General features: G+C 39.9%; 4 protein-coding genes and 2 long non-coding RNA genes across 20 annotated transcripts in view; 3 read left to right on the forward strand and 3 right to left on the reverse strand.

Annotated features, from left to right (window-relative positions):
* Positions 1-20,960: 20,960 nt before the first annotated feature.
* LOC138441636 (serine/arginine repetitive matrix protein 3-like) lies at positions 20,961-182,162 on the reverse strand. The gene is made up of 7 exons (XM_069592740.1): positions 181,912-182,162; positions 181,463-181,664; positions 180,732-180,966; positions 151,959-152,060; positions 150,672-150,767; positions 60,452-60,528; positions 20,961-22,352 (listed from the first exon to the last, which is right to left on the reverse strand). The coding sequence occupies exons 1-5, from the start codon at positions 182,160-182,162 to the stop codon at positions 150,757-150,759; spliced, it is 801 nt and encodes a 266-aa protein (XP_069448841.1). The 3' UTR covers positions 20,961-22,352; positions 60,452-60,528; positions 150,672-150,756.
* A 2,671-nt stretch (positions 182,163-184,833) lies between these two features.
* Positions 184,834-194,864, forward strand: NR2F1 (nuclear receptor subfamily 2 group F member 1). The gene is made up of 3 exons (XM_069590119.1): positions 184,834-185,577; positions 188,088-188,615; positions 193,779-194,864. Exons 1-3 carry the CDS (start codon positions 185,112-185,114, stop codon positions 194,057-194,059), a joined length of 1,275 nt encoding a protein of 424 aa, XP_069446220.1. The 5' UTR covers positions 184,834-185,111; the 3' UTR covers positions 194,060-194,864.
* A 3,796-nt stretch (positions 194,865-198,660) lies between these two features.
* On the forward strand, positions 198,661-200,339 carry LOC138440517 (uncharacterized). Its single transcript, XR_011257066.1, has 2 exons — positions 198,661-198,979; positions 199,888-200,339. It is a non-coding gene; the product is annotated as an uncharacterized lncRNA (long non-coding RNA).
* Positions 200,340-200,804: 465 nt separating this feature from the next.
* Positions 200,805-201,742, forward strand: LOC138440518 (uncharacterized). The gene is made up of 2 exons (XR_011257067.1): positions 200,805-200,988; positions 201,596-201,742. It is a non-coding gene; the product is annotated as an uncharacterized lncRNA (long non-coding RNA).
* A 16,218-nt stretch (positions 201,743-217,960) lies between these two features.
* ARB2A (ARB2 cotranscriptional regulator A) overlaps positions 217,961-288,358 on the reverse strand; it is a 409,235-nt gene continuing 338,837 nt past the window's right edge. For 4 of the 15 annotated variants that reach the window (XM_069590133.1, XM_069590122.1, XM_069590141.1 and 1 more), the window contains one exon: positions 217,961-221,137. In XM_069590133.1, coding sequence (XP_069446234.1) covers positions 220,995-221,137 — 143 coding nt within the window. In that variant the 3' untranslated portion in view covers positions 217,961-220,994. Of the gene's footprint in view, positions 221,138-229,939; positions 230,497-241,076; positions 241,164-248,259; positions 250,578-253,679; positions 256,597-271,908; positions 272,806-288,358 lie in introns of those variants that run through there. The other 11 variants (XM_069590125.1, XM_069590120.1, XM_069590131.1 and 8 more) reach the window with 7 other exon arrangements.
* LOC138440516 (large ribosomal subunit protein uL1) lies at positions 262,091-266,146 on the reverse strand. Its single transcript, XM_069590142.1, has one exon. It carries the CDS (start codon positions 263,011-263,013, stop codon positions 262,360-262,362), a length of 654 nt encoding a protein of 217 aa, XP_069446243.1. The 5' UTR covers positions 263,014-266,146; the 3' UTR covers positions 262,091-262,359.

Genomic DNA, 288,358 nt, shown 5'->3' on the forward strand with positions numbered 1-288,358 from the left:
TAAATCAGAATCTGCATTCCAACAAGATCTGCTGGGTGACTCCTCCACTTATTAAAATTTGAAAAGTTCTGGTCTCCAGCATTTAATAATTTGAAAGAGCTTTCAACACTACCTAAAGTCCCTGGTTGTAATTTCTAGAATGTGAAAGAGAATTTATAATGCATGCGCACGTCTTCTCGGCAGTACAGCACGCAGCCTTTCTGATTTGTAGCTGAAATAAGAAGACATCTTATGAGATCTGTCTCTGCTCATATGAATTGTCTGACAGTGAAATTTTTCACGGCATATATGCTTCCACTGAAAGAAAAGAATTTATGTGCTTATCAAATTTAAAAGTTACATTTATTTTAATAACACTTAACATGAACATGAATTATGCAACCACATTAAGGAAAGACTAAGGAAAGTAAAACCAGTTCCTATAAAATAACTTTGTCACCTAAATATGCCCAAAACAAAATTTGGGATTACATGACTTTTCTTTTTCTCTTTTCCAAAATATCCCACTAAATAGATTTAACTTTGGTTTCAAACTGCCCTTACCAAAGAATGATTTTGCCCCAATGCTTATATCCATACGGCTCCTCCCATTATAAAAGAGTCATGAAAAATGAAGGGGAATAACTTCAGTTTTCTTCTGAAGAATTTACTTGAGGTGACAAAATAGACTAAAATGATGCTATTGCAAGGGTTAAACTTACATTCCATGTCCTCCAAAAATCTAATGAAATTTGGGCCTTCTGGGAAGGATGGAGAAAATTTTATAGAGAATGAAGACTCTAAGGAAAACAATCTCCATGGGTAGTTCAAGAGGAATGAGAACCTATCTATAGCATTTAGGATTTAGGTTAAAAATGAGGAAAAGTTTCCTGACAATTAAGATCACTAAGTGCATAAATCAGCATTATATGGAAATTTAAGAGGCCATGATGTTAATGGCATTAGCTTCCTTGAAGTCATTAAGTTGATTTATTCTTATTGGGGCTATAGATTTAAAAATAATAGTGTTGTTGCTGTCATTTTGGACTGTAGCCCGCCAGGCTCCTCTGTCCATGGAATTCTCCAGACAAGAATATTGGAGTGGGTAGCCTTTCCCTTTTCCAAGGGATCTACCTGACCCAGGGATCGAACCCTGGTCTTCTGCATTGCAGGCAGATTCTTTACCACGTGAGCCACCAGGGAAGCCAATTAGTATGAAAAAAATTACGAATGAGTACTAACAATATACCAGGCTCTGTGCTTTGTACTCTACATGCATTGTGGGTGCTGTTATTGCTCTTATCTTACAGTCGGAAAGAACTGATTCTATGAGAGGTTCAGTGACTTATCCAAGGTCCCCACGGCAGTTTGAGGTAGGACCAGGATGCGTACAAGGCAGCTTCCCTCCAGAAGCAGCACGCTGACCCTCTCTATTACACTATACTGTCTCCTGATACCTGTGCATAGTGACAAGCCAGACTGGGCCCCAAAGCTGGATTCACCTGGAGCTGTGGCAAATAGCCTTTCAAGAGAACTATAGTCCATACTGGGAAAGGAGTATCAAGTTAATATCTAGTTAACCAGGTGGTTGAAACATCCAATTTACTCCTTGTCTGTTCATTATGTCAGCAGTCACCAGGCCCAGCCCACCAAGAGCTGACTTAGGCTGCCCCAAGGTTCCATATGCCATCCACATGGCTCTCACCGTGTCACACCCAGAAACAAAGCCGTTCTGGAGACATCCTGACCCCCACTGCACTAACCAACCACAATCTGTCAACATGTAGCACAACTAGAACAACAAACACATCCCCTGCCCCCAACTCTTTCTCAATTATACACAAAGCAAATGACAAAAGTTTTCATCAGAAAGACCATCAGAAGAGCCTGAGATTGAGCTGACGCCATCATCAGCATACTATAAGTGCAATGGATTTAAGGTCTCTAGGGTCTATCTAGACCAAATAAGATAACATACGTAAGGCCCAGCCAGCATGCAAGTCACAGGTACTCAGCAAATGTCAGTTCTTTCCTTTCCCCCTCCTTAATTATACGGCTCTCATACCTTTGATTTTACTTCTGAATTCGAGAGTAGAAGGTATGATCCCTTTAGAAAAAGCCAGGAGATATCCCATGGTGAAGGAAACAGACTGGAGTCAGAAGTGACAGGGCAGCAACAGAGATATTTATAAGGTGCCTCCACTTTATAAAAGGCAGCTCAATTCCCTGAGAGAAAAGGGAAGTGAGTACACATCAAGACTTAGCACAAAATAGCAGAAAAGATCTGAGAGCCAATGCAGAAATTTGACACCTGACCACTATAAACTTCCCTGTGCTCTAAGGAACCATGAATCACTTGAAGACACTGAATGCCTGGGGTTTAGTGCACTGTTACCAGTGGCTTATGACAAATAGAAAACACGGAACTAACCAAAAGCCATGAAAATGGCCCAAGTGTTCACAGGAGATTCAAATGGACTAATGATTAAGATGGGTTCAGGTAACCTTCTACCTTATAAGGTACTTTACTTGTACTTAGAAGCTTCAAAATGGATTTCTTGGTTACAGAAGAAATTATCAATTTTTGTATTAACTTTTTAAACTGTATTTTATACCACATTATAAAGGCATTACTATTATAAGATGCTTGTTTTTCTTAGTAACTCACCCTAAGAAGCAAGTCTACCATAGAGGCCTCTGTGCTCCAGTAAGTCTGCAGAAGGCAAGCAGTCTGAAAGGAAGAAGTTTCTTCAGCAAAGAGTTTTTCAGATTTTTGAAACTCATATCGTCCTTTGACAGGTACCAACATCTTATGCCTCCTTTGAATGTTATATTAGATTCAGAGCAAAATGAACATTATTATTGACATTGAATCGAAACAATGGAAATAGTAAGATTTTGCTTTCAAACCACAGGGTTCTGCGCTGCCATCATGACACTGGAGCTAGCAATACAAGGGAGAGTATGCTACTGCTCACCTGAAAAATCTATAGTCATGCCAGAGTAGTCTCATTGATCAAAGTCCAGAATTCCAATCCGCTTCACACTCACCGAATACTCATGATCTTTAAAGAAGCCTAAGTAAATCGCAGAGAGAAACATGTGACCTCTCCTAGTTTAAAAATAGTTAAATCTTAGCAATTGTCTCTGCAACTGTTGCCAGGTATTTGTTAGTCATTCTAAGTCATGAAGTTTTAAAAACAACACCCGTGGTTTACAAGTTGTTGGAACATTTTATAGGCTGTCATTTTCTGTCATCATCTGGATTTAGGCTTTTTATTTTTTCTGAAACATACTCAACACATAATGCGTCTTGTGAGCTACCATCATTTGTTTACATGGAGGGAGAAGGCAGCATGGCATTTTGGAAGATTTCAAAGGCTTTGACAGTCAGATACACTCACATTCAAATCCTGAATCTGTTGCTGACTACCTAGATGACCGTGAGCATGTTCCTTAAATGAGCTTAACAGTTCCCCTCTCTCAGGACTGTTGTGAGACTTCGAAGAATACATTTAAAGCCCCTTGCACAATACCTTGGCACACAGTAGGTACTTAATGTAACTTTTTAGTAATTATGAAGTTTATGTAAAGATTTTTGTATTTGCATTATAACTTTTAAAACAAATAGGATTGGGTATTCCTTTAAAAAGAGAAAATATTTTGAAGTCTTAAAATGAAAAGTACGATGTGTCTAGATTTAATGAAATTTGATCTTTACTATCATAATAGTAATCATTTTGAATGAAATTAAAATATTGTTACCTAGGCAATACCCAAAAGCTATTTACTCAAGATAGTGTGAAAGGAGATGCAAAAATTACTTTAATAATTACCAATATGTTTCAAAATACTAGTTATCTTGTCATATTATATAAATTAACCACACTATGCCTGCCACTAGTGTATCAAATCTTTTTTTCCGATACACCAACTACTGTTAATTTAGAACAGTAACCTAATATTATCAAGACATCATCAGATTCAGGAACTCTGATTTTCTTTGTTTTAACTCCCCCATTCACAGGGTTTGGATGCTCTTTGGTCATAGGGTAACTAATTTTCCTGGCATGAATCTTTCCCTTCTCCCCCTGATTTGCAGAAAGTCATGCTCTGCCCAAGAGCAAGGCAGAAAACACCCACTGAAGGAACAGGGCTTTGCAATTCCTGCTTACCACACTGTAAAGTACTAGAAACAAAGAAAGCATGACAAAGATAGAATCTAATCGTTTTAACCAGTGAGAAAATTTTAAGCAATAATGTTGAGACAATTTCCCAACAACCCAGATAAACTATGATTAAGTCCATGTTTACATGTTGCTAAATGTCCAGAAGAAAAATGACAAATGCAATCATCTTGATATTTCACTCCAGGAAATTAACTATTATATGGCAAAAACAAAGCAAAACAGAAACACCTTCAATTCTACTCCACACTAAAAGACAACACCATACAGGGGATGGGGAAATATGCTAACATTTGATTAAAACACAACAGAGAAATAAATATCATTCAGATTTCCTTAGAATTTAGAATTTGACATAGGTGAAAGTTCCTGGCATAGTACCTAATGCAACTGCTTAACAGATAATATTTGAACACCAACCTAAATTTATCTTCAACTGGTGTCCCATGTATTAATTTATGTAATTAATCTTATAACCATCTAGATAGGTTTTATTTATATTCTGGTAAGGACCTATCCATATTCTTGCGCTCTGAAAAGAAAAGAACTCTCAGAACAGGAATACACTTAAGTGTTCACATTTCAGTAAAAACCACTAATAGATGTGTAATTTCTTCTGAACATGCACAAAATCATGATACAAACATGCACTGATAGCTCAGTTGGTAAACAATCCACCCACAGGAGACCTGGGTTCAATCCCTGGGTCAGGAAGATCAGCTAGAGAAAGCATAGGCTACTCGCTCTAGTATTCTGGCCTGGAGAATTCCATGGACTGTATAGTCCATGAGGTCACAAAGAGTCAGACATGACTGGGTGATTTTCACTTTCACTTCATGCACAGAATCAGAAAGGTACTGGGTGTCCCTCAAACTTTATCTCAGCACTATGATGCATCCAAAATAAAAATCTATGTACATAAAACACTAAAATATAATGGAAGTTTTTATTGTCGATCTGGAGTTAGTAGCATGGAGGAATTGCCTTACATAATATGCAGAAAGACCTAATTCCTTAAAAATCTTCCTAACATATCCCAAAGTTCTTAAAGGCAGCTCTCTCTCCCTTTCTTTCTCTTCACAAATTCCCCTAAACTACTTCCCCATCTCGCCTTGTGCTAATTCGCTTCACCTCCTTACCGCTCTCTCTTCCCTTTACCGTCTTTAGAAGGGAACAACAAAAAAAAAAAGGATTGCAAACATTGGTCTGCACTCCTTTATCTGAAATCCTTAGGGCCAGATGTATTCAGAAACTCAGAACTTTTCAAATTCTAAGATTAGGATAATGCACAAACTGCATGGTGCATTCAGTGTCTGGAAAAGCACCCTGCAATCAAGCACATTAATATGTAGGCAGTGAAATATAAGAAGAGTGCTATTGAGTCAAATAAATATTATACTTACACTATACAAGCTCAGGTAAGGTTTTGGGCAAATGAACTTGCTAGAAAAGAAGAAAACTTTTCTCACAGAAGAGATTAGAAGTCTATACTTCTAAATTAACATTCTTCTTTTTATACCTGACACATGTATTAACAAGTGTTAATTCATAACCAGCTAAGGTTATCAAGATGGAATTATCATGGAGTTATCATGATGGAATTGTGTTACCATAGGGTAGGGTGAGGGCTTCCCAGGTGGCGCTAGGGGTAAAGAACCTGCCTGTCAATGCAGGAGACATGAGAGACCTGGGTTCAATCCCTGGGTCAGGAAGATCCGGGCACTCCAGTATTCTTGCCTGGAGAAACCCATGGACAGAGGAGCCTGGTGGGCTACAGCCCATGGGGGTTGCAAAGAGTCAGACACGACTCAGCACCCAGGGAAGGGTGATCCACTGAGCACCTACTATGTTCCAGTCCCTATTTTAAGTTCTGTACCCGAGCAAACAAAACACAGAAAAAAATCTTGCTCTCAGAGGGCTTGATTATATTCCGGAATGGAGCCAGAGGGTGTGGGGGTGGTGGATATAGGTAATAAACAAGAAGCAAGCAAATGAAAGTATAATTGACTATCTGCTGGTTAAAGGTACGATGAAAAAGAAGTTTTATTATTTTTAATAAAGCAGAGAAGAGGCATGAAGAGTGAGAAAGGATAGAAGTGGGGTCCAGGAAAAACCTCTCTGGGGAGTTAGAATTTGAATGGACACCTGAAAGGTCTGAAAGACTTTCAGGAGGAAGCATATTGCAGGTTGCAGGGACGGCAAGTGCAGAGTTTAGACAGGGAGGTGGTGGAGGTGCTGCTGAGGAAGCGGAAGGGGAGCACACGGAAGGATCAGAAGAGACAGGGGAGCAGGGTCAGCAGGAAAGGATGGGATCTGGGCAGGGCTCTTGAAAAACGGCAGGTGACTTGAGCGGTCGTGGACAGCAAGTTTGGGGAAGAAGACAGCCAGACAGGGACTGAGGGCGAGAGGTGCCAGGCAAGCGGGGAGAAGGAGGAGGTTGGTGATGGGCCGCTGCGCTGCTCGGGGGCCTGGCTGAGTCTCTAAGCCACCACGGTGGGGCAAGTGCAGGGGGGCAGGAACAAAGGAGGCAGAGACCCGAGCCCCTGCACTGCTGCATGATGAAAGGGCAGTGTGGGAGAGAAAGTGATCAGACAGCTCACAGAGCGGTTGCACAAACTGGAGCCTCGGCAACAGGAAGCAGGGAGGATCCATCGCCCAAAGGTGGGTTCTCGAGGAGAACAGGAGGAGGAAATCAGTACTGAGGCAGCCAAACACAAACTGTCCTCCGAAAAAGAACTGGTTATCAGTCCTGCCAGCTCCAGCAGAGCTCAGGCATGCGGGGAGTGGGATCATTACAAATCTGCTCTCCGGCTTCTGACACCCGGAATAGCATTTCTTAATATTTGGTGCTTTCACATATCCAAACAGTCCAAAGACAGCCACAGGGCCCTGGGAAGATAAAAAAGTTTTCCCTTTCCACTAACGAGAAATGGCCCTTGATAACAAGGTAAGGAAACAGCTGTCGTAGTAATACAGAAGGAAGGGTGGATCTCGGGAAATAACATGCTGCTGCACAATGAGACAGGGAGGAGGAACATTTGCCAGCCCACAGGCCTGGTGATGCGCCCACGACCCATTAATGATGGCAAGAGAACAACTATGATGGTGATACTTACCATCAACTTCCATTTCTTTAATCACCACTATGTACCAGGCACAGGGCTAGGCACTTCACATATGACTTTCAAGCCTTACAGCTATGGAGGAGTTAGAAGCACAAATAGACGGTATTTGTTTCTCGGTATTGTTTGCTGGCTACTGTCACTCTGAGTGTGGACCCAATTAAGAAATAAGACCCAAGGATCACAGCAATGTAAATTAAAATGTCAGTTTTAGGACGTCCCTGATGGCTCAGGGGATAGGAATCCACCTGCCAGTGATACATGCAATGTCTGTTATCACATATCTGGGTGGGAATATGAATAGATGCACCCCAGTTCTCACTGCCACACTATTTATAATAGCCGAGACTTGGAAACCACCTAAATGCTTGTTAATAGAGGAATGGACAAAGAAGACGTGGTGCTCACACACAATGGAATACTATGCAGCCATCCAAATAATGGATAAGGCCATCTGCAGCAACACTGATGCAACCAGAGACGATCATGTGAAATGAAGTGAGTCACACAGGAAAAGACAAATATCCTATGATACCACTTATATGTGGAATCTAAAATATGGTACAAATGAACTTATTTACAAAACAGAAGCAGACTCACAGACATAGAAAACAAACATGGTTACCAAAAGGGAAAGCGGAAGGGATAAATTAGGAATTTGAAATTAGCAGATACAAACTACTATATTAAAAAAAAATAGATACACAACAAGGTCTTACTTGTTGTGGGATTTTATTCAATATCTTGTAATAACGTACAATGGAAAATTGTTATAAATATGTACATATGTGTGTGTGTGTGGTCACGTGTACGTGTGCTAAATTGCTTCAGTCATATCCAGCTCTTTGCGACCCTATGGGCTGTAGCCCTCCAGGCTTCTCTGTCCATAGGATTCTCCAGACAAGAATATTGGAGTGGGTTGCAATGCCCTTCTCCAGGGGATCTTCCCGACCCAGGGACTGGACCTGCACCTCCTCCCTATCCTGCATTAGCTGGCAGGTGATTTATACTAGCGCCACCTGGGAAGCCCATATATGTCTGATCCATTTTTCTGTATGCCAAAAACTAACACAACATTTTAAATCAACTATACTTCAATAAAAAAATAGAATACAGAATGGAGTTTCCTAGAAAGATTAAAAACAGAATTACCATGTGTGTGTTATTCGCTCAGTCATACCCGACTCTTTGAGACCCCATGGACTGTAGCCCACCAGGCTCCTCTGTCCATAGGATTCTCTAGGCAAGAATACTGGAGTGGGTTGCCATTTCCTTCTCCAGGGGATCTTCCTGACCCAGGGATCAAACCCAAGTCTCCTGCATTGCAGGCAGATTCTTTACTCTCTGAGCCACCAGGGAATCCTAATCATCACATGATCTAGCAACTCCACTATATATCCAAATGAAATAAAATCACTGTCTCAAAGAGAGATATGCACCCTCATGTTCATTGTAGTTTTATTTACAATAACCAAGACATGCAAACAACACATCTATCAACAGAGGAATGAATAAAGAAACTATTACACACACAGAGGAATATTATTCAACCATAAAAATGAAATCCTGCTATTTGTAATAATATGAATGGACCTTTAGGGCATTATGTTGAATGAAATAAGTTAGACAAGGAAGACAAATACTATATGATCTCACTTATTTGTGGAATCTAAAAAACCCAAATACATAGAAACAAAGAACAGATTGGTGGTTGCCCTGGGTGGGTTTGGAGGTGGGAAAATTGAGTAAAGATGGCCAAAAGGTATAAATTTCCAATTATAAGATAACTTCTGGGGATATATTATACAACATGGTAACTGTTGTTAACAATACTGTATTATATATTTGAAAGTTGCTAAGAGAATAGATCTTCAAAATTCTCATCACAAGAAAAAAATTGTAACTACTGAAGGATTAACTCATTGTGCTAATCATTTAACGATATATACATTTATCAAATAATTGTTATACATCTTAAACTTATACAGTATAATGTTATATAGAAATTAACTTGAATTTAAATTTTAGACTCTTACATAGGTAATTAAGGATCACTGTACAGAATACCAATAACAAATGAAAAGAAAATTAAAATCACCTACAATTTCCCTTGACCTTTGCGTATATCTGGGTGTAGAGACTTCCTGCCTTTGTATGAGGTGGCCTGTCTGAGAAAGGCTTAAATCAGGATACATATGTGCTCAGTTGCTAAGTCATCAGATTTTCCAGGCAAGAATGCTGGAGCAGGTTGCCATTTCCTTCTCCAGGGAATCATCCTTACCCAGGGATCAAACCTACTTCTCCTGTGTCTCCTCCATTGGCAGGTGGATTCTTTACCACTGAGCCATCTGGAAAGCCCCTTATATCAGGTTATTACTGGGACATTTCTGAGGGAGTTGGAAGACAAGAACGGTCAGAGAGACAGGGCTCAAGGCACAGAGAGGGAAGCTAGTAGGCAGTTCTTGTAGTCTCAGGCACACCGGTTCTCAGCATCTGCCTTCCAGAAGCCAGGTCTCACCTTGGCACAGCCAGCATCCAGTTCCCTCCCACTTTGGTCCACCTGTGTATCTGACTAAGGGTCCTCCCTGTCTCTGGCACCTGAAGTCAGAAAGCTGCTCATCCATCATAGCCCTTTCCATTTCCAAAGCTGCATACCGTGCCCCTGCTTGGTTGACCATTCCTCTTTCACTCTGCAGGCACCGGGTTGCTGGCGATTGCCTGGTTTGGGACCACTTCCTCATTTGGACATCTGGAATTAGAGGCTCCCTTTCCCTTAAATGACTACCTGGCTCCCAGCTCACTGCTTGCTCTGATCCTCATTTTTTGTTGTTGTTGTTGTTGTTTTCATGGATAATTCTAACACCTGGCTTTCACAACTAGGACATCCCCATGCCAGCCTGCTGATCTCTCAAAATCAGGTTTTACCCAGAGTCTAACCACACCTACCATCTATGAGGACTCTTATCCAGATCTGGATTTCATAGTCCTGTTCATTCAATGTCTGCAATCAATAGCTATCAACATCCTCAGGTTGACAGCAGTCTCTTTTCCACTTCTACCATAGCCTGGTTAGAAACTGAGGATCAAAGACATTTCCCAGCCCTTCTATCTTATACAGTAGTTTGTTCTTATTGAGAAGTAGTATCTGTCGCTTTTCACCAGGAGAAGTTAGAACACCACTGCCCACTGCATCTTGGTATCTAAGTCACCAAGGAACATGCAACGCAGCTGGGCATTGGACGCAGCGACACTTGACTCACGTAAAGAAGAGACAGAGCAATGTCAGCTTCGGGAGTTGGCGTCGGTCCCGCATGGCCAGAGGTCATGACAGAGCAGCAGCAGCAGGCACAGCGCCACTGGCCTGCATGAATCCCTCTTGTGCTGCAGAATGAAGGGCTCCATCCTCTACAGGGATAGACATAGTGGTGAGGTTAGCCGGGTACCATATGGCACACATGCTTGAGCAGAACAAGGGAGCACACACTGAGTGTGAAACAGGAAGAGATGTGCCCTACGAAGTGGCCAGTCCAGCACAGGCTGCAAGGATTTCATCTCTCTTGTGAAGGAAGTTTCCAGGCCCAAGGTCACTCTTATGAGGATGAATGAGGTCCACAGGAGAATGCCTTTCCCAACAGTTCTACTTTCAGAGTTACTCTACTTAGAAATATACAATTTGTATTGTCTCTAAATGTGTTATCATCTTCTTCCAACAGCAATATAAATGTAGCTCAGTGAGTCGAATCTTTTTTTAAGATACAGATTTAAAGAATATTTTTTCTGAATTTGTTTTGAGCTCCAACTCTATCCTATAAATTCATTTAAACTTGCCTGAGGCCAAACCTTCTCCTTTTCCTGAAAATAAACCATCAGCTTGTCATGAAATGGTAACCCAAGTAGACTGTCACTTATAAGATTATAAACACTAAATTATAGAAATCTTATTGGACAATTAGAGCAACTAGAATCAGAATGACTACATTAGAATCAAATCAATCAAGTTAAAACTACTGATGAAAAATTAGCTGTGAAAAAATGTTCAAATCAGTACCTGCATTTAGAATTTGATGAAAATATCTACACATTTTCTAGAAAGAACTTTTAAAAAGTCAGTCCCTGAGCCCCCTTCATAACTGTTCAATACCATTGCTATATAGCAATGAAGAGCTCCTCTGTTGGGCATTTCTAATTATAAGCAGGTAGGCAGACAATGCATATAAACTGCCCTCCCCTCACTGAGACATGCTCTCATCCAGATAGTGAGGGAGACTGGATCACAGATCTGAATCCAAGTGGAGGAAGGGCGATGAGTCTCGAATTCCTTTACAGTGCAAATGTTCAGATTCAGGTGGCTTTGGGATGTTTACCAAAGATCTTAAGAAACCTGGAAAAGATCATTAAACCACTGGAATGCAGTCTGTTTTAAATTCAATTTTGAAACCATTTCTCGGAACAGCACTAGATAGGAGGAGCGCCTTCGAACCTGCAGTATATAAGCACATATAATTAGGTGAGTACCAGATTTGTTCAGGCCATAGCAGAATAAGTGAATAATGTGATTTCACTGAGTTAATGCATGACTTATTAAAGCCTTGGTCCCCCAAACATCACCAGCAGGGTAACCATCTCCAGGATGGTTACAAGTTAGCAAGGAACTAAAAACACAAGTTTCTGAAACCAGTGAAGAATCAGAGATCTTGCAGTCTAGTAGGAGATTAATTTGTCCTCAGGCACTTTTGAACTGGGGCTTCCCTGGTGGCTCAGAGAGTAAAGATTCTGCCTGCAATGCAGGAGACCTGCGTTCGATCCCTGGGTCAGGAAGACCCCCCTGGAGAAGGCAATGGATACCCACTCCAGTATTCTTGCCTGGAGAATCCCATGGACAGAGAAGCCTGGTGAGCTACAATCTATGGGGTTGCAAATAGTCAGACATGACTTAGTGACATACACTTGAATCATACTATCGAACCAAGCTGAAGAAGGACCTCAGTTGAGGTCCTGTTTATCGCTCCAGCAGTGTTCTTTAAATGCAAAGCCCATGACCCAAGAGACAGTTGGAGGAGAGCTGTAGAAAGTCATGTGGTCTTCCTGGCCAGGAAAGTGGCCCTTGTCCCCTGACCTAACACCAGCCTCACATATTCACTCACAGAGGAGGGGCTGATTTACCAAAGAGGCTTTTCTTTGTGGCACACACACACATGCACAAAAAAGAGATCCGCTTTTCTTTCACCCTGTTCAAATGTGTGGGATTGCGTAGCACAGTACTAGACCAGCTCAATACCTGATTGAAATAACTCAAGAGGAGGATACGGAGGGAAGACTGAATTCAGAATGCTCTGTGAAAATACATCTGTTTCATATGAGACACACAATCTGTCTCATTCCAACCTGCATTTCTGGGTCACTTGAGACATTTAAACTGCACTTATAATTAACAGCTATTTTTAAACAGCGAAAAAATAGAGCACTGGTAAGGTACAAAAGCATTAAAATTGCCCCAGTTTCGCTTTTCAATAGGACACACCACCGCAATATGCTTCAAGATCAAAGAGAGCTCAGAAAAAGAGAGAGAGAAAGAGAGAGACAGGCCGATCAGTGGGGATAAATTGTTCCCATTATGATGGTGTAAGAATAGGGTTCTTTCAATTGAAACAATTTAATAACCACATTCATTACATTGGTGTCCACTTGGTTTTATCTGAGCAGTTTTTGCATAACTGGGGAGCAAGTTCAATTGAGCTTATTCTCTAGAAATTAAGATGTGCAGGGTTTGACATTCAGAAATTAAGCACTAATAGTCGCCCAAGCAGTTGTCTGGAGATTCCCCCTGGATGTAGTGAGATCTGCCTGCCACTAATTATGGCAAATGCAAATGCATTCTCTAAAAGACCTGCCCCACATTTTCATTAGCTCATTTAAAGGCACTTAAGGTTATATTAGGGTGATGATGGGATATCAGAGTCTCCTCTTTGGAATATGTTTATAGAATCACTTTGCAAAGCATCACTTGCCTAGCATAAGTATAGCATTGCCATCTGTAAACTTGTTTTTCCCTCAACTATCGACAGAGGAAATCTTTCAGAGCACTCTTCTAATATTCTGTGAGATCAAGACAACCAAACAGAATCACTACGAATGCTGGAAGTGCTGATTTGATGAACAAGGGAATCACTGATTTAGGAGGGGGGGAAAAATCACTAATTTTCCAGGGTTAGCTTCAGCTTTGGATATCTATATGCTGGGAAAAGCGGTGGAGTTTTTGCCAACCAGCTTTCCTGAGAAGGGCTACATCTGCCAGTTCTCAACTGCACTATGGAGCATAATGTGTCATTTGAAGTGTAGTTTATCCTAAAGTGCTATTTTAAAAAAAGGTATTAGGAACAGAGCTGTAGAAATGCATACAGAAGAAAATCCAGGGTTTACATGTGATGTATGAGACATACACAATCCATTCCTGTTTGCTACCCTCACTAGGATCTAAATCATGCAGAGGAAAATTTAGAAGACATGTCCCCATGTACACTAAATCCTTCTTTGTTTCCCCAGTGCTGCCAAACAAGCGGAGAGTAAAAAGAATTGTCGAAACATATATTGGGTGGCAACTTTGTAATAGCTGCACTTCTTCTTTCCTTCTTTTTTCCAGAAGACAAAGTGTAAAACTGAGCCATTACCCTTACCTCTACAAAAGCTTTTAAATAATGGCTTTTCCAGGAGCAAGTGTACTTCCCTCACTAGACTATTTCCCCAGATGGGATTTGCAATATAAAGCCACCATAGATTGGTTTATTGAGGAAAGAAGATAGACTTGTACAAATCACTGGGAAGATAAATAAGCTATAAAGATCAATAAATAAAAGCCAGGCTGAAAAAAAAAAATCAAACTCCGGCATTCCAGACCAATTAAGATGTTATTTACTGCCCATGTGATTGTAACTTCGATGCTTGCCTTCCTCGTTTTCACACCATAGGCATTTGTTTTGCTGAGAGAAAGATATATAACTGATGTGTAAATAGAAAATGATATAGATAGATTTTATGTCCCATAAAACTGTTAATCTGTGCTCCACATTAAATATAAAGTACATTTTTTATTTAGACACTGCACTGGTATAATTAAAATAAAGTATGCTAGCTTTATTTTTTCAGTAAGTCATTTCCAACCATAGAGATCAAATAACAGTGCAACAGCAGCATGAAATGTGGTTATAATAGCCTGAGACCACATTTCCTGAAACTAAAACATTGGTGATAATAGTGTGAAGGTACAAATTAAATGCAAATAAAACAGATTCCCTATTGTTGCTAATCCCTGGATTGGGTTTCAGTGGGGAAATTCAGCTGTAATGGTTAACTTCTTTGTACAGTAATCACTGATACGTTAGCAGTTACACTTTGAGACCACTGATAGAAACCAACAGCGAAGGATTTAAGGAGACTACCTGTCCATCTTTCAGGAAGAGAATGGAAGCGGCCTGGGGCAAGTCAAATAAAAATATACTGCCCAGACTGCCTCCGGGACACTTATGGCACTTGGCAAACACTCGTTGACTTGTTTCCTAATTGATGTACATTTTTGTGGCAACCTGCTTTCTTTCGCCAGCAGAAGCTCTTTTTTATTTCAGAGGTGTGTCAGCATGTCTTCGCCATATCCCGTTTTCTAGGCTGACTGTTCTGAAAACATCTCAGAAAATAACACAACGGGACTTAAATCGTTGGCGTGTGTTACAATATCTGGTTTTCCTACACTGAAATAAACCTAAGTGCCATGGAAATCAAATGTGGCTGGTGTAATAAAGATGTTTTTCAAAGTTGAAAATATGACTTAAAGTGAACTTAACAGAATCACCTTTTTCCCCAGCCCAGTTTCATACAGACCTTGCTATGGGGTCACACAGAGTCGGACATGACTGAAGCGACTTAGCAGCTTAGCAGCATGGGTGTCCAGAGCAGTCATTGAACGATTGGTTTCTTGAGATTCTCAAGGGCACTGACATGACTAGCTCTTCTGATGAGATCTGGCCTTATTCTAAACAAGTGACTAACTCATGTTTTGGAGATTTCTGGTAAACAACCTCTTCCTAGTCTTTCATAAGATGGCATTTGTCTCATAATTCTATAATGTGCATCTCTTAACTTTCAGGACAGTTTTGGGCACATAAGCAAAACAAATAACTTTTTTTCTCACTTTGAAACACCATTAGAGGCTCCCATAAAGGTCTCTGCTGTCTCTTCCTTACATTGAAGCCTTACATGTCTGAAAGAGTCAAGAACTACATTTTTACAAGCTAATCAAAACTTCACCCTTTTCCTTTCTTTTCCAAAATTAAGTGTTATGTGTAAGGGGCACACAAATTGATGCACTGGAGTACAAAGAAACCATTAGAGGATCTGCTTTTATATATGTATATATATATATATAAAAGAAATGGAAGATTTACTACTAGTATATACACTATTAATATAGATAACATTATAGTTTAGAAGGAAATGTGTATATATTGAAATGCATAATCAAAAACTTTATTTCTGTGCATGATTTTTATTGCTTAGAGGCTACTAGGCTGGTGATTGCTATTAACCTTTCAAATATTAATATGAGAAAGAATTCCAAAACTTCAAGTGGTAAGCGGACTACTGCCCTGCTCCCTCTTCAAGAATTTCTAGGTCCTTTTCTCCAGAACCTGTGACTATGATACCTGTGTGGCAGAAGAGATGTTGCAGATGCCACCTAGGGTATGGGTCTTGAGGTGGGAAGAGCATCCATCCTGGATTACCCAGGGGGGGTCCAATCTAATCACATGAGTCCTCAAAGGAAGAGAGAGGACATTTTTCTGGCTGCGGTGAGAGAGAGACAGATGTGACAATGGAATGTGATCGGACAGATGCGACATGAGAATTTGACTCAGCATTGCTAGCCTTAAAAAACCGGAGGAAGGGGCCACAAGCCAAGGAAGGCAGGCTGTCTCTGGAAGCTAGGAAAGGCAAAGACAGAGTCCCCCCTAGAGACTCCAGAAGCAATGCAGCTCTGTCAGCAAGTGATTTTAGCCCAGGGAGACCGCTGACCTATTGAACTGCGAGATAATAAATGTGTGCTGTTTTATTTGTGACAATGTGTGATGGCAGCAGTGAGAAGTTTACACACTTCCTCTGCCCTGATTCTGAAGATTAAGACACATCTCAGTACTTCACCAAATAGATTCAAGTTGAAATCACTTAAACATTTTATTTTTAAATACAAATTTACTTTAATTGGAGCTTACTTTATAATATTGTATTGGTTTTGCCATATATCAACATGTATCCGCCAACACTTAAACATTTTTTGATCAACAACTCCTACTTGTTCCCCTAGTGCCCACCACTAGGGGAATGCTGCTGCTGCTGCTGCTGCTGCTGCTGCTGCTGCTGCTGCTGCTGCTGCTAAGTCGCTTCAGTCGTGTCCGACTCTGTGCGACCCCATAGACGGCAGCCCACCAGGGGAATAACTAGCAGCAAAGCTGCTGAAATACTGTTTGCAAAAATGGAAACAGAATGAAAAGAAGCTATTTGGCCAAGAAAAGGTGACAGTTTTCAGATATGATTTTTGCCCATTAATGGAACATCATCTGTGCAGTGCCACCAAATATCAAAAAAAAATTTTTTAAGTTGCATTTTCAGTAAGTTGCATTTTCCCACTGAGAAAAATTTTTAACTCATGCCTCAATATTTGAACTTCAGAAGGTAAAATTTCCAGGAATAAAACTAACATGCTGGAAACATTAATGTGCCAGCATGAAATAATATCATTCTGTAGGAGGTAATAAAGGCATAAATTATGTCAAATTGTATTTGGTTCATGGATGTTAGTGCGCTTCTTATGAGCAGATACAGCTAACAGGCAAAGAACACCTGCCCATCTCCCTCAGAAAATTAAAGTTGTGTGCGCAAACATCAGTCTAAGGAATTATGGGACCGTTTGTGGCAAAATGAAAATGTGCCATGTTACAGTTACACCTCCTGAAGATATGAAATATCTCTTGTTACAGCAGAACATAATTTTTCTCCTGGTCTTGGTCATCCTAGAAGGAACTATTAAGCCATTGACATTACAAGTGGTGGCTCCTACTCCCAGTAGGTAATATAATACACTAAATGAACTTGCTGCTAAGCCATCTAGTGCTCCATTATGGACTCTAGCTATTAATTGGTTTGGGGTCATCGGCCGTCTTAGTGAATGTGAGGACTCTATCCTTTAAGCAAAATGTTCAAGCATCTCCTATTGAAGGGGGCCAGATTAAAATGATATGTATCATTATACACATGCCAGTGTCCATGGGTATGGGTTTTCCTGCATTCATTTAGGATAAGAAAAGTCTATTTTGTAAAGTTTAAAGAATGCAATTACAGATGCTACCGCATACCAAAGTTGTTTAAAAGTCTGAAAAAATGTGGCATGGGGAAAATGCAAAACTCTATTAGCTCTATTGTAGCTAAAAGCACTAATGGGGGGAAAGCCGCTTTTCTCTTTCTTTGCCCCTGTCTGAAGATGCACATAGATGACACTGCAAACGGAACCATCTCTTTTGCTACAACCTGGGTAATAATGTGCTCAGTTAATCTATACAACATAGAGTCATCCTCTCAAAAAGTAATTTACTTCTTTAAAAACTGGAAGGAAAATAAATATGGTGCCGTAAAATTGTTGAGTAGAGGAATCTATCTGGACATTTCACAAAACATTTCATTATGCTGACAATTCCCAGAAGTGCTCTCAAGAGTGCTTTAAGCTGAGGATTACTGCACTGGAGCTGATGGACTTTTTTTGTAGCCCCTTTAAAAGGCAGTGAACCGTTTTTCTATTTTATTTAAATAATGCCCCTTAAAATGGATTTTTAGAGGTATAATAACTCCTTAAGAGTCAGTTATGCTAAACAGTTTCTCTTGATAGAAATGTTGTAAAACTCGTTAACTGCACAATTTCAGATGCCGGCTTGGTGAACACTAACTGACATGTGAATGACCAGAGTTTGTAAAATAAATTGCAATAGTTGTTGTATCACACAGCTAGCATTGCACAAGCTGGAGGCCACAAGGGGCTCCAACCTGACAGAAAATTACTTCAAGATGAATGAAAAGTGCTTGTTTCTCTTTATTAGTTTTTAGAGAACAATGAAAACGTTGGATTGTTTACAGAGGGCTGATTAAATGTGGTCAGTGGGGCCACATCCCTACTGCTAACTGTTGGCCTCCCCCTCCCCCGGCTCCCCACCCACATACTCACACCGCACACCCCTCCACCACCCGCCCCCACCCTGCGCTCCCTGCCACATGCATCTCCTTACGGGCTATTATGGTTGCACATCTGTGTGTGAAGTGTGCTCATTCTGACATTCCACTGCTGCCCAGTGCTGCGGAGGCCTTTGTGAGGCACAAACACTGTTGTCAAGCCCTAACAAGCAGGGCATGCAATTTGCTGGACACTCTGGCAGAGAATGGCCCAGGATGAAGCTTCAGCTTCAGAAAATGCCCAGGTCCACACTGGAATACATATGTATTTCTTTCATTGTGCAGCACTGCAAAAAGGCATGACATTTCGCTTTTTCAGGCTTTGATTAAAAAAATATATATATATACATATATATATACATATATATATACTCCTAGGCTTAGATACCACAAAATAGCCTGTTTGTTGTATTTACTTCGGATAACTACCATCTCATGGCTAAAGGGAAAGGCATGAAGTGCTTTAATTGGTCATTTGTGGTTTAGGTCCCATTTATGTTTTACCAGAAAGCACAGTGAGAGGAAAGGCACTGGCTACTATTTTAGCTGACCGCTTGGTGTACTTAAAGTGGTGGTCAAAACCAGGGCATTTAGGAGGATGTTGTGGGGAAAGACTCTCACTTTGTATTTCCACAAAGTAAACAGCCCTTGATGAAAAGAAATATGAGAACTCATTAATAAGCATATGCCAAGCAGGAAGAAAAGTCCTTTTAAGCAGACCAAGGTAAATGAATCAGATCCAGAAGATGTTCCAGTAAAGTAAAAAATTAAGGAAAAGCAAATCACTGCCGTTTCAGCTCAACCAACAGCCTTCCACCAACAGTCCCCTTCCTCACTCCTGAACTCTCCTTCTCTCTCTCTCTCTCTCACACACACACATACACACACACACATCAGGGAAATCAACAGTAATCGGCAGCAGTTCAAATGCTATTTGTGGCATTCTGACACAATTCAGAGCGCACACCCCTAATGTGCAAGCTGGGTTCTCTTCCCCTCTGTGCAGAACGTGCATTCAGAGCCTATTATGTATATAAACAATGGCATATGTAATTACCTTTCTAGGGTGGCAATTATTTCTCAGCATCAACAACCAGACTTAAAACATGCTCCCCCAAAAGACATATGGGGATCAATTCTGGGTCAATTAAGTCAGGCTTTGATTTATCACATGGTGTCAGGCTACGTTAAAAAAAAAGAAAAAAAAAAAAAAACAAGAAAAGAAAGTTTACCAAGGAAAAAGGATTATGAGGTAAAGGCTAAAGGTTTGACTCAAACTGGTTTGTTTCCAACTTCGCTTTCTGCCAGTTGCTCTGCCCTCCCCCATTCTCCAAACAACTGTGATTCGCTGGGTTTTATCTGTTAGACAGTTTGCTGTTGAGGAATACTGAATGCAGTGAATCTAGGACTATAACCAGATCTGAAGTGATCCCCTCCCCTACGCCCAGGCAGCGGGATTTTCCCCTGGGATGCAGCAGAGAGTAGGGGTTAATAGTTCAGGCTCTGCAATCTAAGAGATCTGGATTTAGATCTCATGACTTAAGATGCATGTCTCTGCAATGGATAATGTTCACTTCAAGTGGTCCTTGTGTGGTTTAAATGAGATAATTGAGTAAGAGGATACGTGAAAGCACCGAGCTCAGCCCCTGGCACACCACAAGGACCCAGTGAACAGAGTGACTGCTCTCCCACTGGTGGACAAGCCAGAGGAGAAGCAAAACAGCCCTGCCCACCCCCATCCCCATGCCCCCAGTGCAGAGGGGGGCAAGGGTCAGGGGACGCAGAGAGGAGGTTGGTACCAATGACAGGGCTGGACTGGTGAACCCTAGCCACCAGTTAAGAGACCAATGGACTGGACGATAAACAAAGTATCCAGCTGATTTGGACTCATTCTAAGTACACTGACTGTAAACTACAAACCAACAGAGGTGCATACTCTGTTAGCAAGACCCCTCTGTCCTTTACACAGCTTTACAACTCATAGGTGAAAAAAAGCTTTTATATGCCTTAATCACCATATATTCGCTGAACATGTATCTATGTACCAGGCACTGTCCTAGGCACAAGGAATACACAGGTGGTCCCTCTAGATCTCTCAGAAGAGTAAATAAACATCTACAGTCTAGTACCATACAAGCTCACAACTCAGACTTCCTGGAAGTTAGTTTACACAAACTGAAAGTGACACATCAAATATCCAGTATCACCATCAGGAGTTTACGGGTATGACAATACATTGTATTAAGGATGAACCATATAATTAAAGTCATCGGTCAGATTAGGTTTATTCCTTACTCAGGAGCCGAATAACAGTGTTTAAAAATTAAATAAAAAAGAATGATTTGAGAATTTTCATCAAATTTTTTAGAGACTGATATAATGCTCCATTAAAAGAACACTTTAAATCCACTTTATAGGGAACAACACTGTTTATTAAATAAGAGAGAAACAGCACTTACACAATTCATTTGACACACAGCACACAATGCTATTGATGGCACGTATTGGCAGCTTAATTAAGAAGTCTGTTGATGATGTTAAAGGAAAAAAAAGCTGGCACATTTTCAATTCAGATGTGGACATTACTCAAGACAAAGACATGTCTATTGTTGGCTCATAAATACTAAAATGTGTCACAGACACTATTTGTGTCTACAGTCATATTAGCATCTTAACACTGGAAAAATCATGACTTATTCCCAGATCAGAAATAACATTTTGGGAAAATTATATAGTCATCCAACTCATGGAATACAGACAACAACGCAATGAATACTGAAATGGCCGAATTCTTACACAGAGCCTTTGCACATTCCTTGCCCTGTCTTGGGTCCATGAGCAGCACCCACAAGTTTAAGCCAAACCTTTCCCTTCTCTGTGCTAATAACTCACTCAGAATGGCAGGCCCTGAGGGCATGGGAGGCAGAGGCCTATAGAGACAACAGGTATAATTCACCTCCCAGCTCCCCAAGAAATGTATGAACACAATATATTTCTCCAATACACAGTCTACATCTAAGAGGGGAAGGATTTATTCAAATTTACTCCAACTATAATGTATTAATACTTCTAAAGCCTACTGAATGTATATTAAATCAATAAATTGGGTCCTAACTATCAGAAGACCAAAAAAATGGAATTAAGATGCCCTGAGTTACCCACATTAAGAGTTTTGTTTTGTATTAAAGAAATTTAGGGCTTCCCTTGTGGCTCAGCTGGTAAAGAATCCGCCTTCAATGTGGGAGACCTGGGTTGGGAAGATACCCTGGAGAAGGGAAAGGCTACCCACTCCAATATTGCTTCCTATTTTAGGGACACACTTAGGAGCAGAAACAACCCCCCCCCCAAAACAACTGTCTCTTGTAAATACATTCAAGGTAGGGACCACACCTTATTTGCCTCCCTCATTTTCCCTCCCCTATTCTGTACAGTGATTCACACATAGTAAGCACTCAATTAAGTTGAAAAGGCAATGAATGTCTCAATTCACTTTAATTTGGAGGGGTTGCATTGATATAAGAAACAGCTGAGACGAAAAGGATAGTTCAGCCTTTCCTGATTCCTGGCTGGAGAAGCGCACGGTCTTGAAAAATTCCTTTGCCAAAGCTTGCATTACTCTGGCATCATTAACTGCTGGCCACTGTGGCATTTTTAATGTGTTGATCTATTTCCATTTTTTGCTGATGATAACAAGAAGACTCTCCAACAGTTGTCTTCCCAACAAGAAAATATGAAAGGTGATTTGAAGCCAGTATCCGGTGAGGCAGGTCTTCGGTCCACCTCCACCCTACAGATGGCACACCTGTGAACAAAATGGAAACAAATTATTAATCTAAGCCTTTCAAAGAACAACTTTTCAGAAGTACAATGGTTGGTCTTCTGCTGATTGCTAAAATTACTTAGCTCAACATTTCAAAAACACAGCCAGGATCTTTCAGGGTGATAATGTTGCTTAAAGTTTTATTTCCTTACCTTAAATAATGACTTTGAAATCCATGCCACCCCCAGGTGCAGATCCAAGCCTAATAAAATCAGAAATACCACATGTTTGTGCATTTTGAAAACAAATGTTCCCTACCCAGGTAAAGATTCTGTGTGTTTTTCTTTGCTTTGATAAATGGCAATAAAACCTCTCCTGAGGTTCAGAGCCCTACCTCTCCGTGAACAATGTGTTCCCACCTGTGTCCCACGAGAAGCACCAAAGTGTCTGGCTGGGACACAACAGTTATACAAAGAGAAGCCCGTTGTGAAGCAGTGTGGGCAGGCAGGAACACACTTTCTTCAGCAAACCTCTGAACTAACCAGGTGCGTAGAAGCAGGACGCACGCACACGTCAAGGTCAGCTCTACGGCAGAGGCCCCGTGAGAACAGCCTGGGAGGATGCAGGCAGGTCCCGCCTTAGGCTTTTCAGTCATATCTATGCACGTATATGAGCAACACAATCTTACACCCGAAAAGAAAGACATCTTTGCAAGAAATGTTTACTCATTTACATGCTCAAGCGTGACTGTCTCTCGGAGACGTCCCACTGCAGTGGGATAGAAAGCCGACCAACACGCAAGTAAGCTTAGCCTTAACACATGCAATTTGTTAACTAATTTATTTATTTGGGTTTCTAAAAATTGGCCAAAAGTAATTGCACATGTGTTTAAAACACACTTCAGCTCATGCACAAAAATGTCATACTACATGAGCATTTAAAATCCACCAAGAGTCACTTCAGGTCCTCCCTTCTCTATTACATCAAACTTGTCACTGAAGCCTGTTACTTCTTAATCTGAAATGTCTTTTGCAGACCCCTTTTCTTCTGAATTGCTACTAAAATTCCCCTGCTTTGATAGGCCTATTCTCCTCTGCCTGGACTATGACAGCCTCCTGGCTGTGCCTCTGTCTCCTCTGCTGATGTCTCAACTCCTTCTAAGTGATGCTACTTCCGCTGGGCCTCCTCTTCAGCCATTCATCCCAAGACCCCTGAGTTGGGGCCCTGGAATCTCCTCCTAGGAGGTTTAGCGTAACATCTGAAATGGGTGACCAATAAAGACCTACTTTACAGCCCAGGGACCGCTGCTCAATATCATGTGGCAGCCTGGATGGGAGGGGAGTTTGGAGGAGAATGGATACATGTGTATGCATGGCTGAGTCCCTTCGGTGTTCACCTGAAACTCTCACAACATTGTTAATCAGATATACCCTAATACAAAATAAAAAGTTTAAAAAAAAAAGAGGTTTAGCATAGCTATGACCTTCAGTCCATCAACAGGAAGGCAAAAGAGAAGCAACTCGGTCCTCCGTGGCCACAAATGTGCTGAATTGCACTGAGTTCACGCTAAACGGCTTAACCATCATTTTTCCTTTGGTCTCCCTACCAACCCCAGACACACCGGCCCAATCTTCTGAACTGCTTCTGCCCTAGCTTTCCCATTTCCAGCAAGGCCTTGTGCCTTTCCCAGAACCCAAAATCTACTTGATGGAGACCCTGATACAACTTTCCTCAGATTCTACTGCAGGACTCCCGGTGCTGGCCGGGGTTCAGCTGTGAATAGACTGCCCACTGCTATGATACCACCATTCCTGACTCTGTTATCTCACCTGCTATCTACCCTCTAGTTGCCCAAATCTCCTGCTGAATTGGCTTTCCACAGATCCAGCATCTTCCCTGAAACCATCCCAAGACCATCACATCCTTCTGGTCTCTGAGGACTGATCTGCTAGCTAACCCTAATGAAGCCAGGCTCGCAGACCCTCACACACCTCGTCTTCACTTCCTCCTGCTTTCCAGCAACCTGTGTTACTGAGGTCCTGCATAGGAACCCCCTTTTCCTAGCCTACACAAATTCTAACACTAAAATGTCTTTACAATATTCATCTTTTATTCATTCATCACTTACCAATTTATCCTCACTTCATTCCATTAAAAATGAGGTTGACAGTTTTAAAAAAGAAAGGGAAAAAAACCTTACATGATTACCCCTGCCTGATTTTTGAAGTATTCCACTTTCCTATTTCATTTCATTTCCTAGTCTCCAACATGAAGTCTGTGGTTCAGACATACAAGTCTACTGACCTCTAAGCTCATTCTGAGTCTTTGTTCGCCCCTTCTTTTCTTCCTTCCTAATTAGCTCCTTTCATCCTCTCACTAGTGACATGATCTAAGAAGCCTTCCCCAAGAAACAAATCCACATTGACTTATCCCTTATCTGGATTCCTCTGGAATGATCAATATCACACAGTTTAAGTGCTTGGTTTTCACTACATGTTTCATATACATTAGCTTCCCAGAATGTTAGTCTTTGAGAACTGGGATAAAGGCCGTGTCTTAAGAGTTGTGATGGAGCCTCCAAAGTACTTGACGGTGACCTTCTCACAGGAGAGCAAAGCTCTACTTCCATCTCCTTTACCCCTAGTCCACTTCCCAGCCCCACAGCCAAGGAGGGAAAGAGACAAGGTAACTGACTCAAGTTACTGGGTTCAACTAAACTTAAAAGCGGGTGGAGCTTTTGCTATATTGAGAAGAACACAAAGTTCTAACCTGCAGGCTTCTGTGGTTTCTTTGCAGTTACCTTTTAGGACTCACTCTGGACTGCTTCTCTCTACTTCCATGTGGCCGGTGAGGCAAAACAGGTCACTTCAGCCAACTACCACCACCACCCACCTAGATAACACCTAGACCAGTTCTAATTATTATTAAGCTGGTTATAGAAAAGGCAGAAGAACCAGAGATCAAATTGCCAACATCCGCTGGATCATGGAAAAAGCAAGAGAGTTCCAGAAAAAACATCTATTTCTGCTTTATTGACTATGCCAAAGCCTTGGACTGTGTGTATCACAATAAACTGTGGAAAATTCTGAAAGAGACGGGAATACCAGACCACCTAACCTGCCTCTTGAGAAACCTATATGCAAGTCAGAAAGCAACAGTTAGAACTGGATATGGAACAACAGACTGGTTCCAAATAGGAAAAAGTGTATGTCAAGGCTATATATTGTCACCCTGCTTATTTAACTTATACGCAGAGTATATCATGAGAAGTACAAGCTGGAATCGAGATTGCTGGGAGAAATATCAATCACATCAGATATGCAGATGACACCACCCTTATGGCAGAAACTGAAGAGGAACTAAAAAGCCTCTTGATGAAAGTGAAAGAGGAGAGTGAAAAAGGTGGCTTAAAGCTCAACATTCAGAAAACGAAGATCATGGCATCTGGTCCCATCACTTCATGGGAAATAGATGGGGAAACAGTAGAAACAGTGTCAGACTTTATTTTGGGGGGCTCCAAAATCACTGCAGATGGTGACTGCAGCTGTGAAATTAAAAGACGCTTACTCCTTGGAAGAAAAGTTATGACCAACCTAGATAGCATATTGGTCTGTCTATTCAAGGCTATGGTTTCTCCAATGGTCATGTATGGATGTGAGAGTTGGACTGTGAAGAAGGCTGAGGGCCGAAGAATTGATGCTTTTGAACTGTGGTGTTGGAGAAGACTCTTGAGAGTCCCTTGGACTGCAAGGAGATCCAACCAGTCCATTCTGAAGGAGATCAGCCCTGGGATTTCTTTGGAAGGAATGATGCTAAAGGTGAAACTCCAGTACTTTGGCCACCTCATGAGGAAGAGTTGACTCATTGGAAAAACTCTGATGCTGGGAGGGATTGGGGGCAGGAGGAGAAGGGGACGACAGAGGATGAGATGGCTGGATGGCATCACTGACTCGATGGATGTGAGTCTGAGTGAACTCCGGGAGTTGGTGATGGACAGGGAGGCCTGGTGTGCTGAGATTCATGGGGTCGCAAAGAGTCGGACACAACTGAGCAACTGAACTGAACTGAACTTAAACTGTCCCTTTCTTTTTTTCCTTCTGCCTCATCTAGCCACTAGGAGAAAGGGACCAATGAGGACTATCCTGTGTGCAAGACACAATATTTCCAGGCAGCTCCACATGGATAGCTGAGTGCGTCAGAAACTGCAGTAGTTTTGGGAGAGAGGTGACGGCAGATGGTAGGGCAGCACCCAGCTAACAAGTAAGATCTGTGTATGTACTGAAGGTCTAACCTATTGTTATCTCCTCCCACTACCTGTAGCCCCAGGAGATACCCGGATAAAAGTCTGTGGGTCCATTTCACATAACTGCTAAACACAGTATATACTGAATAAATATTCATTAATTGATTTTTCTATAGTAAATATCTAAACTTTATCAGAAGAGACCAGGAATTTTGAAACCTTGAAGTTCTGGGTCACAGTTGTTTATGATTTATGTATGAAATACCTGCCTCACTCAAAAGCTTAAGGTAATTTTATTTCTATAAAGCCATTTCTCTACAAGTACACATCTTACAACATAGATCTCTGTGTGTGGGATCTTTGTGAGAGTAAGAATGCAGGCAAGACAAATTCTGAGGGTTTTGCAAGGCTTTCTGCCAAAAATGAAAGCAAGTGGCCTTGTTCTATTGTGAAATTTTGAATTAATACTTACAGATGATGACTAGAATCATGTAGAATCATGTAATATTCATGATATCTCACGTATTTTGAACATTTAAATATATCATGCACATTATATACATATATACTCATATATACATATATATATATATGCACATACCACCTTGATATACTACTTGGAAAGAAATGGAAAATGGATGCAAAGTCATGAGATCATTGGTCACTTGTCCAAGTCTGAAACAATGCTCTCAATTATCATATGATACAGAGATTGTCAATTTGTCCTGTAATATCCATTCTCCCCTTTTTCCCTTTATTAATAGAACCTCTGAGTTTTCAGATGTACGTGACCATAAAGATTATATTTTCAAGCCTTCTTGGCAGTTAGGTATGGCTAGTAGGATATGAGTAGAAGTTAGGGGTGCAACATCTAAGGAACGCTTTTAAAGCAAACTTCAGACATATGAATGAGGCTCACGCCGAGGGAAAGCATAATAGTAAGAGAGAAGTTTTACTTCTGCCTTGTTCAACAGCCTATGCATAAGCAGTCCACAGCTGATATGGCTGAAATGGCTCCCCTACTGTGTCAAGGAGCTCCTTCCAGCTTGTTTAAGTCACTGCATAGTGGAGCACAGGTTAGACCGCTGCAACAAAGACAGCACCGTAATTCAAGCTCTGCCACTTACTAGCTATCCACCTTTGGACAAATTATATACACTCTGTTAACTTGTTTGAGCTTCCCTGGTAGCTCAGCTGGTAAAGAATCTGCCTGCAATGCAGGAGACCCTGGTTGGATCCGTGGGTTGGGAAGATCCCCTGGAGGAGGGCATGGCAACCCACTCCAGTATTCTTGCCTAGAGAATCCCCATGGACAGAGGAACCTGGTGGGCTACAGTCCATTGGGTCGCAAAGAGTCAGGACATGACTGAGCACAGCATGGCATGAACTTGTTTATTTATCTATACATACTTCATAGGTTTCTGTTAACAACATAAGGCTGTGTCTTTTTTTTTTTTTTTTTTGCTTCCTGCTATATCCCCAGCTTCTAGCAGTGTCTGTATACAGCAATCATTCAATAAAAATTAGTTATTACTACTGTTCCTCTTGCTATCTAGACAAATAATGCCATAGCTTAACAACCAACCATTAGGTACTTCTAGTAAATATCTGAAATAATGCAATTAATCAACAGGGAGTACATTAGAGCAATCGCATTTTCTGGCCCAAACTTAGAAAACGTGGTCTGACAAAAGATTTTCTTTCTGACTTGTGAATTTATTATTGTGAAAATTTTTATATGTTAAACCATTGGTTGTCAATTTAATGAACTGACTTTCCTTATCTAAAAGTATCTGCTTAAACTGAGCAGCCCTGGAAAGTGAAAGGCATGTAGCCCCAAGAGTATTATTGGTTCTATCCCCTCCAGCTTTTATTACAAGGTTCCATTGTGCATACATGTGATGCACAAAAATACCTGATTTTTAAAACTCATTCAAGGTTGTGACTTTGTATTGTAACCATTCAGAATCTCCAAAAAAATAATCCTTTTATTTTCCCCAAGGAAGATGAACACTGCTTGCCTCTACAAAAATAGCATGGATAGAGTTTTCAGTAAAATACATTTCTCCTATTGAAGAGCACTTAATACACACACACACACACACACACACACACACACACACACACGCACCCTTAGCTGCTTGCATTTCACCACAAGTGGTACTGTTTGCCAGTCATTGAAGTAATTCAGTCTGATCTGTTGAGATGATGGATTCTGACAAACTGTGTAAGCCTGTCATTAAGGGGAGGATAGATTAGAGTCTCCTTGCAGGACATTATACTGCTTACATTTCTCATCCACATAGCCTATGAAACATAAAGGAAAAGAAAGAAGATGGAAACAAAGTTGAACAAGGACATACTGCTTCTCTCACCAATGAATGATAGCTGATCACCAGTCCACACTTTCTACTACGTCTATGTAAAGTTTTAGTTTTAATATAAAATACCTTTTACAAAGAATGCAAAGATTATGCACAAAAGTGACTATGACATAATTTAAATCTAACTTGAGACCTTATGCCCCCACTTTTAAAATATTATTTTTTTGCTTTCACCCCCACATAATTAGCAACTCTCCTTCTCCATAACTTTTTTTTACTTACATACTTGAAAATTTCATCTAGAATGGAGATTGTCTCGAATGAAGTTCATTAATTAAGTGAACTGAAAAAGGTAAGTCTGAATTAATGAAAAGTCTACATAAGGACTACTGTCCAAAAAATCGTCATAATAGCAATCTTAGCTGATAATAGCAATATCAGCTGGTATTTGAGAGTTTACTACATGAAAATCACTGGCTGAACACTTTATAAGCATTGTCTCACCAAGTCCTTATGAAAGTCCTGGAGCAGGCATTACCATCCCATTTTTATAAATTAGAAAACAAAACCTGAGAGATATTAAGTAACTTGCCTAAGGCCACATAGCTAATGAGTGATAGAATTACTTTCACACCTCAGTTTGCCTGGCTCCAAAGCTCATGTTCTTTACCACCACACCAATCTGCTGGGGTTTTCCTTTAATCAATTAGAATAATAAAGCAATATCTCAGATTAGGTTAACAAAACTCTGCCTTAGTGCCAAGGAACCCTGCATTACTTACAAAAATGAGAAGTATGTGAAATTAGCTCACTAATTATTTTAGATTGGTAATAATTATCTGCCACTTATGAAGCACATACCGGACACCAGGCACTTTACATTAAATCTAACCCTCACAGCCACCCCACAAATTAGATAACTGTCTCCATTTTATAGATGAGGGAAAAGATACTCAGAGAAGCTAAGTAAGTTCAAGGTCACACAGCTAGTATGTGGCACAATCTCTGTACTAGGCCATCTCCACACTACCTTATTGCCTCTTCTGCAAAGCTTCTTCTCTAGCATGCTAGGAAAGGCTGCTTTTGAAAGTAGGAGTGCCATCCCCCTGGGATTATATGTACACTATTAGCTCAGCAAAGCTTTAGTTCAGAGACAATCCAAAAGTAAACTTTAACTCAAGCCCTTATTATCATAAATTCCAAATTTAGTGAGGTCCATGTTAATGAGTTTTACTGCATATAGGAAAGAGTTTAATAGTCACTTAGCCCTGCTCTATCTCCATGAACAAATCTGGAAAACCACACAAAGGTGAAGGAAGGAAAATGACCTCAAAACTAAAACAGATAAGGTGCCTGTAATTTGTAGTCCAGCAAAAAGTCACAATACATAGCATATGCCAATACCACAATACAGTACATATGCCAATATGTATCAACAAATGGAACCTTACATGTGTAAGAGCTCTATCCATCAATTAAAGAAAATTAATCCTAATCAGATGTCCATATTAAGGAATATAACCATAGCAAATCGGCAATAATAATTAAAAGTCCATTTCAAATCTCTTTGGTGAGCAGCGAAATGTCTAACATAGCCACGCTGCCTGATCCTTTTTGCAGTGTTGTACAAATGTGCAATTAGGTGAAAATTCCTGGCTGTTTAACATGGTCGTCTTTACCTCTCACGCTGCACTTGTTTCTAATGAAGACATGCTTCCATGTGCACCCTGAGTGGCAACAATGTACAAGCTGTGACAGTCAAGCACATGTCCACTCTGGGAGCCAAGTTCATAACACACAGAGTTTTTCCATAGAGGTCATCACAGTGTTGTAAAGATTTTAAACAAATCCTACCTGCATCAAGGGAGCTACCTAAAATGATCAGGATCCCAAAACTCTGTCATAGTACATCATGTTTTTTTCTTTTCTTTAAATCAGCTTGTAAAGAAGCTGCCACGTGTCTCTCTGCAAGGGAAACAGCCTTGAGACAAAAATGAAGGGCAGCCCAACTATTCATTCAGGCGTGATGCACTGTTGAACCAGATTTAAGTTCATGTTGTAGTCTGGCTAGACTCTCAATAGGTCGCCTGCTTCCTAGGGATAGAGGCAAGGCTTAGAGACAGTGGGTCGGCTGAGAGCCATCTTAAGGGATAGACCAGCAGTCTCAGAAACTGAGTGAAGTAACCTCCTATTACAAGACACTAACTACCCTACTATATGAATGTTAATTGATCCAACTATCTGCAACTGACATAACTCTGATAATCCTGTATCTTGCGATGCTTGACTGGCATGCAGACCAGGCTCACCAAAGTATTTAAACCTGAGGAGTCAGTCTTTCACTTCTAACTCACTCAGCCAGAGCATCATAACTATTACTTTTTCTTTCACAGTCTATTTCAAGTGATTACAAGGCATTTGTGATAAAGAGCATTGCTTCTCATTCTCTGAACTTTTCAAAGTCACAGTGAAAAAGAAAACATCCTTCCTGGCAGCATGTGATGAACTCTGAGTTCTCCCAGAATTCTTCCCAACTTATGAGTCTGTTTAGTGGTAATCGCTCAGTCGTATCCAACTCTTTGCAACCCCACAGACTGTAGCCTGCAAGGCTCCTCTGTCCATGGAATTCTCCAGGCAAGAATACCGGACTGGGTTGCCAGTCCTTTCTCCAGGGGATCTGCCCTACCAGGGACTGAACCTGGGTCTCCCACATTGCAGCCAGATTCTTTACTGTCTGAGCCACCAGGGAAGCCCTATGAGTCTCTGATTGTTATCAATCAATTAGATGTTATGAGATATATAGCAAGTCCACTTCCAGCAATCTTTCCTACAGAAATACTAACACGTTTCAGTTCAGTTCAGTTCAGTCGTTCAGTCGTGGCTGACTCTTTGTGACCCCATGAACTGCAGCACGCCAGGCCTCCCTGTCCATCACCAACTCCCGGAGTTCACTCAGACTTGCGTCCATTGAGTCAGTGATGCCATCCAGCCATCTCATCCTCTGTCATCCCCTTCTCCTCCTGCCCCCAATCCCTCCCAGCATCAGAGTCTTTTCCAATGAGTCAACTCTTCACATGAGGTGGCCAAAGTACTGGAATTTCACCTTTAGCATCATTGCTTCCAAAGAAATCCCAGGGCTGATCTCCTTCAGAATGGACTGGTTGGATCTCCTTGCAGTCCAAGGGACTCTCAAGAGTCTTCTCCAACACCACAGTTCAAATGCATCAATTCTTTGGCGCTCAGCCTTCTTCACAGTCCAACTCTCACATCCATACATGACTGCTGGAAAAACCATAGCCTTGACTAGATGGACCTTAGTCGGCAAAGTAATGTCTCTGCTTTTGAATATGCTATCTAGGTTGATCATAACTTTTCTTCCAAGGAGTAAGCATCTTTTAATTTCATGGCTGCAGTCACCATCTGCAGTGATTTTGGATACAAATGTAAAACCCTACCACTTTCACTACAGCACTGCTTGTAATTGCAAAAATGTGAAATGAGCTAAACGGCCAACAGTTGAAGAATGATTTCTTAAGGACCATTCAAGCCATAGACTGCTATGCAACCATTAGAAATAATAAGATAGGTCTCTACTGACATGAAAGGGTGTTCAGGGAAAAGAGGAAGGTGCAGAACAAAACATATAGTGTGTTATGACGGGAAAATACAACTGTGTATGTATATAAATAAATATATATGGAGAATATGGAGATGTATGAAACAAAAAGATCTGTTTTAGAGAAATGTAAATATATAGCTATGTATTTTTATGTGATATTTAAGTAAAAACATTTCTTTTACATACTTACATATACACACATTTGTACATGCATAGAAACATCAGCAAGAGTAAATCAGCTCAGGCTGCTGTAACAAAATACCATGACCTGGGGGACAGAAACAACATTTATTTCTCATAGTTCTGGAGACTGGGAAGTCCAAGATCAAAGTACTAGCAGATCTGATTCTTGGTGAGGAACTGCTTTCTCGCTTATAAACAGCCACCTTTTTTGCTGTGTCCTTACAAAGTGGGGAAAGAAAGAGAGAGAGAGGGACCAAATCTCTGGAAAGTGAGATCAGGAAAGGATGACTTTTAACTTTTCACTTGCACACATTATTGTATTTATTTAGATTTCTAAGCAATTCCCCAAAATTGAGATACCCTTCCTCTCCTGCATTCCAAACAAGTTCAGAAGTAGCACAAAATTTTAGATGAGAGGCTTGATTACAACCTGTATTACTGATTGAGACCAGGGTGAAGGAAGTAGCTTAGGGTGACAGCCAAACCAAGCCTAGTTGTCTAAACTACAAAACTGGGCCATCGCCACAAGCCAAGCCGGTGCTGGGCCGGGGTTCGTTAGAACATGGCTCTCAGTGGACAGGCCCTTCTACAGCTAGAAGGAGGGTGGCAGGAAGCTGAGCTGGCCCACTTACTTACTCCAAATTTACTAATTAGGGAAGTTGCGCTTCCTCTAAAGCAGAGTGAGAAAGGTGGTCTGCCAAAAAAGAATATAATCTCTGTCTGAGAGAGTAGTATTGGGGATGGCTCAATCTACTTTGCAAGAGGTTAAAGTGTAAATGGTGAGAAGACAGAAGGAAGAAAGTAGACAAGTCGGGAAGGATTCAAAGAAAGGAAACAGTAGGGAACTTAAGAAAGAGTTATTAAGGACGAGGCTAACAAGATGTCAATGTGGAAAGTTGAAGAGTCCATATAATTTATACCAAGAATCTAAGCACAGACAGTGACGGGACCATTTACACAGGGAAGGTGGACACCTCTTCAGTTCAGTCCAGCCGCTCAGTCGTGTCCGACTCTTTGCGACCCCATGAACCGCAGCATGACAGACCTCCCTGTCCATCACCAACTGCCAGAGTCCACCCAAACCCATGTCCATTGAATCCCGTTACTGAGACACAAATAAAAGGGGAGAAAGAGTAAAACTCATGGTGATCTGAGGCAGAGCAGAAGGAAGAAAACTGAGTTCATCTCACAGGATTAGTTTTATAAAAAGGTGGACAGATTCTCGGGCTAAAGCCAGCTGAAAGAATTAAACTTGCAAACTGCCACAGGACTGGCTGTACTAAAGTCATGACAAAACTCAGAAGAACCAAGACCTACTTATAAATGTTTTATCACACTGTGAAACTTTTGAGAAATTATGTGTTCTATTATTTATAAGACATTGCTTAGATTACTATTGATGTATATATACTCTATATCATTCAACATCATGCATCATATTAGTAATTCACATGCTCCTCTGTCCCTAGGAACACTAAAGAATAAAGGTTTTGATAAATAACAATGGTTTAAGCTTGACTGGCCCTGTGCAGTTTTTCATTGCAATTCTGGCTACTATTACACCATATTCCCCAAATCACAGTGCAGTATGAAGTAAAATCAAACAGACCAAAGAAACTGCTGGAAAGATTCCTAGTCTAAAAGTCTGGCCCCATATTTTTAACTGATCGAGACTCAAGTTTCTGCACTGGAAAAGTTTCTGTTATTTCCACTGGTCTGTTTTCATGCCTTGGTTTCCATGGCCGTAGAAGTCCTTCTAGCAAACAGGTTCCTCTGGTAAACAGTTTTCTGTGAGTTTAAAATAAAAGACAGAAAGCTCTGTATCTTTCAACAGTCCCCCAAATTATATTCTTTATCAGGTTTTAAGTTCTGTTCCAAGACTCCAGTCGTCAATGTGGTTTAGTTTTACAACCAGTTGCCACCTCTTAACTAGCAGTTTTTGACGTCATTCAGGTTTGGTTTTCTAAAGTGGGGGCTACGGCCCTTGGTTGGGCTTCTTGGCTGCTACTAAAGTTATACTGGCATTTGGTTAAGTGTGGAGGCTGGCACCAGAGAGGATCCATGATGGTGATTATCATGCAAATCAGCCTCCTGCAAGTCCGGCTCCTCCGTCGGCCTTCCAGCTCTGCTGCCCCCAGTTGCTTCATTGTCTCCAGGATAAAGCGAGCCATCTTAGCTGCTGACGCTGGACGCAACTGGGACTGGCTCTCCTGACAGAGATTAGTGGGCAGCAATGAATCTTTCACTCGGAGTAGAAATACGATTTTATTTAAGAAAATAACCATACATAATTGGGCTGCTGTCATTTTAAATTTTAATGGTGAGAGTAATATGGAGGCTTCTGGAACTTTAAATTATGACTTTCAGAAGCTTCACACTGAATCTTTCAATTATTCTCTGTGAGTACTTTCTCAAAGCATGTGCCACCATGACATTGATATCACAATTAAAATCTACATTCACATCCGACTGCAAGGCTATGAGCTATGTGCCGGCGTGCTGGCTGCCTTATTTTATCTTTGAACATCTGACGAGGCGAATCAAGAGGCCCTCTCCCAGAGCCCAGCCAGCTGTTTGCCAAATATTCAAATACCCTGGCATGCAAAAGGACCTTTCAGATTTCCCCCACATCAAAATGAGTGACGACCCCCTATTTTTCCCATTAGTTTCTGGCTCACCTACATCCTTTCACACAGGCCACCTGACTCACTCGGCTAAGCGATCAGTCGGTTGGTCTAGCTCGCTCCCTCCACCCGCCTCTGGGATTCCCCCAGCCCAGCAACTGGGTCCTGTGTATGTGCGGCAGGATGGCAGCCACTTCAGACAAAACCGTGGGGGAGAGTCTTTCAAGTCTGTCTTTCCTTGAAGTGGATGTGAAAGAGGGGCTGTGCTGATATTTGCAGTGGTAGGAAGACAGCAAAGGAAGTGTAAGAATTTTATGTAAAATGCATTCATTAGACTGGAGTGAAAAATGGAATTGAGAAGATGGTAAGGGGAATGTGGAAAGGTTTTTTCCCTCTTACTTCTACTTTGGGGTCTTAACTTCCTCATTATATAACTATTTTCTTTAACGGTTTTAATATTTTTATCTTCATATTAAAACAAGCCGAAGTGAATAATTATTTACAGGTTTAACTTTATATTGCTTCAATTCTTTTAGAGAGTCCCCTACCTCAGTAAAAAAAAAAAACAGTGCCAAATTTACAACTGTAAATAACTAAATCCATTGGCACTAATGAATCTACAGTCAAAGACAAGCAAGCCTTATTTCAGAATTTAAATGTCCTGAAGCAATTTTCCTCAGCTGGATGACTTAGAACAAGGCTATAGGAAGCATGTGGGAAGCTTAGAGGAGAAAGGGACTAAGGTGCCACAGACAACAGCCTCTACCCTAAAGGCTGGTCAGACTCCCTGGACACTGAAACACCGCGGGTTTCCAGCTGGGAGAGGGTTCTCCGTTCCTTCCGGAGAAGTTGAATCTGTACATGTTCGTTTCCTATGATGTGTTTACACTGTGGGACAGAAGGGGCCCAGTGGGGAAGCTTTCAGGGCACAGCCAGAGGGAAGCCGATCTCACGGGAGGCATGGATGCCAGATGTCAAGCCGGTGTGTGCTGCTGAGCGTGCTCTGAGCATCCCACGCAGGCACCAAACCGTGGTCTGAGCAAACTCTGCTGTCCTGCTCTGATAGAAATGTATGTTGTTTTAAAGCACAACAGCAGTGATAAAAGGAGCTGCTCTTATGAATGTAAAACCTACCTGTGATACAGATAGGCTGATGGCATTCCTGGTCTGCCAGGCAAGTCAATTCACTCCATCAACCCAGACTGTTAAGACAAATAATTTACTCCTGGGGGCCATCGCTGATAGAGGTTAGGAGGCCCACCTGCGGGGTGGCCATAGCAAGTGCCAACTGACACTAGTTCTGGCAAATAGCCTCAAACATCGCTTTGCGCTGGGATCAGGACCATGGTGCCCTAGTGAGCATATTTCTAAGTCACCGATTGTGGACAGAGAAACAGAATTTTAAAACCCCTACATTGATTTTGGAGCCCAAAGCAGTACAATTATTACACATCCTGTCTGCCTTGGATATTTAAGGCCTGTGAAGTGTTTCAAGCACAAAAGAGTTCTACATAAGTCATTCACCTAAATATTTAACTGTGCTCTTATTTTATGCCCAGTACTATATACTGTGATAAACCAGTTTTACTTAAAGAATCATGCTGCTGAACTTCTTTACAGAATTCAGTACCACGGCCCTTTGTCTTTAGGTCCCTTCACATATGTGAAAGTTCTCTCCCTCTTAGGGAGCCGACTTCTTAGCCCGCTCTGTCCCTTTCTCCTGATTCCTCTTCCACAGCGCTGTCCTCATTGCTCACTCTAAATCAAGGAGTGGAGGGCAGTGTATCAGAATCATATGGAGGCATTATTTTTCAAGCGAAACAGTACTTTCTGCCCCCATTTGAGAATCATCACCTATTTGAATCACTGTTTCTAGCGGGAGTAAATCGTATGCCATAAAATTTCGGGGGTGAGAAAAACAAATACAAGCTGAAAATCTCTGTACTAAACAATTCCTCTTGATAATATTGTCACCTATATGCTGGTGACTTCAAAAGTAACATTTTAAGGGAATTCTCTGCTGGTTCAGTCACTAGGACTCAACACTTTTGCTGTAGTGACCCAGGTTCAATCCCAGGTTGGGGAACTAAGATCCTGCAAGCCATGTGGTGCCAAAAAAAAAAAAAAAGTAAGCCTCTATTGTCAAATGACATATTAATTCAAACTCAGTAAGTACATCAGATCTATCACCTTTTTTTTTTTCTTTTCTTCCCTTTCTTATTAGTATCTACTCAGTGGATACTTCATATTCTCCATTCCCACCCCACATACAACAAATCTGTTTCCAGACATTTCCTCTTCTTCCTCAGGAATACATCTTAGTCTGTCAATCATGCACCATATTCCACCTGGACCGCCATGGTAGCGTAGCCTCCTCACTTCTCCTTGCCAGCAGCCTCTGCATACTCCAGATTCTTTGCCTTGCGATCCTGATTTCTACTGATTATAGCAGAAAATTCTAGAATGTGGCACTCAAAATATACAAGATGATTTTTTGATACCAAAAATTTGATTTTTTAGACCAGCTTTTTTATATTTATATATTTTAATAGGCTTAGAAAAGTAGGAATTATTAAGCTTACTTTTAAAGTAAGTTTTTGGTATAAAAATTGGACAATTTAAATAAAAATCTAACTCGGGGAGTATGCAGATATTTTTTAAAAGATAAAAATGGTACACTAGTCAATGCAGTTTGGGAAGCCTGGTCCTACGAAGTAGGTCTGAATTTCTTACCATGATATCACAAATGTTATACATCATCTTCAGTTACTTCTTCCTACATTCCCTGCATTTTACTCAGATCTTTTGTGGATTAGCTTAGCTAGTAACAAAACACCCCAAATCTAGTGGCTAAACACTTTATTTAGTTCCTAATTGTGCAACTCAGTTGGGTTATCCTATCCAGGATGACAACAGATTTCCCTAAGACTATGGGACTCTGTTCATAGTCAATGGTGGATCAGCTGGTAGCTAGGATGATCCAAGATGCTCTCATTCACAGGTCTAGGGGTTAGCCGACAATTAGACAGAGCCTCTGCTCTCCTGCAGGTGGCTACATATCTCCCAGCAGTATAGGCTGGCCTCATTCACAATATGGTCTCAGGGTTCCAAGCATAGAAGACCCAGTGCCTTGCCATAACCCAACACATATCAAAATGCAGAGTTTCCTATTAGGAAAGCGAATGACCTAGGATGGTGTAAACTCAAGCCTTTATAGTTAACATCTGAGAAAAGTGGCTGGTGGAGGGTGGGGAGAGGTAAGAAGAAGAACAGTGTGGAAATAAAGGAAGGGGTAATAGTAAAAACTTCACAATTTAACTGAGAGCCAGACCTGTGGCTAGTAATTACATAATTACATCAGTTTTTAGGGACCACATGAAGGGATAAAAGTTCCCAGAATATACAGTGATTACATCTGGTGATATAGCACTTATGACTCTGTATATTTTGCCGGGCATCAATATGGAGTCAGTATTTACATATATGCTTAGGCAAGACGACTGGGGAGAGAGTTAAGGAAGAATCAGCTCAGTTCAGTCACTCAGTCGTGTCCACCAGGCCTCCCTGTCCATCACCAACTCCTGGAGTTCACCCAAACTCATGTGCATCGAGTCGGTGATGCCATCCAGCCATCTCATTCTCTGTCGCCCTCTTATCCTCCTGCCCTCAATCCCTCCCAGCATCAGGGTCTTTTCCAATGAGGCAACTCTTCACATGAGGTGGCCAAAATATTTGAGTTTCAGCCTCAGTATCAGTCCTTCCAATGAACACCCAGGACTGGTCTCCTTTAGAATGGACTGGTTGGATCTCCTTGCAGTGCAAGGACTCTCAAGAGTCTTCTCCAACACCACAGTTCAAAAGCATCAATTCTTCAGCGCTCAGCTTTCTTTATAGTTCAACTCTCACATCCATACATGACCACTGGAAAAACCATAGCCTTGACTAGACAGACCTTTGTTGGCAAAGCAATATCTCTGCTTTTGAATATGCAATCTAGGTTGGTCATAACTTTCCTTCCATGGCTGCAATCACCATCTGTAGTGACTTTGGAGCCCCCAAAAATAAAGTCTGACAATGTTTCCACTGTTTCCCCATCTATTTCCCATGAAGTGATGGGACCAGATGCCATGATCTTTGTTTTCTGAATGTTGAGCTTTAAGCCAATTTTTTCATTCTCCTCTTTCACTTTCATCAAGAGGCTTTTTAGTTCCTCTTCATTTTCTGCCATAAGGGTGGTGTCATCTGCATATCTGAGGTTATTGATATTTCTCCCAGCAATCTTGATTCCAGCTTGTGCTTCTTCCAGCCTAGTGTTTCTCAAGATGTACTCAGCATATAAATAAAATAAGCAGGGTGACAATATACAGCCTTGATGTACTCCTTTTCCTATTTGGAACCAGTCTGTTGTTCCATGTCCAGGTCTAACTGTTGCTTCCTGACCTGCATACAGGTTTCTCAAGAGGCAGGTCAGGTGGTCTGGTATTCCAATCTCTTTTAGAATTTCCACAGTTTATTGTGACCCACACAGTCCGAGGCTTTGGCATAGTCAATAAAGCAGAAATAGATGTTTTTCTGGAACTCTCTTGCTTTTTTGATGATCCAGTGGATGTTGGCAATTTGATCTCTGGTTCCTCTGCCTTTTCTAAAACCAGCTTGAACATCAGGGAGTTCACGGTTCACGTATTGCTGAAGCCTGGCTTGGAGAATTTTGAGCATTACTTCACTAGCATGTGAGATGAGTGCAATTGTGCGGTAGTTTGAGCATTCTTTTGCATTGCCTTTCTTTGGGTTTGGAATGAAAACTGACCTTTTCCAGTCTGGTGGCCACTGTTGAGTTTTCCAAATTTGCTGGCATATTGAGTGCAGCACTTTCACAGCATCATCTTTCAGGATATGAAAGAGCTCAACTGGAATTCCATCACCTCCACTAGCTTTGTTCCTAGTGATGCTTTCTAAGGCCCACTTGACTTCACATTCCAGGATGTCTGGCTCTAGGTGAGTGATCACACTATTGTGATATCTGGGTCATGAAACAGAGTTGTTTAAAATGATATTGCGCTAATAGTTTTAATTCCCTCACTTTTTTCCTTTGTGAGGGCTCCCACTCACAAACCACTGGGGCTTCTCTTGTGGCTCAGCTGGTAAAGAATCTGCCTGCAGTGTGGGAGACCTGGGTTCAATCCCTGGGTTGGGAAGATCCCCTGGAAAAGAGAAAGGCTACCCACTCCAGTGTTCTGGGCTAGAGAATCCCATAGGCATGGGGTCGCAAAGAGTCAGACACAACTGAGCCACTTTCACTTTTTTCCTTTTACATTTATTAAGGACATTCTGGTTGCTGGGAGTAGGGAGAGGTAGATTAGGAGAATCCTGGAGATCGGGAAGTTCACAGTGAAATGGGGGTGAAAGATAGCAGGAGGATGCTGGGGAAAGGGTGATTGTGGTAAACAAGGTTTTTTTCCTCCCTACTTAAGGAAAAAGGGAAAGTGAAAGTCCCTCAATTGTGTCTGACTCTTTGCAACCCCATGGACTACACAGTCCATGCGTATAGCCCTTCTATAAGAGTGGATAGCCCCTCTCCAGGAGATCTTCCCAACCCAGGGATCAAGCCCAGGTCTCCCGCATTGCAAGCAGATTCTTTACCAGCTGAGCCACCAGGGAAGCCTAAGAGTGGGTAGCCTTAACCCTTCTCCAGCAGATCTTCCTAACCCATGAATCAAACCGGGGTCTCCAGCATTGCAGGTGGATTCTTCACCAACTGAGCTATCAGGAAAGCCCACTTAAAGAAATAGTGCTTAAGTGGAAAAAAAAAAGCACATTATAAATACAATTCTGAACTTCAAACTATACGACTTCAAAAGAAAATATGACCACTGAAATCAATATAAAGTGAATTTAGATACACTGAAGTCCTAGTCCAAAGTTAAGCCAAATTTAATACATTTTAATAGAATCTTGAAACTTCCAAAATCCAAATAGGAACTTGTCTCCTGTAGGAAGTCTCTACAGCAGTCCCTGCTGAGGCTGTTCTCACAATGCAATGGCAGCTCTGAAACACTTTGGCACTAAATGTGCACTAGATCGATCTACATTTGTTGATATCAAGCTCCATAAATGAATCCCCAACATCCTCTGCTATCTTTCACCCCAGTTTCACTGTAAACTTCCTGATCCCCAGGATTCTCCTAATCTATCTCTCCCCACTCCCAGCACCCAGACTGTCCTCAATAAATGTTATGGCTGATAGGGAGATGTAGCTTTGAACATATGTATTCAAAGTAAAGTAACTTCTACTGGCAACATTTTAGGTAAGCTCATCAAAGGCTCAACTCTTCTCTCATCCCTTCCCCTGTGAGGTGAGTGTGTGTGAGACAGAGACAGAAAGAGAGAGAGAGAGAAATCGTGTTGTCTCTGATGCTTGGTCTCCCTTAGGATACTCCAGTTCTTGGTCCACTGCACAACACCATGTCAGAATATTAATCATGGATATATATGGTTATAGAGTTAGAAAAAGGAAATCAGATAATTGCCTAAATCCATATGTATATTAGCCATTTCCTTGCAAGGTCCAAATTCTACTACAGATATGTAGCAGGACAGCTTAGCATAACAAGAATAGAAACAACATATTTTGTCTGCTGTTGTATTATAGTTGCGTACAGAAAAGGAGGTGTGATACATGATTGTCAGTAAGGACTCAGAAGGGCTTCCCTAGTGGCTCAGTGGTAAGAATCTGCCTGCCAATGCAGGTGATGCAGGATCAGGAAGATCCCCTGGAGAAGCAAACAGGAAACCACTCCAGTATTCTTACCTGGGAAATTCCACGGACAGCAGAGCTTGGTGGGCTACAGTCTATGTGGTCGCATTAAGAGTAGGACATGACTTAGCAACTAAAACAACAACCAACTAAAGGATTCAGAAGCACAAGTTCCTTGCATTTTATTTCATCAGACTTCAATATCTGGTAAAAGCAATAAGCACCAAATTATATTTGAATAAACCTTCCATAAATAATGTTTTCATGGCCATCATAAAGTCTAGAATGCATATGCTAATTACAAGCCAAAGTAAAACCTCCATAGTTTTATAAAACTATACAATTAGAACTATTTTCACTTATACTATGATTCTCACAGTCATAGAAACAGATATCGGTTAATGTTTCCATTAAATTTGAACATTTCATGTTTAAATATAAATGTTTCAGCTAAACTTTTCCCACTTTCATATTTTAAAATCTGAATGTGTTCCACATGAGTTGAATACTTAATTTCCACATAACCAAGTAGACCTTTTCAAATGTTTGGATACCTAGGAAATTAGCATAGAGAAATCAGAAAACTCTTGTGAGTGATTGTAAAGGTACTTTATTTCTAATTACATAGGCACCTTAAAGGGGCTTCCCTGGTGGCTCAGTCGTTAAAGAATCTGTCTGAAATGCAGAAGAAAATGGGTTCAATCCCTGGGTCGCAAAAATCCCCTGGAGAGGGGAATGGCAACCCACTCCAGTATTTTTGCCTGGAAAACTCCACGGAAAGAGGAGCCTGGCAAGCTACAGTCCATGGGGTCACAAGGAGCTAGACATGACTGAGCGACTAACACAACACACACACACACAGGCACCTTAAAACTGTGAGTTTTTTGAATCCTATACAGCCTTCAGAATGGGAGAAAATAACAGCAAATGAAGCAACTGACAAAGGATTAATCTCAAAAATATACAAGCAACTCCTGCAGCACAATTCCAGAAAAATAAATGACCCAATCAAAAAATGGGCCAAGGAACTAAACAGACATTTCTCCAAAGAAGACATACAGATGGCTAACAAACACATGAAAAGATGCTCAACATCACTCATTATCAGAGAAATGCAAATCAAGACCACAATGAGGTACCATCTCACGCCGGTCAGAATGCCTGCTATCCAAAAGTCTACAAACAATAAATGCTGAAGAGCATATGGAGAAAAGGGAATCCTCTTACACTGTTGGTGGGAATGCAAACTAGTACAACCACTATGGAGAAAAGTGTGGAGATTCCTTAAAAAACTGGAAATAGAACTGCCATATGACCCAGCCATCCCACTGCTGGGCATATACACCGAGGAAACCAGAACTGAAAGAGACATGTGTACCCCAATGTTCATCACAGCACTGTTTATAATAGCCAGGACATGGAAGCAACCCAGATGTCCATCAGCAGATGAATGGATAAGAAAGCTGTGGTACATATACACAATGGAGTATTACTCAGCCATTAAAAAGAATACATTTGAATCAGTCCTAATGAGGTGGATGAAACTGGAGACTATTATACAGAGTGAAGTAAGTCAGAAAGAAAAACACCAATACAGTATACTAACACATATATATGGGATTTAGAAAGACAGTAACAATGACCTTATATACAAGACAGCAGAAGAGACACAGATGTACAGAACAGTCTTTTGGACTCTGTGGGAGAAGGTGAGGGTGGGATGATTTGAGAGAATAGCATTGAAACATGTATATTATCATATGTGAAACAGATCACCAGTCCAGGTTTGATGCATGAGACAGGGTGCTCAGGGCTGGTGCACTGGGATGACCCTGAGGGATGGGATGGGGAGGGAGGTGGGAGGGGAGTTCAGGATGGGGAACACCTGTACACCCATGGCTGATTCATGTTGATGTATGGCAAAAACCACTACAATATTGTAAAGTAATTAGCCTCCAATTAAAATAAAAATTAAAAAATAAATCCTATACTGACAGTAAAATACAATCAGAATGCAAATTTAGGAATAAAATTAAATAATTTAGTAGCTTGTTACATGATCAGATATGATTGGTCTTCTCTGTGTTCAATTTTAAAAAATAAGAATGTAAGAAACGAATCGCCAGGCTATGTTCGATGCAGGATACAGGATGCCTGGGGCTGGTGCACGGGGATGATCCAGAGAGATGATATGGGGTGGGAGGGGGGATTCATGTTTGGGAACTCATGTACACCCGTGGTGGATTCATGTCAATGTATGGCAAAACCAATATAGTATTGTAAAGTAAAATAAAGTAAAAAATTAAAAATAAAATAAAATACATTGGGAACAGAAAAAAAAAAGTTGGAAAATTAGAAAGAAAATAAAATCTTCAAATTAAAAAAAAATAAGAAGAAAAAGATTGCCCTTGGTGGCTTTGGTGTGTTATGTCCATTAAATAGGAAGCCAAGATTACATGAACAAACAATTTCACAGCTCTGTGGAAGGACTGATGGTATTTGCAAAGGCATAGACTGGTTTCATCTTTCTTGAAATTTTACCACTGATTTGTTCTTAGTCATGTGAAGGCACTAAGGCCAGCAGAGGTGACAAGTGTTTGATATACAATACTTGAGCCACTTCTGTCAGACTGCATCTATTTTAAGCTATGCTCATACTTAGTATTCTTACATGTTTATGTTCCTGGGTTTTAGTTTTGGTCTTATTTCCGATAAGGGGTTGAATATATACAATTGTAATAACACTCTCCTCAAAGCTCTACAAAAATAACACATACCTGTTTCGGTGCAAGGGATGCCTTTTCATTACATGAACGTAGAGCAAGCTCTTTACTATAAAAAACTTACCCTTTGTTCATTACCTTACTTGCACAGTTTGTAACATATCCCCTTACCTTTTAGCATATATTATCCACTTCAATTGAATCCATTCTTTACAATCTGCAGCAAGCCACAGAAGTTTCCTCTTAGTTGAAAGGAAATTTGAAGGGAGGAGGAGCGTAGAAAAACACATTTAATTTATCCTATTGAAAAGGGACCATTCTAGATGATGTCTGAGCACTTCTGCATTTCCTTACACACTGCAAATCAGCTCAGATATCTTAATCAGTGGCTAGAAATGTATCCTTATCAGTAACATATTCATGAAAGATGGTATGTGTATGAGCTGCAAAATGTTTGGCAGAGACCCAGGAATAAAAAAGAAAGAAAGAATATGGTAAAGAGTTGATGGAATAGCTTTGTGTTTCAACCCTATTCATTTGGGGAATTTTCTATCATCTCTGTTTGTTCTGTATGGGAGGATAATAGACAAATCAGCAAAACGTCAGATTTCTATTACTTGATTTCATCTATATTTAGATGTATTTACTGTACAGTAATCTAGGATGGAAGCATATCTATATACAGTTGTGTATATACAAACATACATACATTCTCATGGAGCTTTCTAAATCTTCCTATTTATAATACTATCATACAAAGTTTCTGTTTTGACAATCTAAGCACTCTTTAAATATTATTTCATAAAATCACGAGCAGTTCTTGACAATTAATTTCTGCAGTCAATGGTCTACTCAAACTGGGCAACTCCCCTTGGAACTTAGAAGCCATAAGAGCAGACTGTGTGCGTGAAAAAGCAAGACAATTCATTAGCTGATTCTGCAGCAACTCAAAGTGGCGGGGGATGTCAGCCCCTGCTCTGGTGCTTCAATACTAATGAGAATCATTGCATATTCATAACCTCAAATACAGTCAGCTTCTTGTAAAAACTTTTGTCACCCAGGCTTCATGGCAAGAGCAAAGCACTGCACAATCCGTGTCGTGGCACTTCCGCCAAGTGAGTGCAAGAGCGAGATTGATTGTTTTGCAACGCTGCCTGACGTGGAACTAAAAGATGCTGCCCCAAGGGTCCTAAAACTCTGCTTAGTTTGATTGCAAAGCCCTAAGTAATCAAAGAAACAAAAAGGAGGCAGTGGTGGTGAATGTGTTTGCCTATATATACATATACCCACATATACACTATACATGAAAAATATGGAAAAGAATACTTTAAAGAAGTTGGCTTATTGTGTGCTCAGAGTAATTATCTGTGAGGAATGTAACACCATCACATGAATTCTTACCATGTTGAAAGAAAAATGGTGTGCCCCAGTAAACTTGTTCTCAAGTTGCAGAAACACCACAGAATAGCTTAATAGAAACAGACTTCTAAAACCATCTGAAGTTTCCCGTCATTATCAATACCAAAGCCTAGAGAACTGAACTGTCAGCTCCGCCAAATCTAGAGCTACCTGGAATCCAGCTCCTCAGGCGGCTTTTTATGCTGTTGTCACTGCCTCCCTTGCTTTATCCTCGTCATCATCATGATTAGTTTCTAGAAGTGAGCTGTTCAGTGTGCTTGCCAGGAAATCCTAAGGGCCTGGCACTACACCATTTGACCCCAAAATACCTGAAGGTTTGGGGTAGCTACCAGCATCCCCTGGAGTCAGAGAAAGGAAATGTATGTTTCAGCACCCACTTTGAAAAAGCCTTGAGCATTTTTCCACTCATAATGATGTCTTCAGCGGGAGTGCCAGCACACTTCCACATTTTTCTGACAGGCATACAGTCTACAAACTACCCATAAAAATTAAATAAAACAGGACAGTGAAATAAAAGTTTCTAAATTTGATCACACTTGAGTTGTTAAAAGTTATTTCCAGATGCAAAATGTGTATAAATATCTGCATAGCTAAAGACAAATCAGGAATATTAGGAGGCTGGCGGGGGGTGGGGGGTAGATGATGAGGTGTTGTCGGGGAAGGGGCTCACCCAACTGTCTTATATCTTAGTCACAGACACACAAGCTTCAAAAATAGAAGGATTTGTGTTTATGATTGATTGAGGTAACTGATTATCCACAGATATTTTAAGTGTTGAGACATTAAATTGTCAGCTCTATCAGTTTGATTGCAGTAAAACATGAAAACATTGACTTTTGTCTAGTTAGAGAAATTTATTTTTCCCAGAATGACAATTCTTTAAGTAGAAGCCAGGCAGCTTGCCAGCTTTCCATGTCATACACTGAAGTTTGCAAATGCAACCCATATTTTTGAGTGTTTTTCAAGGTTCAATGGATGGTGCAGAGGTCTTTTGCAAATAGTCTGATAATAAACAGATTCCTGCAGTACTCTTCCTTCTTTAAACCTGAGAAAAGTATTTACTCATTTAGAAGGAAAGAACAAAACTGCAGCTTTGTACTTGTGGAAGACGTGTCGCCGGCTCTTCAGTTACTTGAAGTATCTCTCAAAAATAATGTAACCCTCTTTGGACCACCATACTGTGAACAAGCATGATTAATATGTTTTATAAGTCTGAAATAAAGTGCTCATCATAACTGTCAGTAAGCTGTCAGCTTTCAAAAGTCTTTGTTCCCAGAATGAGTCATTTGTCTGATCCTCTTTAAGAAAACATATTCCAACCTAAAAGGAAGATGTTAAATCAAGTAAATTCTATTAAAATTGATTGCCGTTAAAACAGCCTGATATTCTAGATCCTTGTGTGTACTATACACGTCCATACTGTTTCACAAAATAAAAACACCACATCTTATTTGCTATTATTGCTTGTTAGAACACCTGTGCTTTCCACTGGGTAGAACTGTAGTCCCAGTGTTTAAAACCTAGTCCATTATAATAACGAAAATGTCAGATGTTACATATAGTCAAGCTTTTAAATAAAATCTGTGACTGGGAAATCACTTAAATGATGATTAAAATGAAAACACCAATCAGAAGACATATGTAGTCATTAATTCCACAGAAACACCAACATATCTATATTCTTTAAGCATTTATCATGATCATTAAAATACACGATGTTCTAGAGACCAGCGAACCACTGAACCTTCCATGTTTGAGTTCTACAGATAGCAGCAGATATATCTGGAGAAAAAGGTTCCCTGAACAGCCAAGCAAAGGCCCACCAACTAGGACAACATCTTCCCAACTCCTTTAGCCAATCATCTTGTGCCCTGGAGTGCTGGATTTGGTTGCTTTTATCATATCTTAGAGTGTAACACCTATTGTAAGTGGTCATTAAATTACCCATTCTTCTACTCCTTTATTCCAACCACCACTATACTGTATTGTACAGAACCATTGCATTGGTGGGTCTATGAAAGCTCCATAAAGCACCCCATCTATACACTGTCAACAGCCACAGTTCCTTTTGTTAACATGCTTTCCTCTTTGGGTTAGTTCTGTTTATTTTAATATCATGCCCATAAAGATTAAAAGTGCAGATCATTTTCCATTTAACATCCCTTTTTAAGTTTGTATTTTCCGAAAATCTAAGAAAAATTCATTTTATACCAATTTATACCAACTGTGCTTCCCTTGTGGCTCAGCTGATAAAGAGTCCGCCCACAATGCAGGAGACCTGGGTTCAATCCCTGGGTTGGGGAGATCCCCTGGAAAAGGGAAAGGCTACCCACTCCAGTATTCTGGCCTGGAGAATTCCATGGACTATATAGTCCATGGAGTTGCAAAGAGTCAGACACGACTGAGCAACTTTCACTTCACGTATCACCTTTATCCATAAGAAGCCATCTTTCATTTTATTATTTTCCTAATTGCCAAGAAACTACAGGTTCTGCATATATAAGCATCAGTATATTTTAAGTGTTACTGCTCTTCTTCACTTTGATGTATGCATAATTTGAGGGGCTTCCCTGATAGCTCAGTTGGTAAAGAATCTGCCTGCATTGCAGGAGACCTTGGTCCAATTCTCGGGTCAGGAAGATCTACTGGAGAAGGGATAGGCTACCCACTCCAGTATTCTTGAGCTTCCCTTGTGGCTCAGCTGGTAAATAATCTACCTGCAATGCAGGAGACCTGGGTTGATCCCTGGGTTGGGAAGATCCCATGGAGAAGGGAACAGCTACCACTTTTAACAAAGTTTATTTTCATTTTTTCTTTGTCTGCTTTCTATGCCAAAACTACCCCCTGATAGTTTCAATATATTGTGGCAGGTCTAAAAACAATGTTCTTTCGTATCTTATACACTAATTTTCCCTCTTTCGCCATTCCTCATCTCTTACAAGCTTTTAGTATTTAGCTCACAAATAGGTGAAAAGTAGATAAGTTATTTTGTTCTCCTTTGTTGGTTTTCTTTTTCCATTAAGAAAACTAGAATTCCCTTGCAGCCAAACTAAAATGATTCATTTGCTGCTCGCATCTTATAACAATTCATAATTTCAGTGGCTTCACAATGTTTTCTAGACATTTAAATTCTGTTCTCTCTAAAGTACTATCTACTATAGGGATTATGTTGTTAACTTTACAAGGAAATACAGAGCTCAGGTAGGGCTTTTCTCTGACATTATGGATATTGATTCCAAGAAGGACTAACTGGTACTAACTCAGTACCACAGCTAATGTGGCCTCAGGTATGATACTTTTCACACTGCTCCTTTGATTGCTCTCATATCTATCCTGAGTCTTTTTTTCATCATCTGTCCTCAAATTTACAAAGTTCACTTTAGTGATAGCAGCCACATTACCACAATCATAAACATAAACTAGAATTTACATGCTCTAAGCCTTCCTAAACCTCATTTCAATGGTAAATTTAAACCTTAAAGAAACTAAATTTTATTGTAGCTATCTTAAAAATCTTCTTCCTAACTACCTACAAATAGTCTCTGCCTTGAACCCTTGGGCCAAATATAGACTTTGCTCTACTGCCTAACTTTTTTCCATATGCTCTTTTTTAAAAAACCTGTCCATCAATAATTACCAACAATCTCTGCAAATAGCTTCTTGCTGCTGCTGCTGCTGCTGCTAAGTCGCTTCAGTCGTGTCCGACTCTGTGCTACCCCACAGATGGCAGCCCACCAGGCTCCCCCGTCCCTGGGATTCTCCAGGCAAGGACACTGGAGTGGGTGGCCATTTCCTTCTCCAATGCAGAGCCAGCAAAATATCAGTTATCCTCTTGCATATATAATATCATTATTATATGTAAAACTTTCTACTTTCTCTGTTTTCATAGCTGGAAGGAATAATCATTTTAAGAGCAGTGATTTCAGATTGTATTCAGGGGTGCCTCAGACGTTCTTTTTAGAAGAAAATTAATGAAGGAGCAATATCATATAGAAGGCGTTCAAGAACTAATTCATCCAGAACACCATCACTTTTTGTTTACAACTTTGTTTTGAAATAATTTTAAATATACAGGAAAATTACAAGCACAGTACAAAGAACTATTGTATGTGCTTAACCCAGACTTTAACATTTTGCCCCAACTGCTTTATCATTCTTTCCTACCCTTTCCCTCTTCTCTTCTCCTCTTTCTTTACAAAGTATACATCTTTTATTTTCTGAGGTGTTTGAAAGTTACAAAACATTGTTCCATTACCTCTAAATACTTCCAGGTAGATTTCCCATGAACAAAGATATTCACTTATATTATTACAGCATGATAATAAAAATCAGGAAATTTGATACTGACACAATGCTGCTACCTAATCTATACAATTTACTTAAAATTTTCAACTGTCTCCAAAATTCCTTTTACAGCAATTTTTTTTCTGGTCCAAAATCAGCCTTTCTTTGCCTTTTGTAATACTGACACTTATAAATAGTACAAACAATTTTCTTTGTAAAAGGAACCTTCAGTTTGGGTTGTCTAGTTTCTCATAATTAGATTTAGGTTATACACTTTTGGCAGAAACATTATATAAATGATATTGTGTTCTTTTCAGTGTATCACATCAGGAAGCATATAATATGGTTTGTCCAGTTATTGGTGATACTGACTTTGCTTACTTACTTAAGTAGTTAAAGTAGTATCTACAAGGTTACTCCACTGTAAAATATGTTTTACTTAGTAATTAAAGAACAATTCATGGAAAGATATTTTTAAAACTTTGTAAATATCTTAGCCCTCATCCACTTCTCACTCACTGGTTTTAGCATCCATTGATGACCCTTGCCTGGTGGTTAAAATGGTTGCAAAATGGTGATTTCCTAACACTATCATTCCTGCTACATTTATTTATACGGTATCCTATCCCCTTATTTATTCTCTTGTTTACTGTAAGTATGAACTCATGGATGTTTTTAGCATTTATTAATCTCATTGGGCTTCCCCAGTGGCTCAGCAGTAAAGAATCTGCCTGCAATGTGGGAGCTGCAGGAGATGAGGGTCCCATCCCTGAATCAGGAAGATCCTCCAGAGTAGGAAATGGCTACCCACTACAGCATTCTTGCCTGGGAAATCCCATGGACAGAGAAGTCAGGCGGGCTACACTCCATGGTGGCACAGAGACAGATGTGACTAAAGCAACTTAGCACACACTCAATCTCATTATTGTGAAGCTGAATTCTCTCAAATTTGGCCAGCGGGAGTCCCTCTGATCTGACTACTGAGGCCTTTTGACATGTCCCTATTATTTTGTGAGCTTTAACATCACTTTTATTTTTATTTGGGGATTTGTTTCCAAACGATACTTTTAAAATTTTGAAACCCATTTTTTCTGCTATAATACTGTTTCCTCCAATTTTCCTTATTTCAAGTCAGGTTTGTATAAAAAGTATCTAGAATACAGAGAAGACGGAGAATCAATGATGGTAATCCTTTTGTTTCTGTGGCTGTACTGGCCACCATGCCATCCCTCAACCTGCCAGGCATGCTCCTGCATTAAGGGCCTGGCATCCCTTGTGTCCTTGGCCTGGAAGCTTCCTCCCCAGGCAGCTCTGTAGCTGTTCCCACGTCTCCTTTAAGCCATAGCTCAAACATCCCTTTCTCGGGGAGGCCTCCACTGACCACTTTTATTACAACAGAACAAAGGTTCTCAAACTTTTTAAAACACCCTTTGAAAACTGTTGATGGTAACCCCTTCATTCCCAAAGCTCCGTTCCAAAGCAAGATATAAAATAACAATCGGTTTAACCCGTCAATGGTTATGTCAGAAACATGATCTTAACCCTCACTGGTTTATTTTACCACAGTCAATTGACAAACTTTCTAAAGTGTTTACCGGTATACGCATAGCCCTTCTGGGTCATTAAAACAAAACAGATGCTACCCACTCTGCTGCTTCTGAGAGCAGAGCCGAAGATTCCTTATTGATCCACTTATTCAGTTCACTTCCTTATTACACACAGCATATCCACATCTCTATCATTTTGCTATGAATCAGTCTAATTTTTAAAACTGTTTACTCGTAAATAAAAGTATCAATAAACTAGAATAATGTAGAACTATTTGCCTTACAGAACTGCTCTCTAAAAGAATATGTTTTAAACTATGTAACATTTAACATTTGATTATCCCAAGTCAGTCTTTAAAAAACAAGCAAAAAACCCTCAACAAAGAATCACAGATAATAATCACCATCAAAGAGATATCCAAGTCTTTACAAGTAATCAGGTGCTTTCATTCACATTCAGCAGAAAAACTCACTTTTCCCTGAGCATGTTGCTTCAATATACAACTTAATGTGAGTGCATTTCACAGATTAGAGTTAAAAGTGTCCTTGCTAAAATACACAGCAAAGTCCATGAAGCTCAGTAAGTCATTACTATGCATCATCAGCTTCTTAGAAGATCTTAAGTTTGTCAAGCTACTTACCTAGTCTTCTTCCAAAACTATTAACATACTTCAGACTTTCCAAAGTATATTATTTCTAGCTCCTATACTGAAGGCATATAGACAGCTTTCCTTTGCCCTCAACATCTATTTTTCATTAAGTTACATAACAGACATTTTTTAGGTTTTCAAGATGCTTCTGTATAAAGGAATCAATACATTTTTCAACATGGTAAATAAGTAAATGCTTACAGGCCACAAAATGATGAGATGCCTCATTATATAACATAATAGGATAGAATAAATTCTAACATATAACTGATTTTTGAAGAGTAAGTCATGTACCCCAAACTATACTTTAAACCTCCTGGCTACCTAGTCCATCTAGTAAAATCCTTGAGTGATTTACCAATGATACATCTAAAGACCTAAATCACTTACAAAGATAACTATTTTTAAGCACTGCAAGAACTGATTTTAAGTGAAACTCACGATCTAAAAAAAATATATATATATATATCATATAAATTCAGTGGCCATTTGCTTTTTCATTATAATGTTAGTTATCCTATAGTACTCAATGATCTAAGATAAAAGGCACAGCATAGTATTTAGTCTTCTAACATACAAAGAAGAACTATATTCATCACATATGATGAAATACAGCTTCTTGTTCTTGAGGCCTAGACCTGAGCTGTCCAATATGGTAGCCGGTACACATATCTGTTGAGCACTCTGTAATATATCTAGTCCAAACTGAGACACACATCAGTGTAAGATACACATTAGATTTCAAAGACTTAGTATGAAAAAAATATAAAATATCTCATTAATAATTTTATGTTGCTTATATGTTGAAATAACATTTGACATATTGGGTTAAATAAAATATTAAATTCATCTACTTCTTTTTACTTTTTTTAATGTGGCTACTAAAAAATTTAAATTGCATACATGGCTCACATTTTATTTTATTTGAATTTTTGACTGTCCTGAGTCTTTGTCGCAGTGTGCAGGCTTTGCTGCCTAGCAGCATGTGGGATTTTACCTCCCCAAGCAGAAATCGAACCCATGTCCCCTGTACTGGAAGGCAGATTCTTAACCACAGGACCACCAGGGAAGTCTCGCTTACATTTTATTTCTACTGGAGAGGACTTGTTTAGACTAAAGCGGACAAAAGGCACAGTCAGAGGCCAGCTCTACAGTGTATCATAAATATCCTGCAACTATACTACTTTCTAAGGTTCTGAGGTTATTAGCAGATAATCAAATCCCACAAGCAACAGAAGACTAAGTCTATGTGAACTCAGTTTGTAATGAATACAATAATAAATCTACACATTTAATGATATCATAGTGTTTAATTAGGTAACTTGGTAACCACCTGCTGTAACTGTCTTTAAAATTACTATCAATAGTATTGTTTTTACATAGCTAAAGTTCATAGATTTTATTTTTTATTACCTCACTTCTATGAGTACTATATTGAATATTCTTATAAATAGTTAACTGTCTACTGAATACCTTGATTTAGATATAATGGGCATTTCAAATTCATTATGTCAAAACCGAAATCATTATCTTGCTGTTAGGAGTCAATTCTCTATGGTATTTCTGTGTGTCTCAGAGTAGAAATGGTTTATCCCTCCAGGTTAGAGGGCATACTGTTCCCTGACAAGGATAATAAAGACAATGTCATCCTCTGAGACAAGGTTGGCCAGTTTTGCTCGTAGGCTCTTGCAAGCCTGGGAGGGCACAGATCCACCTGCGTCTGAGGGCATGGCATCACCCCGAGCCTCATTCTGTACTACAGGACTTGGGGAACCAATGTGAACATGCAGATCATACCGACCACTTTGCTATGAGCGATAAACTGTCTAAATCTATCTGACTGGGTTCACTGTTTCCTTCTTAGAGGAATCTACAGAAGTGTGGTGAGCCAGCCTAGCAGCTGCAGCCGCTTAAGAGCTGCTTAATGCTCCTCGTTCCTTTGTGTCCTCAGTCTTCAGACAAGCACCTCTATCTACTCCACTGCCCAAGTCAGAAACCCGACCATCAATCTTGACTCTTGCCCATCATTCACCATATCCAGAGCGTCACCATGTCTGAATTATTCTACCATCTAAATATCTATTTCCCCTGCCTTCACCCTGGTTCACATCATTACCCGCGCTCACCTACATGCCTAATTTGTGTCAGTGTCCCTAGTGTTGCCCTACTTCACCCATTCTTCACGTTGCTGCTGTAATGATCTGGTTATCTCATTTTACTGCCCTCAGGATAAAGCCCAAACTTGTCAAAATTACAAAGTATTTTAAGGTCAGAACTTATGTCGAATGTTTCTTAGAATTCTATTTGTGATTATATTACTGGGAGGAGGGGGGAAGGAAAACAGAAAGAAAGATTAGCCCACTTCTAACATTAAAAACTGTGGCGCAAAATGTAAGTTGGGTGGGGTAGACCTTAGTTAATTCATCAAAACGTCTCTCTTCCTCATTCATCAGCATAGCTGAACTCTAAGACTTTCCTCTGTTAGAACTGGTAATGAAAAGGGGGTCCAACACAGTCAAGAAGGGCCATTTTTATTTTTTTGCCAGCCACACTTATTCTGATGAAGAGAATGCTCAGGCTATAAGCAAACATGCCCTTCCTGTTACTAGACTTAGAAGAGGTGATTGGTGTCAAATCTATCTTTTCTGTTGGTTCAGGGCATTCAAAAAAACAGGTCTCTTTTCTTTTTTTTCCTTTTAAATGATATTTTAAGCATGCTTAATTCAGATATATCATGTTGACTGAACTGGGGAAAATTCAAATAAGATTATCCTGCTTCTCGTTTGGCCTAGCTCCTTTTTTTCATGACTTAGCTCAGGTTTTCTTTCAGGAAATCTTCTCTGACTCCCAAAGTACGGTTACATGTCTTTCCTATGTGCTTACTCATGTTTTAGCATTTAATTTCTTCTTGTTGCTATTTAGTCAATAAGTCGTGTCTGACTCTTTGAGACCCGCATGGACTGTAGCCTGCCAGGCTCCTCTGTCCATGGGATTTCCCAGGCAAGAATATTAGAGTCGGGTGCCATTTCTTTCTCCAGGGGATCTTCCTGACCCAGGGATCAAACCCCACATCTGGTTGGCAGACAGAATCTTTAACACCAAGCCATAATACTCAGTATTAATCTCTGGTAATCTCCTTGAAGACAGTGTGTTTAACTCATTATCTATACCCTCTATGCTATATCATCATGCCTGACATATAGTGGGTACCCAATAAATAATTATTTACTTTAAATATATAATCAGATCACACTTTCAAAAATCAGAAAGGAAATTGTAATCTTGAAGGGAAAGAAACCGAAGGAAAGGGATTTTGGTTGCAGAGCTTTTCTTATCTTCTAACACATACTCAAACACACATACACACATACTGACATGATAAATCACTAAAGCTTTCCTAATTTCAGTACCCTCCCACTCCGAGGTTTGAAGTTACAGAGCCATTAGATGCTTTCATGAGAAAAAGAGAAAATGTATTTTTTCCCAAGGATTTATTCATGTAAGGCAGATTTTGATGTAATCTATATGTAACTCAAGTCTGCTTCCAGGCCAGGAGCACAAATATGGTGAAGCTAAGATGACAGTTTAACTGGACAATTACTTCATCCAACACTTTAGGATGAAAGATCCTCACATCTGCTTACTAGCCTTTCCAAGAGGTATTTTTGGCCCCTGGTTTGAATTTTGAGAAGAGAAATTTAAAATGCTGCTAAGCTTTCTTCCAAGACTTTACCCAGAGCAGCCAATGTAGCCCCTCAAATAACAAAAAAGAGAGATCTTTAAGGCAATTGGTATAGCACAGTCGGTTTTAAGAACGCCTATGATCCCAGCAGTGTGAATAGCTTAGAGAGACACTGGTGTCCTGGTAATCACTAATTGGTTACCCTAATTTAAATTTTCAGAGTTTTCTTTGGCCAATAGCTGAATTATCAGTTATAAAATGATTTTCAGTAAGATTATTGTAGCACAACCTTATATTTTAATGACATGGTTCTTTTAGATTATTGAAAGCAAAGTTCTTAAACTCACAGAGCATTTTCCTTCATATAAAGAATAAGTATATCAAGCCCAGGTGCCACAACTACTGAGCCCACAGGCCACAGCTAGAGAGTCTGTCTGTGCACCACAGTGAAAGATCCCACATGCAGTAACCAAGACTCATGCAGCCAAATAAATAAATAAATGAATATTTTTAGAAAGAAAAACAAAGACTATCATCACACTCACAGACAAATCTGGGTTCTAGTAATGACCCTGCAACTTGCTGTATGAACTTGGAGTAATAATTTTAAAACTTCTGAGCCTCAGCTTCCTTTTTGTGGTGAGGATTAATTAAATAACAATACAGTGTATCCATAACATTACCCACTACTCTGTTCATGCTCAATAAATGGCAGTCATAATTTTCACAAGATTCTTTATAGCATGAGTTAGGCTGAGTGCTGAAGAATTGATGCGTTTGAACTGTGGTGTTGGAGAAGACTCTTGAGAGTCCCTTGGACTGCAAGGAGATCCAACCAGTCCATTCTGAAAGGAGATCAGCCCTGGGATTTCTTTGGAAGCAATGATGCTAAAGCTGAAACTCCAGTACTTTGGCCACCTCATGCAAAGTGTTGACTCGTTGGGAAAGACTCTGATGCTGGGAGGGATTGGGGGCAGGAGGAAAAGGGGACAACAGAGGATGAGATGGCATTACTGACTTGATGGACATGAGTCTGAGTGAACTCCGGGATTTGGTGATGGACAGAGAGGCCTGGCGTGCTGCGATTCATGGGGTCACAAAGAGTCGGACACGACTGAGCGACTGAACTGAACTGAGCAGGCCAAACCTGTCCACCCCTGTTTTATAAATAAAGTTTTATTGGGCTACAATCACAATCATTAGTTTATGTTTTGTCTATGACTACATCTGAACTACAATGACAAAGTTGTGCAGAGTAACAACAAGAGTTAAAACAGAGACCATATGGCCCACAAAACCCAAAATATTTACTATCTGGCCTTTTACAGAAACAGTCTGCTGACTCCTACTTACAATAAATTTCACTAAAACTTCTAAAATAATATTATCACCTTGCAGACCATTAATAAACCATTAATAAAGCTTTCCTGGCTTTAATATACTCAAAACTTTGTAATTAAGTGCAGTGCATTCAATCTCACAAAGATAATGGCTCGTCTAATGGCTCTTTCATCTATCTTCAATAGTGAATGGATGTGGCTGGGAAAAGTCTGACAGGAATGGCTATACAAAATAACAAGAAAAATCTAACCCTTCGTAACAAACTGATAAGCTTAAGTATATTACTTGCACTTCTATATACTAGGCTTAATGAAAAAGATAGGAAGGCAGGATATTAGTTAGGTTCTCCGTTCACCCACCACTGACTTCACTTCCACTGGTCTCTGGAAGTACTAATTAATAAAATCTTTCTAGGAAAACAGTACCTTACAGCACTGTAGCATTCTTCCAAAGGTAAAACAGAACTGGAGTAGTGTTATCCAGTGGAGGCTATCCCTGAACAACTGCTTCCCATTCCAACTGTTTATATTAATAAATGCAACTGGATACGCACCTAAGAATTCTCCTGATACCTTGCATCTCTACTTTCATTTGAAAAAATACTCCTCAAGGGAAGTGAGTCCACATTCTTTCCCTGCTCTCGATCCGCTAAGAGTAATGACTTGCCATCACACTTAGAATAAAGTCCAAGGGCTTCACTGTGGTCCCGATCAGGCTGTACTGTGGCTCTGCCTAACTCTTAACCTCATTTCCTACCACTCTCCTCCTCTACCTACTGTGCTTCTTACTAACTCCTGAAGATATCAAACATAAGCCTCTGCACTTGAGTCATTCCACTTCCAGCTACACACTTCCGATATGTAACTGGTTTGGGAAACTCAGCTACATTTCCGATATGGGAAACTCATATGGTTTGTTTCTGAACTTTAGATTTCTGTTCAAATATCGCCTCCACAGAGAAAACTTCCTTGACTGCCTTTTCTAAAGCAGGATACTATGTTATTTTCTACTCATTTAATCTGCTTTTTTTTCCCACAGCAAATCAAATGTGTATTTACTCATCTGTTGCAATATATATATGTGTGATGAGGACCAAGATTTCATCTCAGTAACTATTTTATCCCCAGAGCCTAGAACACTGCCTGGCAACAGTGCATTATCACTGACAGGGAATCTACTGAATTAACTATGTGAAGGATTTGACTATTCAAGGAACGCTTTCAGCAAATGCAACTGACAGTGGAATGAGAAGACCAGTAATAGTAATGATGGCCATGTGAATCTAGAATATTCACAGATGGAAAGGTAGAAGGCTGAAGGAACTAGATTAGCATCAGAATTAGAGTAAGATTTTTAATAGCTAGAGGATAGCAGGCAGGATGGAAGGAAAAAGAATAAGACCAGGCCTCAGATGGCCGAAGCCTGAGCAAAATGGAGAAAAATCTCTTTTTATAATCCCATTCACTCCCTGTCATTTTCCTTCCTCTCACGTTTCCTCTAGCAATATTGCATGCTAAGTCGCTTCAGCCATGTCCAACTCTTTGTGATCCCATGGACTGTAGCCTTCCAGGCTCCTCCATCCATGGGATTCTCCAGGCAAGAATACTGGAGTGGGTTGCCACGCCCTCCTCCAGGGGTCTCCCTGACCCAGGCACCGAACCCGTGTCTCTTATATCTCCTGCACTGGCAGGTGTGTTCCCTACCCCTAGTGCCACCAGGGAAGCCCTTGTGTGCCCACTTTTGCCACCTCTCTTCCTCCTCCTCTTTTGCTTCCTCAGTCATAAATTGTTTTTCACTTGTATATTGCCTTCACAGAGTTTTTTCTTGTGAATCAGTGGCCTGAGTAAAAGAAAAGATCTCTAATGAGAAACTCTTAAGAGTATATTTGATGTTCTTTAGATGCTAAGAACACCAACATCAGCATAAACATCAGTATCAGTACTGATGATCAGTATATTGATGATCAGTATCAGGTACTCATCCTCAATGCAACAGACTGAAAAAAAGAAACATGAAGCCAATCCCTTTCACCTCCTACATCAAGAATCCTGAATGCTCTGGGAATTCATCTGTTTAATTTTCTTCTCTTCCTTCTCCAGAACATATCTTTAAAACATAATCATCATTTTTAGTTTTACTGAGGTATAACTGACATATATATAACTGCATATATTTAATGTATATATTTTGATGAGTTTGGACATATGTGCACACATCACCACAATTAAGGTACTACAAACCTATCTAGAATCTCCAAAAATTTCCTTGTATTCTTTTGTGCTTTTGTGCTGTTGTAAGAGCACGTAAAGAAAGTGAAAGTGAAAAACATGAGATGTATCTTTAACATTTTAAAGTGCACACTATCATATTTTTAGCTATCGGCACTGTGCTGTACAACACACTCAACATATTTGACTTCTATCCTCAAATTGCTTTTAAAAACTCATGACACATCCACTAAAGTATGTTTGCTAAAATCCAAGGCCTAGCATTACCTTGTTTTATTAAGTTGACCCCGGTGCTGATTCAAGTTAAAATAAATGAAAACTGACAAGCAGTCTCATCAGACACATAAATGATTGTGTACATGTGCCTCTTTTCAGCTCTCATCAAATGACACTGGGATCGGTGTTCAACTTGACTCTTTGAAGGAACATTTCTAACACATTAGCAGCAGCCAACATAATAATATATATTAATTTCAGTCAAATACCTCTCCAAATATAATACCCCAGAACATCAACTTACTCATTTTAAATTCCTCCACAGGAGTCTACAGGAAGAACATGATCTCTGTAATCCAAAAGGAGTCTTGAGAAAGTAAACTGTAAAAAAAAAAAAAATTTAGGAGGAATTCATAATGAAGTTCATGTTTTGCCCATTAATTTTAGATACCAAAGAAAATCAAAGTGAGGAGAAATGTTTTTAATATCAAGCATATTTACAAATGACAAGGCATTAAGATTTATAAACTAACATGATAACCTACTTAAAGCTAATCAATATATTCAACAACAAGATACCCTGTCTTAAATGATTTATTCCATTATTTTGGTAACTATGCTTAAATTAATTACAATTACAATTCTATATTCAAGACTTGAGAGAGAAAAAAGTTAATTATACAAATTAAAAATCAAAAGCCTAGAGTATTAATCTCCTCTACACATATCCCTGTTTCATCTCTCCAACTCTCCAAACCCACACTCCCTGTCTCTGTCATTGTACATTCAAGCCCATACTATCAAGTCCAATAGGGTTAGTGTGAAGTTAGTGTAAAGTATGTATAGCTAGCAGTGTGACTTTATTATTTGTTTTGCTTAGTTCCAGGACTGAAGAATGCCAATTTCAATGCAAAAGGGTGATCATTTGTACATGTACATCTCTTCCCACTCCTCAATGAAGCTGTGCCTTCAGTGACATTCAAGAGTGCAAAATACAACAACTATTTGTATTTATCCGTCTTAGTATCACAAAATATATTAACTTTGGAAGGGAAAGGTCCAAATTTAGGTTAGCAGCCTAATCTGGCTTAAAACAGAACATATCTCCCTAAAGCATTCCCCTTCTGAAATAATTCATTACCATTAAAGTTAAGTATTTACAGGACAAAAATCTGAAACAATAATAAGAGCAACAAAACATTCTGCTTTTCATTTCCACTAACTTGGTGTTGATGAAATGTGACACTGCTATTAGCATAGTATAATAAACATGAAAAGGTGTCCAGTGTACAAAGACAATGTGAAAACTCCTTCCCTGGTGGTTCAGACAGTAAAGAACCCACCTGCCAATTCAGGAGAAGCAGGTTCGAGCCCTGGGTCAGGAAGATCCCTTGGAGAAGGGAATGGCTACACACCCCAGTATTCTTGCCTGGAAATTCCAAGGACAGAGGAGCCTGGGGGGCTACAGTTCATGGGGGTCACAGAGAGTCAGACACAACAGAGCAACTAACACTAATGACAAAAGCAAAACAAAAATAGTTCTTTTCTTTTTATATGCCCTTTGTGTTAGCTGAAAAGCATATGACCTTGTTATCTACATACTATAATAAAGATATAATATATATATAAAGATATATATAATAAAATTGGCTGCCAGTGCACCTAGAAGGTGCAAGTAAATAATCAAGTAAAATTATTTTTCCCAGTGCCCCATAAATGATACATCATACAGGACTCAGTTCTTACTTCTCTGTGTTAGAAGCTGTACTAAATGCAGTTAAACAAGAGAAAAATATCTAAATAACTCTCAGAAGTGGCATACATAGATATTAGATCTTTGTTGAAATCTCAAATCTTACATTATCCAATGGTTTAAATCACCTTTAAAACAGTATTAAAATTCTAAACTCATGTTGTGTTTATCTTTTTTTAAGTAGATAGATATTCCTAGCAACATGTTTGTATCTGATGTTACTCATATAAATAAAAGTATATAGTCATTTTAGGGATTAATAGAAAAACAGACATCTGCACAGAACATTTCCCTCATTAGATATTATCATGTTAGCACATTTTTCCTATTTTTTATTTTACTACAAAATAAAATGAGCTGATTTTTACCCTCAAGTTTCTCTATAATGTATACTGCCAATAATGCAAATATTTTAATTGCACATTAGAAGAATCTCATTTTCCTCTAAAAATCACTATAGCATTTAGCCCTGAAGAGACCTCATAACACATACAAAAAAATCAAGATATGACTATGGCACACTGGCATACCAGTTACCACTTAACAAATATTACTTTAATCATTACTTTTAAACTAAAAGCCATCTTTTTTAAAAATCTCAGGCAAGATCCCATTGGTCATTAGAATGTTATTTGGCCTCTTCCTAAATAAGTGCCAGATTGAATCAATTACACAAGAATCAATTAGCAAAAAACTATATACAAATCAACTGTCTTAACTACCAGCCAAACTGTATATTCAAAAAAAGTAACTCTCTTCTGTCAGAATGTCACACTTGGGGTTCATGAGGGTATAAACTGATACCTTTCTAGAAAGCAATTTGGGATAACATTTATAACATATTACTGTTTCTTCTCTTTGGCCAGTAACTCTATTCCTAAGAATTAACCTAAAGAAATAATCAGAAATAAAGTTTATATATATATATAAAGATGTGTATTCCAGCATGACTTACTAGAGCAGAAGGACAAAAAATGCAAAGCTCAAAACAAAGCTTAGATTTAAAATAAACACCATGCAGCCATTTAAATCACAATTATGAATAAAATGTTATGACTTAAAATTCTCAGCACACATACATAAACCATACCAAAATATTTATAGCAATTACCTGTGGTTGGCATCATTATAGGCTATTTTTATATACCTCTTTTGTATTTTCAGGAGCTAATACTGCTATTCAAGAATATTTTAATATCCTATACTGAACTATTATAAACTAAGGGGTTTTGTTAGAAGCCATTTCAGACAGTCATAGAACATTTCACAAGCACAGAGAAGAAAAGACGGCTGGTCAAAAGTAGATGACTGTCATCAGCTAGCTTTTCCTCAAGCACCAGGAACATTGCTAATATCCATCAGCAATCAAATTAGTAGAGCACTCATGTTAACAATTTGTATTTCCATCTGAGGGTGAATTTATTTAACAGATAGCTGTTTTTCCCAGTAAAGACAGTTAGTACAACAAACTTGCATGGGATAGGAACAAATATTTACTGAGTATGTTAACTGCTGCTGCTGCTAAGTCACTGTCGTGTCCAACTCTGTGCAACCCCATAGATGGCAGCCCACCAGGCTCCCCCATCCCTGCGATTCTCCAGGCAAGAACACTGGAGTGGGTTGCCATTTCCTTCTCCATTGCAGGAAAGTGAAAAGCGAAAGTCGGTCATGTCCGACTGCTAAGTCACTGTCTTGTCCAACTCTGTGCAACCCCATAGATGGCAGCCCACCAGGCTCCTCCATCCATGGGATTTTCCAGGCAAGAGTACTGGAGTGGGGTGCCATCGCCTTCTCCAATATGTTAACTGACATGATGTTAAATGCTTTTCTGTTGTTGGTGGTGTTCAGTTGCTAAATTATGTCTGATTCTTTGAGACCTCACAGACTATAGCCCGCCAGGCTCCTCTGTCCTCCACAATCTCCCAGAGTTTGCTCAAATTCATGTCCACTGAATTGGTGATGCTATCTAACCATCTCATCCTCTGCTGCTCTTTCTCCTTTTGCCTTCAATCCTTCCCAGCATCAGGTTCTTTTCCAGTGAGTTAGCTCTTCAAATCAGATAGCCAAAGTAATGGCGCTTCTACAGCAGCTCTTCCAATGAATATTCAGGACTGATTTTCTTTAGGATTGACTGGTTTCATCTCTTTACTGTACAAGGGACTCTCAAGAGTCTTCTCCAGCACCACAATTCAGAAGCATCAATTCTTCGGCACTCACGCTTCCCTGGTGGTTCAGACAGTAAAGAATCAGCCTGCACTTTTGGACTCTGTGGGAGAGGGAGAGAGTGGGATGATTTGGGGAAATGGCATGGAAACATGTATAATATCCTATAAGAAACGAATCGCCAGTCCAGGTTCAATACAGGATGCTTGGGGCTGGTGCACTGGGATGACCCGGAGGGATGGTACGGGGAGGGATGTGAGAGGGAGGTTCAGGATGGGGAACATGTGCACGCCTGTGGTGGATTCATGCTGATGTGTGGCAGAACCAATACAACAGCCTCCAATTAAAATAAATAAATTTAAATTAATTTTAAAAATAATAAGATATATATTTTTAAAGTTCTTACATATATTTTTAAATTAATCTGGATGTGTAATTATTTTTCATACTATTTTAAATGTCATTTGTAAAGTATTTATTGTTTTTCAATTAGAATTCAATGCATTTTGGCAACTCTAACAATATTTCTTAATAATTTTATAATTTATTTGTAGATTATTTTGGATTTTCAACATGTATATCATACAATCTCTAATTACACATTTTCTGGATTAAAAAAAAAAAAAGAATTAGCCTGCAATGCAGGAGACCTGGGTCCAATCCCCCTGGGTCGGGAAGAAACCCTGGAGAAGGGAATGTCTACCCACTCCAGTATTCTGGCCTGGAGAATTCCATGGACAGAGGAGCTTGGTGGGCTACAATCCATGGGGTTGCAAAGAGTCAGACACCACTGAGTGACTTTCACTTTCAGCCTTCTTTATGATTCAACTCTCACATCTGTACAAAACCACTGGAAAAACCAAAGCTTTACATACTTCAACACTTACAGATTTCTTTTAATCCTTACAATACTGTAATGTAGGTATTATTATTTTTCAGAGGAGGGAACTGAGGCTCAGAGAGGTTAGGTAACTTATCTAAGTACACAAAGCTAGTAAATAGTGATACTAGAATTTGAACAAGCTTTTCCATATGCAGAACCTTCTAAAAATATCAGTGAAGCAAACAGTTAAACTGTAATGATGGGATTATTCATCCTGCATAAGATAATGGCCTTGAAAATATTTCAACTGTAAAACAATAAGTAAATAATTTTTAAACAGCCAATAGCTAATTCACTGAACATTAATAATAAACAGACTCCACACAACCAAGAGAAAAGCAAATAAATGCTTCAAGTAATAGTCAATAAGATAATACCTAACATTAACTGTGTCTGGAAATTATAGATGTTCAATAAATACAGTATTGAACCAAACTAATTGAGATTGGCTAATAAAAACAAAAATAGAAACAAATATCTATCACTTTCCAAAAGCTATATGAAAACACTCAAGTTACAAAACATTAAATTTATTAAATTATAATGTAATAGGGACTTCCCTGGTGGTCCAGTGGTTAAGAATCTACCTTTCAAGGCAGGGGACATGGGTTCTATTCCTGCTTGGGGAACTAAGATCCCACAGGCCTCAGGGTAGCCAAGCCTACATGCTACAACCACCAAGCCCATGCACTCTGGAGCCTGCGTGCCACAAGTAAGACCTGACACAGCCACAGATAAATAAATATTACAATATATAATTAATTTATGCCAGACAACTGTTTATCATTAGGTAGAAATGGAGAAGGGATTGTATATTACAGAGGAAACATAAATCCCACACACAATGATGCATGTAGCTCCTAATAAAATCAATACAACTTGATTAAGGATCTAGAAAGGAGATAAAGTAATTGAGAAAGTTTCTATTTTAACTCTTAAAATGTAACCACTAAAAATTTTAACCTCAATGCTACTTTCCTTTAAATGAAGCATTCTAGGGACTTCTAGAATATTCCTGTTTGGATAAAACTATTAAAAATCATAGCTTTTAATAATTTAAATAATTTGTTAAAATTCTGCTAACAAAGTCAGAGTTAAAAGGCTATGGTTTTGATTCACAAACACATGATGTGAATAGTTTTTGCCAATTTTTCACAATATATAAAACCTCTACCACTATACCATTAAGATAATTAAACTAAGTTAAGGCCCATGGGTTCTATAAACTTCGTAAGGTCAGAATTGTTGCTGGCAAAACACTAAGGGTCAGTTTTTCAAAAGCTAAAATAGACAAAGGAATTTAAATTGCTACAGATAATCAAGGAGCAAATTTGGACTAAAATAACATAGTAAATGATGAAAGTGAAAGAGGAGAGTGAAAAAGTTGGCTTAAAGCTCAACATTCAGAAAACGAAGATCATGGCATTTGGTCCCATCACTTCATGGGAAATAGATGGGGAAACAGTAGAAACAGTGTCAGACTTTATTTTGGGGGGCTCCAAAATCACTGCAGATGGTGACTGCAGCCATGAAATTATAAGACGCTTACTCCTTGGAAGGAAAGTTATGACCAACCTAGATAGTATACTGAAAAGCAGAGACATTACTTTGCCAACAAACGTCTGCCTAGTCAAGGCTATGGCTTTTCCAGTGGTCATGTATGGATGTGAAAGCTGGACTGTGAAGAAAGCTGAGTGCCAAAGAATTGACGCTTTTGAACTGTGGTGTTGGAGAAGACTCTCGAGAGTCCCTCGGACTGCAAGGAGATCCAACCAGTCCATTCTAAAGGAGATCAACCCTCGGTGTTCTTTGGAAGGAATGATGCTAAAGCTGAAACTCCAGTACTTTGACCAACTCATGCGAAGAGTTGACTCATTGGAAAAGACTCTGATGCTGGGAGGGGTTGGGGGCAGGAGGAGAAGGGGACGACAGAGGATGAGATGTCTGGGTGGCATCACCGACTTGATGGACATGAGTCTGAGTTAACTCTGGGAGCTGGTGATGGACAGGGAGGCCTGGCGTGCCACAATTCATGGGGTCGCAAAGAGTCAGACACAACCGAGCAACTGAACTGAACTGAACATAAGTATACTTAAGCATATGTATATTTATATATTTATTTATACATTTATATATTTATATGTTTATGTATATATCTATAAATATATATAAGAAAATATTTATATCTATCTATATTTTTATATATTTATTTAATAATGCTATAGTACACTCTTAAAGACCCAAAATATACCCCTTTTAAGATAGAAAGGAATTAAGACTGGGTGTGTTGATATTCCTGGAAAGTAGACCTATCTTGGGCTTTCCAGGCGGTGCTAGTGACAAAGAACCCACCTGCCAATGCAGGAGACATAAGAGATGCAGGTTCAATCCCTGGGTTGGGAAGATCCCCTGGAGGAAGGCATGGCGACCCACTCCAGTATTCTTGCCTGGAGAATCCCATAGACAGAGGAGCCTGGTGGGCTACGGTCCACAGGGTCACAAACAGCTGGACATGACTGCAGCAACTTAGCACATACAGCACAGACCTTGCTCAGCCAACCTATCATGGATAATCAAGAAATTAACTAGCACTGCCACCCAAAATCATTACCAATGGTTTAAGCTTAAATGAGACTAACTTATAAAAATGATATTAGTATGCTTTATGTCTTCTTTGTAAATAATTAAATGAATAAACAGAGCTAAAAGGTGGGTCCAAATTAGGATATTAGTATTATCTATGATTATTAAACAAAATAGAATTATAAATAAGATTAAAAGGATCAATAAAATCTGTTGAGTTAAAGCCATAAAATTAACTTCCACTAATGATCTAGTAATTATATTTTTCAGGCAATTTTTAAAATAATTGTATTTATTTATGGCTGTGCTGGGTCTTCGTTCCTGCATGGGCTTTTCTCTCGTTGCGGCAAGTGGGTCTACTCTCTAGTTGCAGTGCTTCAGCTTCTCATTGTGGTGGCTTCTCTTGCCGAGCATGGGCCCTGGGGTGCACAGGCTTCAGGAGTGTGGCTCCCAGCCTCTGGAGCACAGGCTCAGTGGCTGTGGGGCGTGGGCTTCATTGCTCTATAGCATGTGAGATCTTCCCAGGTCAAGGATCAAACCTGTGTCCCCTGCACTGGCAGGCAGATTCTCTACCACTAAGCCACCAAAGAAGTCCTTTTGTCAAACAATTTTTACGTAAAATTGTTCTTCAGATTGAATACTTGTACAAGATTTGTAAATACAGATAAAACTTTAAACAGTTCAGAGAGTAAAAGCGGTTAAAATAAGAATCATACAGTAATTTCTGAAAATGTGCTAATAACTTGTCACAGTGAGTCAGATGCTAAGGTTTTATCTTACTCATTGTTATATTCCCAGAACCAAGTATAGGCTCTGCAAAACTACAGGTCGTTAGTTATATCAAACTGAGGTTACATCCTTTAGCAAGTTTTGCCAGATTGTTTTTTAAGAAGTTAAGATTTCCCATCCTGAATATTTTAGTGCATGTATGAGTATGTGAATTTTTCTGGGAAGAGGATTAATATCTTTCATCAGAGATTCAAGTGACGCCAAAAAGTTAAAAGCTACAGATCTAAACAAAATATGGACATGCTGAATGCAGGTTGTCACTGTCAAATAGAGGGTTTGTCACTGTCAAACACAGAGAGGTAAGGTAGCTCTAGAAACAGTTCAGAAGAGAACGATCAGCTCTGGAAGAAAAAGAATAGAGTTTTTTGGTAGCATTTTTTCATTTGTTTATTGCCCTTGTTCTTTTGCCTGTGTCGATCAATATTAGAAAATTACTACAATTCTTCATTTAATTCAGTTTCACAAATGTAATCACTGATATAGTTACAGTATAGCATACTTTAGAAAGGTACACTACTGTTATGAAGTTAAATGTGCCTACAATAAGATGAACAAGTTGAGGTTACACATAATATCTTACTAGATAATTATTTTTAGAATCTCAAAGTTAACTTATTAATATACTTTTTATTAATTTCTGTAACCCTTGCTTGCTATAACTGAGTAAAATAGTGACTAAACCTCACATGATAAAGTAAGCTGGATCTCCTATTAACTCTCTCTTTACATATAATTTAAAATCTTCTTTTAAAATTATAAGCATACCTATTCTGTAGGTGAACACCACACAGCCCTGCCCCACCAAGCTTATTCTATGTGCCAATCCTCATGCCAACTGTAACTAAAATGCTATAATTCCACATCATTACATTAAGCAAGAGCCAAGTTGCGGATTTTACACTGTCTGATTACTAAGATCACATTAGCTCACTACCAGTGGTTTAGTCACTGCATCAACTATTGGTATTAAATCTCTGGATGCAATGAAAGTTAACAATGCTATTTTTATGTCATGCAAAAAAAATTCATTCAGTCTGTTTTCCCTTTTTGATTACAGTTCATTTAAGGGAAAAATGTTGCTGTATGGCTTGACAATGTTTTATGTGTCTTCGGCTGACAGAACACACAAAACGTTTGAATAGGCCCATTTATTTGAGCAGACGTATTAAATAATACTTTAAATGTGAACATGCATGTCATAAATTTTGTAGTCTCTTTAAAGTAGGATAAATCTGGTATTTAAAATAGTCTTTGTTCAAAGCCATTTTTTTTTTCTAACAGTCATAAAGGGACTCTGATTTGTGCTGCATGAACAATGCCAGCATCATCATTTTAATGTTATCCATATGGGCTTCTAATAATAGATAAGAGTCTACATTTGTATTATATGTCTTAGAGACATTTAAAATCTAGATAAGGAAAGGCTGATTTCATTGGCCCCATAGTTAAAGGAAAGCAGACCCTAATTAAAAGAATTCTGTTCTGAATTAACTAGTTTGACATGTGCTAATTGACAGTTCCTGTGAAATGGTTCTAATTAAAGTCAATATGTCTTTTTCAATTAAAAGGAAATTAAGAATATACTAATATACATTAACAACTTAATCTGCCTTCAATATCCCATACATCAGCTGCTTTTTTCCCCCCTAACGTTATTGAAGAGCCATCTGACATGAATCATCTACTGTTTGCTTATGGTATCTCATTATTACTTCACACGAGCACAAGAGTAGTGTATGTCCCCTTGAGGAAGAGGATAACCTGCACATGCTTTAATTTTAAGATCTCCCAACTCTTAGTTCATTAAAAGTAAACCCACCTTTTTGAATTTAAAAAATGGACACTCTTAGTAAGAATCTTGGCTAACTGAAAACAAAGACAAGTGTTCTCAATTAGTTGGTCTTTTACTATAGGCCTTAGAGGTAATTGCATTCTGCTGGAAAGAAGGCTGGACTGTTTTCATCATTTGGCTTGATTCAATGCAAAGCTTGATCTGAGCAACATACAACAGAAAACATCTTTCAAATTAGGTTCTGTTTCCCAAGTGAAACTTCAGGGAAATCTCAGGTGGGAATACTTCACGTTGTATATGTAACAGAAAAATAGAAAGCAAGATCGCTCAAATGCCAGAACTAACAGAAGGCCCATCATATTCACTGAAAATGTAGCATTAGAGAAACTGTTTATAGAAACATAATTAAATATTCAAATGTGCATTACCAAAGCTATGGTATTGGCAATGTTAATACTAGAGAAAGTAATATTAAACTCAAGCATCAATATAAATGAACACTGCATTAACATCACATAGAGAACTATGGAAAAGATTAAAACTATTTGTTTCTTAATAGATAATTATAATTTAGATATTTTAAGTATAATAAAATATTTTTAAAGAAATTTTTTATACTATCAAGATACTATGTTCAGTCCTTCACATGATATAGCTAATATTTTGATAGGCATTTTTTCATAACCCTCTTTTTTTAGCATTTAAAATTCAACCACAGCAAACTATTTCACCCAAGTTTACCAAAATTAGTTATGCATGTTTAATATAGATCAAAAAGAAGGGAAACAAGTCATTTCCATTTTTATTTACTTACATTATTAAAAATTAAGTTTGCTAATACCTATAGCACTGAGTATGTGTAGAAGAGCTGGAGAGACAGTCAGCCTGCCAGTCAACCCAAGATCTCTTATTGAAAATATTTTTTCCTAATATACTCTATTATTCTCTTCTGAGTAGTTACCAAAAACTTTGATGAGCATCACCATTTGTGGGATTCAGCAGCTGAAGTCTAGCGAATTTTCAGAATAAGTAAGTACATATTAACCCATGTTCAAAAAAGTACCTCCTTACATTATAACCAGATTTGAAAGTCCAAAAGCAATGCCACTTATCACCACATACCAAGCCTCTGGTTTGATTTTCAGTCCTAGGATCCTGCTCCTCAAGCTGGTATAGACTAGAAAGGCTGCAGTGACATCATGTTCTCAGCATTCTGAAATGGGAGAGAAGCCAAGGCAGCACCTTTTCTGCCCAATTAAAGAGCATTGTCTGTAACAGGCCTCCACAACACAAGGCCTCACACAGCCATGAAGCAGTTGTTCAGGACTCACCCACAGCTTTGAGAAAGGGGAGCAAGTAGAAAGACAGACAATATGGCACCCATGTCAGCAGGAAGAGATAAGGCTGCCCCACAGACTCTACATCTCAGTTCACATGTTATAGTGACAATACTCCACATCTAAATTCACAATGGAAATCAATGTCATCTGTCAAGGCTTCCAACAAAGGCTTTCATTCACAGTATTGATGCTAGGCTAGAATAAAAATTTCTTTAAAGGGAGGAGCTATATGGAACTGATACTAGGAAAACTCTGTAGCATTCATTTGACAGTTTATACTTTTCGAGCAAGTGACATTTATTGATGATTCTCATGGCTTATTTTCTCTGTAAGAACTTGTTTTCATCTTTTCCCTTGCTCCTGTCGTTTAATTACCAATGGGTGACAATAAAATGTATTGCTCAAACTGGAACACTTTTAAGAATGACCATGGAAGGGAGTGATATTATGGAAGATCACAGAGTACAAAGCTCTAGAGTCAGCCCCTTCACCAAAACAACTATTGAGCTGCAAGAATTGCTAGAATTTAGAACTCTGGGGTCTAATTGAACACATGGAGCATCCAGGGAAGTGCTTGACAAACAAAGCAGCCAGCCAATTTTCATGAACTGCAACATCATGCATAAGCAGCAATAATCCTCCACTCCTGATTCAATCTTTTGGCACCAAGGCAAGATCTTCTCCTTCAAAAAACCAGAGTTCTGTGTTTTGTGACCTGGCAGGTCGCTAAGTGGCCAGCACAGAGGCTGGCTATTAATTCAAGCTTAATGGTTTGAACTGCTTCCCTGGCACCATGGAATTTAAAGAGACAGAATTCCTTTTACTTTTTTTTTAACTCTTATTGTATCCAGACATTTAAGGAAATTTCTGTCAGGTCACTAGCTGACCACAGAGATAACAAAACATAGACTTCAGTGACCACACAAGACAAGGAATATAAGCTTTTAAAAAAAAATGTAGAAAAGTCACTAAACAAATGAACAACTGCAGACTTCATCATATAATAATAGTCTTTGGTGTAGGAGAACCAGATTTTCAGAATTACAATGTTCAAAATGTCCAGATCGCAACAAGATAATTACAAAGCACACAAAGAAGTAGTAGGAAAGCGTCACTCATTCACAGGACATAAAAAGTAAGAAAGAAATTGATGGAAACCATCCTGAGGAAGTCCAGGCATTAACTTACAAGACTGAGACTTGAAAGTTACTGCTTTAAATATGCTAAAAGAGCTAAAGAAAATCATAGACAAAGAATTAAAAGAAATTAAATTATTTTTAAAACTCAAAGTAGAAATTTGGTAATTGAAAAGTATTACAGGTAAAATTTAAATATTCACAAGACACATTCAACAACAGATTCAAGAAGGAGTCAACTGCCCAGTGTGAGGAGTAGAAAGAAAAACAGGAAAAATAAACAAGGCTTCAGAGACTTATGGGATATACCATCAAACATATCAATATATATATTATGAGAGTCCCAGAAGGAGAAAAGAAAGGAAAAAAGGCAGAAAAAAATATTGGCAATACTATCCAAAAACTTCCTAAACTCTATGAAATACATAAATATATACATCCAAGAACCTCAACTGGAGAAGAGAATGGCAACCCACTCCAGTATCCTTGCCAGGAGAATCCCATGGACAGAGGAGATGGGCAGGCTACAGGGCATGGGGTTGCAAAGAGTCAGACACGACTGAAGCGACTGAGCACAAGAACCTCAACAAACTCCAAGCAGGACAAACTCAAAGAAATCCACATCATGATATATTATTCTCAAACTGCTAAAAGACAAAGATGGAGAGAAACTTGAAAGCAGCAGGAGAAAAGCGATTGATCACATCTGTGGCTGCTCAAATGGCTTCTCTAAAAGATTAACAGTGTATTTCCCATCAAAAATCATGGAGACTAAATGGCAGTAGAACAATATATTTAAAGACTGAAAGGAAAAACATGTCAACCAGGAATTCTGCATTCAGCAAAACAACCCTTCAAATATAAAGAAGAAATTATGACATTCTTAGCTAAATGGAAGATAAGGGAATTCATTACTAGTTATCTGCTCTATGAGAAATGCTAAAGGAAGTCCTTCAGGTTGAAATAAAAGGATACTAGACAGTAACCTAAAGCTATACAAAGAGATAAAGAACAATGAGAAAGGCCACTACACAGATAAATATAAAACCTAATAATGCTATATTTTTGCTATGTAACTTCTTTTTTATTTCCTATTTCATTTAATCAACAAATGTATAAAACAATAATCATAAATCTATATTAATGGACACACAATGCATAAAGACACAATCTATGACAGTAAGAACTAAAGGGGAAGATGGAGCCAGTTAGGAGTAGAGTCAACGTATGCTACTGAAGCTAACTTGGTATCAATGCAAACTAGAGTTTTATAAATTTAGGATGTTAACTGTAATTCCCATGGTAACCACTAATACCTAAAAATACATGTAAAAAGAAATGGAAAGGGAAATGATATACAGGAAAAAAATTACTCAAACACAAAATAAGTCAGTATTAGAGAAGCTGAGGAATAACAAAAAATAATACAAAAAACAAATAGCAAAACTGCAGATATAAATCCTTCATTGTCAGTAATTACTTTAAAGGTGAATGAGTTAAGCTTGACAATTAAAAGACAGATATTGGCAGAATATTTTTTTAAAAAACATAATACAGCTATATGCAGCTTTTAAGAGATGCATTTGAGACCCAAAGACACAGACAGGTTAACAGTCAAGGGATGGAAAAAGAAACTCCATGCAAACAGCAACCAAAAGGAAGCCTGGCTACCTATATCAGACAAAATTCATTTTTATAAACAGCAACCAAAAGGAAATCTGGCTACCTTTATTAATATCAGACAAAACTGATTTTACATACAAAACTGTTGCAAGAGACAAAGAAAGACATTTTACAGTGAAGGATCAATGCACTAAGAAGATACAACAATTATATATATATATCAAACAATACAGCCTCAAAATGTATGAAGCAAGCACTGACATAACTGAAGGAAGAAATAGTCTCCAATAATAGTTGGAAACTTCAAAAGCCCACTTTCAATAATGCAGAGGACATGTAGACAGAAAATCACTAATAAAAGACTTGAATAACATTATAAATCAACTACATCTGACAGACCAACATAGAACATGCCACCTAACAATGGCAAAACATATATTCTTCTCACCTGCATGTAGAACATTCTCCAGAATAGACCATATGTTAGGTCATACAAGAATTCTCAAACTTCAAAATACCCAAAATCATATAATGAGTGATTACAATGGAATCAACCACAAGGGAACAAACCTAGATATCAATAACAAAAGAAAAACTGGAAAACTCTAAATAACATTCTTAAGCAATATAAGATCAGGTAAAGAATACTAAGGAAATTAGAAAATACTTTGATATAAAAAACACAATACACCAAAAACTTAAAGGATACAGCACAATCACTGCTCCAAGGGAAGTTTGTAGCTATAAACACCTACACTAAAAAAAAGATTTCAAATAAACAACCCAACTTCACACTCTAAGGAACCAGAAAAGAAGTAGAAACTAAACACAAAGCCATTAGAAAGGAAGAAATAATAGGGATTACAGCAGAGAGAAACAAAATAGAGAAAAGCAACAGAGAGAATCAATGAAACCAAAGCTTGTTTCTTTGAAAAAAAAAAAATCAACAAAAATTACAAACCTTTAACAAGATTAAGAAAAAAAGAAGATGCAAATAACTACCTCTGACCTCACAGAAATCAAAAGGATTATAAGAAAATACTATGAATAGACTTATACCAACATGTTAGTCAATCTAGATGAAATGGAAAAATTCCTTGGAAAATGCAAGTTATCAAAAGAGAAGGAAATCTTTTTTTCCTCACCATGTGGCTACAGGATCTTAGCTCCCTGATCAGGGATGGACCCCATGCCTGCTGCATTGGGAGTGCAGAGTCTTAACCGCTGGACCACCAGGGAAGTCCCAAGAGTAGAAAACCTTAACAGACTTATAACAAGAGAAGAGATTGGATCGGTTAATAAAAATCTCCCCAAAAAGAAAAGTCAGGATCATATGACTTCAGTGGTGGGTTCTATCAAATATTTAAAGAAGAATTAACATGATTCCTTCTCAAACTCTTCCAAAACACTGACAAAGCTAGCACATTTTATGAGGTCAGTAATACCAAAGATAATAATAACTAATACCAAAGATATCATAAGAAAACCACAGATAAATATGTCTTATGAATAAACACACAAAATTCCTCAACAAAACACTAGCAAACCAAATCTAAAAGCATATTAAAGAAAATTATACACCATCACCAAATGGGATTTAAGTCAGGAATTCCATCGAGGTTGAACTTCTGAAAATCAATCAATGTAGTACAAGCCCTATTGAGACAGTGAAAGGGGAAAAAAATGACATTATCATCTCAAAACACACAAATGGAACATTTGACAAAATTCTACACCCTCTCATGATAAAAAGACCCACAAACTAGGTTAGAAGGGAACTTCCCTAACATGATAAGGAGAATTTATAAGGAAGTCACAGTCATACTCAATAGTAAAAGAAGGAAAGCATTTCCTTAAGATCAGGAATATGACAAAAATGTCACTTTAACCACTTCTATTCAACATTTTACTAGAAGTTCTAGTCAGAGCATTTAGTCAAGAAAAAGAAAGAAAATGCATCTAAATTCATAATGTCTTTTAGAAATAGGAAGAAGTAAAACTGTGTTTGTAGATGACATGACTGTATATATACAAAATCCCCTAGAATCCACAAAAAAACTACCAAAGCTAATAAATAAATTCAGTAAAGTTGCAGGATACAAGATCAATATACATAGGTCAGTTTTCTTTCTATACAGCAGCAATGAGTAATCTGAAAAGGAAATTAAGAAAACAATTCCATCTACAATATCATTTATAAGAACAAGATACTGAGAAATAAACTTAACCAAGAAAGCAAAAGACTTATACTTTAAGTATTAAAAAATATAGCTGAAAAAAATTAAAGAAGACCTAAACAAATGGGAATATATACCATGTTCATGAATGGGAAGACTTAATATTGTTAGGATGACAGTATTCCACAAAGTGAACTACAGTTCCTTAAATATATATGAAACTGCAAGGAACCTCAAATATCCAAAACAATACTGAGAAAGAGGAACACAGTTGGAGGACTCACACTTTCCGATTTCAAAATTTACTTCTTAATACAAAGCTACAGTGACCAAAAGACTGTAGTATCAGCATAAGGACAGATACAGAGACCAAAAGAATAGAATTGAAAGTCTGGAAATAAACCAACTCAACCATAGCCAACTGACTTTTGACAGGACCATTCAACAGGGAAAAACTATCTATTCAACAAATGGTGCAAGGAAAAATAGGTAACCACATACAAATAATGAAGATGGACCCACACCTTACTTCTTATAAAAAAACTAAAAAGAGTAAATCAATGACCTAAAGCTAAGAGCCAAAACTATAAAGCTATCAGAAGAGAACACAAGGGTAATCTTCATAACCTCAGATTTGGCAATGGATTCTTAGGTTTAACACCAAAAGCATGAGCAATAAAAAATAGACAAATTATACTTCATAAAAATTAAAATATTTTTGTACATTAAAGAACGTTACCAATGATGTGAAGGAATGGAGGAAAAAAATGGCAAATCACATATCTGATAGAGGATTAATACCCAGAATATGTAAAGAACTCTTACAACTCAACAAACAAGAGTAGTCCAAATTTTAAAATTGGTGAAAGACTTGAATAGACATTTCTCTAAAGAAGATATATAAATACTCAATAAGCACTTCATTCCCTCTAGGACAACTTCGATCAAAAACTAAAAACTAACAAGCATTGACAAATATGTAGAAACATACAATGAAACCTTGAATATTACTAGTGACCATGTAAAATAGTATAGCAGCAATGGAAAAAACATTTGCTCTTCCTTAAAAAGTTAAACACACAATTACCATATGACACAGAAATGCTGCTTCTATGTACCTACCTAATAGAAATGAAAACATATGTCCATATAGAAACTTGAGCATGAATGTTTATGGTAGTAGTATTCATAACAGCCAAAATATAGAAGAGCCCAAATGCCCATCAGAGGATAAATGTATAAACAGATTGAAAAATGTATGTATTGTGTATGTACGTGTGTGCATTGAGCCTTATGTGTATGTATGTGTGTGTGTCGGAGTATTCAGACATAGAAAGGATATCTGCTACAACTTTGATGAATTTCAAAACCATTATGCTAACTGAAAGAAGGCAGACACAAAAGGTCACATGTTATACGGTCTACTTAAATAACTGCTTTTAAGGTGTGTGGGCTTTCTTTGATCCTTTCAAATACCACATGCTTTTCAAATAGTGATACTGTACTTACACAGATTTAAGCTATAATCTCCAGAGAATTTCATGTATGTGGCTCTCCTTTTCAGTATTTTAGCTTTTTCTTTAATTCTGCTTTAATCTCATCTCTAATACTTGATTTTTATCTTTTCCCATTAAGAAAAAGTACAATTATACATCCAAATCTAGTTATACACTACAATTATTTTAAAGTAAAAAAATAAGATGAAGTACATGGGGAAAATGCACAAAGCGTAACAATCTCTCCAAAATTTTAAGTAAGATAAACCTGTATGCAGGTCAGGAAGCAACAGTTAGAACTGAACATGGAACAACAGACTGGTTCCAAATAGGAAAAGGAGTCTGTCAAGGCTGTATATTGTCACCCTGCTTATTTAACTTCTATGCAGAGTACATCATTAGAAATGCTGGGCTGGAGGAAACACAAGCTGGAATCAAGATAGCCGGGAGAAATATCAATAACCTCAGATATGCAGATGATACCACCTTTATGGCAGAAAGTGAAGAGGAACTAAAGAGCCCCTTGATGAAAGTGAAAGAGGAGAGTGAAAAAGTTGGCTTAAAGCTCAACATACAGAAAATTAAGATCATGGCATCCAGTCCCATCACTTCATGGGAAATAGATGGGGAAACAGTGGAAACAGTGGCTGACTTTATTTTTCTGGGCTCCAAAATCACTGCAGGTGGTGACTGCAGCCATGAAATTAAAAGACGCTTACTCCTTGGAAGGAAAGTTATGACCAACCTAGACAGCATATTCAAAAGCAGAGACATTACTTTGCCAACAAAGGTCCATCTAGTCAAGGCTATGGTTTTTCCAGTGGTCATGTATGGATGTGACAGTTGGACTATAAGGAAAGCTGAGTGCTGAAGAATTGATGCTTTTGAACTGTGGTGTTGGAGAAGACTCTTGAGAGTCCCTTGGACTGCAAGGAGATCCAACCAGTCCATCCTAAAGGAGATCAGTCCTGGGTGTTCATTGGAAGGACTGATGTTGAAGCTGAAACTCCAATACTTTGGCCACCTCATGCAAAGAGCTGACTCATTGGAAAAGTCCCTGATGCTGGGAGGGATTGAGGGCAGGAGGAGAAGGGGACGACAGAGGATGAGATGGCTGGATGGCATCATCGGCTCAATGGACGTGAGTTTGAGTGAACTCCAGGAGTTGGTGATGGACAGGGAGGCCTGGTGTGCTGCAGTTCATGGGGTTGCAAAAAGTCAGACACGACTGAGTGACTGAACTGAACTGATGACACTTAAAAGTACACAGTTTCCAAAATGAAATGTAAATATTTATATGCTTTTCACCAAAAGACAGGAAGGAAAAACTAGGCTTTTAGTCAAGACCAAGTAATGGAGGTAAGTTAGCAATCCTAAGATAATATGTACTTTTGTCTTCTATTTGGAAAAAACAATTTATTCCCATCATTTGTAATCTTATATAACAATGCATACTATATAAATTTGTAAAATAAGGCATATTTGTGTATACAAATATGGCTATTATTGGACATCTAATTTTTAAGGGAAATAAATTTATTTCAAAGCACTCAACTAGTTATAAATTATTTTAGAAAGTTCTCCTCAAGTTCTCTAAATTTATTTTACAACTTTAAAATCAGGAAGAGTGTTTTTTGGATACTAGAAATTAAATACAGTATATATTTCTCAAAACTGTTGTAGAAGATAGACAGTATCATTGCTAAATTTACATCATGACTATGATTTGAAGACTACAGTATGAAGAAGAAACTCAATATCCCCATGCTGAATAATTAGAAGGAAAAAATGAATAAATTATTTCTCTAAGACTAAATATCCATTTTTCAAATATTGCTATGTATCCCTGAAAGTTAATAAAATCAAAGTGAACAAATAAATTCTGAATTCCTCCATTCATAGACAGTAATATGAAATAAAGACAAAACCCACATATTATCTTTGTCTTTATATAAATAATTATCAAAGCATTCTAACAATTTATATCTTACTTTGATCAAGCAGGCTTGTCTGTGAGGAAAATAAACTGCTCTGATGTTAATGATGCTACTAAGCCCAATCTATGAATTCTACAATCCAAGGGAAATTTTTTTCATATGACATCTACTCAAGAAATCAGAGCTGGGGACGTATCATGGCTTGAAACTTACAGGAGAAACCCCACCCTCAACTTTGTCAAAACTGCTTTTATTCAAGTAATTCTATTATTCCCTTCTCTTTTTACTGTATCTCCTTGAGTATTCTGAAATAGACATTCTCTTTCAATATATGCATTATGGAAACTGTTTGCCCTGCTAAACAGATAAACATGTTTTCTACATTTATTTGTTCATGGGTTGAAAACAAAAGAAAACATAAGGTGTTTTTAGTGTCTTTCTAGCTTTGCCATTTAAATACTTGATCCCAGGCAGTCTTAATTTACATATCATGACTTTTGTGTTACTTTTCTCTTGTTGTTCTTGTTAACTGAATATTCATCTTTGGTATCTCAAAGAATAACAACTTTTCAACTAATTCTGATCCCTCTAAAGGAGTCAAAATCTATGGGTACATGAAAAAAAGATGACTGTCTGTTCCTTACCAGCAAAAGAAAGATACCTTATATGCAGGTACAAAGGTTACTAAGTGTTTGCTATAGTTAGCTTCCTTTTTACCATGGATACACATACCTGCATTAAATGGCGCCAATTCTCAATAAGGCAACTTACATACAAAGAAAACTACATGAGAAGAAACTCAATGACTCTGAATACTCTGCCTAAATGATGAGACTTCTAAGATGTAGCACTTAAATTTTTGTAATACATTTAGTATCTTTTTAAAGATATAATTCTTCTACACTGCTTCAGTGATTAGTAGCTGCTTTATCTAGTCATTCCTGTAGACTGTGATAAATGTCAAATAGCTCAAAGCCCAGTTTTCTGATATAGTTTCTATTAACGCAATGTGTAGAATGTGCATGAAGAAGACCGAAAAGCAGGAAATTACTAGGATAGCATTGGAGATATTATGCTATGTTTGTTAAAGTTGCCGTGTGAAAGGCAAACCTTTCCATTCCCCTCATCACCAGAACTGTGATTACAACTCCAGCTACCTGAAACCAAATATAAGGCTGTGTTCTCTTCACTCAGCTGTCAATCTTTCAACTAGTTGGTTTACAGTTTCTGAAAAAAGACGTGCTCCTGTTTTAAACATGTGGATAAAAGACTGGCTTTTCCATATGCAATCAGACGAAACATTTAGTTTTTTTCTCTTAACTCCACATCACTGCAGAACAGTGACAACTACAGAACCTTGGGTTGTTACTTTGTTGAACTCCATTTTCTCTTATTAATTAACGTGTTTTATTGTCTCCACCTAAATTTGTTTTTCAATGTATATACTAATTTCAAGTAAAATTAATGTAATACATATTCATAAAAGTTGATATAACTTTGACACAGATGACATCGATGACACGGATGACACAGATGAATATATAAAGAAAATGACGGTGAATGTCATAGCCTGAAGTATGAAAAAAGTCAATATTAAGATTCTCACCAAGTTTCTCACATTCCTCATGTCTTCATAAATATGCCAGTAAATGTCAGTTAGACATTTACTGACATCAGTAAACCTCTATGACCTCAATTAAGGGTCAATTAGAAAACATTTCATTTTTAACTTTGCTGATCACCATACAAGTTTAAATAGCATTACACCATTTTCACACTGGATTTTCTAAGTATTCTTTTAAAAAATAACTGAAGTATGATGCTTCAAACTTTCTTTAAAAATAAGCCTTATAACACAAAAGAGAACCATAGTATTAATAGTATTAATATCTTTTAGGATACATTAGAGTTGTAACTGAGTTCAAGCTTGTTCTGCTCACTGCAAGATAAGTCAATGAATCCCAGATGAAGTGTTGGGACTAGAAAGGGAGGCCACTGACCAAGAAGATGGCAAGCTAGTGCCTCAAAATAACCATCTTGTCAGGGCCTAGATGTCAGATTCTTTTAAGGATTGGAAATGGGGGGAAATGAGGAAACAAAGTAAAAAGACTATTTAATTTCTGCAAAATTATCTCCTAGAATGGCAAGCCTCAGAGAGGGGGATGTGTTTGTTTCACTTCCTTACAGTCATTTCATGGGTGGTGTAAAATGGAATATAAATTTCTGGGGCCCTGGGCTTTATTTGCCACACAAAGGACTCAAGAATGTCACAGTCCTTCACAGATGGGTGGGGTCAGGTTATCACCCTTAGGCCTTATGTATGCTTATAATAACAAAAAGGGTTAAAGTCACAGAAGCAAATCCAGTGTAAATTCAAAATTAACCCTTTCTGGTTACAGAGTCACTTTAAGTAGTCTAAAGAAAGATTTAATTGTATTTCTTCCATTGTTTTTCTCTTGGGTTAAAATGTTGTATGTAACATAAGATAAAAGCTAACAAAAATAAGTAGCAAAAAAATTACTATTATTTTTATCACTTAAGAAACTCAAAAATGAGATTGAAGAGGTACAAGATGATGTTTAAGGAAGACCCTAAGTTCACCTCCCATGGACCATCAAATCCATACCCACATATAGAGCAATTCCTCTTGGAAAAGACTATAGGCTGACTGAACAACCTCTGCACATAGAAGGACCACATAGAAATGAGCAGGAAAGACAGAAACACAGAATCCATGGGAATCCCATTCCTGACACAGCAATTTGCAGAAGGGAGGGTAATTACTTAGGGCCCTAAGCGCAGAATCATACACCCTGGGAGACAGTGAAAAAAAAATAGCAGTTTTAAAGGGCACCCAGAGTGCACAGGAAGAAATTCATTGACTAATCCTAGAGCTTCTGCAAAATGGAAAGAGAACTGCTGGAGCTTTCTCTGAGATCAAAGGATCAGTGAGAGCCATCATTTAGTCTCCCTAAGACTCTTGTGCCCACACCTGATCCAGGCTCCAGCTGCACCAAGAAACCTTTGGCCTAGAAACTGCCCCCAGCCAGGGTACACTTCAGACCCAACTGCCCTACCAATATGATCTTCGGCACAGCACTCCCCAAGGAATAACCCCAACCTAAGCCTGCTGCGATTCATGGGGTCGCAAAGAGTCGGACACGACTGAGCGACTGAGCGACTGAACTGAACTGAACTGAAGCCTGCTCCAGCCCCAGCTGCCCTAGCAAATCAGCTTCAGAGGCAATGCTCCCCGGGGCCTGCCCTTGGCCAGTTGCTCCAGCAAGCCTGCCAAAGCCATCAGGTTCTAGTCTACTCTACACTGGGGGCACTGCCAGACAGGGCCACTCCTTCAAGACCAGGAGAAGCTGTTTCACCTAATTCAGAGAAACAAAATTTCAAACAAACTTTTGTTTGTTTGTTTCAAACAAAATAACAAATAAAACCTGATGGGGGAAAAATGCTAAAGAAATGGAGATAAGTAATTTACCTGATAAAGAAGTCAAAGAAACTGTTATAAGGATGTCCAATGATTTCCCTGGTGGCTCAGACAATAAAGCGTCTGTCTAGAATGTGGGAGACGTGAGTTCGATCCCTGAGTCGGAAAGTTCCCTGGAGAAGGAAATGGCAACCCACTCCAGTACTTTTGCCTAGAAAATCCCATGGACGGAGGAGCCATGGTGTCCATGGGGTCGCAGAGTCGGACACAACTGAGTGACTTCACTCACTTTCACTGAATTCAGGAGAAGAGAATTTCAACAAAAACTTAGACAATATAAGGAACAATCAGTCAGAACTAAAGAATACAATAATTGAAATAAAAAATACACTAGAGGGAATAAACAGCAGATTAGACGACACAAAAGAATGAATAATCTGGAACACAGAGGAGTGGAAATCACCCAAGCAGAACAGCAAAAAGAAATTTTTTTAAATGAGGACAGTTTAAGGGACCTACTTTGAGATAACATCAAGTATGTGGATATTTGCATTATAAGTGTCTTAAAGGACAAAAAAAGAAAGAGACAAGAAAAAAAAAAACCCTTGCCTGAAGCCATAATGGCTGAAAACCTCCCTAACCCAGGGAAGGATACAGATATCTACTCATAGAAAGCACAGAGTCCCAAACAAGATGAACCTAAAGAGACCCACACCAAGACGCACAATTAAAACGGCAAAAGTTAAAGAGGGAATCTAAAAGGTAGCAAGAGAAAAATAACTAATCACACACAAGGGAAGACTACCAGATGATTTTTCAGCAGAAACTTTACAGGCCAGAAGGGAATGGCAGGATATACTTAAATTGCTGACAGGAAAAAACTTATAACATAGAATACTCCATCTGGCAAGTTTATCATTTAAAATTGAAAGAGAGATAAAGAGTTTCCCAGACAAACAAAAGCTAAAGGAGTTCAACACCACTAACTTGGACTTACAGAAAATGATAAAGGGTCATCTTTAAGCAGAAAAGGCTATAAGTATAAATAAGAATATATGGAAAAAAAATCTCACTGGTAAAGGCAAATATATAGCAAAGACAAGTTGATCTGCCATTTAAAAAGCTAGCAAAAAAAGGACAAAAGAGGAAAGTAGTACCATCAACTTTGGTACAATGTCATAGCAGTTAAGGGATACACAAAATTTTTTAAAAGATGTAAAACTTGGTATCAGACACATAAAATGGGGTGGAGTGGTTAAAAAATGTAGGACTTTTAGAATGTCTTTGAACATAAGTGACTATCAACTGAAAACAGATGGATATTTATACAGGTCAGTATATATGAACAACATGGTAAACACAAACCAAAAATCAACAATAGATATACAAAAAATAAAGAGAAAGGAATACAAACAAAACATTAAAGAAATCCACTGAACCACAGGGGAAGAAGAAAGAAAAAGACAGGAACAGAGAAGAACTGTTAAAAAAATCAGAAAACAATTAACAGAATGGCAGTAAGTACATCCTTATCAATAATTAACTATAAATGGACTAAATACCCTAATCAAAAGACACAGGGTAGCTGAATGGATAAAAAACAAGAGTCATCTTTATGCTGCCTGCAAGAGACTCAGCTCAAATATAAAAACAGACGTAGACTAAAAGTCTACGGAAAGGGCGGAAAAGTCATTCTATGCAAATGGGAACAAAGGAAAGCTAGGTGTCCAGACTAATATCAGGCAAAATAAACTTTGAAACAAAGACTGTAACAAAAGAGAAGGGAAGATATTACACAATGATTAAGAATTCAGTCCAACAGAAAGATGTAACATTTGAAAACAGTTACGGCACTCCAACATAGGAGCACCTAAATATGTAAAGCAAATGTAAACAGAAATAAAGGGAGAAATACACAGCAATACTATAATACTAGGGAGCTTTACTATCCCCATTCCATCCAAAAGCGGCAAATGTACATTCTATTCAAGTGCACATGGAACTTTCTCTGGGATAGATCACATGTTAGGCCAAAACATAAGTCTCAATAAACTGACGAAGACTGAAACCATATCAAGCACCTTTTCTGACCATACAGAATGAAACTAGAAATTAATCTCGGGAAGAAAACTAGAAAAAAAGAACACAAGCACAGGAAGACTGAGTAACGTGATAGTAAAAGACCAGTTTCGACAAACAAATCGAAGAGGAGCTTAAAAGAACAAAAAATACCATGAGACAAATGAAAATGGAAACACAACAGTCCAAACCTGTGGGATGCCACAAAAGTGCTTCTAACACGCAAGTTCACGGTGATATAGCTTTATCTCAGGAAACAAGAAAAATCTGAAGTAAACCATCTAAATGTACATTTAAAGGAACTAGAAAAACAACGAAGCCCAAAGTTAGTAGAAGGAAGAAAACTATAAAGAACAGAGTAGAAATAAAAACTAAAAAATCAATAGAAAATATCAATGAAAGTAATAGTCGGTTCTTCGGGAAGGCAAACAAAATTGACAAACCTTTAGCCAGATGCATCAGGAAAAAAAAAATAGCCAAATAAATAAAATCAGAAGTGAAAGAGGAGAATTTGCACCTGAAATCACATAAATACAAGATCAAAAGAGAATACTATAAATAATTATATGCCAAGAAATTAGATAACCTAGAAGATATGGGAAAATTCCTAGAAAGATATAATCTTTCAAAACTGAATCATGGGTAAATAGAAAATCTGAATAGGCTGATTACTGTTAACAAAACTGATCCTCAATCATGTCCAACTCTTTGCAGCCCCATGAACTGCAGCCCACCAGGCTCCTCTGTCCATGAAATTCTCCCAGCAAGAATACTGGAGTGGGGTGCCATTTCCTCCTCCAGGGGTCATCCAGACTCAGGGATCAAGCCTGCATCTCTTACCTCTCCTGCACTGACAGGTGGATTTTTTACTACCAGCACCACTTGGGAAGTCCTACAAAATTGAATTAATAACCAAAAAATTCCAAAAATACAGAAGTCGAGGTCCAAATAGCTTCACAGATGAACTCTACCAAACATCTAAAGAAGAGTTAACACCTGATTTCCTCAAATTATTCCAAAAAATTGCAGAGGGAAAAATGCTTCCAAACTCAATTTACAAGAATAGCATCACCCTGATACCAAAACAGATAACCACTTATATGCGGAATCTGAAAAACAAAACAAATAAACAAACACAACAGAAATATACTCATAAACACAGAAAACAAATTGAAAGAGATTAGATACAAGCTTCCAGCTATGAAATAAATGTCATAAGGATGCAATGAACACATAGGGAATCTATCCAATAATACTGTAACAACTTTATATGGTCACTGCTGATAACTGGCCTTATTGCAGTGATCATTTCATGATGTACAAAAGTATCAAATCACTATTCTGTTCACCTTAAACTAATATAATATTGTATGTTAATTTTAATTGAATTTTTAAAAATTCTTTCAATGGAAAAGAAACTGGAAAATGTTTGAAACGACTTTTATCATTCTTTTGCAAAATTTTTGTGCTCTTTCACTTCAGTCATGTTTGACTCTTTACAATCCCATGGACTGTAGCCCACCAGGTTCCTCTGTCCATGGGATTTTCCAACCAAGAATACTGGAGTGGGTTGCCATTTTCTACTCCAGGGGATCTTCCCAACCCAGGGATCAAAACAGTGTCTCTTATGTCTTCTGCATTTGCAGGCAAGTTCTTTACCACTAGCATCACCTGGGAAACCCAGGTGGCAAAGTTCTTACCTCTGCTCAAAATTCTAATAAACATCTCATCCTCAAAGGAGAATTATTCTGAAAGCTACAGATTTCTTTGAGGAATCTGAAGATTTAACTATGACTTTACACTTCTAAACTATTTAATGCATATTCATACTGCCTCTATATTTTAACTTGAAAAACCATACTGTAAAAAACCCAGTTCAAATGTATTAAATACAAAAGATCTTCTATGTGACATGCTAACACTATAGTTTTAATGAGATGTGTAAAAGAAAGCAACAGGAAGACACAAGTAGAAGGTAATACAAGTAAAAGACATAAAAACAGAAATAAATGTCATTAGATAAAGATTTTTCAAACACTCAAAAAATACCCTAAACCAATAATCTGTACTAGAGTCCACAAATTATACTTAGGCAATTGTTTTCTATTTTACTAAAAATAATTTATATTCACTATAATGCTGTTGTCTAAAAGCCCTATGACTTTATTTCTTGGTATTTTGAAAGAAGCAGTAAGACTAGTTGACCTAGGTTCCTTACATAAATTTTTCTTTGACTAAAAGAGAGAGAAAAATAAGCAAGGCAGAGAGGAGAAAAAGGAAGAGAACATATTAAAAACACCTTAAAATAACCACAACAGAACATCAATACTTTCAAGTGAAAGAAAGAGAACGTTTGGTAGGAAATGTCATAATTTTAGGTATAAGATAGAGTTTATAAAATTGTTTCACATGTTGAGCGTGTATGTTCCTTCAGCCAGCTAAGTACAGGAAAGGGATGATAGACATGGGTGACAGAAAATAACTGTTGTTGATCTACTTCTGGCAAGATGAAATGTGAATTACTCCTGTTCCAAACACAAAGAAGGTCTGGAAGAAATACAAACAAGCAAACAAAAAATACATAGTTTAGAAATATCCAGGCACCAGAAACAAAGAGAACTCAAAGCCAGAGTGACAAGAATATAAACTGACAGCATGATAATTTAAGAAGTACAGAGTAGAAATAGGACCTAAGAGCCAGGAGCTGAGGCTTTAAGGTCCTTGTGTAGGGAGGATAAAATACACAGATTGGGGCCCACACAAGTAGAAACATTGAAAAGAGCTAAGATACTTGAGTAAAAAATTCAGATAATAAGAGATTGCTCACTCCATAAAAAGGGGTATTAAAAACAAAAATATAATCTCTACTCACAAGCTTGGAAAGCAGCAAGGAAGCTGACTCTCTGCCAAAACTCAAAATAAGTAAAAAATTTCCTATGAGAGAACAAAACCTAAAGATAGATTTGGGGTTCAAATTTGCATTACATGCATGGTATGGTAATCCCATGCCAAATTAAAAAAACAGAGCCTAATAAGAATTTTTACATACTATACTATTATGGTATGACGTCCAAGAACATTATTAAATTTTTTAAAAGCTGGGCTCTGAACATGTGAAGAGTATGCATATGTTTATCTAAGAAAGAACACACATTTGGTTCTATTTTCTTTAATAAAAAAAGGGGGGATTACAGGTGATTAAATTATTTGCCTGTGGAAAAGGAAAAAAAAGAGTGGAAGGGAGAAGAATAGAAGCTAGACTTCTCCAAATTTATCTTATTTTCTATATTTGACTTTGAAACTATCTAAACATATAACATCTAATTATAAACCAAAATTGAATCAAGAAATTTTAAAAGTGATTCCTAAAATATACAAGTAAAATGAAACAAACTAATCTAGGTATCGAGTTGATGAGGCTCAAAAACACAGAGAGCAATTATTTCAAGTGGTTTCAAACCCGAGTAAATTGATTGTAAATCCTTAATGCGGTTTAGTTGCTAAGTCGTGTCATGGACCATAGCCCATCAGGCTCCTCTGTCCATGGGATATCCCAGGCAAGAACACTGAAGTGAGTTGCTATAATAGGATACAACAAAGACCAAAAGAACTAAAAATAAATTTTAAACTATTTCAGTAACCATATTATTAAAAATGGCATTGGTCTTATTATACTGATTAACATAGAGCAAATAATTATATTAATATCACAAAAAACACTGTTTTCAGCATATGAGTCAACACACAAAAATAAAAGAAGCTAAGTAAAAACCCTGTAATCTCAAATTTGAGCAGAAATATCAGGATAAATTCATGAGACATTTTTCTCTAAAAAAAATCACCTTGCCTAGCTCTTCATATTACATTAAAAAGGCCTACATAAAATGGCAAATCCAGAACACCAAGCACCCTATCATCCAAACTGTGATCTCCAAATACCATTTTGCACCAAAAGAACTAAGTTCACTTAGAACAGCTGATATCAGATCTAGGGTAGGAAACACACAAGATGAACCTGAAATATCTTACTATACCAGAAAACAGTAAGATAAGTGAAGGTTAATGATATTATGTAAAAGGGCTCAATGGTGGTGGTGGTTTAGTTGCTGGGTCATGTCTGACTCTTGTGACTCCATGGACTATGGCCCACCATGCTCCTCTGTCCATGGGATTTCCCAGGCAGGAATACTGGAGTGGGTTTCCATTTCCTTCTCCAAGGGATCTTTCCTGCCCAGGAATCGAACCTGTGTCTCCTGCATTACAGGCAGATTCTTTACCACTGACCCATCAAGGAAGCCCATTCAGTTCAGTTCAGTTGCTCAGTCGTGTCTGACTCTGTGCGATCCCATGAACTGCAGCACTCCAGGCCTCCCTGTCCATCACCAACTCCCAGAGTTTACCCAAACTCATGTCCATTGAGTCGGTGATGCCATCTAACCATCTCATCCTCTGTCGTCCCCTTTTCCTCCTGCCTTCAATCTTTCCCAACATCAGGGTCTTTTCAAACGAGTCAGCTCTTCGCATCAGGTGGCCAAAATATTGGAGTTTCAGCTTCAGCATCAGTCCTCCCAATGAACACCCAGGACTGATCTCCTTTAGGATGGACTGGATGGATCTCCTTGCAGTCCAAGGGACTCTCAAGGGTCTTCTCCAAAAAAAAAAATAGAGTCTTCTCCAACACCACAGTTCAAAATCATCAATTCTTCTGCACTCAGCTTTCTTTATACTCCAACTCTCACATCCATACATGACTACTGGAAAGACTGTAGCCTTGACGAGATGGACCTTTGTTGACAAATAATGTCTCTGCTTTTTAATATGCTATCTAGGTTGGTCATAACTTTCCTTCCAAGGAGTAAGCGTCTTTTAATTTCACGGCTGCAGTCACCATCTGCAGTGATTTTGAAGCCCAAGAAAATAAAGTCTGACACTGTTTCCACTGTTTCCCCATCTATCTGACATGAAGTGATGGGACCAGATGCCATGATTTTTGTTTTCTGAATGTTGAGCTTTAAGACAACTTTTTCACTCTCCTCTTTCACTTTCATCAAGAGGCTCTTTAGTTCTTCTTCACTTTCTGCCGTAAGAGTGGTATCATCTGCATATCTGAGGTTATTGATATTTCTCCCAGAAATCTTGATTTCAGCCTGTGCCTCTTCCAGCCCAGCGTTTCTCATGATGTACTCTGCATAGAAGTTAAATAAGCAGGGTGACAATATACAGCCTTGACATACTCCTTTTCCTATTTGGAACCAGTCTGTTGTTCCATGTCCAGTTCTAATCGTTGCTTCCTGACCTGCATACAGGTTTCTCAAGAGGCAGGTCAGGTGGTCTGGTATTCCCACCTCTTTCAGAATTTTCCACAGTTTATTGTGATCCACACACTCAAAGGCTTTGCAAAGGGACTCAATAGCTAACTTGAAAAGACAGCAAAAGATAGAACAATTTAAGGAAAAAGATATAATGTTTAAAAGTACTGAAATACTAAATATGTTGAAAATCCATGTGCTCACAAAAATTTTTTTAAATGAAAACTTCCATCACCTTTTGGAGAATGGAGGACATGAGCGAACCAATCTATTATTATGAAAATCAGTTAAGTAAAAGGAATGAATCCTGCATTATTTTTACTATCTTTTCTTCATTAACTATACCTGAAAGTAACTGAATAGTTGATGAGGACAAGTTCTTTATAGAAATTTTTCAGCTAATAAATAAAAAGGAAAGTTAGATTTTGCAGCTCTTAATGGCATAATCAGATGCATCAATGGGTGCTAAAATCATTAGGCAAACAGTAGGTGGGAGGTGAGGAATGGGAATTGTATACGGTATGGATCAGACTGACAATAGCTGAAACTTCTCATCAATCTAACCTTACCAATGCACGAGAAAAAGAGCAACCAGATGTTACATGCCTCCTTGTATGATGCAACAGAAAGTATATATCACCACCTACGAAATTACTCTTGCCAGAAAAAAAAAAAAATCAAGCCTGAGTTAAGTCTTTACATCTAACTACTGTTTAACAGAAACAGGAGACAGAATAACATATTTAACAACACCTAGGATGCAGTCTGGCTCTAGGTGAGTGATCACACCATCGTGCCTATCTGGGTCGTGAAGCTCTTTTTTGTACAGTTCTTCTATGTATTCTTGCCACCTCTTCTTAGTATCTTCTGCTTCTGTTAGGTCCATATCATTTCTGTCCTTTATTGAGCCCATCTTTGCATGAAATGTTCCCTTGGTATCTCCAATTTTCTTGAAGAGATCTCTAGTCTTTCCCATTCTGTTCTTTCCCTCTATTTCTTTGCACTGATCGCTGAGGAAGGCTTTATCTCTCCTTGATATTCTTTGGAACTCTGCATTCAGATGCTTATATCCTTCATTTTCTCCTTTGGTTTTTGCTTCTCTTCTTTTCACAACTATTTGTAAGGCCTCCTCAGACAGCCATTTTGCTTTTTTGCATTTCTTTTCAATGGGGATGGTCTTGATCCCTGTCTCCTGTACAATGTCACGAACCTCATTCCATAGTTCATCAGGCACTCTGTCTATCAGATCTAGGCCCTTAAACCTATTGCTCACTTCCACTGTATAATCATAAGGGATTTGATTTAGGTCATACCTGAATGGTCTAGCGGTTTTCCCTACTTTCTTCAATTTAAGTCTGAATTTGGCAATAAGGAGTTCATGATCTCAGCCAAAGTCAGCTCCTAGTCTTATTTTTGCTGACTGTATAGAGCTTCTCCATCTTTGGCTGGAAAGACTATAATCAATCTGATTTCGGTATTGACCATCTGGTGATGCCCATGTGTAGAGTCTTCTCTTGTGTGCGTCTAGTCAAGGCTATGGTTTTTCCAGTGGTCATGTGTGGATGTGACAGTTGGACTCTGAAGAAAGCTAAGCCCCGAAGAATTGATGCTTTTGAACTGTGGTGTTGGAGAAGACTCCTGAAAGTCCCTTGGACTACAAGGAGATCCAACCAGTCCATTGTAAAGGAGATCAGTACTGGGTGTTCTTCAGAAGGACTGATGCTGAAGCTGAAACTCCAGTACTTTAGCCACCTCATGCAAAGAGTTGACTCACTGGAAAAGACCCTGATGATGGGAGGGATTGGGGGCAGGAGAAGAACGGGACGACAGAGGATGAGATGGCTGGATGGCATCACTGATGCGATGCACATGAGCTTGAGTGAACTCCGGGAGTTAGTGATGGACAGGGAAGCCTGGCATGCTATGATTCACAGGGTCGCAAAGAGTCGGACACGATTGATTGAGTGACTGAACTGAACTGACTGAGGATGCAGTCATCAAAATCCTGAATGTAGGTGTGCAGAAAAAAGTTAACAAAGCAGGCCCCAAAATCCTATCCTTAGAAAAACCTGTTTGCAAGGTTGGATCTTAGCTGGTGCCTGGGAGCTCAGATTTCAGTAGGGCTCCCACCATTCCCAAAACCGGTAAGAGTGTTCGATGTCCTTAAACTATTTGTACAATGTGGTTTATGGTGAACACCTGCTCTCCTTCTCAGAGTCTTAAATTTTGGTACATGCGAGGGAGAGGATACCTACATAGTCAACCTCCAATAAAAACCCTGGTACTGAATCTCTAATGAGCTCTTCTTTTAAAGTATTTCATACGTGTTGTCACTATTCTTTCCTGAGGGTTAAAATTAAGCACATCCTGTGGCACTCTACTAGAAGACTCTTAGAAACTTGTACCTGGTTTCCTCCACACTTTGTACTCCATCTGTCTCTTCCCTTTACTGGTATTACTTTGTATCCTTTTGCTATAATAAATATCCATGAATACAACTGTATGCTGAACCCCTGAGTCCTCCTAGTGAGTCACTGAACCTAGGAGTGGTCTTTGGAAGCCCCAACACAGTGGGAAACTTAACAGATTAATAAACTGAATTCATCAACAAATAAATGGTATAAGAAAAAAAGGGGAAACTGTAAAGAAATTTAATAATAAATGTTTAATTTTAAGGTTTTATTTCAGTTCCTGTGATTAAAGATTAAAAACTCTGGCTGGAAAAATAAGTTTATTCATGATTAAAACACCATATAACTTACAATACATTTAAATAAACTTCCAAGTAATTGTACAAGTCTGAGGCATTTATACTCTTGAAGTTATTCAAATTTAAAATTACAGTAAGACTTTTGGAATAGCCTATATAAGCAACCTAAATTTGACACAAGAAGAATATCAAAAACCTTAATATATTCATGAATATCAAAATATTAAATCAGCAGTCAAATATCTATCCACAAGAAAGCATCAACCCAAGGCTATTTATAGAAAGTACTATCAAATCTTAAAGAAACAGGTAACACTTATTTTAAACAAGACATTTTAGGGAACAGAAAAATAGAAAAAGCTATTCAGTTCATTTTATAAGGCTAGTATAACATTCCCTGGAGAAGGGAATGGCAACCCACTCCAGTATTCTTGCCTGGAGAATCCCACAGACAGAGGAGCCTGATGGGCTATATAGTCCATGGGGTTTCAAAGAGTCAGACACAAACTGTAAAAGAAAAAACTATAGGCTAGACTCATTTACTAACCCAGGTTTTTTAAATTCTACATAAAGTATTAGCAAATTTAATCAATTTAATAATGCAGACTATGTGTCTGTACATCAGCTACATGTGAGTATGAGTGAGTGAAAGTAGCTCAGTCGTGTCCGACTCTGTGCAATTCCATGGACTGTAGCCCACCAGGCTCCTCTGTTCATGGAATTCTCCAGGCAAGAATACTGGAATGGGTTGCCATTTCCTTTTCCAAAAGATCTTCCCGACCCAAGAATCTGAGCCCAGAGCAGGACGGCATTGTCTTGAGGATCAAACAGCAGATTCGGGATTTTGGGAGTCAGCAAAAGCAAGCCCATTTAGGTTATCATGACCAAGTTTATTCCAGGAACTCAAGGAAAGACCAACACTTAAAAACCTATTTATAACATGGGTAAACCTATGGCTGATTCATGTTGATACCCGGTAGAAACCAACATAATACTATAAAGCCATAATCCTTCAATTACAAATAAATAAATTTTTAAACCTATTAATATAATTGTCACATCAACATATTAATAAAAAATCATATGATCTTTTTAAAAGATCAGAAGGATCAACAGGAAAAAAATCAGCATGCCTGTATCACCTTTTGTTGAGAACCTCTTAGCAAGCTAACAATACAAAGAAATCTCCTTAATCTAATATTAATAGTAAAACTTGTATTTGAAGTCAGAAACATGATGAAAATGTTTGCTTTATTCAACCTTATATAAGAAAGCCTATTAAAGATTTCTTAAACAGTTATTATTTGCAGATAATATAATTATACAGAAGATCCAAGAGAATCTAAAAATTGTCAAGACTAATAATACAGTTCAACAGGTTACTGGATACAAGTTCAATACACAAAAAATTAACAGCATTCCTGTACACAAAGAACAATCAAGTAGAACTATAATTAAAGATCTCATTCACAATAGAAACAAAATCATAATATACTTAAGAAAATATCTTACAAAATCTGAGTAAGACCTCTATAAAGGAAATCATAAAACTTTATTGTCAGGCATAAAAAGAAACATAGATGAATGGAAAGATATGCCGTGTTGGTGGATGGAAAGACTGAGTTTCATAAAATGTCTATTCTCACTAAATTACTCTATAAATTCAATTCCAGTAGAAATCTCATGAACAGTGTTAACAGATCTTGACAAAATAACCCCATGAATTCACACATGAGAGTACAGATTGAAAATAGCACAATTCTGAAGATCAACAAGTTTTACCCACCATCCACTGTCATATTAAAAAGCTTTGTTATTTAGATGGCATGATACTGGCACAGAGATGAACAAACCTAACCACACAAAATAGAGTACCCAGAAACAGATCCACCCACTGATGGCAGTTTGGAAGATGAAAAAGTTAGCAAGACAAGTCACTGAGGAAAGGAGAAATTACTTTTTAAATGATGCTGAGAAATTAATTTATACAAATGGGGGGAAAACTAGATCACTGTCTCATAAAATAAATCGCAGGTGGGTTTAAAAAAAGCTAAATCTAGAAGGCAAAATTATAACACTATTAGAGGAAAAAGGAGGAAATTAGCCATATGCCATCAAAACAGGAAAAGCCTACTTAAACAAGAGCCAAAAAAGTACAAGTATTAAAGGGAAGGCTAAAAAAAGTTACACAATCAATTGTAAAACTTCTATACATCAAAACATCACTAACAAAGTAAAAAGATAAGCCATAAAATGAGATATTTTATAATAGATATAACCAAAAATAAATTATTATAAAGAACTTCTAAATCAAAAAGAAAAAAACATTTTTAAAGAAGGAATATAAACACCAAATTCACAGAAAACAAAATCCAAATAGCCAATAAACATATGAAATGTTGCTCATTCAAAATATTAATATTAGGAAAAATGTAAACTAAAACAAAATAACATTTGACACTACAGTCTAATAAATTAAAAAATCAGCAAGTATGCAAGAAAATCTTTATACTGGTTGAGGTATAAATTGGTATAGCTACTTTAGGGATTGAGTTGGCAACATCACATAAAGTTGATAATGATTACAACCAATAAATGCATGCCCTAAAGAAACATACACACATGTGTAAAGAAACAAGCATAAAAGGGCTCACTGCAGGTTAAGTTGGAAATAGTCTAAATGCCCATAAACCAGTGTGTCATTATAGATAAATCTCAAAAACATTAGACTGAGTGAAACAAGTTCCAGAAAATGAATAGTGTCATATCATTTGTATCAAGTTTAAGAACGTGAAAGCAATGGTATATATCAGAACTTTCTGCCATGGCGAAACTGTTCTGTATCTGCACTAACACAATACCCTAGGCCACGTGTGACTACTGAACATTTGTAATATGGCTAGTGATCCTGAGGAATTTAATGTATTTCATTGTATTTTAATTCTAATTTAAATGGCTGTTGGCCACCATATTGGCAGAGCAGGTATACATCATTTATGGGTACATACATACATAGAAATATAAAATCTTAGAAAAAGAATACACACCTACTTCAGGATAGTGCTGGAGAAGTGAAGTAGGCTAAAACGGGATGTGAAGGGATTCTGCAATCTCTGTGACCTTTTATTTCTTAAAACAACAAAAATATATACAATAAATACGTCAAAATGCTAATATCTGTTAAATTAGTCTCATAAATGTATTTTTTGCATGAAATACATCCTAATTTAATTTTTCTAATATTTCCTAGTTTAAAAGTTTCTTTTTGGTTTTTTTGAAATATATATTAATTTTATTTTTAAATAACTTTTTCAAAGCAAACAATATTTAAATCTTTATCATAGCTAGAGAGCTAAAAACACAGGAGATCAACCATCATATATTCCCTGAGAGCTCAGTTGGTAAAGAATCCGCCTGCAATGCAGGAGACTTCAGCTCTATTCCTGGGTCAGGAAGATCCCCTGGAAAAGGGAAAGGCTACCCACTCCAGTATTCTTGCCTATAGAGTCCATAGGATCTCAAAGAGTCAGACACGACTGAGTGACTTCCACTTTCACGTTAGTCTCAGTGAATATATGTAACACTGAAAAAAGCAGACTACAGAGCAAACTTGTGACATAATATGTTAGTAAACCTGTATGCAGGTCAGGAAGCAACAGTTAGAACTGGACATGGAACAACAGACTGGTTCCAAATAGGAAAAGGAGTACGTCAGGGCTGTATATTGTTACCCTGCCTATTTAACTTATATGCAGAGTACATCATGAGAAATTCTGGGCTGGAAGAAGCACAAGCTGGAATCAAGATTGCCGGGAGAAATATCAATAACCTCAGATAAGCAGATGACACCACCCTTATGGCAGAAAGTGAAGAACTAAAAAGCCTCTTGATGAAAGTGAAAGAGGAGAGTGAAAAAGTTGGCTTAAAGCTCAACATTCAGAAAACAAAGATCACGGCATCCGGTCCCATCACTTCAAGGCAAACAGCTGTGGAAACAGTGGCTGACTTTATTTTGGGGGGTCCCAAAATCACTGCAGATGGTGATTTCAGCCATGAAATTAAAAGACGCTTACTCTTTGGAAGGAAAGTTATGACCAACCTAGATAGCATGTTAAAAAGCAGACCTTTGTCAACAAAGGTCCATCTAGTCAAGGCTATGGTTTTTCCAGTGGTCATGTATGAATGTGACAGTTGGACTATAAAGAAAGCTGAATGCTGAAGAATTGATGCTTTTGAACTGTGGTGTTGGAGAAGACTCTTGAGAGTCCCTTGGACTGCAAGGAGATCCAACCAGTCCATCCTAAAGGAGATCAGTCCTGGGTGTTCATTGGAAGGACTGATGTTGAAGCTGAAACTCCAATACTTTGGCCACCTCATGCAAAGAGCTGACTCATTGGAAAAGACCCTGATGCTGGGAAAGATTGAGGGCAGGAGAAGGGGGTGACAGAGGATGAGATGGTTGGGTGGCATCATCGATTCGATGGACATGGGTTTGGGTGGACTCCAGGAGTTGACGATGGACAGGGAGGCCTGGCGTGCTGCGATTCATGGGGTTGCAAAGAGTTGGACACGACTGAGCAACTGAACTGAACTGATGTTAGTATAGCTCCTAACTTAGATGATTTTACCGTTAGTTTTCAAAGGCCAACAAATATATTTCAAAAACATGTTATTTTAAATTCTAAATGCAATAAAATGGAGAAAATCAAGTATTTATCTCATTGATATATTAGAACTATTATAAATATATTGAATAAAACACTGAAAATAGCATTGGACCAAGGGTGGTCAAGGTAGTTTATATTAACTTTCTAGTACTGGTTTACATTTGCATTCTGTGTTCTATTTACCCAAGTTTCCTCATTTGTACAGGATGAACTAGGAGACTGAAATCACTGTCAATTTTTTTTAAGATTAGAAATTTTGAGTTTTCTTTCTTCTTTCAAATACATACTTAATATATAATTTAGAATAATCATTCCTTTGTATCAAAGTGTCAAAATATCTGCACATCTGAAATCCACATTACCTTATCACTGTCTGATTCTACCTCCTATTGTCCATCAAACAGAAAAAAAAAGTAAATTCATGATTAGCTAGTTAATGATCCGTGGTTTTCAAAAAACCTCATTTTTCTTTATTTTTATTGAGGTATAGTTGATTTTAAAAATTGTGTTAATTTTGCTGCGTAGCAAAGCAACTTTTATATATGTATATGTGTGTGTGTATATATATATATATATCCTTTTTTATATTATTTTCCATTATGGTTTACCCTAGGATATTGAATACATTCCCTGTGCAATATAGTTGGACCTTGTCACTTATCCATTCTATATATACCCAATCCCAATCCAACCCTCTACCATCCGTCTCCCTCTTGGTAACCACAAGTCCATTCTCTATATCCCTGATTCTGTTCTGGCTTCATAGACAGATTCATTTTTAGATAGGTCATATTTTAGATTCCACATATAAGTGATATCATGTGGTATCTGTCTTTCCCTTACTGACTTGCTTCACTTAGTATGATGGTCTCTAATTGCATCCATGTTGCTGGATGCAGTGGTGCTGCAAATGGCATTATTTTGCTCTTTTTAATGATTGAGTAATATTCCATTGTATATACGTACCACATCTTTATCCATTTATCTGTTGAAAGGCATTTAGGCTGGTTCCATGTCTTTGGCTATTGTGAATAGTGCTGCTATTAACATAAGGGTACACGTATCTTTTTGAATTATAATTTTGTCCAGATATATTCCAAAGAATGAGACTGCTGGATGATATGGTAATTCTATTTTTAGTTTTCTGAGGAACCTCCATACTGTTTTCCATAGTGGCTATACCAATTTACATTCCCACCAACAATGTAGAAGGGTTCTCTTTTCACCACACCCTCTCCAGTGTTTGTTATTTGTACACTTTTTGAAGACAGCCGTTCTAACTGGCATGAAGTGGTACCTCACTGTAGTTTTGATCTGCATTTCTCAAGTAATTAGTGACACTGAGCGCCTTTTCATGTGCCTATTGGCCATCTGTATGTTCCCTTTGGAGAAATGTTTATGTAAACTTTATGCCCATTTTTTTCACTGAGTTGTTTGTTTTTTGCTATTGTTGGGCTATGTATTTGGGGAAGAAAAACTCACTTTTTAAAGCCTGAAGCTTTCCTGTTGGGTGGTTGCTTTTCTTTTCCTCAACAGAAAATCACATTTATTGCATATCCTCAACAGAAAATGTGATTCTCTACATAAGCTATGTCTTTGCTCACATGAATTTTCTTCAACTCATAAAAGTATAAAACTTATGCCTAGTTCCAAAGCACATTTTGCTTCATTTTGCTTTATTTTACATTAACCAGAGATCTCAATTCATTCAGTGTTTTCCCCCATGTCATTATGCATTCAGAGAATGTGAAAGAATTGGGTCCCTCTATGCTATATCTAACTCTGTGAAAGAAATGTCCAGATTGGAGAAGTTTAACCTGCATGACTATTATTAAGTTGTGAGGTTCTGGGGTTAAATTATTTTGAATAATGGTACAAACAGCAGGAAATGGTAGTAATAATCTCTTGCTTTTGGGTTTATTTTGTGGCAAAATTACTGAGACATTTCTGACTTTTATCACCTTTCATAAGATATGTATAGAACTTAATAAATGTCTTCTGTGATTCACTTCTCAACCATGATGAGGGGAAGGGCAGTATTCTTACTGTACCTAAGTACTATTGTTTTTTAGCATAAAGGAAAATTCAAGCTTGGAGAGTGCAAGGATTGAGAAATAGGGAAGAGCATGTCCTCTACACAAAGAGGAGAAGAGCATTTCATGTTCATTAATCCTAACTGCAACAGCTGACCCTCATGGAGACCATTATAAACTAGGAGTTTATAGATGAGATTACAGTGAATTTGAGGATATACAGTTTACTTTGTAACACTCAACTTTTCTTTCATGTTCTACTGTATATTCAAAGCCAAAATAACACGGCTGAATGTTGAATTCAAGACTACTTAAAGGAACATTTGTTTGAAATCCAAGGACTGAGAGAGAAGAGAGAAGAAAATATTTCCGCTTGGTATTTCTAGTAACACCCAGTACTGAATATTCTATACCAAAAACTATAAATGCAGCAAATTGCTACTTTTTGATAAATCTAAATTGAAAATAGCCAAAAGGGGTGGGGGGAATGAACATAAATGGCACTATCCTCATAATTAAAATATACAATCCAAAGGCATATGTTTTTCTTCTCTCAGCTTCCAACCCACCAAGGGATTTTTACCTCCAGCATCATTAAAAAATGAAATTCATTCAAGGAGCTTGTGTAATGAAATGAGAGGTTCTGTGCTGTCATAAAGTCTGGCCAGTTTCCCTGCAAACAGAGGAAATGCTAATAGTATATAAATTTGAGATTATTTGTAAATTACCTACCATTCAGTAACTAGTAAGAAGTTAAACATTGTTATATCCCTTTTTTTCTGTTTAAGCAAGAGAAATACTTTAGTAGGGGCAATTATTTCTGATAGATTGAATTTAAAACTTAGGGAGGCAGATATGACATTATATAACAGTGTAACTAGAACTTTCCTTTAGGAGTGACTGGCAATCAAACCAGTCATTTCAAGGAAATCAGCCCTGAATATTCACTGGAAGGACTGTTACTGAAGCTGAAGTTCCAATACTTTGACTGCCTGATGTGAAGAGCCAACTCATTGGAAAAGACCCTGATACCGGGAAAGACTGAAGGCAAAAAAAGAAGGGAGTGGCAGAGGATGAGATAGATAGTATTACTGACTCAATGGACATGAATCTGAGCAAACTCTGGGAGACAGTGGAAGATAGGAGCTTGGCGTGATAAAGTCTGTGGGGTCACAAAGAGTTGGACACAACTGTGACTGAACAACAACTAGAACTAAAAAATGCTACACAGCCAATTTTAAGGAATTTTAAATTTATACTTTGTGAAAATAAACAGAAATATTTTATAAAACTAAAAGTCATTTTTAATTTTTTAAATTTCTTATAGTAAATGCAATTTAAACATCATTATGAATAGTTCATGTAACAAAGCAAAACTGACAAATTTAAAGTGAAGCTAATGGCTTTCCTTTATAAAGTTAAGTTTCAAAAAACTTAAAAACAGCAATGAAAAATGATATAAATTTTAATGTTTCCATTAAAATGTTATGAAAAGGAATTATATTTTGGCTATCTTCATAGTTTCCAAGTTGCTATATTTTCCTGCATTTCAAGGCAAAGAAACACTGTGTAAGAAAGTGTGTAAAAAAATAATAACTTAACATAAGAATTTATTATACCAATTCCAAGCATATAAAATAAAACCATGGGGTTTTCTATAATGGTCCAGATTTTACATGTAACATCATTTTATCATCTATTTTACATAGTTCTTTATTACATTAAAATTGTTTAAGTTCACTTAGGCAATGGAAAATTACTCCCACCCATAATTTTATCAAAACTCTTATCACTAGAACTCTGGGATATATAAGACACATGTAATAATTGTTATCAATTACTAAGGGTAGTTTCCTAACTCTTTCATCATTTTTATCATTCAAATAGGTACCTATTATTTTCATATTTCTCTCAAATGTTGTATTTTCGCATAAGATCCCACATACCTACCTCTCCTTAGGAATTAATTCAAAATTTAACTCTAAAGTTATTTGACTAATGTCGATCTCTTCCACTAGATTATAAGTAAGTATAATTTATTCTCAGCATCTAGCACAATATCTGACTGAGAGCAAATGATCAATAAATACATGTTAATCAATGGGTGCTATTAACAAAATATTGTTTTCTTTCACTTTTAGAAAATCTATCCATCTCCTATATATAAACTGGTCCTCAATATATAGGTGATTGAATGGAGATAATGCTGGAATACTTCCCTCAAAGCGCAGCTATATATCCAAGAAATATATCATTTTTATCTCTTTTGTATATCAATTTTGTCTCTTTATATTTAAATGTAAGGTAATAAACTGAAAACAATGCATCCTTATTAATATCTATATCCAGTGATTTCTAGAATCTGTAGAAAAGGCACATAGTATGAAACTAATAATTACGCCATGAACAAATTGATGACCAAGTTTTCATAATTAGTGTAGTCTAATACTAGAACCTGGGCAATTAACTTGTACCTAACACAAACAGCACACAAAGGAATGAAAAAATGAATGACATTTTCTCCTCAAAAGGCACTACCTCTTAGTATGCCTACTGCAGTATTTTGGTATGCACAAAGTTTATACGCATTACATGTAAATATACTGCCACCACAAATCATAATATAAAGTTAGAGATACTTGAAATGCAAGGCAGCAATACTAAAATTAAACTAGCAGGATACCTCTGTGAAGTTAAGGAACTAGAACGGAATAATCTGAGTACTTCACATCAAAACTAGAGATCTCACTTTTTATTTAGGGTTATTGCATTTCTTTCACTACACAATTCACTAGTTAATGAAAGATTCACAAGAACAGCACGTATCTACCAAACTACAAAAAGAAACCATGTAGCAGATTTACTCAATTACACAGCTAACACAAACCATCATGTACATAGCTTGTAAAATATAATGGGAGTATTTTCCTGAATCTCTCGCTGATAGAATAGTCTTTTCAATTAATTTACATTATTATTTGATATATGCTCTTCATGAAGTCTTTTTACTCTTTTTTTCCCCCTCCCTAAAACTCCAGAAGCTTTTCGAAAACTTCTAAAGGTTCTAAAGCACAGTAAGCAATTGCTTGATACCTTCTTTCCACTCCTTTCTTTTAAAGTGTTGTACAGCTGTTAATGTATGTTTGTGCTGGCATTGCAGAGTGGAGCCTTGGGAATACAAAATCTGATTTCAGAGAAACCAGAGCTAGCTTCAAAGAAAAGAGTAACCCTCTCCAGCTGATAAGATTTTTCCTAAAAGAAAACAACTACCAAGTAAGAAACACACTGATGATATCTCTTGTTAGTCCTCTACAATCCTTATTTATTCAACTACATATTTCCATTTCACATTTTCTTCTGTAATGGTTTAATTTTTTAAATTGAGTCTTTTTATTTTATTTATTTACTTAGTCACACAACGCAGCTTGCAGGATCTCAGCTCCCCAACCATGAATCAAACTCGGGCCACTAAACCCTAAGGGAACTTCTTGGTAGTTTAGTTTTTGTTAGCTTATTTACTTACAGTAGGTTTCAGACTACAGTTCCATTGCTTCAAAGTACAATAAATTGGATATTTAAGGCAAAGAAAAAAAGCTATGCAATTGCACAATATCCTCAAAATATCTCAGGATGAGATGAAACAAATTTAAGAAATATGAAATATCTTTTATAGATTTAGAATGTTACTGGGTAATAATAATTAGATAATTTATTTTCATATACTCACACTATAAAACTTATATGTCATAACTGATTAGTTATAATTAAGTTTATTTGTAACTGATTTTCAGAAGAAAATTTTCAGAAGACAGGAATGAAATAAACAAACTAGCCACCAAGAATTTTCTCTCTTATTCTGGGAAAGACTAAGTTAAAGCAGGAAGAATGAAACTGTGTGGACAACCTATTACATAACTCTTCATAGTTTACAAATGTGAGTAAGTTTGAACTTCGGTTGGAGGGGAGAAGAAAAGAAACATTCATTCAAAGGACTTCTATAATATATTATAGGCATAAAATGACCTTTGAAGTTTGAACAAGAGTTTTGCAAAACTTAATTTATGATAAATATTAGTAACATGAAACAGACCTAGTAGTAAGTAGACCGAGTATCTCCAGACCTGAAGCTGTGTGCGAACAGTAGAAAGAGCACTGAGCTGGTCTTTTCAAACATATAATTAAAATGATGGATTTACAAGTAGTAGTGCAGTAGAATAAGCTTCCCTGATAGCTCAGTTGGTAAAGAATCCACCTGCAATGCAGAAGACCCCGGTTTGATTCCTGGGTTAGGAAGATCCCCTGGAGAAGGGAAAGACTACCCACTCCAGTATTCTTGGGCTTCCCCTGTGGCTCAGCTGGTAAAGAATCAGCCTGCAATGCAGAAAACCTGGGTTCAATCCCTGGGTTGGGAAGATCCCCTGGAGAAGGAAAAGGGTACTCACTCCAGTAATCTGGCCTGGAGAATTCCATGGACCGTATAATCCAGGGAGTTGGACGCAACTTTACTTTCAGTGCAGTAGAATACTGTAATCCTGACTTTGTATTTGTATGGAACTTTACAGTTTAAAACATTTTCACATAAGTAATTTCATTCAACCCTCCCAGTTGTCCTCAAAACCCCGTTTTACAGGTGAAAAAACAGAGACTCGAAAGAGTTTTTTCCAAATCCTAATCCATATAATTTCAAAAATGGAATATGAACCCAGATCTTATCATTCCAAGGTAATACACTTGTCTTCACCTGTACTTGTTTCTTCATCTTGAAAGTGGGAACCATGACTCAATGCAACAGTTTTTCATTTACTCCTCAAAAATTTAATAACAATTACATGACAGGCAAGGTTAAGTGACACGCATGGTGAAAGTACTTTGGATGCTGTATAAAAATAAAAGCAAAACATCCATACACAAAGGTAGGATGGTAACAGTAAAGAAACTGGTCTGGGCTTCAAGATCTCAGAACTAATCATTTAACCCACAGCATTGTGTTCCTGTGGGCTCCCTATAACATGTATGTGAGAAATAATCATGACAGAGACTGGTGCAAAAGACTATTAAATTATATTTAAAGTAGATTAAAATAGTCTAGTAGACTATTAACATTTTAAATTAAACCAAAAAATCACTAGCTAAGTGACTTCTCTCTCAGGGATTAGGATCTAAAGTCAGCATATAAGGAAAATTTGCATATGGTCAATGGCACACTGAAGATGGACACACTGTCTCTCATAGTCAGTTTTTTTTCTTTGATTCAGTACCAGAAGAATTAGTTAGCTTGCATTTCATGTTACATTAAAAATATATACATATCTTTAGGGGAAATAGATGGGGAAACAGTGGAAACAGTGTCAGACTTTATTTTGGGGGTGCTCCAAAATCACTGCAGATGGTGACTGCAGCCATGAAATTAAAAGATGCTTACTCCTTGGAAGGAAAGTTATGACCAACCTGATAGCATGTTAAAAAGCAGAGACATTACTTTGCCTACAAAGGTCCGTCTAGTCAAGGCTATAGTTTTTCCAGTGGTCATGTATGGATGTGAGAGTTGGACTGTGAAGGAAGCTGAGCGCCAAAGACTTGATGCTTTTGAACTGTGGTGTTGGAGAAGACTCTTGAGAGTCCCTTGGACTGCAGGGAGATCCAACCAGTCCACCCTGAAGGAGACCAGTCCTGGGTGTTCATTGGAAGGACTGATGCTGAAGCTGAAACTCCAATAGTTTGGCCACCTCATGCGAAGAGTTGACTCATTGGAAAAGACCCTGATGCTGGGAGGGATTGGGGGCAGGAGGAGAAGGGGACGACAGAGGATGAGATGACTGGATGGCATCACTGACTCGATGGGCGTGAGTCTGAGTGAACTCCAGGAGTTGGTGATGGACAGAGAGGCCTGGCGTGCTGCGATTCATGGGGTCACAAAGGGTCAGACACGACTGAGCGACTGAACTGAACTGAAACTCTAGAACACCACACTCATCCCAGTTCACATTAAAAAAAAAAATGAGACTGACAGGCAAAGAAGATTTACATCTCACATTCACTCCCAACTTACATTTATTGGGGAGAATATTTTAATTTCTCTCTTTGACTAAATTTCCATATATGTATTTAAGTAACTGCTGCTAAGTCACTTCAGTCATGTCCGACTCTGTGCGACCCCAGAGACAGCAGCCCACCAGGCTCCCCCGTCCTTGGGATTCTCCAGGCAAGAGTACTGGAGTGGGTTGCCACTTCCTTCTCCAATGCAGGAAAGTGAAAAGTGAAAGAGAAGTCGCTCAGTCGTGTCCGACCCTCAGCGACCCCATGGCCAGCAGCCTTCCAGGCTCCTCTGTCCAGGGGTTTTCCAGGCAAGAGTACTGGAGTGGGGTGCCATTTAAGTACAGTAAATTTATACTATAAATTTAGTAGAAGTCACTAAAATAGAAAGCATAAAGGTATATACCCATACTAATATTCACATATGTGTAGAAATAATAACGTACTCAAAAACTGCCACACTTTATGATGCTGAGAGAACCCTTAACTTCCCTTTCTACACTGCATATTTCAGTAATAACTTACTTGTTAGGCTATATGTTATCCCCATTAAAGAATATGGATGTATACATAAATGTATATTAAATTTTCCAAAAGAATAGCCTATAAAACAATGCTTTCTATTATGACAAGCATGTTAGAGCCCCAGGTCTGTTGTCATTGTCCGATGATTCTTAATGTTTGACATAAAGGAAAATATCCACCTTGATTAAAAGAAATGTGCAATCTTTTATAGAGAATGATTCTACAATCAATAACTGCTGCTACATATTTTGTTCAATGTAACACTTAAATATAATGCATCTGAAAAATTAAAATAACATTTAAAAAGTCTAAACTAAGAGAAAAAATTCTAGAATATTACTCATCAGTGATGACTAAGTACAAATTGACATTTCTCCTAGCTAAGGTTTCTAAAATCCTATTTATAAAAAGACAAATTGAGCATTACTATAAAGTCTCAATGTTAAGATTCATAGGGTTTTTAAGAAACAAATTCACATTTGTCATTATTTATAGTAATAAATAGATCCTATTAAACTCTACGTAAATCACATACTTCAAAAGGAAAAATGTGGTCTACCTATTTAAAAACCAAATTACATATATATATTATTTATTATTTTCCACATTCTCAAAAAGTAAAATTGTTTAAAATTTTATTTTTTACAAACTCATAGAGAACAAATCAGTGGTTACCAGCAATATAGATATGGGGGAATGAGACATACAAACTGTTGGCTTTAAGATAGTCTGTAAGGATATATTGTACAACACAGGGAATATGGCCAATATTTTGTAATAACTGTAAATGGAGTAATCTTTAAAACTGTATAAAACTATATATGTAAGGAGAAAAATGAAATTAAAATGTTTAGTCTTAGTTGTTTATTTCTTTTGCCTCTTTTAAGTTGGAAATAATTAGTTTTGGTTAGTCTTCACTCTCAGACAGTAAAAAATATGCCTGCAATGCAGGAGACCCGGGGGCACTCCCTGGGTCAGAAAGATCCCCTGGAGAAGGGAATGGCTACCCACTCCAGTATTCTTGCCTGGAGAATTCCATGAACAGAGGAGCCTGGCAGGCTACAGTCCATAGGGTTGCAAAGAGTCAGACATGACTGAGTAACTAACACATATATATATAAGGAGGGAAAGAAAGTTAAAATTTTTAGTTTTAGTTGTTTACTTTTATATCTTTTAAGTTGGAAATAATTTGGTTAGTCTCCACTCTGTTAGTTTCCATATTCTCCTTTTTCTGAAGAAAGAATGCCAGATCTACCTGGAAAAGCTGTCAATCCAGTGTCATTTTCACATATTTAACATACTCAATTAACCAACGAAAAATGCCTAGACAAGTAGACTAACCATTGAAATTTTAATAAGATCAAACAAAAAATACTGTGTTAATATTCTCCTTCTTCATTCAACAGAAGAAACATATAGGTTCTGCTGAGTGCAGAATAACTTGATCTAAATTATAAAATATTTAATCAAGGACCAGATTCTCAATCTTAATTTCAAGAATGTTTTTAAGAGTAACGCAGCCTGTTCTTAAGTGAATTTGCACCAGATGTGATTGACACTCCAATGAATCCAAATAAGTTCTCATCATCCATTAAAACAAAGGAAATTGTTTACATGAACAAAATTAAATGATAGTCAAAGCTGAAACATCCAAACAACAAAGTATTCCCTTCCCATGATAAAATAAAGCTTCTACATATTCCTACTCTAAAAAAAAAATTATGACTTTTATATTTCTTTTAATCAAAATAAAAATTTAAATTGCAAAACAAACATTTGGAAATGCTTATTTTCACAATACTTCATCAATAAACACAGGAGGTGATAATACTTATAAATATTACATATTTTGAATTCTCTAAATAACAGAGAGGAATGATTCAATTATATGTATTTGCAATATTCTACATTTTGCTTACTTGTGAATTTAAAGAATGAAGATATAACTAATTCCACCTCTTAAAAATACAGCCATTAATAAGAAATGAACAGCTTGAAAGGTAATTCTTATTTTTGGCTAGCAGAATTCAAAATAGAATACGAATTAAGAAGAAAATTACATGTATGAACGTATGTAGTAACGTATGTGTATGTACATCACGTGTAGTCTTCTTCAACATATGCTGGCTAGCCTGAATTAATGGTGCTAAGGATGATGAAGGAAAGTTATGACCAACCTATACAGCATATTAAAAAGCAGAGGTTTGCCTACAAAGGTCCATCTAGTCAAGGCTATGGTTTTTCCAGTGGTCATGTATGGATGTGAGTTGGACCGTAAAGAAAGCTGAGCGCCGAAGAATTGATGCTTTTGCACTATGGTGTTGGAGAAGACTCTTGAGAGTCCCTTGGACTGCAAGGAGATCCAACCAGTCCATCCTAAAGGAGACCAGTCCTCAGTGTTCATTGGAAGGACTGATGCTGAAGCTGAAACTCCAATACTTTGGCCACCTGATCCAAAGAGTTGACTCATTGGAAAAGATCCTGATGCTGGGAGGGATTGGGGGCAGGAGGAGAAGGGGACAACAGAGAATGAGATGGCTGGATGGCATCACTGACTCGATGCACATGAATCTGGGTGAACTTCAGGAGTTGGTGATGGACAGGGAGGCCTGGCATGCTGCGATTCATGGTGTCGCAAAGAGTCGGACACAACTGAGCAACTGAACTGAAGGATGATTTATATCTCACATAGAGCAAATAACAGTCGGAAAAACTGCTGTTATTAGTGCTGGAGAAATAAGGAAATAAAGTTTTCCTGAAGCAGTCCCATATCAAAGGTATAAGACCACCAAAGTTACTGGTAATTGATACTGAAAGGGGACAAATGCCTATACATAGGACTTGAAGAAAGATAAAGACATCAAAGAGGTTAAAACTGATCAGGACTTACCACTGACTCAGTAACACTTAGATAACAGAAATAGTGAAAAATTTGGCAGTTATCTTGAGACAGAATTGTACCAAAAAATTTTTATTCGTCATTTTCTCCTTAATAGTCTATTTATTTCAAAGTATCTACAGTTGTCCACTTCTCTTTTCTGGGGGAGTCAAAGCCAAAGTGGTCATAGGTGAATTTGTTAATTACATGATGCCTCATTTTCAATAACAGAAATTAATTCATATTATGGAGACACTGAGGAACCAGGAATCCTAGCTCTGAACCTAGAACTAATATTATACTAAAACACAAACCTCACTTTTATTCATGTAGATCTGTTAGTATAAAATATAAACAATAAATTGCTATGTTGCAGAAAAAGGGGTAAAGTTATTTTGTACAAACAGTCACAATTTTCATACTTATAAAAAACAGTAGGTAACTCTGTAATAAGTTTATAGTTCACAAGATTCTTTTTTGAAAAAATGACTTACTATATTCTTACATCAGCCTTATATTCATTTTACAAATTAAAAATTGTGATTCAAATATGTTAAATTATTTGTCCAAAAATAAGTCATAGAATTCATAACTGACAGTCTGAAATTCAAATTCCAATATCTGGAATAGCTATATATTTTTAACAGGGTTATCAACTATAGCCACTATGTTTATATTAGATCTTAGGCATTACATATTTCACAGGTGAAATCTTGTGGCCTTTTATCAACCTCTCCATATTTCCCTCACCTTCCAGTTCCTGGTAACCACTTTTCTACTTTTTGTTTCTATAAATTTGAAGTTTGTTTGTTTGTTTCACTTCACGTGTAAGTGATATTATAAAGTACTTATCTTTGTCTGGCTTATTTCATTTAGCAGAATGCCTTTAAGGCCCACTTTTCACAAAGGGCAAGATTCCCTTCTTCTCGTAGCTGAATAACCTTCCATGTGGGTGAGTCCCACTGATGGACACTGAGAAACAAAAACTGCTGACACTCTGAGCCCCTCTGCAGAGGAGCTGACCTGGCTGGAGCGAGGCAGGATGGAACACCAGTTATGTGGCATACAGATGATGTCCAGAACCTTTAAATTTTCTATTAAAACTTATTTCTGAATTCTAGTCTAAATGACAACACAGGAGACTCCTGAACTCACCTTCTCCCACAAGCATACCAAAGTCAGTTATACCCAAAGTAATCCCCTCTGAAAAAATCCAGTAACTAGCTGAGTGCCACTCATATCAGGTAAACAAGAAAATATCCACATTAAAACAGGTATCAGCACATCCTCAAACACTGGGAAGCACTAAGAACAAATAAAGTAGGTTGGATGATCACAAAGGTTTGAGCAACAACCAAGAACTTGGGCCAGCAGAACAGTAAGGTTTATCTTCCTATATGAGGCCACTCCATCACTGGACGGTGTCTATTCTACCTAAGACCAGAATCAACATAAAGAGCAAAAAATTCTGAGGAACCAGCAATATGTTCCAAACTAAATAAGAAGATAAAACTCCAGAGAGGTATTAATGAAACAGAGATAACTGATTACCTAATAGAGTTCAAAATAATGATCACACAGATGTTCACCAAGGCCAGGAGGACAGTGCATGAACTGCGTATTTCAACAAAGAGTTAACACAAGAATATACCAAATAGAAATCACGGAGCTGAAAAATACAATAACTGAACTGAAAATTTCAATACAGGGGTACAACAGCAGACTAGATGAAATGGAAGAAAGGATCAGTGAACTTGAAAATAGGGCAGTAGGATGCATCCAATCAGAGGAGCAAAAGAAAAAATAATGAAAAAGAGTGATGACAGCTTAAAGGACTTATAGGGCACGATCAAGCAGACCAAATAATCAGCCTAAGTTTATACCTCAAGGAACTAAAAAAGAAGAACTAAGTTAACAGTTAGTAGAAGGAAGGAAATAACAAAGATCAGAGCAGAAATGAATGAAACAGAGACTAAAAAGACAACAGAAAAGATAAGTGAACATTTCTCCAAAGAAGACATACAGATGGCCAAGAGGCACATGAAAAGATGCTTAACATCACTTAGACCAATTTATATTCCCCCCAGTAGTGTGGAAGTGTTTCCTTTTCTCCACACCCTCTCCAGCACTCACCTGTAGACTTTTTGATGACAGCTGTTCTCATTGGTATTAGGTGATACCTTACTGTGGTTCTGATTTACATTTCTCTAATAGTGATGTTGAGCATCTTTTCATGTGCCTCTTGGCCATCTGTAAATTGGTCTAGACACTATGAAAAACAATATGGAGTTTTCTTAAAAAACAAAACAGAGCTACCATATAGTCCAGCAATTATCCCACTCCTGGGTATATAAACAGAAAAGATTAAATTTCTAATTCAAAAAGATACATGCATCCCAGTATTCACAGAGACGCTATTTATAACAGCCAAGACATGGAAACAACGCAGGTACCCATCAATAGATGATTGGCTTAATAAAATATGGCATAAATGTGCAATGGAATATTAGCCACAAAAAAGAATGAAATATTAGAGAAAGACAAATATAGTATCCCTTACATGTAGAATCTTAAAAAAAATGATACAAATAAATCTATATACAAAATAGACTCAGAGACACAGAAAACAAACTTACGGTTGCCAATGGGGAAGGGTGAGGGGAAAGGATAAATTGGGAGCATGGGGTTAACAGATACAAACTACTAGATAAGCAACAAGGACTTACTGTACAGCACAAGGAACTATCTTCAGTATCTTGTAAAAACCTATAATGGAAAACAATGTGAAAATGCACAGCTGCTAAGTCACTTCAGTCCAACTCTTTGCGACCCCATGGACTATAACCCACCAGGCTCCTCTGTCCATGGGATTCTCCAGGCAAGAAATACTGGAGTGGGTTGCCATATCCTTCTCCAATGTGAAAATAAATAAATACATATCTGTATAACTGAATCACTTTCTGTACATCTGAAGCTAATACAACATCAACTACACTTCAATAAAGTAAATCAACTATACTTCAATAAAAAAAGGAAACATCAGTGAAACTAAGAGCTGGTTTTTTTGAAAAGATAAGCAAAATAGATAACCCTTTAGCTAAAATTTATCAAGAAAAAAGAAAGAGGAGTCAAACAAATAAAATAATAGGTGAAAGAGGAAATATTACAACTGATATCAAATACAAAGGATCATAAGAGACTTCTGTATAGAATTCTCTAGCAAAAAATTAGTCCACCTAGATGAATAGAAACATACAACCTACCAAGACTGAATCACAACTGAAAATCTGAACAAACAATAAATCAGTAATCAAAGCCTCCAAAAAAAAAAAAGTCTAGGACTGAACAGCTTCACTGTGAATCCTACCAAAAATTTAAGGAATTCATACCAATCCTTCTCAAGCTCTTCGAAAAGACAGAAGAGGAATGAACAATTCCAAACTCATTGTATGAAGCCATCTCTACCATGTAACTGAAACCAGACAAGGACATTACAAGAAAAGAAAATTACAGGCCAATATCCCTGATGAACACAGTTGTAAAAATCCTCAACAAAATACTGGCAAACCAAGTCCAACAAAACATTAAAAGGACCATAAACCATGACTCAATGGGATTTATGCCAGGGATGCAAGAATGGTTCAATGTCTGCAAATCAATCAATATGATAAACAATATTAACAAAATGAAGGATAAAAATCACATTATCATCTCAATAGATACAGAAAAAGCATCTGAAAAATTTAACATCAATTAAAGATAAAATTCTCACAAACTAGGTATTAACTGTGCATATCTCAAGCTAATAAAGGCCATCCATGACAAGCCAAAGCTAACATCATACTCAGTGACAAAAAAATTGAAAGCTTTTCTCTAAGTCCAGGAACAAGACAGGAATGCCCACTTTCATCACTTTTATTCAACACAGTACAGGAAGTCCTACCCAGAGCTATCTGGCAATAATTAGAACAAAAAAAGACATTCAAATGGGAAAGAAGAATTAAAACTGTCTCTGTTTGTAGATGACATATTACATACAGAAAATCCTCAAGACACTACACACAAACTAATCAATAAATTCAGTAATGTTGCAGGATACAAAAATTAATATAAAAATAAACTGTATTTCTGTACATTTTTTATATCAGAAAGAGAAATTAAGAAAATAATCCCAATTGTAATTGCATCAAAAGACTAAAATACCTAAGAATAAACTGAACCAAGAATGTGAAAGATTTATACACTGAAAACTATGAGACACTGATGAAAGAAACTGAAGAAGACATATACAAATGGAAAGAATCTCAGTGTTCATGGCTTGGAAAATTAATATTATTAAAATGTCAACACTACTCAAAGAAATCTACAGATTCAATGCAGTCACTATGAAAATAACAATGGTATTTTTCACAAAAACAGAAAAAACAACTAAAATACATACGGAACCACAAAAGACTTCAAGTAACCAAAGCAATCTTGAGGGAAAAAAAAGGACAAGGCTGAAGAATCTACATTTCCTGGTTTCTAACAATATATCTATAGTAATCAAAACAGTATGGTTTGGGCATTAAGTACATGCAAAGAATGAAACTGGACCCCTGTCTTCTACCATACACAAAATCAACTCAAAATGGATTAAAGATTTGAACAAAGACCTGAAACTGCAGAAGTCCTAGAAGAAAACACAGAAGGTAAGCTCACTGACACGCCGAAGAATTGATGCTTTCAAACTGTGGTATTGGAGAAGACTCTTGAGAATCCCTTGGACTGCAAGAAGATCCAACGAGTACATCCTAAAGGAAATCAGTTCTGAATATTCACTTGAAGGACTGATGTTGAAGCTGAAACTCCAATACTTTGGCCACCTGATGCAAAGAGCTGACTCATTTGAAAAGACCCTGATGCTGGGAAAGATTGAAGGCGGGAGGAGAAGGAGACGACAGAGGATGAGATGGTTAGACGGCATCACCAATTCGATGGACACGAGTTTGGGTAAACTCCAAGAGTTGGTGATGGACAGAGAAGCCTGGCGTGCTGCAGTCCATGGGGTCACAAAGAGTCAGACACACTGAGCAACTGAACTGACTAAAGCCCATTGACATCAGGTCTTGGTAATGAATTTCTGGATTGGATACTGAGAGTCAATTCCTAGGCAGGTTGATGAGAAGTGCGGGGTCTGTGAGGAGGTAAAAGATGTCTGGGGCTCTCAAGGAGGAGACAGAGTCTAGAATTCTCAAAGAGGAGGAAAGGACAAACTTTCATTTCTACATTCTTTAGTAAAGGTTATATATAACAATGTATCCTGCTTGAGGACAGTTTCTCCTTCTTAACCTTCTGACTAATCCTGTTATCTTAGAATGTATATTATGAGAATGGGTCTAAGGAAGATCTTTCTATTGTTAGTTCTAACCCTGTTATCTTAAAATGTAAATTGTGGGAGTGGGTCTATTAAGATCTTTACAACCTTGAGACATTCTTTTGATTTATTCAAGCTGGTTTTAGAAAAGGCAGAGGAACCAGAGATCAAATTGCCAACCTCCGCTGGATCATCGAAAAAGCAAGAGAGTTCCAGAAAAACATCTATTTCTGCTTTATTGACTATGCCAAAGCCTTTGACTGTGAGAGATGGGAATACCTGACCACCTGACCTGCCTCTTGAGAAATCTGTACGCAGGTCAGGAAGCAATAGTCAGAACTGGACATGGAACAACAGACTGGTTCCAAATAGGTAAAGGAGTACGTCAAGGCTGTATATTGTCACCCTGCTTATTTAACTTACATGCAGAGTACATCATGAGAAACGCTGGACTGGAAGAAACACAAGCTGGAATCAAGATTGCCGGGAAAAATACCAATAACCTCAGATATGCACATGACACCACCCTTATGGCAGAAAGTGAAGAGGAACTAAAAAGCCTCTCGATGAAAGTGAAATAGGAGAGTGAAAAAGTTGGCTTAAAACTCAACATTCAGAAAATGAAGATCATGGCATCCGGTCTCATCACTTCATGGGAAATAGATGGGGAAACAGTGGAAACAGTGTCAGACTTTATTTGGGGGGGCTCCAAAATCACTAAAGATGGTTGGAAGAAAAGTTATGACCAACCTAGATAGTATATTCAAAAGCAGAGACATTACTTTGCTGACTAAGGTCTGTCTAGTCAAGGCTATGGTTTTTCCTGTGGTCATGTATGGATGTGAGAGTTGGACTGTGAAGAAGGCTGAGCACCGAAGAACTGATGCTTTTGAACTGTGGTGTTGGAGAAGACTCTTGAGAGTCCCTTGGACTTCAAGGAGATCCAACCAGTCCATTCTGAAGGAGATTAGCCCTGGGATTTCTTTGGAAGCAATGATGCTGAAGCTGAAACTCCAGTACTTTGGCCACCTCATGTGAAGAGTTGACTCATTGGAAAAGACTTTGATGCTGGGAGGGATTGGGGGCAGGAGGAGAAGGGGACGACAGAGAATGAGACGGCTGGATGGCATCACTGACTTGATGGACCTGAGTCTGAGTGAACTCCGGGAGTTGGTGATGGACGGGGAGGCCTGGCGTGCTGCAATTCATGGGGTCACAAAGAGTCGGACACGACTGAGCAACTGAACTGAACTGAATAACCAATTTAAAAAGCATACAATTCCCTTGCTAAGACTAGCCAGGGGGCACTCTCTGTCCCTCTTCTGATTTCTATGTCAGAAACTTTCTCTGTCCCTTTTTCACTTTAATAAAACTCTGCTACACCAAAGCTCTTGAGTGATCAGGCCTGGTCCCTGGTCCTGAAGCTAAATCTTCTCCTTCGGAGATCACAAATCTGACACGGTTCACTATAAGCTATCAATATAAGAGCAAAGGCAAGAAAAGCAAAAATAAACAATTGAGGGTATTTTCCTGGTGGTCCAGTTGTTAAGACCCCATGTTTCCATTGCAGGGCACGTAGGTCTGATCGCTGGTTCAGTTCAGTTCAGTTACTCAGTTGTGTCCGACTCTTTGCAACCCCATGACTACTGGTAGGGGGAAATAAAATCCTGGCTGCCACATGGTGCGGCAAAACTTTTTTTAAAAGGATTATATAAAACTCAAAAGCTTCTGCTCAGCAAAGGAAACTATGAACAAAATGAAGAGGAAACCAATGAAAAGAAAAAAAAAAGTTGCAAATCATACATATCATAAAGAGTTAATATCCAAAATATATAAACAATCCATACAGCTCAATAGCCAAAAAATCTGATTTATAAGTGGGCACAGGAACTGAACAGACATTTTTACAAAAACATACCAACAGCCAAAAGGTACATGAAAAGGCACTCAACATCTCTAATCATCAGGAAAATGCAAATTAAAACCACAGGACACCACCTCACACCTATTTAGAACAGCTATCATCAAAAAGAAAGGTAATGCCAAAGAATGTTCAAACTACTGCACAACTGCACTCATCTCACTAGCAAAGTAATGCTTAAAATTCTTCAAGCCAGGCTTCAACAGTACGTGAACTATAAACTTTCAGATGTTCAAGCTGGATTTAGAAAAGGCAGAAGAACGAGAGATCAAATTGCCAACATCCATTGGATCATCAAAAAAGCAAGAAAGTTCCAGAAAAACATCTACTTCTACTTTATTGACTACGCCAAAGCCTTTGACTCTGTGTATCACAACAAACTACGGAAAATTCTTACAGAGTTGGGAATACCAGACCACCTGACCCACCTCCTGAGAAATCTGTATGCAAGTCAAGAAGCAAGTTAGAACTGGACATGGAACAACAGACTGGTTCCAAACTGGGAAAGGAGTATGTCAAGGCTGTATATTGTCACCTTGCTTATTTAACTTATATGCAGAGTACATTATGCAAAATGCCAGGCTGGATGAAGCACAAGCTGGAATCAAGATTGCCAGAGGAAATATCAATAATCTCAGGTATGTAGATGACACTACCCTTATGGCAGAAAGTGAAGAACTAAAGAGTCTCTTGATGAAAGTGAAAGAAGACAGTGAAAGAGTTGGCTTAAAACTCAACATTCAGAAAACGAAGATCATGACATCAGGTCCCATGCTGCTACTGCTGCTGCTGCTGCTGCTGCTGCTAAGTCGCTTCAGTAGTGTCTGACTCTGTGCGACCCCACAGATGGCAGCCCACCAGGCTCCCCTGTCCCTGGGATTCTCCAGGCAAGAACACTGGAGTACGTTGCCATTTTCTTCTCCAATGCGTGAAAGTGAAAAGTGAAAGGGAAGTCGCTCAGTCGTGTCCAACTGTTAGCGACCCCATGGACTGCAGCCTACCAGGCTCCGCTGTCCATGGGATTTTCCAGGCAAGAGTACTGGAGTGGGGTGCTATCGCCTTCTCCACAGGTCTCATGACTTCATGGCAAATAGAAGGAGAAATAACGGAAACAGTGAAAGACTTTATTTTCTTGGACTCCAAAATTACTGCAGATGGTGACTGCAACCATGAAATTAAAAGAAGCTTGCTCCTTGGAAGAAAAGCCATGACCAACCTAGACAGCATATTAAAAAGCAGAGACATTACTTTGCCAACAAAGGTCTCGTATAGTCAAGGCTATGGTTTTTCTAGTAGTCATGTATAGATGTGAAAGTTGGACTATAATGGAAGCTGAGCACCAAAGAATTGATGCTTTTGAACTGTGGTGTTGGAGAAGACTCTTGAGAGTCCCTTGGACTGCAAGGAGATCCAACCAGTACATCCTAAAGGAAATCAGTCCTGAATATTCATTGGAAGGACTGATGCTGAAGCTGAAACTCCAATACTTTGGCCACCTGATGCGAAGAACTGACTCATTTGAAAAGACCCTGATGCTGGGAAAGATAGAAGGTGGGAGAAAAAGATGACAGAGGATGAGATGGTTGGATGGCATCACCGACTCAATGAACATGAGTTTGAGTAAACTCCGGGAGCTGGTGATGGACAGGGAGGCCTGGCATGCTGCAGTCCATGGCGTCGCAAAGAATTGGACACAACTGAGTGACTGAACTGAACTGCACTGATCATAAAAAAGACAAGAGTTGGCGAGGATGTAGAGAAAGGGGAACCCTGTGCACTATTGGTGGAAACGTAAATTGGTGCAACCACTATGGAAGAGAGTATAAAAGTCCCTCAAAAAACTTTCAAGTAGAACTACCATATGGTCCAGTAATCTCACTTCTGGAAATATATCCAGAGGAAATTAAAACAAAGATATTGAAGAAATATCAGCACTCTGTGTTCTTTGCAGCATTATTTATAATAATCAAGAAATGTAAGAAATCTAATATTTGTATTTTTAATTAGAATCAAAGTCCTTCCTGATTTGGAGGTTTTCAAGTGGTCATTTCATTCATGACTCTTATTAGAGAGTTCTGTGCCAGAAATATGAATCTCTGGTTCCACTAGAGATCACCTAGCCTTCTCCTTTAGGCCCTAGAGAAGTCCACTCGCTGGCCTTACCAGCCTAGTCTTTCCCTCTCATCAGAGGTAGCAGCAGCAGGACCAACACTATTAGCTCCAACAGTAGTAGAAGGGTCAAAGCGAAGCAGGCAAACAAGGGAATACAATGGTAATTGCCTTTTTTAAATGGATTCACAGCATCTTTCGCACTTCAAGGTCTTGATTCACTTTCTCCTTAACATTTTATTCACTGAGAAAAATGACAGAAATAACAAATTTAGCAAGTCAGTTCCTCAATTCTACAAACATCTGGTAAGATGCAACTTAGTTTGGAGTTGGGGAAAACCTTAAAGATCAAATTCTAGACTCCATGACAAAATTGATTCAGGTAGACTTAGTGACTTGTCCAAGATTACTTTTCTGAAATTAATATTTTTAAAAGAGTAAATACACATTTTTAAAGTTTTTTTTTTTTTTACAACCTTTACATGGAAAAAGAAGTAAAGATCTGTTTAAATTTTCAAAAATAAGTTCTTTTAAAAGTTGTAATTTTCTAATTTTTCCAACACAGTCTGGTTGGAAGTCATTTGTCCTCTTATTTAATAAAAAACAGAAAATTGTTTATCAACATATATAATACCTTATAGTGCAGCATGTTCCTGATATTAAGGAATTCAAGGTAAAGAAAAAGGCAAATGACTTACAGAACTTCAGAGAAATTTTTTTTCCCGAAGAGAGTAAAAACAAGACCACCTGTGAGTTAAGATATTCTCAGAAAAATTCTGTCTAAGAGATAAATGTGTTTGTTTGACTGCAATACAAGGGGAAAAAAGAAACTGGACTTATGAAGCACACTGGAAAGTCCCATCATTCCCAAGCCTATCCTCATCAGTACAATAAAATATTGAAAGCCAAGGTATCCCTGGTTAGGATCCAAACTGTGTGCTTTGGTTTCTCCTAGGAGTTACATTAAGTTTCCCAATGAAAGATTTTTATTTTTCCCTTTATCTGGGTTATTTCTTTGTAGCTGCTACCATCCCACAGAAGAGTGGTTTTACAGTTCAAATGACCTGTGGCTCGCACTTTGTCTTTGGGAATAGTTCTTCTGCCATTTTTTCATTGTCCCTTGCCCTACCTTTTTCTACCTTAAGAACATCCAGTCCCCACATCTTCATTAACAACATATTTCAAATCCAAGTAAGAACGAATACCAAAATTGACCAAGATAAAAATTGTAAATCTATAGTAGTGTGCAAACAGAAGGAAACGAATAATGTAGACAAATATGATAGCCAAGAAGCTGAAGAAAGCTCTTAAAGCCAAGATTTAATGTCAGAGAAGGTAAATCTAACATTCACTTTGTTTTTTCTGTTCCTGGAATGAATTCCTACTCTGAGCAAGAATAACAACAGCAATAAATCTAAAGGGAAACAAACACTGAGGAAACCTAATTATACCTTTTTCTTCATAATACACAGCAAATCTTAACACTCAGTAGCATAACATATAATAGTAGGAGAGCTCATTAGTTAAAATATCTCACTAGACTGTTTAAAGACTGCCTCTGGTGGCTTAGGTGGAACAGATATTTATTGCCTCTTTAAAAAAGCCTACAATTGCCCCAAGTTTTTCTGCCAATACTTTTAATCTTATTTGTTATTTCTATATACTTCTCTTTTTTCAAAAATGTTATTTGGCAATTCATTTTCCAAGAATTTATTATAATAAATTCAGTTTGTGGACCTCTGTCCCCAAGAAAAAAAGTCATTCTAGATTTACTTTTAAAACATGAATTTACTTGGTTGCCTCACTTATATACTTACTTTTTAAAAATTCCTTGCATTTTTATAAATTTCAGAAGGCAAGATTCAGATAGAAGGAGAGAGTGAAAGAGAGAGAATTTTGTAATAGAATCCTACCTGAGCCAGTTCTCAGTAGTCTTTTGGCAAAAGGCCTGTGTGTGAACTACTTCCAAGACCTCAGTCTGAAAGGCAGCCAAAGAGTCCATAAAAGAACAGGCCCAAAATGACTTACTACCTTTAACCTCTGACCTTTTACCCAGTTGCCTCATACTTTGTGAACCTGAAATCTTGTGAGAGAATGCTTAGCCATGCTGTATACAAACAGCCTATTTATTCCACAGAAACAGCTTGGCAGGACATATCCAGGTCACTTGACCTTAGGTTGTCACAGAAACCATGAGACTTGGGTTCTTTTTGCAATTAAGCCAAAACTGCAACATTCTGACTGATGAAATGAGTGTAGAACTCTACAGCAATCCTCAAACATTTAATTCACCTGTATATTATATACTTCACCAAAGTATTAACACACAAAATGTGAAAGCAGTCACAAATGAACTATAAGGAGAATCAGCCATGCCTTCAGCAGAGAACAGAAAAAGCATAAATTTTTAACCTAAATGTTACAAGTTGATCTCAAATATTATTCTGCCCTAGATCTTGCTCAACTTATCAGCACACAACAAAAATCACAGAATCTTTAAGTTATTCATATATTTTCAAAACTCTAACTGTGTGTGTGTTTTTGTATGTTTTAACTCTAGCCTCTGTTTTAGTCAGACTTTATATTAAGCATTTACCTGAAGAAATTACTTCATTAATTTCATTATCTCCAGCATGTTTTAACTAATTCTTCAAGGCTGCTTCTTTGATCATTTCAGTGATCCTTTTCAAATAGATTATATAATTAATTCCCCCAAATTATTAGTGAGTATAAATATAGCCAGATTTCCCTTTTTAAGTGAAAATTGATTTCAAGAATGAATAAAATAGTGAGTAATCACATTTCAAAGGGTCCTTTATTATTCAATGAATTTATTTTCAGGAGTTATTTTCTGAATTTCCTTACCATACCCAAAATACAAGAGAAGGAAATGACAATCCACTCCAGTACTCTTGCCTGGGAAATCCCAAGGACAGAGGAGCCCGGCAGGCTACAATCCATGGAGTCACAAGAGTTGGACATGACTGAGCAACTAAACACAGACACACATCCAAAATATAATTACATTTGCCAAAATATGCATACAACTTATCAGGGATACCAACATTTGAAATAAAGTTAATGAGTTTTCTTAACTGAAGAAAACTGCACCACTGTTTTCACATATGTATCTGCTGCTGCTGCTGCTAAGTCACTTCAGTCGTGTCCGACTCTGTGCAGCCCCATAGATGGCAGCCCACCAGGCTCCCCCGTCCCTGGGATTCTCCAGGCAAGATCACTGGAGTGGGTTGCCATTTCCTTCTCCAGTGCATGAAAGTGAAAAGTGAAAGTGACGTCGCTCAGTCGTGTCTGACTCTTAGCGACCCCATGGACTGCAGCCTACCAGGCTCCTCCGTCCATGGGATTTTCCAGGCAAGAGTATTGGAGTGGGGTGCCATTGCCTTCTCCACACATATGTACCTACTACTAAGGAAAAATTGAGTTAATTGCTTGGATATGTCACAACAGAATGGCCACTTGAAAACTGGTAAGGATGGTCATTACTTTAGGAAAAGAGTTTCTTTTTTAAAATCTAAGAATAATAATGACAATAGGTAACATGTATTAATGTGCCGAACACTGCTGGAAGGATTTTGACATGAATTAGATAATTTAGTCTTCACAACAACCCTATGAGATAGATATTATTATCACTCCCATTTTATAGATGAGGAAAGTGAGGCTAAGAGAGATCAGGCCACACTCCTAGCAAGAGGAAGATTTTGAATCTGAACTTAAAGCAATGTGACTTTACTGTCTCTAAAACCATGGTCTTTAGAAAATAACTTACCAAGTACACAAGTAAAATGACACATTATTACTTAGAATATTAAAAACTTAAATATCACTTTATACTTTATAAAATACCATCACAAATATTTCATTTAAGTCTTATAATAATCCTGTGAAGTAACAGCATTCCTATTTTGCAAATGAAGAAACTAAAGGTAAGAAAGCTAAACTGACTTTTCCAAAGTTACTTGGCTAATAAATAATGGAATAAGGATGCCAATCCTGGTCTTTTAATATTATGTCGTGTGTGTGTGTGTGTGTGTGTGTGTGTGTGTTAGCTGCTCAGTCGTGTCCAACTCTTTGCGACCCCATGGACCACAGCCCACCAGGCTCCTCCATCTGTGGAATTCTCCAGGCAAGAATGCTGGAGGGGAAATATTATGTCTTACATTTTTCCAACTATAATTACTCTCCTTATTCCACACTAAAATCTTTCCTAAGATATTATTCACTCAATGACAAGTAGAATGAAGACTTCCCAATAAGAATGACATTTTAAAACAAGAAAGTAAAGGTTTTCTCAATTTAACATTAAAAGAAAGCAGTATTATAGTAAAACATATTAGTGAAAATAAATCTCATTTCCATATTTTAAAATCATGTAATTCTTAGTAGTGAGATTTTTCATTTTCCTTACTAAGTATTCATAAATACATTCTTAATCCAAATAATGAGGAAAAAGAGCTAAAAGGGCCCAAAGGTTACTCCCATGATCCTACCAAACAAAGAGGATCAATAGCGTACTAATAGCTGTACTAAGAGTTTGACTTAGAACCTCTACCAATCCTTCTCTCATGAACATTTTTAAGGGGATTCACCATCACCTGGATTATTAGCAAGGTTGCTGCTGCTGCTGCTTCTAAGTCGCTTCAGTCATGTCCAACTCTATGTGACCCCACAGACGGCAGCCCACCAGGCTCCCCCGTTCCTGGGATTCTCCAGGCAAGAACACTGGAGTGTGTTGCCATTTCCTCCTCCAGTGCATGAAAGTGAAAAGTGACAGTGAAGGTTAAGCTAGGCATATTACACGGAAGATCATTTCCCAAGAGGTACTCTCCCAGCTCTTGGTTCTCGATTTGTCTAGAAGCCAACAACTGTTTCAGTAATCATAGATTTTAAAACAGATATCTCTAAGAGTCGGATGGTATGCAATTTTAGAAAGCAGTATCTTTTCCGAAAGACTGAATATGACATCTGCAGAGTAGGAAGTACAATAAGGAAAGTCAGCCCACATGCTACTAGAGTAAAGAGTGCTATGAGGCCATCCTTAGGCAGAGACCTATTAGAAATCGAATGAATAAGGCCTGAACTTTTCTCATCTGTGACTCTCCTTGACCAAGTCTGCAGCATAGTTGCAGTCATTACCCCCTCCAAAAAAAGCAAAGAAAAATGTAAGAGGGAAAAGAGAAAGAAAAGAAAAAGAAAAGAATGTAAAAATAAATAAATGGAGAACTTTAAAATTTAAATTAAAAAATGTAAAATTTTCTTAAAATGAATGAATAAATCTGAATAAGAAATAAAGATTTTTAAAGAAAATTAGGCTGATGACAAAGTATCTTAAGACCTTTATGGATTAATCAATGAAACACTCTTTTGCCAAGTCTATAATGTGCAATCTAAAAAGCTTCTCAAATATGCCTCATGACCATGAATGTACTCTGGGCTCCCAATTAACTTACTAAATTGCTATGTGATATATTTATATTTAAATCATCACTAGAATATTTCAAAAATATATATTATAGTTGTTAATAATTTTACATACAGGAAAGAATGGTATTTTGGGAGCTAGGGGGTAAATGTGCCAAGAAAAAAAAATGGGAAGTTATCTATGTTGAAAGCCCTCTTCCACCAAGGAAGAATATGCCTGATGAGTGTGTGTCATCTGTTTAAAAAGGAAAAAAGATAAGATCTTTCACAGACTTATAGATGTTTCTGGATTCCCTTTCTCTTTATTTCAAGGGCTGCAGCTCACTCCACAGATACTGATTACAAAGCCCATCATTCTTTGTAGCTCTGATGCTCTATCAAACAGGCTCAAGGGGTTGTCCTTATGGAATCCTATCTGATTGCTAAAATTCCTTTACTTCTGACATTTCAGCACTAAAATTAGCTTTGAAGACCTTAGTGTTTCCTCTATAATGCAAACAGACATTAGTTTTAACAGATTTATGATATGAAGTGACAACTAAAGAACATATCCTAGAAATGAGCATTGAGATAAAGAATTTTCCTTTCAAAATAATTTAAAACACACACATTCACAAGTGGACATTTTTTATCCACTTAAAAAACACAGTAAAATTTTTGTGACGTGACTGGAATTAAGAGATTCTAGAGGGAAAAACCTGGGAACATCAATAAAGGAAGATAAGTCACTGTTCCACTGTATACGAAGGTATATGAATGCTTTGATGACACATGATTGGCTGGTTTAATAAAAGAAAATGGGTTTCTCACTTTAACAATTTAGAAATAAATGCCTCAAAATGCCTTCCAATAATACCTCTCACTTCATTTGTTTTGCCTCAGGTTTCCCCAACTCTTCATAGGGGTTCAACAATGCTCCGACCCTCCACCTGCAGGCTCTGTCTTACCTTCTATCTTGGTTCATTTTCACTAAGGTAAAAAATTCTTAAACTGACAATATGTTACTAAAGAACCAAAGGATAGTAAAGAAATCAAGGAGGAAATTAAAAACATACCTAGAGACAAATGAATATGAAAACATGATCCAAAACCTACCGAAGCAGCAAAAGCAGTTGTAAGAGGAAAGTTTATAGCAATACAGTCTTACATCAGGAAACAAGCAAAAATATCTCAAATAAACAACCTAATCTTATATCTAAAGCAACTAGAAAAAGAATAACAAGCAAAACCCAAAGTTAGGGCTTCCCTGGTGGCTGGGGTAAAGAATCTACCTGCCGATGCAGGAGACATGGGTTCGATCCAGGGTCCAGGAAGATCCCACAGCCTTGGTGTAACTAAGCCTGCGCACCACAAATACCAAGACTGTACTCTAGAGCCCAGGAACCAAAACTATTGAGCCCATGCATGGCAACTACTGAAGCCTGCGTGCCCTAGAGCTCATGCTCCTCAAGAGAAGCCACTGCAATGAGAAGCCTGTGTACTACAAAGAAGAGCAGAGCCCACTCACCTGGACTACAGAGAAGCCCCTGCAACAACTAAGACCCAGCACAGCCAAAAATAAATAAATAAATAAATTTTTTAAGTTAGTAGAAGGAAAGAAATCATAAAGATCAGAGCAAAAATAAATGAAACAGGAAGAAAACAACAGCAAAGAAACTAAAAGCTGGTTCTTCGAGAAAATAAACAGAATAGATAAACCTTTAGCCAGAGCCATCAAGAAAAAAAGGGAGCAGACTCAAATCTGTGAAATTAGAAATTAAAAATAAGAAGTTACAACAGACACCACAGAAATATAAAGAATCATAAGAGCCTACTACAAGCAACTATATGCCAATAACGGACAACCTAAAAGAAATGGACAAATCCTTAGAAAAGTGCAACTTCCTAAGACTGAACCAAGAAGAAAATACAAATAGACCAATCACGAGTACTGAAATTGGAACTATGATTAAAATTTTTTCAACAAATAAAAGTCCAGGACCACATGGCTTCAAAGGCAAATTCTATTAAATGTTTAGAGTATAGTTAACATCTATCCTTCGGAAACTCTTCCCAAAAACTGCAGAGTAAGGAACACTCCCAGGCTTATTCTACAAGGCCACTATCACCCTAATACCAAAACCAGACAAAGATATCACAAAAAAGAAAATTATAGGCCAATATCATTGCTGAATACGACACAAAAATTCTCAACAAAATACTAGCAAACTGAATCCCAAACACATTAAAAGGATCATAGGCCATGATTAAGTGAGAGATATCCCAGGGATGCAAGGATTCTTTAGTACACATAAATTAACCAATGTGATACACCACATTAACAAATTGAAGATTAAAAATATATGATCATCTCAATACACTGAAAACCTTTTGACAAAATTCAACACCCATTTATGATAAAAATATCCTCCAGAAAGTGGGAATAGAGAGGACCTACCTCAACATAATAAAATCAATAAATGACAAAGTCACAGCAAACATCATGATCAATGGTGAAAAACTGAAAGCATTTCCTCTAGGCTCAGGAATAAAACAAGGATATCACTCTCACCACATTTATTCAACATAGTTTTGGACATTCTAGCCATAGCAACCAGAGGAGAGAAAGAAATAAAAGGAATACAAATTGGAAAAGAAGTAAAACTGTCACTGTTTACAGACATGATGCTATACATAGAAAATCCTAAAGATGCCTCCAGAAAACTACTAGAGCTCAGCAGTGAATCTGAGTTGCAAAATACAAAATTAATATACAGAAATTTATTGCATTCTTATACACTAACAACAAAAGATCAAAAAGATAAATTAAGGAAACAATCCCATTTGCCATCACAACAGAAAGAACAAAATACCTAGGAACAAACCTATCTGATGAGGCAAAAGACTTGTACTCAGAAAACTATAAAATACTGATGGAAGAAATCAAAGATTACACAAACAAATGAAAAGATACACCATGTTCTTGGATTAGAAGAGTCAACATAGTCAAAATCACTGTACTACCCAAACAAATCTACAGGTTCAATGCAATACCATCAAACTATCAATGGCATTTTTCACAGAATTAGAACAAAAAATTTACAATTTGTATGGAAACAGAAAAGCCCCCCAGTGGCAAAAGCAATCTTGAGAAAGAAAAACAGAGATGGAGGAATCGAGCTCCCTGACTTCAGGCTATACTACAAAGCTACAGTTATCAAAGCAGAATGATTCTGGCACAAAAACAGAAATATTGATCAACAGAACAGGATAGAAAGCCCAGAAATAAACCCATCCATCTATGGTCAACTAATCTATGACAAAGAAGGCAAGAACACACACTGGAGAAAAGATTGTCTCTTCAGTAGTGGTACTGGGAAAACTGGACAGCTACAGGTGAAACAACAAAAGTAGAACACACCCTAACGCAATACACACACAAAAAAAACTCAAAATGGATTAATTAAAGACCTAAATTTAACACCAGATACTATAAAAGTCTTAGAGGAAAACAGAACACTCTCTGACATAAATCTAAGCAAGATCTTTTTTGATCCACCTCCTAAAGTAATGAAAATAAAAACAAAAATAAACAAATGGAACCTAACTAAACTTAAAAGCTTTTGCACAGCAAAGGAAACTATAAGCAAAGCAAAAAGACAACCCATAGAATGGGAATATTTCAAAATATTTCAAACAAAGTGATCAAGAAGGGATTAATCTCCAAAATATACAAACAGTTCATGCAGTCAATATTAAAAAAAAAAAATTGACAACCCAATCAAAAAAAAAATGGTCAGAAGTTCTAAATAGACATTTCTACCAAGAAGACATTCAGATGGCCAAAAAATACATGAAAAGATGTTCATCACTAATTACTGGGCTTCTCAGGTAGCTTACCTGCTAAAGAATCCACCTGTGATGCAAGAAACCCCAGTTCAATTTATGGGTTGGGAAAATCCCCTGGAGAAGGGATAGCCTATCCACACAAGTATTCTTGGGTATCCCTGGTGGCTCAGACAGTAAAGAATCTGCCTGCAATGCAGGAGACCTGGGTTTGATTACTGAATTGGGAAGATCCCCTGGAAGAGGGCATGGCAATCCACTTCTGTATTCTTGCCTGGAGAATCCCCATGAAGAGAGGAGCCTGGTGGGCTACAGTCCATGGGGTTACAAAGAGTTTAAAAAAAAAAAAATCAACAAGCCAATTAAAAAAAAAAATGGTCAGAAGTTCTAAACAGACATTTCTCCAAAGAAGACATAGACATGGGCAAGAAACACATGAAAAGATGTTCAATATCACTAATTATGAGAAAAATGCAAATCAAAACCACAATAAGGTATCACTTCACATTGCTAGGAATGGCCATCATCAAAAAAATCTATGAACAGTAAATGCTGGAAAGGGTGTGAAGAAAAGGGAACCCTTCTCACTGATGGTGAGAATGCAAATTGGTTTAGACACTATGGAGAACAGTATGGAGGTTCCTTAAAAAACTAAAAATAGAACTACCTTATAATCCAGCAATCCCACTCCTGGGCATATATACAGAGAAAACCATAATTCAAAAAGATACATGCATCCAAATATTCAGTTCAGCTTAGTCACTCAGTCATGTTTAACTCTTTGCGACCCATGGACTGCAGCACACCAGGCTTCCCTGTCCATCACCAACTCCCAGAGCTTGCTCAAACTCATGTCCATCGAGTCAGTGATGCCATCCAACCACTTCATCCTCTATTGCCCCCTTCTCCTCCTGCCTTCAGTCTTTCCCAGCATCAGGGTCTTTTCTAAAGAGTCAGTCATTCGCATCAGGTGGTCAAAGTATCAGAGCTTCAGCTTCAGCATCAGTCCTTCCAACGAATATTCAGGACTGATTTCCTTTAGGATTGAAGAGTCTTCTCCAACAACACAGTTCAAAAGCACCAATTCTTCTGTGCTCAGCTTTCTTTATACTCCAACTCTCACATCCATACATGACTACCAGAAAAACCATAGCCTTGACTAGATGGACCTTTGTTGATAAAGTAATATCTCTGCCTTTTAATATGCTGTCTAAGTTGGTCATAACTTTCCTTCCAAGGAGTAAGCGTCTTTTAATTTCATGGCTGAAATCACCATCTGCAGTGATTTTGGAGCCCAGAAAAATAATGTCAGCCACTGTTTCCACATCTATTTGCCATGAAGTGATGGGACCAGATGCCATGATCTTTGTTTTCTGAATGTTGAGCTTTAAGCCAACTTTTTCACTCTCCTCTTTCACTTTCATCAAGAGGCTCTTTAGTTCTTCTTCACTTTCTGCCATAAGGGTAGTGTCATCTGCATATCTGAGGTTATTGATATTTCTCCCGGCAATCTTGATTCCAGCTTGTGCTTCTTCCAGCCCAGCATTTCTCATGATGTACTCTGCATGGAAGTTAAATAAGCAGGGTGACAATATATAGCCTTGACATACTCCTTTTCCTATTTGGAACCAGTCTGTTGTTCCATGCCCAGTTCTAACTGTTGCTTCCTGACCTGCATACAGGTTTCTCAAGAGGCATTTCTCAATCAGACATTAGTGAAACAAATATTCATAACTGAAATTATGGCCATAAATGAGTGGTGATTATTTTCTTATGCTCCTCTCTCCATGGAATTCTCTGGGCAAGAATACTGGAGTGGTAGCTATTTCCTTCTTCAGGGCATCTTCTCGACCCAGGGTTCAAACCCAGGTCTCCCACACTGCAGGCAGATTCTTTCCTGTCTGAGCCATCAGGAAACCCTTATATTCTTATAATATGGGCTAAATATTTGTGTCTGCCCCACCAAAGTTCATATGCTTAAGTCCTAATCCCAATTTGATGGTATTTAGAGGTAGGACATTTGTGAGGTAATCAAGTCTTGAGCAGGGAGCTTTCATGAATGGAATTAGCACCCTTATATGAAGAGACATGAGAGAAAGAATCTTTCTTCCTCACCATGGGAAAATACAGCAAGAAGATGGCCATCTATAAAGCAGGAAGAGGGTCTTCATCAGACAGACTATGCCAGCTCCTTGATATGAGACTTCCCAACCTTCAGAATTGTAGGAGATAACTGTTGTTTAAGCCACCCAGTTTATAGCATTTTGTTACAGTACTTTGAACTGACTTGAACACGTTGCAAAGAAACAACTAACTAGTTACAGAATCTGAGAAAACAAGATACAAGTATATGAAATTGTGGTATGCTTTCTTACAAAGATACACGTGAGACTCTACATCAAGCAATGAAATTGAGGAAATGTTTGCCAGATCGTTTGACAAAATCATAAATTTCTAAGTGATTAGGGTCAATATGACCAATTATTTCATTAACTATTATTAAGGCATTAGTCGTATATTCTTTTTCTTTTATTGGTATATAAATGCTACATCTTAAAATTGATGATATTTTATATTTAATTAAAAAGAGATAAGAGAGCAACAGAATTTTCCAGAACTGATGAAAAACATCAATCCATGTATGCTGCTGCTGCTAAGTCGTTTCAGCCGTGTCTGCTCTGCAGCCCCATAGACAGCAGCCCACCAGGCTCCTCTGTCCACAGGATTCTCTAGGCAAGAATACTGGAGTGGGTTGCCATTTCCTTCTCCCAATCCATGTATACAGGAAGCCAAAAGTTCCCAAGCAGTATAAATAAAAGGAAATCCACACTTAAAACACATTATCGTGAAACTGTTTAAAACCAAAAGGAAAGAGAAAGACCTTAAAAGCCATCAGGGCACAGTAGAGCGAGGGACAGAGGATTACCTTCAAAAGAAGCTCAGATACCAGGTTCATGGAGCGGAGAGTTCAATAATGTTCAGAATAGTAATTCTCCCCAGGTTGATTCATATATCAATTGCTACCAGATTTTCAGCAGTCTTTTAGCAGATATTGGCAAGATGATCCTAAAATGTGTTTAGAATTGCAAATTACATAAAATTACAAAATTTATATAGAATTCATATAGAACGCCAAAACAATTTTGAAAAAGACAAAGCTGGACAACATATGCTTCCCAATTTCAAAACTTGATATAAAGCTACTTCAGTAGTTGTGAACACAATGTAGTACTGGCACAAGGACAGACATGTAAATCACTAGAACAGAACTTATTTTCAATAAAGGTGCAAAAGAAATTCACTGAAGGAAAAGATACTCTTTTTAATTAACAGTACTAGGAAAGCTGTATATGCATATGCCAAAAGATAAAGTTACACCTTTATTTCACACTATACAAAATAAATCACAGATTTAAATGTTAGAGCCAAAACAAACTTTTAAAAGAAAACACAGGTGATTATCTTCAATACCTTAGGTTAAGCAAAAATTTCTTTAATATGACACCAAAAATATGGTGCATTCTTTAAAATCTGGTAAATTAAACCTCATCAAAATTCATATCCTTTACACTTCAAAAGATACTATTATGAAAATTAAAAGATAAGCAACAGATTGGGAGAAAATATTTGGTAAACATATATATTACAAAGGATTTGTGTACAAAATATGCCAAGAACTCTTTGAATACAAGACAACCCAATCAAAAATTGGGTAAAATTTCTGACAAAACATTTCACCAAAGAAGATATATGGGTGGCTAATAAACACACAAAAAGGTATTCTGTGTTCGTTTAGGAAAATGTAAATTAAAATCACAATGAGAAGCAATTTCATATCCATTAGGATGACTGTAATAGCTTTTTTTTTTTAAAGGATAATAACAAATGTTGGCAAGGATGTGGAAAAAAGGAGTCCTCATACTTTGCTGGTAGGAACACAAAATAATGCAACTACTTTGGAAAGTTTTGCAGTCTCATTAAGAGTTAAAAATAAATTTTCCAAATGACTGAACGATTTTACACCTAGGTATCTACCCAAGAGAAATGAAAATATGTATTTACACAAAGACATACATGGATCCTCTTGGCAGCATTATTCATATTCATAGTCAAAAACTATAAAAAACTAAATGTGCATCAACTGATGAATGGGCAGACATGATGTAGTATATGCATACAGTGGAACACTACTCATCAATAAAAAGAACAAATTACTAACACATGCTTCAACATACGAACCTGAAAAATATTATTCTAGGGGAAAAGGGTGGGGGGAGGAACAGACTGGGATTTGGGGATTGGTATGTACATGCTACTATATGCAAAATAGTTAACCAACAAAGACCTACTATATAGCACAGGGAATTCTGCTCAATATTCTATAATAAGCTAAATGGAAAAAGAATTCTAAAAAGAGTAAATATATGTATATGGATGACTGAATCACCTTGCTGAACACCTGAAACTAATACAGCACTGTTAATTAACTCCAATATAAAATAAAAATTTTTTAATAGAAATAAAAATTGAAAATACATAAAAATGTTAATATTAAACAGTAACATTACACAAATGAAAGTGCAATAAATCATCCGAATGAAATTATCATATATAGAAGTTATTTTCATACTTAAGCATATTTTAATATTTCAGAAGCTTTCATAATTTTCATAAATGAATGATGATAGTGAATACTTACTGAGTACACCGAACAGTTAGACATCAAAGACTTCCAGTGTGGAAACATATATGTATTATTCTAAGTCAAAGAATACCAACACAAGAGACCACATATTGTGTGATTTGATTTATATGAAATTTCCAGGAAAGAAAAATCTACAGAGAAAGAAAATAGATTAATATTGTCCAGGGTAAGAAGAATGGATAGAAGTTACCAAAGGGGAAAGTCATGGGGGATAAGTCACTCAGTCGTGTCCGACTCTTTGTGACCCCATGGACTGTAGCCTATCAGGCTCCTCCATCCATGGGATTCTCCAGGCAGGAATACTGGAGTGGGTTGCCATTTCCTTCTCCAGGAGATCTTCCCAACCCAGGAATTGAACCCGGGTCTCCCACATTGTAGGCAGACACTTAACAGTCTGAGCCACCGGGGAAGTCATATTAACTGATACACACTACTATATACAAAATAGATAAATAACAAGGACCTACAATATAGCACAGGAAATTGTACTAAATATCTGGTAATAATCTACAATAGAAAAGAATCTGAAAAAGAATATACATATGTACACACATGACTGGATCACTCTCTGTACACTTGGAATACAACATTGTGAATCAACTGTACTTAAACTTATGAAAAAGGAGAGGGAATGGAGATTAACAATTAATGAACATAGAGGTGACAGAAGTGCCTGAAATCTGATCAATGGTGAAGGGTGCACAATTTGTTAAATTTACTAAAAAAGAAAAGTCATTAAATAAATACTTACAATGGCTGAAATGATATACTCCAAAGCTATAGATACATACATATATGTATATAAACATATATGACTATACATACATATATACATATATGAACATCAGACTGATAATTCATGTCACAAAAACAACAGTGAAAACCAGAAAACAAGACACTGAGATCTTATACACGATGACAAACAAAATTGCCATCCCTGAATTTTATTCCCAGTGAAATATATTTAAAGAATTAACACAAAACAGAGACTTCTTCAGGCTTCCCTGATAGCTCAGCTGGTAGAGAATCTGCCTTCAATGCAGGAGACACCAGTTCAATTCCTGGGTCAGGAAGATCCCCTGGAGAAGGGAGAGGCTGCCCACTCCAGTATTCTTGGGCTTCTCTGGTGGCTCAGATGGTAAATAATCTGCCTGCAATGTGGGAGATCCTGAGTTGGGAAGACTCCCCCGGAGGAGGGATGGCAACACACTCCAATATTCTTGCCTGGAGAATCCCCTTGGACAGAGAGGCCTGGTGGGCTAAAGTCCATGAGGCCACAAAGAGTCAGACAAGACTGCGTAACTAAGCACACACACACACACACAGAGCCTTCAGAACAATAAAACTGGAGTTTGTAATCAGCAGATACTCTAGAAGAAGTGCTAAAGAATAAACTACAGGTAACAGAAGTGAGCGACTAAGCTAACCATCAGACAATCACCCTCATCTCCCACGCTAGTAAGGTCATGCTTAAATGCTTGCATGCAAGGCTTCAGCATTATGCAAAGCAAGAACTTTCAGATGTCCAACCTGAGTTTAGAAAAGGAAGATGAACCAGAGATCAAATTGCCAACATTCACTGTACTATAGAGAAAGCAAGAGAATTTCAGAAAAACATCTATTTCTGTTTCATCGACTACACTAAAGCCTTTAACTGTGTGGATCATGACAAACTGTGGAAAGCTCTTAGAAAGATGGGAATACCAGACCATCTTACCTGCCTCCTGAGAAACCTGTATGCAGGTCAAAAAGCAGCAGTTAGAACCCTGTATGGAATAACTGGCTCAAGATCAAGAAAGGAGTTCTACCGGGCTGTCTGCTGTCACCCTGTTTGTTTAATCTATACGCTGAGCACATCATGAGAAATGACGGGCTGGATGCAAGTTGGAAATGCAAGTTGGAATCAACTTAGGCAGGAGAAACATCAGCAACCTCAGATATGCAGACGATACCACTCTAATGGCAGTAGGCGAAGAGAAACTAAAGATTCTCTTGATGAGGGTGAAGGAGGAGAGTGAAAGAGCCGGCTTAAGACTAAATATTGAAAAAACTATGATCATGGCATCCAGCCCCATTACCGTATGTCAAATAAAAGAGGAAAAAGTGGAAATAGTGACAGATTTCCTCTACTTGGCCTCCAAAATCACTATGGACGGTGACCACAGCCATGAAATCAGATGATAATTGTTTCTTGGCAGGAAAGCAATGACAGATCTAGACAGCATGTTGAAAAGGTATGTATAGTCAAGGCTACGGTCCTCCCAGTGGAAGCTGGGACTGCAAAGAAGATAGAACGCCAAAGAACTGATGCCTTCAAACTGTGGTGCTAGAGAAGACTGTTGAAAGTCCCTTGGATAGCAAGGAGATCAACCTTAAGGGATATCAACCCTGAATATTCACTGGAAGGACTGATGACGAAGCTGAAGCTCCAGTATTTCGGTCATCTGATGCAAACTGACGACTCACTGGAAAAATCCCTGATGTTGGGAAAGATTGAGGGCAGAAGAAGAAGAGGGCATCAAACGATGAGATGGCTGGCTGGCATCATCGAGGCAATGAACATGAACTTGGGCAAACTCTGGGAGATTGTGAGGAACAGGGAGGCCTGGCATGCTGCAGTCCATGGGGTCGCAAAGAGTCAGACATGACTGGGCAACCACACAACAACAAGCAGGAATGAGCTCCCAGACAAAAGAGCTAACATGCAAGAAAGAACCAGCAACAAATAAAGTGACAAATATGTGAGTATATGTATATAAATATCAAGTATAAAAATTAGTAATAATAAAGTTTCATGGGGTTAAAAATAAACATTAAACAACAATTTTCAGGAGAGGGGGAACTGGGGTTAAAGTGTCTTTATATTATCGAGAAGGAAGCTAAAAGTAATGATAATAACTTGTTGCTGCTGCTGCTGCTGCTAAGTCGCTTCAGTCATGTCTGACTCTGTGTGACCCCACAGACGGTAGCCCACCAGGCTCCACCGTCCCTGGGATTCTCCAGACAAGAATACTGGAGTGGGTTGCCATTTTCTTCTCCAATGCATGAAAGTGAAAAGCCAAAGTGAAGTCGATCAGTCATGTCTGACTCTTAGCGACCCCATGGACTGCAGCCTACCAGGCTCCTCCATCCATGGGATTTTCCAGGCAAGAGTACTGGAGTGAGTTGCCACTGCCTTCTCCAATAATAACTTGAGACTCTGATAGTTATGTTTATTATAACTTCCAGAGTAACCAATAAGTGAATAGAAACAGAATGTATAACTTCTAAATTATTAGAGGGAAAATAAAATCATTTTAAAAAATTATCCATTGTAGGGCTTCCCTGGTGGCTCAGATGGTAACGAATCTGAGAGATGCAATGTGACCTGCCTGCAATGTGGGAGACTTGGGTTCAATCCCTGGGTTGGGAAGATCCCCTGGAGGAGGGCATTGCAACCCAGTATTCTTGCCTGGAGAATCTCATGGACAGAGGAGCCTGGCAGGCTGCAGTCCATGGAGCCTCAAAGAGTTGGACACAACTGAGCGACTAAGCACAGAAGACAGCACTCTGTATTAGTCAAGGTTACCCAGAGAAACAGAACCCAAACCAGTAGGGTTTGTCATGTGTGTTACATGTGTGTGTCAAGAGAGAGAAAGAAATACTTATTATAAGAAACTGGCCAATGCAATTATGGAAGCTGACAAGACCCAAGATTTACAGTCAGCAACCTGGAGACCCAGGAGAGCTGATGGTATAGTTCCAGTCCAAGTCCAAAGGCCTAAGAAGCAGGAAAGTCAATGATATGATTCTAGTCTGAAAGCCAGTAGGTTTGGGACATAGGAAGATGTTTCAGGTTGAGTCTGATTGTGGGGAAAAAGCAAATGTCCCAGCTCAAAGGCAATAATGCAGTAGGAGTTCCTTCTTACTCACCCTTTTTGATCTCTTTAAATCTTTAACAGATTGGATGAGACACACCCATATTGAGGAGGGCAATATACTTTACTCAACCTACCAACTCAAATGTTAATCTCATTCAGAATGTTTGATAAAACATCTGGGCACCCTGTGGCCTGGTCAAGCTGACTCATTAAATTAATCATCACATCAAACCAAAAGAAAGCAAAAACGGAGAGCAAAACAGAAAAGACACGTCAAATATAAAGTGAAAAATTGGACACCAAAGCCTACCACATCAGTAAATGCATTGAATGTGATCAAATTTAAACCCTTAGAATCAACTAGATGTCTGATAGAAGGTATATTAATTCAATCCACTGATTCACTAACATCTACTATGCGTTATGTACTATTTTAAGTACATAGACACAACAGTGGAAAAAAAGCAATCAGATTACAGAATAATAAACAGGCTGCGACAGGTGCACTAAGCGCAGGTGGCTGCAACCCGCGTACTAAGCGCAGGCGGCTGTGCTAAGCGTGGCCAAGAGGAATTACCCCACGTCCAAGGTCAGGGGCAGAAGCCAGGAGGACCCCATGACTGAAGGGCGGTGGCCAAGAGGAGTTACCCCATGTCCGAGGTTAGGAGCAGCAGCCGACAGTGCCAGGCTGTGACGGTACAGGAACGGCCAAGAGGAGCTACCCCGTGTCAGAGGTCAGCGGTGTCGGCCGGGAGGAGCAACCCCACACCCAAGGACTGGTGGCTGCACAGGCGCAGGAGGGCCTAGAGGAGCCATCCCACGTTGAAGGTCAGGAAGGGCACTGGTGAGGAGATACCCATCATCCAAGGTAAGGAGCAGCGGCTGTGCTTTGCTGGAGCAGCCGTGAAGAGATACCCCACACCCAAGGTAAGAGAAACCCAAGTAAGATGGTAGGTGTTGCAAGAGGGCATCAGAGGGCAGACACACTGAAACCATACTCACAGAAAACTAGTCAATCTAATCACACTAGGACCACAGCCTTGTCTAACTCAATGAAACTAAGCCATGCCCGCAGGGCAACCCAGGGTGGGCGGGTCATGGTGGAGAGGTCTGACAGAATGTGGTCCACTGGAGAAGGGAATGGCAAATCACTTCAGTATTCTTGCCTTGAGAACCCCATGAACACTATGAAAAGGCAAAATGATAGGACACTGAAAGAGGAACTCCCCAGGTCAGTAGGTACCCAATATGCTACTGGAGATCAGTGGAGAAATAACTCCAGAAAGAATGAAGGGATGGAGCCAAAGCAAAAACAATACTCTGTTGTGGATGTGACTGGTGATAGAAGCAAGATCTGATGCTGTAAAGAGCAATATTGCATAGGAACCTGGAATGTCAGGTCCATGAATCAAGGCAAATTGGAAGTGGTCAAACAAGAGATGGCAAGAGTGAACTTCGACATTCTAGGAATCAGCGAACTAAAATGGACTGGAATGGGTGAATTTAACTCAGATGACCATCATATCTACTACTGCGGGCAGGAATCCCTCAGAAGAAATGGAGTAGCCATCATGGTCAACAAAAAGAGTCTGAAATGCAGTACTTGGATGCAATCTCAAAAATGACTGAATGATCTCTGTTCATCTCCAAGGCAAACCATTCAATATCACAGTAATCCAAGCCTATGCCTCAACCAGTAATGCTGAAGAAGCTGAAGTTGAACGATTCTATGAAGACCTACAAGACCTTTTAGAACTAACACCCAAAAAAGATGTCCTTTTCATTATAGGGGACTGGAATGCAAAAGTAGGAAGTCAAGAAACAGCTGGAGTAATAGGCAAATTTGGCCTTGGAATGTGAAATGAAGCTGGGCAAGGACTAATAGAGTTCTGCCAAGAAAATGCACTGGTCATAGCAAACACCCTCTTCCAACAACACAAGAGAAGACTCTACACATGGACATCACCAGATGGTCAACACCGAAATCAGATGGATTATATTCTTTCCAGGCAAAGATGGAGAAGCTCTATATAGTCAACAAAAACAAGACCAGGAGCTGACTGTGGCTCAGATCATAAACTCCTTATTACCAAATTCAGACTTAAATTGAAGAAAGCAGGGAAAACCGCTAGACCATTCAGGTATGACTTAAATCAAATCCCTTATGATTATACAGTGGAAGTGAGAAATAGATTTAAGGGCCTAGATCTGATAGATAGAGTGCCTAATGAACTATGGAATGAGGTTCGTGACATTATACAGGAGACAGGGATCAAGACCATCCCGGTGGAAAAGAAATGCAAAAAAGCAAAATGGCTGTCTGGGGAGGCCTTACAAATAGCTGTGAAAAGAAGAGAAGCGAAAAGCAAAGGAGAAAAGGAAAGATATAAGCATCTGAAGCAAGGTTTCAAAGAATAGCAAGAAGAGATAAGAAAGCCTTCCTCAGCGATCAATGCAAAGAAATAGAGGAAAAGAACAGAATGGGAAAGGCTAGAGATCTCTTCAAGAAAATTAGAGATACCAAGGGAACATATCATGCAAAGATGGGCACAATAAAGGACAAAAATGGTATAGACCTAACAGAAGCAGAAGATACTAAGAGGTGGCAAGAATACACAGAAGAACTGTACAAAAAAGATCTTCACGACCAAGATAATCACGATGGTGTGATCACTCATCTAGAGCCAGACATCCTGGAATGTGAAGTCAAGTGGGCCTTAGAAAGCATCACTACGAACAAAGCTAGTGGACGTGATGGAATTCCAGTTGAGCTCTTTCAAATCCAGAAAGATGATGCTGTGAAAGTGCTGCACTCAATATGCCAGCAAGTTTGGAAAACTCAGCAGTGGCCACCGGACTGGAAAAGGTCAGTTTTCATTCCAATCCCAAAGAAGGGCAATGCTAAAGAATGCTCAAACTACTGCACAATTGCACTCATCTCACATGCTAGTAAAGTAACGCTCAAAACTTCCAAGCCAGGCTTCAGCAATACGTGAACCGTGAACTTCCTGATGTTCAAGCTTGTTTCAGAAAAGGCAGAGGAACCAGAGATCAAATTGCCAACATCCGCTGGATCATTGAAAAAGCAAGAGAGTTCCAGAAAAACATCTATTTCTGCTTTATTGACTATGCCAAAGCCTTTGACTGTGTGGATCACAATAAACTGTGGAAAATTCTGAGAGAGACGGGAATACCAGACCACCTGACCTGCCTCTTGAGAAACCTGTATGCAGGTCAGGAAGCAACAGTCAGAACTGGACATGGAACAACAGACTGGTTCCAAATAGGTAAAGGAGTATGTCAAGGCTGTATATTGTCACCCTGCTTATTTGACTTATATGCAGAGTATATAAGTTTCATGAGAAACACTGGACTGGAAGAAACACAAGCTGGAATCAAGATTGCCGGGAGAAATATCAATAACCTCAGATATGCAGATGATACCACCCTTATGGCAGAAAGTGAAGAGGAACTAAAAAGCCTCTTGATGAAAGTGAAAGTGGAGAGTGAAAAAGTTGGCTTAAAGCTCAACATTCAGAAAACGAAGATCATGGCATCTGGTCCCATTACTTCATGGGAAATAGATGGGGAAACAGTGGAAACAGTGTCAGACTTTATTTTTCTAGGCTCCAAAATCACTGCAGATGGTGACTGCAGCCATGAAATTAAAAGACACTTACTCCTTGGAAGAAAAGTTATGACCAACCTAGATAGCATATTCAAAAGCAGAGACATTACTTTGCTGACTAAGGTCCATCTAGTCAAGGCTATGGTTTTTCCTGTGGTCATGTATGGATGTGAGAGTTGGACTGTGAAGAAGGCTGAGCACTGAAGAATTGATGCTTTTGAAGTGTGGTGTTGGAGAAGACTCTTGAGAGTCCCTTGGACTGCAAGGAGATCCAACCAGTCCATTCTGAAGGAGATCAGCCCTGGGATTTCTTTGGAAGCAATGATGTTAAAGCTGAAACTCCAGTACTTTGGCCACCTCATGCGAAGAGCTGACTCATTGGAAAAGACTCTGATGCTGGAAGGGATTGGGGGCAGGAGGAGTAGGGGACAACAGAGGATGAGATGGCTGGATGGCGTCACTGACTCAATGGACGTGAGTCTGAGTGAACTCCAGGAGCTGGTGATGGACGGGGAGGCCTGGCGTGCTGCGATTCATGGGGGCGCAAAGAGTCGGACACTACTGAGCGACTGAACTGAACTGATTTTGTATTCATTTTCATCTATCTATAATCCCTTCCTCCCTTTTAAAAAGACTGTGCTTATTTATAATTAAAAACATTTTATAAAACAGGTTAATATAAAATTAAAGACAAAGGAAGCTCAATAATTACATGAACAAATTCAGGGGTAAAGAATTCGCCTGCCAACACAAGAGATGTGGGTTCAATCCCTGAGTCAAAGATCCCCTGGAGAAGGAAATGGCAACCCACTCCAGTTTTCTTGCCTAGGAAATCCCATGGACAGAGAAGCCTGGTGGGCTACAGTCCCTGGGGTTACAAAAGTTCAACACAACGTAGCAACTAAACAGCAACAAGAACATGGTTAAACAAGCAACCACACATGAGGAAATCACTAAAAGTAAGTAGTATCAGTATTAAAACTTGAGCTAATAGGCATCCAAGGCAAAAAGGGAAATAGCACAACTTAGTCACCTACCTACCAAAAATTGTATATTCAATAGAACACACAAACTCATTTAGCCCTAAAGTATAATGAAAATGAACAGAGAGCCTTATATTCTGAGAAATATATAATTATATAGGCTGTTCCAAGAGATCCAGTAGCCAACTTAAGAAGCTTCATACAAATACAAGTTGGGTACGATAGGAGAAAAACATGGGCCTCATATTCAGACAGGAGAAGGCAATGGCACCCCACTCCAGTACTCTTGCCTGGGAAATCCCATGGACCGAGGAGCCTGGTGTGCTGTAGTCCGTGGGGTCGCTGAGAGTTGGACACGACTCAGTGACTTCACTTTCACTTTTCACTTTCATGCATGGAGAAGGAAATGGCAACCCACTCCAGTGTTCTTGCCTGCAGAATCCCAGGGACGGCAGAGCCTGGTGGGCTGCCGTCTATGGGGTCGCAAAGAGTCAGACACGACTGAAGCGACTTAGCAGCAGCATATTCAGACAGAACTGAGTTTCAGACATATTCCATGCCAGGCTGGATGAATCAGAAAGTGGATTCAAGATTGCTGAGAGAAATATCAACAACTTGAGATATGCAGATGATACCACTCTAATGGCAGAAGGCAGAAAGCAAAGAGGGACTAAAGAGCCTTTTGATGAGGGTGAGTGACGAGTGTGAAGAAGCTGGCTTAAAACTCAACATTCAAAAAACTGAGATCATTGCATCCTGCCCCATCACTTCATGGCAAATAGATGGGGGAAAAGTGGAAATAGTGACAGATTTTATTTTCTTAGGCTTCAAAATCACTGTGGACAGTGACTGCAGCCATGAAATTAAAAGACGCTTTCTCCTTGGGAGAAAAGCTATGGCCAACCTAGACAGCATATTAAAAAGCAGAGACATCACTTTGCTTTTTCCAGTAGTCATGTACACATGTTAGAGGTGGACCATAGAGAAAGCTGAGTGTCCAAGAACTGATGTTTTCGAATTGTGGTGCTGGAGAAGACTCTTGAGAGTCCCTTGCACTGCAAAGAGATCAAACCAGTCAATCCTAAAGGGAATCAACCCTAAATATTCACTGGAAGGACTGATGCTGAAGCTGAAGCTCCAATACTTTGGCCACCTGATGCAAAGAGCTGATTCATTGCAAAAGACCCTGATGCTGGGAAAGACAAAAGGGAGACAACAGAGGATGAGGTGTTTGGGTGGAATCACCGACTCAATAGACATGAATCTGAGCAAACTCCGGGAGATACTGAAGAACAGGAGAGCCTGGCATGCTGAAGTCCATGGGGTCACAAGGAGTCAGACACAACTTAGCAACTGAACAACAACATTTTTCATCACCTACAGTCTGTACAAACCTGGCAAGTTACTTAACCTTTCTGAAATCAATTTCCTCATCTCTAAAACAGAAGTATGAATGAAGGAATTAGAGAGATGTTTTATAAAGTATCTAGCATATAATAATTTCTCAATTTAAAAAAAAGAGTTATTATTATTATTATAGCACCTACTCATAAACATAGGGGCAATGTAAACTGATACAGAGAGGAGTTTCTACTTATAGATCAAAGTGTATGGTGCTTAAAGAATAGTCAGTTCCACAGTACCAATGAACTAAAATATGAACAAAAGTAATATAAATGAAGAGAAAGTTGACTATTGGACACAAATCATAAGGTTTGTGTATATACATTTGCATAAGGCAAGTCAAAGGAAAACTGGGCTTTTGTCAAGTGGGTTCATCTTTGGGTTAACAACCACTTTTTGCCTTTTTCCTAAGCATAAACATTAACCAGTAAACTACGTAAGGGAAGAGTCCATGCATGGTTTTCCATGCCATCTTTCCCAGTATAGACACATTCAGAGCACTCAATATTTGTTAATCAAAAAATGGGTATCAGCTATTATCTCTGGAACTGATAGTTTTCATTTCAAGAACGTTGTCTAATATATTTTGCAGTGATAGTTTGACTCTATGCATTTCTGTGACTTGTGACATAAACAGGTTTTTTAAATGACCAACTCTGACAGCTAATTTTATGTGTCAACTTGGCTATGCTATAATACTCAATTATAGATGGGGAAACAATGGAAACAGTAAGAGATTTTATTTTTGGAGTCTCCAAAATCACTGCAGATGATGACTGCAGCCATAAAATTAAAAGACACTTGCTCCTTGGAAGAAAAGCTATGACCAACCTAGACAGCATATTAAAACGCAGAGATATTACCCTGCCAACAAAGGTCTGTCTAGTCAAAGCTGTGGTTTTTCCAGTAGTCAGGTATGGATATGAGAGTTGGACTATAAAAAAAGCTGAGCATCGAAGAATTGATGTTTTTGAACTGTGGTGTTGGAGAAGACTCTTGAGAGTCCCTTGGACTTCAAGGAGATCAAACCAGTCAATCCTAAAGGAAATCAGTCCTGAATATTCGTTGGAAGGACTGATGTTGAAGCTGAAACTCCAATACATTGGCCACCTGATTCAAAGAACTGACTCAGTAGAAAAGACCCTGATGCTGGGAAAGATTGAAGACAGGAGGAGAAGGGGATGATAGAGGATGAGATAGTTGGATGGTATAACCGACTCAGTGGACATGAGTTTGAGCAACGCTCCAGGAGTTGGTGATGGACAGGGAAGCCTGGCGTGCTGCAGTCCATGGGATCAAAAAGAGTTGGACACAACTGAGCGACTGAACTGAACTGAATTAATCAAACACTAAGTTAGGTGTTACTATGAAGGTATTCTGTAAATCTTGTTACCATCTCCAATCAGCTGACTTTAGGTAACAGAAATTATCTTCAGTAACTTGGGTGAGCCTCATCCCATGAGTTGAAGGCCTTAAGAGCAAAAATTGTAGGTCCCAGGCAAGAAGAAATTCTTCCCCCAGGCTGCAGCATTATCTTCTGCCTATCTTCTGCAAACTTGCCCTACAGAATTTAGGCTTGACGGTCCCCTCAATCAAGTGAGCCACTTTCTTAAGATAAATCATAAATGTATGTGTGTATATGTATATGTTATATATATATATATATATATATATATATATAGAGAGAGAGAGAGAGAGAGAGAGAGAGAGAGGTTCTGTTTCCCTGGGGAGCCCTAATACACCACTGAATTGAATGATTTGTTTGAGGCTTTAAAGTACTAAGTCAACATCAAAAGTAGAATACACCAAAAATAATATTGTGTGTTGCTTTTGACCTACAGTTTTAAGTAAAACAAAATGTGTCTTTTCTATTCTTCTTTGATATCAATGCTTAAGTACTGATTCCAACCAGCATCTATCATCTTCAAAATTCAAGTCCCTTGAACATTTTTGCATAATAAGATAGAGAGTTCTCAGTATCAAAACCATGTACTATTTTTTAACCATATGTCATTAAATCCAATAGAAAGGAATTTCTTTAAAAATTCTTTTAAAGATTATCCATAACATTAATAGCCTAAGACTTAAATCATATAACATGCACTAATACCCTATTAGTGTTCATATAATAAAAAGTAAGATATAATTGTGTACTCCACACCTACTTTTTGTTTGGTTGGTTGGGGGTTTTTTTAATTTATTTATTTTAATTGGAGGCTAATTACTTTACAATACTGTACTGGTTTTGCCATACATTGACATGAACCCACCAAGGGAGGTGGGAGGGGATTCAGGATGGGGAACACATGTACTCCACACCTATTAATCCTTAGTTCCACTCCTCAGCATATACCTACATGAGAGAAATAAAGAGCTTATCAAATCTACGCCAAGGAAGGATTTAACCAAAAATATTCAAAAGGGCCATATATTTTAATACATCAGATGCTAAAGATTCACTTTATATTATTAGGATAAAAACTGCTACTTTTATTGTACAAAACTAGAAAAGGTACACCAATGTAATGTTGATAGTGAGAAATGTAATATATATTTATGTAATAGAGATACTTGGAACATGTTACAAAAATGCAAATTTTATTTTCCTATATGTACATTTAGTGATAAAAGAATTGGAGATTAAATGTCAAGGGTTAAAGTGTAAACTGGAACAAAAGCCTTTGGCGTATTTTATTTACACTGAACATTCTGCCCTGTTAAATACTCATCTAGAAATGTAAACACCAGAAATTTATTCTTATGTATTTTGCTTCATTTTTCCCATAATTTACAGACACTTCCATTCTCTCTCACTCTACTAATGCTAAATTTTTCAAGTGAATCAATTAATAGAAGCAATCAGGTTATGTATCACAAAATGTAGACAATCTAGAAATCTATTTTACTTAGTCAACATAAACAAATGATTAAAATAATTCCATTTCTGTGACTTTAAAAAATGTTCTTGTGTCCTCCTTTCCATGCTAGTCTTCTTCTAGTCCTAAGTCTTATAGCCAGGTCACAGCAACAAAAGCCCATTTTACCATCTATTGCTTACCTCAGTATACCTAAAGAAATATAATCAATGTTTCTAGATTTCAAATGTACAGCTATGTCACAGAAGTAAAAAGCACTGAGCCACGCTGGAAAATGACAGTATTTTATGGCCTCACTTTAGTTTATGGTCATTTCACAAAATCTACCAAAGTCATAAAAGATTTAAAGTTTGTTTCTCTACTGATAAAATTAATAAGTTGATCCTTTGCCTTCTCATTTCTAATTACTAATTCTGCAATTTCAATTCTACTAGAATGGTTTATATTGTTAAAAACATCTTTGGAGAATTAATCTTTTGGTCATAATTTTTAAATGAATAATTGATTAAATATATAATTCACTGCCTAATCAGGAATAAAACTTTAATCCCATAAAAGATGTTTAATAGCAATTTTAACTACTAAGCACATAATTAATGGTGTTAGGGGACAAAAATTAAATTTCAAGGTGACTAAAGCATAAATTCAAGAACTGCAGACAATTCTAGAGTAACATAACATTAAAACTAAAAGATGATAGCTATGTTTATAAAATTATATGTAATTATAACTTACTATCCACCTTTTCACATAAATTAATATAACATAAGATTTTATTCAGAAAAAAAACTTTTGTAAAACATTTTTAAAGGCCATGAAAGAGCAATAAAACAATTTTTGGTTCTAATTTAAATGAATCTTATTCATAAAAGAATAAGCAAAGAAAGTTAAAAGGCATTGGAACTCTTAAGATATTAATTACTGTGCATTTACATAGAGAGAAATTATGACAGTACAATTCCATGACCCTTCTATGTGCAAAGCTTCCATTAACTTTGATTTTGCCTTTATAAGCAAGAATTACTTCATCATATATAATATTTTTATTAGTAAGAGAATCTCATAATAATACTGTTAAGCAATTGAGGCCCTCCATACTCAAGCCTCAGAGTTTTCAACGAAGGGACCATACTTTTACTATGGCAATGACTGAATTTTGTGCAAAATTCTCAAATTTTGAATATATCACATTATGGAGCATTCATTTTATTTTTCAATTGCTTGGGTGGATAGAATCAAAGGAAATGCAATTATATTTCAGGAATTTTCCACCATTCAATTGCCAGTGTAGTTATGCATGAAGAACTCTAAGTCAAAAGAAAACAGAATACATTTGAAAGCAGAATTGACCTCCTTTATTTGGTTTTACAAATGAAAAGATTCAAGATTCAGGTCACTTTTCCCTACTCAAAAAAAGACCTATTAATAAGCATTAAAATGCTTCACATTTTACAGTCTGCAATATCATTGCTTCATTATGAATTAGGTATTTAGGAGAAAACGCATTTCCTACAAAGAATTGTACAAAAATATACAGTTTCTCCAACATGCATTTTTTTAAATACTAAGAAAGAAATGTAACTGTTGTTTTCTGCAACCTAGGCTCAGGCAACTGCCCAAGCAGCCTATGGGGGACTGATATCAATAGGAGTTTTATACCTGATGGAAAATCATTCTAAAGATTTTTTTTTTATCTGAAAAATAACGGCATCACTGCGATTTCCACCCTGGGATACAGAAGCGGGAATTACATTGTGTTGTTAAAATGTTAGCAACCGCATTTCATTTTTTGAAAAGGCAATTTAGTTTTCCTGAAGTAAAGAGTTGATTATATCCCTTATTACTGTTACAAGAATTTGATATATCACAAAGTATGAATTACAGCATGTGCCAACTATCAACCAGGAAAAATGAACCTGATTCATAATTCACTTTGAGAATGCCTAGTTAGTCAATCAAGTGATTTGTAATCATGAAGGTTGCCAGAAATGGAATGAATAATGAGCCACAGTAAAATCCCTGGATTTTTTTTTTAGTATTCTTATTTCATTATATGACTTTTATTGCCATTTTTGATCGCTGTTTCTCAGCAGCACAAATTAAATTGCACATATTTACTTAGAAGTTTTTGACTATTAAATAGGCTAAAGAATATACAAGTTGAATGACCAGAGTATTTAATGTCTCCCTACAAAATTAAAAGTCTTAGTGATTATAGCTTTATCACAGAAAATTTCATTATCTTCCAACTCCCTCAACAGTTACCTTATTTAATTTAAATTATTTCGTGAAAATGCTATTTCTGGATAGCTTATTGTAGTTCAGAATACTTTTTCAAGTTGTTTCTATATAGTCTAAAATCATTTAGCAGAATTTTGTTAATATCAGAAGCCTTAAACCTCCTTTAATATTGTCATTGCATACTATTTCCTCAGTTAAAACTATAACATAAGCTGATGGCCAAAGAACTTTTGATCTCTAACATATGTTATTAAATAATATATATTTATTGCTAAATATATATAATATTAATTATTATAATATACAGTCATATTGAATTATATGATAGATATATCTATAGTTATTAGTATAATCTTATTAAATTACAAATATAAAAAATATAAACCAACTTACAGCTTGGCATATCACTAAAGGGGTAATATGATAAATTAGTGTTTTTCAAAATGTAAAAATACTAAATTATGTAAGAATTTGTCACTCTGATAATATTGGCTATTATTAGCATGTTATAAGGATGGCATAACATAAGAACTACACAGTTGTAAAGCAAATAGAACTTTAAATGTGATAACAAATAGGCTCATTCTTTGTTGTATTTTCCATAATTTTCAAGCAAAAAAGTCTTTATCCAAATTTAGACTGATTATAACACCAGACCACCCATGGCTCTCCTTATAAGTAATAAGTCCTTAAGTCAAGACCTATTGTACTCATTACTGAAATCTAATACTTATGAAAACTTCAACTATTTAAATTTTGTGGACTAATTTCCCATAATAAATGCTCAAGATAACAAAATTCCAGGCATACACTATACTGACTCCAAGAAGTAAGGACAATTATGGTGAGACCTCAGGAAAGATACTGTTTTTCATTCTGGATAGTCCCTGAGAAGTATAGCAGCACTCTACCTTGGAATTCAATTTATCACCATTAGGTAAGAATCATCTTCCCTTTCCTACAGAGTTTAACCATTCATTCAACAAATGCTTAATAATAAGCATCCATTATGTGTCAGATACTGTGCTAAAAATGGGGGATGTAAAAATGAATCAAACACACAGCCTTTGTACTCACCCTTGAGAGACCCATAATCTAGTTAGAAAGATTCATACACGTAAACAAATAAAATAAAGGTTCTAGAATAGATCTATGTACTGGAAAGACTCAAAGAATGTAAGGTACAATGACAGAGGTCAGTAGTCACAAAAAGCTTGAGACAGATAACAAAGTTGAATCTTTATGAAAAGTCACTATTCGCCAGGAAGCAAGGAGAAAAGATCATAATGGTAAGAAGGAGAATATTAATAAAGAAGTGCCAAATAGCTAATTACCATAGGGTGACCACAAGCTACTCAGTTTAACTGAAGTTGACATGTAAAGAAAATACATGAAGTTGGGTGGTGAGGAGGAAGGCCACCAGAAGTGAGCCTGAAGTAAGCCTGAAATAGTATGTAACAGATCAATAACAAAAGTTCTATTTGTACACTAACAAAATATATGTCTTATAAACAATAGAAACTTTTGAAGAACTTTAAGCATAAAAATCACAGGGCCATAGGTTTCCATAATGTCTAAACAATTTATGTATTTGGCTTCCTTCACAATGGTCAAATTAACATTTTGCATTTTATTATGTAGCTGATGGAGAACGAATACCACTATTTTGTCCTACTTATTTTATATTCATATGTAAATAATCTCCCCAAACAAGGGTCTCGGACTCTAGCAGACTTGTGAATTGAACAGCAATTCTGAAGAGTGTGGCAAACACTAAAAACATACCAAGTTTACCAAGGAAGCATATCAAGATTCTACTTAGAGAAGTCATACATGTGATATATGTATGTGCATACACACATGACACGGATAATATACTGACTTTCAAACGTTATGTCCATGTAAAGTCACGAAAGCAAGTGTTTAACATAGACACATTCTGGTGTACCTCAATCAGTAGTACAAAATCACTATGAACTAGCCAGACTATGTTTAAAAATAAAGTACCCTAGTCCTGAATTGCATACATAAAAGCTTCATGCAGCTTAATGCAGCATTTATAAACAGGAACTCTGAGGTCAGAGAGTCCAGGGTTGGAATCCTGGATTAGCCACAATCTTACACCCTGGAGAAGGAAATGGCAACCCACTCCAGTACTCTTGCCCGGAAAATCCCATGGATGGAGGAGCCCAACAGGCTACAGTCCAATGGGGTCACAAAGAGTCAGACACGACTGAGTGACTTCACTTCACTTTATACAAATTATTAACGTCTTTGAGTCTTAGTTGCCTTATCTATAAGCCTGGGATAATTATTCCTGTCCCACAACACTGTTATGAAGATACAATGAGTACAGAAAGCACTTAGCACAGGGTTGAGCAAATATTAATTATTCAATAAATAGTATCTTATTATTACAGATAGAATAGAAATTATTCTAGTTGTGATAAACTCATTTATACACTAAAAAAATTTGGTTTATTTGCATATAGTTATTAAAGAAATTTCCAAAGTCTAGTCCAACTGAAAATATTTGATGTAGGCTTAATGTGAAAATAATAATATGAGAAAATCATCTAAAAACAATGTTTTAAAGGAAAGAGATTTTGAAAAATTCATCAAGTTATAATTAATTACTTACAGAGCATGGGAAGGGTGAGTCCAATCACTATAGGACTATTGGGAGCCTCTTTCAGGAAAAGGAAAACTACAGTCAAATCTTTTCTCCAAATACAGTGCCATGTCATTCCTTTTTTGAATTTCATTGCCTCTTACTAAAAGATTTAGTACAGATGATGAGGCTGGTTATAATCACATAATGACATGTACCTGTAGTATAAGGATCTTCTCCCTAGAGTGGAGGTCTTTTCTGACTTTGGTGAGCATCAGTCCTAACAGTCTCTGATCTTGGGATCTATTTATAACCTGAAAAAAAAAAGATAATAACAATAAAGCAACAGAAAAAGTAGAATACTAGTAAAGCAAGACTGTAAAAGAAAACTTACTTTGACAGTCTGACAATAGAGCTGACTCAAATGAAAATAACTAGAATAGAGAGCCAAAGCAACATGGTAACTGTATCAAGTTACTTATACATATACTCAAGGTTAGGTAAATTTGAGTCAAGTCAAAAATGTAATTACTATAGTAAAATGAAGTTATGATTATTGAATATGCATTAAATGATATTAACCTGAACTACAGATTGCTATATAGATACACTAACTCTTATGATAATATTAAATATATATATGTAATCATTCACTGTGGTTCTGAGATAGCAAATGTGCGGCAAGCATTAACATCAGGTACCCACTGAAAAATCATAATCTATATACTTGAAAATGGAAAAGAATCTTTATAATTATACTGCAATTATTCTGAAATTTCCTAAAATCAGTAATATATTTTAAAATAAGCATGTAATACAGGTGATTCTATTCTGCCCATATTTATTCAAATAAAAGTCATGAATTATAAGTCAGCTAGCATGTGTTATATAGAAATAAGAACAGAGGTGAGAGAAAGAAGCTAATCAACTACTGTTATTAGGTATATTCATGAATAGCAAATTATTACTTCCATTCCAATTTTACGCAATCCTTTAGACACAAGTAGTGAAGCACTGTGGTTTACCATTCTAATGTTGTGGAGTCACCCAGTCATGCCCAGCTCTGCAGTTCCATGGACTGCAGCATACTAGGCTCCCCTGTCCTTCACCATCTCCAGGAGTTTGCTCAAACTCAAACCCACTGGGGCTTCCCTGGTGGCTCAGCTGGTAAAGAGTCTGCCTGTGATGCAGGAGACCTGGGTTCAGTCCCTGGGTTGGGAAGATCCCCTGGAGAAGGGAAAGGCTACTCACTCCAGCATTCTGGCCAGGAGAATCCCATGGACTCTACAGTCTATGGAGTCGCAAAGAGTCCCATATGACTGAGCGACTTTCACTTTCGAGTCCCTTGAGTCGGTTATGTCACTCAACCATCTGAGCCTCTGTCACCCGCAAAATCCTAATAATGTCTCACAAAAAAAGTTTAAACCAAATAGTTGTTTAATAATACTGAAAATATAAAATAATGCTAGTATGATCTTTCCTGTATGAAGATGATACTGACTCACCGTCAACAAAGACGAGGTTCAATCTGATTTTCCACAGTGAAGATAGACTTCCTGATACAGCCATTCTCTTGCCAAAGCTCCCTGGTGAATAGTAGCTTGTATCTGCAAGATAAGTGTTACCAATAGTCACAGAAAGTAACAAAATAAAATTATCAATATAGAAATGAAACCTATGCCTTGGTCCCAACCACTGTTTTGATGAACTAAAAATGAAGTCACAAAAATATATAAATACTGTATAATACTTAAAAACAAAACTGCATATGCATTTACTCTGATATATTTATTGTATTCTATATATCACTGATCTAAAAATACAAATAATCACAGCCTGACCTCTATCCCTAAGTAAAAATGTTCTCAGCCATCTTAACTAAAACAAAAATTGCATCTGACATGTAAAACCTGAAGTATATAATGAAAATGCTCAAAACATGAAAGCATGCCAACTGTACATCCCTCATCACCAGTAGCAATAACTGAGGAAATTACAGAATATTTTTGTTAATGTTAGCAATATTCTCAATAGCATTAAAAACAGTATGACTACAACCAAAATTATTTCAACATTTCCCAGAATCCTGAAAAATACTTCTACTTTTCATGAAGAAAAAGTACTTTCGTTACTAGCTTCAGTGTTCATTCATGTTAATGCAGAACAGAGGTTTTGTAATTAAATATTCCTGATACAGAATTTAATCAGTTGCCAGATGAATCTCCTTCATAAGAGTTGAGGAAGCTAGCTAAACATTGCTGAAGACATACTTTATAGTAGAAGTAAAATTAATGTGTGGGCTTCTTTGTTATTTAAGGAAGTAAGAGATTAATATTTGTTAAAAATCAGTAAGAAGCAGAACTTCTCTAGAGGTCCAGTGGTAAAGACTTTGCGCTTCCAATGTAGGGGTCGTGGGTTTGCTCCCTGGTCAGGGAATTAAAATCCCACAAGCCATGTGGTATGGCCAAAGTAGCCAAAAAATTAAAATTTAAAAAATTTAATTTAAAAAAAAGAAAAAAAATAAGCAGCAGCTAACAGCTGTATACAATTTAAACAAAAGCATGATGCTAAGTACCTATGATGAGCAGTGTTAGTCACTCAGTCATGTCCGACCCTGTGCAACCCCATGAACTGTAACACGCCAAGATCGTCTGTCCATGGAATTCTCCAGGCAAGAATACTAGAGTGGGTTGCCAGTTCCTTCTCCAGGGTGTCTTCCCGACCCAGGGATCAAACCGAGTTCTCCTGCACTGCAAGCAGATTTTGAGCCACCAGGGAAGCCTCTGAGTCTATTTGGGGGTTCCATATCAAGTATAAAAAAAACAAGGCATAGTACACAATCTCAAAGAAATCACAGTATCAGTATTATTGAAACATTCCCCACTTCCACTTCTACATAGTTCCTGCAATAATAAACAGCTAAATTCCAACCCAGGTCCTCTGCTAGAACAGGAAGGACGAAGTAGAAGAGCACAGCATCATACCAGAACAAGTTAGCTACCACAGGGATGAGGTTCTGGGGCTTCTCCTGCAAATGGAGATAAGGAAATTTTAATAGGAATGCTGAGAAAATTTGCTACAACCTGTGATGGGGGTCTACTGTCACCTGTAAACAAACAAACTGTTAATTCTAAGGTACTAAACTGTTTCCAGTCACAATTCTGTTTTAAAAGGTCATTCTCCTTATCAACTCTTCATTATTTTCCTTACCATCCTCTCTCACCAACTCATCAAAATTGAGAATTAGGCTGCAAACTCCTAAACTTCCTCTTCATTGTGGTTCCCATTTCCACAATGCCTAGCAGAGCACCTTCCAATTTTTAAATGCTTAATAAATGTTTGGTAAATTGAACTGAACTAGTCCTCTTACTTGTCCACCTGTCACCTACAAAATCGTCATTTATGCTAACTACACCCATCATTCTTGGCAGGACAGTATGAGATGAAAAGAAAATGATTAATTAATTCAACAAATGTTTTGCTCAAACACCTACTAGGTACCATGTTAACTTCCATGTATATTAGTGTAAATGATCCCTGCCTTTAAATAACTCAGTCTAGTAAGAAAGATAAAGAAGGAAAATAGCCATTATAATACACTGAAATCAGTTTATAACAAGTTTAATAGAAAGTGCTACAGATACTAAAAGGGAGGAAAACTGGCTTAGAACAAAGGCTTTAGAGAGGAGATGTCATGTGAGATGAGTACTAACAAATAAGTAGCTGCTGAACAGAAGGATAAACAGAGAAAGGGCATTCTAAGCAAAAGAGTGAAAAATTATCGATATGCAAGAGTACACAATATATTGAGAATTTTGAGAAGCTTTTGGAAAAGTAGCAAATGAGGGGAAAAAAAGACATACAGAAGATTATAGAGATGCCTTATGATACTAAAAGGCTACAGCTCTGTCCCGACTAAAGGAGATAAGCCAAGAATATGACATGACCATTAAAAAGACCTTGGCAGCAGTGTGAAAGATAAAGAGGGAAGACAAGACGAGAGAGGCATGGGACCAAATCATGAGACAAAGATGACTTGACTTTAATGGTTTATGAAAACTATGGTGACCTAGTTCATGGGTTTGTTACCCAGTGGATCTTAAATTTAGATATACATTTAGAGACTACTACAGATTTACGGACTTCTCTTGTGGCTCAGATGGTAAAGTGTCTGTCTACAATGCGGGAGACCTGGGTTTGATCCTTGGGTGAGGAAGATCCCCTGGAGAAGGAAATGGCAATCCAATCCAGCACTATTGCCTGGAAAAATCCCATGCACAGAGAAGCCTGGTAGGCTACAATCCATGGGGTCGCAAAGAGTCGGACATGACTGAGCGACTTCACTTTCACTTTCACAGATTCTAATTTATTTTAGAAAACTGCTTACGTGATATAACCTCAACCAAACAGCAGAGCAGGAATTTCAAAGAAATTATATCAAGATCCCAAAATATAATGACTAGCTCAGGGTACTGGGATTACAGGTTATACTTTTCTTCCTGTTACTAATATGTTCAAAATTTCCCACACATTAGAATTAAAAATAAATGTCAGGGCAATTTCTTGAAACATAAAAGCTACAACTGGCATTAACCCTAAATGGCCAGTGCCAGGATTCCTTGACAACATAATTGACTTCAAAGGCTCCCTTCACAACCACAGCCCACTAGACATAAAATACTCATGCCTACATCGTAACATAAACCCATTCCCTTTCTGCTCCTGTAATTTCCTCTTACCTTGAATGACTATCTAAATCCTAACCTCATCATTCATTGTTGTTCAGTTGCTAAGTCATGTCTAACTCTTTGCAGCATGCCAGGCTCATAGACTGCAGCATGCCAGGCTTCCCTGTCCATCACCAATTCCCGGAGCTTGCTCAAACTCATGTCCATCGAGTCAGTGATGCCATCCAACAATTTCATCCTCTGTCGTCCCCTTCTCCTCCTGCCTTCAGTCTTTCCGAGCATCAGGGTCTTTTCTAAAGTCAGTCATTCGCATCAGGTGGTCAAAGTATCAGAGCTTCAGCTTCAGAATCAGTCCTTCCAATGAATATTCAGGACTGATTTCCTTTAGGATTGACTGGTTTGATTTCCTTGCAGTCCAAGGGACTCTCAAGAGTCTTCTCCAACATCACAGTTCAAAAGCATCATTTCTTCGGTGCTCAGTCTCCTTTATGGTCCAGCTCTCACACCTGTACATGACTACTGGAAAAACTACAGCTTTGACTAGACGGACCTTTGTCAACAAAATGACATCTCTGCTTTTTAATATGCTGTCTATGTTTGTCACAGCTTTTCTTCCAAGGAGCAAGCATGTTTTAATTTCTTGGCTTCAGTCACCATCCACAATGACCTGGAGCCCAAGAAAATAAACTGTGTCATTGCGTCCAATTTTTCCCCATCTATTTGCCATGAAGTATGGGACTGGATGCCATGATCTCATTTTTTGAATGTTGAATTTTAAGCCAGCTTTGTCGCTCTCCACATTCACCCTCATCAAGAGGCTCTTTAGTTCCTCTTTGGTTTCTGTCATTAGAGTGGTATCATTTGCCTGTCTAAGGTTGTTGCTATTTCTCCCAGCAATCTTGATTCCAGCTTGTGCTTCAACCAACCTGGCATTTTGGATCATGGAAAAAGCAAGAGTTCCAGAAAAACTATTTATTTCTGCTTTATTGACTATGCCAAAGCCTTTGACTGTGTGGATCACAATAAACTGTGGAAAATTCTGAGAGATGGGAATACCAGACCACCTGACCTGCCTCTTGAGAAATCTGTATGCAGGTCAGGAAGCAACAGTTAGAACTGGACATGGAACAACAGACTGGTTCCAAATAGGAAAAGGCATACATCAAGGCTGTATATTGTCACCCTGCTTATTTAACTTATATGCAGAGTACATCATGAGAAATACTGCAGTGGAAGAAATACAAGCTGGAATCAAGATTGCTGGGAGAAACATCAGTAACCTCAGATACGCAGATGACACCACCCTCATGGCAGAAAGTGAAGAGGAACTAAAAAGCCTCTTGATGAAAGTGAAAGTGGAGAGTGAAAAAGTTGGCTTAAAGCTCAACATTCAGAAAACAAAGATCATGGCATCCGATCCCATCACTTCATGGGAAATAGATGGGGAAACAGTGGAAACAATGTCAAAGACTTTATTTTGGGGGGCTCCAAAATCACTAAAGATGGTGACTGCAGCCATGGAATTAAAAGACGCTTACTCCTTGGAAGAAAAGTTATGACCAACCTAGATAACATATTCAAAAGCAGAGATATTACTTTGCCGACTAAGGTCCGTCTAGTCAAGGCTATGGTTTTTCCTGTGGTCATGTATGGATGTGAGAGTTGGACTGTGAAGAAGGCTGAGTGCCGAAGAACTGATGCTTTTGAACTGTGGTGTTGGAGAAGACTCTTTAGAGTCCCTTGGACTACAAGAAGATCCAACCAGTCCATTCTGAAGATCAGCCCTGGGATTTCTTTGGAAGGAATGATGCTAAAGCTGAAACTCAGTACTTTGGCCACCTCATGCGAAGAGTTGACTCATTAGAAAAGACTCTGATGCTGGGAGGGATTGGGGGCAAGAGGAGAAGGGGACGACAGAGGATGAGATGGCTGGATGGCATCACTGACTCGAAGGACATGAGTCTGAGTGAACTCTGGGAGTTGGTGATGGACAGGAGGCCTGGCATGCTGCGATTCATGGGGTCACCAAGAGTCGGACACAACTGAGTGACTGAACTGAACTGAACTGAAGCTACCCTCATTTGTGGTGCTGTGTTACAGCAGCCCTAGCAAAACCGCACATCCACTAAGGGAAACTATGATTTTTTTCCTTTGCAAGTCACTAAAGATGAAAACACTGTGAAGAAAGAATGCAAATATGAAATAATTTCTTCCTATTCATTTTTAAACTTTATAGCAAAAGCGCTATTTAGCACCTAAACCAACCTGGTGCCAAAAAATTCTAATGGGATATGATTCAATCTTCATCCTATATAGTACCTTTATACATATAGCATTACATTGGAGGATGATAGTATCCCATGGGGTTTCCCTGGTGGCTCAGCTGGTAAAGAATCTGCTGCAATGCAGGAAATTGGGGCTTGATCCCTGAATTGGGCAGATCCCCTGGAGGAGGACATAGCAACCCATTTCAATAGTCTTTCCTGGAGAATTCCATGGACAGAGGAGCCTGGTGGGGTTTAGTCCATGGGGTCACAAACTGTCAGACACGCAAAGAGTCAAACTACCTTTACAACTTAGACTGACATCAGGTTAACTCTAATAGTATGGCATTGTCCATTATAACTTTCTATCAGGTATTACTGACGTGTTTTTGCCTTTTTTTAAATAATGCAAAACTCAACTGATTACCAAAATTCAAAAGAATCTTGTTATATCATGCAAACACTCTTCAAAAGATACAAATTATACCTCCACTGCTCACTGCAATCAGTTCAGTTCAGACACTGAGTCATGTCCGACTCTTTGTGACTCCATGAATCGCAGCACGCCAGGCCTCCCTGTCCGTCACCAACTCCTGGAGTTCACTCAGACTCATGTCCATCGAGTCAGTGATGCCATCTCATCCTCGGTCATCCCCTTCTCCTCCTGCCCCCAATCCCTGCCAGCCTCAGTCTTTTCCAATGAGTCAACTCTCTGCGTGAGGTGGCCAAAATATTGGAATTTCAGTTTTAGCATCATTCCTTCCAAAGAATACCCAGGACCGATCTCCTTGTAGTCCAAGGGACTCTCAAGAGTCTTCTCCAACACCACAGTTCAAAAGCATCAATTCTTCAGCACTCAGCTTTCTTCACAGTCCAACTTTCACATCCATACATGCTCCTGCTAAGTCGCTTCAGTCATGTCCAACTCCGTGCGACCCCACAGACGGCAGCCCACCAGGTTCCCCTGTCCCTGGGATTCTCCAGGCAAGAGCAATGGAGTGGGTTGCCATTTCCTTCTCCAATGCATAAAAATGAAAAGTGAAAGTGAAGTCGCTCAGTCGTGTCCGACTCTTCGAGACCCCATGGACCACAGAATACCAGGCTCCTCCATCCATGGGATTTTCCAGGCAAGAGTACTCGAGTGAGGTGCCATTGCCTTGTCCAATCCATACATGACCACTGGAAAAACCATAGACTTGTTAAGACGGACCTCTGTTGGCAAAGTAATGTCTCTCCTTTTGAATATGCTATCTAGGTTGGTCGTAACTTTCAAGGAGTAAGCGTCTTTTAATTTCATGGCTGCAATCACCATTTGCAGTGATTTTGGAGCCCAAAGGAATAGTTTGACACTGTTTTCAATATTTATACTTAAATGACACTTACACATCTATATATAAAGAAATAAAAGACAATTCCCTCGAATTCCAGTGGTCAAGACTTGGCATTTTCACTGCCATGGCCCAAGTTCAATTCCTGGTTGGAGAACTAAGATCTTACAAGCCATGTAGCATGGCAAAAAAAAGAGACTACATAATTAAAAGTCTAAAAAAGACAAACTACTACGAAGAGAATGGTGGTATTTTTTTGTTAACCTTTTCACCTAAAGTAGTTATCATCTGTTGTTGTTGTTGTTTAGGTGCTAAGTCATGTCCAATTCTTTTGTAACCCCATGGACTACAGTCCGCCAGGCTCCTCTTTCTGTGGGATTTCGCAGGTAGGAATACTTGAGTGGGTTGCCATTTCCTTCTCTGGGGTATCTTTCTGACCCAGGAATTGAATTTGCATCTCCCTCCATTGGCACACAGATTCTTTACCACTGAGCCAGCAGGATCTACATTGGTCAAATTTGTTAGAAAACGTACCAACACACTTCTCCTTGTGAGAAGGCCAAATAGTAAATTATTCTATAGTACTCTTAATAAAATTTGGTGACGTATAAAAGTGTGATGATGCTGGGAAAAGACCCTGATGCTGGGAAAGATTGAGGACAAAAGGAGAAGTGGGAGACAGAGGATGAGATGGTTGGATGGCATCACTGACTCAGTGGAAATGAGTTTGAGCAAACTCAGGGAGATGGTGGAGAACAAGAAAGCCTGGCATGCTGCAATTTATGGGGTAGCAAAGAGTCAGACACAACTTAGTGACTAAAAAACAACAAATAAAAATATGTTCAATGCTGTAATAAATTTAATAATATTAGAGATAACATGAGGTCAGACCAAACATATGTATATTTCTAAACATTTATAAAATATGTTTTGCCTTCATACTTAATATATGTCCTAATGTTAATTCAAATAGACTTTGTAATTGAGTTTCTTTAAAAAATGAATCTGCTTCTTGCCAAATAAGGAAATGGAGGTCACCTTTCAAAAAATATTATTATGTAATTATATTTTATTTAGACAGATTGGCATATTTAATATAAACAGAGTATAAAGAAATTCTTAGATCTTATTTTTTAACTTAAAGTTAGCTAATGCCATATTCTATTGATGCAAAATACTATATTAAGATAGTATTTTTCTTAGCTTATTTTTATGTATGGTGAGAGAATGTTTTAACTTCATTTACATGCAGCTAGCCAACCTGCCCAACACCACTTGCTGAAGAAACTGTCTTTTTCCCATTGTATATTCTTGCCTCCTTTGTCAAAAATTAATTGACCATAGGTGTGTAGATTAATTTCTGAGCTCTCTATTCTGCTCCATCGATCCATTTGCCTGTTTCTGTGCCATGCTGTTTTGATGACTGTAGCTTTATAATACTGTATTGTCTGTGATGGCCAGGCCTCCTACTTAGTTCTTTTCCTTCAGGATTGCTTTGGATGGCTTCAAGGCTTAAACATAAGACATGACACCATAAAACTTCTAGAAGAAAACACAGGCAAAACATTCTCTGACATAAATTGTACAAATGCTTTCTTAGATCAGAGTCCTCAGGCAATAGAAGTAAACACAAAAATAAATAATTGGGACCTAATCAAACTCACAAGCTTTTGCACAGCAAAAGAACCATAAACCAAATGAAAAGACAATCTACAGAACAGGAGAAAAAATTTGTAAATGATGCACCCAACAAAGGTTTAATTTCCAAAATATACAAACAGTTCATACAACTTGACAACAACAACAAAAATTTTTAATGTGCGAAGACCCAAAGAGATGCTTCTTTAAAGAAGAAATACAGATGGCCAACAGGCACATGAAAAGATACTCAACATGACTAGTTATTAGAGAAATGCAAATCAAAACTACAGTGAGGTAATGCCTCATGCCAGTCAGAATGGCCACCAGTAAAAAGTCTACAAATAACAAATGCTAAAGAGGGTGTGGAGAAAAGAGAACCCTTACACTGTTGGTGGGAATGTAAGTTGGTACAGCCACTGTGGAAAACAGTATGGAGGTTTCTCAGAAAATTAAAAATAGAATTACCATACAATCCAGCAGTTCCACTCCTGGGCATGTATCCAGACAAAACAGTAATTCTAAAGGCTACATGCATCCCTATGTTCACATTAGCACTGTTTACAATACCCAAAACATGGGAACAACCTAAATGTACTTCAACAGGTGAACAGATAAAGAAGACGTGGCACATATATGCAATGTAGTACTACTCAGCCATATAAAAAGAATGAAACACTGGCATTTGCAGCAACACGGATGCAACTAGAGATTAACATACTAAGTAAAATAAGGCAAAAAAGGGAAAGACAAATACCAGATGATATCACTTATATGCAGAATCTAAAATGTGACACAAATGAGCCTATCTATGAAACATAAATAGGATCAGGGATATAGAGAATAGACTTGATGGCTGTGAAGGGAGAGCCTGGGAGGGGGTTAGACTGGGAGTTGGGGATTAGCAGATGCAAACTGGTATATACAGAATGCATAGACAGCAAAGTCCTACTGTATAGAGCAGGGAACTATATTTAGTATCCTGTGGAAAACCATAATCAAAAAGAACACGAAAAAGAGTGTGTATATATGTATAACTGAGTCACTGTGTTGTACAGCAGTAATTAACACAATATTGTAATTCAACTGTAAATTCAAATTACAATTTTATTGTAATTCAATAAAAAATAAAGAATAACATAGTATTACAACAAAGTGGAGATCCCTCAAAAAATTAAGAATAGAACTATCATATGACCCAGCTGTTCCTCTTCTGGGTATTTATCCAAAGAACATGCAAACACTATTTCTAAAATATGTATGTACCCTTATGCTCATTACAGCTTATTTATAATAGCGAAGATATGGAAGAAATCAAAGTGCCCAATGATACATGAATGAATGAAAAAGATGTGATGCACGCTTGTATGTAATGAAAAATTAATCAGTCATAAAAAAAGAGTGAAATCCAGCCCTTTGCAATAACATGGGTGGTCCTTGACAGTATTATGCTAACTGAAATAAGTCAGATGGAGAAAGACAAATATCATACTACTTCACTCATGTGCAATCAAAAAAAAAAAGAACAAAATAAAACAAAAACAAGCTAATAAATATAGAAATCAGATTAGCAGTTATCAGAGAAGAAGTGAACGAGAAGAGTTGGGTGAAATGGATGAAGGGGCCAACTAGATTTATGGTAGTGATCACTTTGTCATGTATACAAATGTCACATTATAATGCCATACTTGCATAATAAAAAATAATAAAATATCATTTTGGCTGAGCTCAAATTATAATTCTAAGAATCTTCTCAAAAGGTAAAGAACAGGAACAGAAAACTAAGCATATTTTCTTTTTCCTTTAATGTCCTAATACTATAAAATCACACAAATTCATTATATTAAGAAAATGCAATATGTTAAATTATGACTATCAATTATTATCCCCCTGAAGACAGGGACTATGCTTTTATCTACTACACATGCTTAAGCAAAAGAACTCAATAAACGTTAACTATACTTCAAGAACGATAAGCACAACTGTAACACAACTCTTCTAAGAATCAAATAATAGGAAAATTCTAAAGAGCTGGGAATTCAAAACAGGCTGTGAACAAAATTTTACAACGTGCAAATTCTAATATTAGTAGAAGAAAATTCTACCCCCTGTAACCCACAGACAAATCCCAAGGTCACAGATGGAAAATGTATACTGGCTGTGTCAAGAGAAGCTATACAGTCAATGCTGGTTTTATAATAATCTTAACTTGGCCTAAACTGAAGTCTTTCTCCTTCTGATTTACTTCACTTAGTATGATACTCGCTACCAGATTGCTGCAAATATTATTTCATTCTTTTTTGTGGTTAATGCCACATGATATCATGTACATGTGGAATCTAAAATAAGATACAATGAACTTATTTACAAAACAGAAACAGACCCACAGACATATAAAACAAATTTATGGTTACCAAAGGGAAAAGGGGTTGGGGAGGAATAAATTAGGAGCTTATATTTTTGCCTGGGAAATCCCATGGACGGAGGAGCCTGGTGGCCTCAGTCCACGGGGTCGCAAAGAGTCGGACATGACTGTGCAACTTCACTTTTGGGATTAGCAGATATAAACCACTAAATATAAAACAAACATGATACTACTATATAGCACAGGGAACTATATTCAATATCCTGTTATAACCCATAATGGGAAAGTGTATATATATATATATATACACACACACACACACACACACACATATATTTCTATTCTAGACACCAGAAACATGACATTGTAAATCAACTATACTTCAATTTTTAAAAATCTTAATAAATAAAGTGAAGTCATTAAGAACAGAGGAGAATCAGTGCAGACATCAAAGGACCTAAATATAATCCTGGTAGTCTATATGGCCAAAAGAAAATTCTCTTTTTACTATATGTGGTTGATGTTTTTGCAAGCAGCACATCATCTGTCTACTAAGCTGTTATAAGTAAGGTGGTAAATGTGGGCTATGCATAGACTATACATCCTTGTGTCTACTGGGGTCTTTCTAATATTAGCATTGTTGGCTTGATGGTTAAAAGTCTGTCTACTCACCACCACCATCCAGATTTATCCTGTGGTCAGGAAGAAAATGGGTTAGTCAGGAGCTAGTTTCCTTCACCCACACCTTTTCTCTCGAGTTTCACCTACCTGCTAGAGCAATATGGGGAATTTAACCAGTGTAGAGAATTCTTTATACTACAGACTACAGATGTTCACCAGAACTTTCAATTAGATAAGAACTGCCTTTTGAAATACACACACATATAAACAGGAGCTTCCCTGGTGGCTCAGCTGGTAAAGAATCTGCCTGCAATGCAGGAGACCTGGGTTCAATCCCTGGGTTGGGAAGATCCCTTGCAGAAGGGAATGTCAACCCACTCCAGTAGTCTTCCTTGGAGAATCCCATGGACAGAGGAGCCTGGCAGGCTACAGTCCATGGCGTCGCAAAGGGTCAGATATAACTGAGCAACTAATACTTCATACACACATACCACAGCTCTTTTTCTGAACCAAAATGCCACAGAAATTAAAGAAATCATATTCAGTGAGTATAATCACATGAAGCAATGGCTAAATAAAAGAGGCACTAAATGCTGGTGTCTGATCACATTGGGTCTCTCCTACCCAACCTAACATACTATGGGACGTTTCCTACAAGAAGCTGCTGAACACATAAGCTAATTAATCTAAAACACTCAGAGAAAAATGTGTTACCTGGCTTATTGTTAAAATACAACCACCTTGAGAATATTTATAGCATTGACAAAGCTACTATTAGTAGTTTCATTGGCCCTAAAAAGAATTAACTACTATTACAAGTTTCCAAGTATGTACTTACAGAGGGAAGCAAACAATTTATTAAGCCAACTTTTTGGTCTTGAAGCAACAGATTTGGGGAAAGACAGTTTTACAATAGGACACAGAACTCACTTCTAGTTACACTGCTATTTTTTCATAGGAGAGGCATGGCACTGTCTGTGTGAATATTATGACTCAAGCTTACTCATCTTAACTAAGAATGAATTAAATTTGTTAGAGTAAAAACCTGAAAGAGAACGAAGATGCATGTAATTCAAAGTTGCCATTTTTAGAATGGGGTTTTGCTCCAAAGAGATTTTAAAAACATGTTTCTACATTATTCTATTTGCACTACTTTCACTTTAGTGCTCTGGTAAGTTGGCTGCTAAATAGAAACAAGAAATGAACTCATTTTCAAAAAGAAAGTCATTTGTGATTTGACCATAGCATAAGCAACATAAAGAAGGAAGAAGTAATTTGTTAAGGTCCTGACTGCCAAAATATATTGCAATGTAGATACAAGTGCGTGCAAACACTTGTGTGTGCCCCTCCCTATTTTCCTGGTGCAGTTACCCCGTGACAAAAATCAGATAATTAACGATAGGGTAAGGAGCCTATTGAAAGTCTCATTATATCCAAAGTCATTATTTCCCAGAAAGTCCAGAAAATATAGAAGGGAATCACGGGCACTGCAGGGCAGAGAGTCTCTCATTCTATAAGTAGCTTTCAGGGTGATATGGCTTCAGTGTTTTTCCCCACAGAAAAGATATTCTAAGAGGAAAAAAAAAAAAAAAAACCTTTCCAGCATGCACAATCACAAAATCATGCAAGCCTGTGGATCGTCTTTAATCACAGGCTAGAGCAGCAGTCCGCCAGCCTGTACCCAAAGAAGACAGACAATGTGAGCCGAAGAAAAGAGTTTGAATGGAAGTGAAAAGAACTGAGTTTTATTCCCAGCTCTGTGATTTACCTGCATGGTCTTGGGCAAGTTACTTAACCTCTCTGGACCTCTATCTCTTGCTCATTGTTTTATTTTGTTTCACGGGGAAACCAAGAGGAAATCAAAAAACTTTTAAAAATTATGCCTAGGAAAATATTAGAGATCACACAGACCCATTTCCAACTTCACAGATGAGGACAGTAAAGCAGAGAAGTATACTCAGCCATAGGCAATTAGATAAGAAGGGTTCTAACAGGCATTGCAGCTCCAATTTTTAAAATTTACTTAAAATGACAAGTAACTTATGTCAAATTTTTAGGCCACGTGAAAAAAGTAAATAAAAGGCAAAAAAGGTTGATAATTACCAAATTCAGGATGATGGTGATTATCTCTTCAAGATATAAGGGAATAAAATCAGGAAGAGCATCAGTTGTTCTGGTAGCATTTTATTTCTCAAAATTAGTTTAGAGTACAAAAATGCTTGTTTCTGTTTATATATCATTTTTTGTCTAGAATGTTTTCTAGTAATGTTTTAAGTAACCACCAAAACATCTTTAACCAAAATCTGAATGAAATAAGTGAAATTTCTCTGGAAACTATTTTAAACATTCTCCTGTTGAGTTTAAAAGGTAAATATCACTATGCCTCCTAATATAAGAACACAAGAGTAAAACAGGCTATATTTCCAGCTTAGTAAAATATTAAAAATACACAAATGGCACAAAACATAAAAGAAACTGTATTACTAGTAGATTGATTAATCCATTTAAGCATAGTGAATGAAATACCCAATAATTTGTATATGCCTAAGAGAAACAGATTCAAGAGTCTCACCTGAGGGTCTACTGTTTAATCATCAGGATTCTTTGTTTATTTGTTGTTAATGAGACAAACAGGAACTGAAATGGCTTACCAAAAGTAAGCTAAGGCCTTTCTAAACCTCAACATGGAACCTACCTGTAAAAACTAAGTGCTTCTGAAATCTCTGAAATTTTCCAACAAGAAAGTGTAGGTCATTCAGCAAAATATATTTACTATACACTACTATAATAGCTATTTAATTGTTATCATTATGATGCAGATATATAATGGAAACAGATGTTCCTTTTTCCTTTCAGCAAAGCACAGGAAAAGCATAAACTTGCTGATACTGCATGGACTACTACCATAGCACAATAGAGGAAAAAAAGACGTTAGCACATGACAATATTAGTTTTTACTACACAACTAATTGCATAAAAAGTACAACTTGAGATCATTAAATCAATATAATTTTCAGCACTACAGAAGGGAAACAAATAGATTTGTATAACCAGCCTATTTCACATCTGCAGTTGGGAAAATACTTCTGAGAGACTAAGTATATGCAAAATGCTACCACTGCTTACAGAACACAAGGAAAAGTGTTGTTCTGTTTTCTTTGCTAATGTAACATGAATTAAAATGCTGCCTCCACAGAGAATATTTTTTAAACAGTACCAGTATAAACTGGAAGAACCTTTCCAAAAACGATTTGGCAGTTCCTATCAAGACTTTTTAAAAATAGCCTATACTCTCAATCCAAGTAGTTTCTTTGCTAATGATATATTGTAACGAAATTAACCAGAGGGATGATAGTTTTATTTTAAATGCTATTCTTCATAATTTTATTTTTAATCATGGAAAAGTAGAAATGTAACTAATAGTAGACCAATGGTTACTTAAATCATATATGTTAAAACATACAGTGATATGACTTTAACGATAATTTTAATTATATAAGAAAATTTTCATTGTATAACACCAACTGAAGAAAAGCAGGACAGTTTATGTCTATAACTACAGTATATATACAAAATGTTTGGGGGAAAAACTCTTAGAAAAACATACAAAATGTCATTTCTAACTTTTTCAAATTCTCTGAGCAGATACTACCTTTTTAATCAGAAAATAATATATTTTTCTTTAAACAGCTAAACAATTCTATTTCCATGCTCTAATACTCTCTGTCCTTGTCCAAAGTTTCTAAAAAATTCTTTGGGTCAAATATTCTTATAAATATTTATAGCTAAATGGACTTAAAGTTATGCTGACATGTTGTTCGATCCCAAAATCTAGCATAGAAAGAAAAGTATTTGTCAGTCACATAGACATTGCATTTTTTCCTGAGTTAAACATTTTTTTTCCTCACAAATTAAGGAAAAGTTTTATGGAACAAACATTATAAACACTTACTTAACAGCTATTAAAATGATGTATTTTAAGTCACAAAATCAAGGAAATTTTTCAATTAAAAATAATTCTAAAGCATATTAAGTAGCCTATTAACTGCTCTCCCAAAATGCAAATCAAAAGTTTGCCATAAGCTTTTGTAGGATTCCTAGTTTCATGATTCTATTTTTACAAGAAGGAGCTGATTTGTCTTAGGCTATTACTGTCTATTACTTCTAGAAGTCTTGAGGAAAGGTGGGAAGCAGCAAATTCTGGCAATCTGCCTAAAGAGAAATCAATGAAACAAATTAATCCTTCCCAGGCTGCAATGACACAGTAATCCATCATTCAGAGCTGCTTTTATATACCAAATCAGAGAGCAGAGCAGAGAGCCCTGGGGGACATAACAGACAACAACTTACACCAACACTGGGAAAATACTGAGGAATCAGTTTATTTAAAGAGGATAGATTTCAGTTGATTGCCTATTTCATCAAATAAAGATTTTTTTTTCCTTCACAGTGTGGTGAATCCAAGGCCTGATGACTGTATCTTCAGAATTCAGTACCATATATGCTGGCTGACATCAATAAGGGATGGGTGTTTTAAAATAATTAGCATCATTAATCAGTATGAAAAAATATCTGGATAGAGTAATATTACTTTTTCCATCAAATTTCTAGGTGTTAAACACATTCTCTGTTTGCAGTAGGTAGGGACTAACTGTAAATTCACCTATTAATCTACAACTTAACTGACCAATTCCTGGTAAACCACATTTGAAGTATAAGATGTATACAACTTCCTAAGTATTGCGTTAGGTCTAAAGGCATGAAAATTTTAATTTCATTTCTTATGGTATAAAGTCCAACAAGCCAACCAGATTATAAATAAATAACTTGCTCTATCATGATAAACAGCTCTCTGGCTTATACTAGAAAATGAGAGATAAATATGGTTTCTTGTTAAAAATAAACTTATAATCAATGTACAGCAATACATTTACACTAAGTGTATTTGTTTATATATACACAAAAACATATGTATCTAAATTTATTTATGCCTATGGAGAAATTTATGCACCTGAGTGTGTCATCCTAGAGCAACGTATTCTGAGTGAAGTATATTCCCTAGATGAAAACTAATGACAAGAACTATAAAGTCACAGTGTATTACTATTGTTAAATGCATGCATCTTTTTCACAGCTAAATGAGAGAAGTTAAGAAAAGAATTTTCAAGAAACAAAACAGAAACAAACCTGTCACAATGGTCCCTGAAATGTTAAAACTCAGAAAACCTAATCTTGAATCAGAAAAAAAATAAAGTTAAATAAATGCTAACTAGTCGATTTCTGAGTGGCATCTTCGATTCTGAGGTCCATGGCCATATGATTGCAATTCCTGGACCTGCTGATGCATTTTTAATTCAATGCAAGGATCTAGTATTTATTGATTTAATAAGGTTAGAGGTATTACATTGTTGCTGCTACTGATGAACTGTCAGCAATTTAATCTAGTGAAATCTAACAGAGGAATATATATTTTAGGGAAGGGAGTGGGTGGGGGAAGGGAGAGAGGGAGGAGGGAGGCAATAGCTATGTAAATGTCATCCCTTCAATAACCATGATGGTGACAAGACCAAAGCCCCTTCTCTCTCACACTGATTTGGGCTCCAGATATGTACTAACAATGTTGGCCACCAGCTAGCTGAGGTCAAAATGAAGAGACTGCAACAAAGTCTTGCAGGTAAACCTTCAATATTAGGGAAAGCAAGGACTTATCTCCCATAGCCACCCTCCGGCCTCTCCTCGAAGGTTCTGAGGTGCCTGCAGGCACACACATGCACTCACCCTCAATGACCTGAGCCTTTACCTCCTCACCTCAGGGTTTAAAGGAGCCCTTCAGCAGTTTCCTTTTTGGCCCCTAACATTGTCCAGGACATCATTAGCATGCAGGCAGACAGAAAAGAAAGGAGACAATTCACTTTCTCAAAAGCAATTCTGCCAAAAATACAACCAAAAGAGAGAGGCTTTACAGGTTATGTCAAAAGAAGGAGATACTATAGGCTCCAGAATCAGAGAGGAGGAAAGAAATCCACCAAAGTTGCTGAAACAGACACTTGGGGAATATTAAAAAGCTTTTTGCACTGCTCCGCTACCCTGCTTGTGGGCTTCTTTCCCCAACCTGGACACCTGGGAAGCGTGTTGTGCTCCAGCTTTTCCCCGACTTTGAAGAAATGGATAATCTAAGGAGCAGTGCTGCTGCTGGGGTCAGTAAAACTATGCTAATTGGTGAACCTAATTGCTTCAAGCAGTCCTGCCTCCAAACAGGGAGAGCACAGTTGATGGAGTCGGTCTGTTCCTAATAAAATGAAGAAGCCCTGAATTAAATTCCCAAGGAAGGCACTATAAAAGTTTCCACAGTGTAACCAAATGACTTCACCTATGCTATTACCCCTAAGATGACATCTTTGAAAGAAAGCAGACCCCAGTCAGGCTCCATATTCATAAATTGGCTGAGTTTTAGGCCAGTGAATCTGGATTGATTTAAAAAGGCTTTTTCATCCTTCCAATCAAATGAAGTCATTGTTAATTAGACGCTTTCTGTTAACAATGTCACTCTTCTCCGCATTACCTGCTCACACTTGCAGCGCCTCTAGTGCAACATCTGGACTTTCCCTACCCCCCTCGGCCCCCCATCAGTCCAGAAAGTTCGGCTCCAGGGTGGTGGTGTTTCCGTTTCTCCATCCCTGTCTGAAGGAAGATCCTATTCAGTGTACCAGAGGCGAGATACACAGCAACTCTGTAGACTGAGAGATGATAAAACAATCTCCGGGAACACTCCCCAGATACGGGGCTTCAAAAAAAATCATATTTAATTAACTACGCACAAGTTTCTCTGTGCTGTTTCCCGCCTTGTAGACAGATGTTTTCCACGCTGCCGAAGGCCACAACGTAAACTCCCAGTGACTGTCCAACTTCTTAAAATCAAGCTCCCTCTTACACTAGAAACTGGGGTTTGAGGTCTCCCCGCCTTGCCCCCCAGGACCTTGCTCCCTATCCCCTTGTCACTACACCCAACACCTAAAAAGGACCAGCGGGCCGAGACGAGCAACCCGTGGGGCAGCCCAGGGCGCTCCGGGCCCAAGAAAGGAGAGAAGCGAGAAGCGCAGGGAGTTAGGCTCGCACAAGGCGCCTCGCTCGACGGTAGGTTTCCCTCAGAACCTTACAAAGCTGGGCGGAGGCCGGCTCCCTCCTTCCGGGTCCATTTCGGAGAGGCTGGCGGCGCGGAACCGACCGAGGGCGCGCGCCCGGGGTTGGGGGACCGTGCGCCACCCCCCGGTCGGGCCTGGCTTCCTTCCTGAACCTTCCACGCCGCGCGGGCCCGGGGCCTCGGTCTCTCCGGCCCGCCCACGAGGCGTGGGGGGCCTTCGGCACCCGCGAAGGCGCGGCTCCATTGCTCGGAGGAGGGCCCGACGCGGCCCATCCCGGCACGGCCCGGGCCCCTCGGCCGCGCGGAGTGCCCCCGGCTCTCGTCGAGCTCCCGGCCGCCCCACCCCGCGAGCGGGCCTTTGTGCCCGGATGTGGGCCTCGCTTCCGGGAAGGCCTTCCCTCCCCACCCCACCGCCCACCCCGGGCCCAGCTCCTATACGAGAGCCCGGGCCTCGAGGGAAGGATCCCCAGGGGGGCCCTGAAGGGAAAATGGGTGGGAAGGAATCCGAGGGGGGGGGCCTGAAGGGAAAACGGGTGCGCAGAGCGCAGAATTCGTTCCCCGGGGACCCCCATGTGGGGGTGAAGAATGTGAGGAGACAGGGGCAGCGAGGGCCCTAGACGGCCGTGGGGACGGAGCGGGCTTCCGGCAGGGGCCTCCCTCCCCTGAGGCGGCGCCCGGCGTCGGCAGCGCTGAGGTCCACGCTAGATCCGAGGGCCTCGGCGGACGAAGGGGCCGCCGCCATCACCCTAGAACCGCCGGCGGGCCCCCGAAGGCCTCTTTGGGACCTGCCGCCAAGTCACACACTTCACCCCGGTGCAAGGAGGTCCTGAGCTGGAGTCGCCTGCCTACCAGGACACAGACCTCGATCTGGGACTCTGAGTACCTGAGGCACGCGCTTGGGGGCCAGACGGCCTTGGGGGCGCCCGACGGCCTTGGAGACCGCGGCCTGGCAGTCCTCCCTGCCTGCGGCTGCGGAGGGGTGGCGGTCAGGGGGGCTCGACGGCTAGGCCACCGTGAGTCCCTAATTCCTAGACATCACAGAAGGCAGAATCACAGCAGACGAGGTTAGACAGTGACGGTGGAAAGACAGAAGCACCTCCCGTCCCCGAGACAGGCACACTTCGGCGAGCGAGGACACTTCACTGCCCTTCTTCAAATCTTTTACCTCAGAGCTTTGCCCTCTGACAACGCCCGCCCGCTCCTCGAGACGGTTCAGGGAAAGGAACTTTCCCCGGGCCTCTTTACTCCTGTTACGTCTGCTCTGGGAGGAAGTCCGACAAATAATAGCAGCAGCTGAAACACCTGCGATCTCTCAATACCATAAAAAATATATATATGGACGGTGATTGGAGTCATTTCTCCTTCCGCTTCCAGAGGGAGCTCAAACCTGAAGCCTCAAGGTTATCCCTAAGTGTGAAACAGGATGCTCGCCAAACCGGCTGGGAATACCGCCGCCCTACACCTGAAGGGTGGGGGGGGTCCCCTTTGCCAACAGAGAGACGACCCGATGGTTCTCCTTCTCGTGTGTTTGTGTGTGAACCTAAATTGGGGGCTTGTGCAGTGTAACACTCTCCTCTGACCCTCTGGAGACTAAACTAGAACTGAGCGAAGGGGGATGGGGAGAAGGGGAAGGGAAGGTGCCCTGGAGAGAGTGGCTGGCAGAAGTCTGAGTGGGTGGTTGCGCAAGGGCGGCGGGACCCAGGTGCGCGCGGTGAATCCCAGAACCGCCGGCCACCCGGCTCTGGGCAGACCCCGCAGAATCCGGCCACGTGCTGGGGCTGCTGTACTCTGATTCTGCCTCTCGGCGATCTACACACACACACACACACACACACACACACACACACACACACACACCCGACGCATGCATCTCTCTCTCCTGGTCCTGAGGTTTCTCCGAGGTTGTTCAGGCCCGGGAACACCGCAGGTGTCCGCGTGGCACCGCCACTTGGCCATTTCGCTCTCAGCTGGATGCAGGGGTAGCTGCAGCCGGGGAGGGAGGGCAGACGAAGGCGCCAGTCTCGGTGAGCACCCAGCCCCGCGCAGGGTAAGGGCTGATCGAGGGGCCGCGCCGGGGGAGGGGCGGCGTCCTCCATTTCCCAGGCCTCTCCTCCTCGCCACTAGGTCGGGTCACCTGTCATCCCGAGCTTGCCGGGTGCTCGCCACGCTCCGCTCTCCGCGGCCACGCGACAACACCCTGCCAGCCGAAGCTGCGCGCCCTGGCGGTTCCTGGGTGCCCCAGCCCAGAGAGCCAGGACTCACCCCTCACCGCGAGCCTCTAGATACAAACAGCACTGGCGTCGCTCTTACTGCCTCCAGATCCGGGTCTTATCCTCCCAGCGGGCAATGACTCGCCGGTGTTTGGGGGGTGGTTGTTGTTTCTTTTAAAAGTGTATTAAAGGCTCATTGGCATCTCCCCGTCCAGTCATTATGCCTTCATCCCCCGTCAATTAACCACACCTCAGAGGGCTGCTATTAAGAGCTAAATTGAGCTGCAAAAGTAGGTATCCCGTTTCGGGCAGATGTTGTCATCTCCCGCGGAGATAAGCGGCGGGCGGGCCAGACCCGCAGCTTCCGCAGCCGCCGGAGCTGCGCTGAACCAGGCTACGGACTCTGGTTTCCAGGGGCTGGAAGGGAGGTCCCCGCCCGACATTGCGCTGGCGCTCCAGGAGCCGCGGGGAACGGGGTAGGGCCCTGGCCCTCGGACCTCAACCGCTGAGCCGTCAAGGGGAAGTGTCTCCCGAGTTACGCCAGGAAAAACGCCAAGAGCTAACCGTGCGTCTTTACGCAGAAAAGTAGAGTGCAGAGTGTGAGCGAAGCCCCAGCTCCCGGGCCGGAGACCCGAAACCGGGACAGCGGAGTTGTGGCAAGAGGGCAAAGTAGTGACTTTGGCTGGCAACCCTCCACCGGCACACCCCACTTCCTCTTCCCTCCACTCCAGCCTCCTTTCTCCCTGGTGGCGGGCCCCCAGGACTCCTTGTGGAGGAAAGCGCGGTGCTATGGAGATGCTAGAGCTGGAGCTAGGGAATCCTGGACGGAAACGTGGCGTTTAGGACAAAGGAGGTGCACTAGAGACGGCCCGCCGTGATGTGCCTTTCCACTCTTCCTCACTCCTGGGGACTTGGAACGCGGCTGTCCTGCCGCACGCGGCTGGGAGACCCTGGAGAGCGGAGGAAAAGGGGGTGGGGAGCAAGGGGAAGTGGCCCTCGCTGCAGTTACAGGGCCTTCCTCCCGACAGTGGGCACAATAAATTTAGCCAAGGCTAGAGGAGATTAATTTCCCGGCATAATCCAATTAAAAGATTTCTAAAGTAATCTTTTGCGAAAATGAAAAAAAAAAAAGTGCTGGCTAAAGAGTGGACTGCTTTTGATGACAGTGATTTATCGCCTCGGCACAGCGGGCCCTGGCCGCTCGCTCTCCTGCACGCGATTTGACCAGGGCCTCCCGTCGGTGCCTCCAATCCAAACCTTAGCCTTTCTGAAAGATAGCCATCCATCACGCCAACCTGTGCAGGAGAAACAAGTGCAAGGGACTGGGGTTGCTTACAAGCACCATAGACTTTTTAAAGTGCTATTAGATTTATGGTCTCTTTTTCGACGCCCATCCAGAGTAATTAGCACATATGTTCTAAATAGATGATAGTTTTGTGAGCAATAAAGCAATTACCCATCGTTGGAGCTGACAGTTCCTCCAACTAAACTCCAACCAGCAGCTAATTGGAAAAGTCATTTCAGCTCCATTGTCTGCAATTAGTCCTGCTAAACTACTACACCCCAACTAGCTGGTTTGAGGTTAATTTATTCAGTGTTGTATTTGCACAGAGGAACCATTGCTATGAAGGGACTTGTCTTTTGCCCCCACCAGACTTGCACTGGGACTAGAAGAGCAGGTGGGAGTGGGGTCGATGTTTGGGGAGTCAGGATGGTTCCCAGGGGAGGAAGCGCCTGGCCCGGCCTCAGCTTCAAGGTCAGTGTCCAGCGCACTAAGCGCTGCCGCCGACAGAGAAAGCCATTGTTTCTCCTGCTGGGCAGTAACTGAAAGAAACTGCTCAGTTCTCAGTTTGTGCTACCAAAAACTGAGTGTTAAAAAAAAAAAAAATCAGCATAGAGGAGGTGACTGCGTTCTGCGGGCACACCTTTCCTGCTGCACACGAAGCTGTGACCCTGGGCCACCTATCTGTCCCTAAAGGATAAAAGTAGACTCAGACTCCAAAACAGCAAAACCCCGAGCCCTCTTCCAGGTCGGGGGAGAGGGATCTTTCAATTCTTTCAATTCTCAGAGTGGTTGGTGAAAGAAAAGACTAGAAAGGTCAGGCAGACTAGAAAGCCCTGCTTCTGCCTTCAGCCTCTCTGAGTGTAAAGTCCCCTTGAAGCTGGTGGGTTTACATGAATTCCTTTCTTTGCTTTTTCTTTTTCTTTCTCTCTTTCCTTCTTTCTTAACCTTTTTTCTTCTTTCCTTTCATAAAGTTAAGCCCAACAGGTCCAAGATTTGTGCACAGTGAGTGGAAAAAATGTGTTAAACGTCGGTTTGACGCCCCACCGGAGCTCCCAAATATCCAGCGGCTGGGATTCTTCTACTTAATTTAATCTTTATTGGACAGGGCAGCTCCTACGCTTCTATTCACCAGGAAACCCCGGGAAACGGATCCGTTGGGGTTCAGAACTCAGGGCGGGAGGAAGAGGAGTTAAAGAGGGATTAATCCTCTCCCACCCAAACTCGAACTTTGGAACTGCGATCTCCGCTAGGCTGGAGTTAGGGGAGGGGGCCCAAGGTCCCAGCCGTGACAGCCAAGGGTCTCTGCAGTCTGGAGCAGGGGGCGGGGAGGCTGCCAGGCTAGATGGGAACTTGTAGCCCTGGTAACCGAGTATTCCCTTAAAGGAATTTACATTCTGAGAGCAATGCGAATTTTACTTAGAAGAATTTGGGTTTGGGGGGTGGGGGCCAGAACGGTTTCTTAGGAAGTAAAGCCCAGTGCCTTCAGCCCTAGAAATCAAATGTCCTTTTCTTGATAGCCATTCATAACTAACAACCTGAGACTGTTTCTCCTTTATGAAGGACATGTAACAATGGCTAAGAAAACAATTCAAATAGTATTGTAGTCAACATGTGAGACTTACTATAACAATTCTCATTTCAGAACAAATTATAATCAGTTACTCAGCTTGAAAAATTTGGAAATATCTATAGCCAAAAAAAAAAGCAAACTTTTAAACTGCTTATTGTCAGGCTCTTGTTTTCCAGTTATTTTTGTTTTAGCCAATTTAATTCCAATAAAAATTTAAAAAAATTACTGGGTAGAAATCGAAAGTAATGGTCTCATCTTACCCCATCACTTCCCACCTGTCATACACTCTCTACCCTCTAAAGAGAAATTCTCCTGTCAATGTGGCTTCCAGTTGAAAGTGGAAAGGAAATAAGATGTCTTCACTAAAAGACTGTTCATCGTGTTCTCAATTACTTGCTTTTTTTTTTCAGGACTTAAATATGACATCCTAGAGAGTAGGGTCGGGGGAGCTGAAAAAAGAATCAGCTGACACTATCACTTGGACTTGGTAGAGAATCCTAATGTGTGTATGCATACTTATGTGTAAGGGCAAAAAAAAATCCCACCCAAATCCAAAATGTATGGGACACATTTAAGTAAACATCCTTACACCCCCAAAAATCTCTAAGCACATGTGTACAGAGATGTATTCCTATGCAAGCTCAGCTAGCTGTCCACACACATGTATTCACTTCTGGAGTAAAGGCATTTTCATTGCTCCCCATAGTTTCTTTCCATTAAGCGCGATTAGATGATGTCTATTCAAAGTTGCTGATCCAGAGAGAAAATAAGAGGAGATAAAAGGAGATTTCAAGTGACCTCCTCGTCCCTTTCACACCAACCTGAGCCCTAGAATAGCCAAGGATCAACCAACACAAAAGCCCTGTCCTTTCTCTTTTCAGCTTCAGAAGATTTCACGCAAATGGTTAACAATAAAACATAGAACTATCACCAAGTTTGTTAGCTCACGCATTGGGAATACTTTATTAACTCCTCCCACAGATGGGCTAGGTTTATTATCCACCTCTGAAGTGGGTAAATAAAATACAGCAAAACAGGGCATAATTATTTACTGCTCCATGTGGTTTGTATCAGTGGTGTACTATGCTCATTGCTTTTTCATTTGAACTTTACCTAAAGGCCCTCTCCCCCACTAATGGAGGACACTGTAATAAACATATCTTTCCACTGACAGTTTAGAGAGAAATATTAGGTTTTTATTTACATCAAACTTCTGATGGGTAAAACAGGATTGCAGCATGACCATAGTTACCGACAGATCTGCTGGCTCTGTGAGCCAATACTTTCCTACTACTTTGGTTTACTTTATAGGCAGTGAAGAAAGTGGCATTGAAGATTTAAACATATTCCAGCAGCTTTTAATCAGTGACTGTCCAACTTAGATCTACTTCTGATGGGCTAATCCTGGCGTAAAAGAAATAGGTGCCCTGACAGGTAACTATTAAGGGAAAGTATTACAGAGTGTAGTTAATTGTATTGCCAATGTACTCTAACAAGTTTCAAACTTATTTCAAACTTGAACTTTTCTTCCAAAGCCAAGTCATTTTCCCTAGGAAGAAGAGCCACACAGTTATTCTTCACTCAAGCCAGACATTCAAAATATATACATACATTTCCTAATACAAAGTCTCCAGTTCTTAATTTTTGCATAATGCATTCACATAGCTAAGGCTTGATTTTTACAAAAAGTAAATATTTGTCCCTGGTTTCACTGGCGCGGGGCTAGGAACTGTTGTCACTTTTCCTCCTACAAAAGGCTTGATTTGCATCCAAAGGTCAGTACTTGCTCTCCTGCCATTTTCCTGAGGTTACTCCTGGGCCCTTTAACTGGGGGCCCAAGCAAAAAAATGGGAAGTGCTTCCCTTATCTCTCTTTTCCAAAACACATGCTTTAACTGGCCAGTTTGTGATAGAAAACTAAACTGCTTTTTAAGGTAAAGCACTTTTGTCTGGGCCCAAAGGTGACCAAGAAGTAGTACCCAGACATACCAGTGTGCTAGTGAGTGCAAAAGCCTGCTGGATCCCTGGTTCAACTACAGAGGCAGGCTGAGAGCAGGCAGTCCATCAGAAGTCTGACTCCCAACTTGGCCTTTCCACCCTTGTTTTCACATTGACAAAGGCAGACCTTTTTACAGCTGGGCAGCCACAATACAGACGAGTTCAGTCTTGCAAGAGGGGGTGGTTTCTGACATAGGCAAGGCTTTTGTTTGTTTGTTTGTTTGGGATTTTGTTTTTAAAACAATCACAAAACATTAGGCAGGCATTACTATGCCTCTCTTCACCCTTTTCTTCAAAAGACCTATGCAAGATCATTTTAAATACATCTTCTTCAACTTCATTTTTCACAGCCTTAATCTCATACCAAGGGAGACTAATTGATTCGGCACCTTTAAAATCAGCTCTTTGGGAAAGGTCTGCAGTAAGATCAGAACAACTGACCTTTCTCCCAACAATTGCAGGCATGTTCATTTCTCCAGATGGGCCTGATAAACGGGGTTATTGCTGCTCTATGGTTTCTCAAAACAGAAGAGTACCATTTGTAACGATTTAGGGGATAGGGAACATATACAGGAAAGAATTTTCTACACATATCTGGTCATTTGTAGGGGCTCTTGAACTAGATTGAGAAAACGTTTTTACAAGGGCACTTTTTTTTTTTCAGTATGATTTACCAAAAAACCAAAACAAATGATCCATTGAGTTTGGGGAAAGCCAAATACCAATATCAAAGAGGTCACGGGATTAGTGAAGAATGATTCTAGCCTTAGTAGAAAGAAAGATAGTGGGGAGGGGGGTTGTTCATCAACTAGAAAGTCTGCATAGATCTGGACTCTGGGGCCTGGAATGCAAGTCATGTTGTCTGTGAAGCCACTGCGTCTTTCCTTCTCCCACCAGGTCACAACTGTTTATTGGTTGTCACGCTAGAAGAGAGCAACTGTTGTGTGGAAGGTGTTTAAAAAGTGAGTAAGGCTGAGCTCTGATGCTAGCAATCCACAAGAGGTATAATAAGCCTGATTTCTCTCCCCAAATGGAGAGTACCTTTTCATGTCCCTTGGGGAGACACACGGAGACTTTGTGCATTGAATTAGGCCATGAGGACTAGGAGGACAGAGGATGGCTTTAGAAGGGAGGCCTGGGAGTCCAGGCTCAGAGACCTGGGAGAGGGCTGACTATATATGGCCACGACGCTGGCAGTCTTAAGGAGGGTGCTGAGACAAGGGCCACACGCTGAGACTCAAGTTAGAGGTTCCCCGCGCCCCACCGCCCCAAACAAGGCCTTGGTGGAGAACGGTGGGAGAGCGATCTGGGAAAGAGGCTGAGTGGAAGAAAGACGCAAATTCCAAATGCTTTTCTGCCCTTGCAGCTGAGCATGCCTGAAAATCCCGTGGGTGGATTTTTCACACTTTGAGGACCTACCTGCTCCCGCAAAATATGATCACTTTCTCTTAAGTGCCCTCCCCAACAACAACAGATACCATTATCTCCTGGTTGAGTGTGGGGCGCTTCCAGCCTAAGGACCAGAGTGCCAAATTAAACTAGGAACAAACTACAGCCTCGCAGAGACAAAGCCTAAGCTTCCCTAGAACCTGAGCTGGGGTGGGGTGTTGAGCCCGAGTGGAGGCGCTCTGCGGGCGCGCAAAGCCGATAGGAGAACCATAGGGTCCCGAAGAGAAACTGAGCCTAGAGTGCCGCTTAGGCTGGAGACCAAGAAAGGGAAAAGTCTTGGACTTCTCGAGTCCAAGCAGGGGAAAGCGCCTCTTCTCGAAAAGCTGCGGTTTCTTCTTGCCCCTTCTCATATGCCCTGCAGGAGCGGGATCTGTTCCCCTCCTTTGAAAACCCGAGAGTTTCCACGGCTCAGAGCACCATCTCCAACAGCCGCCCGACCCCCTTTCCGTAACTGAGGCCGCCGTGGGGGGGGGGGGGCGGGGGCGGCGGGGGCGCACCCCTCCCTCCCTTCCTTCCGGAGAGGCAGGAGGCTTCGCCTGAAGCCTCTCGAGGCCTCCACTTCTTTCCCAGCACCCCCGGGGCACGCCGGATCCCCCCTGGGCCTCTTCCAAGTTTGGAAGCTCAGGGTAGGGGGGCCGGCAGGAAGAAGCCCCTTAGAGAGGGTGTATGGGCCCCCACGGCTCTCGGGGAGCCGCCGCTCGTCCTCCAGCCCCGCCTTAGCCCCTAGCCCGCCCGGCCAAGGGAAGGCCAAGGCAGCTCCGCGGGCTCCTTCCCGCGCCCACCCAGCCCTCGGGCGCGGCCCCCGGCGTCGGCTCCTCCCGCCCCCTCGCGCCCGCCCTGCGCGCCCTCTGACGCAAACGCGCGCCCCTGCCCTGCGCGGAGAGCTCGCTGGTCGGTTTTAATTGCGGCTCTTCCTTTCATGCACTCGGGCTCAGTCCTCACCCCCGGGGGAAGTGACCCCTCCCCGCCCCCGCCCCCGCCCCCGCCCCCGCCCCCGGCCCCGTCCCCTGGTTGCTGGGCTGGCTGCAGATCTCGGGCTCTCTCGCCGCCGCCGCGGGTTCTCCGCTCGGGAGAGCGGCTTGGGGGTCCCTTTTAATCCGCTGACGCTCTCACCCACATCAAACAGTCAGCCATCGATCGCGTTACATTAGGGGGATCCCGTTGCAAACGGCGTCCGCAGGTGGGCAGCGGGAGCCGAGCTCACCCGGGCCTGGCTGCAGCCGGGCAAGGCGCGGGCTACGAGCCGACTCCACAGCGGCTCCGGCTTGGCACCCGCCAAGGGGGTTTGGGGCGGGCGGGGGTTGAGGGGCGGCGGCGCGGATTGCCCAACCTGTGGACCCTCCGTCTGCCCCCCCTCCTCCAAGAGGCTCCGCAGCCTCTTCCCGCTGGTGGGGAGGAGGGTGGCAAATGGAGATGGGAGGGCAATCAGTTTTGAATCTGGGCCGATGCTCGGTGGGGCGCGATCCTCAGCTCCGGGGCGGCCCCGCGGGCCGCGATCCCTGTTCTCCACGCCGCCGCGGGACAGAGGCCGGGGGGAGGGCGGCTCCGGAGCAGGCCCCCCCGCGATAAGTTCTTCTCGACCCTCCCCTCTGGCTAGACCGAGGGCACCGCCCCCGCCCCCCGGCCTGCGGAACCCGTGCGAGCAATCGCTGCCTCCCGGCCTGTCCGCGTTGCAACAACCACCCCGAGTTCAAAAGAAACGATAATCATCGCCTTACTTGCCTGGTGCGGCAGAGATGGGCCGGCTCTGGCTTCTGGCGCCCAAGACTTCCGGTCCTGGGTCCGAGGGCGGCCGGGCCCGAGAGCAGGGCGTCCAGGCGCGGGGAGCCTCCGGTTCCCTGGCGCTCGCTTCGCGCTGCCTCTTGCACTCGCTCCGTCTCTTTCCAAGTTCTCTTTTCCTTCTCCCGGTCTCCCTCTCTGCCTGCTTCCTCTGCCCTCGACTGCCTGCCTTTGTACTCTGAGTAGGAACATTTAGAATTCATATGAGAAAACTCATTCTTTTGCTTCCTTCTTTCCTTCTTTTTTTTCCTCTTTCCTTCCTTTTTTTTTTTTTTTGTTCTTTTAATCGTGTTCTCGTTTCACCTTTTAACTGACCAGGAGACTTCGGCGCGATTATTTGGGGAGACGAGAAAGGGCAAGGAGCTCTCGCTGGCCCCCCGTCGCCTCCCCTGAAGCGTACAATGGGGCGGCTGCTTGCAGAGTGCATGGACTGTGTCCCTTCATTATTCGAACTGGAGGGGCTGCGGGGCGGGGGGGCAAGACACAGGAAAGCCTTTATTCTGCTCTTTCGCATCGTCGCTCGACACTAAGCGGTCGCCAGGTTCCTGACTCTCAGTAGGACTGGAGAGAGACCGGGAAGCGCAAAACGCACCCCGAAGGCGCAGCGCTTCCCCCAAACCCCCTCCCTGATGACATTTAAAGGGAGAACGAGTATTAAAACACACAAACCCTACCTCCGGCAATAACAGCGTGGCCTTTTTTTTTACTCCCACCTTCACCTGAGGGCGTGTGGAGGCTCGGGGGTGCTGGAGCTGAGACAACTTTGACGCTCTCCAGAGTCGAGGGGCGGCAGGCAGGCGCGCAGCTCCGCACCCCCCGGCGGCTGCGGGCGGCGGCTTTGTCACTCGGCGCCGCTGCGCGCCCGCCTGAGCCTGCCTAGGGGAGCGATCGCAGAACGAGGAGGTGGTGGGGTGGGGGGGAAAGATGCGAGTGTGCGATTGGAGAATATGTAACTAATAGAAGTATCATTTTCCCTCAGTACGATCTTTCAAGGAAGAAGGAGGAGGGAAAAAAAAAAATCCATTGAAAGAATTTTCAAAGTGCTGTGTCTTGGTTTGCAGAAAAGGCACAGGGCTGCGTGCCGGGAGGAGGAGGCGGGGAGGAGGAGGGGACCCGACCGCGCGTCTCCGGGACGCGGCTCCCGTCCGCTAGGTGGCAGCCGGAGCCAGCGATTCCTGCAGGCCTCGCGGCGGGACCCGCTCCTCCCGCCCGGGCCTCCTCTGGCGACCAATCGCCTTTGGGAACCGGGGGTCTCTCCCCTCTTTCCCTCTCTCTGCCCCCTCCCTCTTCCCCTATCTCTCTCTCTCTCTCTCCCCGTCCTTTCTTCCCTCTCTCGCCCCCCCCACCCTCCTCATCCCCACCTCCCTTCCCCATCTTCATCCCTTCTCTCTCACCCTTTTCCCCCTTTTCCTGGGACTCGGACTCGGCCCGCACTGACCGCCCCCCCCCCCCCCCCGCAGCAATATGAGAACTTACTACTCTTTTATTAACAATTATTGGAGCGTTCTTTGGAGGTTAAAACAGCCTGAGGATATCAAAAAGGGGAAGGAAAAAAAGGAAAAATCGGGGGGGGAGTTTATTTTAAACATCACCTTTGGGATGAAGAGGAACCATTGATTCGGACTGATTTGGGGGGCAATTTCTGCGAATTCCAGGAGTGCTTTTTGTCATAATTGAACCTTTCATTTTAAAACCAAAATATACGTTGGATCAAGGTGGGGGAGAAAAAAAGCCAGCAAGTCCCTACTTTGTTTCTTAAAGGAATATAAAATGAGCAGAATCTACTCTAGGGCTGTGCGTGTATGTGAAAAAAACAAAACAATACAAACCCAGAATATTTTTCAGGACTCGTTAGAACGGTAAGAGTTTTAATTCCCATTTAAAATTTTCCTAACATTTCCAATGATCGTCTTCATGCTCATAAAAGCTAAATTTAAAAACTTTTCAGAAGAAAACAAAATAATGCCTGATTCTCTTTTTTTACCCATTGCAAGGCATTCTTCCCCTCGCCGTCCCTTCCCCCTCTGGTGTTGGTGTATGTGTGTGTGTGTGCGTGTGTGTGTGTGTGTGTGTGTGTGACCATAGACGACCCATACTAATCAGGTCTCAGAGTAAATAGCAGCGCAGGGCGATCTCAATGTAAATTGCGCTTGTCAGAAGCACACCCCCCCACACACACTTTCTTTCCTCCTCCCCTCGCCATCCCCGTCAGTAGGTAGCTGAGAGGGAGGGGAAAGAAAAAAAAAAGAAAGAAAGAAAAAGAGGAGGGGGGAGGGGCTCTCCAACCAATGGCGTGCGGGAGGCTTGGCTAACCTTAGCCTCCCATTTTCTCTCCCCCCGATTCAGGGCTCTGACCAGTCAGTCGCCTTTGATTATCAGTTGCCAGCAGCCCTTCTCTTGGCTCCTTGACACGAGCTCCATATAAGGCAGCGATCTCCATAGAAACGTGTCAGTTTCAATAGTAGTGTCAAAGTTCACTATATACAGACATTCGCACAGATCCCCCTTTCGGAAACACTGCTCTGCGAGTCCTCCCGTTTAAACGCATTCAATTTTGGGGTCTCTCTCTCTTCTCTCTCTCTCTCTCTCCTCTCTCTCTCTCCTCCGCCTCTCTCTCTCTCTCAATCTCTCTTTCTCTCTCCTCTCTCCCCTTTCTCTTTTCTTACATATTCTATTAGTTGTTTCCCCGTATTCTTCTTTTTCTCCTTTTTCTCCCTCCTCCTCTCTTTTACTCCATTCCTGCAGAAGAGTGAGGGCTAAACTTAAAAAAAAAAAAGAGAGAGAGAGAGAGGAGGAGGAGGCACCCCTTTCGTATTCTTCTTATCGTTATTTTATACATATATGATTTTTTTTGGAGGGAGGGTGTTGGTTCCCGGCTGAAGAGCACTTATTTAAAATACTAAAAAAAGAACATTTTTGGGCGATCTCCAGGGTTTTTTTAACTAGCTCTGTGTGTTATAGCAGAAGAAGCAGAAGAAGGAGCAAGAAAGAGGAAAAGAAGAGGATTATTTATTCGACCTACTTTGGATGTCTCTCTCGCTTTTTTTTTTTTTTTTTTTTTTGCGCAATTCTTTTTCTTCTGATTTTGATTTTTTCTGTTCCGCTGTGAATTCGTCGCCGGCGTGAATTATTTCGTGTTTTTCTCCCCCTCCGTCACCTCCCGAAAGAAGAAGGCAGCGAGAGCCCGGCGCCACCGGTACAACAAAAAGAGCAAAGTGTGTGATCCTCCTCGCTGGCTGCCTCCCGCTCTCCAGCGCTGCCTTCCTGAATGGCTGGCTGCGTCCGGCCCTGGACCTGGCCGCCCGACACCAGCGCGCCCTGATCGCCGCCGGCCGCCTCGCCTCGCGCCCGGCTCGGGCTCACCGCGCTCCCCTCAATCCCGAGCCCAGCGAGGGCTCCCGCCGGGACAGCGGCGGCGGCGGCGGCGGCGGCGGTGGCGCGGGCAGCCGCGATCCCCGGCTCGCGCTCCGACTGCGGCCCCGGCTCCAGCTCGGACTCCGGCCCGGGCCCCGGCTCCTCCAGCGGCGCTCGCCGCTGCAGCTGAGACAGCGGCTCCAGAGGCGCCTGCGGCCGCGACCTCCTCCTTCGCCGCCGCCGCCGCCCTCGCCGGCTTCCTCTATGTCTGCTCTGCGGGCGCGCAGCGCGTAGCCCGAGCGGCCGGCCGGCCGGCGGGCGGGCGGGCGCCCGGCGCGGGTGAGCGAGTGTGTGTGCGAGTGTGTGTGCGTGTGTGTGTGTGTGTGCGCGGGGTGCGGGCAAGGCGGAGGGTGAGTGTGTGCGCGCGCCGTGGCCCATGCCCGCCGCCCCCGGCGCTGCGCCCCGCGCCGCTCCCGGCTGCCGCCTGTGCCATTTCTGATTTTGCAACTTGGGGGAAGAAGAAAAAAGCGAGAGAAGGGAGCTTGCTCGCTGGGGGGGGGTGGGGAGGGGGGGAAGGAGAGCGGGCCCCCCCAAGATCGGAGCGCGGGGGGGAGCGGGCGAGGGGAGCAGGGGTGTTGGGGGGGGAGCCTGAGAGCCTGGGGGGGCTGCAAAAAGAGAGAAAGAAAACAGCAGGAACCACAACAAAACGCCAGCAGGGCGGGCGGGCGCGCAGCAGCAGCAGCGGGGCGGCCGAGGCAGTAGCGGCGGCGGCGGCGGCGGCGGCGGCGGCGGAGGCAGCAGCCGGTGCCCAGCTCGGGCTCGGCTCCCGCGACCCCGGGGCGCCGGGCGGGCCCCCCGCCCCCGCCCCCGCCCCCCTTCCCCTTCCCCTTCCCCTCCCAGCGCGCCCGCGCGCCCCGCGGCCCTCGGCGAGCAGCTCGGCTCCCCCCAGCGCTCCCCGGGCCCAAAGATATGGCAATGGTAGTTAGCAGCTGGCGAGATCCGCAGGACGACGTGGCCGGGGGCAACCCCGGCGGCCCCAACCCCGCAGCGCAGGCGGCCCGCGGCGGCGGCGGCGGCGCCGGCGAGCAGCAGCAGCAGCAGGCGGGCTCGGGCGCGCCGCACACGCCGCAGACCCCGGGCCAGCCCGGAGCGCCCGCCACCCCCGGCACGGCAGGGGACAAGGGCCAGGGCCCGCCCGGCTCGGGCCAGAGCCAGCAGCACATCGAGTGCGTGGTGTGCGGGGACAAGTCGAGCGGCAAGCACTACGGCCAATTCACCTGCGAGGGCTGCAAAAGTTTCTTCAAGAGGAGCGTCCGCAGGAACTTAACTTACACATGCCGTGCCAACAGGAACTGTCCCATCGACCAGCACCACCGCAACCAGTGCCAATACTGCCGCCTCAAGAAGTGCCTCAAAGTGGGCATGAGGCGGGAAGGTGAATATTTCTTCCGTGCTTTTTCTCCCGGAGCTTCGCCCGCCTCCCCGGCCCTCTCTCTCTCTCTCCCTCTCTGGCGGGGGTAGCTGCTGTCTGGGGCTGGGGCTCCTGCGGTCCCGGCCCGTCCCAGCTCCCCCCGGTCCCCGTAGCCTTCCTCCCCCGGCGTCTCCCCCACCCCACCCCCTAACCCCCACCCCAGCTCGCTGCCGCTGTCTCCCCCTCCCGGTCTGCGCTCGTCTCCCCGGCTTCTCCACCCCGCCCGCTGCCTGCTCGGGACGGTGCCCCTAGGATCGTGAGCTGTGCTGGAAAATCCCCTCCCTCTGTCTTGGATGTGCTCCGTGTGTGTCTCTTTCCCGCGTGTGCGTGAGGATGCTTGGAGCTGTGCTGGCATGAACTTGGGGGGAGGGCTGCTTATTGCCCCCAGAAAACTCGGTTTCTGTGGTTTTCGTGTTTTTGTTCTTTTTCATTCCCCTTTCCTCTCCACGTCTTCATTGCCCTTTATTTAAGATGGGGGAGGGCTGGAGGAGACTGGAGGATTCTGAACCATAGATCCCTGACTGCATCATCCTTTTGGAAGCTTAGCTTGGAAAAAGAGGAGTGAGATTTATTGCACTTGTAGTTCTAATTAGGAGGGAAGGGGGGGCGAGGGGGGGCTTCTGGCCTGTTCACTGGTTCCCTCTCCTCTCCACCGAGCTGGGGCCGCCTCCTCCAGAGCTGTGGCCTTGTTTTCACCCCTCTACTTTCAAAGGAAAGTTTGTGACTGAACCGTGCTTTCATAGTCGTGTCATTTTTTTTTAAAGCATGATACTCGTTTTATTTCTTCATCAAACTCCACCCTCTGTTTAAATACTGCATACAAATTACAATTTACAACGGCATTTACCGATCCTTCTGATTTGGCTATAATGCATAGACTGCAGCTGGCATGAGCTTCGACATCATTTAATCCCTGTGTTGTATGGCTTTGGTTTCTTTTAACACAACTTTTGATGTTGTATTTAGATATGCTTCATGTTCATGTGGCAAGAAATGCAGCACTTTTCTTATAAATATATCTAGCCATTTACAGTTAAAGTTTATCTCCTGACAATCATTAAAGATGTCTTATAGTCAAATTAGCAAACCAGTCAATTTTGCAGAATGCAGATTACTTCTTCTTGTAATTGACTTTAAAATTATATTTTATATGCCACAAGAAAAGAAATTGAATTTCTTCAGATCTCAAGGAGCAGGCAAATATGACGACTTCATTTCTAGCTCCAGGGAGATTTTATAGGCATCTGAAGAAAAAAAAAAAAAAGCAACTTTGAATTGTACTCTCATTTAATTGAAAAATAACTGCCAAGTTCAAAACTATAATTAGAAAAAAGTATTCTAGCCAGTTATGTTTTAAGAGTTTAAATTGCATTGAGGCTTGCATTAAAATGAGAATCAGTGCAAACTTAAGAAAATAGTGTACAACCTGAAGTAAGAAAGCTACATCTACATGGACATATCTATATTAATTTGTTGGGGGGGGGGAGAGTTCAGTAGCCCTAACTTTTCCTAAAGTTGTCTTTGTTTACATGGCAATTTAAAATGCTGGCACTGTTGAAGTAAAACATATACATAAAAAAAAAAAAAACTTTGGTCAGCTTTAAGAACTCAAAGCATGCTTACGTTCTGCATTCAGATGGTTAATGAATCCAGTGTTTTTGCAGTTGCAAGCTCGTGCATTCACTGGGCAAAAGCTGGCTGCAGGTTGCTGTGGCACCTCACAGGACAGACATTAATTATATTTTCCACTTTTTTCAATAATGTTTGGCTACTGTAAGTTCAACTTCTTTCTTGATTTTTTTTTCAATTTTCTGTTGCTTTTAACAGTGAGAACTTTGTGTGGGGTGATGGGGAGGAGGGTATAGGGGAGGGGTGCAGGATACTTGTTTTCTATTAAAAAGTTGTAAGTGGTGAGTAGGGTATGTAACTTCTGTCTATTTTAAGGATAATTCCATAGCATTTTTAGAGAATATGGAAATGTTTTGAATAAAACCTGCTTGCTTGCAAATGAAGAGGCAGCTAGGCATGTGCCTAGAACCACAACCTTTTCTCTGGTTTCGCCAGGTTTTGGTTTTTGTTTTACCCTGATTGGGTTCCTTCTGGAGGGGTGAGTGGGATGTCATTAATCTGTGTGTGACCTTGTGGTGGTCGAGGGGTTGGGGTGCACTTTCTCGGTCAGGCTGGGCTGTTGGGGGGGAAGCCCTTAACTCAGGCCTAGTTCTGCCTGGGTCTGGGGTGGACAAGAGCGCCCGAGATGGCCGGGCGGACCGAGCCACGGAGCTGGAGGGCTTCACCCCCACGCCTTCTTCCTCTGGGTGTGGGCCGGGAGTGAAGGCCAGCGCCAAGGAAGATGCTCGGCGCTGGTGGCCGCGGGGACGAGCCTCGGCATTGTGTCGGTGCGCTGCGGGGCGGCCCGGGCTGTTCGCAAGCCCCCTGGATGCACATTGCCTCTTTTCTCTCTTTCTTTTTGTCAGCGGTTCAGCGAGGAAGAATGCCTCCCACTCAACCCAATCCAGGCCAGTACGCACTCACCAACGGGGACCCCCTCAACGGCCACTGCTACCTGTCCGGCTACATCTCGCTGCTGCTGCGCGCGGAGCCCTACCCCACGTCGCGTTACGGCAGCCAGTGCATGCAGCCCAACAACATCATGGGCATCGAGAACATCTGCGAGCTGGCCGCGCGCCTGCTCTTCAGCGCCGTCGAGTGGGCCCGCAACATCCCCTTCTTCCCGGACCTGCAGATCACCGACCAGGTGTCCCTGCTCCGCCTGACCTGGAGCGAGCTGTTCGTGCTCAACGCAGCCCAGTGCTCCATGCCGCTGCACGTGGCGCCGCTGCTGGCCGCCGCCGGCCTGCACGCCTCGCCCATGTCCGCCGACCGCGTCGTGGCCTTCATGGACCACATCCGCATCTTCCAGGAGCAGGTGGAGAAGCTCAAGGCGCTGCACGTCGACTCGGCCGAGTATAGCTGCCTCAAAGCCATCGTGCTGTTCACGTCAGGTGAGGCTGCGGCTGCTGGGAGGGCCAGGCAGGCGCCGGGAGCGCCCGCCCGCCGGCCCCGCGCCGCGCCGCGGCTCCCGGGGTGGCCAGGGCCCTCGTCGGTCCGCGGGAGGCCGGGCCGGGCCCGGAGCCTGCGGTGCCCGCGCGAAGGAAGCGGCCGGTGGCGCCGCTGCCATCTTGGGAGCGCGGCGGTGCGGGAGACGAGGCGGTGCGGCTGCGGGCCGCTCGGTGGCCCGGCCCGGCCCGGTCCAGCGGCCTGGAGCCCCGCGCGGGGCGGCGGCGGCGGCGGGCGCGTGTCTGGCCGGGTTGGCGGGCGGTGGAGGGGGGGTGACGGGGAGGCGGTGCCGTGGATCCGTCTGGCTGCGCGCGTGTGTGCGGTGTGCATGTGTGTGCGATGTGTGTGTGCGCGCGTGTGTGCCGGAGCTCGGCGTTTCTGGGGGAGGAGAGGAAAGGAAGGGAACATGGGAATGTGGCTTTCTCCTCTGCGTGGCACGATCCCTGGTTGAGTTTCCCGACACAGTGAGACACACACACACGGAGAGGTGGCAAGAGGAGAATCCGCGCAAATAAATCATAAATAATCCCGCTTTATGGCTGCCTGATTTTCCCTTATCGGAAACCATTCATGTTTGCAGTTGCTGAGGTTATTGAGGGTCGTAAAAAATGGATTCGATCTAAACAAGAAAGATAAAAAACAAAAGCAATGCCGGAGAACCGGCAAGTATGCGAGGATTCCCGCCCGGAGATAAATCTCATAGCCCATGCAAAGTGCACGAACGTTGGAAATTTAACAGGGTGCGTTAAAAATATCAAATTAAATGTAGGCAGTGGTAACATGCATGTTAACAATTTCTCTTATGATAGATGGTTCAAATTAACTTCCAGGAAAGTGCATTAGCGTAGCCTTTGAAGGCTCTCCTCTGAGCCTCTGAGAACACTGCCCCCCTTTTATTATTGTAACCTGCAAGAGGGAAACATATAAACACCCAGGACAGCAGGTAATGGGGGGAAATATAAACAAAGCCAGAAAGGACGATGGTGGGGAACAGAGCTGCTCAGACTGGGTCTCTGGCCTTGCCCACTGTGAGTAGAGTTAGCTGCCGTTTTTTTACCACCATTATTGGCGCTATTGTTTTTAATTCCTCCATTCAGAGAACAAATAAACCATCCTAATAAATCTATCCTAGAGCCAGGACCTCCAAAGGCCAAATTAAAACCATTCTTGAGGAGGGATGGCAAAATCCCTCTCCCAACGCCTTGCTGAACAGTAAGCAGTGGTATAATCTATCAATATTTCCTGGCTTTCATGCGTGAAGAATCGTATTTACATTGTATTAAAATGACTCTTAAATTTGCACAATATTGTAATGTAGCAAATGTAGTATTAATATCGATCTGAACAGCAGATAATTTATTTAGACAAGAGCATCTCATTTGTATGCAGGGTGGCCTGAGCCGTGGACTTGGACTGCCCCCCTTTTACTTTCAGTGCAAATGCAGGTCTGCTAGTGGGAGAGGGAGTTATTCTTTGCAAGAGGATAAAGTGAGAACCTTAAAACAAATGGAAGATTTATTGAATCGCCTCCTCGGTGTGTGAATGCGTTTTATCTTAATAAGTCTTCTTGATGGAAACGTGTTTTTCAAAAGTGACAAAGAGCCTGGGAAGTAGCGACCCGGCTGCTTTAGTTCTGGCAGGCCTAGAGCCTGGCTGGCTCTCTACTACCCAGCTCTTTAGCCAAATTAATCAGGAAGCAAGCCAGTGTCGGGGAAGCTGGGGTTTTAAAATCTCACCCAGTGAGGTGTCTTGAAGCAGAAATGTGACTTGGAGCTGGACAGAGGTCTTCTCAAGCAAAGTCTCCCTCCCTTTTCCTTGTCCCCTCCTAAGGTCCTTTGAACCCCCTTGACTTTTCTGATCTCCTGCCCTTTCCCAGAGAGAGGCGAGGACCGTGCAGGCTGCAGGGAAGATTGTGGAATTATTCATGCTTTTCTTTCAACTTTCCATCCTAAATTGTCCCTGTGAAAAGTCTTCCTTTTTTAAAAAAAAGAAAGTTTTTCCAAAGACATTTCTTAAACCAAGTCTTCAAGGTGCAGGGGAGGCCAAGAAGTGAACAATGACATTATTTTGTTGGGAAAATTGCAAGACTATCTGAAAATGGAAATAGAGCTGTCAGTAGTAATTCACCCCCCCCCCCATATAACACATTTCCACTTTTGACTAAACTTGTTTTGATTGCTAGCCAGAAGGGAATTCGTGGGAAGCCTTCTCAAAGTCATCCAACTTTTAAGCAAACTTTGAATGATGGAAAAGACAGTTTTAGACATATTGTCCAAGGAGGTTTGCTCCGGCTAAGTATTTGAAGCTGGCACGGGGGTTCCCTGTGGTGGTTTTCACATTTGGCCTCCGGATGGTATGTTTAATCCTTAATATTCTGGACGGCATCCAAGGACGAGGTCATGACCTGAACTTACTTTAAAAAAAAAAATTCATTAATTCATACACCTAAATATTTTCTCAAATAAATGAGACTTTCCCTGAAAGGAGCCATCTAGTTAACATAAATACAATAAATCCATTTTCAGCACAATAATAACTTTGATTTCTAGTTATGGCAGCTGATTACATCTATATTTCCTGAACACTAAACTCTTCTGAATGCACAACATGAAATACATTCTCTGCACCACAAAGGCTAAGCCAGGACGGCCTGAGCGGTAATGGTTATTTATTTACATAATTTCTTTTCCATACACTGTAGAAGAAATATCGAGGGTTCCAACATTGACACTCCCATATAAAAAGCGAGACATGGATTTTGCACATTCTGCCTCCTTTTCTTATCTGGGGTATAACTCATGGAGTGTAAATATATACTCGATCTCACCCCCTGCTCACCTAGTTTTGCTACCTCAACCACCTACTTGGTCTGAGAGCTCACACTGTCGCTCCACAGTTGGGGGGATCCTGTGGCAGAAATATCTGGAGTAGTAATTAATATCTAGAGTGGGAAGCCAGACCCAGTCTAGGGCTCCTGCCCTGGAGGAGGCCACAGCGCTGGCTGGCTGGCACTTTGCAGCAGGGGCCCAGTTATAGGCATCCTACCTTCAAAGCAGGAAAGAACCCTGACAAGGAAGCCAACACAGGGCCCAGGCATGCCTTTCCAGCTCCCTTGGAGTTGCCTAGCTGGGGGACAGGTAGTGACCTTGCACGCTAGGGGCCTTAAGGGTAAACAGCAGATGCATATTTTACAGATCCAAAGAGATGCCATGTGGGTCTTTAAAAAAAAGAAAAATCTGCTGGGGTGCCAGTGAGTCCCTTGCATGCTGCTTTCTCTAAGGCTGAGTGGGATCCTGTGCCATAAGGGGCAGATAAAGCCTGTAAAGCAAGATATATGTAAATATGAGTCTGCCCAGGGGTCATAGAGCAGGATCTGGTTAGCCTGCAGAGCTAAGGCAGACCTCAGGGTCCCCTCTCCAAGCACTGAAGCACCAAAGTGCTCCTGCCCACAGCCTGCTAGCCATAAAATCTCCCTGACTTCCCAAGTCAGGCTAGTGTGGATGCAATCGAATGGCTGGCTGGAGTCATTAGACATCTGAGAGGAACCCAATCTGTATCCAGGGTCAAAGGAGACCTGCCTCAGAAGTTCTTGAATTATCACTAGTTTTATTTGTATTTTTGCTCAAGGCCATAGCCTTGTAGATGAAGGTGTTAGAATGCTTTGTAAGTCCCAGTTCTTGAAATAGAGACATAAAGCTCAAGAAACTCAACAGACACAGGTTCCGCTTTGAATCATTCTCTGTGTCATCTTTGGGTTACACTTGCCCATTCACAATTAGACAGTGTCCTTTGGTGGGGGGGCAGGCATCGCCATGCATGCATTTCTTCACAGATCTATCTATATATTAGCAAACTCCGCCTTTGATCTCTAGTCAACCTCCTGACTGGCTAAGGGCTCCTCTGTGATCTTCCTGTTTTTTTTTTTAATATTTATTATTAATACAGGAAACAACATGGGTGTTTGAACTAGGAGAAGAAGCCTTCGCTTCCTCTGATTCCACCTTCCCCTCCACTGGCTTGCCTCTGATTAGTTGATACAGTATAAGCTGCTGTCTCAAAATAGTTTTAGTAGACCAAGAAGAGCCGCTGGTTGACATGAGATTAACACACAGGTTTTCAGACGTTTCCTTGCATATAAGTGCATTTTTCTCTTAGTCCTGTGACAGGAAGCCTGTCTCCCCAAATCCTCCTTCAGCCCCCACTGCCCAGTTCTCAAGCAGCAGCAGCAGCTGCCCCCAGCCCAGCTTTGTGTCTGATCGCTGAAGTTGTCTCCTTTCTGCAGCCTGAAGTAACTAAGCCATATTCCTTCTGATTATTATACAGCTTACAGAGATGTGACCAGTTTTCAATTACTTGATCTAAGGCACCGATAGAAGTGTTCACCCTCACTAAGGATTTGCTGCAGACTTCTTGCTTGCATAGATAGTGGATCGCAAATCCTATCTTGCTAGAGCCTGGACTTGATCTGATTGCAGGCACTGCCAGCCTACGATTCCTTACCCCCCTCCCATGCGTCTTCTGTGCACCACACAATCTAGGTTCTCCTGCTTGGGGTCCTTTGAGTTTGAGAGAGGGACTCCCAAGAAGTGTTTTAGAGCCGCCTCCAGGCTGCCTATTTCTTCAGGGCTCCTGGACACCCCCAAAATCCAGGGCAAAGGGGGCAGAAGTCCTTCCTTTAATGAGCACAGCGGAAAAGATGCTCCCCTGCAGGCGGAGGCCAGGTTGCTCCCTATAGCAAACATGGCTCCAGCATCGTACATTATTTAACCCAAAGGTGAAAGAGGAAACACAAAGAACTAGAGAGAGTGTGTCTGCAAGTGTGCGCTCCTCTCTTCGGCTCCCCTAGGCTCGGTGGGGGTTTGATTTATATTTTTATTGGTCTTGGGGGCTGAGGGGAAGGAAATAGGGAAGAAGGAGTAGGGAGCCACGGGGAGGATTTTTCTTTTTCCTCCAATTTGTTGTTGTTGTTTTGTTGTTGTTTTTACCCGTTTGCTTCTTATTAAAAAAAAAAAAAGAAAAGGAATGGCGTGTTGTTTGTGACCTTGCTGGTGGCTGACCTAACCGTGTGCCCCTCCCCTGGTCTCTCCTTGCTGTGGCCGCGCGGGCAGATGCCTGTGGCCTGTCGGATGCGGCCCACATCGAAAGCCTCCAAGAGAAGTCGCAGTGCGCGCTGGAGGAATACGTGAGGAGCCAGTACCCTAACCAGCCCAGCCGCTTCGGCAAACTGCTGCTGCGGCTGCCCTCGCTGCGCACCGTGTCGTCCTCGGTCATCGAGCAACTCTTCTTCGTCCGTTTGGTAGGTAAAACCCCCATCGAAACTCTCATCCGCGACATGTTACTATCCGGGAGCAGCTTCAACTGGCCTTACATGTCCATCCAGTGCTCCTAGACCTTGGGCGCTTCCCACCTGCCCCCAGCCCCTAGAGACTCACAGCACCGGCGGGGGGCCGTGGACTCCAAAGCGGCGGAGACACCAGGCGGCCGATGCAGGGTGCGGCAGGGCCGGGCAGGCGGGGAGGAGGGCCGGGGGGGTGGCGACAGGAGCCGCCCACCGCGCAGACGGGCAAACCGAAGCTGCAAACCTGGAGGAAAAAAAAGAGAGAGAGAGAGACTCTTTTTAGTATCAGATCCGGGAACACGTTGGAAAGGAAAGAAAACAGACCCTTGTGTCTGGTGAGAAAAAGAAAACCTATTTGGGAAGAGAGGACCATGAAAATTTTACTAAAACAGAAGGAGACTAATGGACCTTCCAGGATTTATTGTGGACGGATGTGGATATATTCTGTACAGAAAACAACACCCATGAAAGTGGACGGAATCCTCTGTAGAAACACACACACACAGACACACACACCACACACACAGACATTGTTATTCATTTTGTAAAATACTAGTCTTTATTTTCATTTTTTTGTAAAATTTAAACATCGTATGCACATAAAAAAAAGAAACAAGAATTAGGGGAAAATAACATTTTCCAAATAATTATAAAAAATTGTCCTGTGTCTATGTATCTATATCTGTTTTGTATTTTTTTCTGGTTCCAAACCAGATTTCCTGTGATTCTATACTAATAATTTTTGATATAACCCTTTGCTTCTTATAATGAGTGCGATATATGTTGTCGAGGCTGTTCTTCAAGAATTAAAATCGAAGTGAAAATTTAAACAAAAAATAAAAAGAATTTAGCAAAACCCACGTGTCTGGTTGCTTGACAGATGTCATCAGTGCAAGAGAACCCTCCAATTAATTTCCACTCCAATTATTATTAGAATGGGGGGGAGAGGGGGGCAACTTTAAGGTTCATTACCAAGTTGGCTAGATTTATTTCCTAAAACCAAGGAGCTGCTTGGGGATTGTAAGTGTGGAAGCCCAGGCTCTGCGTGGGACAGAGTGGGCAGGGAGAGCGCCCTTTGGTGCAGGTGTGGACAGCAGCCATGGCGACCTTGTAGGTGGTGGGCAGCCCGTACCCAGCTGGCCGGGAGGCTGGGACAGACCTGGTCCCCGTAGGGTAGAGTCTGTGCCGCCAGCTTCAGCCTCTGCAGGTGGGAACATGCCTGGCTGGAGAGGCATGGAGCCCTGGACATAGGGGTTTCAGGACAGAAAGATGCCTCTGCACTTGGCTGTGACTAGAGGCTCAGCCTCTTCCTAGCCCTTCTCTAAAGAGAATTGGGGTCTCAGCTGTGAGCCCTGGCTTTGCTCCCCCTACGGTTTGCTGAAGAGCTGGCTATGCTTTGCCCTTCACTCCAGGCCCTTTGACAGGGGTTCCCTGAAGGGCCCTCCAAGCTCCGTTGGACATCTGGAAGGGCCCCCCCTGTGGCACCTAGACTTGTGGACCTGGAACCTGGGGGTCCGGGAGCTGGACTGGAGCTGCTGATTTTTTTGAGAAGCTTCATTGAAGTCCTCGTGGACTTTTCAGGGCAGAAACCTCCTCCTTGAGGCCTCTGCTTGGGGGTGCGAGGGAGGGTGCTCTCTGTAACAGCTTTCAGAGCATGAATGTTTTACAGGATCCGAGTTGGCACTGCAAGAACACACATAGCCAAGGGAACTTTTTCTTAATGTATTAAAAAAAGCCAGGTCTTTTAAAATAATACCTCTTTGCTTCTCCCCTCACCTTCTCCCCCAGCCCCAAACAGCCATGGATGAGGCCAAAGCTATACTTTGAGAAGTCAGTGGCAAAGTTTGCTGTCTAGAAGTCTCCAGGTGGCTCCAGTCCACCTAAAGTTTTAATGTTCCGGGTGTGGTGCAGCCTGGCACCACTTTCTATGAAGAAGCCCCTGCAGGTCTGCCCGGGGATGGGCCTGAGCCCTAGGACAGCTAGACTGATGAGGTGTGTGGGTGTGGAAAGCCCCCCTGGGGCCACTGGGTCCCTCCTGCCTTCCTGCAGGTCCCACCCAGGTCTGGGCCTCATCCTTTGCACCACACCCAGGGACAATGTTTTGGGGGCCTAGGCTGAATCCTTTGCAGGCTGGGCACCCAAGGCAGGAGAGGTGTGGGAAGAACTCATATTCAGCTGCAGACCACCTCCCAGGAAGTCTCACCGGGCCTTCCTGGGGGCAATGCTGGGGGTGGGGGAGGGGAGCTGAGTTGCTTCCAAACTCTCACCCATCTTTCCTGCCTTTCTTGAAATGAGATGTAAATATATTCATTACAGTGTGATCCCTCTGATGAAAACAGATAAACATTTTCCTAGGTCAGAAACATAGTTTTCAATTAATTTCAATATGGAGGTACAAGGCACCCAGTGTGGGACTGGTCCTGGAAACCAAGGCCCTGGTGTAGGAAGCACTTGTTCCAGGGGTCCGGGGGAGACAGTACTAACTTGGCTCTTGCTGGACAGGGCCAGGGACATTGCCTACAGCCGACAGGATCCCAGTGACCTTTCTAAATAAGCCTGGGTCTAAACTGGGTGGGGGCGGGTGGGCAGAGGACCAACACAGCATAGGAAGGAGAGCTGGCCTTCCCTGGGTCTCACAGAGTCCCTCACAGGCTTGGTCTAGGAACCTGGAGGCTCGGCGCAAAGGAGAAGAGATGCTCTCTGCTCAGTTCTCAGGCAGCCCCACCTGGGGGGCTGCAGGTAGGGGGTTTCCATCTGCCGTTCTCCTGGGTGGCTGGGGTGGTCCCCGCCTGCATTAGACATACGGAGACAGTCATCTTAAGAGGTCTCTGTATCTCAACCAGAAACATGGAACCTTCTGGGGATTCCGAGGCCCTGTGGGCGCCCCCCCCCCAACCCCCGCAGAGCCGGACAGGAGCCGCGCTGTCCGCCTGTGGAGGCTTCCGTCTCTCAGGGGACACGCAGTCCAGCCGCAGGAATCTGCTCGCACTAAGGGAAGGTTTAGGAACTGAGACGGAGACACCGGTTGAGGCTTCCGACGATCAGGAAGCCTTGTCTCTGCTCCCAACCATCTAAACGCTCCTTGGCCCAGCTGACCCGTGGCCGGTGCGGGGCGGGGGTTTCGGGGAGTTGTTAGGGGATGCGGGGTTGGGGGGGAGGTAAGGGCCGGTCGCCCCAAGGAGGAGCAGCCCAGGAAAGTCCGGGGTAGCCGTGCTCTAGATCCTGGACGTCCTCAGACCCTGGGAGCCAGTGGGCAGAAGGCCGCCTGGACCGGGGGCGTCTCTGCTTTGGGTGGTCGCCTGGAGGCCCCTGAGCAGCGAGCCGCGTTGGAGCAAAAGGCTCCAGGAGGAGCCCTGGGCCCCGGGTGTGAGGCCCGCGGGCAGGTGTAGGTCAGACCGGCCGCTGGGGGTGCGCGGAGAGCGGAGCTGGTGTCACTGGGGGGTGGGGAAGTGTAGAACCAACAGCCCCCCACCCCGCCCACTCAGGGCCAGAGGAAAGCCATCTTAACAGGTGGAGAGCGGCCCACACAAGGTGACTTCCTTCTGGAAATTACCTGTGACATCTAAAAGCCAAGCGTTCCCTTTTCTAACCCAAACACTTGCTGGGTGATTGAGAATCTGAGGGGCCTTTGAAGTCGGTTTAAACTACTTTAGCCACCCAGCTTTGCTGAGAACATCAAAAAAAGACTGTCTTGGGGCTGGCTCTCCTCCAGGAATCTCTAGGGACCCGGGGCTGCGGCCCTCAGCCGCCGTGGAAGGACAAGGACCGGCCTAAGGGAGTTAAAATCTGACCTTTGCCCCCGACACGCACAACTCAACCTGCGACCAGGCCTGGCCGAAAGCCCTCCGGTGGGGGATAGGCCCACACCCCCCCTCCCCCGACCACCTAGGGCTTCTGGAACTCTGCCCCTCGGTGGGGGTGGGGGGGTTCAGGCTCACGGGTCTCTGGCGGCTGCAAAGGGGGTCGGTCCGCTCCTGGAAGCCCCGCGGGCCAACTCTGCTCCAGGAGCGCCGAGGATCTGCAGTACCCCAGCACCCAAGGCTACCTGAGCTAGTCTGCTTGAAACAGGCAAAAGTTGATTTTTATTTATTTATTTTTTGAATCCTCCTTCTCCACCTCCGCTGGTAGGCAGCCCTTCTATCTCTTACAGCGGCAGCATCCCCTCGTAAGCTTCTCGATGTCTCAAAACACATCACCTGAACGTCTCCGCAGTGGGAAACCACGAAGGAGCGCTGGGGAGGGGATTGCGGGGAAACCCAAGTGGGGAACTAATAAAACTCTTGTTAGAGGGCCTGCTCGGATCCGTGGCGTCACTGGGCCTTTTGCTCGGAAAGCCAAAGAGTTGTATTCCTAAATGAGTTAAAGACCCATTTACCTCTGTCGTGTTCTATTCATCAAGCCCCAAGTTGAGAGTTCCTAACATGAAACTATTTGTTTGCTTACACAACCAGCTGGGCGCAATTTCACGTCTGAGATATCTATCTGAAAGCGCCCCTCATTTATTATCTCTCCTTGTCAGCGAATCCATTTTCCAGCTCCCCCTCCCCCCTTTGGATTATTTATTTATTTAGGGGGTGGTGGGGGGGGGGGGACTCCTCTGCCTGGGAGGACCTGGGTCTGGAAGGCTCCCAGGGGAGTGGCCGCTCCTACCCGGTGTCTGCGTGGACCAGGGTCGCGGAAGGCGCGTTCGCCGCCACCGCTGACCCCAGCGGCCGGCGGGTGGGCCCGCCCGGAGACGACAGAACTGCCTTTCTGCCTGGATGTCCTCCCCGCTAGCTCGTCCCAGAGTCAGCCACAACCACCTGTGCGAGGCAGGGGTGGGCGGAGGCCGGCCCGGGGAGTTCACGAGCCTCTCTTCCGGAGTGGGGGACCCGAGATACGAGATACGACCCGGATTTGAGAGATGCTTTACTCAAAGCCTCACCTAGTCCCGTGGGGCCAATTTCTTCTCCGGGGGCCCCGGAGCGCGGAGTGAGTAACCAAGATGTAAATAGTTGTGTGATGGGCTGGGGGAGGAGGTGCGGGGTGGGGTGGGGTTGGGGGGGGGGACGCAGCGCATTTATTGTGTGTGCTGAGGGAAGAGGGCTGCACGTGGTTTCAATTTTGAAGCACAAAGAAATAACAGGCAATGCAGAAAATAGGTTTATGAATGTAATTGAGAGGAAAGAAAACAATTAACACGGTGCAAGGTTGCACACTCGGTTGGCCACACCTCACCTTCTCCTCTACCCCAATTTTGAGCAATCCGGGATCATGGGAATAGAGTGGATCCAGGCAGTTGGAGCCAGCTGACAAGGCAACCCCTGAAGGAGATCACAGTGATGGGTGGATAATGTGTCTATCCATCTCCTAGTCGGCTGAGGCCTCCTCCAACCCAGCTGAGAGAAAGAGATCAAATCCCCAAGCCCAAGGTATAAAAGAGCCCCAGTAGTGAAGGTGGAAAGGAGAAAGGGGTGTCTGTAACCGAGAGGAGGGAGGAAGAGAGAGAGATAGCCAGGGATTTCTTTAAGACAGACCAGGCTGGTCTCCGCAAGCTATCCTATTGTGTTGATTTAGGAAGACATTTGCTGTATATAACGTTTAACGCTGATAATATCATTGCACAGCCAGATAAATAAAGCGTTGGCCCAACAGTGGGGTCAGCGATCGATCTCTAGGCTCAGAGGAAAAAGGAGAGAGACAGGGTCGTGCACGAGCCTCTGTGTGCTTGTCAGTCGGCATGCATGAGCCTGAGTGTGTGTGAGCTTGAGGGTGTGCGAGAGAGAACCGAGTCTTCAGCTGGCCAAGAGGCTCATTAGCATTCCTAACCCATGGACCTGCGCTGACAACTAACAGAGATATCCCGCTCACCACCAGGCCTCCTCTCCTTTTGTCCTCAGATCTGAAGGAGAAAAAGATTTCTCCGTGGAAGCTGGAGCCTGAACTTACATTTGGTTGTTGGAGATTCTGGGTATTAAAATAAAAGAAAAGAAAAGATCCTAGGATCTCGCCTGATCTTTTACTCTGCTTTTAGAAACTTTCATCCCCAAGAAGGAAACTTTTTTGCTGTAATAGGCTTGTTGAAACTCCAAGATTAAATGAGACAGAAAATCCTCTGAAAAATATTTTGCCTTTTCTCCTTGTTGACACACAGAGAGGTGGATGTTTATACGTTTGGCTCACAGACACATGTAAAGCTGGTACTTGTAGTTAAAAGATTTCTAGACTATAGCAACCAGGGGTTGTTTGAGCTTTTTGTTTCTCTTCTTTCTTCAGCTTGCTTTTGTTTTTTTTTGTTGTTGTTATGAAATTCATTTTATTTTCTATAATAAATACCCTGCTTATTACTTTATTGCTCTTCGTTGTTTAAATGAACTTCTTTCAAGATTAAATTAGATCTAGTTTTTGTACTATCAGAAATAAGCAATTTTAGAGGTCTCCACTATTTTAAGAAACATTTAAAAATAATATTCATTCAAGCAATTTTAATCACCTTACACCTATTTGGGAGAAAAGTGTGTTTTCACCGTATTTCACAGGGATAAATACGTATCCACTTTGCTTTCCTAGATCCTCTGCCTTGAACCACCATCAAAGGAGGCAGATAGTGTACAAATTATCCCATGTTGACAGATGTTTGTCACTTAGTAACTTCTTTCCAAGTTTTTTTCCCCTCCCCTAAGCCTTCTTTCCAGCATGCTTTGTTGTTTTAAAATATGCATGTCTCTCACTGGAATGCCAGTCACGAGTGCAAACTTTGTGTCCAACCTCCCACATGAAATGATCCTTTTAGAGGGAACTCGATATGTCTCAATCTGCACTTCACTCAAAGCCTCTGAGTACCGGCCACTCACTCACTGGTCCTGGCTCCAAAGTAACTCAGCAGAAACAAGTTTCCTACTAAAAAATCCCCTCGAATGTCTCCCAGGGAAGAAACATAGCTCCTATAATTAAAGGAGGCAACGGCCAGAGGGGGGATGCAGCCGGCAGCCAAAAAAAAAGTAAGAGTTTTATTTATTTGCTGATTGAACTTGTATTGTCATGAGCAGCAGGTTTATCCACACTGAAACTCCTGGAGGTGTGTGCCCAAGAGGGAGAGGTGGCGAGGAAGGGGAAGGGAGAGATGACATAGAGTGGGGAGAACGGAGTGAAGAGGACAGCTGGGGGAAAGGAAAGAATGATCTGTGGGACAATGTAGGGAAATTTCTTTGCACAGGCTTTGAGTAAAAACTTGTAGTGAGAAATATTGGGGGGGCTCAGAGGAGATTAAGGGGTAATTATGGTAAATTCTTGAAAGCAGGGTATCATCAGGAGAAGGGGGACTCTCACTGCTTTCCCTAGAAAAGTAACGTGATAGCAGGAAAATTATTAGCTGTGCTGTGTGTGGCGGTTTCGGTATGTGGGGGGTGGAATTATGAAGAGAGGAACCAGAGAGGAGGGAAGAAGTTCCAGGACTCCAAACAGAGGTGTCAGGGAACCAGAAGCCCTCCACACTCCTGGGCAAAAGTTTGCCTAGGAGGTGTGGATGTGAAAGCTAGTCTAGAAGACATCATCTTTGCATCTTCTTTTTTAATTGGTTTCATCAATTGGCGCTCATTCTGGCCTCAGACCCGCTTCCAGGATGGTTCAGCCCCTGAGATGAAGAACACCTCCCAATCTCTTGGACCACCCCCCACAAGCTCCAAATCAGAAGGAGTACTCAGCCTGAGCAGCTCATTTCTAATAAAAAGGCAAAACTTGAGCACTGATGAAAAACAGATGATTTTTTTTCCTCCCTCTCTCTCTGAAACAGTTACTCTCTTCTACTGATGTGAAGTGACGTCAGCAAGGCCTGTCCTATCCCCTTGGAGAGAAGGGAGTGAGGAGGAGGGGATGGAAGGAGGGAGCTGGGAGAAAGAGCTAAAGAAAAAGAGAAAAAGCAAACCGGAGGAAGAGAGGACCGCATGGGAATGAGTCTTCTACACTCGGGGGGCCCCAGTTCCACCAACAGTGGGCAAAACAATGCTTGCGAAGCCGGGGGTTGGTAGAACACCTTTCTCTCCTCTACCGCGATCTACATATTCTAACATATGGAAAGCTTACAGGCCCTGTGCACTTATAGAAGCCGATAATGCATTAGCTCTCAGCAATATTTACAGCACCACTTTTAATACACACCAGATGGTTCGCGACTGTGCCGCCCCAGCCAGCTCACTCCTCGATTTTACTCGGCGGCACTTTGTTGCAATTACGCTCCATGCTGAGACCAATTTTATTGGTGACCTATTTTTCATATTTTGTAGCATTTTATGTTAAAAAAAAAAAAACACCTCCTCTCTGGCCTTTTTGTAAAGGGCAGCGCGCAGGAAGGGAGAGCTTAGGAGGACGGCGGGACTGTCTAGGTGGATATTAATATTTATCATGATGTTCCATACCTCGGGTTTAAGTGAGTCAACCGGATAGACATAAGTACTCCGGTCATTATGTTTGTTCACTCACCCCCCTGTTTGTCAGACCCCCACGGACTGTCTACAGGGCGCGCTTGCCTCCGAGTCAATACATCAGACCATAAATATTGTATTCCATTAATTATCACGCCACTGGCTGATCCCGGGCGCCGGCGTCCTCGAGCGACGCAGGGCAAATGAGGACGCTTCCTGAGCAGATTTCTAGGCTGGGAACCCGCGGAAATTGCCGCAGAGCCTGGGAATTCCTAGAGCCCGAGCGCCCGGCTCGACTCGGGCTGGGCCCAGACCGGCTGCCTGGGGAGGGAGGCGGCTGCGGAGGCCCGACGCCGCCAGGAGCGCTCGGTACCTGTTATCTTGCCACGCAGAAGGCCACAGGGAGAATCCCATTTGGCACACCCGGAAAGGCTTTCAACTTTATCTCCTGTCATGTAAATATCCCCGAGTGCCCGACTGTGGACTTTGTTTTGCCCCGAACAATATAAATATCCTATTTGCTACCACGCAGGTGTGCGCTTCCTAGTCGAACTCTCTCTCTTTTTTTCTCCCTCGTTTATAGTAACTCTATATACCCACCCCATCCCCTGTTTTAAAGAAGAAGAAAAAAAATCACAGATGTTTACTTTATGGATATAACCTATACCATGGTTAGGCTGAGAATAATATGCCTCAACTCACAGTCATTTAGCAAATAATAGAGGCGTTCTGGATGCTTTCCAACGTTACACATGTACTTGGTCATAAAATGATACGTGAAAAAATTAACATCTGCTTTCCTAAAATAAAGTGTGCCAAGTAGCTTTTTATGAATGCGTTCCTCATTTTAAAAAGAAATATGGAGAGATAAACTGGCACCCAGATGTATAGCATATTTATAATGGTTTTCGGATTTAAAGGTAGTGTATTCATTGCACAAGGCATTTTAAAACTGATGGTTTAAAAAGCTACTTAACCCCAGACATCTTCGCATCCTGAAGAGTCTTTCACATTTTATTATTTAAAGAGGAATTTGTCATTGTGTATCAAGGCAGAACTACGGCAAGTCCGGGCACTGCAGCCTGAACTCAACAGAAATTCCAACTCGCCTTTTATTTACCTAATTTCTCAGCAAGGTTCCCAGGCCCTTAAGAAGGCAGAGCTGGAAAGTTTAGTTGGGCTCTTTTTTGTTGTTGTTTAATTCCACTATTAGGAAATGAGGCCTACCTTTGAATTATTTCATTAGGGTTTGGCCTTTTGGGGGAAGGGGTGGGAACCATAATCATTAGTGGCTTTTTATTATTTCTACAATAAATGGCTAGATTCTTTGTTGAATAAGCTGCTTGAATGTTTTGCAGATGTTCCACTTAGACCAAATCTGACCCCCTATTTCCTCCCAAATAAGTCGCTTAAACTCTCCCACTGCTCGGGAGCATACTCCCCCATCCTGGCAACTTTATAAGTGCGGGGCATATTCTTATGAAATTTCCACCTAACTGCACACACACATACATTTACACACACACGCACTCCCACCCACTGAGCCTCTGAGCGTGGCAGAGGGTAAGAGAAGATAAAAAAGAGAGAGAGAGAAACTGGTGGGGCCGAATGGGGTGGAGGAGGGAAGTCAGTACAGTGGTTACACCCTGCGCAGAGCGCGCCCGCCCTGGGCCCCTCACCCCTTCTTTGTGCCTCGGGTTTGAAACATGGGGGGTGGCCCCGGTCCGCGGGCCCCAAAGTGCCAGGAATCTTGATCTGCCCGGCGCCTGGGGCGTCGGCCTGGGGCCAGCCCCGCGGTCACCCTCCGCCACCCCACCCCGAGCATCCTTCCCGTGGCGGCCGCGCGTGGGTACCCGGGCCGAACAAAGGGCTCCGTGGGGCGCGGGGCGCGGGCGCCTGAGCGGCCGGAGCGCCGCGGGGAGGGCCGGCTTGCCCGGGGTGCCCAGGGGCTTCGGGACGTGCAAGGCGCGCCGGGCCGCGCTCCGCGCGCTGAGAAGTACTTGTCTGGCTCCGCGTTGGAGAAGCCGCACCTCTCATCTCTCCAGCTCTTACTTGAAAAAGCACTTGGAAGAAACTCGTGTGTGTGTGTGTGTGTGTGCGTGCGTGTGTGTGTGTGCGCGTGTGCGCGCGCGGGGAGGGCCGCAGGGTGGGCCGGGGCCAGGCGGCGAGGCTGAGGGGGGCCGGCTGGGTGGGTGGATGGGGAGGAGGTTTGGAGGCACAGCTCCTTTCTGAGTGACAGGACTCCTTTTCAAAGAGCTGAACGGCCAGGGGGGTTGGGGAGAAGCTCCTAAAATGAAGGGGAGAATTTTCAAGGTTTCTAAGAGTTCCTTCCCACCCCTTCCCTCTCCTTAAAGACAGAGATCTCTTTTTCCTTGTCTTTCCCTTTTTCTTTCTTTTTAAGGTGGGAAGTGCGCTTGCCAGCGTGTCTCACTGTGTTTCAGGAGGAGAAACAAAAAGATCCATTAGCTTAAAAAAAATCTTCTGGGGTTTGTAAAAAACTATTGAAACATTTTAACATGTTCTTGTGGATTCACTGACCAAAGTGGAATGGTCAAGCTCTCAGACTAAGGTCTTCAAAGATGTGAGGGTAAGAAAGTTTCCCCTCATCCCAATAACAAAACCCATCACGAGTTTACTTCTTCCTAGAAAAGAGTGTGTCCTTATTAGAACACTTCGAAGGTGTTGGATGCCTCTGAGAAATCAGGCTGGAAAAGTAAAGCTCATCATCACACACCCGCCAAGTTTTGCAGCCTGTCTGGATTTCCAACTTAACCTTAGAAACACGTTTATTATGTCCATTCTCAACCTCAGCTTTTTTTTTTTTTTAAAGTGTTGTTGAAGGACCATGCCTTAGAGAGGAGAAAAACCTTCTTAAAAAAAAAAAAAGATTTAAACCCACAGTTCCAGTTGTTTGTTGTTGTTATCATGATTATGATGGTTATTATGTCATCCCTCCTTTTTGCACTTGATCTGATGAGAGAACTTTTTTAAAGAGTGTGAAATGAAGGACACAAAGACAGTATATCAATGAAAAGAAGAAAGTGGCCCTTTTAATGAGAACTAAAGAAAACCCAAATGTAGATGAAGTGTACCGTAAAAGCTGCTTCAAAGTCCATCTTAATTCCCTTGGGCTCAGCCATCACAAACATGTGATAATTGGGAGTTCTGCAGGGAGGTAAGGCGGCTGTGGGGTGGGGAGCCTACACACCACATTCCCTGCCCTCGAATTCCAAATATGTTTTAACCAAGAACTTGGAGACCTTATAGAACACAGATTTGGCTACTCAACTTTCAAATGCTATGTGCCCATTAGAATATTTTTTTTTTTCTTTTTGAGTGACTGGGCTCACAGAGGGAGCTTCATCCTTCACCCCACTTCACCCCCCAGCAGGTCAGAATATGCTGGGCCATATTCTAGGTTTTGACTATTATTTTGTGATCAACTCTGTTTAATTTTCTATTTATTTTCGGATCTCGGCCTTTCTGGATCACAGAAGTCCCCACAAACAACCCAGCAATAAATCTGAACAAAAATAAGACAGATTTCCTCATCGATGTGTAATAAAGTTAAAGGACATTGTTTTGCCAGACAAGCGCTAAGTAGAAAATAAATCTCAGGGTCTGGGGAAACAAAACGGAGCGCTGCTGGCATGTGTGTAAATTTACTTTTAAAAGCAATAAATCAATGTTAAATTAAACAGCTGGGTACCCTGTCTAGGAGAAGCTTCCGTGTTTAAGAAGACCTTGATGGGAGAAATGTGCTATTTAACTAGACACCAATAACAAAAAAAAAGTTAAATTTTTATTGTGATCTGAGGCAAGACTGGCCTGGGAACTTCTCTGAACTTCAGAGAGGAAAAGGGGAAGAGGAGGCAGTGTGAATTGTACCTACAATTTCCATCTTCAGATCTTTACATGTGTTTTGAGGCATAAGAAGACAAGGAGGTTTCATAGAAACATTTTAGATGCTTTGTAAATTGTTGCTTAAGCTCCTTACTGGCTTAGGTTTGTTAAGTGGGTTATGATTTTAGGGGATTTTTTTTCCTGTAAATACTATAACCTGTGGAGATGTTTTAATGAACATTTTGAGTATATTCTTATCTAGCGGTTCCTTGATTCTCAATGTGGTGGTTTTGCACAGTAAATAGATTAGCAGAAAATAGAGAATTGCTATTTCATATCTACTATGCCATGCCTTTTTTCACAGAGACGCAAACCTGAGATTGGGGTAGCATTTAAAACTCATTTGGAATATTTTAATATTCATTTCCTAAGGTTTTTGTTTGGTTGGTTAGGTTTTTTTTTTTTTTTTTTACAAAACACTTCACTGGGAAAATTTGTATGTGTGGGGTGGGGGCAGGGGACAGAACAATAGAAAACCCAAGCTCTGCCTTCTGTATTCTCTGAATCAATGAGTTATTATAAAGACAATATTCAGTAGCAGGAAATTAGGAGTAGTTTAAGGCTAACGTGTATGTACATGGATTTCCCCCACCACCAATCTGTAAATGAAATTCCGGAAAGAACCAACAGAAATACTTTAGAGAGCAGATATGAGATGAACCCCTTAGTCTTCTGAATTCAGACCGACTTAGTTTAAAGGAAAAATATGGCATTTTTGCCTATCCAGAAACCAGCGATTTTTTTCTTGATTTCCTTCACATCACAAATCTCAGAAGCTGTGTTTTGTTAGCTCAGTTCCACAGAATATTCATATAATTAGGTAATATCATTCAAACCCTTAAAGATGGGGAAAGTGCTGTTTTCACCCCTCAAGCTACAAACTAACAGGGCTATTTGGCAGCTTGCTGGCCACCTTTGGACTTTGCTTCAGCCAAAGGAGATATCAAAGACCTGGTTGCCTGGAGAAGAATAAAGTTATATTATTTATATTTTGAAGGCAGCATCCAGTTTCCATGACCAGCCCTGCCTTGTTAAGGAAATCTGTGTCTCATGCCACTCAGAGATGGCTCGAATCGCCTGTCAGGAGACGTCTAGGCAGACTTGTAAACTCAGAATGACTTCTCAAATCCTGCTAGGATTTCTCAGCGATGTGCTTTCCTCTGCGCTGAAGCCCTGAGAGTCATGTCAGCCCAAGGTGAGCCTTTCAGGCACTGATCTTTGTCCCCATCCGGAGAGGAAGGTGCAGAATTAGCTAGCTGCGGCGCTGGTTTTAGAGGTGGGATGATGGAAACGGCAAGGCCGCTTGTTCTAATTAAAGACAATAAGCAACCCTGTGAGGAGCTGTCCTTTAGCCTTAGCTTGAGGCAGAAAGGGTCTGTCTCACCTCAGTAGTTAAGTCTGTGTGAGTTGGCTGGTGGGGCGAAGAGCAGAAACCCCGCAAGTAGCGCTGGGTTCAGGTGAGACAGGGCCAGTGGTTAAGTCGCAGCGAGTGCCTCTCAAGCCCCCCTTTACCTCCCAATTCCCTAGCTGCTCTGTGCTCTGTGCTTGACTTTGATTCTAACTTTGCTTGCTAGATGGCGCTCGGTGTCTCAGGACTTTGCATTTCAGAATTAAAGCAGCTTTTTAGCACCGTTGTTCTCAACTAGTTGTGGGCATTTGATTAGCACAGTGCTGGTAATGCTCTAACTGCCCTTGTTTCTGTCAGCCTTGTTCACTTTTTGATTAAGGTAGCCCCCAGATGGGAGCTGCCCACCTTCATCTGTATAATAATAAAATTTAGTGCAACTCTGCACCTGAATTTAGGGCACATTTATGCCTCAATTACCAGTTCTGATGCATTTCAAAAAGCACTTGGGTAACTTTTCCTCCAGTAATCTGATTGAGGTTTTCAGGAAGAAGATAAATCAGCAGGTCCAGAGAGTTAGTTACAGCCTTTGAGGTTTACCACCAAGAGTTAACCTCCCGCTCCCACCACTAATACCTATTTCCATTTCAAGATGAGTCAAGCTAGTCTTAGGAAACTTACTGCTTTGATTTATCGTTATGGTATACCATGCATTGATTTTAAAGTATTATCATTTGTTTAAAGACCAAATACTAAATTTCAGGTCCATAAAGAAATATGTTTCAATATTAGTAATAAAAGCCACCATAAAGCTTGTGAAGGGTGATTTGTGGATTCTAAATGTATATTTATTTTAATCACGAGGTGATTCTTCTCAGATATTCAGAACACTTAAAAAAAAAAAACCCTTTGTGTGGAAGCACAAAGAGACAGAATACCAACAGTTCTGTTTCTGATGGAAAAAAAATTAAGATGAGCCCAAAGGACCTGATACTGTTTTGTCGAATGAAGATGTCACTTTCACAGCACTCACTGTTCTCAAACCGTTGTGTGTCCCTCAAAGAAAAGGTTGCAGGTGAGGAAGGCAAATGGGGGGGGGGACCCTCCATGTAGGTATTTTACAAACATTTTGACAAAAGAGAATGTAACTGGTTACTTGTCTTTTGGATTCAGAGAACTAATTTGTATAGAAATGTCCCATCTTCAGGAAAATCGGTAACACTCAGAGCTGGGTGGTTTGGAAACCTTTTGTCAAACCATGGCTGCTTTGGTGGAGAACCCGGCAAATCCTCTCTCTAGGTGTTAGGCTAAAACTAGCAGGCGCTGAAAACCTAAAGCGGAAAATTTACAACTTGATCAGCCCCAACCACAAACCAAAAAACTTGCTACTGGTGCAAACATACGTTCCAGATTAAGTTAGGCAAATGGCTCTCGTTTTCTCAGGGTTGAAAGTTGATCAGGAAAATTCAAAATTGAGTAAACTGTGCTTCCAGTGGATCACCGGATCCTCTAATGCTTATAAATCCCTCCCAACCACTTACTCAAGAGCTAATATATTTTATTACCTTCTTGAGAGCTTAGTTTACAATCTCTGGCAAATTTAATCCAATCAGGTTTTACTTTCCAGGAACACATATAGTTTTAAAAGTTGGGTAAGTTGAAAAACTAGGTGTATTCTCTTCTCTAATGTTAAACTGCTAGATAGCTATTTCTTCACATACACACTAACTTTAAAAAGCAGAAATTAAACTGCTGGATTTATTGGAAACTTTCTTTAAAGTTTTATTCATCAGAGGTGCAGGTGATTTTTTTTCACAGCATGAGACAAAATAAGAGAGTGTTACCCACACCTTTAATTATGTCAGGAAAGACTGAAATCATGCTTTTTTTTTTTTTTTAATGGGTTAAGTGTATTTTGCAACCTTCCTGTGGTCATACAACCATCTCCCAGCTCAGTCATTTGATGACCAGCCTAGCTATTAAGATGCCAGGTAAGCTAGTTTAGAATTACCTCTGGATTCTCCAAGATGGCTGGCTCCCTAGGCAAGTTGCAGAAGACACACCTTGGGTCACTTCTTATCTCGGGATAGGAAGTCACTCCCTATTACCTACCTGAATTTGAATGATCATCCTGCAGATTTTAACTAATATTGTCATGTTGAAGTTTGGTAGTTATTGTTTACATGGCTCTCCTCCCCAGGGGGTCTTGGAAAGTGTTTAAGAGATTACTGATTTCCAAGAAATCAAACAAAGAAATCTGTTCTTTTATAACTTGTGAAACACACACTTTCCTTTAACTAAATAGTGTATATTTGACGTTGACAAATGCGCAAGAGACAGGAAACTTATTTTAAATGACTTTGAAGGAGAACAAATAAATAGGACAGAAGCAATCCTCTAGAAGAGTGGGATTGGAATTAAAGAAAAAGTTTGGAATGAGGTGGAAGGGGGTGGCCATCTATGCTGTAAAATGGTTTAAAGTTTCATCGAACACATACAGGTGGTGAGCAAACATCACTGGAGAACCTCCTTTCAGGGAGACCTAATCATTATCATTCAGTGTCTTGATTGTGATTTGTCTCCTTAAAAGGAGGTTTCTTGTACTTCTTTTCACCACGTTTTTCTCTGGCAAAGGTGGTCCTGAAATATCCACCCAGGTCTGGGAGTTTCTGATTTACTTAGACTAACCCAAAAAAGTCATTCTGAAACTGTGTCAAGAATACACTTTTCTTTTTAAAGTAAGAAATTCCTGATTAATAAATTAGGAATCTTAGCCACTCTGTCCCCAGGTCACAAGGAAAAATCTCCAGTCAAGGAAAGAAGTTCCCAAAAACCCAGACTGAGGGAACAAATTGTAGGCACCCAGGAGTTCAGTAACTGCTCTGTACTTCCCCCAAATCTCCACAAGTCCCCCAAACCAACAGAGGAAAGCCCCATGTCCTCCACACCTGATTCCCTTTCTTGTTACCGAACCTCGGTATGTAAGAATGAATTTACCCAAGGATGGAAGCTCAATTCAGAGAATAAGCTCTGGGAAAACATACCAACCAAAGACATTCAAACATTATCATGATATTTCAGTTGTAGTTTTACCACGGTGAGGTGGATCCTGGTCACGAATATTCGAATCTCTGAGTCACGATTATTCAACAGGTCCCCTTTGCTATCCTGCACACTTCAGCTGCCACGCTGCCTTTGCCTGTTTTCACAGGGTCATGCCGCTAGTGTAAAACAGCTCCCAGCGTGGCTGAGTGTCTCTTGCAGCACGGACTTGTCTTAGAGTTTGGACAAAATGACTCTTGAGACCACAAAATTGAGCAAACTATGAGAAAAAAAATTATCTTTGGGGATAACTTAGCAGTGACTTTGCACACTAAAAAGGGGGCAAACATTTTGTGCAAGCAGCGCTGTGTGAGAAAACAGACTAAATTGTTAACCTATGAAATATTTAATATTTGTATGTCTTAAGAGAGAGAACAATAGAGTTTTGAAGCTGACTTACCACTAAACTGAGGAATTCACAGAAAATTTTCATTGTAATATTGTGGCAAATAGAGGATCATTTTATCCTGAAACGTATTGTAATTCACGTTACTATACAAAGGCAGTTTTGTAATCAGTTTATCGAGGCTATTTTAGAGGAAAGAAACCCCCTACCGTAAGATACCAAAATCTTTCCCCTTTTCATTTTCCTGGCCCATTCTGATCAAGTTTGGATCAAGCTGATTTGAAACGATTTTTGTACAATCGGTATTTTAATAGAAATTTGGTTTTGGCTGTCTTGCCTACTCAGAATGGAATACTTTTGTCCTCAAAGTCGATTCAAGAGAGTAGATGATTAGAACAGGGTTCAGGAGGCAGGGAAGAGATTTCACTCAAAGTCCAACAAGTGAGGCAAGTTTCAGTAAAGGAAGGTGCAGTTGGAAATCTTTAAAAACTAGTCTTGAGCGTGCTGACTTATATGTTGCTAGGGAGATGACGCAAGGAAAAGACATCAGCGGAAAGTGATCTTTATTGTACTTTGCTTAACCCTACGGTAAAACGGAGATCCAAACAGGGTAGACCTGGGGAAATTTGGATCTTGGAGTTGAGGTCTGGAAGTAGGAAAAGAGGTCGTGGTGGGTACTGAGCCAGGCGCGGCCCCTCTTTAGGGCTGTCAGATAAGTTTCTGGCAAGCTCTTTAGCACGCCGCGGACCGGGCGCCCGCTGCAGAGCCACCTGCTACCGGGCGGTAATGAACCAGCACCTGGGCGCACCCCGGGGAGACTGCTCTAGCCCCAGACAGAGCCGTGCGACCGAGGGCCCAGTGAGTCTGGACGTACAGCTCTCGGACCACAGGTCTCTCGTGGCTGAGATCACCAGCCCGAGGAGGATGAAGCTCATAGTACAGAGCTCTTAAAGCGGTGAGCCGGTACAGCTCTGGCCAGCTTAGAGGTGGTGGTGAAAAGTTGGTCAAAGTTGCGGCTAAGACTTCTACCACAAGCGACTGAGAGTGGCGCTGCTTTCATGATACAGTCGATGCAAATTCGGGGAGCAGGCAAATGGTGTGTCAACTCTGGGGCACTCTAGCTAACACCGGGCACGGAGCAAGCAAGCCTTTCCACACACGAACTGTAGACTTTTAAAACCCATTGTCGCTTTGGGCTCAGATCGTAAGATTTTGAGCCAGTTTCCTACGGTGAGGGGGTGGTCGGAGATAGGAATCAGGCGAGGGCTGGAACTTCGGGGTTCTGGAGGAGGGGAGCGGGAAGGGGGCGCGCTGGGTGCTGTCCATGGTGCTGGGAAGAACGCGGCTTCATTTCGCTTCTTTTTGCGGCACCCAAACCGAGCTCAGGTGTGGGAAAAAATAAAAAAGAGAGAGAGAGACGGAGAAACCGAAAACTTCAGCGGTTGAGATTTTTTTTTCTTCCCATGAATGCGGAAAATACGCATAATGATGTATAACTTAAACAGCTCTCTACGAGAGTTCTACCCTATTTCTCTGCACAGCTGAGTCAGCAGCGGTAACTGGTCATTACAAGACGGTTTCCTCCTTAAAGTGTTCCAATTTTTCAAAGTAATGTAATTATCAATTACTGACATACAAAGTAAAGAGGAAGGAGGAAAGAAGAAAGGGTGATTTGAGACTTTAAACATATCCAAAGGCACTTAGCTATTTTCAGGTTTGATACCATGTATTAATACAACAGCATGACTTAGCCCATTAGATAATATGAGCTTACTGAGAAATTATTTTTAAAAATACCATATATTTAAATAATTCTCTAAACTTCATGCTAGCCAAATACTGCAGTTATGCTTTTTGTTAGCAAGAATAAAAGAAGTGGTTTATGCATCGTTGTGGGGGTGTGTGTGAATCTGAAATGGCTGATTTCACTTTAAGCTTCAAAATGGTATTATAATAACTGCATTCTCTTAAAACAAATTAGGTTTCTTAAAAGACAGGTGTCCAGAAAGAAAGCAATATACAAATAGAAAGTATTTCAAAATTAGAATAAAGAACTAAATAGAAACATTGCTTATCTAGGAAGCAAAGCACACTTCAAGAAAGAGAGAAAAAAACATATATAGGTTTTACATATGTGTAAAATACATGTTTTTTACAAAAAGTTTGTGTGTGTAACGTGTGTGTGAAACTATGTGATGAAATTTCAGGTAGAATATTAACTATGTTTGGTCAAACCAGAAATGTGAAAAACATGGCTAATTGTGTTAACATGAAAAATGTTAGCCTTAGCAACTTGAATCCATGTGACAATGAAGAAGGGACAAGAATTCAAACAGCTGACACAATGATCAGCAGCAACTGACAGCATCTCATTTGATATTTGATATCAAGCACGAGATCAATATTTGTGAGATCAATGCAATTTTAATGGTTTTCTTTTGAAACTGTATGAAAGCCAAATTGTGACACTCTGTGTGCTAGGGTTATTTTTAGAGATGGCTATTCCAGGGGATGATATTAAGTAATTTACTGAGGCAAAGCAAAAAAAAAAAAAAAAAAGGCAAAAGCAATGCCCCCCCTCCCTCCCCGGCCCCAAAATCTCCAAACCAAAACCACCACAACAAACCATCAATATTTCTTCAGTTGATAAATCCTGATTATCAGTACCCAGAGAAGGTAGGCACATTTATTGGAAAAAAGCCATGTAATTATAGTTAAAGAAGAAAACAACCCTTTGGGAAACTCTTTGGAGGTACCTGAAGATGAACTGAATCAGAGGTACCTTTTTCAGGCACAATGGGATTAGGTTGTACTTGAGCAAAAAGAAATGAAAATGATAAAAAGAGAAAAGCTAGCCCTTTCAGCTATAGGGGCAAGTGCTCCATGTGTGGAATTCTGTGTGAAGTAACAGATTTTTCTGTGTCCTAGGCAGAAGAGAAAACTGAGACCCCTATCTGAAACTCATCGTAAGGTCCCACAAAGGTCACATGGAGGGAAAAAAAAGTAATTAAGTATACACATTGTCTATTATTTTCCTTATGTTTATACATTAAAAATAAAATGCAAATTGATCTCAGAGGCACATAGGTCCCCAACCTATAAATCTTTAAATGGTAATTGAGAAGGGTTCTACTCTCTATTTTTCAGTCTTTACTGCTTAGTCAGACAGCAATGTTAACTCATTTGCTTACCAGCTCATTCTGACAAAAAAAGCTAAACTTTTTTTACAGATTCAGTTTTGAGGAATTTTCACACAGAGGAATCTAAGACAAACAGCAGTTTCTGGGGAGGTAGATGAAGGGTGGTGCAGAGAGTATTTTGGAAAGGCAGTAACAAGGTGAGATGTGGTGTGCTCCTGATAAGCAGATGTTTTAAGTTTTTGCACTAAAAAAGAAGAGTTTTCCACTTGTAATTCAACTTTAATCAAGAACTTAGGAGAGACTGGTTTCTTTTTTGCTTGAAATAATGGGACACTTTGGGAAATTTTAGATGCCTGACCTAAAGACTTCTCCTCCCTTTCCAAGACAGAGAATAAAATACTTCAAAACCATGCAATTCTTAGAATTTTTAGCTCAATGTTTCTCTTTTGCTAATGTTTTTCTTGACGAAAGTAAATTACATGATAAAGAAATTGTGAATTTATTATTACTAACAGGTCACTTTTTAAAAAGGCATTGTATTATATGCTTTTAAGTGAAATACAGACCTAGTCCTTTTGCAATAGAATTAAATCATACACCTAGTATACTCCTTAAAAGCCTAGGTAAAAGCATATTTTCCAGGATTTTGAATAACTCCATAACAAACAGTCACTCTCTGCATGTGTCTCTGTATTGTATTTTATTTCAAGTCTGGCTGATTGCCTATAAACTAAAGACACCAATGGTTTATATCAACTCTTCTTTAATGAAATAAAGCCAACCTTAAACACTTACACACAATTTACAGATGCAAATGAACTTGAGGTATTCAAAAATGTTTATTACAATGTCTTGCAGAATTTCAACATGAAAAATTTATTTAAGAGAAAGTAAATTTACAAACAATCCTCGTGACCAACATATATGGAATACCTACTAGGTTACTTGCACTGAAGAGACATACACATACTGTATATGTTGTCTGTCCTGGTGGAATGGCCATATATACCCCATGGATGGATATGTACATGTATGTGTGTACACATACACACAGACATATATGCATATATACATATTTTTCTGTTAGGTCTTAAAAAGACCCTGAGTATTTCAAAAAAGGAAATGAACTTTCTGTTCAATTGCAGTTAATTTGGACTTCAATTTGGCTCATCATAATTTGACCAATAATTTTTACCTGATAGCATGAAGGGCAATACTTAGAATTTATAAGTTTAGTGTTCCAAAAATGCTGCTCTTCTTAAGCCACTTTGAAGTAATGCTAGTCAGTTTAAGATCCAGATCTACATGTTAATCTCTAGTTTTGCCTTCAAACAGAATTCAGTTACAAAGAACTTGGAAAGATTTTGAATCTATTCAGGAGGGGAAAACTCTTTAATTTTCTGAGGAGTAAAAACTCCCCAAGAAACTTCATATAGCTTCTTAGATTTTGCTTAGCATACGTGATAAAACATTGATTGTTGCAGTTTGGTGACCCATGAAATTTGGGGGTTAGTTTTCTCTTCAGACCAGAGCATATAATTATGCAAATAAAGAGCTGTCACTGATCTAGTGAAATACTCACAAACACATGCACTCTGAAATTGGACAGAAAAGTGAAAATGGTTGGTGATGTGATGGTGCCATGGTTTGTTTTCCTGCCAAGTTTCTATCCAAGTTCATTATTCAAATTGTAAACTTTAAAAAGAGACATATCATTCGTGGGGGTGTTGGTTGTCTTTTCATTTCAGATTCTTTGTATTGGTACTGCAGGCTGGCTACAAAGTACAGTTCAACATTATTTTACCTATGACAGTCTCCCATATTGCCCGATGCATTAGCCAAGGAAGAAAAAGTGGAATGATCTGGAAAGAAAAATGCAGGGCCTCTCTAGATTTCTCTCTAGAAACATGTTTCATGTCTGTTTCAAATAGAACTCAACAATACAAAGCATATAGTGAAAGGTTTTTTTTTCTTTTTTTTTTAAACAAATCTCAAGGCAAAGGACTGGGAAAAGTTGCCTGGAAGGCCTCATGGATTAAGTCAAATTTCCATTTTCAAGCTTTTTTCCATTCAAAGGGAAAAGGCTGGTCACTGCATGATATCCACTTAATGGTCAAACTTTCAGGACGATTTTCTCCTATCTAGCAATTAAAGCCCACTACATAGTATTTGGTGACTTTAACCTTTAAGGTTCATTTATAATTACCACTCCTCTAAAACCTTTGTGCTAAGAATTAACAGGAGTTCTTGAATGTAACCATGCTCTTTGGCATCAAGGTCTCCCAATTCCAGAGTTGCCATTGCGAAGGCTGTTGCATAATTTCAGATGTCACAGAGAGCTCCACTGATGAAATCCGAGAAGGCTCATGTCAGACCACTGACTGCTAAAGACATCACTACATGAAAGATCAGTGGTGTGAAACTTTAGAAACATCGATCCAAATGAATCAATTAAATCAACATTCATCCCTCCTAAGTGTGAGGTTTAAAACTATCATTGTTGCCTTTTTTTTTAACCCTACATAGATTTTGAGATAAACGCTGGCATGCTTTGATGGCCACTTCTATTCTCGAATCTCTGTTAATCGACTTTGTGCTATTTTCCTCTTTTCGGCATCTTCCACTCGGTGTGCATTCTTTACTTTTAGCGCAGTGCATGACAGCTGCAGTGCTCTAGGTCTAAAACCGCCTAACAAAGCTGGCGCTTCAGGTAGGGCAGCTTTAAGCTCTGTGAAGTGTTGATTAAAGTCCCTTTCCCAGACTCGAACTGATCTTTTTGGAGATTAATAGAATATTAGATAAAAGGAAGACGAACAATTCAAGAGACTCCCACTCAGTCACACTATACAAGGAAGGAAGGAAGGAAAGTATTCAATTTTTGAAAGGGGGTACCTCCTGGAGTCTTTTATTTTATATTATTATACCTCCTAATAAGTAATCATGAAATAACTACCACTATTATCCTTTTTTGCCACCCATATTTCAAAAATGAGACTATCTTACATTTATTTAAAGACTTTTAATTTTTTCTCTATAGAGGCATAGGCAAAGTTTTTGAGAAAATTTTAGACTTTCCATAATAGTAATCTTTCTGAAATGAACTAAGATTACAGACACCGAAAGGAACCTGTCAGTTTACAGTTATAATCTATGATTACAAGGGGAGTGTCTGGATTGGAACCCCACCCCCCCACCCAGGTAGTCCAGAGAAAAATGAAACATTCTAATTTATTAGCACTGATAATACAGGAAACATTATTTTGTTATCCACACTCCCTCAAAGGAGTTACAGGTTTTAAAGAAGGAAAAGCTGTGAAATACATGTAAACAAGATATTTTTAGATTAGAGGTAATACATCCAGGATCTATATAGGGATTTGGGAGCAATTTAATCTCAGCAGACTCCTTCTGGAAAACACATTTGTTTACCATATATAGTAAAGTATATTTTATAAAATGATAGTTTAACAACAGGTTCTAATTTCCTTGTAGCTAAGGAGATATTTCAGGTCTTAAAAACATTAGCTTTGTGAAAGTTCCAACCTAAAGAGTGACTCAACTGAAGTTATTACTTTACAGCAATAATAGTAATAATAAGCAGCTATAAGGTTTAAAATATTGATAAATGCTGTCCCATCATTCTTTTTAAATTTCTGCTTTTATTGACCTCTATGTGTGACAAAATGAACTTCTGAACAAGAATAACACATCACTGAATATTGGGAAATTTGTTTTTTATTTTAAAATAGTAAACAGAAATATATCATATATAGGAAATTCCTGTGCTTTAATTTTCTTTTGGTATAAACAATAATGTAATCCAAGTTGAAGCACAAGGTAGAAACTTGAGAAAAGAACAATTATTACAAGTACATCTCCTCCTTCCCCATTCAAATATCCATGAAAACCTTTAATGGTTATATGGTTCTGTACCATTAGAAAGCTCCAAAGCCAGGATCTGGCTTTTAAGTTTTAACAGGACTATTCTGAACCTTAGATTTATCAGCAACTCCTGGCTTCCCATTACACTTCCTCTAAGAACTCACTATACAATTAAAAAAAGAAAGATAAAAGCCCACTTCCAAACTTTAAACCTCTACTCTGCTGAAAACTTGTCTAAAGAAATCAGAATGGGAGATCAGAGCAGAAACTTTGTTAACCCTTATCTCGTTCAAGCAGGCGGGCTACTACCAACTAACTGTTGTTATTCTGGGAAAATTGAGGTGAATATAATAGTATTATACTCATACTAAGAAACCTATAATCAACAGGTTATAAAAAATTCCACATTACAAGGAATCTTACCAATAATCAGCTGGAGGTCTAGGGTGGGTTGCTTAGCTCTCTCCCGGTGGCAACAGCTTAGATCCACAAGTAGAAACTGTATTTACACAACTTAAGTTTGCAAATAGCTCTCTATAGATAGTTAAATAAGGCCTAACAACACAGTAGTTTCAAAGGCAATTTAAACAGTGATTTACTCCAGTTACCAGTAAAGGTTTTTAAAGAGAGAGGTGAGAAAACTGAAGAGAAGGAATGGGAGTGATTTGGTTTGTAACCCGAGCGTATTTGCTCTAATTCAGTTGGAGAAGCTTCACAAACTGACTACTGTACAAGTGCTGATTAAAAAAAAAAAAACAAACAATAAAATTAGTTCCCTGTGAACATTTTCAGATACTGAAAACACCACACAATTTGTAACACTTTGAAAAATACATACAGTCCGTATCAATTCTCAAAGCCTGTCTGTGGAAGGTACCATTAATTAACACAGTTCACCATTACTTCCAAAGCAGAAAAAGATTGCAGACCAACATGCTTGACATTGTTGGAATTATACATCTCAAGGACTTGGATAAAATGATGTTTTGAGTTTTCCACCTATGTTGTTTCTGCTAAAATAATATCAAAAGATATTCATATAAGACTACTGAAGAAAGATCACCTTAACTTAGCATCATTACAATTATGAGAACTAATTAAAGCACTTGTGTACCAAACACAGATACTATCAGTTTTAAAACTTGCTGAAATCGATTCATAATATAAAAACAATGAGGTTTTTTTTTTTTTTTTTTAAAGTTATTCTTCTGAGGAGTCAGACAGTCCTAAGTCATTTTGGGTACATTTTATCATGTCCTCAAATAAGGCAGGCATATTGTTGCATATCTTTAAAAAAGGATGGAAAAATATTAAATTCAGATCCTCACTTATTCGAAACAGAATCTTCTCTAGGTAATTAAATTCTACAAGCAATTAAAAAATTGATAATGTTAAGATTTAACATGTGAATTTAAAAGTCAGCAAAGTCTTAACTTATACTTCACAGTGTTGTTGGCCAGATCTTAGCTGGACTAAAAAACTTAACTGTTGAAACTGTAGGGCAAAACCTTACAGAGGAGGACTACTACGAATTATACCATTAGGTTGGGAGGAGAAAAGTCTTTCATACTGTTGGAGCAGAAAACTAAAATGAATCATCTTAGCTCCACTAAGTCTTTCAGAAGGAAAAGGTTCAAGAGCACACAAGTTCATTTTCCTGATGAGGATAAAAAATTATCTCCCTAAAAAAGGCCTAACAACCCCCCACCCCCAAAGCTCAGAACATAATCCAGTTAGGATTAACAACAAGAACAACAAACTTCCTCTACATTAAGATTTAAACAAGACTTAACGATGCTATCTAAATTACAATGCTACCCAATACACACTGTGTATTTTAGAAAGTAAATTCTAATGATGAAGTTGGAAATTGCACTGAAAATGAAACCTTTCACCCATATACTTAAACGATTTGCTCATCGTTATGCACTGGTTTAAACACTCTCTTCTGCAATCAGAGACCTGTGTAAAGTCTCATATTCAACTGGCAAGGATTTTCCGCCATAACGTGGATTCGGTACTTTATCCTTTTGTTTTTTAGGGTGTGTGTGTGTGTACTTCTGGTCTCAAAAATAGGATTGTTAGGGAGCGCACAAGTTGTCCTCCCCAAACTACACAGTACATCACCGCATGCATGTTCTGAATTTGAACTTGGCTTTGGGGGGTTTGGGTTTGGTTTTGGATAGGGAACTGTATAACTTCTTTAAAAAACAAAAAAAAAAGACTTAAGAAGTCCTTAGGGAAAATTCTATTGAAAATGGGAGTTTTTAAGTCTAGAATAAAAAGTTTGCTTGGGTTCGGAGAGAGAAAAAAGAAGATTCTATTGAAAATGGGAGTTTTAAGTCTAGAATAAAAAGTTTGCTTGGGTTCGGAGAGAAAAATGGACACGATTCTGGGTAAAGCGTATGTGTGGCGGAGGTGGGGGGCGGGGGCCGTGGGAGCGGCGCGGAGACGGCGGGCGGTAGGACCGCGCGGACGCCGCTCGTCCCGCAGCGCCAGCGCGGGCTCCGTCGGGATCGTCTGGGGCGCGCGGGCCGCGCCGGGCAGGGCGCCGTCAGCCTCGGTCGGCGCGGAGCCGCGGGCTCGGCCCGCAGGAAGCGCCGGCGCGACCGGTGCACCCGGATTGCTTTGACAGTTGCACTCATCTAGAAATAATGCCGAACGCCGTTTAGCTGTGTCTCTATATATATATCACGGCCCTGTGGCCCGAGGGGGAAAACAATCTAATGAGGGGCTGGGAGTCGGCTCGCCGGGCCCGGCGGGGGGTGTGTGTTGGTCTGTGTGTGGAGGGGTGAGGCGGGGGACGCCGGCTCCGGGGGCGCTTCCTCGCCCCCCCGCCCCCCTCCGCGTCCTCGCTCTCGCTCTCCTCTTACAGCTCTTCGTGCTTTATTCGGTGCGAGCGCCGCGTCAGAGCCGGCTTGGGGGAGCTGCTCTTGGCCTCGGAGGCTTCGGTGAAGAATTTGAAAATAGACGGGAAGCTCTTCCAGGAAGTGAGCTCGTGGCGGTCGGTGCCTGAAAAAACGCAGACAGGGGAAGGGGTCGGGGGGTTACGCGGTGGCCTCGCGCGCCGCCGGCGCGGGAGGAGAGGCGGGGGGACACGGGGCCGCCGATCGTCGGTCCCGGAGGCCGCGGCCTCCCCGGCACCGCCCCGCCCCCGCCCCTCCGCGGCCTGCGACCCCCTGGGGCCGACCCCTGGGGACCACCCCTGTACCTGAGGGCTCACGTGGCACCCCCCGCCCCGGGGGGAGGCTCGCAGGCCGACTCCGCGGCTCCCGGGCCCGCGACCCCGGGACTCCGCCGTCGCGGGCCGGAGGCCCCCCAGCACGTCCACCGCTTCCCCCCCCCCCCCCCATGCGCGGCCGCGGCCCGTTAGTCTCCCAGCGGTCGCCCGAGGCGCGGCCTCAGCCCCCTGCGGGCCAATCGAGGCGCGGGGCGGGGAAGGGCCACTCCCTCTCCCGCCGGGGAAAACCACCCACCGCCCCCAGGCTCGGCGCGCGCGGGGATTGGTCTCCCCGGCGCGGCTCGGCGTCCCGGCCGCTGCCGCACCCACCGCGGAGCACTCACGGTTCTTTGCTTCCCGAGAGAAGGAAACACGTCCGAATTTAGTGTCCCAGCAGTTTACGTTTTTGTTGTTGTTTTTTTTTTTAACAGATCTTAGGGGACAGTTTTACAGAAGCTAAACAAAACCCTCCAGTGTTTCAAGGCAGTCACTGGTAAAACGGCCTCTAGGCCCCCCTATGTTGTCAGGAGGAATGCAACTCACCAAATGAAGGTTAAGTGGTCTAGTTTATGGAGCTCTTTTATTTTACTACAGCTTCTTTTCTGTGGGCTTCAGTTTCATGCTAATGTAATTTTTTTTTAAAATAAAATCTTCAGTTTGAGACAGACCAAAAAAATAAAAAAATAAAAATAACACTGATGTAGACAGAAGAAGAGACGAGGCCGTTAACCTGTTTTTGACTCCTTGGGATAGCTCACATCATTTTACTAATAGCTTTATAAACGGAACACTTTTTAAATTAAAAAAGCAAATGACAGCAACAAAGACTGTCCCCCTAGAAATAATGAGTGAATAGTTTTGAAACGGTTGAAATATCTTCCTAGATCACTCAATTATGCAGAGGGACACTGCCTGGAAGTCTCTGGATTCGGGGCCCTCTGTCTGATACTTTAACATTGTTAATGATAATTCTTTAGTCTGTAATAGTAGGTCATTGCTATGGTTACTCTACAATGGTGCAACACTTTGCTTTCCCCTTCAGCTATTCGCTGAGTCCTGGTAACCACATTTGTTGCCTAGCAACAGTTTTGTGACAGTATCACAATCTGGGAGTTACAACAATAAGGATGCTATGGCTGCCTCGACCAGAGAGCAGGAAGCTATATTCTGTGCCTGTGACTTAGCTGTGGGAGCTAGCCTTACTCGAGAGTCCTTCTTTTAATAGGTGTCCTCAGAAGGATGCTCTCTACCCTCCTGTCCGCTACAGATTGGCCTAATGAACCTGCATTTGGAACTAAGATCTAGTACTGAAGTCATATCCTTGAGAAATATCCCCCAACACTGCTGGGTTCAGATTGAAAAATGAGGTCATCTTTCCATTTGCTTACTCATTTTGGGCAAAATTCAATGTTAGTCAGGGGGAGAAAGAAGATGAGTGTAGGTTTATCCTGGCAAATCCTAAAGTGCCTGACTGGATTTTGATGTCTTAGTAGAATTCTTGGGGAAAAAATTATATATATGCGTGCCTGCATCAATAAGTGTGTAAAATTTCAAGTTCTTTAGAATATATTTAACTTCCCAATATTTATTGTCAGTATATAACTTTCACTGATTTATTCAGCTAACAGTCTGAACGACTTCCTTTGAATTTGGAGTCATCTATATTCTCCAAATACAGAAGAAGTTTGTGAGCAGTTCTAGATAAGCTCAGACATACCTACTTTAAATAATATTTAATGGGTATGTTTAGAAGGGGGCCCAGTTTATGGACCGGTTTATGAAACGACCAACCCTGTTTGTAGAGTCTTGTAAGTCCAGTTTCATTTCAATAATAATTATTAGTAGCAATTATAATGAAAAAACATTTTTAAGTCAATTGTATTGACTATTCTCTGATGCATACTACATGGAAACACCCATCCCCAAACACAATAGGGGAAAAAAAGGTGTTAATTGTCTCTTTTCCTTTTCCTTTCCCTTGCTTCCAGGCTCATTTGGCATTTCCTCCATAGTGATCACACTTAGACTTACTAATATTATCAAGGCTATGATGAATTTGTAAGCTTTCTTAGGGAACTCATCTCATAATTCCTCCCACCTCTTGAAAACCAATTCAATGCATGAATCTAGAGGGACCTAAAGAGTCAATGGTCTGAAGCAATTTTAACTCCTTTATGTTTTTTTCTTTCCTGGTGACAGTCTTTCTGAAGGATGAACAAATTTCCCTGGTGATAAAGTCACTACAAAGGCTTTTTAGTTTTAGCTTATGATGACTCTCTGCTTGATTAGTCTTGGGCTGAAAAGACCAAAGTCCCTGAGATAACTGAAGACCTGCACTAGCTCTCAATATTTACCCTTGCAATTTAAGAGAATAAATAATGAGAATGTGTGCTCTGTCAGAGGAAGGGAAATTGCTAGGAGTAAAGTAATAAGCAAGGTGGGTTAGAAACTGAATTATGGAGAATGAAGTGGGGGAGGGAGAATTCTCCCTGAACTAAGGAGTGGTAACATAAATATCTTATATAAAAATGGCTTTCTTTTCTAAATTACTGAAAGTAGATTTTTAACCATTTAAAAATAGCATTTGGAAGTTAGGTAGTTGCATGTCCATCTGGGGCTGTGTATACACATTTCAAAAACATGTTTGGAGACCATTTTTGAAAATTCAAGGCCAAAGGTCAATCAAAATATTCACAAATTAGTATGAATATCCACCCATAGCAATACTAACAGAATGGAAACATCGGACAGCAGTTTTCTAGTAATTAAAAAACACACCACTTTAGGGGAACTTCTGTCAGGATGGGAACACAAGGCCATTATATCATGTGTTCATAAGAGCAAATAAAGGGGGGAAGTTTATGCTAACTAAAAAAGCAGCCATTTATTAATAAACTGCAGTGATGTGTAAGTAACATGGAAACTAGTCCAGTCAGCACTAATGTATGTTACTTGAGGGAGATAAACATGGTTTTAGAGTCAGGCCTGGTCTTTGCTTTACCACAACTTTACCCTTAGCAAAAACTCCTCTTTTTAGGGGCTGTGAACATCTTTTTCCTTTTCAAACTCCCCATTTTCCTAAGTTGTTCCCACAATGAGGAGATAAAGGGTTTTCCCAGGTTGATTTTGGTATCCTTTTAGACTGGCAGGCTTTCTCTTACCTTTGGGGCAAATTCAATTTCCTAGTCCATAAAATCAATTCAGTACCAAAATAAACGTGCAGGATCTCAGTTCTTTATTACAAAAAAGTGCCCTTGCTCAGTCATAATCAGTGGTTCTTAATGGACATGGTAGTGGCCTCTGGGGCATTTTGGAAATCTGTAGGAAAATTTTTTGGAGGTCAAGACAATTGGGAGCAGCTTTTGGCATTTATTGGGAGAAGGCCAGGGAGATGGACATCCTTCAGTTAGCAGGGCATTACAGCAAGAAGAATTGTTCTGCACTGTACATGGTTTTCAAATGTTACACCAGCTATTCATGTAGTTGAAAAACTTGTTTATGATTATGGGCTTAGAATTTAGATTTGTTTAACAAAGTATTCTGGCATGATTTTTTAATATAACAGAATTTTCCAGGAATCAGATACCATGTAAAGTGAAGGAATTTTGTGCTTTGTGTTGTTCAGAATATTACCAAGAATGGATTACTATATGAGAAATATCTCATCACTGGCCTCACTGCTCACAGTTCTTGCAACTGGCCTGTATTTGTAGATGTAGAATTCCTGGTGATCCGATGCACAGGACCCATGCAGGCTTTCTTGAGCACTTTAAATAGTGATATGCATATTATTATGGGTTATTTTCCATTTCCTTCATATGTTAACTAGGGAATATAATAATTTAGCAATCTTGTAAGTAGGTGAATTATGTTATCTCTATAATTTATTTAAGGATAGTTAAAAGCACGATGAAATATTTGTTAAAATAGTGTGTTTTTAGATGATCAAGGGTCAGCTTAAATAAAAATGAAGTTAATTCTTTTTCATTACACTAGAGATTAATTTTACTATAACCTGAACCCTGCCTACAGCTAGCTCTTTTATCCTTACACAGGGTAGAAAGTGCCTTTTACTTCTCTTAATGTTTCTTCCACAAATACTGTTTGTCAATGACATTATTCATTGTGAAATAACCAAAAGGTAGTAGACAGGGGATCTTCCAATTAAAACACTACACTGAATATTCTTTATCTCTCAATTGCTTGAAAAATGAACTATAGCAAATTTCAAGGAGGTAGAGATAGCACACATGGTCAAAAAGGTTAGAAACTTTAAGTATAAAGGATGAGACTATAAGTCATATGAGGAAGATCAAATTGCTAACATGTGTCACCTCTTCCCAAAAGACTACATGTGTCTTTTTATGCATACAAATACATTACACATACACCATACATTATTACAGTGTCTTGTAATGGAACTGAGAAAGAAGGCTATGTATCAGCATTTAGAAATTAAACAAGAAACAGTTGGAAATAGCACTGTCAGTGGAATGCCCAAAGAATAGCATGAGAGAAGAAAACATTGCTGTCTTTTGCCTTGTCTAATGCCCCTTACTTCTTCCTATGATGACTTTAATTCAAGTGTTTCTTGCAAATCTGCCTTGTCCAGACTCCTCTTCACTTGATGTTAGTGCTTAGAGTTGTTTTTTTTTTTTGGCAAAAACTACGCCAAAATATGCTACTGAGTTAGCCGCCAAATTCCTGATGTTTACTTTGGTAGATGTAGACTACTCTGAAGCTGTACCTCATTTTATGCAGTAGATGTCTTAAAAAGTTATATGTAAATATAATTTCTGTAAATAGAATATTTTTAAAGGAAGAAACAGGTTATCTACTTCTTCAGTGAATCTTTTAATAAAGTGAAGAATTCTCTGCGAAAGCAAATAATCAGTCTTCAATTGACATCACACATGCGCGCGTGTGCACGCACACACACACACACACACACAGAGATTTTCCAGAGGCGAGGTTTACTACTATAATATGATGGACAGTATGAGTAAGGTCTCACTGAAAAGATAATTTAGAAGAATTTCTTGGGCAGCCATTCACTATTCTAGTTATTGTTAGTCACCTTATTTTACATGGTCTGAAACCAAAAGGTCATGGAATAATTTCAACAATTTATGCATAATTTACATTTTAGGGTCTGGTTTAGAATAGGGAATATCACTGTTCGCAAAGTCACCTCTGAATATGAAATATCCTTTTTAATATCTTTATTTCAGGAGGAAAAACAACTATGTTTCCCTACCCTCTCCCTGACATCCCCCTCCCCTGCAAAATAATTTGTTTTTAAATAAAATGATAATGAATAAATTTTATATGCTTCTTACGATAAAGGGGGAGAGGAAAAAACCAGAGAGACATGAAACACATTAACAGGATAACATATCTATGATACTTTCAAACTGACAAGGCTTGATTCTTAAAATTGATCTTTAACAAGAAAAAGAAATATGAGCAATTAGGAAGTAATGAAGACCCTGTCAATATAGCTATGTTGATAATAACAGGTAAGGGAATTCTTGAGAAAATCTAATATATAAAAATCAGGAGGTCTGTAATATGCATTATTGAGTCCCAGTGGGATTAACTAATGAATTTATGAGCTCACCAGTGGTTATTTTTAGAAAGCTATAAAGAATTAGAGAAATACTAGAGCATGGAAAAATAATGTGCCTTCTAAAAAGAAAGAAAACCTATTACTACTAAAATTCATTGCAAAATGAATTCTAGAGCTTCCAAGGAGAACATCATTTAAAAGAATAAATCTACCAATATTTGAACACAGAAGGGCTCCTGATAGTGACTCTCCAAGTTAGAAGGCACAGGTGTGAGACTCAGTCACGTGGGAGTGGGGGCGGGGGCAAACAAAGTGGGGTGATCACTGAGACTGCGTGAGGAAAATGCCAAGCGCAGCTCACTGAATGTGTCACATGGCCTGCTTAAATTACTCGTGGAAGAAGAGACAGGCAAGTCTTCGATTGCTAACAATGCTGCAAACCCATTAAGGCTGAGATTGTGTTGAGACCCTAAAGGCAAGTCTTCAAGCTGACTAGGGATTAACAGGCTGAAACAAAGGCAAAAAAATCAGTGGTAGAAACTTCTGGGTCATTTGCAGCTTCTGGGAAAGCCTGTCCTTTCCTCTGGCATCTTTTCTATCTCTCTCATCTATGGAAGGGGAGTGGGTGGTGGTTTGGGCACTGGGCAGCTTAAGATTCAAGGAGACAACTTTGGGAAGCAAACTTCTCAGGCAGAGTAGAGAGCCTGCAGTAGCCATGGGTCTCCAACACTAAACCTGGCAGAACTCTCTAGTACCACTCTCCTAACCAATAGAAAGTGGACACATTTTAGTTGCTTTAATTGCTCATCAAACCCAGATAGGTGGTGTGGAAATCTGTTCTTTGGTTTTCATTCTTGTCTCATGTACTACTCTTGGTGTTGGCACAAGGCCTGGCCTCCAGGAATACTGTTTCCCTGTCAAATCTGAGCCCAGGTATGGGCAAAAGTTCTCTTTTTCTAGGTTCCCCTTGTCATTTTCAAAAGTGATTTTACCAGCTCTGTGATCTACTGTGTAGATCACAACAAACTGTGGAAAATTCTGATAGAGATGGGAATACCAGACCACCTGACCTGCTTCCTGAGAAATCTGTATGTAGGTCAAGAAGCAACAGTTAGAACCCAAAAAGGAACAACAGACTGGTTCCAAATCAGGAAAGGAGTATGTCAAGGCTGTATATTGTTACCCTGTTTACTTAATGTATATGCAGAATACATTATGCGAAATGCCAAGCTGGATGAAGCACAAGCTAGAATCAAGATTGCTGGGAGAAATATCAATAATCTCAAATATGCATATGACACCACCCTTATGGCAGAAAGTGACAAGGAACTGAAGAGCCTCTTGATGAAAGTGAAAGAGGAGAGTGAAAAAGCTGGCTTAAAACTCAACATTCAGAAAACGAAGATCATGGCATCTGGTCCCATCACTTCATGGCAAATAGATGGGGAAACAATAGAAACTGTGAGAGACTTTATTTTCTTGGACTCCAAAATCACTGCAGATGGTGATTGCAGCCATGAAATTAAAAGACACTTGTTTCTTGGAAGAAAAGCTATGACCAACCTAGACAGCATATTAAAAAGCAGAGACATTACTCTGCTGACAAAGGCCCATCCAGTTAAAGCTATGGTTTTTCCAATAGTCACATATGGATGTGAGAGTTGGACCATAAAGAAAGTTGGGTGCTGAAGAATTGATGCTTTTAAACTGTGGTGTTGAAGACTCTTGAGAGTCCCTTGGACTGCAAGTAGATCCAACCAGTCCATCCTAAAGGAAATCAGTCCTGAATATTCACTGGAAGGACTGATGCTGAAGCTGAAACTCCAATACTTTGGCTACCTGATGCGAAGAACTGACTCACTGGAAAAGACCCTGATACTGGGAAAGACTGAAGCCAGGAGAAGGGGACAATAGAGGGTGAGATGGTTGGATGGCATCACTGATTAAATGGACATGAGTTTGGGTAAACTCTGCGAGTTGGTGATAAACAGGGAGGCCTGGCATGCTGCAGTCCTTGGGGTCATAAAGAGTCGGACATGACTGAAATGAACTGAACTTACCAGAGGATTGTACGAGCGAGCACAGAGCTCTAAATAAGGAATGCAGAGAATCATGAAATAGCTGTTTCCGTAGGTATTTGATCATATTATTTCCAACACAAGCAGCAAAGAGCTTTCTGGGCCTGCTTCTGATCACGAGGGCTAGTGCAGCTTTCTAGGTATCTTGTCAGGCTTCCCTTTTCTTCCAGCTTCTCTGTGGTCCTCGCTAGCAACCCACGGCTTATGGCTGCCAGTCTGACTTTGTGTGTGTGTGTCTATGTAAGTAAGAGAGAGGTAGGAAGAAAGGGAGAGAAAGTAAGAGAAGGGAAGTAAGGGGGAGGAAGGGAGAGAGAGAATGAGAAAGAGAGAAAGCAGGGAGAGAGTGAATGGACTGCAAAATACTTTATTTCTACGCAAAAGAAAATCATTTACTAGTTCAAATATCTGAGTCTTTCGTGGTCCTCTTCCCTCAACTGTGGATTCTATTCTAGAGGATATATTTTGTGGGAAGTTTTTTCCATGGGTCCTGTGAGTGATATACAAAGACTCTGCTCTTGGAGCATATGGTGCTGGTGGGGATGACAAGTGATGACCAGGTATACCAATGAACCTGATAATTTCAGAGTCAGAAGCACTGTGGGGGAAACACACACACACAATGGTGGAGGTGAAGAGAACAAAGAGGAGGAGAGGTGGTCATCCATTTACACTTGATGGAAAAGACTGCTGACCTGAGACCAGAATGGAAAGAGGGAGCCAGATGCAGGTCTAGGGAGGAGGATGCTATAGGCAGGGTCCTGCGAGAACAAGGGCAGGGGGTGTTGGGAGGATGGGGGTACGGGGTGGGGGAGTGGATCTGAGCAGGGGATGAGCAAGTCACATTCAAGGAACTGAAGAGTCCGTGCCCGCAGCATGGAGGGTGAGGGGAAAGTGGAAGACGATTCAGAGAGGTGGGCAGCCTCCAAGCCATGTGAAGCTTCTCAGGCCACAGTGCAAGGTTTTGATTTTATTTCAAGTACAATGGAATTAATTTAATTTTATTCCAAGTACAAGCCACAGAGATTCATCAAAGGAGAAATATAATTTGTACTTAAAAAGAGTACCTTTTTTTTTTTTTTTTTTTGGTAAAGACTGAATGGATTATGGGGGAGCTGGAATGATGGATTTAACCCTCCCTGATTGTACTTATCAACTCCTCCCACATCTAGATCATTCTCCTCCCGCATACTTCAGAGTATAAAACACACCTACTGCTGGTTCCTGTAAAGTGAGTTACAGTAGTAGGCAACAGTCATATGCAGTTAAAGAGTTGAAAGGCAGCCTAATAAAATATTTCAAAGCAGTAGCTGGATTAGAAACAGCAGTTTCCTAACAACTGTGCTCCTCTCCGCTGATGCGTCTGGGTTCTTGACCCTCCGGGCTGGTGTGTGTGGTGGGAAGGTACAAGGCTGGGAATGTGCTCTCACCGTGTTCCATTTCTGCAGGCTGCCCAGAGGTGACTGTGGACTTCCTCTCCAGGCAGGCTTTCCCACTTGCTTCGCTTCTATGAACAGACAAGCCTCTCAGTCGCCTTTGATTTTGTTTTTACTTGTTCGCTGACTCCTGATTTAATCAGTTACCAAATCCTGACAGTTATACCTCACCAAAGTTTTTCCAATCTCTCTTTTTTTTTTTCCTTTCCATTCCCGTTACCAGTCTGGATTTAATGACCTATTATTTAGCCTCCAGAAACTTCCTCCTAACTTAAACTTCACTGCCTTCACCCTCTTCTATCTTGTACCCTGCTACCAGATGAACAATTCTAAAGTATCCTTTGTGTCACAGACCTCTTTCTCTGCTCAAACATATCCAATTTTCTTCATAATCTTTCAAATTAAGTAGAAATTCCTACATGTGGTTTTAAGCCCTCCATTCCCTGGATTGAATCTTTTCTGGGTTTAATCCATCAACTGTTTTTCTATAAATATCCCCCATTCTCCCAGGCCCAGGTCAACTGACAATTTTTAAACCTTTTTAAAATCTCAGGGTCTGGGCATTTGTGATTCTGAAGTCCAGTCAGAGAAGAGATTGATTACCATGGTGAAGTTTTTGAAGGTAGTGTTCAAACTTTACTCATCTTCAACACAGATGGATCAATGTACCCTATACCGAAGTGTATACCAGCTTTTAGAGTCTAGAAATAAAATCCTCTAAAATTGGAATGTAATAGGGGTTGGATACTCCATAACCAAAACTGAAGGAGTAGAGTGTTTTTCTTGCTTTCTTCAACAAACTGATGAGGTAGGTGCAGGTGATCCACAGCCCGTTAGTAACTAGCTGATAAGTATAGAGTATCTTGTAGTTCTACTTAGCTAAAAGGCTGTCCTTCTCTAGTAAATACAATTTACTAGCATCAAATGACGTTTAGGACAGTTTCAGAACTGAGAACTTGCAAAGAGTCAAACTTTAACTGTTCAAGAGCTTGCATTCCCAAGACGTAGTGGGCTTGGTTCAAATTTAGATGCAGACAGAAACATAGCAAATATGAGATAGTAAAGACGTGGAAAGAACCCAAGATAAAATTTAATCTAAGCTCCATTTCACAAGTGAGAAATCGAAAGTCCAGAGCAGATGCGACAGGCCATAGCTATACCGACACTTTGCTTAAATATAGTTAATATTTATAAATTGACTATGCATTATAATAAAACATTTTCAGAAGATCTGTCTTATTACTTTCAGATTCAGTTCAATATTTACTTCCTCTAATAAGATTTCCTTGATTCCTTACCCCACACCAACCACTTCCTTTCTTCATGTTTCAGTATATATAGCATATACTATATTCTTATATACTTACTTTGCTTAACTAGTCATTTCATGTATGAAGATATCTTGTTTTATCTCCAGATCCTTTGAGGGTAATGCCTCAAAACTTTTTATTCCAGAAATCACAGCTGAGGCTTAATAGATATATGTTGTATAAAAAAAAAACTGTCTAGAACAGAATTCACCAGAAACCTGATGCTATTAAGATACAATAAAACATAAATTCATAGATGTTTTCTATGGTTTTTGCACTATTTTGATGGTGGGTCTTATTTTGAAATAAAGGAAATGGAAGCATACGGAAGATCACAGCAATTAAAACTAGTGACTTTACAAAGCAAAGTGCTAGTGGTATTCTGAATACATACGTGAATCAGACGAACCTTTGTATCTACAGCATCATTTTACATTGTTTTGTCAGACTCTCAAAAGCACAGACCTCTGCTGTGCAGCCAATAGGAAGAGGAAGTGAAGGAAAGACAAGGTGGTAAGATAGAGATTATAGATTGCCCCAGTCACTTAATGATTTGGAATTGTAGTAAGCCTATATACACTAATTTAGGGAGAACTGATATACCTACAATGTTGAATCCTGTAATCGGTGACTGTGATACATCTTGCGATCTATTTAGATCATCTTTAATGTCTCTTATGAAAGTTTATCAGTTTCTCCACAGAGGATTTACACCTCATTTTTTTGGATTCATTCATTTATAATTACACTTTTTATTTTTAGATAATTATAGATTCATATGCAGTTGTAAGAAATAACACAAATGTTTATGATTCCTGTTACAGGAACACCTTATAAAACCATAGTTTAATATGACAACTAGGATATTAACATGCTACAGTTAAGCTACAGAACTTTCCATCACCACAAAGATCACTCATGTTTCACTTTATAGCCACATCCACCTTCCTTCCAGCCAAAACTCTGGACACCATGGTTCAAGTGAGTTTCCCCAGTCTGCACTATTCTGTGTGTATTTTTACCTCTGGCAACCACTAATCTGTTCATTTCTAGAATTTGGTCATTTGAAGAATATTATATAATTAGAATCATGCAGTATATAATCTCATGGGACTGGCTTTTATCATTCAGCTTAATTCCCTGGAGATTTATCCAGGTTGTTATATGAATCAATAGTTTGTTCTTTTTTATTGCTGAGTAGTGTTCCATGATATGGATGTACCACAGTTTAACCATTCACATCTCAAAGGATATCTGGGTTGTTTTCAGTTTTTTGGCTATTATAAATAAAGCTGCTCTAAATATTCATGTATGAGTTTTTCTGTGACATAACCGTCATTTCTCTGGGATAAATGCCCAAAAGTACAACTGCTGGGCTGTATATTACTTGCATGTTTTGTTTTGCAAGAAACTCCCTCGCTGTTTTCCATAGTCATCACACAATTTTACAGTCCTTCCAGCAATGTGTGAGTGATCTAGTTTTCTTTGTATCTTTGCCAGTGATGTATTAAAATCAGAGAGTCTGATTCTCCCCACTTTATTCTTCTTTTTCAAAGTTGTTAGGAGTATTCTAGTTCCTTTCCCCTTTTATGTAAATTTTAGAATAAAGTTATGTATGTCTACTGTACAGTAATGATTTATTTGACCTTGCCTCAAAAGGTTTCAGCTGGACCTCTGAAGTATCTGGAGATTAAAGTCAGCAATACAGGTGGTCAACCATGTCAATATGAGCTGAGTCCCAATAAAAACTCTGGACACCATGGTTCAAGTGAGTTTCCCCAGTCTGCACTATTCTATGTGTATTCTTACACACTGTTGCTGGGAAAAAATAGCCCTAGCCAAGACTCGACTGGAAGAGGACAAATGGAAATTCATCCTTGGAGCTTTCCTGGACTCTGCCCTATGTGCTTTTCCCTGGCTAATTTTAATCTACACCCCTCTGCTGTACTAGCTTTATAACAGCCTGCAGTGAGCACTGTGCGTGCTCCAGCAAATGACGAGACCTGAGGATGGCTTAGTGACGCCTACTTGCGGTTGGTGTCAGAAGTGTGGGTTGTCTTGGAAACCTTAAAGGCTTGTATCTACAAAAAAATCTTGCTGGGATTTTGATAAGAATTACCTTAAACTTCTGTTATCAATCTGGAGAAAAAAGACAAGTTTACTGTGTTGAGTGAATTTATGAACATGCTATGTCCCTTAACTTTGTTTTTCTTTCTTTTTTTAGTATGACATGTTTTTGATGCTACCATACACAGATCTTTAACTGCTTGTTGTTGGTATATAGAAATGCAATTGGTTTTTGTATAATTATTTTGTATCTAGCAAATTTCCTAAATTACCCTTGTCATCCTAAAAATTTATCTGTAGATTTTGAATTGTCTACATAAACAATCATATCTGAATAATTTCAGCTTTTTCTTTTGTAATTCTTAGAGCTTTCATCTCTTCTAGTCATAAACTTAAGGAAACTGTGAACTATAAGCAAAATAGCCTCCAAATGTACTCAGAACATTAACTAATAGAGACAAATGAAAACTCACATGAAACAAATTACTGTGAATAATATAAATCTGGCATAAAATTATTACATTGTCTACTCTGATTGATTTTGTGATGATGCACTTTAAAAGAAAGAAAAGGTTTTGTCAGGTAATGTCATCTAGTTGCTCACTACTGGTCATGAAAGTTCCCGGTCACCTTATGACATACAGCTTCTGGAGGATCACTTATGCTCCTAACACTGGGATGTTTTTTCAATTTAAGTCTACAATTTGCCCTCACCTGTCTGATACTACTTTAATTTTATTCTCAGTTCTGTCCCCCAAGGCATTTCCTCTCGGAATGTCCTTTTCTTAAACAATAAAAATCACATAATCCAACTGCCTTCTACATGAGAAGAATCCTTAAAGGATCCTGAACTTATTTACACAACACCATCAATACACATAGAATAATATCTCCCATTAAGATAAAAATGCATTGATTTTAAATGAAATATATATTCTCAAATATGTCATGTAAACACAGTAAATTCTATTATTCCTAGTTTAGAAAATAATGTGGGCATATATTAGATAGGACTGGTTACTTCAATGCCAGATAATGTTTTAGAGTATCAGTCCTTAAGTTCCACTAAGGACTGAGTTATGATTAAAAACTGAATAGAAATAGATACAGCTAAATAATTATTAGGAAGGGTTATGAAAATTATTTATAATTATAATCCTTACTGCATCTGTACTAAACTTTATCCTAAAAAGACATTTCAAAATTCTAATTGGACTGTCCATATAGGCTTTTCTGCAACTGTCCAGAAGACTTACAGGGGGAAATCTTTCATTATTGCTCAAGAAATTAAATTTTCCTCTCTGGAATTAAATTTACTTTTGGGTTTGTAAACAGTTGCAGTCCTGGGGTATGAGATATTGCAATGGATGTAAAGTAGATTTTACATGTGTTACAAAATTTGACAAGTACATATTGTTCCTACCTCTTTGCTTTGTACCCTGTTTTTAAGCAACATTTTAAAGTTAATTATAGAGTCATAAAGGTCTCTTTTCCCCCCAAATATTTTAAAATCAGTTACAATTATTACTTGGATCTTGTTAAAGTGGCAATGGATGGGAATTACCACCCAAAGAATCTCAACTGTATCCTTTGGGCATCACTGAATGTGAATGGCATCTATTATCTTATTTCTCTTCCACAGAGAAAATTTAAAGTCACACTGATGGGAAAGCTTGTGAATCCACTGAGAAGGTTAACTACGGTGGAGGATAAATCTGTACAGTGAGACATGAAGACATTGGTTACTGACAATAAGACGTCTTCAGTTAAGTCAGATTCCAGTGTTTGGGGGCACAACAGTACAATTACTAGTAGAATCATGAGTTGTTAAAAACTTTCCTACAAAAATAAAGGAAGACCCATATCATCAAGACAAACATACTTCAGGAATCTCTAATAAAGAATGCTATATGCTTGGGGCTGGTGCACGGTGATAACCCAGAGAGATGTTATGGGGAGGGAGGTGGGAGGGGGGTTCATGTTTGGGAACGCATGTACACCCGTGGTGGATTCATGTCAATGTATGGCAAAACCAATACAGTATTGTAAAGTAAAATAAAGTAAAAAAAAAAAAAAGAATGCTATAACCCATTGACTAGAAAAAAATATATTTACAAAATATAAAAAATGGGGCTAAAATTGTATCTCTACAGTGAAAACTTTAATAATATTATATTAAGCAAAAGTATAGTAGTTACTTTTACTTATTTAATATTTATTCATACATTTCATTGAAAAAGCATTTAAGATGACTTATATATACATTATAGTAGCACAAAAGAGAAATAAGTGAAAACCAGTATAGAAATAGCATAGAGGCAGGGACAGGGTAAGATTAACACATAAGGAAGACTAATATGTAAACCTGTGTAATTGCCAGATGATGGTAGAAAATTTGACTGAGCTTTCTATTGACAAATACAAAGAAGGCAACACAGTTGATGATAATTCACTGCATCGAGGTGGTAAAAGCAAACCAGCTGTGCAGAACAATTGTTTTTAATAACTGCATCCTTAATGCAGACTTATGGCACACTACTAAAGAGCAACCTGGGAGAAGTAAAACTCGGTGGACATCAGTATAATGAATTTTAGGTGACCTGACAGTCAGGTGCTCAAGAGATAAAATTATACACATCTAAAGGAAGGGATGACCTATATATTCTTTAGAGAATCATATTTTTTGAAGACAATTATATTATTATATTATTCAGACAACTACTTTAGAACTGTGGTACTGGATAAGACTCTTGAGAGTCCCTTGGATTGCAAGGAGATCAAACCAGTCTATCCTAAAGGAAATCAGTCCTAATATTGACTGGAAGGACTAATGCTGAAGCTGAAACTCCAATACTTTGGTTACCTGATGTGAAGAGCCGACTCACTAGAAAAGACCCTGATGCTGGGAAAGATAGAAGGCAGGAGGAGAAGGGGATGACAGAGGGTGAGATGGTTGGATGGCATCACCGACTCAATGGACATGAGTTTGAGCAAGCTCTGGGGGTTGGTGATGGACAGGGAAGCCTGGTGTGCTGCAGTCCGTGGGGTCGCAATGAGTCAGACACGACTGAGTGACTGAACTGAACTGATCAAAGGGGAATGAGATTGGAACACATGAATGGTCCAACAACAAAAAAAATTGCCCAAACTGGAAAGCATTTTTCTTCCTGATCAGTAACCAGTATACTGCAGGCAAGAAAGAATATAAACATTAAATGCATTTTTCTATTTAGTTTTTGTAGGCTTTTCCTTCTCTCTTCATTCCCTCATTAAGTTCATCTTTTAAAGCCAGATAAAAACCTGCTGTAAGATCCACATTTCCTGGTTATGTTTCCTAAGATGGGCATTAAATACAGAAGTTTTGCACAGTAGTCGTGTCCCCAAATAAAATAACCCATGCCACAGTGATCTGATATGGACACAGTTAACGGGATACAGAAAAAGACTATTACTGTCATAAGTTAGCATGATACTTCTAAAAAATCTGCATTTTCCTTTTTATTTCCATATTATTATTATCATTATTTTTGTTAAAACAGCACCTTGAATGTGTCTTGAGTGTGGGAAGATCAGTATTTATTCTCAGCTGACGAAAGATATCAATTTTCCATAAGCCAAATGAACTTTAGATAGCCAATCAATAGGTCATTTCCTAAACATCAGGTTTCTTTGTAAGCATTCTAGATCCAATATTTATAAAAAGAAGAACTTTTTCCCCCAACACAGCACAATAAGCTTTTTGTAGACTTTCACACAGAAAGCAACATTTTCAATTTTATATAACTCACATCTCTTCCTGACGCAAAAGAACAGCCAAAAAGATGAGGGACAGCATGGGTCTCAGTGAAATATGGGAACTGTAAAGCTCTCCTTCCTCTTCTTTAAAAGTGAAATAGAGGAAATGCTGAGATCCTGGGACGATGCAAGCCTAAGACACTGCCATGTAGTATCTAATGCAATTATTAGAGAACATGTTTTGAAATTTTGGGAATAATCTTTGCCTGAATTTTAAACTTACATTTTATATATGTAAGTCAGAACATTACATGTGCTTTATCACTGATGATATTTCACACTTTATTTCAGAATTGCATTTGACCAAAATATAGCAGTTCAAGATTTATCACCAGAGAGGAAATACCTGATTTAGAAAAGTGAATCTTTTACAAACTAAAATTATAGTTGAAGAAAGCAGTTCCTGAAAACAGAATTTCATTAGACAGTGAGTTTCTTAAGAAACTGAGACATAGCTCTGGTCTTGACGCTATTTTCTCATGGCACACAGAGCAGAAAACTGCCTCAGCGACAGTACAGTACATATTATATATTTCAAAAGAATATTTTGTACTCAAACTTTAGAATAACTGTTATGCTTGCTTTAGCCTTTACTCTTTTACTCTGTGCACTTCTGTGAACACACTCATATTTGTGTATACACATTATTTTTTCTCAATTATCTGGGTGGGTTATAAATGTCATACCCTTTAGAATATATTTCCTAACAATGAAGAAATCCTCTTATGTAAATTACAGTGAGTTTACACTTGTACGATACTCTTTTATCTTCCCATTTGTATGCCGATTTTGCCAGCTATCCTTATGGCATTTTTACTTTCTAATACAAAATCCAATCCAGGGACTTCCCTCGTGGCCCAGTGCTTCAGATTCTGCTCCTGCCATGCAGGGGCACAGGTTCCACTCCTCGTCAGGGAACTAAGATCCCACAATATTGTGTGGCGTGGCCAAAAAACTAAAACATTAAAAAAATTTCAATCTAGGATCACATAGGGAAACCTATTAAGATTTAGTAATTATTAATTCTTGTTTTCATACATTTTTGTAGATGTTTACAAGATAACTTTATTTCGTATCTTTTACAAGGTAGTTTTATAAGGTAAAGAAGCTTGCCTGCAATGTGGGAGACCCAGGCTTGATCTCTGGGTGGGGAAGATCGTCTGGAGGAGGAAATGGCAACCCACTCCAGTGTTCTGGCCTGGAGAATCCCATGGACAAAGGACCTGGCAGACTACAGTCCACGAGTGGCAAAGAGATGGACACAACTGAGCGACCGACACTTTCAAGGTTGAAACTTCAGAATGACAACACTAATTTTAGCACTAAGTTCTATGACATTTCTAGTAAACTATCAGTAACTAGTAAAGCAGAAGAAAATGACTGAAACATTCCAGTTTAAGCTTACATATCTATCAGTAAATAACAGATACTCATTTGGTTGTACTTTTAAAAGAAGTTTGCAATCCAGGAAAGAAGAAAACTCCTATCTCAATGCCTGCCTTCCTGTCATTTTCTTGTTAGACCTTGGAAGGTAATCCGAATTATAATTAAAATCAGTCAAATTCTCAACTTGCTGGAAGCTCCAGTAAAAGATTTGATGAAGAGGCGATTGAAATCAGTGACAAAAGTGAAGTTTCTAAAATATTTGAGGCTTATATTTAACTATGATAATTTTCTTCCATACCCATTAGAGAATGTAGAATTAACTGCATACATTGTTGCTGATGGCTTAGAAATAGTTTACACAGCTGAACTGAGGGACTTAAAATTTTAAATCTATTTCTGACTAGTCTATCAATATGCATGAAATTCTGGATAAGCTGTTTAACTTTGATTTGTCTCAATTTATCTATTCCTAAAAGCAGAAAGAGTATTGTTTACCATATAGATATATTACTAGGATTTTATTAGACAGTTAACCTAATGAAGTCATAATATGAAATGCATTGAAGAAGCACAAGTATTATTATAAACAGGCATGATAAACAAAAAATTTGCTTAGGACAACAAAGAAAGAATATGACATTCAACCTATGGTTGCTAGAGAGAAAAAGAAGAAAACACAGATAAGAAAAAGGAAAAAAATTAAAATCATTAATAATTTCACCATTCAGAAATAACCTGAAATCTATTTTTTCAGATGCTGTTTTCCCTATGCAAAACATACTTTTTTTGTTTACAAAAATGCAATACTTTAATAACAGATAAATTAACCACAGTTTGATGCAATTACATTTAAAAATACTATACTGAAATTTCTTGTAGCAACAATCAACTCTGGACAAAACATAACATACAAGTATTTGATGGCTCTGGAAAGCAACCAGAAGCAGGTATAAACTGGAGGAGATTAAACCCTTCAAAGCAGGGATCTGTACTGGGTGGCTCTTAACTTGAGAGAATTCTCCTTTCTACACAGTGCCAGGTGGCTAGAATCCAAGCAAAAGACTGTAATTATTGGCTCAAAAGTGTCAAGAAGATGGAATTCTAGGATGCCAGAACAGCTGGAAACTAGGAAGGAAAAGTCCTGAAAAAAGTAGCCAACCACAGAGGGGGAAAGTTCCAAATATGTATAAATTCCTTTCAAGTTTTTAGATGAATTTTGAACAATGTTTGCATGAAGAAGACTCCAAGGAATCAGAAGAAGGCTATGGACAGAAAGCTGGAACAGCTGAGCAGAGATTTAAGCAGCTATCCACCACAGGAGAGACAGTTTAGAGTTTGAATCCTATCAAATTATAGAGGTTGGATAAATACCGTGGGCTTTTCCATTGAAACCCAGAAGGATTATTCCTTAGGAGTAAAGGTGACGTCCCATGTCTAAGGGTTCATTCTAAAAATAAGGGCAAAATTCACCATAACAAAGTACAAAACCAAGTCTGTATAAGTTCAGGGTCATCCACCATCCATACATAATTTACATGCCCACTACAAAAAAAGCCAAAAGAATAAGACGGAATCCCAAGAGACAACAATTCATCTTCCACAATATCTAACATGTAATAAAAACTTATAGGTACACAAAGAAATAGCAAGATGTGAACCAAAGAAAGCGAAAAAAGGAAAACAATAGAAACAGAAAGATGATCTGGACATCAGAATCAGCAAACTAAGACTATAAATACATCCAAGAAGCCAGGTGGCACAGCGGTAAAGAATCTGCCTGCCAACGCAGATCCCTGGGTTGGGAAGATTCCCTGGAGTAGGAAATGGCAACTTCAGTATTCTTGCCTAGAGAATCCCATGGGGAGAGGAACCTGGTGGGCTACAGTCCATGGGGTTGCAAAGAGTTAGACATGACTGAGAGACTAAGTGCACGCGCACACGCGTGCACACATATACACACCCATGTGCACACACACACACACAAGGACTTAAAGAGATGGACGAATTAAGTGAAAGATAACAGTGTTTTAGCAGACAGACTGAAACGTTAAAAAAGGACCAAGTGGAAAAACTAGAACTGTAAATTATAATACCTGTAAGGAAAAGTCACTGGATATACTTAATTGAAGCAGAAGAAAGCTCCAGGAAACTTGAAAACTGATCAAGTGGAATCAACAGAGCTAAAAAAAAAAATAGAAAGAAGACGGGGAAAAATATGAACACAGCTTAAGTGACTTGTGAGACAATATAAAACCATTTAATTTATATGTAATTGGAGTCCCAGAGAAGAAAAAAGAATAGGGCAGCAAAAATAAGTAATATCCATGAACCCCAAATTTTGTAAAAATACCAACTTATGTATCAAAGTCCAGCAGATCCTGAACAGGATGAATGCAAAGGATGTCACATTAGGCGCATCATAGTAAGATCACTAAAACCCAAAGACAAAGAGAAACCTGACCGTAGTAAGATCACTAAAAAAGACAAAGAAAAAACCTGACCGTAGTAAGATCACTAAAATCCAAAGACAAAGAGAAACCTGACAGTAGCCAGGGGAAAAGGGACATGATACATATAGTTGAACAATGATACGGATGATAGCCACCTTCTCATCAGAAACAATGGGGCTAGACGACAATAAAATAATTATTAAAAACAAACAAAACAAGGGGAAAAGGACATCCTCACCAACCCAGAACTCGCCTTCCAATCAAAACATGCCTCGTAAAAATTAAGGTGAAATAAATGGATATACAAGTTTTGATAATATTCATAAAATGAATACTTAGTAATTAAAAAGAAAGAGCCAGTGATAAATGTGCCAACTTGGAGGAATCTCAAAAAGAACATGTTAGGTGAAAAAAGTCAAACACGAAAGAATAGATGCCCTATATGCCATTTATAGGAGGTATTTTTTTTTTTTAATCCCTCAGTCGTGTCTGATTCTTTGTGATTCCATGGACTTTAGCCTGCCAGGCTCCTCTGTCCATGGAATTCTCCAGGCAAGAATACTGGAGTGGGTAGCCATGCCCTTCTCCAAGGGATTGTCCAGACCCAGGGACTGAATCCGGGTCTCTTGCATTGCAGGCAGATTCTTTATCATCTGAGCCACAAGGGAAGCCCATATGAAATTTGGAACAGGTTAAAAAAAATCTACGGAAATATAAATTAAAATGGGCATCCCAATGCAGGAGACACAAGAGTCATGGGTTTGATCCCTGGGCTGGGAAGACCCCCTGGAGTAGGAAACGGCGCTGCACTCTAGCATTCTTGCCTGAAAAATTCCCTGGACAGAGAAGCCTGGTGGGCTACAGTAAATGGGGTCACAAAGAGTCAGACATGACTGAACACATACTAGCAACTGAGCTAATTAGTCTATATCAGTTTTGTTCTTCTTCTACAGTCCTAAATGATTTAAAGTTTAGGACAAGAATATGTCTATAATAATTACATGGTGTTTGTAACTACCTCAAATAGATAAACACATCTAATAAATTGTAGAGACCTCAGTCAAGTGTTACTGCTAACAAGATTACAGGATCACCTTATCTGCCTTAGGATGGCAACGTTTTAATTATGTATTCTTGGTGACTCTTTACGCGTGGAACTTATCATATCAACAGGGTGTTGGGTTCAGCATTTGCAGGAAGCAGTTCTGGTCTTTATGAACTTGTCGATGATAAAGACAGAGTAAGAGCACTTTATCATTAAAGGATTTGCAAAGCTTCCAGAGAATGTTAAAAATTATAGTCCCAAAAGGACAGTTCCGTAAAAATTCACCAACCCTTTTCATTACATACACTACTAATATGAGCCATTACATCCCAAGGCAGCAGAACTAATGGGCATATAATAATAATTTAAACTCTATGCCACTTTAACAAAATACACGACAACGAAGTAACGAAAACAGGCAATGCATATTATGTTTTCCAAGGAGAAAAAGAGACAAAACAGTATTTTTTATTCGAGTTGATCCACAAGTATTTGACGTTCAAATGAATTTGGGTACCAAGCTATTCTTACTCAAAAGAAGTTTTAAATGACTCAAGCAATTGAGGATCTTGGTCTGACAGAGCTAAATGAATTAACATTCTTTATTCTCCTCTTGGTTTTAGAAGAGGAAGAAATAGTTCTGTCATTGTCTTTTCCTCCAAGTTGAAATGTTTACTCCATTAGATTAAAATCACTGACTTACACTTGTTTTTAATAATCAAGGTAATACTTCTCAGTAACACAGAATAAATCCAACCGTCTACTAGGGTATAGTTTCTCACTTGAAGAAATGATCTGAATTTCTGTTATCTTTTGTTATAGCCCCAACTGTGGTCAAAGTTAAGAAAACATTACATGGAAAAATCTTTAGGAAATTGGTCAAACTCATTTAGGAAAATTATCAGGTCAACTGTGCGTTTACAACTTTACATGTTTTATGGTGAAGATGGTGCTCCACGTCTTTTGGTACAAACTAGCATTATGATTATTGCATTTACTAATTAACAACACTCAACCTTTCTAAAAGTTCGTTCCGTCAACCTCTGACTTTGCGGGACAGCAACAGGGCTGCTGATTTAAGGTTCTGCTAACAGTTTTGGAAGGCTCCTTAGAGCAGATTTTCTCAGAGGGATTAATGTGCCCTGTGACACAGAAAAGGAGGATTTCAGGGTGTACCATCTCCCAAACATATCTGACCAGTGTGCTTCTCTGGGCAGAGTTGCGTGGATTTTATTTCACAGAACATACTTTGGAATACTTTGAGGAAATATAGATATGAACTAGAGTTGTAGCAGGGTGAAAAAAAGAGAATAAAAGAAAGAGCAATTATTGCTTAAGTCACTTATCTTAGTGCTAGTTTCCTTAAATGTAAAAATGCTATTTGCCAGCTGTAATCCTGAGCAAGTTCTTTAATTCCTCTTTCTTTTTTAATCCATAAAAATGGGACTAAATAACAACACCACATTCACTGCAGTCTGTGATGAGAACTTAGGTACATGTACATAAAATGCAAGGACAGTGCCCGGCACATGACGCTCCTTGAAAAATAAGACCGACTGTTACTGAGTGTTTTGATGTGACTCACATGAACTGGGCTTCCCTTGTGGCTCAGGTGGTAGAGAATCTGCCCGCAAGGCGGGAAACCGGGGTTCGATCCTTGGGTTGGGAAGATCCCCTGGAGAAGGGAAAGGCTGCCCACTCCGGTATTCTGGCCTGGAGAATTTCATGGACTGTATAGTCCTTGGGGTCGCAAAGAGTCGGACACGACTGAGCGACTTTCACTTCACATGAACTGGATGCTTTTTTTAAAAAAATTTTTAATTGGAGGAGAATTACTATACAGCATAGTGATGGTTTCTGCCATACATCAACATGCATCAACCACAGGCATATACATGTCCCCTCTCTCTTAAACCTCCCTACCCCATGCCTCTAGGTTGTCACAGAAAACTGGCTTTGGGTTCCCTGCACCATACAGCAATTTTCCACTGGCTATCTATTTCACATGGTAATATACATGTTCCAGCACTACTCTCTCAAGGCTTCCCATCCTCTCCCTCTCCCGCTGGGACCAAAAGTCTTTCTTTCGGTTTTAAAAAGACATTCATTCTCACCCATTCTCATACTTTCACAAAGTTTATTTGCAACTGAAAGATTCTAAGAACATCTGCTCATAATAAGCCTGCTTACCTTTATTGAATTCAGCCTTTAGACTTGACGAAGAAACCTGTCAATCACAGGAGCATCTTGACACTACTGGTTCCATAGGAAAATGCCATTTTTTGGTATAGGACTTGATAACTTCTGCTTTATCTTCATATGCATTATCAGATTCTGTCCTTATAACAATCTAGTGAGCTTAATAATAGAGAAGTCAACATTCCTAAGTCACAGAAATGAAAACTGAGGCCCAGAGAGGTAATATTATGAACTGCCCAAAGTCACAAAGCTGGCAAGTGGGCAGTGTCTGGACTCAAACTTGTGTTTCTGACTTTAGTGTCAGTATGCTGAGTATCTGAATGAATGAGTGACTCTGATTTTACATTTTAAAATAATTCAGTTCAGTTTAGTAAACATGGATTGAGTTTCTCCTATAATGCTATATACACTGTGCCAAGTGTGAGGATGAATCAATCAGACATGTTGGTCTTTGTCCTTGAAGAGCTTATCATTTAGTTGTATTCAGAAAAAAAACAAAACAAAAAAACACAGGGAGGAAAAAAGAAAATTGGTGATTCTGAGTAGTTTTCTATGTAATGACCTTTAATGCTTCTTGGCATTTACTTCCCCAGAGGCCACTGGAAGGGAGTTTTGGTGACCCTAGAAAGGGCTTTGTGTAAGACAGAAAATCTGGAGAGCTTCCCCTGTGATGAAGCTTGTGGTCCTCTCTATGCCTCTTCATAGTATTCTACCACACGCTAATGGAGAATGCTGAGGAAGCATTTGCTATGGTTTCTATAACTCCAGCTTGAAATATCTTCCTTTCTTTGTGCCTATTCTTCCTTCCACAACAGATCACAGAAATGCATTTTGTACTTTAGAATGCTTAGTTGCGAGACAATCACACGAAAATGTATTTTCCTCTCTTTGATGTCTTTATGTTTCTATTACATTATCCTCATTCCTTTTGGCATGCTCATGCTTCCCGAACTTTATTTCTTATCTTAGCTATACATTGATTCTTAATACCTGTTTGCTCATAGAATTACTTGAACACACCCTCGGCATAAGAACCCTCCATTTTTTTTTTTTTTTTTAAATCAAATCCCTCCTTGATAACTGCAAAACTTTTATCACCATCACTTGGCTGTTTGGAAACTTTCCTTTCAAAAATCACTGATTAGTTTTCTAACTGAATGTGAGAGCCATTTTTTCTGTTCTAAAACGTGAGATCCATTTTTTTCTGTTCTGGTTTTCTGTTGCTAAAAGACACCGTTGATTACTTTCTCACTGACCTGAGAGCCATAGCTTCAGACTCAATCCTATCTTCTCGCTGACTCCTTCCTTTTGTGTCTGCTTCCTCCGGAAAATATCTGTTTGTAACTGTAGTGTTCTGGAGAACATAACAGGCTTGTAGATATAACCCCTGGGTGAAATGTCTAATTCTAACATTCTAGCTTTACGATTCTGTGTGGATCACCTTGCTGAGCCTCGGTTTGTTCATGTATAAAATGCAGATAATCACGATACCTATTTCACAGCATTGTTCTTGATGGCTCTATGAGATGTTATATGTGAAAGCATTTTATACATTTTAAAGTAAGATCCAAACAGAAATATTATCTGCCAGTTTCAGATAAGATGAGATATTTGTGTTCTTTACTCTCTAGATACATTCCCTCTAAGAGCTTACTTTTCAGTTATATTATCATTTGCATATAAATGACTATGTATATATATAAGTGGAGACTGGCTTGAGCCAATTTATAGGACAGATTTACAGTTAGAATATATTAGCAATGGAAAACTTAATGCTTTGCCTCAAATCCAATCCATTTCCCTCACTTTTCTTACTATGTTCAGTGACTCTATCATTCTAAGTGTTTGAGTCTTTAAATCTGGTATCCTCTTCAAATATTCTCAACTTGTTATCTATAGTGGACACTTGAGATTGCTTTTTTTTTGCAGTCCAGGATCTGGTTCTTCTTCCGCGTCTTAGGGAAAACCACAGTGTGTAAGTAGTGAGGGGGTATAGGTGTGAAGTATCTTTTTCAACCAGTTACCAGCGTACGAGGGAAGGTGCAGGAAACGTGGTTGGACGAGTGTGTTTTCATCACTTCTGGAGAAAACGACTCAGTCAGTGATGTCACACTACTTTATGGTACAAAGAGAATGGGGCGTCCCAGTGTGGGCACTAATGGTAAAGAACCCTCTTGCCAATGCAGGAGACATAAGAGAGGTGGGTTCAATCCCAGGCTCGGGAAGATCCCTTAGAGGAGGGCATGACAACCCACCCCAGTATTCTTGCCTGGAGAATCTCATGGGCAGTGGAGCCTGCCGCGCTACAGTCCACAGGGCCGCAGAGCCGGACATGACTGAAACGACTGAGCATGCGCGCACGCCCAAGGAGAACGTGTTGTTTCCAAAAAGTTTTATGAAGGGCAGTAGCAGCAGCAGGACTGGGCAGGCTCGAAGCATGAAAAAAAAATTAGCTAAAGGAGCATCTCTGCTCCTTTAGTTCCTGCCCAGTCACTCCCAATCTTCTACCCTGTTAAATGTATACCACAACACTTAGTAACATCTGAAATAATACTTATTTTTTTCTTTACTTACTAGCTTGTTTTTTGGCTTTTACATTAACTGTCCATCTTCCTTGAGTGATACGCAAGCTCCTTCAAGGCAGAGGCTTTGCCGAGTGTCCTGCTGTATCCATCCCAGTGCCTAGAACAGTGTCCGGCACACCTCGGAAGTGCAATGAACATCTGCTGAGTGAATGACTGACTGGTAGAGTCTTCTGAATAGTGGGAATTCAGTAATGGTGAATTTTTAAAAATGAGATACAGCTATTTTCTGAGCTAAGTACTTAACTTCAAATGTTTTCTTTTCCAGAGAAAGAAATATACTATTATGAAAAAATAAAAAAATAAAAAATTCTTTAAATGCTTTTTGAAAAATGTAGATGCAAAGTTCCAAATACTAAAAATGACAAGATAATGCAGGTTTTGCTTCTAACCTGCTGATAAGCCTGTTAGTCTCAGTAACCCAATCATTCCAGTAAAATGATCATAAAAAATATGATTGTTAAAAGCTTCTGAAAGTATAAGAAACATAATTTTCACTGTGTATTTGGTTAAAAATGGAATTCAATACCACTTTATAGCTTCTGTATTAACAGGGTTCTCACTAAAAAGAGCTATTTCTATTCCACAGAAATAATTTTAAGGACTCATGTACAATTCACATTCATTTTGCAAAAGTACGGTAAAAAGAAGAAATAAGACACTGTTCACTATTTTGATTTTCAACGTATTTTCACATTTAAATAGAACCAAACACAAACAGAACACTCTGCACATTTTTCTTTTGTTTCTCACCCAGAAAGAAAGATCAAAACTGTCTAGAATACTATACAGCGGATTCTTTGAAATTCGTTCAGGGAGGCAGCTTTAGGCCCCTGTATAATCACTTATATGGTAGAAAAAAATCTTTAAGTTCGGGAGAGTCCTGTGTTTCGGTAAGGTTTAGCAGGGCTCTATGTAAGGTCAGGGACCATGCAGGTATGTTTTCATTTTTGTACACCATCCCTTCTCCTAGCCAGGGGTTAGCTGCTGACTATTTGCGTACGTCATGCCTCAGTAAGTGTGAACTGCGGATACGGAAGATGAGCTTCTGTAAAAGGTGTGACTTCCATATGTCAGAGAGAAGACTGAGAATTTGATACAGGAGTAAGTTAACACTCTCCAATATCTGTAGATCTGAGATAAGATAAATGGAATATTGATACCATAGCAACTGTGGCCTTTCTCAGATCACAGTTAATAGTACCAACTCCCAACCAATTTGTATCCTTCTGAACTTGTTGGGAGGCTGCTACAGTCCTCTGAAAGAACGTGCTAGAAGTGGGAAGACGGGGACATACTTATGGTAGGCAAGATCAATGTTGCATTGAGCTACTGAACATCTACGAAGAAAGCTGGAGAGTAAGTTCCCTTGGGCCTTCCTGCTTATCTTCTAGAGGTGTCATGATTTTCCATGACATGTCTTATATTTTGTCAGTAATCAATAGAAAATAATGTAATACAAATGAAAATGATGATTACCTCACAGTACAGAGATGTTAAATTGAAAAAAAATTTAGTACCTTGTAGCCTAAGTACAATGTTGTCTTGAAGAAACAGGCTGAAGGATAATAACCTTAAAAGAGCTCCAAACATTTTCTAAGTGCCTTGTATACACTGGACACATGGGCAGTGGGCGTATAAAGAAAAACAAGACACAGGGTTTATCCTTGAGATTACAGTTCCAATGACCCCTTGAAAGGAATCTAAGACATACTTGCCTTATTCCAAACTGTACTTTGTGATAAATGGCATTAACATGAAATCTCAATGTTATACGAGAAGTCATATTTAGACACATCAATTCTGCCTATAATGCAAACGAGAGAGCATCACGTATTTCCCCACTGAACTGAGAGACTACTCCTACTACACCTCTAGAAAAGTAAACTAATGTAGGGAGTTTTCTGCTAAAAACAATAGTAATTAATTTGCTATATAATGTGTCCTATTTTCTTTAAAACAATGTCTCTCATTTTTCACAGAGTTTTATTAAATAAATGGCTATTATCTTTACTAGGCTAGTATGAGACTCCAGTCTATTCTCTGTGAAGGTTGAATGACTTTCTATCCAATTTTCAGTTATGTTTCTCCATGTTTCTAGTAGAGTACCAACTGTACTCTAGCTTGTCTGGCATTTGTTTTAGTCAGGAACACAAAAATGATCACCTAAGGCTCCCATCACTGATTTTACCTTTGGATTCTCCAACGTTCAACTCCTGTCAAAAATGTGTTTGAGACAAATGCTATTTAAGAGATATGTTTAGGGCACACTTAAATTATCCATTTTCCAGATCTTTCCATCTTTGGTTATAGTAAAGTTACAGTAAGTCATGGTAAAAATTAATGTTATCTCCTATCGAAATCTCATCATTGAGCCATGATTTAATGTTACCTTAGAGTTTTATTTTTATTGTATTATATTTCTTGTCTGTTTTCCCTGTTTATAGGCCTTGATTGATCATCAATAAAAAAGTTAACAATATCAAAAAAAGAAACTAAGAAAATCATCTCATTTATGATTTCATCAGAAAAGGATAAAATACTTAGCAGTAAATTTAACAACAAGGTAAAAGATTTATACATTTAAAACTGTAGACACTGATGAAATAAACTGAAGAATACACAAATAAATGGAAAGATATTCTGCGCTCATAGATTGGAAGAATTAATATTGCTAAAATGTCCATACCACTCAGAGGAATCCATGAATTCAATGAAATCTCTACCAAAATTTCAATGGCACTTTTCACAGAAACAGAACAAACAATCCTAAGATGTGTACAGAACCACAAAAGACTCTGAACAGGCAAAGCAATCCTAAGAAAGAAGAACAAAGTTGGAGCCATCATACTTCCTGATTCAGAAATATCTTGCAAACATACAGAAATCAAAGGAGCATGATATTAGCGTAATCATGGGAAAATAAATCAGCAGAAGAGAGACTCCAGAAACAAATCCATGCATATACAACAAAAATTTCTTTTTGACAGAGGAGCCAAGAATATACAATGGGGAAAGGACAGTCTCCTCAATAAATGGGTTGGGAAACTGAACGGACACAAGGAAATGAATGACACTGAGCTTCTGTTTTATACCATATACAAAAATCAGTTCAAATGGATTAAGCACTTGAATGTAAGACCTAAAACTCTAAGAAAACACAGGGGGTAAGCTCCTTGACACTGGTCTTGGCAGTGATTGTTCCGGATTGATACCAGAAGTGAAAGTAGCAAAAGCAATCAACAAGGGGGACTAACTCCATCAGACTAAAAAGCATCTTCACAGCAAAGGAAACCACCAACAAAATGAAAAAGTAACCTATGAAATGGGAGAAAATGTTAGTAAGTCACATATCTCATAAAGGGTTAACATTCAAAATACATAAAGAACTCATAAAACGAAACCCCCCCCCCGCCAAAAAAAAATCTTATTAAAAATGGGCAGAGGAACATAATAGACATTTCCCCAAAGTAGACAGATACATGAAAAGGTACTCAATATAATCAAGGAGATGCAAATCAAACCCACAATGAGATATCATCTCCACACCTGTCAGAACAGCCATTTCATAGAGTCCTAAAAATCCAAACATAGCCACAGGAAAGGAAACCGGGCACTGAAGATCGTCTGCGCTTCCGTGAACACTGTGGCACTGTTCACAGTAACCAAGACGTGGGACTAACCTGTGCCCATCAATGAATGAAGGAAGGAGATGTGGTACCTATATTGGAATACTATTTCAGCCATGAGAGAGAAGGAGATCCTACCATCTGTGACAACACGGATGGGCCTGTAGGGCAGTATGCTAACTGAAATGAGCCGGACAGGGAAAGACAAACACTGCCTGGTATCACTTACATGTGGAATCTAAAAGAGTCACCTCATAAAAACAGGAGAAAAGCACTTGCCAGGGGCTGGGGGGTAGAAGAAATAGAGAGAGGTTGGTAAAAGGGTACAGACTTTTAGGATGAACAGGTAGGATGTATTAATATAACATGGTGACTATAATAGCTGATAACACTGAGTTGTGTAATTGACATTTGCCAAGAGAGTGTAACAAATACTCTCATAAAGAAAGAGGAAAAAGATATTTATGGTGATGGATATGTTAATTAACTAGGTAGGAGGAATTCTTTCACTATGTATATTAAATTAAATCATCACACTGTACACCTTAAATATCTTACCATTTGATTTGTCAATTATACCTCAATAAAGCTAAAAAAATGGAAATGCTAGCTGTATTTTTGTATAATATTTTCATGGAATATGTGGCCTATAATGTTAGTCAGTGCTCCTTGGATAAGAATCCATGTAATTTCATTTTATTTTAACTTCAACCAACATTTTTTTTCCAGGAGTGAGGATGTGATGGTTAACAAGACACGTGCTCAATGACTTCTAGGAGTATACAGTATAATGTGGAAATAGACACCAAACAAGTAACTTTACAAATAATGGCTTGCTTACAAATAAATACTATGTGATGATTTCTTTGGTATTTATTACAAGGTAAATATCTTTTCAGATGGCTATTCAGATGTGTGCTTTTGCTTTTCAAGTAAGGAAGATATAGTTAGTTACTATTTCCTTTTTAGACTTGACTAGAGTAAAATTTCATGATAAATTAAAACAGCTTCTGAACTTATACAAACCTTTATTTTAACTGTTAAAAGTCAATGTGTCTTATTTCCTGCAAGGTGACCAAGGAAATAGAGAGGGACAGAGTATGGGGAGGGGACTAAGCTACAAGTCATACACAGAAATAATCACGTCTTCTTTAGGTTTTATTCTCAGAATTGTTTTATATATCAACTGTTCTATAAATTAGTATAAAATTATTTTAGAAGTTTCAACTGGAGTTGTCTCTAAAACTGTGATGCCAGAAATTAAAAAAAAAGAGATATTAATTGCCTTTAGCCCCATGACAGAAATAAGGGATTGATTAAATTTTATGGAAGTACCATAGTACATTTTATATTAAAAAAGCAGAATTTCATAATCTTTTGAAACTCTGCAATACTTTAATGGTACTTCTAATAGTGCCTAACACTTGGAAGGATTCCACAGTTTGGCTCCTATAAAGTGGTTTTTGACAGCAAATGTGCAGGAACCAGAATCTCTACTGAAACTTGAATCTGAGCCACCTAGACATCATGATGTTGCCCAAATGTGAAGTGGTTTCCATTGGCAATACCATAATATCTTCTCACTGAAGCAAGAAGCTTGAGTTTGGGGGATATTTAGCTACCAAAAGAAGCAGACATTATCTAAGTCTTGATTGGAGAGAAAAAAAAATTGAAAAAGACTTCCTGGCATTCATTCACTGGAAAATGAAGACATGAAGAAGCCAAATAAAGTTAACAGCTCTAAAGAGAGGCTAGAAATTGTGGTGCTCTGGAGTCCTCATCATCACTGCCATGCTCACTGATGCCAATAAACACTTACTAAGCTCTCACTGTGTGCAAAGTACAATGGCAGGGGCTTTAGCTGTGAAGGTCTTGAAGGTCATGGACTTCATATCATGCCTCCGCTTAACTCCTAAAGCTTGGCATGGGGCTTCTGAAGATGGCAGATATTCCGTAAATATGTATGAATTTTATGAATGAGACGGCAAGGGGCTTCTGGTCCATGGGGAGATAAAACAGAGGCAACTTCCTTGCGAGCAGAGGTTTTACCCCTTTATAAAGGGGTTAACCCCTTTATACGGAACCTATTTAGCACAGTGTGTAGCACATGACAGGTATCAGAAAACGGTCAATTAATCAATAAAGCGCAAATGATTTTATAGAAAATTCAGTTGAGCACTTATTATGCTTTAGATGCATTGCTACACTGAATTCCCTCATGTTGGAGGCACTGTTGCTGTCTCCATCTTAGAGATGACACAGCTAAAGTTTATGGAGGCTAACTAACTTGCTTAGTTACTCAGACAGCAACTTGCAGAGGCAGGATTTGAGCCAAGGAAGCCTGACTGCATTTCACCCTCTTCACTATCCACATGCAAAAAAAGAAACGTTATGCACATGCAAAATATTTATGCACATGCAAAAAAGAGAAACGTTATTATAAGGAGGCATGTGTTAAAGGCCAGCTGAACGGCAGAGGTCATAAGTCCTCTAACTTTAGAGTAAGAAGTGGTTGCTGAGGTCTGGGCAGGAGGGAAAGCTTCATGAAGAAAGGGTAAATTGAAGTGGGTTTTGAAAGAGGGTTACACAAGAGGTTAAGAGAACAAAAAAATGGACAGAAATGCTAATAAGGTATTCCGAGGTCAGAGTTAGACCTTTTGGATAGCATGAAACAGCTCATACAGGATGGTAGGAGCAAGCCTAACCGGAGATTTAGCAGGAACAAGAGAGCAAAGAACTGAAGAATTTGGATTTCATTCTTTACATTCAAGGGGAGCCAACAAAGTTTTTTTTTTTTTTTTTCTTCATAGAGAAAGAGGTGTGAAAAGCCGCTTTTTAGGAAGCTGTGCAGGATATGATAAAGGGCGAGATTCTAGGAACCACACAACCAGTTAGGTGGAGGTGACGAAGACCTGGACTAAGGCAGCAGGAACGCAGAAGTGACAGATGAAAGAGCGAGCCGGCCGACGTGACCGACGCGAGGATGAAGGGGGGTAAGTCGGCACCTGTGTGACACACACTGAGAACATCACTGCCAGAAATGCGGACATTTAGGAAGGAAGGAAGGAAAGCTGGTTTTTAAGATGACTTAATTTCTGATTTGAAACACTTGATTCCTATAGGTTTGAGGCACTTATTTCTCAAACAACAAACATTTGGGTGTTGTTATGAGCCAGAAACTGGGCAGGTACAAGACAGAACAGTGAGCAAAAAAGATATGGCCCTATTTTCACACACTAAACTAGAGTTTATGCGAGAGGAGAGGCACTGAATAAGGAATTACAATAACGATGGTTGAGTTTTAGTATGATAATGATTAAATGCAGAGTATTAGGAGAGCAAATACTAGGAGCGCGTATGCAATCTAGTCTGGGGCTTCCCTGAGGAAGCGACATTTAAGCAATAGGCCTTGTTAGTAGTTTGATGTTCCATTTGAAGAAAGCTTATATACCAGAGGTGCCAATCATAACATGTGCTCATCAACCACCCCTTTTAGTGAAACTGCATTACTTATAGACCTGTTTCCAGGGACAGCAGGGGCCATCCCTTTTCTATCACGTGACCCTGTGCCTCCGGTCTGCACCTGGTTGGGCCAGGGATGGACACTGATGCAGCCAACTCAAAGGACCATCATCTCTGATCTGAAGCAAAGAGATGAAAAATAAAAAAATTTTTTTTCCTGAAGAATTTAAATGGAAGAAACAGACTGTTGGAGGACTGCAGCTGGAGTGAGAACTAGAGAGACCTAAAGACCATGGGTTTGCCAAGGTTCTCAGTGGGCGGGGAGAGTAAGCACCTTTGTCCATGAGACTCTCCAGATAAGAGTGGGTTGCCACTTCCTTCTCCAGGGCATCTTCCTGACCCAGGGCTCGAACCTGGGTCTCCTGCGTTGGTAGGGGGATTATTTACCACTGAGCCATCAGGGAAGCCCCAAGTAAGAGGAAGAAGTTCAATACATAGTGAACAGAAGAATTAAGAGAGAGAAATGAGACTTGACTAGGGAAAATGTCTCCTGGGAGACAACGGGCAAGAGTGGCTATTTCACACAGGAATATTAATTGTCAATGACTTTCTGATCACAGACAATGATTACCCTCACAATCACACCTGCTGGATTCATTTCACATTACAGCAACATTATAAAGTCTAAATAGCTTAAACTAAATTTTCAGTATAGAGTTCAGTTCTTAGACATTTCCTATAAAAATCTTTAGGAGACAAACTATAAATTCAATCAAAAGGGCTTAAATTGAAACACACTATATCCCCTCATGGATAAACTAAAAAGGAGATGCTGTATTGAGTTCAGCTACCAGGGTAAATAAATTAGTATATAGAAAAACAAATCTGTTCGCTACCTTTAAATGTCTTTAATTGTCATAATTATAGCATGCCTTTCTCAACACAGATGCATATGATATATTCTTAGGAAAATTGCCACAACTGTTGATACTTATACTCAAGTGTTGTATTTATATGCTGGATGCCATGCACATGAAATATATTTATACACACCTAACTAATGTCCTTGAATGCATGAGTGCTCGGCTGCTCAGACATCTGCAACTCTTTGTGACCTGATACACTGTAGCTCACCAGGCACCTTTGTCCATGGGATTTTTCCAGGCAAGAATACTGGAGGGGGGTGTCATTTCCTCCTCCAGCACATCTTCCCGACCCAGGGATTGAACCCGCGCCTCCTGTGTCTCCTGCATTGGCAAGCAGATGCTTCTTACCACGGCACCATCTGGGAATCCCAACTAATGTCCTTAGTAGACATCAATTATACAACTGTGCAAACAAAAGCATGTGACTTCCTCGTAATTCTGCATGCGTTACAGGAACACTGAGAGGAAAATCTCCAATATAATCACTGTTTCCACCCCCCAGCCCCCAACAGCCACCCAGTGCATCACTGAGTAGAGAGACGGGATTAAGCAAGACTACTCTCGACAACTTCACCTTCGAGTCTCACCCACGGCTGTCTTCTTACTGTGTCAGCCAATCTCTGTATTCCTCAGCTGGGCTTTCCCTAGTCCCTATCCTGGTTGAAACCATACTATGGACAACCGTAGTCAATCAAGTGATAGAACGGTTAGATTATCTGGACTGAACAGTTTACACAGGCTCACAATAGGAACTTTTTGACACACTTACTATTTAGGGCTGAGGAAGGTACCTGAGGGCTTCCCTGGTGGCTCAGCAGTAAAGAATCTGCCAGTAATGCAGAAGACCCGGGTTCGATCCCTGGGTCGGGAAGATGCCCTGGAAGAGGGCGTGCCAACCCACTCCAGTGTTCTTGCCTGGAGAATCCCATGGACAGAGGAGTCTGGTGAGCTACATCCACTGGGTCACAAAGAGTTGGACATGACTGAAGCGACTTAGCACACAGGCATGCAAGGTAGCTGAGCTAGTGGTGCCTGTCCCCAAAAAGAAATTTAGAAGTTTCCTCTTGTTTTTCATTTTCCAGTTACGCTAAACTCAGTGAATTACTTCAGCCAAGAGGAGATAAGAAAAAAAAAATAGGAGAAAATGAGTAAAGTGATTTTAATTGGTCAGGGGAAAAAAGAAGTAGGTTGAATATATACACACCCATTCTCTCCTGCTCCATGCCAAAGAGGCCGTACGATGGGCTGGTTAGGGAAACACTGGTCCAAGGGCATTCGTGACAACGGAGCAGGGCTGCCTCCTGCCAGACCACAGCGGAGCTTCAGCAGGGGGAAGCGGACAGGGAGGGAAAGTTCAGGCTTTGGGGACAATAAATTGTGCTTAACTACAAGAACACACACAAAACAAACAGTGGGTTGTTTTCCCACTGCAATATCAAAAGTTGCACTGGGAAATCATACCTTTTTGCCCAAGTGAAAGAAATTTGTTTCTGGACAGAATGTCTTCACCAGTGAAGAAATCGTTTTGAAAGAAATGAAGGAAGATTTTAAAATACTAACTGTATTATTTAAAACACTTAATTTTACTATAATAAGAGGAAAGCCTACTGAAGGGTTCATGAATCAAGCGTTCTGATAAATGTCAGTCCAGTAAGGTAGGTGTTATACTCTTGGTTTCTAACGTGCTTTAAAAAAAGTAACATGGATCATAATGTGAAAATATATACATATAATATGAATTACACAAATGAATAAAAGTTGCAGAAATAGGTACGCCAGGTATACCCTTATGACACATATTATAAAACCTTCACAATAAAGTAGACTGAAGGCATTATATCATTGTGGGATTTATTAATACATTTCTTAATGGACTGTATATACACAGAGATTTACCTTATAAATTCAGATTTGCTCATCTCTTTTTTTTTTTCCTGTTATCTTTTTTTTTTTAATTTTTAACTTTACAATACTGTATTGGTTTTGCCATACATTGACATGAATCTTATCTTGACATGCTTATCTCTTTTAGTAATGTGGACAATAATGAGTGCATGTTAAGTAATTTTACTTAAAAAAAAAACCAACTGAGTCACAGATAACAGCTATATAAAATAGATTTATATAACTATCTGATTTCTGCATAGTGTCTATAAGCCACTATACATACCCCACACAGCAATTCACATCTACTTTGATTAATAGGGTATGTTATGGAGATATTATCTACAGTTCCCAACAAACCTGGACAACGACCAAGTTTGAAAAAACGACAACGCTAGTAGAATCAAGTGAAAGAGATACACTGGAGCTGAAGCACTGATGGCAGAAACAGAAAGATACCAGTTCCAACTTCAAGAAAACAGAAAGCACTCCTCAGGAGTTAAAACATGAGCTGACAGAACAAAACCGGGACAGGTACACGGTATCGTATACAGAAGCATTTCCTGTGTTAGCACTTATTTTACATGGAAAACCGCAAATAAATAACGATAAGAGATCATAGCATGTCTGATAATCTGTGACAACAGCTGTAGCCATGGGAGAAACCTGTCCGTCCTGAGCCCTGACCCGCAGAGTCTTTATCCGCCTGTGTACTCTCCACAGGCCAAGCATACAAAGGCCAAATGAGAATTTACACATGAATCAACGTTCTTTGCAGCATGGGCACCAGAGACATTTCTTTTCTCTATTACTGAGAGAAAGGCAGCCAGGTCTAAGCTTGTCTCACTAGAAATCATACAAGGGAAACAGCGATTTGCAGGAAAATGGCAGATCAGCAAAGGGAAGCTGTTCTGAATGCATGATAAAAATGGTAGCCACAAAGGACTAGATGAATATTTAGTTTGAAAACAGCGCTGACAGTCACCAGTGAGTCTTTATCCTATTCCGAACAGGTAGTGTCATACAAACTGCAACAGAGATACAATCCTGATAGAAGATTACACCAGATACCTGGGTGGGTATCTTAAAAGACTTCGGTCTTCATTTGAATAAATGTAAGACTCATAGATCCTCTGCATCCAGATCTTATACGGGGTACACGCAGTCATTTCACACGAATGACATATGGAGGGCATATTGCCCGCTTTGATAATTAGAAATAAATCAGTCAAGATGATTAAAAAAAAGGCTTGTTCATGAAAAACTGGATACACATTTCATACTATGAAACTTGTAAAGGAAAAAATATGTAGACTGTATTTTTCTCTAATCCAAACCCCTTGGTGCTTAGGTCAACTTGTAGAAATTCATAAAACTATCACCACGTTGCTATAGCCTTTCTTACAGGGACATGTACTGAATACTACTTGTTCTGGCTCATTTAATAGAGGAATGGAGATTTATCATTAAATCCGTGTTAATAGGCCATTCCAAAGAAGATTATGTAAGCTTCTAACAAATGACAGGTACTAACTAAATCAATAAAATTCATTTTTATTCCCTTGTTACCACTTCTACAGTTCTGTGCTTGCCATATTCCATCTGTTTCCTGGAATGCTTACCTTCCTACTCAACAATGCATATACCTGACTTTCTTCAAATTTGGTTCAAAGCTGTCAGTTTAGGAGCTTTTAACTTAAGGCTCCAGTCATGGTGTGGTGGTTAGATACAGCAGACCATCAGTAAATGCTGCTAACCACGTACATGGATTATCAATGGACAATAGACCAAAAATCTTTAAAATAAACTTTATTCATGAGCTGTAAATATAAGAAATGTGGTATAATTTGTGTTTCATAAAAGGAAAGTTTGAATTTTTAGCCTTTTAGAGTCCAGAAATGTGTCTGTAAACTTCATATCGCAATCCATGCTCTGAGACAACACCCAACATAAAGAGTTATTCCATTGTTATATCAGTTCATGGTCATGAGCTGTATCTATAAAACTGGCAGTGAATAGGTTTTTGACATTACTTGTTTCTCTTTATCTTTTGCAATGTTAGTTTTTTAACCCTTTCAACTGCTTTCCTTTCCTCTCTTCTCCTGTATTCCTCCCTTTAGGTTGAAGCTCTATTTTGCCCTCTCTCTCTTCTTGATAACCTATTCATTTCCCTACCTTCTGACAGTTTAGCACTTCTTGAAGTAAACGTTAGAATTTTCCTTAAACTGAAAGCTCGTAATGGATAAGAATTATATCTACCATTTCTATATATCTAGAATCTCCTATAGTGCCTCAGGTAGTGTTAAGTCATTCAGCATACTTTTGAGAACTCTCAACAAACTATGTATAGATGGAATGTACTCCAACATAATAAACACATATGACAAGCCCACATCTAACATCATACTCAATGGTGAAATGTTGAAATTTTTTTTCCTAAGATCAGAAACAAGACAAGGGTTTTCATTCTTGCCACTTGTAGTCAACAGAGTACTGGAAGTCCCATTCAGAGCTATTGGGCAAAGAAAAGAGAGAAAAGATCTCCAACCTGGAAAGGAAGAAGCAAAACTGTCCTTATTTTCATATGATATGATGCTATATACGTGCGTGCTAAGTCACGTCACTTGTGTCCAACCCTTTGTGACTCTATGGACTGTAGCCCGCCAGGCTCCTCTGTTCATGGGATTCTCTAGGCAAGAATACTGGAGTGGGTTGCCATGCCCTCCTAGATTCCACACCCAGGGATCAAACTCAGGTCTCTCACATCATCTGCATTACCACTAGCGCCATCTGGGAAGCCCCTTCAAATATATTACGAACATATAATAATCAAAATAGTACAGCGTTGGTATAAAAAGAGATAGATCAGTGCAACAGAGTCCAGAAATAAACCCATGTATATATACGGTCAATTAATTTTTGGCAAAGGAGTGAAGAATATACAATAAGGGAAATATCTTTTCGGTAATGCTGCTGGGAAAACTGGAAACCACTGTGCGGATAAGATATCTACTTTAATGCTCACTGCAGCATTACTCACAATAGCCAAGGCGCAGGAACCACCTAGGTGCCCATCAACACAGATATACACACACAATGAAATACTACTCAGCCTTAAGAGAAGGAAACTCTGTCATGTGTGACAACATGGATGAACCTGGAAGACATTATGCTGTGTGAAATAGACCAGGCAGAGGAAGACAAATACTGCAAGGTATCACTTATATGTTGAGTCTTAAGAACAAAAAAGAAAACAAACGTTGAGTTGCCAGGGGCTGGGGGATGGTGGGGGAGAGAGGGAAAGGCTGGTAAAAGGGTACCAGAAAAGAAAAAAAAAAAATTCTTGAGAGATGCTAACAACTTAGGACTCTTAACAACACATTTCTGAAAGTAAAGCCATAATTTAGTTATTGGTATTCATTGACTTATTGAGTCAATTTATAAGTAAACTCATGAAACACTTGCATACAGAGGTGAGTTTCACAATGACAAGACATGACAGTGTCATGGAACGACGGACTGGTTCCAAATTGGGAAAGGAGTGCGTCAAGACTATATATTGTCACCCTGCTTATTTAACTTAAATGCAAGTACATCATGTGAAATGCTGGGCTGGATGAAGCACAAACTGGAATTAAGATGCCAGAAGAAATATCAGTAACCTCAGATATGCAGATGATACCACACTTATGGCAGAAAGCAAAGAGGAACTAAAGAGCCTCTTGATGAAACTGAAAGAGGAAAGTGAAAAAGCTGGCTTAAAACTCAACATTCAAAAAACTAAGATCATGGTATCCAGGAGACTCTTGAGAGTCCCTTGGACTGCAAGGAGATCCAACCAGTCCATCCTAAAGGAAATCAGTCCTGAATATTCACTGGAAGGACTGATGTTGAAGCTGAAACTCCAATACTTTGGCCACCTGCCAAGAACTGACTTATTGGAAAAGACCCTGATGCTGAGAAAGATTGAAGGCAGGAGGAGAAGGGGACAACAGAGGATGAGATGGTTGGATGGCATCACTGACTCAATGGACATGAGTTTGAGTAAGCTCTGGGAATTGATAATGGACAGGGAAGCCTGGTGTGCTGCAGTCCATGGGGTTGCAAAGAGTTGGACACGACTGAGCAACTGAACTGAACTGAGCTATGACAGACTCAAACATCACTTTGACCTCAGTTCAGTTCAATTCAGTCACTCAGTCATGTCCAACTCTTTGTGACACCATGAACCGCAGCACGCCAGGCCTGCCTGTCCATCACCAACTCCCAGAGTCCACCCAAGCTCATGTCCATCGAGTCGGTGATGCCATCCAACCATCTCATCCTCTGTCGTCCCCTTCTCCTCCTGCCCTCAATTTTCCCCAGCATCAGGGTCTTTTCAAATGAGTCAGCTCTTTGCATGAGGTGGCCAAAGTATTGGAGTTTCAGCTTCAGCATCAGTCCTTCCAATGAATATTCAGGACTGATTTCCTTTAGGATGTACTGGTTGGATCTCCTTGCAGTCCAAGGGACTCTCAAGAGTCTTCTCCAACACCACAGTTCAAAAGCATCAATTCTGTGGCACTCAGCTTTCTTTACAGTCCAACTCTCATATCCATACATGACCACTGGAAAAACCATAGTCTTGACTAGATGGACCTTTGTTGGCAAAGTAATGTCTCTGCTTTTTAATATGCTGTATAGGTTGGTCATAACTTTCCTTCTAAGGAGTAAGCATCTTTTAATTTCATGGCTGCAATCACCATCTGCAGTGTTTTTGGAGCCCAGAAAAATAAAGTCAGCCACTGCTTCCCCATCTATTTGCCATGAAGTGATGGGACCAGATGCAATGACCTCAAAGAGATAAAGTTTAGATGGTAAAGGAGGAACAAAGAAAGACTACATTAGATACTCATGACCCTATACTAATTTCTGTGTATATTAGTTTTTTTTTTTACAACTAAGTTTAATTTTGGGGGGATTGTTCTTTTTTTAATAAGATAAAGTCACCTTAATTTGAAAAATGATACAGAAATATTAAGACTATGTTGAGTCAATGGTATTTTCTTTGTAGGGCATAAAGGACTAGAATCTTCAAAAGCAGAGCAGATGCCTGTTCCCACTGTATAAGGATAACAAAGGAATGGGAATAGGAGTTTGGTTGACAGGGCTTTTTTTTTTTTTTTTTTGATGGTTTAGTATGGTTTATTAAGCTGTGCCTTAGTACAGACGCTGGGGCTTGCCCATTGTGCTCTTAATGTACAAGGCCCTGACGTTCTGCCAATTTTTCTTGAGCAATGATACCAGGAAGTTGACAGCTAAGTGGATGTTGTACACAAGCTCATCATCTGTCATCTTCACGTGGCCAACAGCCACTGCCAGACACAGCACCTTCTTCATCTGGAACTTGATTGTGGACTTCACTTCATCAACTTTGGCCACCATGTTCTCATTGTGGGTCAGCAAGGAAGGGAACTTGCCAGCCTTGTTCAGGCCTGGGCCCAGGATTCGGGGGATCTGCTTGATCAGAGACTCTGAAGCCAAAAAGGCATCATATTTCTTGGCCAGCTTCTTGACCAGTTTCTTATTCTTGTTGAGTTTTTTCAGTGCCTCGATGTCCATGTGGGGGATATCCACAGCCTTGGCCTCATCACAATGCTGCTGGTCCCCTAAGACACACACGGAGAACTTGGGGCGGGGAGTGGACTTAAGCCTGACGGTGCCCGAGAAACGTTTGTCCTTCTGAGGGTCATAGTTCTTCAGGCTGATCTGAAGCTCCACCGTCTCCAAAAACTTTCTGCGCTTGCGCTGGTTCCCGTGCAGGACTTCCCGCACCGCCTCGTAGAGGGTGTCACGGGAGACTTTGCTGCTCATAGTTCCCTACGCAGCGATAACCGGAAAAGAGCGACAGGGCTTTTAAAAAGCAACATGGTGGGGAGAAAATCAAGAACTTCCCCAAATACCAATAGACAGCTAGACAGAAGAAAATGAAAATTTGAATCCATTTAATTCAATACATGTAAGATGTTATTTAACTGTGGTTTTTTTTTTTTTTCTTTTTTTGAGTTTTAGGAACAGGGAACCTAAGTCTATACACCTGGGGCTATTTCCCAACTTCACTTCACTCCGTATTTTGTTCTCCTCTATCATCACACTTGGTAAGGCCCGCTTCTTATCAAAGTCTTCTCTCTTAATCTCATCATTCATCGTGTTTCCTCCTTATTATAGATCATCAGGCCATGAATGAGACAATGGATAGCTTTACTAGCATCAGTATACAACGCATCTACTCCATCTACCAGGTCTGTCAATCTGCCATGGGGGAAACCGGATGGGCCTGTAATTTGATGTTCACAAAAACAAGCTGATAATTACATAAAAATGTTTGCAATGTTTGAGTAATGACTTTGGATAACACTGGTATTCTCTAAATAAGATATTTACATATTCTCTAAATATTTAAGTATCTAAATTAAGCTGATGGGATCATAACTTTATTTTTGTTTTTTAAATTTTTTAATTGAAGTATAGTTTATTTATAGTGGTGTGTTAGTTTTGGCTATACAGCAAAATGATCAGTTATACATACATCCACTTTTTAAAATTCTTTTCCCATATAGGCCATTACAATATTGAGCAGAGTTCCCTCTGCTATATAGTAGGTCCTGGTTAGTTTTTCATTTTATACATAGTGCTATGTCAATCCAAATCTCCCAATTTCTCCCTCCCCTCCCTTTTTCCCCCATAACCATGTTTTCTCCATCCATGACTCTTTCTGCTTTGGATATAAGTTCATTTGTGCCATTTTTTAAGATTCTACATGTAAGTAATACCATGGGACGCTTGTCTTTCTCTGTCTGATTTCACTCGATATGACAGTCTCTAGGTCTACCCATGCTGGTGCAAATGCTGATCACAACCTTTTTATGTAAACGCTTTGTATGTCTGAAGTAAAATACCAAATCTGTCCCTTCCCAATTAGGTTTTCCTTATTACTGCTGTATTCCCCACCACATAAAAAATGAAAATAAAAACAAACTAGTCTGCCAAAGTATATGAACAATACACCAAACATACAAATGTTACCTTTTAAAAAGGTGATGATGCTCAACAGTCGAAGGATATGGTTTTCAAACATTTGTACCACAACACTAAAATGGTAAAACTGCTATCACGGAAGTGGGAAGAATTAGGTAGCATCTGGGAACATCTTTTCTTCATACTTAAGTGACAAAAGGTATAAGAGACTCTTTTCTCCCCCAAGTTTGACTGGGTTACTCTTTTGGCAAAGGATTACTTAGCCACTGGGGGAAAAAATAAACTGCATAAAACAGAATTCCTAAATTTGTAAGGTAACATTAAGCTGTGGATTCTTACTAAAATGTCATTAAAATTCTTTAAAAAAGAAATCCAGAGAAAGAGAACTTGCTTTTTATTTTCTAATCTCTGAAATATCTCTATTTTTAGCAATCACAAACTTTTGAATTTTTTATTTTGTATTAGGGTATAACCGATTAACAAAGAATGTTGTGACAGTTTCAGGTGAACAGTGATGGGACTCAGCCATTCATGTACATGTATCCATTCTCCCCTAAAATACTCTCTCATCCAGGCTGCCACGTAACATCGAGCAGAGTTCCATGTGCTATAGAGTAGGTCCATGCTGGTTATCTGTTTCAAATACAGCAGTCTGTACATGTCCATCCCCAATTCCCCAGCTATCCCTTCTACCAATCTTCCCCCCCGCAACTGTAAGTTCGAATGAGAACTTGCTTTTAAAGTTATGTGCGGGCTACTGAAAAACTGTCTCCATCACAGTGGCAAACAGCTGATGTGAACAACTGGCATGAAATCTGCACAAGTGAGAAGCGGCTAAATTTGAGGATGCGTACAGCCTACAGACTGCAAAGAAAGCTGAGCGCCGAAGAATTGATGCTTTTGAACTGTGGTGTTGGAGAAGCCTCGAGAGTCCCTTGGACTGCAAGGAGATCCAACCAGTCTATCCTAAAGGAGATCAGTCCTGAATATTCATTGGAAGGTCTGATGTTGAAGCTGAAACTCCCAATACTTTGGCTACCTCGTACGAAGAGCTGACTCTTTTGAAAAGACCCTGATGCTGGGAAAGATTGAAGGTGGGAGGAGAAAGGGATGATAGAGGATGAGATGGTTGGATGGCATCACTGACTCAATGGGCATAAGTTTGAGTAAACTCCGGGAGTTGGTGATAGACAGGGAGGCCTGGTGTGCTGCAGGCCATGGGGTTGCAGAGTTGGACATGACTGAGTGACTGAAATGAATTGAACTGAATAGCCTATGTTAGTCAATAGTGAAGTGAAAGTCCCTCAGTCATGTCCAATTCTTTGCAACCCCATGGACTGCAGCCTACCAGGCTTCTCTGTCCATTGGATTTTCCAGGCAAAAGTACTGGAGTGGGTTGCCATTTCCTTCTTCAGGGGATCTTCCCAACCCAGGGATCGAACCTGGATTTCCCGCATTGCAGGCAGACTCTTCACCCTCTGAGCCACCAGGGAAGCCCTAATGTTAATGTTAGTCAATGGTGAGTTTTAAATATTCATCAAACACTGTTAGATCCGCACCTTCTAGCTGAATAACTTCTAGTTCACTTATAGTTAGAAGTCTCCTATGCTGATGAAAGAAAAACTTTAATGTCATGCATTTGCTATTTTTCTTTTTTGCCCTGTAACCCATCTCTGATCTCCAGAATGTTTTCTTCAATAAATGTTTAAAGATTAAAAAATAGAGTATGGTCAAATGTCAACATTTTACTTGCGATTATCATTCCCAAATCTCTTCGTCTCCCAGACTTCCCCATCTCAGTAACTGACCTCACCCAGACGTTCAAGCCAGAAATGGAGACTCACCCTTCATCCCTTCACTTGCAGGCACCTCCCACATCTAAGTGATTCAGACATGTTGGTCGCTCCTTCCTATCTCAACCGCTGCTATCGTTCAAGCCACTGTCATCTCCTGCCCAGGCTACTGCAATAGCTTCCTAAGTGGCCAGCTCCTTACATTTTTGCTCCCCAACCAGTCTACCTTCTCTCTGTGATCAGATACCATCACTCTGTAATTTGAGGTCCTCCAGTGGCATCTCACTGGCCTCAGAGCAAAACAGAAGGGTGGTTTCTGGGTTTAGAGGTCCCCAAACAGTCTGGCCTTCGCCTTTATCTTCTTCTTGTTCTACCTGCTTCGGCATCACTTGCCTTCTTTCTGTTCCTTTCTGTTTCCTTGGTCTGTGGAGAGTAAATCTATGGATTTTCAAGGCTGAAGTAATTTAAGGAGCCTTTTTCTGAAGGTGAAGGAAATATACTTATCACGATCAAGACTTGTGAGTTCCACTTAGAAATGCTCTCAGTGTCATTTAAAAAAAAAACAAAAACCAAAAACCAGCAGACTGTTTTAATTCCTACAAAATGAATATTTCTGCAGAAACAATTTAAAGACAGTTTCATATTTGTTGTACTTAGTTATGTATAATGCATAATGGAAGATTATAAACATGTACATTTCTAAATATGCAAAAATTATAAGTTTAGAAAGGGCAAGATTTTCTCAAGAATTATACCCAGTCTTCTGTTTATATAAAAAATGCAACGGTGATTGAGTACTTTACAATGCTGAAAAGATCCACACTACTTTCATTCACGACTCTGCTATTTAAAGTAATTGTACTATATATTTTTTCTTATTTGAATTCTTGAAAAAGTGCTTTACAAGAGGAAAGAAATTTTCTTTTTGCTCCTCACAGGAGCATCCAGAATGCCACTGTTTCAGGACTTTCACTGTGATGTACAAAATACTGACACTGATTACACACTTGAAAATGATGAATTGTTTTCCTCATTAGTATGGGAAGCATTATAAACCCTTAAAATAAGACATTTTGCATAGACTTTCTCTGATAGGACTAGTAATTTCAAATCCTCCAGAATCTTGAAGAAGCCAAATTAGTCTAACAAAATGAATTCATACTGTCATTATTAGTGTTATATCAATTGTTACTGGGAAATAATGGTCAATAACAATTTTACTATTAGCCTTTTAAACAACTAAAAAGTTTGGAATATAAGAATTGTAATAGAGAGACAAAAGCCCAACATTCAGTTTTTGCTATTTGAAGTAAGAATAAAGACAAAAATCCAAGTATAAAAAAGTAATTTTGGCTGATAAAGTAAGCTAAAGTAGAATTACTGTGTTACTTGAGAGTTTCTTCTAAATGGCAAATAATAAAAGCTGAAGATTGAACTCCTTAAAGACCTTTATGTATAATTAAAACCATCCCCCAAATCTGATTAGTAAAAAGTGGGAATTACAGCTATAACTAGAAACTGAAAATACCATCAGTCTTTAGACGTTATTAAAAAATAAAGCAAAATTTGGTTTGTAGAAAAAAAACGGATTTGTAACTTATTTTTTCCAGAATTTTCCAGTAATTTTTCAAATAAGCTGTTAAACTGAGTAAGAGACTCAAAGCTCAGGGAGAATACCATTTTCATGAGCTGACTTTTACTTTTAGACGGATTGGGAGTAAAATAAATGATCATTTAAACTTTAAATGGGAAGAAAAGAACTAGTTTAGAAAAGGCTCAGGGTAGAAGGCAGTGTGAAGAAAAGTAGAACTGTTAGAGATGCACTAATGCTTTTTTACTTCAGTGGAAAGGATGGGTAAGCGTGTAGGCACAGTACTAAGTACTGTCTCAGGAGACAGTGGCTTTGAGGAAGAGGCGAGTGAGTCTTGCTGATGAGCGGTGTACCATTCCCTGTGGGTCTGAGTTGGGCTGAGAATTATCTCCAACTCTTTAGGAAGTATTTAATTACTTCATAATCAATTATTGGTTCTAAATTATGAATATACTTACATATGAAAAATAAAACAGTTCCAAATCTCTTTAAGGATCTGGCCTGGGCATGACTGTGTTCAATATTTTTAAAGTGATGGACCTAAGAACAATATGAACTAAAGGGTTAACCACATTTGCACAGCAGTTTTGGAAAAAGGTGTGACAAAAACATGGCCTGCATCACTGATGTTCTAGTACATATAAAGCATTTATTAATAAAGGAAAGAAGACAGAAAAAGGATGATGGCTAAGGAATACTTAAAGATACTAATAACTACAAAATTTAGTCCAGAACTAAACTGTGCTTAAATGTGAAGAAAAGAGAATGCAAAAAAAAAAAAAAATCTCCTTATTTACATGTGAACTATGATTTGCAAGTATGAGGTTGGGCATTAGCTACTACTAATCTTTAGATAATTTAGAAAACTATAGAAAATCACACTCAGATTTGCCTTTTTTCATCACACTGCGTGTGTGCTAAGTTGCTTCAGTTGTAATCACGCTGCTGCTGCTGCTGCTGCTGCTAAGTCGCTTCAGTCGTGTCTGACTCTGTGCGACCCCATAGATGGCAGCCCACCAGGCTTTCCCGTCCCTGGGATTCTCCAGGCAAGAACACTGGAGTGGGTTGCCATTTCCTTCTCCAGTGCATGAAAGTGAAAAGGGAAAGGAAGTCGCTCATGTAATCGCGCTACCAGAAGCTTAATGTGTGACTATGGACGTTATCTCAGTCTCCTTCATTTCTACATGGTCTGTCAGTCATTTTATCCATTGCAAAAACCAAAGGAAACCAAACTTCATTTTACTCAGTTATACAAACACACACGAAACACAGTTGTCTCTAGATACTGAAACAGAACATTTTTCTAGTATCACTGGATAAAGGCAAGGTTTTCAAAACTAAAATTGTATCTTTCATTTTATTCTAGTTCCATTAAGTTTTTTCTACTTTACAATCTGGATTTCCTGTGCAGCCAGTAGGACCTGCATTTCAAGTGTGAGGAAATTTTAAATAAAGTGGAATGTTTTTAAGCAGCACACTGATGGTTTTGTTTTGGGATACGGAATAGAAAACTATTTCCTCAAGATATTTTGTGTTCAGCATAAAATATTTAAAATGTCTCATTTCCAAAAGATCTGGTGGGAGTTCATGACAGATGTGTTATTTCTTCTTCTTCTTTTTTTTTTTAGCAGCATTATTTTGTCTAATTAGCACTGGTGAGTTACCCATGGCAGTAGGAAGTTACTGAGAGGAAAGAAAAGTAGACCAGCTTCTTTAGAGAAAAGAACAAACTGGGATAAGATGGGAGAGAGGTACTTATTTATTTTTTTGCAAGGTATTCTGCAGCAAATGCCCACAAACGGCCCACAGAGAGTTCATTTATTTACGCATCACCATATGATGAATCAGACCACCTTTAGTCTCAAACAGAGAAAGCCTTGGTACAAAGCAAAGCATTCTCCAGGTGTTAGTTTAGGTTTGTCATTATTCCTATTTATAGACTCTGTCTAGTAAAAGAAGACAAATTACTGTAAGTGGGGGTAAATGTGATTAAATGAGTCCTCTGAAGATAAGAGGGTACATGGACAAGGGTCATTAACACAAGTGACCTTTCTGCCCAGACCATATTTTTATTTTGCCGATTTGGTAAAAAAAAACAAAAACAAAACAAAACACAAAAACAAACCATAAACAACCCTACAAAGCAAGAAGAGAAGAATTTCTACTATGCATATCTAGAGAGAAATAGATCTCTTTTATCCTAATAAGCATTTTCATGCTTTTGCAGTGTTTTAATAACCCACTGCTGGTGCCAAAATACTCTCAGAACACATGAGAACAATATTGGAGAAATTTTTCATCCCAGGGAGACTGATCGGAAACACTGAAGAAACAGAGTTAGAATCAGACTAGATATGAGGCCCAGAATGTAAATTAGTGGATACCAAGATCATCTGAATCAAATGAAAAGTTTACATTTGTAAAGTTTCAATTAAAACATCTACACTCTTTCTTTCACCTGACTGTAGCCCCATATGGCAAGGTCAGCCCTTTCAGTGAACAAACAGCTCAGTCGCCTCTAGTGTAGCTGTTATCTTCCTCAACAAGGGGAGACATTTGGCACAGCCTAAAGCTGGGGCATGAACCCTGGCTAAGCTTAAGACATTTATCTGACAGCATCAGCTGACACTCCACAAACACATTTGCTCTCCATGACCTCAGAGCATTCGTGATTAATCAAAAATGTATCTTGAATCTTGAGAACAAGCTACAACCAGGCACACACAAAAAAAGAATATGCTCTCGATCTCGCTTATCGACTCAAGAGGTATATTGAATTTAGAAATAGCAAATAGAATAAAATGATCAATATGTTCTCACTTGTCCATGGAAGAGCAAACTTTATCCCTCAAGCAAAAGACATTGATCATGTAAATGCTTCAGAACTGCTTTCTAAACTAAAGAATGCAAAATGTACATGGCTTATGGGGGGTGGGGAAGGAGGCCTACCAAAGCAGCAGCTTTTGCTTTAACTTAAAAAAAAAACCTATAGCTTAGGGACATAAAGGTTATGTCTGTAGTGTGCTATACTTTTAGAAAACCTGTGTGTTCCACTTAAAACCTTTTTTTGGTAACATGTTGCCAAATGTTCTTAATAAAACATTATAAAAGAGACTTTAAAACTTAATGAAGGAACATTATTCGTGCAGAAAAAACTCCCTGCCTCAATTTAAATGAGACACAGTTATAACATATCCCCTATGCACTGTTTACCATTTATAATGTATAATTTATGTCTCTTGGTTCAAACTCACTATTTTCTGCAGTCATCTGCTAAGTAATAAGATTAGCATGCGAATATTGTAATATTCTGCTTCCCAACACAGTATAATTTAGTACATTTTAATTTTCTTTCATACTTTCACTTTCTTATAACAATACTGAACTCTAATTAAAGTAATGGGAAACAGAAGCATAAGCCCCACCCTTAATGATCTGAAAATAATTATTATTAAAAAAAATCTACAATTGAAATTATTAAGTCCCCTTCTGGCCTGGTTACCCACTGGTTAGGTTACAGGGGTTCGTTCCACTAAAGAAAAACTACTCGTCCTGGTCCCTGTTGGCATGGCAAACAAACTTTCATAGCATGCGCGCACTCTATAAAATGGCGGTACTAATTACAAGAGATAAACTCATGCTGAGACATGATATGAATCGGCTTTATGTATCTACTAAGCTCACAGCAGTGCTAGATTTATACCGTTGTTGCTTTAAACTAACACTACACAGAAAATTTCAACTTCTAAATCTGTATGATAAGAAAGCAAAAGTGATTGAGCTGGAAAAAACAGAGCCTCAGCCCCTCATTTTCGGTTTCACTTCTAAAATGTTTCTTGTGCACTTAGAGGATGCCCAGCACTTCTTTCCCATATGTTTACCTAACTTGAATTCTTCAAACACGAATTGCAAGTACCAGATAGCACAGCTGTATGTTTTGACATCCATGGTGAAAATGAGCAGAAAATCTAACTGTTCCATATCAAGAAGTATTTTTACTAGTGCTAATGTGCCTTAAATACCTTGTTCCACAGATGAGTGGCCTGGCACCTGCTGCATGAGAAATAGCCAATTACTGTTCAGTGTCTCTAATTTTCTGATTCAATTAGCATGCTTCAGAGCTTTCCAGTTTAATTGCAAACTACTTCACAGTTAGCTCTCTGATTAATCATTGCCCATCTGCAAGCCATCGGAAAACTTAGTGGAACAAATTTGTGTACTTTGGAATGCTGGGAGCTTAGCAAATCAAACTTGTTTTGGTATATAAAGCTTTAATTTTGTTTGCCCTTTTCAGCTGCACTTGTAAGAAGCTCTGTACTGATTAAACAGGAAGTCCGGACAATAATATGCTACATTATGCATATAATTACTGTAAATACAACCGAGATTGTAGAAACATCATTTAAGGTTAGGCACTAACATGAATGGAGAAGGAGGTCAAGAAAACACATTTGGAATCAATTTCTTTCCATTATGACCAAATGTAAGTATCAAGGGTTGGGGGGGCTGGGCTATGTGACCCACAGTGATGTCATTACAGCACCTGTTCCCCTGAAGGCATTTTAAATTCTGGCTTTTCATGTATTCATAAAATCTTTCTTGTTATTTAATTAGTAGAGTACTAAGTTTTATAAGCTTTGTTTACAAAACATATATTAGGGATTTTAAAGCAAACTGGCACCACATTGTTTATGCTTCATTTTCCCAGCCTTCTTGCTGGCCTGCCGAACGTATGAATGGTAATGTCAGAAAACAAAACTGTTTTAATCGAGCTTTGGTTGGAGTGTAGATTATATCTTAACCTGCAATCACGATCTCTTTATTTCTGAACAATGAAACAGGAATTGCGTATTTTGTTCACTCCTGTGCACAAACCGCACCGAGGGGATTTTTGCACTGAATGAGGAAGGAGGCTCTGTGAGATTCTCTCTGAGGTCCATTCCAACACTCAGTCTCTCTGGCTCATATTTTACAAAATCTGGAACTACTATATATGATTTTTTTCAAAGCTTCTAAATGCATGTACTATGTAAGAGCTTTAATTTCAAATTGGAAATTGTCAACTCAGGAGGGCAGGGGCTGTTGTACGCAGCTCAGCACTGTATCTCCGGTGCGTCACGGTGGGCCTGCACATTCTTGGTGCCCAATTAACATTTTGGATGAAGGAAGTGGAAGCAGTATGGGTTCTGAATTTTCCATGTCACGTCACAGGGCCAGGGTGGACACTCTGTTCTCCTCCATAACCTAAACAGGATGCAGTCATGTTATCTATAAAGACGTTGACAAATATCATCATCCTGTAAATACTTGGCAGAAAGAATAATACAGAGAGACGAGTGCTTTGCTAATTATGATGCCCTGTAATGGTATGTTATTAGCAACAAACAGCACCCCCCCCCCCAAAAAAAAGGCCGAAGTTTCCTATCTTTTATGAAGATCCTTCACATGTTATGGGAATGTCTAAATGCTGAAAGTTAAAACCCCAATGACAGCCCTAAAAATAACATTAAAGTTGGAGACATGGTTTCTGGAAATTGCACGATGAAATGAAAATTTTATCAACAGTCAAGGGATAATCAGTGTGGAGTGACTTTCTGACTCTCTTACCAGTAGGCACGTGTGAGGCCAAGATTCCATGAGCGCTCTAGTACCTCCTATTCTGTTTCTCTTAAGGGCTGTAAAACTCAAGTGGGCTGACTTCAAGCTTCTCTGAACTTCAATGCAGGCAGCCAGTGTAAGAAATGCTGAGAAGGCATAATCTGATCATAGCGGCTCAGGCAAGTGAGCAGGCAGGCTGCCACATTCTGCTGCCCACGAGCAGGGAAGCACGGCTGGAATCCCCACTAAGATCGAATTACAAAATAATCAAGCTTTGTGGCCAGGCGGGCACGAGAGGCTTTTTCGAGGTCATGACATAAATCAGGGACTAGCCTGGGCAAAACCGTGCAGTCAAAACCAATACTTTTTATACCACATTTACAGTGTGGTTTGCTAGGGAAAATAAATTGTTAATGATGCTTTTTTTTTTAAATTCAGGAAAGGGCAAATGGTTCTCCTCACACAAACTCCTACCAATTGAGCCTTATGCTGAGAGATAAGCAATTAAACCTCACACATTGAAGAAAAACAATGAGAGCTGTCCAAAATGGAATTTGGCCAAGGAGAGACCACACTGGGCCTTGCCCCCTGTCCTGGGGTTTTCAGTTCTACCTCTACCTAATACCCACTGTGTAGCCGAATGTCTATGTGTATCAGAGTAATGATGGAACAACTGAGTGGATAATGAATGAAAACGATTGCAAAGCACACTGCAAGTGCTTAAAGGACCCAAATATGATTTGAGAGGGTGGCATATCTTGGGCCAAGAGAGTCATTTCCGGAAATAATCCTATTATGCAAAAAGAACAGAATATTCTTTGGGAAGCTGGCTGATATGGATGGCTCTAATGTGGCACCAAATCCAGACAGTGATACCCTATAGAGAAGTGTTAACATTTGTATGGTTCTCAAAGCTGAATCGGCTATAGGAATTATATTTTATTTCCTGAGAAGTTTCAACATGATTGTCTGTGCTACACTAAATATAAAAGACAATGAAATTATAGAATATAATTAGCCTCTCGATAGAAGAAAAATGTGAAAATCTGGGTGGAGATTTCAGAGACAATAGCAGGACTCCTAGGGGACGCCTGTTTGGCAGACTTCTGCTGGAATGACCTTAATCAAGGTGGATGGAGCAGCTACTACAAAGACAACAAATAAGCAAGCAAAAATCTAAATGCAATATAGCCAAGGCTTCTTGGTAAACCATAGACCGGGCGTATCAAGAGATCAGGGGCGTACCACTTTGTGAGAACTTCCAGTAGGGGCTTCAGAGAAACACTTTGAGGTGGTTCAATGTGAACTGAGGGCCATGTGTTGGTTCTTCACTTGCACTTCTGATATGCTGATAATTACCGTCAATAATATCTTTCTTAGACATAGAAGCAATATATTTGCACACTACACACTCAGAGTGCTTTTAACTTTTAACGGGAAAAATACAAGTGACTATAAAGTTCACACGAATTTTTAAGAAATGAAAAAAAAAGGCAAAAAGTAGTTGCTTTTAGATAGGAAATCTTATAAGAGATATGAAATTTAACATCTACTGTACTTTAAGCCTATATATTATTGATAATTTAAAATTATAATTAGTGTTCTTGGGACCGAATGCTACACTGAAACTAAATATGCACATATGTATGAGATGTGAGATGCTGCTGCAGGAGAGAAATACCCTATTTTTAAAGCAAAAAAAATCCTACTGAAGTCTATCCTTTCATTTATATGTCTCATGTAAATTACACATAATTTTAAATCTTCAACACGTTGAAAATGGCCAGGTCTCATGGCACTTCTCTTTTATTATCTCCCATTTTTACTTGGCCATGGTAATGGAGACTTTCTAGAGAACATTAGGGATAAAAAATTATACACTTTGAATCGATCCAAGAAATGACCACTAGAAAAAATTAATTTTTATTTGTTTAAATCTGGTAAAAAAATATATACATAATAATTTTTCTACTCTAAAGGCATTTTCTTATGCAGTAACACCACAAAAATAGCTTAAGTTTAAAATAGTGGATTTCCCATATGGTTAGTCCACAGCAAGATAAAGTTGTAAATGAGGGGACTATGTGAAGAAAACATAAAAAAGCCTTAAGGGCACATACAAAAAATGTGATTTTTGTATGATTTACATACACAATTTTATTCCCCAAAATTCAAAGAGAAAAGCTTAATATGTCATAATTTAAACTGTATTCCACATCAAGTATTCCTGATTACGTATTTAACTCTAAGATGCAAAACTCAATTTAGAGCATAATGTGGGAGAGGAGTTAGTAAGAATCTAACCTTTTGCATTTCTTGACTTTTTTGGGCTTGTGGTAATGCTGTATTTATAGAGATTCTACACTTTCAAATTTAAGTCTTGAAATGTCAGAAAAATCCCAAAGCTGAGATCTCACAGAAGGTGATTTTTAACAGTCCTTAAAAGTAAAGACTTTATGATCTTCTGACAACTGGAGCTTTCACATTTTAAGATTTAAAATTTTCAGTCCTAATATTACATAAGCACACACATTGGTACGCTTTTAAAGATTCCATCATCTTTTGATAAACCTGGAAAGAAGGGGAAAATAAGAAAATAGAGAAAGAAAGTTGTGAAGTTCAGGAATATTATAGAATCAAAGATATAAAGACTATTTAAAAAGTCTTTTGTATTTAAACATGGTCCCTTATAAGAATATATTTCCAATGTAAAAGATCACAAGATCCAGTTAATTTCTGATTGTTTATAGTAAAGATGAAGATCTAATACCTTGGAGCTTGGATATAGAAGGACACAGAAGCCAAGAGAGGTTGAATAACTTGATCAAGATTACGCTTCTAGCTAGTTGTAGACATATCTTGAATATACCAGGTCTTTTGTCTTCAGGCTTATCAGTCCCATAGCTAAAATTTTATACATAATTCTTGGAATTCATTTGTTTTCAATGTATCCTACCACCATCAGTATGATCACAGAAAAGTCACATCCACTAGTTTTCACATCACTTTCAACTCGGCAAACATTTTCCCACTACCTACTATGAGCCAGATATATATATTACAAAGATAAGACATGGGGTAGTCTTATGGCTGAGTGAAGGAGAGAGGACTGGTAAACAAGTATCATTAAAGGCAGTACTTGATTTGACTAGAAAGTCATTAGTCCAAGGTGCCATTTGGTTTCTGATCAGTAAGATTAAACTACATGATGTCTAAGTCCTTTTCTAAAACAATTTGAATTTCAATTTTTCCCCTCTATTCTTATTTCTTTGATGGACTTCTTAATAAGTAAGTAGTTGATAAGACCAAAATTTCTAAATATTGAAAGTGATTTCAATGGAATACAGTGATATGTTTATGAATAGATATGCAATGAACAAAGCCTTTTATGTGCAAATACGTTTGTGAAATTATGGGTTTCTTTGGCATAGGCCTTTAATGTGTAAATGTTCACTGTAACTCCAAGAGGAAAATTTAATATGCAATGTTTCCTTTTTTTCATTAAAAAAAAAAATGCCCCCCAGAGGAGCTTTTGTTACTATCTCTATATCTCAGGATTAGTATTCTAAGAAGCATAGTTTGAGTAACACTAGTCCCAACTCAACCCATCCTATGCACGCACTGGCTAGTTAATCCTCCTAAAATGTTGCTTTCATTGCATTTCTCTGTTCATAATCTTCCAGTGATTCTCTGTGGCATATAAATTGAAGTTCATACCCCTCAGCTCCTTTAGCTGCTGCTTGTACACTCCTCTTCACTTAATTTCTCACAATTTCCTTAAATTTCCAGACTCCAGCCAAAATGTCACTGAATTTACCTAGCTCTTTCTGTCTGGGATCCCACTACTTTCCTTTATCTAGATAGCTTTCCCGGTTCATAAAATTACTGATGACTTCTCTGATAAAAACCATTCAGCCTCTGTTGTCTCAATAAAGGAACACACTGCGCAACTTCTGACCTTCTTACCTGAACCGCTTGCTATGCTCTTCCCTTTTGGTGGCAGTTCTCTTTCCGGTGCAGATCTCAGACCTCTCTTGCTAACACAGTGTAAGCTCCCTGGGGTCACGCAGAGGCTCTTGCCTGCCACAGTTCAGTACATTCTCTTATACCTAGCGTGATTTTAAGGGAGGGGAATGGTGAGACTGTTGGTGACAAAGTAAAAACCACAGGCAAGAGAAGCACATAAACCAGGAGCCTAATCCACCTGCCAGTGTAGGAGACGTGGGTTCGATCCCTGGGTTGGGAAGATCCCCTGGAGAAGGGAATGGCAACCCACTCCAGTATTCTCGCCCGAAGAATCCCATGGAGAGAGAAGCCTGGCAGGCTGCAGTCCATGTGGTTGCAAAGAGTAGAATACGATGGAACATGCGAGCATTCAAATGTTCACTTACAAACTAAATACATAGTGGTTTACATTAACCACATTTCCCCAATGTCAAATGGTGACTGCTCAGGCAAGAGTTTTCAACCTTGACTGTTGACATATCCTAAATGAATAATATAATTGAGGTATTTAATACTGAAACTCTATATTCAATGTTTTCTTAAATACTCTTGAATAGTTTCAGCTCATTATACATAAAAGAAGAGTTTTAATTCCAAAAGACACCTCTATCCCAATGAAGGAATTTTAAATAAGAAGGAGGGTGTTCCAGTAACAAATATTTTAAAAGGTTATCTATTATAATTAATAAACTGCTTTAGTGAAACTGCAAAATTAACAGGCTCTTAATTTTAGACTGTAGAATAACTTTTTTTTAAACATTTTTCACAATCAATTTAGTCTTGTCAATTAAAAAAATGAATGTTGCCCCGTAATATTTATCACTGCGACTGTAAATTATTCTGAAATTTAGATAACATTTAACTTCAGGTGACACAAGGCCTTAGTGAATTTCCACTTTCTGAAAAGTTCTTATTTTTAGATATAAAGATTCTCCTCTTTTAGCAACTGAAAGAAATAGTTTTTGAATGTTTTGATTAAGAAAAAAGAGCTTAGTTTAAAAGTAAAGTATATTATCTTTAACCACAGATGAAAATAAACAAAGTATAAAAATAACATCACCCTTCCTGAATATCTGAATATACAGTATTTATTTCTTTATACATTGCGTTATATTCAATAGTTTGGTAATTTTGATAAATGTGATTAGTTATGTCTGTTACTTTAGTATGTATATACTTTCTTCCTTCTTAAAACCATTATTAGAGGATTTGAAAGGTACACATCATGACAGCAATGATCCTGTTGATCTCTTCACCACTCTACCTTGGGGCCTAGGGCTGTACCTGGCACATAAGAGATACTCAGTAAGTACTTGTTAAATAAATGAACTGCTAGAATACATGCTCCATGAGGAAAAGGAATATATCTGATAGACTGCTAGTTGAAAATCTGGCCCCTGAATTCATACTTGTAGTGTTTGAATTTTGGTTGCACTATTTCACAGCTGTGAGACCTCTCCAAACTGAATTCCTCACCTGCGAAATGCAGCAGCGATAGAGTCTGCTTCATACAGGTATTGTGAGGACTGCCCACATAAGCAGTGTGCATGAGGAGCACCCAATACATTGGCTGCTAGTGTCATCATGACACCGACATTGTCCTCCTCATTAATCTCATTCGCCATCATCTCCGGTTCCAAACATGCAGCACATGCTCAGTGAACTGTGTGTTAAGTGAGGAATGAATCAGTGAAGTGCAGCTGTATCTGCAAACTTGAGTGAGTCTGTCTACCCTCAGCACACTTCGAGGCAAGGTTCAGACAAACAGAAGGAAAAAAAGAAGACTCTGAAAGTTAGTGTCACCGAATTACTCTTATTGGAACCTGCTGTTTGGAGATCTCGTCATAAAGTCCTAGTCACTCTCTGGTCCTTCGGGGAACAGATGTTTTTTCTATTTCCTTTTTGAACTTCTGGTAGTGCCTAGCACAGAGGTTTGTATCATTGCTACTAAAAAAATCTTATTTAGCAACCAAGTCATATAAGGTAAAATTTGAAAACAAATAAACATAGATTACAGAATAGGTAAATGTTAGAATTCTCATAATATTTAACATTATCTTAAATCCAGTTTGCACCATTTATACTTCTTGCAATGTTACTATACATTGGAAGTGTCATAGTGAGAATCATTACTTCTATACTTTCTAACTTAAAACCGCAGTAACAATTATGTAAATAGTAACTAAAGAGTTATATTTCTGTGAACTGCCTCATTGGGAGTGGACAACAAAAGTAAGGGTCAGGTTGCCTGGCTCTGAGATACTTATTTTGTCAGTGGCTTAAATCGTTTTAGATTTTATATTCATCATATCTCTCATCAGAAATGTTTTGTATTAAATAGTACTGGTAAGTTTTCTAATTTGTTTTGCACTTCCCTGTGGAAAGATGCTGTCAGGCTATAGAGTGGTATTGTTATTTAAGGTTTATAGTAATTTTTTTTTAATTTACAAAAATGAACATGAACTTCAGTAGCAGAGAGTTTAGTCACTTTTTATTAAGATAAGATGAATAGTGAATAATAACTGGGTGAAGAAAAGAAGGGACGAAGACTCAGACAAGAGTTAATCTTAAATTCCTCTTTTTACTGTGTAATTCTTTTGCTTTCACTGTATTTTTCAGATTGAAAATTTAAAAAACAACCATAAAATATCCATAAACCCTGATCTTCTTTATCACACTATCTCCCATAAGTGTCCTGAAAAAAGAACTGCAGGTCCTAAAAGCTGAAGCCAGTGGTTCTCAAATGTTCATGCGTACTAATCAGGGGTGCTTGTTTAAAAGGCAGAATCCTGGGACACACCCAGGATTTATTTCTGGTCTCTTGGGGTGTGGCTCAGAGTCAAATGAGAAACTGTGTCAAGGTAAAGGAAAGAAAACGAATCAGTATGTCCTTCTATCTAAAATCTAAAAACCTTCTTGTTTCTTTGCCTATTTTTACTTTTTCTGGACTTGAATACAGGGTTCCAATTGCTTCTAATCATTAGAAGTCCCTCGGTCACAGACTAAACTAGATCAAATTGCTTTTTCATACTGCTAAGGTACAGTATTCTCCCAGATGTCTGATCACATAATTCAGTCCTTTGAATTTTCCTCTCTTCTTTTCGTTATCATCATGCCCAGCAAAAATGGGTCAGAAGGGGAGATGGCTGGTAGACAGCAAAAACTTTTGTCTAAAACAGATGAAAAATCTTGCCCTAAGAAACTTCCCCTCTCGGGCTTGCACTGGCTAATGACGTCACTGATCATCCACCTAGGACACACAGGAAGCACTCATCTCTCTTTCACAACCTTCCCATTTAAGTAGCAAGTGGTAGTCTTTGTTGCCTAGCAATGAACTCCTTCCTCTCCTGTCTCCATGATAAGCACTTTAATTCTCATCATAACCTCCCTGAATATACTCCTCACTGGTCTCGTTTATCCTCTTCTCGTTCAGTCTATCCTCACGTCACCACCATCAATCTGATCATGCTAGTCCTAGACTTAAAAAATTCTGAGGGGTCCCCACTATCTCTAGAGGAAAAGTCTAAGCTACTCCTTAGCAGAATCCCCTCTATCATATAGACTTTATTTACCATAATGCCTCATCCCAGGGGCCCTTGTGCTCAGCCATACTAAATTTCTGCCATTCCTTGAAATGCTCACATGAGTCTATATTCCGTACTTGGGCATAAGATCTTATTTTTCTTTGCAGAATGCCCTATTTTCCTCTAGTCATTACTTCTGGGAACAGTTAATGTTTTACTTCTGGTGAAAATCCTCCCTAAACAGTCAGGCTAAGCCCGTGACTTCCTGCTGTGCATTTAGAGCCCTTCACATGGTTTTCCAGTGAAACACATCACACTGCTTTTAATGATTTATTTACATGCTGCTGTAGAGACAGCGAAGCACTCATGAAGACCTTTGCTAAAGCAACTGAAACAAAGCACGTGGATACCCAACGGTACATTTCCCAGCTTTGCTTGTCAGGTGTGGCCACATGACTCCTTCCTTTCCAATGTAGGGAATCCTTTCCAAATGAGGGATTTCCCTGGTGGCTCGGACGGTAAAGCGTCTGCCTACAATGCAGGAGATCCAGGTTTGATCCCTGGGTTGGGAAGATCCTCTGTAGAAGGAAATGGCAACCCACTCTAGTACTCTTGCCTGGAAAATTCCATGGACAGAGGAACATGGTAGGCTGCAGCCCACGGGGTCGCAAAGAGTTGGACGTGACTGAGCAACTTCGCTTCACTTTCCAATGCAACAAGCGAGGAATTGATTTGTGTCACTTCTGGCCAATGCCTTCAGGAACTGGGTATGACTCCTCCGTGTTCTTATTTCCTCCTTCCTGTGGTCTAGAATGCTGATGAACCTGCAACCCAGATGTGGCCATGCAGATGACACGGTCAAGAAACAGGACAGAAAGAACCTGGTCTCTGAACCGGGCTGTGTGGGTTGGAGCCGTCTGCTCATCTGGAATGCCCACCTGGGACTGTTATATGTGAAAGAAAGAAACTTCTATCTGCTTTATATATCTGCGGTCTTATTGTTAGAGCTGCTTAGCTTTATCTAACTAATACAGGCATTTTTCATCTTCTGGCTTGTTTGTCCCTTAACAGTAGAAACTCACTTATGCTTCTTTGTGTCTCTTGTGGCAAGCAAACAGTACTTAAATTAATGCTAGCTGGATACACCTTGAAGATAAAATGGTTCTGGGCCTATGCTCAGTCCAGTGGAAGGACCAGCGGCAGAGAGAGAAGAAGAAACAATACCATACAACAAATATTTCACATGTTACCATGTTGGGACATCTTTGGAGATGGTTAGGTCTAAGTGATAAAGGATCTGAGGATGCTTAAAGAAATGGAGCCAGTAAAAGAGATCTAGAATCTGAGATCAGGAGAGAATGAAACACTGGTAAGCTCTCCAAAAGCAAGGGAGTAAACGAGGACCATCAGTTCCACAAGCAGCAGAAATACTGTCCAGGAATACCATAACTACTGGATACTGGTCTGTTTCCCCTGGTAGTCCTGCTGTGTTGTTTAAATGTGCATAGGAAACAGCTAGCTCCACCAGACAGGTACTTCCTCTTCTCCACCTTGTCCATCCCTACCACGAACCATGTAATGCTCTTGTATAGCCCCTTCTCCCTGAAGGTGAGCTGGCCTCTTTGAACACAGAATATGGTAGAAGGGATGCTGTGTGACTCTTGAGGCTAGGTCATAAGTTTTGCAGCCACTGTCTGGGACTCTTCGAGTACTTGCTCTTTGAATGCTCCCTCTTGGAACCCAGCACATGCTCCAGGAAGCCCAAGATACATGGAGAGGTCATGTGAACTGCTCTGGTAGATAGCCCGGGCTGACTACCCAGCCAAGAGCTAGCATTAACTGCCAGCCTTGTGAATGAACTACTTTGGGTGTCCAGCTTGGGGAATTCCAATGAGAATCTGACTCCAACCATATGAGAGATCCCAGACAAGAACTTTCCAGCTGAGCTCAGTCAATCCATGGTACCATGACAGATAATAGAGGTTGTTGTTTTAGGCCAAACATTTTCAGATGATTTATTACACAGAAACAGATCACCAGAACACTAAAACCGATACAAACCCGAGCTTTGCACAATGTTTTGAAGACATTATAAGCATTACTTGGAACTGATTTGGGCTATTAAAGAACAATGCCTCCCCAAAACCAATGGAGCAGCTTTACTTTTTTCCTGACCTTATGTTTTTTTTTCTCTAAATTTCCAAATCATCATAAAAATGTTTGAGAAGGCTATTCAAAAGCTTGCCTACCTTCGATGTGTTTACTTCTTGAGTGGAAAAAGACACAAAACTACTGTGGAAACAACAAGCGGACTAAATTATACTTAACCTCCTAAGAGGAGAAGGCAATGGCACCCCACTCCAGTACTCTTGCCTGGAAAAATCCCATGGACAGAGGACCCTGGTAGGCCCAGTCCATGAGGTCACTGAGGGTCAGACACGACTGAGCGACTTCACTTTCACTTTTCACTTTCACGTGTTGGAGAAGGAAATGGCAACCCACCCCAGTGTTTTTGCCTGGAGAATCCCAGGGACGGGGGAGCCTGGTGGGCTGCCGCCTATGGGGTCGCACAGAGTCGGACACGACTGAAGCGACTTAGCATAGCAACTTCCTAAGAAAGACAAATTGGAATGGTACATGGAGTCAAAAGTGTGGACATATCAGAATGTACTTCTGATTTTGTAGTGATGTACTGACTGCAACAGGCAGCACTTATTAATAAATGGACATAGCTGGAATGGAGTCACTGCGGTACCCAATCAGAAGAAACTGTCAAGACCCAGTCTGGTATCTATCCCATACACCCCTCCCCCCCATCAAAACTGGGTTACCCTCACTGAACCATCTCTCAACCTATGTCACCCCTTCTGTGCTACAGCTCTGGGATAACTGCCTTTACAGAATCAGTCCTAAAGGCTTGGTCATCTTAGAAGAGGGCAAGATTATCTGAATCCTGAGACAAAACATATAAAGTTTGAATGCAAGAAGTTTCACTTCAAGTCTTAATTTCCATGCTTTCTTCTCTGTCTACCTCTCAAACACCCAGTGTCTCAAAGCTGTCCTTAGTCTACCGCTGCATATCTTGACTTGCAGCCATTCCTATATGAAATCTTTCCTGAACCTCTACGAAAACTTCCTTGTCTCCTCTTTGTTCAGTGATTTCCCTGAATAGCTGATTGACCCGTTTGAAGAAAAAACTCAAGATGACTCTCACGGCCCAGTCACATGGATTCTAGTCCTGTACTTGGATCCCTTTCCCTCTCTTCATTTTCACTCTCATCATTGGCGTTTAGACCTTTTGCAGGGACCATCATAATGACCTTTAAACTGCACTTTCCCTACTTTCGGACTTTCCTTCTCAATATATTTTACTTGTAGCTGCTAGAGCAATCTTTCTGAAGTATAGCTCTGGTAGTTCACTTCTTTAATTAAACTTAAAACACCTTTGCTTCCTAAAAGTTTGAAGAAAAGAATGCAACCCCCCTTAGTCTATCATTTAATATGCTCTGTCATCTCATTCCTAATTTATAACTTTATTTCCTGTATTCCCCGCTCACATTCATGATCCATCTACCAGACTCCCTCCTTGCTACTTTCAATGCTCATATAACATACTCTCTACTTTCTAGCTCTTGCTGATAATCTTAGCTCAAATATTCTTTTTTCCCTTTTACGAATCTCCAAATCCTATCTATCTTTCCAGGTTCAGTTTAATGGACCTCCCTTCCTCAATCCCCAAATATCTTGTTGGCTCTTATAATCATAGAATTACACCTTCTTCCATATTTCTCTATGACCTAAGTCAATATTTGCCTTGTGGTCTTTATTCCTTTCTCCTTGAATTACTCAATTTATAAATTTTTATCTCTTTCCTACTTTATTTTATGAAAAGTAGAATATTCTGCACGTAGTAAATGCTCAATAATTACTGTTGCATGTGTGGGGATGTTATGATTTGTAGATATGTTACTTATTGTAGATATCATTTAAATTTACTACTGGTCATAGAGAGACTAATATGAGGAATGCAGTGGTGAGAGAAAGGAGAGATTTTTTTTGTGGGGGGAAAAATGAATAAAAAATACTAGTATGCACCTATCATGCAGATAACTCACTTCTCATGTTCCTTTTTCTCATTTAAAAAGCAAGTTTGGTTAGCTCTTCCTGTCACATTGAGAAAAAGGATAACCTATCTATTTTCACATTTATTTATTTCTTCTTCATCTTTATACTTATTCTCTCTTTGAATCTTATACCATGAGACGGCTCCATCTCATCTGTCCGAATTACTGCTTCTCTAATCTGTTTGCTTTTCCCTTTGGCTTTTGATACTTTGTGCATATTTCTTGCCTTGATGAGCACTTGAGAATTACCTTGTTTTGGTATATGCATTGGTCTCCCTCAGCCATCCAAGTAACCACTTATCCTTTTAAAATCTTTTATTTAAAACTTTGCTTCATATTAACACAGCCTTACTTATGACACCATCATTGTTTAGGTGGCTAAAAACTCCTACGCACAGTGAGCTGAATGAAAATCTCCCCTCATGCGCCACACAGAGCCTTCATATTTTTAATAAGTGTCTCACATACAGCTCCTTTCCACTTCCCACAGGATTAGGGACAGAAAATGGCAGAGACAGGCTAAGTACTCAAGCAGTATGGCTCCAGAGTCTGCGTCTTAACTACTGTCTTACACACAATCTGGGCAGCATGCCTGTGTAATAATTTGTTAACGAACAAAGATCTTTGAGTGTGTTCTAGCTGTTTATATGGGAGGCTTGGTATGGACTGTCTGAACAGTTTGATTCTAGAACGAGTTTTTATTGGCATGATCTAGAGTGCAAAGAGTTGGTTTTGTCTAAGAATTAAAATAAAATAATTTTGCTCAGACTGTGGTATGAGTTTGTGACACTGGTATTCATGGGGCCAATAACATTAAAAGTCTGTACCATGAGCAAGTCTTGGAATCCTCTCTCCCCTGTATTCTGACAGTTCTCAATAAATACAGAACCACCTCTTTTGAGTGCTCCTGAGTGCAACAGATTTTGTTCAATGTCCTAGGTCCATAAATTCATTAAAAAAAATCTGTCCTTGAGAGCCTCAGTCCTGCTCTCAGACACTAACTTCACAGATATAAGTTGGCTTGGATCTTGCTTAGAGTTGGTAAGAACATCAGGGATGCTCTGGACCAAATCACAGATTACGCGACTTCTTCCAGGCTACCAGAGTTGTCAGACTCAGATAACCATCGTGAGTAGAAACTGCACTGCTGACCTGGATAAAGCATCCGTGAGTGCAGAGCAAAGGCACATGTGGGTGTGGGGTGGGCTGTGGACTTGCAGAACTGCTTATTCGTTTGGCTGGGATTCTAAGAGCTGACGATTTCCCATTTCCATCACGCGCCGCTCCTTGACTAGTTAGACAACTGGAAATTCTAACTTGGGATTGCACAAATTCTATCTGTTGAAGAAATAACATTCTCTGACAATGGTAAGTGACACAAATTCCAGTTGGGGTTCTTAGACATAAACCACAGGAAGAGCTGCTGTATATGAAAATGTGGAAATGGCAGGTAAGGGAATTAAAATCCTATCATTTTTAAGACCATGGATATTTTTCTAATAATATCTACAGCAGAAAGTTGTTGAGTGATTTAGTAAAAACTGTATGAATATTTCAGAGAAGGCAATGGCACCCCACTCCAGTACTCTTGCCTGGAAAATCCCATGGACGGAGGAGACTGGTAGGCTGCAGTCCATGGGGTCGCTGAGGGTCGGACACGACTGAGCGACTTCACTTTCACTTTTCACTTTCACATGTTGGAGAAGGAAATAGCAACCCACTCCAGTGTTCTTCCTGGAGAATCCCAGGGACGGGGGAGCCTGGTGGGCTGCCATCTATGGGGTCGCACAGAGTCGGACACGACTGAAGTGACTTAGCAGCAGCAGCAGCAGTATGAATATTTATACAGCTCACATGCAAACATTGTTGTTGTTCAACTCAGTTATTTTCAGGTATGCACAATGCTTCCCTGGTAGCTCAGTTGGTAAAGAATCTGCCTGCAATGCAGGAGGCCCTGGTTCGATTCCTGGGTCAGGAAGATCTGCTGGAGAAGCGATAGGCTACCCACTTCAGTATTCTTGGGCTCCCCTTGTGGCTCAGCTGGTGAAGAATCGGTCTGCAATGTGGGAAACCTGGGTTTGATCCCTGGATTGGAGAGATCCCCTGGAGAAGGGAAAGGCTTCCCACTCCAGTGTTCTGGCCTGGAGAATATAGTACTGTATAGTCCATGGGGTCACAAAGAGTTGGACACAACTGAGAGAGTTTCATTTTCAAGTACACAACGCTAGACAACAGTGAAGTTTCCTGTCTCATAAGTCATTCTGAAGGCTGGATCCATCAAAACGGAATATCCAAACAGCTTAACTGATGGAGGAGACACAGAAGGTTTGAGAAAAGTCATATTAGGTGTAAATTTCAAAAAGAGTAGGAATAAAGAAGATTGCATCAACTGAATTTGAGAGTAATGTTAGTAATAATGATAAAACATAAAAAGTCAGAATAGGATAAAAGAAATTTGGCAAAAATACTGATTAAAGATTAACATTGAATTGGAATAGACTAACAATGCTATTTTATGAGTGTTTCCATCTCATGCAGAGGAGTCATGATCACTTTTCACTTTATTAACTGAATTCAATTTATTATCAAAGAAAAATATTGATCAGGCTTATAGAGATGGTAACAAAATTAAACAGTTATGATGACTGATTTTTAGTTTTATCTTTTAATTCCATGTTCCTTTCATGGAATTCCGTCCCTGGTGGCTCAGCTGGTAAAGAATCTACCTGCGATGCAGGAGACTCCGCTTTGATTCCTGCGTCAGGAAGATTCCCTGGAGAAGGAATAGGCTATTCACTCCAGTATTCTTTGGCTTCCCTAGTAGCTCAGCTAGTAAAGAATCTGCCTGCAATGTGGGAGACCTGGGTTTGATCCCTGGATTAGGAAGATCCCCTGGAGAAGGGAAATGCTACCCCACTCCTGTATTCTGGCCTGGAGAATTCCCTACAGTCCATGGGGTCACAAAGAGTCAGACACGACTGAGCGACTTTTCCTTTCAAAGCAAATACATGTTTCCATAATATGTAAATAACACAACTAAAAACATAAAGTAAATAGAAATATACCCCCAAAATGTATAACTTGTACTAAGTACTATTCTAAGTACTATTATACTGGTCTGAACTTACACTGTGCATTAAAAAAAACATATTTTGTCTCTCTAGAACACTAGATTGCCTTTGAGAGATAAAGAGTTCATAAATTTATAATGGTAACCAAATGAAAACAGAGTAAAGTTTCTAGAGGAAAACACAGCTCTCCTAATGAAAGGCCACAAAGCAAGAGACATGTAACGTGCATTAGATTCGTATTGTGGGGAATGTGTTTGGATCCAATCTAACGCTTGCATACATTACTCCAATGCTTGGAGAACAGAGTAACAATTGTAATCTTGCTCTGAATCAAAATAACAGAATCTGTCATTTGACATGCTGTAGTGTTTGCACTTTCATGATTGTTCATAGAATAATTGTATGCTTCCTCTTACTGTTATATTGTAGAAGTTTCCCTCTTCAAAAAATGCTGCTCAAACCATCTTCAGCAGGA

Source organism: Ovis canadensis, chromosome 5, assembly GCF_042477335.2.
Source record: "Ovis canadensis isolate MfBH-ARS-UI-01 breed Bighorn chromosome 5, ARS-UI_OviCan_v2, whole genome shotgun sequence".
In the NCBI taxonomy this organism is placed as follows: domain Eukaryota; kingdom Metazoa; phylum Chordata; class Mammalia; order Artiodactyla; family Bovidae; genus Ovis; species Ovis canadensis.

Bases quoted from the DNA above. Each gene is read 5' to 3' on its own strand.
- NR2F1 (XM_069590119.1), top strand. From the start codon at position 185,112: ATGGCAATGGTAGTTAGCAGCTGGCGAGATCCGCAGGACGACGTGGCC. The intron at 185,578-188,087 runs GTGAATATTTCT...TCTTTTTGTCAG, and splicing joins AGTGGGCATGAGGCGGGAAG to CGGTTCAGCGAGGAAGAATG. The intron at 188,616-193,778 runs GTGAGGCTGCGG...CCGCGCGGGCAG, and splicing joins CATCGTGCTGTTCACGTCAG to ATGCCTGTGGCCTGTCGGAT.
- LOC138441636 (XM_069592740.1), bottom strand. From the start codon at position 182,162: ATGGGGAAGGGAGGTGGGGATGAGGAGGGTGGGGGGGGCGAGAGAGGG. The intron at 181,665-181,911 runs GCGCGGTCGGGT...TCGCTCCCCTAG, and splicing joins GGGAGCCGCGTCCCGGAGAC to GCAGGCTCAGGCGGGCGCGC. The intron at 152,061-180,731 runs GCAAGTAAGGCG...CTTATCTTGCAG, and splicing joins GCCCATCTCTGCCGCACCAG to ATACAAGCTACTATTCACCA.
- LOC138440516 (XM_069590142.1), bottom strand. From the start codon at position 263,013: ATGAGCAGCAAAGTCTCCCGTGACACCCTCTACGAGGCGGTGCGGGAA.